This window comes from Dermacentor variabilis, chromosome 7 (assembly GCF_050947875.1).
Source record: "Dermacentor variabilis isolate Ectoservices chromosome 7, ASM5094787v1, whole genome shotgun sequence".
Classification (NCBI taxonomy): Eukaryota; Metazoa; Arthropoda; class Arachnida; order Ixodida; family Ixodidae; genus Dermacentor; species Dermacentor variabilis.
In genome coordinates this window covers 80,639,417-80,880,088 of record NC_134574.1, presented here as the reverse complement: position 1 = coordinate 80,880,088, position 240,672 = coordinate 80,639,417, and the positions used below count along the sequence as shown (strand labels likewise).

General features: G+C 46.6%; 2 protein-coding genes and 1 long non-coding RNA gene across 12 annotated transcripts; 2 read left to right on the top strand and 1 right to left on the bottom strand.

Annotated features, from left to right (window-relative positions):
• Positions 1-495: 495 nt before the first annotated feature.
• Positions 496-52,422, bottom strand: LOC142586869 (uncharacterized). Its single transcript, XR_012829269.1, has 5 exons — positions 52,203-52,422; positions 31,412-31,455; positions 25,653-25,681; positions 13,738-13,896; positions 496-637 (listed from the first exon to the last, which is right to left on the bottom strand). It is a non-coding gene; the product is annotated as an uncharacterized LOC142586869 (long non-coding RNA).
• A 530-nt stretch (positions 52,423-52,952) lies between these two features.
• On the top strand, positions 52,953-115,616 carry LOC142586868 (uncharacterized). 10 transcript variants are annotated; one of them, XR_012829265.1, is made up of 8 exons: positions 52,953-52,967; positions 64,261-64,339; positions 67,526-67,588; positions 97,575-97,628; positions 102,212-102,387; positions 108,390-108,490; positions 112,484-112,564; positions 115,343-115,616. XR_012829265.1 is itself a non-coding variant. In XM_075697743.1 (7 exons), the coding sequence occupies exons 1-5, from the start codon at positions 57,535-57,537 to the stop codon at positions 102,267-102,269; spliced, it is 276 nt and encodes a 91-aa protein (XP_075553858.1). In that variant the 5' UTR covers positions 57,413-57,534; the 3' UTR covers positions 102,270-102,387; positions 108,390-108,490; positions 112,484-112,564. The 10 variants fall into 10 exon arrangements, 4 of the variants coding, with proteins under 4 accessions (XP_075553859.1, XP_075553858.1, XP_075553857.1 ...); XM_075697743.1 differs by lacking the exons at positions 52,953-52,967; positions 115,343-115,616 and adding an exon at positions 57,413-57,556; XM_075697742.1 differs by lacking the exons at positions 52,953-52,967; positions 115,343-115,616 and adding an exon at positions 57,413-57,556 and having other exon boundaries at positions 67,523-67,588.
• An 80,990-nt stretch (positions 115,617-196,606) lies between these two features.
• LOC142586867 (uncharacterized) lies at positions 196,607-218,947 on the top strand. Its single transcript, XM_075697739.1, has 4 exons — positions 196,607-196,779; positions 199,982-200,082; positions 206,293-206,373; positions 218,685-218,947. The coding sequence occupies exons 1-4, from the start codon at positions 196,607-196,609 to the stop codon at positions 218,885-218,887; spliced, it is 558 nt and encodes a 185-aa protein (XP_075553854.1). The 3' UTR covers positions 218,888-218,947.
• Positions 218,948-240,672: the final 21,725 nt, after the last annotated feature.

Below are 240,672 nucleotides of genomic sequence, written 5' to 3'. Positions count from 1 at the left end.
ATCGCCATATAGCTCGATCTGAACTGGGTGCAGCTGCACGGTCACTTTGGATCGTGATTTTCCGATATGTGCTCAGTCGATCGCGATCCGCGCATCGAGTTCAAGCTTCGCGGTTGCGATCGTAGGCTGTCGTCAGCACCGTCATGCCGAGTGAGCTAAACTAACTCGATTCGAATTGTTGGACCGTGTAGCAGTCACAATGCTTGATCGAAATTGAGAAATTTGACCTCTTCGGCCACGATCTTGATTGAAAGTGGCTGTGTGAGACCACGGTCTTTAACGTTCGGTCTCCTTCGTCGTCATCTGTGACGGTGCCAAACGAAAGCTTTTGCGGTGTTGAAGCAGTTGTAAGCGGTCTGTTGTGGCTCACAGCTGAACAGAGAACCAAGACCTACTTGCCGACGTAATCGGCACAACTACGAGTTGGTTTGCCCGGTAATTAAGTGAGACAAACGAGCCGTTACTTATCAGGTCTTTTTATTCGTCAGATTATTCTCGTAAGCTTGCCGCACCTTGTAAACATGCGCAAAAAGCATGGGGTTGTTGTCAGGATGACTTTCGATTGCGATTTTTTATCCATTGACGAAATGATTAGAGCATATCCTGGTTGATTCGGCCGGGACGCATTTGAAGCCATCTGCAGATGAAAAATGAGACTTGTTAACCACGAGATCTGAAATTATATGATGCGATTGTTCGTTTTTCGTCATGTACAATGATCAAAGTTCATTGGACCCTTTTCATAAGTTCTGATTTCACTTGTGAATTTGTTTGTTTGCATACGCGCTTTGCTTTTGCCAGACGATTTCGCAAATGCAAAGTCGCAAGAAAAATCGCACCCTGCTGATGCCAGCAGCCGAAACGAATATCGTCTATGAATTAGCGCTCGCCAGCATAAGATAAGCTTCCTCGGCATAAAATATTGCTCATCACACACACCACTATTATCATGATCATACGAAATGATTACACTAAGGCTACATTAAGCAGCAGTCAAATCATCCCAGTCCTGACAAATATATTTTAAACATTGAGCAGCTGACCCGGCCATGATCACTGGCGTCACCCAAGCTGCGAAGCGCGCACGCGTAGCGCGATTTACAAAACAGACCCTTCTCACAAATGTAATGACAGAAGCTGACTTACTTTACTCACCTGAAAGCGACCATCCATTTATTTCACCGTTCCAGTTCGTAAGGCCTACTAGGAAAGATGTACCAATTTACCATGGCTGGCCTTCGTGGCTGTCAGTCTCTTACGCAGCAGTATCGACGGTTCCACTTGGTTTTTTCGTACCTCCGTAATTTCGACGCTTGCCCTATAAGCGCGTGCCATTGCACTGTCGGAAGACGTATCCGGAAAGAAAGGGGGAGGGCTAATTAACCAAGCACAACGGCCCCAACCGGGGTCGACACGAAGTGCAGTGCGCGTGAAGTATTAGGCGTCGAGCCGCCCGAGCCGCAGTGCCACCTTCCCAGAGCTGTCGTTTCCCTGCGACAGATGGCGCCAAAGTAGCCGGAAACTCAGCTCTAAGGAGCCTATCCTGAGAACAATAACCTTCTCTTACCTAGAATACGATTGAATTATGATAAATTTACACTTTGACTCCGTGGTATAGTACTTTGGAATTAAATACCTGTTAATATCAAGCCAGCTATTGGATTACATTCTTTGTACATAAGACAAATAAAGAATTCATAAAACAGCTATATCTTTAGCTTTAATAAATTTTTGCTTTGCGGTCTTTTCCTTTATTTGTCTTTTTCTTTTGTATCGTTCCATTCTGCTGTTATGAATGTAAATGAAAATATATGCTATTACAAGATAATATTGTATTTCCCATTAGTACAAATTCAACCTCTCCCTTGTAGCGTATTTACGTTGCGTGCGCATCACATGCTAAAACATTTTTTTGTTCATGTGGCCTAATGCAATTTCTTGTTCCTTCTAGGCACTCCGGTTTTCTTAGTTTGCTGTTTATTAATTCTAACTTGTTCTTCTTATCGCCGTTCTCAACACTTCTTTGTTTCTCTTTATATATAAATAATTGTCCTCGCGTTGGCTGCTTGATGCAGTAATATTCTTACGTATGAACTAAAGAGTAGGAGGTCCCCTTACAATATTTACATTAGGACCTCTGGATGCTCCAATAAGTATGACTGCCCGTTTATCTACGTGCGATGAATAAAAATAAAGTTGAATTCGGAAGCAGTTGTCCATATCATCCAATCAATAAACTTCTTTTTCCTCTTGCCATACAAATAACAGTATAAACAAAGACAATAAAACCAGGAAAAGCACAGAGAAAATAACTGGTATTGTGAATAAGATTTAAGTGGGCGAAAAGACGACTTAGCAGAGCTGGGAGAGGAAAGTACATCTTCTGTTTTACACGTGCAGATATTAAATAGTCTTGGCTAACATTCTTCGGGCTACAGGTGGCGGGTAATACTGCCATTACCCCCTTCGGGATTTGTGTATAAGAACAAGTTGAGTCATGTGTGTGTCAGCCAACACCATGCATGGCCAAGGCTGCGTAAATCGAACATCCTTTCAACAGTAAAACAAAATGATGTATTTTTACGTGCCAAAACCACTGTCTGATTATGAGGCAGGCCGTAGTGGAGGACTCCGGAAATTTCAACCACCTGGGGTTCTTTAACGTGCACCTAAATGTAAGTACACGGTTGTTTTCGCATTTCGCCCCCAACTTTTAACAGTAACGTTTATTGGTCAGTTGTCTTCTATGTTTATTTATTTATTTATTTATTTGATACCTGCTTCCCTTTTGCAGGCATTACAGCAGGGGGATACATAACAATAAGCATCCTATTTGAGACCGTTAACAAAGAAATGATTTACACAAACTCGGTAAAATCATCATTAGAGACAATGGATATAATCATGGATGGGAGATCATTCCACTCTCGTATAGATCTAACAAAAAATGAATAGTGCAAGACGTCACCTTTAAACGAAAATTCATTTGCTTTGAGACTGTGGTCCCTTCTTTGGGATATCTATGACGGCGCTTGGATGTACTTATCCTTATCAATTCCAGTTTTGGAATGGTAGACATTATGAAAAAATTTCTACCTGAGGTTTCGTCTACGATCTTTCAAGTCTTCCCGTTTAAGTTTACTTTTGCTTTCTCTCATACTAAGTATACCATCCCAATTACCTAAAGCGAATCGCACTGCCATATTCTGTATTTGTTCAAGCGTATCGGCCAGCTCTTTGGTATACGGATCCCAGGAAACACATGCGTACTCTAACAATGAGCGCACATGAGTGAAATACAGTTGTTCGTTTAGGTTAGATGGATGTTCGCTGAAATTTCGTCTTAGAAAACCTAAAACACGTGCCGCCTTAACTTTTATGCGGTGAACGTGCCTAGTCCACCTCAAATCACTAGTTAAACTCCTATATATTTATATTCCCTGGCCGTGCTTAAAGCAGCGTTATTTACGGTATACTTATTCAACTGGTTTGAACGTTTCCTTGTAAAGGTGACGTGAACACATTTTTTAACATTCAACGACATTTCTGAATGGGCGCAGCAGGATGCTATTACATTCGAATCATGCTGCAAGTATTCGGAATCACGTTCATTCTCCATAAACTACACGAAGATTTTAGGCCAATAGTAATATCATATATATACAACAGAAACAAAACAGGGCCCAGAACTTAGCCCTGAGGACCGCAGATGTCAAGTAACATGCGACATCTGCGGTTTATAAGTGTGCTCCACATTCGCTGCGATGACGTAAGAAGTGTTGGCTAATGTTCTCAGGGCTACTCCTGTGAACATGTTCAAATACCTAAGAAAGTCTATAGCAGGACAGCCCGGTAGCTGAATGCTAAAACACTGCATGTGTGACGCTCATGACGTTGGTTCAATTTCTATCTGCAGCAAGTTGTTTTTCGCCCACATAAATTCTTATCCAAATCACTAATAATTTCCTCTATTCTTTCCTAGCTCATTGCTTATTTTCTTCATATGGTTGTAACAAAATACTGAGTGTCTCGTATTTCCTAAGTTTTCTCGCTGATTTTTTTACGAGAAATATGCAACAAGAACAAGACCTAATTGTCGTGAAAGCTGAGTGAAAGCTGAAAGCTGAAACCCACTGAAGAAAAACGAGACCGGATAATGCGTGATCATTGTACCTCAAGGTATACTTCAAAAACCAGCCACTGGCTTCGAAAACAACATTGCAGTGTTCCCTAGCAGCATCTCCCATTGAACCGCTTCCTAGTGGCAGGCGTTCGTTGAACCAGCGCAATAGATAAAAAACAAGAGCATCTCCCACGTGGACTGACCCGGCAAAGCCAGTGCTGCTGTTGCGCACACGATAAGAGCTCGAAGTCAGAGCAAGCGAAACCTTGCGGACACTTTTGCAAAGTACCTTTGCTGCAGCTGCTACACTTCCACGGGCCGACCTGTCATGCTTACTCGTAGATGCGTTCCTGTGTAGAGTTATGGACAGCCTAGCAACAAGGCGACAGTTAAGGTTGACGTTCAGGCAGACTTTGTTGCGCAGTGAAGCAGCGCATCCAGCCATAAGTAAGGAACTGCTAGAGTGAACCTATACTTCACGGTGAATTTATGCATTACACAGCCAGCACATAGGCGCCGTATTGCATGCCTTCATGGATGTTATTAAAGGGCGGTAAGTAAAACTAGGGAAAACGGGGTAAAAATCCGCCATGGAAAATAGGCATGTAGTATCTATCAGTCGATCAGTCTAGATAATCAGATGTGTTCCCGGCTTGATGGAAATAGTTATGGGCTACTCGGCTCTGCCTCGAAGTGTCACCAACGAACATTGACAAATTCTTCTGAGTCAACCAAAATGACGAAGAAAAATTGTCGGCGCATCTAGGATTTGGATATAAGCGGCAATGGTAATGCGATGAGCATTCCTCCTTACGATAGGTGTGTAATTCGCTTGCATCAATGGGCCGTTGGCCGTGGTACGCTATTTCGGATGCCTGTTTCTTCAGCACAACAGCCCGATTAATCTTTCAGCCTCTACGAAGGTTCTTGGCTGAATTCAAAATGTCTATTAGGGAAAGTTAAGTGCAGGGTCTCCAAAGACATTGTTTAAATGATATTGCGCGACATAAAAACGACACGGACGTGAAAGAAGACGACACACCAAGCGCTTGGTGTGTCGTCTTCTTTCACGTCCGTGTAGTTTTTATGTCGCGCAATATCATTTAAGCAATGGATTACCAACTTGCCCGGAATGCTGCTCTCCAAAGACAATTATTTTGAGAATTCCTTAGATTCCAGGCACTGCGTCCGATTCTCGCTTCATCTGGTCAAATTAAGTGAAATTCATTTTAAGTCACAAAGATGCATTGCCAACTGGAACTCTTTACCTTGAACCATTGTTTCGCTTACGGAATCGTCATTTCACGCAGGATAATTGAATATTTCTCGTAAGAGCGTTTCCATGTGCTTAGTACTGTACAATGTTCATGATACAGTGCCAGGTTAACCTCCCTGCCCTAATTTATCCTTCTCTCTCTCTCCGTCATGTTACAGTGACAAATACCCACTGACCACAGTTCACGTTAAAGGGACTCATACAAGTTCGGCGCATATACACCTGCAGCTTGTCGCCAGTTGCCAAGTTTGCAGCATACAGGTTCATGGAACTGTGGAACACAGATGCACAGTTCCCTTTAACTAGTGAATGAAGTTCTTCCCCCGGTCGGTTTCTCACCATGTTCCCTCAGCACAGCAGCACGAGGCACTAGTTATTTGACCAGGGGCTACGCAGTTACACGGGAAATCCGTGAATGCCAAGAATGCTCACCCCATTAAGAAACACCAGAACTATTCAGGGCAGTCTCTCTATTAGCCAGCAATAATATTAAATAAGTCAGTGTATCACCATATCAGTTTCATATAACGCTGTCAGCTGTGATGAGCACAGCAAGAGTCGAGCTGCAAGTGTCGCGCTAATGAAGTCAGGTTTATTGTTTGCCATTCTTATCACTATGCCGACATGTTTGTTCTTGCTACTTACTTTTTTGCGTGGCTCATGAAATATAACATCATCAGTTGCAGCGCAGAGAACTTCTACTGGTGTCTGGATATTGCTCTTCTCGTGTAGATAAGCATTGCAAACTGGCCGCGCTTCTTGTAAATTTTCTCTTTTATTCATACCCGGAACTTCGATATACCGTAACTATACGCTCCAAAATGTTACCTGTCTAAATAATTACTATTGTCTGTGTCTCAGCGTAAGTGGCTTTGTTTGTTTGTTCTGAACTTTCTTTATTATTATTATTTTTTGGCGAGAAGCGATTACGTTTGCTACGAGGCTGTGGAAGGTAGCTTAACGATGTTGAGAAGCGATTACGTTTTCTACGAGGCTGTGGAAGGCAGTTTAACGACTGTTTCCGTGCGGTGGCGGTGGCCGATGGTCTGGGTGTTATCGAATGTCAACCAGAGAAAAGCCAGCGACAAAGCTAGTGTCTGATACCTGAACCAGCCGTATGGACAGGGCATCATTTTGAACGCAGAACTGGACGCCGGCGTCGGTGATGGACCATGTAACGTCAGCCGAGGACGCAACGCTATTGGCCCACAAAAACGCGCTGCTGGACGCCAGCGTTCCTAGAGCCGGCGCTATTGTAAACATGCATTGGATGTAGCCTGCACATAATAAAAAAAATATATTTTTCTCTTGCGGATACTCTGTTGCACATCGCAGCAAGAACGCATTTTACGGTCGAGATCTTTGAATACAACCAACACCTGGCAAAGTTAATTGCCGGATTTTCAAGAGCTAAATGCACCCGCCGTGGTTGCTTAGTGGGTATGGTGTCGGGCTGCTAAGTACGACGTCGCCGTATTGAATCCCGGCCATGGCAGCCGTATTTAGATGGGCGCGAAATGCGAAAACACCCGTGTACTTATATTTAGGTACGCGTTAAAAAACCCCAGGTGGTCCAAATTTCCTAAGTCCCCCATTATGGCGTGTTTCACAATCAGAGAGTGGTTTTGGCATGTAAAACATCATATTCTTTTTTAAAATCTAAAATGCGCAATCGTTTTTAGCTGCGCGCCCCATGTTGCCGATATCGCAGGCTCGTCGAAAAGGGGATACGAATCTTGAAGGCCATACTCTGCCGTTCAGTAAATGACGGAGGCGACCACTATAAGTCATAGCCGCCATATTTAGAACGTCTCTTAAGGCAAGAGACCTGCACTCTAAGAAAAGCTTCGGGGGTTATCTTATCCCCAAGCAATTATCATCATCGGTCTCGCGTGCCTTTTCTTTCTTTAATGGTGAGCACTCCGTACTTTCAGGTAACGAACGCCATGAGCGTTATCAGCTTCGTATAACTTTACTGACAGAAAAATTGCGAGCGCAAAGTTTGAAAGAAAGGAAACGCAAGCCAGGAAGATGGCCAATATTGTTTACACTCTTAAAAAGATTTATACCCTTTGGGTCGTATCTTGTCCCACAACGATATTCATTATCGGTCTTGCCCACATTCCCTTTCGTTTATGTGGCGAGCCCGGTACTTCCAAGTCACAAACGGCTTGCGTGTTATGATCGTGACACAGAATTCTCGACATGAAAGTAGCGACCGCAGCGTTCTTAAGAAAGCAGACACAACCAACGCAGATAACGATTGCTGTTGTGGGACAAATATATACCCGAAATGGTGCAACTGGTTTGAAAGTGTAGGAAGAGCATGCACCCTTTGGGGCTTATTTTTACTCCTAGCAATTGTCGTAATTTGTCTTGTCTAACTTTCATTTAACGTTACGCGTAGGGTGCCTCTAAGCCCAGAAGGCATGCGCTTTATCAGTGGGACCATGTCATTCTTAATAGATAAATTCACTATAGAACGTTCATACGTTTTCAGGCGTATCTTGTCCACAAAGAATATTCGTCATTTGTCTGCCAAGAGCAATGAGCCTTTTGTCTTTTTATTTAATTATTTAGCGTTGATTAGCTTTAAACCGCAGCGGAACTGCAAGTGCCGCTAACATGGAACGACATACCCTGTAGTAAAGCTTGTACGTCCTGTGTACCTAAAATCAACGTACACAAAGCTCTAAGAGGCAGCACGTATTTGGGAGCCTTAGTCTAAAGCTCTCTAAAATAAAATTTTACCCTGGTAAAGGTATCCATAGCTTCCTGATATACCGATACATTTTTCCCGATGGAAAGGAAGGCCAACAAATATATTCGGTTCTTTAAAGACGAGCGGCTTACTTCATTCGCAGTTCTGGCTTCCTTCTGTATTGGCTGAATGTGTAAGCAGCATAATTATGGAAATGTTAGCGAGAGACATAGAAGAGGGAAGGTAGGAAGGTTTACAAAGGACGTGCCTGGTTAGCTACCTTGCACTTTGGGAGGAGTAGAGAGAAGAAAAGATAAGGAGAGGAAAGAAAAATAATATTCAGTCATTCAGAGTGTCGCAGAGTAATCTCCCTAGCCACAAGCGTTCATACTATCCAGTGTCCTTCTAGAAGCGCAGAAGGGCTTTTGCGGCCGTTTGCATGCAAGAATGCATATGCCATGGCTCAAGGATGTTTTCTTCTGAGAGCGCTCCATTATCTAGCAGGCTGAGTTTTACTTGTAAAGTACGTCGTTCAGTGTCAAATGATAGGCAGTGACACAGAAGCTTATCTAAAGTTTCATCGCACCCACACAAATTGCACGCCGCACTTTTGGCCATTTTTATTAGGAATGAATATAAATTTGTAAATGCGACGCCCAACCACACTCGAAACAGTATAATTGTTTTGCGACGGGAGAGCCCAGGTGGCAGGCGAAGTTGCAAGTTAGGGTCGAGAGAGAGAGCAAACGTGAGTTGGTGAAACCCGGTGAATTCCTTTGAAGAATTGTGAGGTAGCCAGCAAGTGATTAAAGTTGTCGTGCAGCATCAGTTCTTGAAAGTGGTATAGAAACCCGCTGACTGTTTTTGGTGAGCCGAACGCGCAGCTTCATTTAAGCTGGCGTTGCCGACAGTTCCGCAATGGCTTGGCAACCGCTGAACTACAATGTCGTAGCCTTTCTCGTGTATGTGATGATGAGCGTGCCTTATTTCGTACACTAGCTGCTTGTGTAACCGATGACGCAGGGCAAACTGCAGAGTTTGTAGGGCTGCTCTGAAATCGCAGAAAATGGCCCAACGATTTGGTGGCTGCTGGAGCACGTACTTTAGTGCACCTTGAAGAGCCGAGAGTTGCGCAGCTTTCGACGTACTATCGTAAGAATATTTAAACTGCATAGAGACGGCGTCCGATGGAACAACTACTGCTCCGGTAGAGCTGTTGGAATTCGGTGGAACCGTCCGTGCAAATGTAAATGCGCTCAAAATAAGACACTTTGAGGAGGAGCAGAGACAGCTGCTTCAGGGCTAGCGGTGACAAGTCTGTCTTCTTCGTAATCGCAGGAATTAGTGGCGCACATGAATTTTCCGGAGAAACGACAGTGCCGATGTTGGGCATTGTTGGAATGGTAAATATTCGAAAAAAACAGTACGGCCTTGAGCTCCAACTCACCAGTTCAGCAGCCAACGAGCATTGTTTCCAGAATACGGCGTCCAATCCAATCCCCTAAAAGAGCCATGCAGGGAAAAATTCCTCTCGTTGCATAAAAAAAATATTTAATAAACCGCAGCCGTGGCCTTCTGGTTCAGTCTCCGCTAATGTTTGCGGGAGGGGATGGGTCTAGAACAACGCTGCCGTCGTTTCTCCGCCCGTTATTCAGGCAACAAAAGGCGTCCACCGGCTCGACACTCGGCTTTTCTTATGGTGTTTTTCACTGGTCGATTCGGAGCAGGATTTTTTGCTCCGTGACAATGAATCCGAATTTCACGGGTAGATCTCGAGTATGTTCGCGCTTTCCGCTGGTCGTTTCGGATCAACTCGCTCCGCGCCGAATCTGTCTCACTTGCTCCGCCACCGACGCGCGGACTCTAGCGGAAATAGCTCGCGTCACTTCTGTCTTCAAGCGAAATCAGTACCCGCTCGCTACGCACAACACTGTGTTGCTTCGCAAAATGTTTGCGTTCGGTACTGCTGCAGAATTTGCGTTTAGCGATTACAGATCGGACGACAGCGATTACGAGGTGACGCAGATGCTGCACGAAGCCTTCTATGTACATTGCCCATGCACAATCCTTGGTCGCAACATAGAAATGAAGGACTCTGCGACTGCCGCGGGTGAAATTACGCACGGGGGACGGCGACTTTTGTTGCCGTGGAAACGTACAGAGCGAAAGTCGGGCATGGTTTTCGGAACTGGTTTGTGTCACGTGCATGCAGACTTCCTTTGTGATCCCCCGCGGAGCGTTTTTGCGCTTCGCTGGCCGATTCCGATTTGTGAAACCCGAGCGCTCGCCCGAGGATTTCGGCGGCCGCTCCAGATCGACCAGTGAAAAACGCCGTTAGAGATGTGTTGTCTTGGGGAAAGATTGCGCACCATACAAATAACGTCGAATTCTGTGGGCACAAAAAAACCTTGACAAAGTGTGTATGAGCCGCTGCCAATACAGATGTGCTCCCGAGGTGACATCAAAACTGTCGAAGCATTCGTAAGCTGGCTACATAATTTTTTGCCGCTGCTAGAAGAAATCCGAAACGTCACCACCCTTCATGATGCTTTTTTTTGTTTCTTGCAGCCTCCGCCGTACAACGAGACTCGGGCGCAACGCCTGGCTCCTGGATTATTCGAACGGGAATTGTAAAGTATAATTTCTTTTATAGGAGCACTACATTTAAAAAACATATCCCGCAAGGAACCATTTCCGGGTCACTGTTCACGTTAATGCCCTGAGCATTGAAGCAGTGCCGTGGTGTAACCGCCGAAGCACGTCATGTATGTGGTGTGCGCTGCAGCTAAGGTCACCTCTCGCACTTCCACGTGGACACGCTGCGCCATCTAGCGGTGCCACCAAGACGTTCGAGCGTGGCACGTGTCCGAATATAGGTATATACAAGCAAGAGTGTCTGAACATATATTCAGGTTGGAATCTGCCCAGCGCGGAATGAATATTAAAGGATCTTGTCCAGGAATTGCAACACTGCGCATACACAGCGGCACATATCCAGTTACCACCAAATTGTCATAAAGACAACACGGTTAAGGGCCGGCACCGATACCGGGAAGTGCGGAAAGTATTCTAAGGATGTTAGTTGTAATAAAAAAAATATTGTAAATACCCCAACGGAATGTCATTTAGTCGCATAAAGTAAGCAAGAAAAAAGTTATACTTTCGAAAGGCTTTCTTCTTTCTTTAAGTACAGGCACAATTGCGAGCAAAAGTTTGTAGAGCCACGGGCGTCGCAAAGGACAGTATATTGCAACTAAAGTGAGCAGAGTGAATTCGAGCTGTATTGTACTTGTGTGCATGTTCGATCATTGTGATGCACGTCACAAGACCAGGCGGCATGGATATGCCAGCAAGATATATAATTTTTCGACGCTGCCATGTTTTCAAAACGTTTCTGGGAGAGTCCCAATGGAGCATCCTCAATATACGATTCCAGATACTGGTTTAAATGTGTTCATAGCAGCGGACTGAAGATAGAGACGTGTTTTCACAGCAACATATCAGAGCCAGAACGAATGATACACGCCGCGATGCGCACTCAGGTAAACTTGTAACGAAGTGGTGCTCCTACACATGTTGGTTCAATGTATAAGAGCATTATATTTTATTGAACATAGGATATTGACCAAGAGACAGGCTACAAACCTATATTTAGTCAAACTTATCAAATGCTACATGCAGGAATCTGTACGACTGAGATATAGCTACCTGGTACACATGGCATGGTAACGATAATTTGCTTCATACTTGCCTCATACTTCAAATAATGGAAGAGGTCGGGACACTCACCAAAGTTGTTTAAAATAGTTGTTTACGTTTCGGCTCCCCCACGGGAGCCTTGTTTACAACGAAACACGCGGTAGAGCTGGCGCCCCTTTTTATGTGCGTCTCAGAACATGACTAAGGCATCTGGCTTACATGGGCGGCAGATTGTCTTCGTTGCTAGTTAGAGTGTGCGCCGTGGTTTGGATGATTAGGGATTCAATATAAAGACGCGAAGAATGATTTCGTTCCTTGGCAATAACGGGAGATTTGTTGCAGTTAATCGTGTCTGATGTGGTTGCGCAGTGTTCGGCCAACGCTTTCAATGCAACGTATCGTTTCTGGACGTCATTCATGTTCTGCTTAAGTACTGTTTTGAAGTTGCCGGTTCACCGACGTAGACATACCGACAGTCCGCACAGGGAATGACATACACAGCGCCTGGGAACTTGTCCTATTTCAAAGGGTCTTTTAGATGCACGAGCTAGTGTCTAAGTTTCCGGGAGGGCACGTGCGCAGCCTGCACGTCATATGACCGCAGGACGCGTGCAAGTGTCTCGCTTATGACTGGGACGTACGGAATCGAAGCCCGTTTATTGTTGGGTCCAGGCTGGGTGGGTACTGTGCGAGCCAGCTGGCGCCACTACTGAGTCAATGAACTGCTCAGGGTATCCACAAGCCATTAATTCCGTCCGCACAAGTGCATTGTCCGCCATACTTGGAGGCGAACTGGTTAGGATTCATTTTAGGATGTCTAATACAACACAAAGCAACAAAAACAAAACGGCGAAAAAAATGACACGGCGGTGATTCTGACATGATCTTATGAACAAAACGTCACGCTCATATAAGTAAACGGAACGTTCAAGAAAAACCAGAAACATAAAAAACGGACGTGCGCTTGGCGAGATCAAGGCAAGTAGTGAAACGCAAAACTGTCAAGATTGATGCACGTAGCGAAGTATCACTGACAGTTAGGTTAATCGTGTCCCTGTTTTTGCTGTCTTTCATTGCTGTTCATTTGCACTGTGTTAAACATTCGAAGTAAAGCCTTTCCAGTTACCAGGAATCTGAGATGCATTTAAGGCATCCGGTCCATCGACAGAAGACACTGATGGTCGCCGGAATATTTCTCCATACGACTCACATAGGTACAAGAATGTGACCGATGAGATAAAAGTTTGATAACGCCGACAGAAATGCCATGCTTGTTAACCAAACGAACAAGATGAGGCAATGTGTCGTCTCAAGCGAGAATATTACATAATGCGTGTTCTTGCAGATTGTTGTCTCTAATCATTTTCCATATAATTCACCTGGTTACTTCGTTAAATATTGCGTGGAACGCCGACAAATAGCAGGACCCATATTGCAAACAGATCGCAATTTCCGTGCTATGTTATAGCAGTGATTTGGTCCTAACTAAAAGAGTGCAACAATGCAGCAGGGAACTACCGTAAATGCGTATGTTATTACAAGTGAGTACCCTGTCCACGTTGCTAAAAGAAAGTTGTTGAAATTCAGTCGATTGTCTGAAATATCATTTGTTTGAAAATCCTTCCCATTGACTTAAGCTCGTCTTTAGCGGTGAAGTACCACAGATGGCCGAAAGGGCCAAGTTAAAAATTCCTGGACATGATTCCAACCACGTATCTATTTATTGCGCTTATTCCATGAAGTATAACGTATGAGCTAAAGCAGTTGCCATATTTAGATAACTGTAGCACTAGCGATTTCACACCATGTACTTTTCCGATGACCACAAGCAGCAATAATGTGTTTCTGAAGTTCCGCGCTCACGGTATTACATCTAGCACACTGTCTTAAAAAATTACATGAGCAGGTCGCTCAAACAGAAAATCTGAGGAGACTTACACTTCTTATCAGGTGTGAATCTGAAAGCATTAATGTCCAGTTGATAGCTGCTCAGCGGACCTTCGAGTTATGCACTCCTCACGGGCAGGCGAACGGGTTGAGATGCTTTTCTGTTTCGATTTCGCCTTACTGAGGCGTAGTTAGAACGCAGGCGAAATCCTGCGTGGACAAGGAAAGCGCCGATAACACAGGCTTCTGAGAGCGATAGTGAGGGCGATGTGAAGTCACGGCAATGCCCTCTACCCCCATGCAAATCCTGGCGCGCTGGCGTTCTGTTCCGCCCGCTCTGCTCCGTCGAGGTCCGAGCCAGCAAACGCGACCCGCGCTCTCATGCCGTAGCGTCACAGCCAATAGTGATTCTAGGTGATTTCGCTGCCAGAGACGCCGCCAGCTTTTTCGCTCAATCGGCAATGTGATGCCCTCGCATCAACATTAGTTACAATTGCGAGTGCGCACCCTTCAGGAGACGTGGTAATACTGGCTCACAATATATGCCATTGTTGGGTGGTTTCATAAGAAGCCAACAAATACTGACACCAAGGACAGCATAGGGTAAATTACTTCTGCTATAAGAAGCCAATAAACACTGACACCAAGGACAACATAAGGGAACCTACTTATGCTTATTCAAACACTGACACAAAGGACAACATAGGGGAAATTACTTGTGCTTAATAAATAAGCACAAGTACCTCCTTTGTTGTCTTTGGTGTTAATATTTGTTGGCTTCTGATGATATGTCTAATAAAAAATCGGGCTCCTTGGTTAAGCCCTTTCTTATTGTTGAGTGGTTGTAAGTTGCGAACTTCACTGCACACAACCATCTTGCGCGCTGTAAACTTCAGTGTTCACTGCAGTAAGGCGAAATGCTAACAATTACTTCATGTGCAGCGATCTGTTGTGCCCTCGGCTGAAGATGTTGAGGCATCTGCAGTGGTGACCGTCGAGAATTTGCAAGAGAAAGGTGAGCCAACTTCAAGATCTTCGTAAATTTAGCTTTACTGACTTGATTGTATGTTGAATTAATGCTGTTTTAACTAACAGAAATCGAGCCTGTCGGCTGACCTCAACGTTCACGCTCATTGCATAGCAAAGATCTTGCATTAGGCAGTGCTGATGCCGCGATGCAGCCTACGAGAGTTCATTGCCTGCTTCTAATTTCACGTGCTGCGTCATGCTTGCGATTGAAAGTATGTATACCACCTCGGTCGCTATGGGCGCGATTGTCGCTCGCTAGCATTTCCATGGTCATATCTAGCAAGGACAAGCTAATATCTGCGAAAGTGAGCAGAATAATGGCCGCACATTCAGCTCTATAGTAAACCATGACACATGTAATACGGACGATGTAAGTACAGCTCCTACAAGCTGCACGTTGTCGTTTCGTCCACTTCCGTTTTCTTTTTTTCTTTCTGTTTCTACATTGGAATAATAACAATTAGCAAATAATTTTCCCTGTGTCTTGTTTGAGTTCATTTTCTTTTTGCCTCATACGGTTATAATAGTAAAAACAAATAAAGTCCCTCAGTTTCAATTTTTCTTTCTGCTCATGGCTTCCACATAACGTCTGTTCTGTAATCAGGCTGGGCAGCGTTTTATTTATTTAGCCACTTGCGCATTCACCTTAAAAATGGTATTAATCTGCTTATATATAACTTGTTTCCGTTCACTCACGTGCCAAATGTTGCATCAAGGAGCATACGTCACGATATGCACGAGCTGTGTAACATGCAGGGAAAGAGGAACTACGCGAAATACAATTGTTCAGGTTGGGCCAGTCTAGAAAATCAACTCTTTCAACCGAGCTGGTGAATAGGTTCATCCAAAGTAAGTTTCGAAAATTTTCGAAATTTTTTTCTGGTGCAGTTTTCAGGCAGCGCAGGGTGCAAGCTGTTCTGACCGTACAATTATCTGCTCGGCAGGCTTCTGGACATGTAAGAAGTTTGCATTGTTTAAGGCCACACCGGGATACTTCTGTACTAACCTCGCATTGAGTATGAGAGTAGCAAACGTAGTCAAGAAGAGTACATGCCATGAGAACATGACAGCAGTCATATTGCTAAGTGTCACAGTGCGGATATAAACTGGATGCGGACGTCCGCTACGCACATAAAGATGACGCATATCTGCAGATCATGCTTATCGTTTAACTGCACGTCCCCGGAAAAAAATGGAAACAATTAAGGAAATTTGGACAGGAGCGCTCTTCGCGATGGTCATGATTAAACGTTTCTCAGGATTACCTTCATAGGTGTTCACATTTTTACTTCAAAGGTAAGCGTTTATTTACCACTGAGGAATCGAACTTAGCAAGAATGTGCGCCATGCTTCTAGAACGGCAAATACGTCAGTGCCGCGGTAAACCATGGCATGGTACACCATAAAGAAACAACAGGCGAGAAACGCTGCTACATGAAAGTATAAACAGAGAGCGTTACCGGAAAAAATGGTGAGGAAGTATGTACCTCACAACGATCGAGAGCGATCAGCAAAAGAGAAGCCGCGGCTGGCAATATTTGCATAACTTCGAAAATGTGGCAGCTGCCATGGGAAGCTCACAAATATTCCCTATCTTTTCTTTAGTCCGGTTGCTAGTGCAGTTAAGTCATGTTTTGCCCTTTGTCTCCCAACTGCAACATGGAGACATCTGCGGCATACCTTACGTGCGCATCGGCAGATATTTCAACAATATGGAAAAGCTTGACGAAACGAGCAATATTTAAGGGTCTTGCTTATTCACGCTGTGTTTGAGTATGCGCGGCTAAGAAAATTTTGCCAGGCCACGACTTTCTTTTTTTTTTCGGCTCTCATTGGGGCGTGCTATATAATTTTTATCATTAGTTCCAGTACAGGCATCCAGAAACGTTGTAGAAAGCTCGGAGTATGCGCACGTGTTTTCGTTTCTGGCGGCTGTGAATTGATATGATGCGTGTCGCGTCGGTTTCATGCAATTTTGTCTGTAGTAAAGTTTAAGCATACTGTAAATACGCGAAGTTTTGATTGTCTCTGTCAGTGATATCTTCAAACAAAATGAAAATTCCTTTCCTGGCGAGAAGCTCTTGTAAACTTTTCTTCTTTCTTGGCTGAAATTGATTTCTGCGTCAATTGTGAGTTACTTTCTAACGGCTGCTGCCGCACAAACATGCCTCCTCTTTCTGGCTATCCTTGTCTCCCTGCAGTTCTGAATGCGTGAAGAAACGAGATCGATCTTAGTTTCGTTACTTTCCTTTTTTTATACGGGGCAATTTTATGATAACCTAATACGTATTTCGCATAGGAACGCAGCAGGTGTAAAGGGTGTGTAACGAAAGCTAAACAGAACGAAAGGCCAAAGTATCGGTTTTCATCCCGGTCACACCGGCCTCATTTGAATGGGGGCGAAGTGTAAATGGGTCGTGTATTTAGACTATAGGTGCACTTCAATAAACCCCAGTTAGTTAAACTTAACCCGCAGTCCTTCACTACGACGTGCCTCATAATCAAAGTCGTTTAGGCGCGTAATACTCAAGAGTTAAAATTTTCAAATCGAAGAACTGTTTCTTTCTTCGTTTTGCTGCTCTGTCCAGTCCTGGAATATTGATCTTTGTTGTTCGAGACAGAATTATTCCGCGTTCCAATTTCCGGGGTGTGCTTCATATTAATCAAAACGTGTGCGTCATGAACTTTACTGTTCTCTGCGATCAAGTGAAGCATGGAACGTGCTTTGAGCCGGCGCGTTGATGATTTAAAGGAGCCAGAATGGTGCGGAAAGCTTATAGCAGTGGCTATAACCATCGGCGATGCTTCCTGTTGTCCCTTGCCTTCATTTACAGTCAACTTTGAATTTTCAGCCACCACCGACTACGATAGAAAGTGCAAGGTGACAGCTGTCACGGGACCGTGTACGGACTTACAACTTCAAGACGCGTCAATGCGAACAGTTCATCTACAGGGGCTGTAACGGTACCGAAAACCAGTACCGCACCAAGGAAAAATGCGAAAGGGCCTGCAAACTATCCGAAGGCAATGTTTCTTCGCTTGAACTTCTTCTATTGTACAAGTGTTCTTTTTAATTTCGTGTGATTTGGAGATGCAGATAGCGTCAAAATTAGTGAGATTGTGAGATATTGAAATTTGGAGTGCTCTATGTCTTAATTAAGAAATTCGCAGGCGGTAGTTTGAATCTAGTGGCCCAGGACAGGGGTAATGGAGATCGCAGGGAGAGGCCTTCGTCCTGCAGTGAGCATAAAACAGGCTAATGATGATGATAATGTCTGAACTGGATCAACAACATGGATAAACATTTTTATCACTCATTCATTTGGTTCATGCGCATTGTTGTAACACAAAAACATGGGCACGGAATCGCTGTAGAGATTTAGAATGCACCCAATCGCGGCGCTTTTGTAGTATGAAACAAGGTATCTCAAACGTATCTTAATGCATTGTAAGGCAAGGGTGCTAATTACGTAGGTTGTTTTAATCTACAGTTTTATTATGCAAGAACCATTACTCGATGTGTGCATTCCTCCTCTGAGACCCACGATTAATGTTTTGTATTGCATAGACTTTTGCAGGCATTGCCGGTTCGATGGGCGCTGCCGTAGCGTCAAGAAATCAACACTCCGCTAACCATGCCCTTGCATACCATCATTGTGTTGAGAACTTTTTCTTTGTTACCCAGTGTGTAGTAGTAGGGTGATCGCCCCACCCCAAATTTAAATTGGCCCACCCCTAAATTCCAAGTTGGCCCACACCGAAATTTCAAATTGACCCACTCCCAAAATTCATATTGGCCCACTACGAAACTTAAGCTGGGCTACCCCCAAATTTTAACTTGACCCACCCTCAAATAAAAGTTTGCCGACCCGCAAATTTCATACTCGCCCACCCGCAAATTTCATTTGGCCCAGCACACGCATCTTCTATGGAGGCCTATGTATCCCTATAGGCATGCATGAGTATGATTATATGGGTAATCTATGGGAGAAATTCGTTTTCAAGTGTTCGTTATTGTTTTCAAGCTACGAATCATCTACAATTAGGCAATTTTAATGACTAAATGTCTCAACTTCGCAAGTTTCGTTAACGTACTTACGTTAACGTTACGTTACGCACTTTCGTTAACGTACAAGGCATTTCACTTTTCGCTTGAAAGACTTTGCTGAGGTACTCGCGAACGAAATCTTACGTATTAAAAAGCGAGAGAGGGATGCAATCGGCAAGAGGTTGAAAACGGTGGCAACATGCAACGAGCACGCGTTGCCTTTCATGATTACCAACCTTATAAGCCCTATCTATTCATCGAAGTTATTTATGTTTTTCTGTTAATTAAGTACCGTCGCACATTCTGTAAACTAAATTATTTTTCTGCAAAAGAAACTAGCTCTATGTAAGCGCTTCTCTCATAATAGTCTCTGTCATGGCTTCGCTCATGCTTTTCGCTATAGCGTAGCATGTTATAATGCCGTGACATCATAGCATCCCCACCAAAACCGAGAACAGGCATGATGCACAATGTCTTTTGCGCCAAAGTTATTCGTATGCTACAAGATATGCCGATGTGAGTGGCTACATGCTACTACATACAACTTCGCTCTCAGCGCAAACTCTCATTACATTGCTCTATATACATTTATACTCCATTGTACATTTTTTTGTACATTACACAGCTCTATTGCTTGGCTAGGAGGCTGGACAGAGGTAGAGGCCGACGAAGTGGCCTCCGGTGATTCCTGGTTCCTTACCATAGAGTAATTTGCGTGCCATCCACGACAACCCCGAAGGAGGCCATTTTGGCTATCGAGCAACCTTACGTAAGGCACAAGAACGATTTTGGTGGCCTATAATCGATACGGATGTACTTTCATACGTCGCCAGCTATGAGGTGTGTCCACAATACAGACGGCGTACGGGAGGTTAACATGATTTACTTGTGCCCATTACGTCCCCTGAGGCGATTTTTCACACGCTGGGCACAGATCACATCGGGCTTATTCCAATCTCGGAATTGGTAATCGCTATATTACCTTCGCTATGGAGCACTTGCCCAAGTTCGTAGAGGCCCCTGCCGTGCCTTTGCCTGCCGCCAGCTATGTCATCAGATTCTTGCGGGACCGCTTCGAATACAGACGAGGTCTATAAAAAAAAGTTTAGCTCCGCCCAGTCGACGACCTTCCGCAGTCGCGAGCTCCGCACTTGCCCAAAAGAAGCTGGAGTTATGCATAACTTCGCATCTGCCCACCATCCCCAAGCTGTTGGCCTGGCGGAAAGGTCAAACCAGGATATACACGCTCGACCCACATTGTATTGCAAGAATCACAAACGAGGTGAAGCTGTTTGAAGAGACCATCTCCAAGCGGCTGCGCACGGAATGAACACGGCTTTACAGAGCCCTACGGGAACGTCCCCATACGGATCTCGTACGGCCAACTACTGAAACTTAGTGCTACATTCTGCTTGAACACACCTATAAAGGTTGGACGTTTCGTCGCACGAAGGTAACTTTGTCGCAATATGCGAACGGTGGCGCGCAGAAGGATTGCGCATGTGCAACATGCGCAATAACCACATTACGACCGACGCCACCATCCTGCCCCACAATACAATAAAGGTGACGAGGTTTGGGTACAACGAGCTGCACCGTCCTCTTCAAACAAATTGTGCGCAAAGTACGAAGGACATTTCCTTGATACCAAGCGCCTGGGGCAAACACTTGGGGAGTATGACCCACCACTTTTGACTCACGCGTAGACAACAGAAAGCGAACTAACTTTGTTGTGCATGTGTGGCGCATTATTAACTACATCCATCGACAGACGTAAGAAGACATCATGTGCTTTTTCTATAGGAGCAAACCAACCGCATCGTGGCCGAGTGTAGTGAAGAGTGGAACCTTGGCTCGGAGGCTGTCCAGAGAGAGGTGAAGGACAACGAAGTGGGAAATAGAACAGGTTGCCCAAGAAACGGGTGTTCTATCTCGTCTCTCACAATATATATATATATATTATATATATATATATATTGCGCAGGAAAGACACTGTACTCTGACGAAGGCTGGTCCACCAGCCCAAAACGTTAAGTAGTCTTCCAAAAAGTTCGTCGTCTCTTTCCTGCGTCGGTTAGTCGGGTCCTGCGTGCTGAACTTTCAAGAAAACCCCTATATATATATATATATATATATATATATATATATATATATATATATATTTATATATATATATATATATATATATATATATATATATATATATATATAATTGTGTTTTTGCGCATTGTTGCTACACATACTGTCCAAGGTGCAAGGTCACGAACTGTAAGTGCACTCTACGCAGGGCCCGCACAGCCCGAGTTCGGAAGGGACAGCGACGCCATGGAATCTTCCCAGTTGCGGGGTAAGTACTCATGCCTTGAACAACCAAGAAACGCGTGCCGGTGACATGCCTTGCAAGCTGTATGCCCATCCCTCATATGGCGCCCCGGTGCTACAGTCTGATATAGTGGCCTACGCTTCCGCCCTCGGCTCATTCTTCGTGCCTTCCGTTTTGTCTCTTTCCTCAGACGCTCTTACGCTCCAAATTTTACGTCAACGCTTTGCAAAAAACTTGTGACTTTGTTCTCCCGAGCTCGCATAACTAGTGGATACATTTACGGCTTTTAGTTTATTTTTTTCATGTACCACCACTGTTGGTTCCTTTTGCCCGCTTCTGCCTGTTATGGCCAGTCGCTTAACCATTTTTCAGTGTGGCTCGTGTACGCCATTTAGGTCACTGCTAATTTTCCCGTAATATTTTTATTTCCTTCATCGGTGAATAGAAGTGAGAGGATTCGGCGGCAGCTCAAATTTCCGGCTTTATACCTCCTCGCAATACCTCTCTTTCAGAACTTGACGGCCGCAAGCCGCCGATTGTATAATTCAATAAAAATTAAAGCAACATAGCAAACCTATGACGCTGCGAAGAATCGTACACCCAAGGAGTCAGCAAAGCTTGTCACACTTTTTCACCACGTCGACACATGGTGCCCTCTGGCTTCCGCGAGATCTCGCGGGCTGCGGCACGCACTCATTACGTGATATCTCCTCCTCATTTATGTAGCTGCTAAGCACATTCTACTCGCGAAGGGCGTTAATGCCTTCATCGCAGTAAACAGGAACTGAATTACGTATATTTCCTTTATTGTTGTTGTTTCTTTGTGTTCGTCTGTTTGTTTGTGGGCGTTTTTATTTTGTATGGCTTGTTGTTTCTGGATGTTCGAGTCTATACCACAGTGTTACATAAAGCAAATGAATTCCCGCAGTGTTGTCTTCGTGGTACTGCAGCCTGCCAGTAAAGAGAGGACCTTGCGAGGCAGCCATTGGGCGCGTCTTCTACAATGTCAACAGCGGAACCTGTGAAGACTTCTTGTACGGAGGTTGTGAAGGCAACCGCAACAACTTTCGCACCCGCGAGCAATGCCAGGCAGCCTGCCATCCACGCCGTGTGGCGCTTGCTCGTGCGTGAGACAACGCGCCATCGCACCACGGATAGAGCTATATTAGTGCAAGGCTCCGCGCATGTATCTAAGAGACAATAAGCACAGCAAGTAATGAATTAGCGGACACAAGATTGAATGAGCTCGTATCAGTTGCAAGCTAGATATGCATTCTGTTCTCGCGGTAGATAATTACCGGAGTACGCTACTGCTTCCCAAGCAAACAATTTGCTCCTTTGAGGGTGCTTGAACATTACATACTGGATAAGCTATGGTTAGTGCTTTTTGACAATTTGACAATTACGTCGCTTAAGACATCGCTCGCGAAAATGTTAAATGCGCTGACAAGTCTATGGTGACCTGAAGTGAAAATTTATCTTGAAAGGCGATGGACGAAAAAAGCACGCAATGTCCACAAACTACAGATAAAGCTACGTATATTCCAGGCACGGAATTCTTTGTAAAGTATACCATTGTCGGGGTTATTGGTGCAGACGCGTCTTCCAATTTGTACGTTATACCATAAAGCTTAAGCTTTATGGTGTAATGCACAAATTGGCAGCGATGAGTATACCCATGAGCTGTGAAGGATATAGAAGTTGTTTAGCAAAAGGTGGAATTGTTCAGAAACCATAATCGAAGACAAGACAAGCTTTCACACTTGCTCACAAAATATCTCGTGCGACCGATCAGCCAGCGTGAAAAAACTCTTCCTTTAGCTAGCATATTGATGCGAAAGCGTCAACTGGCTCATTCAGCCAAAAATACGTTTGACACCTCTTTTGTAGGAATGGGTAGAACACTAAAGTGAAACGTGTCTGCTCAGAAGCTGTTGCATGTTTATTGTGCGTGAAGAATTCAGTTGCAAAAGCATCAACGACACCCTACCACTGGACGGGAATCGTCGCCCATTGCCACAAAAGCGAAAGGTGTCGAACGACTCGCGACCGGGACACACTGCAATGCTTGCGCCGGACCACTCCGCAGCTCCGAGATAAACCACAGCCGCTCGTTCACATATCGTACAAGCAAAACCGAACGGTTTCTTAGTAAATCGCTTCGTGAACTTGCTGTCCTCTCAGGCGTAAGCTGCATGATTTGCGGGCCGGCGACCGTGTTGTAGGTTTGCTGTGCGCGCCGCGTCCTGTTGGCAAGCGGCGTCCGGCCGCACAGACTTCGCGCGGCTGACGAAATTGGGCGCGGCCTTGGAAACAAACGCGCGCTCCGAACAACGACCGCCGATCACACCCCTGGTCTGTAGACATTGCTGTCCTCAACCTACAAGCCAATTTTTATTACGTTGCATGCAGCAGGAAACCTGCAATCTGGCATAATAGATCACATGCTCTGTACTGCAGCTTTGGAAGCCCCGGATTTCTTTCTATTCCATTGAGGTGGTTGACAATTTTCCCTTACATGAACCTTCTGTCGACTTGCGGCCTTCTGCACAACTGGTTTGCCATATTGTACGCGCCTGTATTTCAAGTTGTCGAATAATTCGACCTTACTCTGTAATAAGCTAGCCTGCCAATTAGATGGTAGTGCGACCGCCCTACAAAAGCATTGGTTCCATGTTCAAATCCAGGTGCAGAATGTATTTTTCCTCAACTATGAAGCATTGTTTTTAGAGTGCTTCATGAGTTTCCTTTTGTGCTAGATGTTACAGTCGAGTTTATGGCAATTTATCCCTTTCATGAATTACTTCTGAGTACAAGCTCACACACAGTTGCACACCCTTCCAAATCATCGATGCAAATACTCTTTCAATGCCTGTCTCTTCGAAAAGGTATGGGTGGCGTCCACTTCAAATGTTACGAATATGGTAAAATGAACAGACGCAATTGATTGAATGGTGTTGACTAAACACAAGATCTCTGCGTCGTTGTGCCTGGCGGTTCCTCGGTACAAAGGGTGCTTCACCGGCAGACGTACAGCTTTTGGAGTGCTGTTAACCCTTCGTCGTCTTCTCATGGCAAGGGCGCTGTCAACTAAATCACCGTCAACTGAGACTAATGGTCACGTAATTATGTTTGTACATTCAGCTGTTCGACCAGCGAAAGCTGGCAAGCTGACCGCCACGGAGAGCGCACGAACTGGTGAAAGGATCCAACGTCGAGTACTTCTGTAGGAACTACTTCAACTTTAATTTCCAAAATTTTCACGTGATTGCCTCCTGCGTGGGGGCAATCGCGCGTTCGAGGCGGAGCCCGGCGGAAGGCTGCGACTTTATGGACAGGATTTGGTGAACGGTTCGACGACTGTGATCGGTCGAGAAGAAGAACAGTGAATACTCTCGACGACTGAAAGGGGAAAATTAACTGGATAAAAGGCACTACTCTAGTGTTCTGGGAGAGGCTCAGATATCAAAATGCTTTGACATGTAGTGGGTACTGGAGCCAACATTGCGATTCATTTAAATTTTTATATAAACCTTCTTTCCTCATCTCTTGGACACCGCAGCGGATCTCGCTTTCTCCTGACATCTGCAACGACACCAACCACTGAACCTTTGTGGCCGCTCGGACCCATTTACCTCACAACAGCGTATAAAACTGACATCTTCCTGATGATTCAAAATCAGACTTACTCCCATTTAACATCTGTGCATTTTGTAGATTTTCTCATGCAATAAAACTCCGTACTTTCTTTTTGAGACAAGCATTAAAAGTATAGCTCTCTATTTGACCATGCTTGTAGAAGCTGCGCAGGCCCTACATATCCTTATTCAAAGCTACAAAGTTTGTCATTTCTCAATATACATATTGAGTAAATCGCTTGGAGTGTTTTCTCACAACCATTTTGTGGCAATCTATTTTAATAAAATAGCTGCAAAAAGATCTATCCTTGTCTCAAGCTGTGGCATTCCCCCACCAGTTTTTACCTTGAGGTCATGGGTATGTCCTGCCTCCTCAGACCCATGTAATACGGTTGGTTTAAGATGTGTGTCCCTACATCCATAGGCGTCGACTAAGGGGCGGGGGGCGCTCCAGGGCCCGAGCCTCCACTGGAATTTTCAGGTAGGCAGAGCCCCTTCCCTCTGATGCCGAAGTCTACCCAATCCCATAAAGTGTCATTACCAGTGTTCTGATGCCCACATCATTTGAGGATTGTTTTCAGTTGCCTCCACCGTTTCACTAAAAATTCTATTGTTGCTAAAAGCTTACTTCTTCAGTATTGGCGAGAGCGTGCACGGCTTTTAATTCATATTTTCGCTTTATTTCTGCAAATCCTGACAATAGGAGGACAAGCGCGCATTGAGGTACCAGTGGCGGCTACGCCATTCGTAGTTTTACAATAAAACATATTTTTTAAATTCCACTGTGGACACCATGCACAGACAGAATATATGTAAATATAGACACTGGGAAAAGTATATTCTATTTTAAAAGAGGAGGAGCTTGCGAGCTAACAATTATTTGAAATGTTACCTAGAGAATCAATGTGCTGCTATATGTTCGCCTCACCTGAAATTGCTAGGCGGGCTTTCTTGACCCTGAAAGAAAAACACAGACATTAAGAGCACCATCGGCCAAGTATTTTTTCAACAACGGCATGTAAAATTCACGTGAATTATATGAGTCTTTGTATTAATCCTTTTACCAAGAGGCAATGCTAACGGCTCATAAAAAACCTCTTCTAATAATTTGGTACATCTATTAGGGATCCAATCATCGCCACTTGCATGCAGGGGAGGAGGAATAAACTTTTATTGTAGAACCAGCACTTTATGATGGCCGGGCCTAAGCCTCCCACGAAGGGACGTCGAGGGCTTGCCTCGCCGCCGCCTCGCGGGCGTGCTGGGTCGCCCAGGTTTGGTCGTCAAAGGGCGGAGCTCCGCAGAGCCTCATGCAACCTCGACGAGAGAGTCGTGGTGTTAGTCTGGGTGTACTGTGCTGGGCACTCCCATAGCATATGCGGAAGCGTAGCCGGGTGAATTCCACAGCACCGGCAGTTGGGGGTAGTGTAGACGTCCGGAAATATAAGGTGGAGGCGGGCGGGTGAAGGGTACGTGTTTGTTTGTAGTAGGCGCAGGGTGGTAGCCTGCGCCCGGCTGAACTTTGGGTGAGGTGGGCGGAAGATTCGGCGACTGAGGTGAAAGGCCTTAACGAGATCGTTATAAGTTGTCAGACTGTCCCTGGTGTCAAACTCATCTCCAGTGACTCCGGCGCGGCTGGCTAGACCTCGCGCAAAGGAGTGGGTGACCTCATTGAGATTGGGGAGGTGTGGGTGGACAGGGCCCGCATGGGTCGGGATCCATGTTAGGGAGATTATGCTGTCTTTAGAGTGTGGTGCCTGGCAGAGGATGCGAAGAGCTTGGGGAGAAATACGGCCTTTGCTGAAGTTAGTAACGGCTGAGCGAGAGTCACACACTATGGTGTGACAGGTGGGATCTAAAGTGGCCAGGGCGATGGCCACTTCTTCAGCCGTCTCAGAAGTGGGGGTAGTGACGCTGCAGGCGTGGTGTAGGGCTCCATCGCGTGTGGCGACGGCCACAAATCGTGTGCCATGGGAGTATTGGGCTGCATCAACAAATGTGACGCCAGGTACCTGGGCAAGGGCTTTTATGATAGCTCCGGCCCGAGCTTGGCGCCGGGCCCTGTTATATTCAGGGTGCACATTTCTAGGGATAGGGTCTATGTAGATCCAACTACGGATGTCCGTCGGGATCGGTTGTTTGGGGCCCTGTTGCTGATGGTACGTGAAGCCAAGCGTGGACAGAATAAAGCGCCCCGTTTCAGTAAGGGTGAGCCGTTCAAGCTGAGAGCGTTGTTGGGCTTCAATGAGTTCGGAAAGGTTGTTGTGAACTGCCAGTTGGTTGAAGAGTTCAGTGCTGGTGCAATGCGGGAGCCCAAGTGCTTGCTTGTAGACCCCTCGTATGAGGGTGTCGAGCTTGTTTTGCTCAGCCCGGTACCAGTTGAGGTACGCAGCAACGTACGTAATGTGGCATATGACAAAGGATTGGACGAGTCGGAGGAAGCTTTCTTCTTTGAGTCCTCCTCGTCGGTTAGATATACGTTTAAGAAGTCGTAGGGTGTTTTGCGATTGGGCACATATCTTGTTGAGAGCCAAGGCGTTGGAGCCGTTGGTAGAGATGGTGAGACCGAGAACCCGGATACTAGGGACGTGTGGGATAGGACTGCCATCTTGAAGGCGTAGGGTGATGGCGTCACAGGGTCGGTGATCAGATTGGTGTTTGGGAGGGCGACCCCGCTGAATGGGCTTGTATAACAGAAGCTCCGATTTAGTCGGCGAACAGCACAGTCCGGTCCCTTGGAGATAGGCTTCAACCGTGTCAATCGCCGTTTGGAGGGCTGATTCCACTTGACCATCACTGCCTCGGCACGACCAGATGGTGATGTCGTCGGCGTAGATGGTATGCTTGATATTGTCGACTTGCTTTAGGTGCGTGGCAAGGCCAATCATGACTAAGTTAAAGAGCATGGGAGAGATAACTGAACCTTGCGGGGTGCCTTTGCTGCCAAGGGGAAGCTGGTCTGATCGTAAATCCCCGGCCGAGAGGGTAGCCGTGCGAGTGGAGAGAAAGTCACGGATGTAATTGTAGGCTCGCTCTCCCATGTGGAGGTTGGAGACCTGGTCAAGGATAGCTGCATGGGAAATGTTATCAAAGGCTTGAGCAGAGCTCATAAATTTTGTCGCGAGCTCTCGTAACAAAGGACTGAAGGTGGGGGAATGGCAAAAAGACGGAGGGTAGAGAAAGAGGACGACGACGTTCGGCGGGCTACCTTTGGACCGCTTTCAGGACCAACGCCAACCGTGTCCCTTCATCCGCCTTGCATTTTTAAGTAAACGGTTCGCGCGTTACATTTGGAGGAGCTGTGCCGGGTAATACCCCCTACCGACAACGGAGCCGTCGGTACAAGTCCTTCGTAGAAGGCGCCGCCTCGCCGGACTTTTGCCCTCGGCAACCATCATGCCTCGAGATGAAGATGCTCCCAGTACTTCCGGAAGGACCAGCCCTGATGTATCACTGCTGAGAACCACGTGCGTTCTCCGCAAAGACAGGGGAAGATGTCAAGTGGCTCATCTATTATGAACGGATAAGGCAGTACAATCATTGTAACGTTGCCTCCCAACTAGGGAACTCTACTTTCTTTTTGACCGACACGGCGATGCTTTGGTATGACAACCACGCGGACGCACTAACTACCTGGGCCTGTTTCGTTGAAAAGATAAAGAACTGTTTTAGCGATTCGCTAAAAAGAAACAAGTGGAATTAACGTTAGCTAAGCGAGCTCAGGTCGCCGGAGAGACACGCACCACATTCATCCAGGAATTTCTGAAAGTGTGCGAGACCGTAAAAGCTCGAATGCCAGAAGAAGATGAGGTGGAACACCTTCTAAATGGAATCGCGGAAGACGTATAGATCTTCATCATTGGAAAATACAACTTGGAAACCGTATCAGACGTGATACGGCATTGCCGTACCTTCGAAACACTGAAGACTCGTCGAATTACGCCGAAATTTGGAAGGCTAGCGAAAGTGACGACTGGGGCCAGTGTGGACACGAGTTCTACAACAGACTTATCATCCACCATTCGTCAGATTGTTCGTGAGGAGCTCCTTTGACACGAAGAACAAGCACGTTGTGTGGCGCCGCATTACAGCTCCTGCGCTTTCCGAGACGCCGTTTGTGCAACCCCCTCGATTCCTTGGCAGCACTCGATAAACGCTGCGGATTTCCCCAGCTACATAGATGGCCCTCTTATGACCAGAGCGCACCATCTTGTAACGATTCTTTTGACCAAAGCCTTGACTAGCGCCCACGCTACGTTCTTTCTCGACGACCAGTCCCTGCGCATGACTTACAAGGCGAGCATATTCGTTACTCTCCACGCACGGCCGTGGTAGAACATTGTCATCAGCATTCCGAAGTTCACCCTATGCCAGTAAACTATAGCTGTCGCACACCAGGTCACATAGCCAGGTATTGTAAGCAACGCCGACCAACGTGCTACGGGCAATCCATGCCGTCTAGGTGGCACAGTGGTCGCAGCTTGGACACACAGCGGCCAGGGAACCCCACTCTAGGAGGCCACTTCCGAGAAGACAGGCCACGTAATTCCACCCTAGGTAGTTACTTGGGAGAAGGAGGAAGCCGCAACTGTTCGCCTGGTTTCGATCGCACTCTGTCAGGACCACCAGCTTTCCGAGAGGACCGATCACCGTCTCCTTGGCGGCGCATTACGTCATCACCTCCATGGTATCGCTTCATGTCACCCCCGCCGGAATACTAGCCAGCGCGGCCGATGGAGGTGAGGTCGCCGGAATGCCATTGCTGCCGACTGATATGCATCCATCTATTTTTATGCTAAAGGATAGGGTTCGTGTGCTTATTGACGATGTCTCCACTATGGTTTTAGTCGATAGGGGCGCAAATGTTTCTTTTATGAGTATGCTGTTTAAAAGCCTTCTGGCACGCAAGGTTATGTCTTGTTGGGACCAGAGCACTAGTTTTCGTGGAGTGAGCGGTTGGCGTTTGCAATGTGGATGTGTCCTTGAGCGGCCGAATTTTTAACCCTGAGTTTACTGTTCTTTCTCGTTCCACTCACGATGTCATTTTAGAAATAGACTTTTTGCAATTGTGTGGTGCCAATGTTGACTTCCGAACAGGCGAAATCAGTGTGGGCTGGAGTGTTACATCAGGAATCTTGGAAGACTCGCCCAGCCAACAAAGTGTGTTTTGCGTTTCTGAGCATACAGTTGTACCCGCTTTATCGGCGATCCGAGTTTCGGTTGTTTATTGAATTTGGAAGCCGTTTGATGTTGCAATGGATCCTGTACATGTGAACAGGCTAAATAAATGTGTTGGTTCCGAATTACATGGTATCGGTGCGGAATGAATGCACAGGGCTGTGAGTGATAAATTGTTCAACTGAACTGACGGTGCAGCCTCAAGGCCTAAAGCTTGCCACATTTCCAGAAGACTCGCCGATACCCATGGCAGTGCTTACAGTACTTGCGGACACAGGAGAAGCCGGTAACATGCGCTCTCTGGCCTCAAAGAACCTTTGCATGGTCGCTAAATCACTCAGTGACCATAAGCGTGAGGGGTTGGTGGCCCACTTTGCAAAATGCTCCTCAGTATTCAACTTCGCGCAGAAAGACAGCCCGCCATCGATCCCTGCGTCTAGAACTCTTCACCGCATCAACACAGCGTCTACCCAACCGATCCGACAAAACCCCTATTGTGTGTTGCAAGATTATCGCAAGATAATCAGCGATCAATTTGAAAAAAGGCTAGCCAAAGGAGTAATCCAAGAATCAGCTAGCCCTTGGGCAGCACCAGTGATATTTGTGAAAAAGAAAGAAGGTACAGGGCGATTCTGCGTTGATTACCGACGCCTAAACGCCGTTACTAAAAAAGACGTGTACCCGCTTCCCCGAATTGACGACGCGATCGATTGCCTCATGGCGGCCTTTTACTTCTCTTCTGTTGATCTGCAGTTTGAAAATTCAAATGCACAGTGACGATAAGAAATAAAACAGCATTTATAACACCTGACGGATTATTTGAATTTAACGTCATGCCTTTCGGGCTGTGCAACGCTCCCGCAACGTTCGAAGGGTTCATGGACACTATACTGTGCGGCTTTAAATGGGAGGTTTGCATTTGCTACCTGGACGACGTTGTGATCTTCGGGCGAACGTTTAGTGAGCCTAACAAGCCCCAGGAGTGGCTGCTCAACTGCTTGGAGAAAGCCGACTTTGTCCTGAATTCAAAGTGCCATTTTGGTGAATGACAAGCTCTTGAGCTGGGATGTCGGGTTGATAAATGCGGCATACGACCAGATCCAGAAAAGACTTCGGCTGTCGAGGCATTTAAATACCTCACGGTGTCAAGCAGCTACGAAGCTTTTTTGGCTTATGCTCCTATGTTCGCCAATATATTCCTAAATTTGCCGACGTGGCCAATCCTCTTACACGCATTCTCCAGAAATAAGGAACGTCTTTCTGGAGAAAATGTGATATATATATATATATATATATATATATATATATATATATATATATATATATATATATATATATATATATATATATATATACACCCACATGGATGGGGCTCGGAAAGCTGGTTGATCCCTAGCCGCCGCCGCCCAGAAAAATGAAAACCTTCCGTCTATGCCTGCATTTCTCTCTCGCACATGTCTTTTTACAGTAGTGATGGGAGCCTAAAGAAGTATTCATTGATGCACTCACGTCTCCCGCAGCAGACAGTTGCGGCATCTTACTCCTGCATACGCCTGTAATGCGAGAAGATGAGCACAGTGTAGTGCTTGTACCATTCGTGTCTCTGGTACCAAAAAAAGATATTGCTACGCCTATTTTTCATATGAGAACCCATCCACAACTCATAAGCTGCTATAACCACTGTACTGTGGCTAACGTTTGTCGCACTCTTTGTCGCCCTCACCTGTTGTTTCAAACTTCTATAAGACAGCCAACCTTTTTAAAGTTAATATATTTTATTATTATTCGTTATTCGCCTCCTTTTCGATCATGCATTCGGAAACGCACATTTACAGACAACTGCAGCTTTAGGAGATGATTTGCATTCTGAGGCAGAAGTGTTCCATTGGTTTCAAGAAGCATCTACATATGTAAATAATTTATTTTTATTTATTTTTCCTGCGTTTATTTTTTGTTTAGTTTTACAAGCCAGCAAATTAGTATGTATAAGTATGCTATTAAATATAACATTAATGGGGCTGCTTGTCTAAAACTTTCCTGATGACGTCGTGTGGGGAGCCAATCGGATTGCTCACTTGAGTGACATCACTCACCCGTTCTACATAAGATGAGCGAAGACAGCTGACAACAAAGGAAGTGGGGATGCTGTGATCTCTAACAATGCATATGTTCAGAACCCAAGAATAATTTATCCAGTTTACGCAGAGCACTTAAATATGGCTTTTGATAATCAGACGAACCTACCCTACGAACTCGATGCATTTGTACGCAACCTTCAAAATCGTTTCGGCGTCTCTTTAACCCTGCGGGTTGCCTCATACAAACAAGTGTAGATGCATAGAGCTTAATGAAGAAACAATGACATAATGCTTCATCATTGTGTCCTCCTTCCAATAAAATTATTAGGTGCTAATGTCCAGGAATCTATGACACCCTGCTTCTTGAAAGCACACCGCTATCCCTCTCTGGTGAAAGGAGAATGGGAGGTATTTTGGCGAGTAGGCAGTGTGACGCCTGTAATGCACACAACTCAAAAATCTGTTATGAGGGCGTGCGTATTCCGTGACATAAGGCATGCGTGAACGTACTTTTGGGACAATGAGAGGCTTGAGCGCTGAGCAGCTTAAATAAACATTCGTCTAAATAAATTGAAGGTGCACAATGAACAACTCCATACTTCAAGCTTTCAGAACTCTTGCACAAACGGAAAAAGAATCTCGGATGTATGCCGATCTGAGCAGCTTGTACATCAAGGACATCGAAGCTTATAAAAGTGTTTTCAAACTTTGGGTAGTCTTAGGGATCTTGTCTTGCAACTGTTTCCAAGCCACGCAACACTTTTCAAATGCTTCGCTATATCTAGTGCAATTCCTTCACTATACTTGATCCTTTTCATACGCTTCAGTATATTGTCGCGTTGTACAAATACCTGTGTTGTGCATTGAAAAGCATAAAATCCTGAGCCCTTTCTTTACCAATAATTTCTTCAATGCTATCTAGGATTTCACGATTAGACGTTGTGCCTTCTGCCAAATTGATTGTAAAGTGGTGCCTTTTAGGGGGCAATAGCAGCAGAGATCTCGGTGCCATTCTCGCAGGACCCTTGGGAGGGCTGGCACTGACGGGCTTAAGCCCCTAGATTAGCAGTGCGGTACCATGCAGGCCTATGGACGCTGAAAGCAACGCTGACGAGACGTTAGTTGTGCACAGACAGGAACAATGAGCTATTTATTATGCTGCCAAAACTGAAATTGATTTTAGTCACAAGGTCCAAATGCGATATGTGCAATATATTTGTCGATTTGGGACCCTCCTAGGTGACCACCAAACTTGAGCTGGTCAAATAGGACGTGAGAAATGAGCCAACATATATGCTCAGATAAGTCTGTTCAAGTCAGGCATATGCAAGGTAACTTTTATTCTATAACTCCTCCGAATTACGTGTAAAAGCAAATTCAGGGACTCTGATTCAAGCTGCATTGCATGTTCTTTTACTTACATTCAATACCGCGCATGCCGTCACATGCTGTCGGCTTTCACCACGGTCAAACCCCCTTTACAGCCTTGCTGTCAAAACATGAGGCTGCAAGTATGGTTTAGCTGCTAGAGAAAGAAAAAGCACGTGCCCTTTCCTGGCATGTAACAAAGCAATGTAGGCACAAGAAATAAGTCCACTAATTGGCAAGAGCAAATAGTTTGAAGCCAGTGCTTCAGCTTGTCTTTAAGCGTGCTTTCGTTGGTTCTGTTTTATTCAAAGTGGCTCTGCCTGCTGAAATATCTGTTAAGCGTTGTCTGCAGAATCATGCTATAACTGGACTTCAGCTGTCATATTTGCTTAGCTCAAACTGGCAGAACATCTTTTTACATAACGAGGTAATGCTGCAACAGGTAAACAAGGGCTATTTAGTGAATATTCATTGCAGACAAAACGACAGTAAATTATACAAGAATTAACTAAGGCATACATGCAAGAACTGAATCATAAATACATGTTTAACATAAATACAAGTTTAACAAATTGAAAAACAGAACTAGTGATAATAAAAATCGTATTCGCGCGATGGCCACTTCCAGGTACATCAAAGCGAGACAAAACCTTCATACTTATGAAGTAGAAAGTCAACACATGGTGTCGAAAGCTAATAGTAGTATAAACTGATTTCTCTCGGTGGTTTTGGGAAGTGGGTGCGTCCCTCAGTCCAGAGGTCCGCTTCGTTAGCAAACCAAACCTCCCACTGCCTGTTACATGGCACTTGCATCGTAAAGGGCCAATTGGAATGGAAAGGCCATAGTTTTCATATCCAAGTTGCGTGGGCAAGAGTTGGCCGCTCACCGCACCAAGGAAATGTTTCTTCATAGGGTGTAGCTTACTGAGGATTTAAAAGTGTGGATGTTTATTTATTTATTTAGAACAGACTTCAGTCCATAGACTAAGCAGGGGGGCATAATAGAAAGAAAACTAATAAATAAATTGAAACAATATACAAGAACCTATGTGGTGAAAGCATTGTTCAGTAATAGAGCATATTAAGCTATACGTAGGTAAAAGTCATGCAACACAGCAAAGCACTAATCACAGACATTCATTTGAGCGCCATCATAGTTTGAATCATGTGGTCATGAAGAAAAAGATACATAATTTTCAAACTCAGGATTATTCATTTCCAGAAGCGTTTTAGGTGGTGAAGCGTTCTATTGATAAACTGAGGAAAAAAGTAATGCATGAAAAGTTTAGTCTGTATGCGGCGCCAGTCCCTCTTCTGTTGTCCCGTTAGGTCGGGGTGTTGGCAGCTGTATTTTTCTCTTTTCTTTCGTTTTCGATGATGGGCGGGTGGATGGGGGACATCTAGAAAGTACCCACTGTGCTTGGATACTTGTTCCTCGATCATTAGGTCCGCCATCTTGTTTCTCTCGAGTCCGGAGTGCGCTGCGCACCGCAATATCGCGTGTTGCAACTCTTGGGCGGTCCCTAGAATTCTGTTAATTTTGTGTGCAATTGTACCCGTCATGAACGAATGGCATGCTGTCTGGGAGCCCGTCGTGACCGATGCAGATTGTTCTTTTGCCTCTCCGTCTCGAACGGTAAGTGCTATGTATGTTGCCTCCGCGGTTGAGGTCGAAGGGGTCCATGGAGGCGGTTATCGTTGTAGACCGATTGATGGTCACTACTGTGAATTTGTCTGTCGCGACTCTACAGGCGTCCATATAGTATATGTCTGAATTTCTTCCGTATTTGGTTTGTAAAGCCTTTGCCCACACTTTTTATCTTCTTTGGTGGTGTTCCAGGCTTATATTCTTTGGGACTGGTAAAACTAGAATTTTCTTGCTTGTTTGTCCGGGTAGCAAAACTGTCTCTTCCCCGCCATACTGCGCTCTCAGGGAGTATTCCACTTTTTGCAGCAGGGCCCTTCGGTGTTCTGTCGAATTCAGACGTTCTCTCTGTGCCAGGACCACCGCCGTAGAGTGTTCCCGGCATGATTGGTAAATACCAAAAGCCTCCAGCTTCTCGGCGCTGTTCTTTAGAAGCCCTTGGGTGGCCTTATACTCCGCCCTGATGTTGGACTTCACTTTGGTCGTTTTGGCCTCATTTAGTGTTTGAAAGGGGAGGCTATAGATCACCCTGCTTATAACGAATGAGTGCACAAGTATGACTGTATCCGCTTCTTTTAATCCTCTTCGTTGTTTTGCCAATTTGTGGATCATTCGCGCCAAATTTGTTGGAGTTTGTTTTAATATTTCTAGCGTGTGTGACACCCTGCCGTTGTCTTGTATATATATGTCTAGTCTCTAGCTGTCTAGTCTCTAGAGCCAGCTAGAGCTGTCTAGTCTCTAGCTGGCTCTCCATACAATATTAAGCTTGTGTCCGGGTGCTTAGTTCTCGAGTACTTGGCTTTCACTGCGCATTTCATGCCTGCCTTTTCAGAAAAGTGTTACACTTTCTCAATCGCCTTCAGCAGTGTGTCCGGTTGTTTCCCGTATGAGCATCTGGTTGCCCATAGCGTGATGTATTCGTATATGCCGAGCCCCAGGTCTTGGTCCTCTCCGAGAGCTAGTGCCAATTTCTGCATTCCTATATTGAAGACGAGAGGGGATAGGATGGCGCTTCGTGGAGTTCGTTTCTTGGTTAGTGTGATATATGCGGATCTCGTTGACCGCATATTTATCGTTGCCATTCTGTTCGATAAGAAATATCTTCTTGAATTGTGCGTTCATTCTCCACATCCAGTTTTCTCAAGTTCATCGAGAATGGTGAGATAGAAGGCGATATTGAAAGCTCTTTTGATGTGTAGTGCTAGGATTATACTGCTCTGAGCATGGTTTAGCGGAGGCAAGTAATATACATTTTGACAAGTTGAGAACGAAGAGTAGACGGGCTTTATTCCACAGTAAAACATGTTTGCCGAGTGGCAGTGGGGTTGCCCCTGTAGGGCACCAACCTCAGGTTCCAAGAAAGAGTAGGGGCAGTGACCCTCACGTGGAGGCCAGGCGAGGTAACTGAATTTCACAGAAGCGGGGGACAAATCACGGTGACAGACGGTCGCTACGATACTATCCTGGCCTTCGTTTGGTGGGTTTAGTGCCTTTTCTTTTAACAGTTGGAAGACCTGCTGAAATTTGTGGTCGCAAGCCAGACATAGAGTGTGAGAAGACTACCCAATCTTCTCTACCCGCCTTTGTCGCTTAATGGCTATGGTGCCTTGCTGCTAAGCACGAGGTCGCGGGATCGGGTCCCAACCACGGTGGCCGCATTTTGACGGGCGCGACATGTAAAAACACCCGTTTACATGGTTCTCGGTGCACGTTAAAGGACTCCGGGTGGTCCATATTTCCGAAGCTCCCACTACGGCTTCTGTCATAATGAAATCGTGGTTTTGGCATGCGAAATCACTAATTTATTTTTATTTTTCCCCAAACAAATGCCTGTTAAGGAGCGCTTGGACTACTTTCTCCAAAAGTTTTCCTATACACGAAGTGAGTGATATAGTTCGTAGATTTGGGATGTTTTTGGATTTTGCGGGTTTCGGTATGAGAATTATGTTAGCTTCCTTCCATCCCAGTGGCACTGTACCAAGGTTCCATACGTTGTCATTAAAAAAGTCCGTTAGTTGAGCTAATGTGTGGGGATTTAAATTGCGAATCGTAGCGTTCCTGATTCGATCACTACCTGGGGCGGTGTTCTTTTAAGGCAAAGCCTTTCTAGGCTCATGGTAAAGTTTGTGTCAGCAGCTTGACCACCGGAATGTCCGCTGAGGCGTCATCACGCCATATGAAGAGAGTTCAAAGACAGATTAAAGAATTAACAGTGATTGACAGTGACAGTTAGTCAATGATAACGTTATAATAGAGATTGATAGTGGTGAATAATGAGTAGTAGTGACTAATTACGACTACTAATGACTTGTAATGACTCTTAGTGTCTCCGAAATGACCAATATTTCTAACGATGGCTTGTAAGGACCACATTTGATTTGAAATGACTAGAAATGTCTAGTAATGAGCAGTAATGACTGAAATGACTACTAATGACTTGTAAGGACTACTAATGACTACGAAATGACAAATATGTCTAAGGACGGCTTGTAATGACCGCAATTGACTACAAATGACTAAAGATTATTACTAGTGAGCAGTACTGACTAATAACGACTTAAATGACTTGTAATAACTAGTAATGACTATAAAGTGACCAATATGTCTAGCGACAACTTGTAACGACTACAATTGATTAGAAATGACTAAAGATGCCTAGTAATGACCAGTAATGACTAATGACTAATATAACTTGTAATGCCTACTAGTGACCATGAAACGACAAATATGTCTAACGACGAATGGTAATGACTACAATTGATTAGAAATGACTAAAATGCGTAGTAATGACTTGTAATGACTAATGACTGAAATGACTTGTAATGACTACTCATTACTAGGATATGACCAACATGTCTAGCGACGGCTTGTAATGACCGCAATTGATTACAAATGACTAAAGATGCTTTGTAGTGAGCAGTAATGATCAATAATTACTCAAATGACTTCTAATGACTACTAATGAGTACGAAATGACCAATCTGTCTAAAGACAACATGTAACGGTTATAATTGACTAGAAAATAATAAGAATACTTAGTAATGACTAATAATAATTCAAATGACCTGAAATGACTACTAATGACTGTTAAATGACCAATACGTCTAGCGACAGCTTGTAGTGACGACAATTGATTACAAGTGACTAAAGATGCTTAGTAGTGAGCAGTAATGATAGAAAGAAAGAGAAGAGGCAATGAGAAAGAGGCGAATGATACGAGGAAGCAGAGTAGGCTTTCACTGTTCACCTCTTAAGAGAGATCTTAAGAGACCCTGTAATGTTCTTTAATGTGCCGCTGCATAAACCTCGGACAACGTTATGGGGCCTGTATGTCCGCGACATGCCGTCCATAGGGGATGTCTGTTCTCTGTCAAAAGTCTTTCTAAAGGATTCTATGAGTTGCGCGTCCGTTTCCTCGAACTCGTTGCTTATTTGTTGGAGGGTGGCGTTCACTAACAATTTGGTGTTTGTGGGATCCATCATGCTGCTCAAGTTAGCCCATGCTTTTGTTGTTGTTGTTTTTTTTGTTGTTGTTGTTGAGGGTGCCTGCAAAGAGCTGTGGAACTGAAGCAAAGAATCTATTAAACAGCCAAATATCTCGGGAGGAATCCAAGCTAAAGAAAAGTCTGCTGTTGCATAAACGGCAGTCATTGTCCACTAAATGCAGCTGGCGGCTTGCTTGTGTACTTGTCCTCTTTCTTTTAATCTAATGCGTCCAATATTTCCACTGTGTTCTGGTTGTGGTGACTAAACAAAAATAAGCATCTATCAGCTTACATGCATCCATATATCATCCTATGCGCTAGTCATTGCCATTCAAGGATTATAACTGTTTCTTTACCTACGCATTAACACAATGTCCAATTAGCACTACAGGCTACACAGAACTGTCTAGCTTGCTTTCCTGATGAGTTCATGTATACAAACGAGAAAACACCTTGCTGCAGCTTTATCTTGAAGATTATGAAAGGTTGCCCGACAATGTTTTGCAACGTTCACAGGCATCTGGCTTACCAGAAGACACCATTTCTGCCAGCAGCTGTAGGTGAAAGGTAAATAAGAGTGCAAATACAGACATTGCTTTAAATGTCTTCACCTTTGCTACATAGTGCATTATGATGGTTTCCCAAAGAGACGAAGTCAGTGCCATATGTATGCACGTTGCTCAGCTGCAGTGGCTTCATATCGACACAGGTGACGTGCAAAGATATCTTTGTGCTGGAAGATAGATGCATGTAGAGCACCACAGTCCGATAAAACTGCTCTTCCTGTATACATACGTACCATCACTGTTCCCACTCCAAGGATGATACGATGAGCCGGAATGCGATTAACCATCCTATACATAAACTGTCTCAAGTTTTCAAATAGCGTGAGACTCGACATGACTGTGATGTCCTAGCCATTTTCATGTTTGGGTATGCTCTTCACTTAGTGCATGTTATAGTGCAAACATACCACTAATAGGATTGACGATTGTAAAAATTAAGTACAGTGTATTGCTCATTTAAGTACCTTAACTTAGTAGTGAGTACCCTAAGTACCTTAACTTCGCAGACGATAAATTTGTTTTTCGGCTCAAGAGCTTTCCATTTTTACAGTGACCCACAGTGTCAAAGTAATGGTCCAAGAGTATTCTAGGATGTGCAAAAATTGTGCAAAATGCAAAAAATGTGCAAAACGGCACAGTACAACATCGCATCAAAGGAAAGGTCTGCCATCATTTCCTTCTTTCGCTCACACTAGCCTGTGACGTACCAACCCATTGGGCCAACTGTGTGCATCACATAAATTGTTCTGGCAATTGCCAGTACATGGGGCAATAGTAGCAAGAGCGAGCAGGAGCAGGAGTTAGGTGTCTCATAAAAATAGTCAAATTCGGGGTCCTCATCTGCACTGGACCACATGTATTTTCCTGTAGTTCTGAAAGTGCACCGGCTACCTGGAGGTGAAATGTACCATTATACCTGATCGAAGACAAACTGTGATGCACATGCATTCTGCTAGATATTCCGGGTTCAGAAGACTAAAAGACTAGCAGAAAACTTGTAAAACTGCAAAATGGCAACTTTATTTGAGAAATCAAATGTTGTTTCCAGGAAGGAAGCAACTGCAACGACAGAAACTGTAAGCTGGAGTAAACGTTAGACATTAGAAAGTGAGTGCACTGACGTTACAGAAATAATAAACACGATTTTACTGCGCTGATAAAAGTAGTCCGGCTTCATTTGAAAACATCGTTCTCACCTTTTGCCCTCTTATTCGCCACATAAGGGCTGCATATTAAGACGGTTTCAATGTTTAGTGTGATGGTTTTGTCAGTGGCTAACCACAAATCATACACTAGCAGTGACACTACCAGTGTCACTCGTACACTAACAGTAATGTGCATTGTCAGCATTAGATTGTTCTCCACAGCTCCTACTTTGTGAGTCATGAGCCAGCTGTATTTTCATAAGGACGGATCCAGCTCCACAGGGTCAACGCTCAACTGCAGTTTCTTACAGGAGCAGGGACACTTGCATAAATAAAGTTTTCTGTATTTTACACATTGCAAGTAAGCGTGTAGAGTTATTATCAGTCACGGACGCAGGCGTACGTTATCCTTTTGATTGAATAAACAGGTATAAAGGTGGACAGAAAGCTCTTATAAGTGTATGTGTTTTCTATCCGCAGTGACTGAGAAGGCTCGAAAACTGCGTAATGCCGGTTCCATACTGTCAGCTTCACCGCAGTAGACAAGTCTTCCGCGGTCCAGCACACGCACTGTACTGCGGTGAAGCATACCAAGAATTTAACGGGAGCAATGTGACGGGTGTTACTGGCGGTGCTCGCCACCGTTTCTCCTGTCACAATGCAAACACAGAGACGCCTAATAAATGTGCGGGAAGGCCATCAGAGATAATTCGGGCGTGGCTGTGGTGATCTGAGCGCTTGTCTCGCCCGCCTAGCATGCTCCGTATAAAAGATCGTGACGGCCGATTGGGTACCCGTTCCTTCATTATAATATACAAGCCCGCATGCGCTTCGGATTGACTACGAATCTCTACGAAGTAGTCTATCAGTGTTGCTGTACAGCTTTCACAATGGTCTATATACGCATATGAAATATTGCTTGACGACGTTCGTTTTTTCTTTGACATACAGGACCAAATATGCTTCGATTCGTCGAAGCTTTTTCGCAAACATTGGCGCAGCGTAATGCTTTGCCAGTGTTGCTGTACAGCTGCAACAACGATCTACGGCCATTAAAGTGCTTAGCAACGTTCATTTTTCCTATTTTCACATACAAGCAGTTGAGATCGTAAACAGTTTCCGTTCTGCTCAACGGCACTAACGAACAATGCAGCGGCACGATGTAATGCTTTGGCATTAAAGTCATCCGAGAACACACCTCACCTCCAAACGTATCCCCCTGCTGAGTAGAACACGTTGCTGGGCGAGTTGGTTGGGATCTAATGCATTGTAATTCTATCCCCCTGCGGCTATCAGAATTTAATAGGCTACTGTCGCAAGGAAGCGCAACAAACTCACTTCGATCATGGCTCCATCGCCACGCCAGGCACGCATTCTGTGGTTTTCTGCGTTATGAGCTCGGCTAGGGACGAACGGAGCAAACAATGTTCTCCCTCGTGGTACCTAGGCAAAGGAAAATCTCAAGAATCCCACATTCCTCTCTTTCAACCAATGATCCTCATGCATCGGCAGAAAGAGCGGTTAAATCTAATTCTGATGTGCTCGTTTGTTCTGCTGTCTCAACTTCTGTCAGCTCATGCATGCGCAGCGACCACGGAGCACTCGGGGGCGACACTGAGGTAGCAACGGAAGCAGACGACATGGGCGCTGGTTCCCTACAGTCTAAATAGTATGTAACTTCCGGGGAGTGGTAATGGCTTCGTTTTTCTCGTTTCCGTATTAAAGACATCCATTTTTGCGAGCGCTTTGTGAAGCAGCCGCTCGCGATTCGTGTCTAAGTTTCAATTTTTCTTTAATTATGGGGTTTTAGACGCCAAAACCACTTTCTGATTATGAGGCACGCCGTAGTGGAGGACTCCAGAGATTTTGACCACCTGGGGTTCTTCAACGTGCACCTAAATCTAAGTACACGGGTGTTTTTCCCATTTCACCTCCGTCGAAATGCGGCCGCCATGGCCGGGATGCGATCCCGCGACGTCGTGCTCAGCAGCCGAACACAATAGCCAAGGAAAAAGTTGAACGCTGGGAATCAGGTGAGGGACTGTCGTAAAAATGACGTTTCAATTGGTGGCATAACGATTGGAAGTTTGCGTCTGTTTAGTTTCAGGTTACGTGAGAGTCACTGAGAGCCACCCTTTCCAACTGTATGGTCAGTTTTCGAGTCCATCCCACAATTGCACAAGAATAACGACCTTGAGGAAGCCTGTAGTGTCTAGCCGCTTGAAATGTCGGAAAGCTTACTGCAGGATACATCAGCTGAACTAGGTTACCGGTAGCACGGAGTTCAGATGAAGTCTTTGTGATTGACATTTATTCGAACACATAAAAATTCCAAATGTGAAGAAAAAGCTATCTCGCTGTAATATGTGGTATTACCTACTTCTATAAGCAATCCTCCATCTGTGCGCTGTTCTCGGTGTCGACTAAAGAGATTGTAGATAATTCCGCATTTAAAAATATATGAGGATACCTAAGCACTTCTTGCGAGTTGTGAATGCAAAAGGCATTAACGTCCAATAGAACTCCGCGGAGTGGTGCTTCGAGCTATGAACTCGCGGGCCAGCGAGCGCGTTGAGACACTTTGCCCCCCCCCCCCCCAATGCCTCCTGCACTCTTAAAAAGAAGTTTACACCGTTTTGGGCTGACTTTGTTCCACAACAATAACAGTCATCTGTCTTGCTTGCATTTCCTTTCTTGAAAACTCAGCGCTCACCACTGTCATTTCGAAAATGCTGTGTCACGCTGATAAAGCGCAAGCCTTTCGTGACTTGGAAGTACAAGCTCGCAGCGTTAAAGAAAGCAAACGCGAGCAAGACAGATCACAATTACTGTTGTCGGGCACGATACCACCAAAAGATTGTAAACTTTTTTAACAATGTAGGTTGTACAACGCCGGCGCTCTTCGATCCGTGACCTCATGCCACCTTGGCCTATAGACATAGAATATATTAGCTCGGCAAAATCTCTCGGCTACAGAGATGCCTGTACAGCGCAATTTAGAATGCTGAAGAAGAATGCTTTCCTTAAGTTTTAAGGAACGAAATATCACTATTATTAACCAAGTTTTGCCCAAGACGTGCGTGCCCAAACGGTGTGCTGAAAGTCTGACTGCTACGTCCTGTTGCTCGTGGTTGCTTCTTACTTCGGTTAGGATTCGCATCATCTGGGCATGACCTACACCTACGTTTGCTGGCAATGTAGCAATGGTAGGTAGGACGTCGCTATTGTATAGGCGACTATCATTTGCAGGCGCTGCATTTGTTTCAACGTCGCCAGCGAAAACCAATATGACAACATGTACACATTCAGATGTAAGATAAAAAAAACTATTGGGCTTGGGAAGAGCAGCAGGCAAACGTCACTTGACTATTCTACTAGGTAAGGAATGTCATATAGTGACCTGTACAACAAAGCAGAAAGGAGACAGAACGAGTACCCACTAAACGGAAATGATGCCGGCGACGCATTGTATCTGCGGTGGTGATTGATGCGGTTGCCGGTGCCATTGTCCCGGTGAAACCTGTCCGTGTAAACGCGACTACCTGCAGTGGCGAAAAATCGCTCCGAATACGCTCCACTGATATCCAGGAAGATGACGCTACGACAGTGATTGATCCATCGAGTGACACGGGCGGCCTTGTTGATAACAGGAAAATAATCTTCCCAACGCAGCAGGAAGCATTCAGAACCGCTGGCATAGCTACTGCTTCGCCGTGCCCACTTATGAAGTATTAGAGCTGTCATACCGGCATTTCTAGGGCAGCGCGCAGGCTCAGCTTGAGCAATGCTCAAGGCGTCGAAAAAAGCAGCATCTCATAACAGCAGAGCTGCAACCCACCGCACTACGAGCTCGCCTGAAGTTTCGTTTTGCCAGGCCCCAAAATTTACCTTCATGACTTGCTGTACGAAAAGGCGATGCGACTTAACGTAGGCCACCCATAATAAGTAGGCCAAACAGGCGCGTCAATAAAATTTATGCTGAGAGCGACGTTTTCTCGACACCGCAGCCATTAGTAGGCACCCAGGAAGATCGCACAAATTTAGCAGTGCCGGCCATAACAGTCAGTTGGAAGCGTGCACGACTGCACCTGCAGCGAACCCACAGTACACAGAGTCACCGTCGCCCAGCGTAAATGAAAATAATTCAAGAGGTGTGTCACACGCGTAGAGCAATACGAGTTGAAACGAATACATCGCCGTGGAAAAGTGCGACTGAGTACAAGAACGAAGGGGAACCAGTTTGGAAGCGGGAATGTTTTACATCGCTACTGCGGCCAACCCAAGCATCGAAGAATAATAAACTAGCCAAACAAATCGTTTCGCCTACGTGAGGTTGTCTGATCGCTTTCGTGATTTCAAACAATGCGCGAATAGCGGGCCACTGGGAGAGCAAATCATCCACGCAGTTCTCTGTCGTCGAACGAGCGACACTCTCCGGAATTGGAAGCTTGAAGTGACGGTATTCATATGACAGCTGTTTTGATGTACCTAGCACGAGTAATTAACTCTCCCGAGCGCATTTACACAATGGATGACTGCAACATTATTACGAATTAAAATTCGTGGTCTATATATCACTGTAACGCGCGTGCGTGTCAGGAGCACATCTAAAAACACGATAACGGCAGAAATAGTTATAATAGGTATAATAGAAAACTGTGGTCGGCATAGGCACGCGCGTCAAAGGCGTCACCTGGCGCAGCAGGCGGTAGGGCCCTGTGTATCGCGAAAGGAGCTTCTCTGAAAGTCCTACGGGACGAGAGGGCGGCCACAGGAGCACGAGCGCACCAGGCGAAAACTGTACTTCATGGTGGCGGGTGTTGTACTGACGCTGCTGAGGGGTTTGCGAGGCCGTCAGTCGAACACGGGTAAACTGGCGTGCATGGTCGGCGAGGGCGATGGCGTCGCCCGCCTGCTCTCTTGTTGAGATCGCACCAGGAGCAAGTGCCATGTCAAGGGGCAAGGTCGGTTCGCGACCGCACAGTAGATAAAATGAAGAAGATCCGGCGGTGTCGTGTAGGAAAGAATTATACGCTTATGTGACGTAAGGAAGGGCAATGTCCCAGTTGTGGTGGTCCTTGCAAACGTACTTGGACAGCATATCGGTAAGAGTACGGTTTAACCGCTCTGTCAGGCCAATGGTTTGAGGATGGTATGAGGTAGTCAACTTGTGTTGAGTGGAGCCGGAACGCACAATGTCGGCGATAACTTTCGAGAGGATGTTACGACAACGGTCAGTAAGCAGCTGTCGCGGGGCGCCATGACGTAAGATAATGTCGCGCAAGAGAAAGTCCGCGACGTCAGTGGCGCAACTGGTAGGGAGAGCCCGCATGATAGCGTATCGGTGGCGAAATCAGTTGCGAAGGCTACCCATTTGTTCCCAGAGGATGACGTGGGAAAGGGGCCGAGGAGGTCTAATCCAACACGAAAAAACGGTTCCACCGGGACGGTGATCGGCTGCAGATAACCGGCAGGTAGCACCTGAGGTATTTTCCGACGCTGGCAGGGGATCTCAGGCAGCAACATAGCCTCGGACAGAGCGAGCGAGAGCAGGCCAATGGAACTGGCAGCGGACGCGGTCGTATGTGCGGGTTACCCCAAGATGTCCTGCAGTGGCTGCGTGATGCATCTCAAAGAGCACAGTCTGTCGTAGATGTTTTGGCACGACAAGAAGAAGATCAGATCAGTCAGGGAGGAAGTTCCTTCGGTACAGAATGCCGCCCTGGAGGACATATTGGCGAACGGACGCACTTCGCATTCGCACTTCGATGCGTTGAGTTGTAGACCGGCTCGACGAAAAACGTCCAGGATCGCCGAGAGGCGCTCGAGGTGCGTAGCGAACGTTGGGGAGAATACTATAGCGTCGTCCAAGCAGCACAGGCACGTGGACCATTTCAAACCGTGAAGAGGGGAGTCCATCATGCCTTCAAAAGTGGCAGGAACGTTGCATAGATCGAACAGCATCACTTTGAAATGATAAGGACCGTCGGGTGTTACAAAAGCAGCCTTCTCGCTGTCGAGATCGTCCGCTGCAATCTGCCAGTATTCGGAACGAACGTCAATAAAGGAGAATTAGCGAGCGCAGCTGAAGCAGTCAAGGGCCTCATCAATCCGAGGTAGGGGATACACGTCCTTTTTGGTAACCCTGTTAAGGCGCCGATAATCCGCACAAAAGCGCCATGAGACACCCTTCTTTTTACCAGTACAACAGGTGAAGCCCGTTGACTACATGACGGTTGAATAATGTACTTGGCAAACATATTGCGAACTTCTGCGTGAATAAGTTGACGCTCAGCTGGTGACACTCGATACGGGCGGCGGTGAATAGGAGGGGCATCGCCGGTATTGATGCGAAGTTTAACAGCTGTAGTTTGGGACAAAGAACGATTGTTAAAGTCAAAATTATTGTGGTAGGAAAACAGAACGCGGTAGAGCTCAGGAGCGTGGTCGGATGGCATGTCGGGCGCAATCATTTTCTGTAAGTCGGCGATGGTACAAGTTGCCGACTGCGATGGTTGAGGAGGATCGGCTGAATTGTCGTCTACAGCAATAGATGCTACTGAGTGATCCTCGAATGAGCAAAGCTGGGCCAGAGACATCCCGCATAGGCAGAAGCAATTCGTCCTAATAGATAAAACGGTATCAGGTACAGTGATCCCATGTGTAAGTAGGACGTCTTGCATAGGAGCCGTGATGTACTAAGTGACACTAAGTCAACGTAAGTCAATGCCGAAGGTGGCAAGAGAACGAAGTCGATGGAACTGAGGTGACTGGGGTGTGGTTCAGCGGGATCCAGGACAGGCAGGTCAAGGCGGAGAGTCCTGGCGGAACAATCGATGAGAGCAGAAAGAGCGGAGAGGAAGTCTAAGCCAAGGATGATGTCGTGGGGACAGTGGGCGATGACTGTGAATAGCACGATAGTGGAGCGATCGGCGAAGAAGACGCGGGCGGCACACATAGCAATTACGGGGGCTGTTCCGCCATCGGCGACACGGACAAAAGGCGTCGTGGCAGGCGTGATTATTTTCTTCAGGCGATTACGACGGCCAGCGCTCATTGCAGACAAATGCGCCCCATTGTCTATAAGAGAACACACAGAAATATCGTCGACTTGCACGTCAAGAAGATTCAGATGAGTGGGCAACGTCAGTAGAGGATTTGGCGGCGTAGGGAGCAATGCGGCGTCACCTCGAGGCGCTGCATAGTTTAGCTTTCCGGTTGGGAATGGCGTCCGAAGGGAGTCGGCGAAAAGGAGCGACGGGGCTGGAGAGAGCGAGATTGTCGTCGTTGGGGCGAAGGTGAACGAGAATAGAGATGGCTCGGCGCAGGAGAATCAGTGGCGGCATTATCGGAACGTGCGACATAGGGAGAGAAGGTCCACCTGAGAGGCGAGAGTAGGCAGTATAAGTAGACCGGGTGGGCGAACTCCATTGACTGCGGCAGTGCCGAGAAATCTGCCCGATTCGACGGCAGTGAAAATAAATGGGCTTGTCGTCAGCAGTGCGCCATTCAGATGGTTTGCGGAAACGTGGTGGGTAAGAAGATGCGGGACGGGGCGGAATCGAAGAAGCCGGGTGGGTATCAGGGCGATGGGTTGAGCAGATGGTTTGAAGACCCATGTTTTCGAACTCCTCGCGGACAACTGCCTGGATCAGGGAAACCGTGACTGCAGGTGCGTTTGTGGGGGCTGGAGTCGAAGGCAGCCGGATATGCGGCCTCGATCTCACGCCCGACGATCCTGGTAATATCGCTAGTGTTGTTGGGACGAGGAGCGTGGGCACAGGAAGGTGTTGCTGGGGTGTTAGGCAGACGGCCAAACTGCTGGTCGATACGTCGGCTTTTAGCGAGTTCCAGGCGGCGGCACTCTTTTATAACTGCATCCAGAGAGAGAGAGAGAAACAACTTTACTGGTCCATTATGAAAGAAAACGCGTTAAGCGTCTGATGGGGTGGCTCCCTCTTCGCGGGCTCCATATGCTTCCAGGGCCGCCTGGCCCCTGTGGATCAGTCGGAGCTGGTCTTCCAGGGCGGAGCTGGACAGCATGATCTCCCATCGCTCGTAAAGGGTGGGGACAGCAGGGGGGTTAGTTATGGGTATAAGTGGGGGGTGGTCTATGGAAAAATTGCACTCTCCTATGACGTGCCGACGGGTGCCTAGTGCATTGCAGTGAGGACATGTGTTCTTATATCTCTCTGGGTATATTTTGTTTTGGAGGCAGGGGTGGGGAAAGGATCCTGCCTGGATTTGCCTGTATAATGTTTGTTCGGCTCTGGTCAAGGAGTGGTGGGGGTGCGGGAATGTCTTCCTGCCGTCCCTGTAATATTTGACTATATCTCTGTAATTTGTGATGGGTTGCCATCCCCTTGCCTCCTTCTCGCTGGCCCGGGAGTTTAGCGCTCGGGCCTGTTGATGAGCATATTCATTGCTCTCAACGGAGGAGTGAGCCGGGACCCAAACTAATTCGACTGCTTGTTTAGGAGGCGTAGCTTTACCAAGAATTTTTAGTGCCACAAGGGACACCCAGCCAGATCTGTAGTTCCTGTATGCAGCTTGTGAGTCCGTGACGATCTTGGTGACGTTTGGTTGCAGGAGTGCGAGAGCTATCGCTGCTTCTTCTGCTTCCTCCGAAGACCGAGTGTAGAGTGATCCGCAGGTGACCAGCTTTTCTAGCCCGGTGACCACGACTGTTGCCCTCGTGGAGCGTTTCGATAGAGAGGCGTCTGTATATAAAACAGTGTCGTCTTCCTCCAGGGTCCTGGAGATGACTCTTGCCCGGGCGTCGCGTCGTCCGGCATGCCTTGTGGGGTTCATGTTGCGTGGTAGTGGTTTGCATTCCAACTTCTCACTCAACTTTTCGGGTAATTGGTCATGGCGGGTGTAGTGCGATTCTTGCCATCCTAGCTTGCGGAGGACGCTTCTGCCCGCCTTGGTCTGGCTAAGGCGTACCCTTTGATTGGATAGGTGGGCTTCTACGAGCTCGGCTATTGTGTTGTGGACTCCCATTTGAAGTAATTTTGTCGTGGATGAATTTATGGGAATACCCAGGGCCTGCTTCGTGGCTTTCCTGATTATTGCGTCAAGTTGTAAGACGTCCTTCTTGAGGAGCTGCAGGTACGGCGCTGCGTAGACGATTCGTGAGATAACAAAGGCCTCAACGAGGCGCAAGGTGTCCGATTCCTTCAGACCCCTCCGCCTGTTGGCCACTCGTCTGATCATGTTCAAGATTTGGTCTGACGTGAGCTTCATTTTTCTAATCATGGCTGTTGCCTTGCCGTCTGCCTGGATCAGGAGGCCTAGGATACTGAGTTGAGGTACCGGGAGGATCCGGTTCCCTTCCAAATTGATTTCCATGTTTTCTGCTTGTGTCCTTGATGCACGTTTTCTGACAATGGTCAGCTCCGATTTTTGAGGCGAACAGCAAAGGCCACATGTCTTCACATAGCTGTTGATCGTGTCAGCCGTTTTTTGGAGCGTGTTTTCCATCCAGCCATCCGACCCTGCCCTCGCAGTCCAGAGGGTGATGTCGTCGGCATATAATGCGTGGCCCAGACGATCTATTGATTCGAGAAGCTTGGGCAACGGCAGGAGAGGCATGTTAAATATGAGGGGGGAAAGGACCGAACCTTGCGGCGTTCCTGGATCCCCCAGGGAGATCGGTTGGGATGTCTCCTCTCCAATTCTGATCCTTGCCGTTCGGTTACGAAGAAAGTCTCGGATGTAGTTGTAAGTTTTCACTCCACAACCCGTGTTGCGCAGGTTGCGGAGGACACTTTCATGTGTGACGTTATCAAAGGCACCTGTGAGGTCTAGCGCTAGTATCGCTCGCGGCGCCTGCTTCGTTGCTCGCTTCATTACCAGTTCGTTGAGCTGTTCGAGAACATCCTGGGTGCCCAGGTGTTGCCTAAAGCCATACATTGTCTCTGGCATCTGATCGGTGGCATCAAGATGTCGCTGTAACCTCTTAAGTACCACACGTTCCATGACCTTCCCCACGCAGGACGTGAAGGATATCGGTCGCATGTTGTCGATGTGAGGTGTCTTCCCAGGCTTGGGTATGAAGCGGACTTCTGCTTCTTTCCATTCGTGTGGAAGATTGCCACACTCCCAGACCCGGTTCATGTACTCGAGCAGCTGTCTGCGGGCCTTGTGCTCGGGGTTGTTAAGTAACTTGTAGGTAATGGTATCGGGTCCCGGCGCGCTGCCCCTGTTGCTCTCGGAGATTGCCGAGATCAACTCGGTGTAAGTGAATGGCTTGTCTAACGCTTCATTGGTAGGTCCTGCGTAGTCGGGAGGTGCGATATCACCCTTCTCCGTTTTCAGGTACTTGGCCTTCAGGTCATTGATGAGTTTGTCGGCACCCCCAGTATAGTTGTTGAGGGTGCGCGTGAGGCTTCCATTAGTGGCGCTCTTGCTGCCGAGAGGATCGATCAGGTGACGAAGGAGGCACCACGTCTTCCTCGTAGAAATGGTGCCCCGCAGTCCATCACACACGCTCAGCCAGTTCTCTCTGCACGGCTTGGACGCGTATTCAGCTGCTTGCTTGTTGAGATCATGGATGCGTTTGCGAAGTTTCTTGTTGTGTCGTTGTTTCTTCCAGCGTCTGGTGAGGCTGTGTCGTGCTTCCCAAAGGTGGGCGAGCTTAGTGTCCACACAGGGTGTTTGCAGTGTGGTCGCAATTTTCTGGGTGTATTTTTCTACCAGCTCGAGTTGTTCCTTAGCCCATTCCCCATACGATTTGGTGCTGTTCGTGTCCTCGTCTTCATCGGCTGCTTGCCTTTTTCGAAGTTTGTCCCAGTCAGTTATCTTTGTTGTTCCCATTCGGGCCTTGAACGCGGGCCCCCTGATCGTAATATTGAGGATATCGTGGTCTGACCCCAGGTTCGCGCCTGTGTTCTGCCATGACACGTCCAAGGTTCCACTCAGCAGGGTAAGGTCTGGAGTGGTGTCCCGGGTCGTACTTGTGCCCATGCGGGAGGGAGTGTCTGGTTCGTTGAGTAGGGCTAATGTGTGCTGATCCACGAGGTTCGCCAGCACCCTGCCTCTCTTGGAGCAAAATTTGTAACCCCATATTGTTTGAGGCGCATTGAAATCTCCTAATATCAATAGGGGTCGGCTGCCCGCCTCTCTCTTGCTGTCGAGTAATGTGCCCTCTATATCGAGGTTCTTCTTGGAGGGCTGACAGTATGCGTTGAGTATAAAGATGTTGTCTTTGCTTCCTATGCTTCTGATGTGAATTTCCAAGAGAAGGTGTTCACACCCTCTCTGGGTGGTAATGTGCTGCGTTGCAGCTATGTTGCTTCGGACTAGGATGTCTGTGCTTTTCTCACTGGGATCGGTGTACGTGACGTACCCCGCGAGTTTTGGTCGCGAGTTCGTTTCTTGAATTGCAGGGATATCCGGTTTGTGTTCCGCATTATCTATGTATTGCTGTAATTCGCCTATTTTGTCCTTAATTCCTCGGCAGTTCCATTGGGCTAAGATCGTTGTATCTTCCTTCCTATTTTTACGCCTGGCCGCCATCTTGGCTTAGGTTGGTAGTCGTGAGACTACTCGCCATGCACGGTTTCCCATACGGGGCTCCCTTTTTAGCTTTTTGAGGGGTTAGTATGAGCTGGTTGACATTAGCTTCTAGCGCGTCGAACTTGGCCATCTTGGACGTTATCAAGCCGATTTGGCTGGCAAGCTGTGTGACCATCTCAGTGAGGGCTTCAATGGGCTTGGCCCACGCCGGTTCCTCAGATGGACTCGATTCAATTTTCTCTGCCTCCATTGCTGTTACCGGGGGCTCCGGTTGAGCGTCCCTCTTGGCAGTTTTGCGTTTTGTGACAGCCTCGCTGCTTTTCGATTTTTCTAATGCCTCCATGAGCGCAAGAAGCGCGCTGATTTGCTCATTTTGCTTAACTACAAGCGCTTTGAGTTGCATGCATTCCTCACAATCTTTCTTGGGAGTCTGGGGAAGGGGAGGGAAATCTTTGTTGCTAAGAGCGATGGGAGATCTAACTGCCCAGCCCACCTGTTTAGCGGCGTTCCTCGACGGTGTCTGGCTCCGGGTCTTCTACCTTGAGCGTGACTCCCGGCGGCGCCCGCTGCAGCTGCTGCCGGCCACGTCACCCGGCGACGACGCTCTCAAGCCCGGCTTTGAGGCGCAGCTGCTGCTCCGCCCTCGTCCGCCTTCACGGGAAAGAGAGTGATTCCGGTACCCTGACGTAGCTGCTCCCTCCCGACGTGGCGGTTTGGAGGTTTCTGCAGGCGTGTAGTTGGTATCTTTCCCCTCCCACCGGCGTTTCCGTACCACGTACGGGATCTTGAAGCGAGCTCTGCACACCTTGTCTGCGGTCAAATGTCCTCCTCCACAGAGGTCACACTTGGGGGTACACTTGTGCTGTTCATCGGAATTTCGAGCACCACATCCCCGGCAGATCCGGTCTGTTGGATCAGGGCAAACATCCATGCGGTGGCCCAGGCGACCGCACTGATAGCAGATATCTATCTGTTTTCTGTATAACGAGCATTTGGCGAGCAGGCCCCCGTAACGAACGTAGTTCGGCACTTTGAGTCCATTGAAGGCGATCGCCACAGACGTCGTGTTAGCGATGCGGTTGGCCTCTACTGCAGTGGGATTATATTCGTTGACGATGTTCTCGTTGATTTCTTGAACCGTGTCTCCGAGGGGGACGCCTCGTACGACTCCCTTGGTCATGCCATGGGGGGCCGATTCGTAGGCGCTGACCTCGTGCTCATTTCCTTGGACGACAACCTTGGTGACTCCAACATACCGGTTAGCTTTTTCTCTCTTTGAAGTACTGATGACAACGATGTTTTGCTGGTAATTTGGGCATATCACGTACCGGATCCATTCTTCTTTGGTGACTCCCGCCGCAGCGTAAATGGCCCGGCCAACTTCCATATGGCCGACCTTGCTGATATTCAGACCCCCGTGTGGTCTCACCACGATCTTGGTATCGTCTCGGGGCAGTGCAGGCATGCGCGCTCTCTTGATTAACGTATCTTTGGCGTTCTCGGGTCTACGACCGGCACCGGAGGGTTTTGATTGAAGTGCATTGGGTAGATCTAGGTCTCGCTGACGTGGTCGGGACTTGCGTTCACCGGCGATGCGCCAGCCCAGGGTCCTGGTCACTTCTTCGGGGTGAATATCCACCCCCTCTATTTCAACACTCATGGGAGTGGCCATGATGCAGGTAGAGTTCGGAATAATGTGCGTTCCAGCAGCGACCGCCCGTCGGCCGCGGCGGCTAGGCCAAACGGTCGGCGGAGCAAGCCTAGGCTTAGCGACGACTCGCCTTGGGTGGGCACACAATCGTCCTTAAAGTCCCATAAAATGGTCCCCTACCTTAAAGGCAGGTATCCTCGTGGTCCTGATGACTACACGGAACACTTGGTGCAAGAATTTTTGTAGCACAAGGTGATAATCCGGCACAGTCATCGAAAAACTCCGAAGACGATGTGAAGCGCGTCCCACCGGTTATGCGCCTTCTTCTTCCTCCCTAACTGCATCCACCGTCGCCACGTTGTTGAGAACGAGCAAGTTGAAGGCGGTCATCGGCAATGCCTTTGAGGATGTGGGAAACCTTGTCTGACTCCGTCATGTGTGCGTCAACTTTGCGGTACAGAGCCAAGACGTCCTGAATGTACGTGACATAGGGCTCTGTTGACGTCTGCACACGGCTGGAAAGCGCCTTCTGCGCGGCAAGTTGGTGACCGTAGGGGTTAGCCGAACAAGTCTCGGAGCTTTTGTTTGAACGAATCCCAACTGGTGAACTCATCTTCGTGCGTCCGAAACCAAACTCGAGGTGTGCCACCGAGGTAAAAGACTACGTTGGCGAGCATGATAGTAAGGTCCCACCGGTTATTGTGGCTGACGTGTTCGTACAGGTTGATCCATTCCTCGACGTCTTACCCATCTTTGCCCGAGAACACGCCAGGATCACGAGGAGCGAGGAGAGTGATCTAGGTCGTCGAAGTGGCCGTAGGTGTCGGGGGCAGCAGCGTCGAATTGTCATCGCCGGGAGCCATGAAGGAAGGCTCGACGTACCGTCCACTGCGAAGCTCGGTGACGAAGTACAGGGAATGTCCACCTCCACCAGATGTGTTACGTAGGAAGACGCAGACGAAAAGCTTTATACAAGTATATATACAAGAGAATACGCCGCACTTGGCCAAGAGGCAACAGCCCGTGCTAGCCTCCAATCGTCGTCGTCGTCTTCTCACTGCTCGCCTCTCGGTCATCGCAAATACTGTTCCGCTGAAATATATTTAGTTGTTTAGAACACAAGCAATCGTTTTCGTTTCACGATCTTGTCAGTTTGATTTCTCTAAATTAAACTGTATGCAAAGGACCGTTCTTTACGCATGAGCTGGCTGTTAAATATAGATTACAGCTTTTAGAGATTAATCGAGATATTTTCGTGTTCATGTGTAGCTCCGAGTATACCCGGCGCGTTAACAAAAACATTTCCCGTACTATTCGATCCTCTGGAGCACAGTGAAGCGCGATATTGATATAGTTAATTTAGATTCCGTGCTACAATTTTCAGGTTATATCTTCGAAACAATAGAACAGCCTTTTCTGGCCCGACTTCCCTCTCATCTGTTGTGCGCGTTGTGTACTATTTATCAAAGAGAATATCACCACAGCGCTGCAGCGACGCATCCATTGGCTTGTATATCGCTGATACGTACGTGTTCCAGACAAATTTGTTGCATTATGGACAAACGATCTTTTGGCCACATTACTATCGTGTGTTTAACCTTTGTGAAAATTTCGTCTTCTGCTATATATGCCCTTCCAATAATTAGGTCAGTATTTAATTTGCGCTTGCATGCGTTAGTACAGTTTTTCGTATCTTGGGCGAACAGAAGTAATGTTTAGGGTACCGCACCTACTTACGCAAGACGGTATCTAGAGTTATATTTATTGGAACAGTGTGTCTTGCTAATCAATGTGATGTGTTCCGCAATTCTTACCCCTACATCACCATACTCATGTGAGACGTCGCGACAACAAAGTGCCACGCGGAGTACATGATGTTGAGTACCAGGAGATCTGCCACTCATCGACAAGTCGTGGAAATATTTGAGCACCTTCGAGCGGTGATGGGGCATCGCAAATGGTAGGCAAGACGTTGTGATCGGCTGTTCTATGACAAATATGGCTGTTTAAAGAGGCCTATTTGCAAAGAGGCCTAAAGTTGCAAGTGATGCCAGAAGGATTATTAGACTAATGGTTGTATCAGTGCGGTGGAACAAGCGTACTGGTATGCTCGGAATTCTCGAAGACAAGTCGTGCATGAGTTAAAGGGCGAACGCCTAAGGATTCCTGGAGGTGAATCTATTCTTTAATCCATAAACACATTTCTTAGAAATGCCAGAAGTATGGCACAGAACAGCACGTTAGGTACGCGTACTGTGAGCGTTCAACTGACGTGTTCGAAGTGCAACGCCTTGCCACGAATGTGGATGCTCCCTGCATGAAGGTGTTAACATCTTGCAGAAAGTTCATTCCAGCGAATCAGCCCGTGCTGACCTTTTACTCGTGATATTTGTTGTACTTATTGTAGTCGAGCGAAATTGATGGGTTGAATCTCTTTGTCGCATGCAATGAGCGTGCTTTGCAGATCATCAATCAAAATTTTAACGCGGTAGCAGCACGGGCTGGCTTGTTCACTGAAATCTGATGTATAGCGTTTCTCTGGCATGAACTTTCTACAATATGTTAGCGCCTTCGTGCAGAGAGCATCCAGATTCGTTGCAAGGTGTTGCATTTCCAACACGTCAGTTGAACGCTCACAGTACGCGTGCCTAACGCGCTGTTTTGTGCCATACTTCTGGAATTTCTAACAAATGTGTTTATGGATTAAAGAATAAATTCACCTCCAGGAATCCTTAGACTTTCGCCCTTTAACTCATTTCCGACTTGTTTTCGAGAATTCTCAGCATAACAGCAAGCTAGTTTCACCGCATTGACTCAACCATTAGTCTAATAATCCTTCTGGCATCACTTGCAACGTTAGGCCCCTTTGCAAAGAGGCCTCTTTAAAGAGCCATATTTGTCACAGAACACCCGATCGCAACGTCTTTCCTACCATTTGCACGGCCCCATCGCCGCTCTAAGGCACTGAAATATTTCCGTGACTTGTCGATGAGTGGCGGATCTCCTAGTACTCAACATCAGGTACTCTGCGTGGCACTTTGCTGTCCCGGCGTCTCACATAAGTATGGTGACGTTGGGGCAAGGATTTCGGAACACACTGAGTAGTGAGACGCACTGTATAATCAATAGAACTCTAGATACATTAGTGTGCAACTAGGTGCAGTACCATGAGCATTATTTCTGTTCGCAGATCAGAAAGAATTATACTAACATATGCAAGCGCAAAATACAATGCAGTGCACTGAAGATGAAGCATGCAGTCTTCCCTTTGTTGTAGTCACGTACAACAGCTTCGCTGAATACATGGCAAAATTGTGCTCCTACAGCTGACAGAAATAGGTGCGCATCGATGAAGCTTTTTTTTACCTTGCCACACAAACGTTTCTTCTGAGCACCACCTCTGCAACAAAATGCATAGCACCAGTATGGAAAGGGACTATTGTAGTCCCCTGTCTTAAAACATAATAAAGATCCATCCTCTGTGGCAAGTTGCCCTACAGCGCTATCAAACTGCCTCTGTGAGTTATTTCAAAAGAAAATAATTAACCGGCGATTTTATTCCTTCAATCAAAGAAATCCCCATCAGAGTGGTTTTAGAGAATGCGGATCTATAAACGGCCATTTCGTACAAATTGAGACATATATACGTTAAGCTATCGGGGGAGGCGGGGGCGGGGGGGGTTCAGAAAGATCTCTTTCTCTGTGTTTCTCTATATAGAAGTGGAATAGGACACCACCTGGCGCGACGGAAATTTACGTCACCTTTCAGAACTAGGTATGAGTGGCAAGGTTCTTGAGTTGTTTGTGGAACTGTACGTACTACGTTTAGATTGTCAGTTCTCCGTCTAGGTCGTTTATCTAAGCGGCACTTACACAAGCATTTATCTATTTTCACCTTGTGTATCACATGGGGGAGTACTTATTTGTACTCTTTTTATTGTAAAAATGATTCCTTTACGTCGCCGCAGGGGCGTCTGCGTCAGCAGGCGTTTGGTGTGTGTTGCGACACCACGTACCCGAGCACACGAGTGTTAGACCCACCCGCGTGTAGTCGTGCGCGGCTTAGCCGTGTCTGCGGAAGGAGGGATCCTGGGGATTGATGCGACGCCGGCTGTTTACACCTTTCAAGGGAAGCTGAAGAGTCTGTCGAATTCAATAAGACGCTCATATACGGATGCGGGAAGCTTATAAACCATGTAGGTAAAATTTGGGTTTTTTTTTTCAATTAGGAGCGACGTAATCGTCGGTTAAAATTGCGCTGTAGCTCCGCCCTACGTCGAATGCCGCGCGCTGCTGCTGACGCTGACGATGCGAGCGGAGACCGGAAACCGCGGTGTTGTGACGTCCAAATCATTAGTTCCCATTATTTCTTTCTTTTGAGTACTGCAGTGAGTACCTATTGCTAGAATCTATTCATGCACATATGGGCGCGGCCATCTTACGGTCTTTAGCAATGAGTAAGACTACAGGCTGTGACAGATAGTCACCCGATAGGATTCCGAAACATTTCGTAAGCCACATTTATTTTGGAAGCGCACACATAGTTAACATATCGTTTCCTAGGGTTGCCATTGATATACCTGGGCCCCTAATACTAATTTTCCTGATGTAAATCGCTTGGTGCTGATCATGATGAACTTCCCTACGCGCTAGCCAAATACCGTAGCACAATAGAGCATTGACACGGAACGGGTTGCAAAGGCCCTGCGCGGGATGTTAGTGCACGCAGGGGTCCGACTAGAGATCGCGTGTGAACGTAGCAGGACCTTTACGGGGAGCGTCACGCTGGAATTTAGCCGTCGACTTCCGTTCCGACATCTACTAACTGCTGCCTATCACCTAATGGCGACCGGCGTTGCCCAGAAATTTAGTAGTACCCAGAAATAAATTGTACATCGAACGTGACAGGCAAGTATGAAAACAGACTGGTAGCTTACTACATGGCTATATTGTTATCCTCAATTTCCTCAGGCGAGGTTGGCCTTGCGTTGGACCTCTGGTACGGCCATCACGCTCCAGGACCAACATCAATCCTACATCAGTTATGCACATGGGAAAACCTGGATGCTCGCCAGAAAAGTATTGAGGGCTATATATTTATCCGACAGGAAGGATTGTAAGCACGTCAGATAACTTGGCTGCGTGGGGAGTGATTGTATTATGTGCGCTGGGAAGTAAGCGCTTCGAGAGGAAACTTACCGTGTATTCCAGCTGGACCTTTTAGCCATCTAATAATTTTGGAATTTTCCCCGCTACCCTGGATCTGTCAAACACTTGTTCGAAAATAGCTTTCGTTGCCCTTTTCACCTGTTTTGAGTACGTGAGTGGTGGCCCCTTGTGGTTGTTGGTCTTTCACCGCCAATAAAAAAAATGCTGACGCAACGACCGCGTACTCTTTTATTGCGATAGAAGTTATATGGGCACTCCAGACGTACTTTTGTCGTCCCCCTGATGTTCCGCACGAAGTCCTCCGCATGCCGCAGCTGCGAGTGAAAGCGCGCGAGGGGAGCCGACCATCACGGCTTGATGTCGTGCGCGCAAGGGAGGTAAGCGGGAAGGAAACCGCCGCGCGAAATACCCTAGGGGAGAGGAAGGAGGGTGCGGCGTTGAACTCCGGCAGCTACTGCGCGTTGCGAGGCCGCGCGCGCCCTACTTGAAAGCAATCTGCGTGCGACGGAGGCTCATAGCTTTGTGTGTGCTGCGTTCTCGCGGCTCTGCTTGCCTTGAAGCGGTATACAGCACGAAGGTCACTTCGCTCGCTGCTGCTGCCGCGCTTCCTCGCACCAGCGTTTCGACAGCGAGCGTCCGCGCTTATCCAGCGTGGTGTGTTCATGTCTGCCTTTGCGCGTTGACACCATGCTTCTTAATTTAGATAGTAAGCGAACGTTTGCAGGTTTATACGACCATAAAGTTACTATGCTTACTTCACATAGCTACGCATTTGCTGTCGCATTCGAGGGTTCGCCTTTCGGACGAAGCTGCGACTTTCTTTATTGGAGTCTTTCATATAGCTTCGCATGTAAGTGAATAGCCTAGCTAGCCCGCACGGGCATTCTCGAGAGAGTTTTGAGGCGATTGAAGGCTTGGAAGCTTTGATGGAATGCTCGGAAAGAACAGTGCTCCTCTGATCCCGCCTGGATCTCCCGGTGTGGCAGTTTCAGGAAAGGACTCCGACTCCGATACAGATGTACTGCTAAACAGCCTCATCCTCTACGAAATCCGCAATAAAACAACAAACGCTATCGTGCTTTCTATCTTTGACGTTCACGCCATCCGACAACTCTGACACAGGCCGTGTCAGAGTTGACAGGCGTGTCTGACCCTGAACTAGTATTTCTATTCACGCATGTGCTCTAAAGCAACATGCCATCAATGTCCCAATCAGCCGAATAATTGAAACTTATTCGATGCAACATATTTCATTCCACTTGCTGCTCACTCGGATCTGCTGTTTGCTCACCCTGTGTTTTAAGGCATTTAGATATTTTGGCTATATTTAATAGGTTACAACACCATTGATTGTTTTCGTTCCGCGATCGTGTCGCTTTGATTCTTCTGACATCAGGTGATGTATGCAAAGCGCTGTCATTTACATTTGAGCCACCTATAATAATTGATTTCGTGCCTTTCACAATAAGCGAAATATGTACGTCTACACGCGTGATTCGCCTGTACCCGGCGGTCTAAAACAACTATTCCAATACTACTCGCTCTACTGGTGTACTGTGAAGCGCGCCATTGCTATGTTTTGTCTAGGGTCGGCGCTATAGATGTCCCGTAGTTGCTAACCCATGGCTAGATATTCAGACAAAACGAACCGCCATATAAAGCCCCTGCTTCCCTCATTCGGTCGTGAGTTCTGCATGCTATTTCTCAAAAATAATTCCACCGCAGTGCGTCCGTGACGCACTCATTACCGTGTATTTCGCAGGCACGCACTTATTCAAGGCAAATTTGCTTTATCGATAAACCAGCGCTGTGATGGCATCGCTATCGTTTGGTAAGCATGCGTAAAAATTACGGCTTCTGATATATTTGCCCAGTGAATCGTCAAATGCGTTTTTAAATCGCGCGTTTGTCTGTATGCATCCTTCTTTTCGCATCTCATGCACATAGAATTAATGTTTAGCAGACCCCACCAACTTGCCCAAGAATTTATGTGGAGTTGTATTTGCAGTGCAGTGTGTGTCCTTCGGGTATTGATACTATGTGTTTAGCACTTCTTCCCCAGGTCACAATACTGAAGTGTGACGTCATGGCAGCAAAATAAAACGCAATGTCATCAGTGTTCAGAGTCCGCAGACCCACCACCCGTGGAGGAGCCACGGAAATATTTGGGTTCTTCGAGCCGTTTTGGAGGCATGCAAATGATAAGGAAGACGCTGCGATCACATGTTTTGCGACAGTTTGGACTGTTTAATGACGTGTGAAAAGTCAGTAGTTACGGTTGATGCCAGCAGGGTTATTAAACCGATGTTTGAACCACTTCGGGTGCACAAGCTTCCTGCAATCCTTACATAATATCAAAAGAATATCGTAGGTACGTGAAAGGGCGAAAGCCTAAAGATTCTTGGAGGGTAACTTACTCTTTAAGAAAAACCGATTTCTTAGAACTGCCCGGAGTATGCGTTAGGACAGCTCGTTCGCTACACATATTTTGGCTTTCAAATGCCTGTGTAGCGAATGCGAGGCCTTGTCACCAACGTCAACGCTGCCTGCATTTGAGCGATGGAATTTTGCAGAAAGCACATTCCAGAGCATCGCTATACGTTAGACTTTCGCAAGGATGCCTGTGCTGATATTTTAGTGATATTATTTTTTCTAATGGCAGTGGGTTGGGAATAATAGATGGGTTCTCATAGTGCGTGTCACATAAAATGAGTAGGCTTAAATAATGAGTTTCAACTGGATAGAAGACAACTTTAAAAAATGAAAACGAATGCTGTGAAACATCTGCAGGAATGTGGCAAAGAAAAACAAGCAAAAGATATCTCAAAGTGCAGACACAATTTACCGGCGGATGTTTTTTTTTTCATCTCCTGCGATAGTTTGCTGGTATCCTGCCTAACGCAGTTACCACCGACTTCCATTGCACACTCCTTAATGATGCCCACAAGATTGTCGTTCATTGCTTCAACATTAAGGTCCTCTTCCGGAGTTAAAGCCGAATACCTGTTCTGTAGCTTGATCTGGAATCCCTCTATTTTCCCTCTTACCGCTAACTCATTAATCGGCTTCTTATGTACCAGTTTCTTCCGTTCCCTCCTCAGGTGTAGGCTAATTCGAGTTCTTACCATCCTGTGGTCACTGCAGCGCACCTTGCCGAGCACGTCCACATCTTGTATGATGCCAGGGTTAGCGCAGAGTATGAAGTCTATTTCATTTCTAGTCTCGCCGTTCGGGCTCCTCCAGGTCCACTTTCGGCTATCCCGCTTGCGGAAGAAGGTATTCATTATCCTCATATTATTCTGTTCCGCAAACTCTACTAATAACTCTCCCCTGCTATTCCTGGTGCCTATGCCATATTCCCCCACTGCCTTGTCTCCAGCCTGCTTCTTGCCTACCTTGGCATTGAAGTCGCCAATCAGTATAGTGTATTTTGTTTTCACTCGCCGATTCCACGTCTTCATAGAAGCTTTTGACTTCCTGGTCATCATGACTGGATGTAGGGGCGTAGGTAGACCTGTACAACCTTCATTTTGTACCTCTTATTAAGTTTCACAACAAGAGCTGCCACGCTCTCGTTAATGCTATAGAATTCCTGTATGTTACCAGCTACATTCTTATTCATCAGGAATCCGACTTCTAGTTCTCTTCTCTCCGCTAAGCCCCGGTAGCACAGGACGTGCCCGTTTTTTAGCACTGTATAGGCTTCTTTCGGCTTCCTAACTTCCCTGAGCCCTATTATATCCCATTTACTCCCCTCTAATTCCTCCAATAGCACTGCTAGACTCGCCTCACTAGATAACGTTCTAGCGTTAAACGTTGCCAGGTTCATATTGCAATGGCGGCCTGTCCGGAGATCTGAGCAAGAAACGCCAATGTATGAAAGCATCTAACCCTACAGCTAGAATAGAACTGGCAGAACTTTCGAAGTTAATCAACAAGCGTAAGACAGCTGACATAAGGAAGTATAATATGGATAGAATTGAACATGCTCTCAGGAACGGAGGAACCCTAAAAACAGTGAAGAAGAAACTAGGCATTGGCAAGAATCAGATGTATACGTTAAGAGACAAAGCCGGCAATATCATTACTAATATGCATGAGATAGTTCAAGTGCCTGAGGATTTCTATAGAGATTTATACAGTACCAGTGGCACCCACGACGATAATGAAAGCGAAAATAGTCTAGAGGAATTTGAAATCCCAAAGGTAACGCCGGAAGAAGTAAAGAAAGCCTTGGGAGATATACAAAGGCGGAAGATAGCTGGGGAGGATCAGGTAACTACAGATTTGTTGAAGGATGGTGGACAGATTGTTCTAGAGAAACTGGCCACCCTGTATACGCAATGCCTCATGACTTCGAGCGTACCGGAATCTTGAAGAACGCTAACATAATCCTAATCCATATGAAAGGGGACGCCAAAGACTTGAAAAATTATAGACCGATCAGCTTACTGTTCGTTGCCTACAAACTATTTACTAAGGTAATCGCAAATAGAATCAGGAACACCTTAGACTTCTGTCAAGCAAAAGACCAGGCAGGATTCCGTAAAGGCTACTCAAGAATAGATCATATTCACAGTATCAATCAGGTGATAGAGAAATGTGCGGAATATAACCAACCCTTATATATAGCTTTCATTGATTACGAGAAAGCGTTTGATTCTGTCGAAACCTCAGCAGTCATAGGGGCATTACGGAATCAGGGCGTAGACGAGCCGTATGTAAATATACTGAGATATCTATAGGGGCTCCACAGCCACCGTAGTCCTACATAAAGCAAGCAACAAAATCCCAATAAAGAAAGGCGTCAGGTAGGGAGATACGATATCTCCAATGCTATTCACAGCGCGTTTACAGGAGGTATTCAGAGACCTGGATTGGGAAGAATTGGGGATAAAAGTTAATGGAGAATACCTTAGTAACTTGCGATTCGCTGATGATATTGCCTTGCTTAGTAACTCAGGGGACCAATTGCAATGCATGCTCACTGACCTGGAGAGGCAAAGCAGAAGTGTGGGTCTAAAAATTAATCTGCAGAAAACTAAAGTAATGCTTAACAGTCTCGGAAGAGAACAGCAACTTACAATAGGCAGCGAGGCACTGGAAGTCGTAAGGGAATACATCTACTTAGGGCAGGTAGTGACGGCGGATCCGGATCATGAGACGGAAATAATAAGAAGAATAAGAATGGGCTGGGGTGCGTTTGGCAGGCATTCTCAGGTCATGAACAGCAGGTTGCCATTATCCCTCAAGAGAAAAGTATATAATAGCTGTGTCTTACCAGTACTCACCTACGGGGCAAAAACCTGGAGGCTTACGAAAAGGGTTCTACGTAAATTGAGGACGACGCAACGAGCTATGGAAAGAAGAATGATAGGTGTAACGTTAAGGGATAAGAAAAGAGCAGATTGGGTGAGGGAAAAACGCGAGTTAATGACATCTTAGTTGAAATCAAGAAAAAGAAATGGGCATGGGCAGGACATGTAATGAGGAGGGAAGATAACCGATGGTCATTAAGGGTTACGGACTGGATCCCAAGGGAAGGGAACCGCAGCAGAGGCGGCAGAAAGTTAGGTGGGTGTATAAGATAAAGAAGTTTGCAGGGACAACACGGCCATAATTAGCAAATGACCGGGGTAGTTGGAGAAGTGTGGGAGAGGCCTTTCGCCTGCAGTGGGCGTAATCAGGCTGATGATGATGATCCTTCAGAGCAGGCGGCATCTTGTTGCAGGTCTTTCTGCTGGGGACCTCCGTCGCCGGAGCGGTCCCATTGCGTGCGGCTGGCAGGACGACGGATGCCCGTCACGCAAGTGAATCACGCTAATGATTCTGTGTCTTCTACTTCTTGTCGGCGTTCTTCACTGTCGACAGTTGTGTTAGACGGCGACCCTTACGTGTCCTTCATTTATCATGGATGTCTTCCATTCACGCGGCTCCCGTCCTGGCCTTGATTTGCCCACCACCCCGAATTATCCGTGGTAGCATACGTTCAATGAGGGGAATGTGTGCCTTGAGAGCGGGACGTCAGTCATGCTTTGCCGAGAAGAATTAGCTACAGGTTAGGGTTCGACCGGTGCGGTCCAAGTCTGGGGGTGCGGAGACAGAGTGGTCGTCTGAACTCTCGCTCATCGACGCATGCCCCGCTATGTTACTGTTGCTGCGAGCCTGTCCAGGCACTTGGTCGATTTTTGCATCTGACCTACGCGCATTTTAAGGTTTAAGGTCATCATCTTTTTGTCACAGGCTCTCGTGCTCATTCTAGTGATCTTGCCGACCCGGTTCATCGTTTTCCTGCTGAGAGTATAAATGACCGCGCATTTTTCAATTTCACGCTGCCCCTCGCGCACTTTCGCAAGCATCTTACGAACCACGCAATAATACCGTGGACATTTCGAGCACAGCTGAGCTAGGTTCATTGTCATACAGATGCAAATTGTTTTCTCTTCCCCGTTCATGTCCCTTTACTTTAACACCTCTACACACCCCGTAAAACAACATTCTATTTCCCCTGTTGTTTCCTTGGCTTAGTTAACGAGGGGTTTGACAGAGTTGAGAGAAACAAAAATCAGACCCTTCAATATCCCTCTTTATTCTCTTTCATTTACATTACTGTGACAACACGGCAATTTAGTGAGTCTCGTTGAGGAGTGCTATGTTGTCTCCGTAAATACTGCATTCTTCCTTTATTTGTGCAAGAAGTCCTAGCTCTACGCTGTGCAAGATGATCTTGACTACTGCCCTTCTTTCGAAACGGTTCCGGAAGTTTAACAAGAACGTCCAGCCATGTTCTTGGAAGCGGAAGAAGAACTTTGGCGTCCAGAAACGATTTATTAGGGGTGAGGCTAAGCATTCATCTCCCCACCTCCGTATTCTGCCAGTTTAAGGCGCTGTGAATATTCTCAATAGAAAATGATTGATCTAACGAGAATCAACACTGAGGCGTTGGTTCAGCGATGATGCCGGGAAGAAGTCAGTTTTTCTCACTATATTTCACCCAAGCACACACAGATAAACTTATAAACAAACCGAATCAACATAATTCTAGAGCAGGGTAGAGAATGGGAGCCGCCAGAAAGTAAAATAAGAGTTCGGATTCTAAAGCGCAATGGTCAGTCAATACATAAACTACAAGATCCACCAAGGAAAGATATCTACCATAAGGTGCAACTCACTGCATAAAGGATCCGTAGCCATTGTTGCTCGGGGCCTGAGGTGAGCGCACCCGCCTCGACTGTGCCGACGCTCCTGTAACTGACTGAGGAGCAGATAGTGGATTAAGCCATTTGCCGATGACAAACTGCGTAAAGCACCGAACGTCATGAGACGCCTCTACGGAGGATAGTTGCAACGCCCAGCAGAAGCGTTTAGCCAAACGTCTGGGACTACGAGTCACCTGCTTCCACGTCTTGGACGTCGTTCTCCTTTCCTTCAGTACAGGTGCCCGCTGTCTTCTACTCCAAGTCGCTCTTCTCTCCCCCCGCTTGTCAAGACATGACACCATTCGGCGCCCGCTTCGCACTCCTGGCACAATCGGAGCACAATACAGACCAGGAGCACACTACGAGGATGCTGTTCATTGGATTGCTCATGCGCACACGTGACGCAATCGCAAAGGGGCTTATTGCCAGACTATGTCGTTGCTGCCACGCCCTGACAAAGCTTCCACCCCGGCCCAACACAATGCGCTCCAGCCTACTGGTTTGCTTCGCCGCTGCCATAGCGACAAGTGCAACTTCTGCAACCCTATCTTTTTCCCCAACTCTCTCCCTCCCCGTTGGCACTGAGATGTGCTTCGCTCCAGCTTTTCTTTTTAGATAGTATCGATATCACTCTTCCGTCGCGTGTTCTGAGCTGGCGTCTTCTTTCTTTTCTTTGTTTTCCCCACCACTTCACCACTTTTCCTTCACCACAGTAGAGGATAGCTTCGACGAGGTCGTCGGGCAGTTCCCCATTATCTCATTCTCCGTGAGCGACTGTCGGCGCGGGTAAACGGCCTATGAAAACGGCCCGTCCTGCTCCACAAAAAGAGCTCGCAAGGGGGCAGCTCATCGGTGCGCCTTGAAGAAGCCTTGGCAACTAAGCCGGTTCAGCTCTGGCTCAAAGTTTCAGGCTCGTTGGGAGGATCACGTCGAGGGTGTAGGAAACATTCCTGTTGGAATGGTTACCTCTTACCTAAAGAGTAACAGCCTGTGTCTTTCGGCCTCAGACAAAGAAGGTGGGTTCCAATGTCACACGTCACGCGTCCTTCTTTAGGAAATCTGAAGTTGCTGTGGGTGTGCTTTCTAACAATTGGCCAGATGTTAATCTAAAGACCGGCAAGTTTTGAGCAAAATGTTTGTTAAACAAGCTAACAAGCTAAATATTAGCTCACTCGTCACGTCCGTTGAAAAGAAAGAAAGCACAGCCCTGCAAATGTTTTTCTCAGCAAAAACTCACAAGAGCGGAACACCATTCTGCGTGACGGTCTCCGAAAGGGGAATGTGGCAAAAGTCGACTGGCTGTTGGCTCCAGCGTTACGTAAAAATGCTACAAGAGAATGACCCATTCTTAGTTAATATTCATTTCAGATAATTCAACATCTTAAGGAGAACATCAATGTTCCGTATAAGGGCTTCTCTGTTGATGTTAAGGATTTATATTGCTCCATTCCACATCATGCGCTCACTGGCATCGTTGAAGAAGCCATTTCTGAATTTGGAGCAGTGGCGTTCCAGAATGAGTGTGGTGTCAGTATCAACGGTTTTTTGGATGTTCTAACAATTTACCTTAACTCCACTTTCTCTGAATGGAATGGAAAAGTTTATCTGCAGAAAAGCATCTTGTGTATGGGTTCAGGCATTGCCCATATTCTGAGCTATCTGTTTTTGAGGCACTTAGATAGGAAGGTTCAAGCTCTTTTATCTGGCCAACATGTAGTATAATATTTTCATTTTGTCGATGATTACCTCATTCTGCTAGACTGCAATGATACCGGCTTTGATTCATCCCTCCAGCAGACACTCACGCTGTTTAGCGAATGCCTGGAACCGCTCACTCTCACGCATGGACGTCCTGAAAAGGTACGTTTAAGTTTCTTTATTTGAGGTTGTCATTTTCAGGCGAGCATGTCTGTTGGAAATATGGGCCCCGCGCTAAAAAAATCCCGCTGGCTCTTTCATCAGCCTATAGTAAATTGGTCAAACGCGGCATTGTTCAGGCATGCTTGAAAGACGCCTTGCTGAAGTCCTGTTACCACTCAGTACAAGAGAGCTTCAGCCCGTAGATAGTTCGTTTGAAGCCTTTGGTTATCCCAGCTGCCTTATTGTTTTTGTTTCAGAGCCGCTGCGTAAGAAGTTGCACTCTTGTGATACCCCTCCATGCCCACGTTATATTGTTCGCAGGAATCAAGCGGTGTCCCATACTATCACGCTATCTCCCAAAAACTAAATAGGCCAACGGGCGGGAGTTTCGGTCATTTTTTTCCTCACCCTACAAGTTATCTCAGTTATGCGCTAAGACCAGCCCCGTCAGCAGACGATCAAAATCATGCAACGTTGCGCACAGAAAGGGTTTCGTCGAAGAGACAAACGGGAACGTGCCTAAACGTGAGACTACAGGAACATAATAAGAAAGTTAAAAAAAGCGAGAGAGGGTTTCCTTGGGATCTATATCTCCCAATACAAATGTCATTCACCGTTAAAAAAAAAACAGAAATAATAGCAAGCAACACGCAAGAAAACACTAGACTGATCATTGAGGCAGCGGCTATCGCAGAAGGCAACGGCGTAAGTAAACCATCCCTAGCATTGACTGCTAAAGAATTTGCATTTATTGGACCTGTGTGTGGGTGGCCGCCTTAGGCCTTGTCGCGGCCATGGTGCGCTCTTGTTTATTTGTGATGACCATGCTTACTTGCACGATTGTAACCGATTATAATCATGTGCTTGAGAGTATATATACATACCTTTTTTCTAATAAACACCACTTAGAAGTTTGTTCTTTTCCTTGCGCCTTTTTAGTGTCCCATGCCCACCCTTGCGCTAGCCACTTCAGCTGTCCCATCAGCCTTTCGAGACGCTTCCGTTTTTTGAACCGCCACAATGAACCCTTTCCCGCATGGCAGGATGGCCTGTTCCTTTGTCTTATGGGCTGCGTTGAGGCGCCTATCTCGAGTTTCGAATGCGCTGAATAGTTCACTCTTTTGACCCTGCACCGTCTGAAAAAAAATTGCCTTGCCAAACGGTCACCGAATGTGCTGTTCAGAACCCCGAGCGTCGGGTTTCTGCCCTGCTTTGCCGCCATGGCGTTACCCTCTCTGTTTGACGACCCCGGAAGATCGCCCAAATTTGGCGGTACGAGGAAGGTCTTCAGTGCCTCCTTAACCTTGTTATGGGTGCTGAAACAAACCTCCTCCCCGCAAGACACGTCCTCCGGAATGGTCATCATAGGTCTCTACTTTGGGAAATGCCAGAGAGTCACTCAAGTTCGGCGGCACGAGGAAAGCATCCATCCCCGCACTGACCGTAATAGGGTTGCTGGAACATGCTTCTTCCCCGCCAGGAGGGCTCTCCGGTATGGCCGCTGACTCTGTTTCGGCGTACGCCTGAATTGCGCAGTCACCGAAGCTGGATGCCTCAGCGATCTCCTCTCCGACTTGCTGCGTCAGGTCTTTTCTCGACTCGGCCGCCACCGCATTCTTGTCTATTCTAGACTATTCCGGAATATCGTCCATATTCTCTGATACGAGGAAGGTCTCCAGTGCCTCCTTAACCTTCTCATGGCTACTTTAAGAAGCCTCGTATTCGCAAGGGACGCCCTCCGAAGTGACTCCTCTTTTTAGACCCAACGACGGCCTCGCTTTCCTCACGCTCTGATTTAGAGGTTTCGCCACCACACACTTTTTGCGCTATTCCTTCACTGGCGCAACTTCAGTGTCCTCCAGAGGACAAACTTTGCAGTCAACACTCGGGCTTTCCCTCTCGCGTTCAACATGAATACCGAAATAACGAAGTAACCCACGCTTAGCTTTATCCTAATTCCTGAATTCCTCATCGGAAAGGCGAGTTAAGCAAAGGACTCGCCCAATAAAGGTAACCCGCTAAACTAGGAGGCCAAAAGACACAATGTAACTTCATATCCGTGCACACCTGGTCGAAAAAAGACACAAAGCATAGAGTGCCTACACCGTCCCCGAAATCGCTCAGACTAAATCGTTCCCGTTGAGCTGTGAACTGCAGCCTTTCCCTTCGAATTTCTTCCATTTCCCTTTCGTAGTCTTCCTCCTCGCGCTCGCGTTCCCTCTGGCCTTGAATATCCTCCCACGCTTCCACAATATCTTCGTCATCTCTGCCCCTTGCCTCTATTGCACCGATCACCTCCGCCCTCGCTAAATGCTCCCCCTCCCCCCCAATCAATCCTGAATTCCCCACACATAATTTTTGGTCCGTTCTGCGCAGCGTTTCCAGTCCATGGCTACCTTTGCATTGCCGACAAATGTCTCAAGGAATTTATTGTAGGCACAAGATATCTTTCAACAAGGCTTCTAACACCTTTGCTACCAGAAAGAAAACGTTAAGTCTGACAACTCTCAAGGAGAAAAGGTCGTGCACTCACCATACCGAATTCGAAGCACTGCGCAGACTATCTTACCGCTGCCGTCCAATGTTGCGACCGGAGGCCTGAAGATATGTGTTTTCGACTCAGCGAGGAGGAGTAAGGGAAGGTGGTGCTGAGCCCGAAATCCAAGAAGTTTAAGCACACACGTGTATATTACATTACGTAAAATAGTTTTACAAGAACCTCTGCTAAATAAGAAGTTCATGATCAAGTTCTAGCAGGCGATCGCTCCAAGCGAATGTCTCTTTAACACTGCGTTATTATTGTGCAGTCGCCTTCCCCCTATCCGCCGTCAGCAGATCGGTGACATCATGTCCTACCAATCCGGAGGTTGGTAGTCCTTTCCCTTTGAAGAGAGCTACGCACATCACTGTGCACGAAGAGGGGACGGGGGGAACACACTGACCTCTTCTCTGGTGCCAGCGTGGTAGTTTGCGCGCATGACATGTGATGCTAAGGAATGGCCCCTCCTAGAAGAGTCACTCCTGGTTGAACCTGTCTTGACAGATCCTCTAATCGCCAAACTCCTACTGGCGGCCATTAATCATAAGAGTTGAGGATGGCTTTGGCGAGGTCACCGGCTCGTTGCCCATTATCGCGTTCTCCGTAGCCGACTATTGTCGCAGGGCAAACGGCCGATCACAATAGTTGCTGTGACGCAACAGTTGATGACAAACCGGCCGTGCGCGGTCGCCCGGGCCGTATTTTGAAAGGGTTCTGCAAGCGGCTCATACCTCTTGGTGCACTGTGTTCTCGCCGCTTTGCGTCGAAGCGAAAGACCCCACGAAGGTGACTTCGCTCGCTGTTTCTGTGACGCTTGCGCTCACCAGCGCTTTGACAGTGACTGTCCGCGCGCATCAAATATGTTGTGTTCGTATATGCTTTAACGCGTTGCCACCATGCTCGTTAATTCAGTTAGTAAGCTAATTTTTCCGAGTTTATAGGGCCGATAAAACTACTATTCTTACTTCCTATAGCTGTGTACTAATTTGCTATCGCAATCGACACCTCGCTTATTGGGCGAAACTGTTACATTCAAACAATGTAGCACCTTTCCTAGCACCACGGAAGTAAAATCTTCCGTAGTGTTAAGAAAAGTGCTAGATTGTTTGAAGCCAGAATTGATCTCGAACGTGAAGCCTCCTGGAATGACCGTGCGAAGCTTATGACCTGCTTTTCGGTATGACCCTACTCTGTCTAATAAAGTTCAATTCAGTTCAATCTGTGTGCCGGCCACGGTATTCTCTACAGCTGCCAGAACTGCCGCATGTTTCATAGTAGCCAATGAGTTCTTTAACTCCACCACCACTGCAACACTAGCGCTCCTCATCCAGGCACGGCACCTGCTTCCAAATAGCAGAAGTAGAGGAGCAGGCTGTGCTTGGTGCACAAGCCAGGATAGAAGGTTGTGTTGGCCACAGGAAAAAAGGTTCCTGCTCTGTTCCTCGCGATGACTGGTGCGCCGGTAAACACAACGCCCTATTGAAGCTTACCTAGCGTCGATGCCAGCGATATTGTTCAATGTTAGTAATCGTCGTTGTGTTTTTCTTTCCTGTCGGAATGGAATGCACACTCAACTGAGTCCATTGCAGAGGGAGAGAGAGAGAGCGAAACAACAATTACGGGCCGGACGCACCCTCCCTCCGCCTACCAGACGGCCTAAATTCACTGAGTATCAGCGGCTGCCTCGGCTAGCTGGACGGCGAAGATCTGGTCCCGCTGGTCTGAGCCGAGCAGCAGGCGCTGCCACAGCGGCCAGTTTTGAATAGATACTTTGTAGGCCAGTAGTCTTTCAGTTGATCCAGTAGCTTGAGCTTCTCGGATTTGATGAGATTGTGAAGCATTTGCCGCATTACTAAGTCAACTGCCAGGGATATTATGCATGCTATACCAACGGCATGGTGTGGCGCCCATACCAATGGTAATCTCTTTAATGGTAAAGGACGTCTCGCATCCTGTTTCACCGTCCTACATCTTCTCTTCGTAGACGTACGTATCTGGCATAACAATGAGCTGCAGAAAGAACGCTCTGGCAGCTGCTTCCTGAAGCTACTCTGGCGTCAGGTCGGCTGCCACCTTCATATTGAGCACAGTGTTGGTGGCTTGCGCTTGCCTGAGATAGCTTGCTGCATCCACCACGCTTTGCAGAGTCTGTTGCGTTCATTGAATTTTCGCAGTGCACCAGTCATCTGGATTGAGCAAGTTCATCTACTGACGCAACGGCATTTTATGTTTGCGTAGCCTTTCGTAGAGCTCATACAATGCGCGTTCTGAAGACGGTCGCAAGCAGCCCACCGGTTTACAGGATGATAGTAGTCGGAGCAGTCTCATGCTCTTCCAAATACTGTGTGGCACCTTCCGCTGCTCGAAAGAGTCCCCGCGTGTCAGGAACGTGCTCACATCGCTCGACCCCTGTCTTTCGGAAGGCTTCGCCATCGAATGCCTACGCCTGCCATAAGCGCTAGTGCAGTCAGTCGTCCACAGAACAACCCATATTGATGAACTAAAACCAAACAAGGACTGTATGAACATCACGCTATCATGTAGCTTCCTCATCATGGCATTTCATCAACTGGAGGCCAGCACCTTTTTCAAGACGAAGTGTTCTGAGCAGATATCCAACTTTTTGTGCAACAACGATAAAATTGAACACGCTTTCTGTGTAGATATGTAAAACCTCATGTGTCTTTTTCCTAACTATCAACGTTTACCTGCACTGAAGAAATGCAATGAAGACAATGATGGGGTTAACTTTGTCACCAAAGTTGACAATTAAATGAGAGAACAGAGAAGTGAAAGACAGCGAGGTACGCCAGATGAAGTGTCCGGTTGGCTACTTTGTAGTGACACTCTGTAATATGCCCGTGCAGTGTGGCCAGTTGTGCACAGCGTGAGCCATAGTTATAAATTTAAAGTAAACAAGGAACACATAAATGTCCGGCTAGTATACAGCTTGCCATTCGAAGCATATGAACTGGAGGTCAGCGCCCTTTCTTCACGAAGACATCTGGGAAAATATCCACTTGTATAAGAACGACAAAATTGGATACGTTTCTTGCGTATATATGAAAGACCTCGTGGATCTTCCTACCTAATTAGGCATGCGCTCGCCGAGTGCTTGGTCGCTGCCGTGAAGCACATCTTGTGCGGCTCTTCGATTTTTTCCTCACTCTTTCACCATGTTCTCCTCCTCCACTTTCTTACTCATGGTTCTGCTGTACCCTTCTCTCCCGCTTTCCAACTCGCGTTTTCTACGCTATCCAAGTATTTTATCCCCCGCTGCGCTCTTCTTTCGCTCTTTCATCCTTCGCTGTGCTCTTTCGCTTGGTTACGGTGAGGGACGCCGACGCTCAACACTGGAACACGCGCCGAAGAGCTGCGCTCTCAAAGTACTCCGAGAGTTATACTTGGATTGCCTTATATTTAGGGCCCCTCCTTTTCGGGTTTCATTTATTTTAATTGGGGAAAGAAGGGAACAGGCGAGAAATCTAAGGTTTTGTTGCAGCAAACCGGGGACAAAAAGGTTATTTTTGTTGTCTGGCATTCCAATGCTGCGAAAGTTTTGGGTAAGTTTTGGAAACAATTCACACAAGCAATGGTGCCTCTTTGGATACCAACGTTCTATTGAGCTCGCTGGAGCTTATAATAGCTCAGAGGAGCATATAATGACAAACAGATCCACTGGCAAGTCATCTGATGAACACACCTCTGCAGATACTTATTGTCATGCATTATTGCTAAATTTAAAAGAAACCTCATTATCGAAAACAACACATGCGGACAGGTTTCCAGACACCGCGTTGCTTTGTTCTCTGGCCTTTTTAACAAAGTGAGGTAGTACGAAATGTTGCGCACAAGGGCATGCTTCGCCGCCGGCGTGACATTCTTCGTTATCTTACAAGCCCTTGTTGACGTATGCATCATCACATGCATCAATTGGAAAGATTTCTGTATTCTTCCTAGGGGGCGCGCGGGCCCTTTAGTTCTTGTAAGCTGCCATCCTGTTTTGCTGATTGCCAGTTTACATTCTTGCAACAACATTAGTGGAGTCAACACGAGAATAATTAGTTACCGTTCATTGAATGTAACGTAGTTGGGTACACATACTCTCAACTTCATAGCCAATGTTTGCAATGCAGATTAACCTCGGCGCTACATAACACGCTTCCCAGTGCATTACAGCCGTTTACATCTATGCAGTGTGCTGCAAGTGCGATGCCATACGCCAACGTCATGTTCGTGTAAACGTGGCTACTAAAAAAGACACAAGCCTTCGTTCATAGACTCGAGACAGTAAGCCATGAATATGTCATTTTTATACATATACCGGCTATCGCTTGACTGGTAAGCGAAAACGACACGTATGCGACATTCATATAATAATATTTTTGTCAATATCATCTTTCGGTATCGCTCGCTCACCAAAACGGGGCACCGTGCATCAATTTCCTAACAGCTACATTTCTTATTAATGTTTACGAAAGTTTACGAATGTTTACTAGAAGGGTTGAGCCCTAATTTCGTAGATTTAGTGGGCGTGAAGGTTCGGAGTTACCGGCTTTTAACATCAAATGAAGCATTCTACTTGTATTCCTAGAGATGCACTTGTTGTGACCCCCCTTTGATGCATTGCAGATGATCTACTATGTTTACATTATCGGCTTGCGTTGAAAGGGCGTACGTAAAGCGAAGTATCTGTGTAGCATAGGGCTGGTCTCTGTCTACAAAACTCTACAGAGTGGTTCATTATTTGATACTCGTGGCAGATGGCCTCCATATTAGGCAGCGTTCTCTTCCACTGTTAGACCTAGATTTTCCACAGGAGCCGCACCTCTCTCTAGATGGTCTAGATGGTCGTTCGACAGCTTATGTTCTTACTCGACGCCTTACTTTCGGAACAATTCCTCTCGCATTGGCACTCCAACGCAACTGCTTATTTCTAGAGAATCTCTGCTCTGGCTTCAACTTCTTCCGAGTCGTCGACCTTGCATGCTGCACTGTACTTGAATACGTTACTATACCGTGACATCCCGCTTCCGGTAGTGCGCTGTGGCGCAGCTCAGTTGGAGTGGCAGCTTCGTCCAGCTGTCACACAATATATTTTCTTATTTTACTTCTTCCACAAGTTCGCACTCAACAACCAACTTCTTAGTGCGACTTGAGACAGCTCTAGACTGCGCATTTTGAGTGTGGAACTTCGGTATACCCGCGTAGCACAAATGTGCGCTCAGCACAGCAAGTGCAACTTCGTCATTCGCACCTCGGCCTCGAAGCGTCCCAAAGTTATCATGCGCTGCTTCTCCTACAAAACGTTGCAGAATTGCACGCTTGTAGGTTCAGTATTATGTACTTGTAGCCGGTAGGAAGTTTTCAGAACGGGCTTGCAATTTCCTGCAGACCATTACGGCTTGGGGCTCGGATACTGCAGTGTGTATCGCGTTTGATATAGGCCATCGCAAGCGATAATTGGTTCATGACCTTTTGAACTCGTGTGCAAGCGCTAGTTCATCCTCACTGAAGAAGGATCTATAAGACCGGCCACCATAACGCGCTACCAGGGCCACGATTTGGAAGGACATCTCGAAGAAAACAGGCAAGAGAAGCGATTGTCAAAATACACTTCCAGTCGTCCGCCATGCTAAGCATAATGTCCGGTCATTTACTTCGCTTACCTACGCGCACAGGTAAAGATGAATACGTAACACTCGATGACCGCGGGCACTCGCTGTCAGAACGCTGGCGTGAGGAAATCCGACAGCAGCAGTGAGCAAAGTCACCTTCGTGCTGCCTAATGCTTCAGCGCAAACTGAGCGGCGAGAACACAGCGCCCAAGAAGCTGCAAGCCGTCGATGCACCTTGACTCGGTCCTCATCCCAGTTTACTTTCAAGACAGAGCCCATGCGGTCGCGCGCGGCCGCGACATACCCGGTTGCCGCCCGAGAATAATGCCTCTCCCCCCCCCCCCCGTGCCCTGCGCGTGACGGAAGACGGTGCGCTTCCTCCGCGCTTTCCTTCCTTGCACCCTCGCACGCTTTCGCACGCATATACAGCATAAGGGGCGCATGAAGATGTTTCGCCGTTGTACTTTATATGGAACATCACGGCGATGCCAACGGCAGCAGCAGAAATGACCCTCCCCACCTAAAACTGTCTCTTAGAAAGTTAGCACCCTTAGGGGCTTATCTTGTGGCCCAAAAATAATCATCTTCTCTTTCGACCGCATTTCCTTCCTTTAAAGCTGCGAGCCCGGTACTCCCAAGTCAGGAACGGCTCGCATGTTATCAGCGTGACATCGCATTCCTGATGCGTAATTAGCGAGCACTGAGGTTTCAAGAAAGGATACGCAAGCAAGGCAGATGTCGATGATTGTAGTGGGACAGGATAAGCCCCAAAGGGTGAAAACTATTTTAAGAGTGTGGAGGTGTCGATATTATCGTTATTGTAATAAAGAAGGGTGGAAATGAGAAAATAGCGATTACGTAGCCGGCGCTGGTACTTCTAATACGCTTGTCCTCCTGTTGTCGGGATTTGCAGGTATAAAGCCAACGTACGAATTAAAAGCCCTGAACGTCGGCGCCAGCAATGACGCACTAAGCTTTTAGCCACAACAAATTTTTAGTTAAATGGTAGAGGCGACTAAAAAAAACTTTTGGCAACCTTTTTTGCTCACGCGTAGCTCGTTTTAGACATGAGTGAGCTGTATGGTAGGGCTCAAGTGATGAGGAATTGGGGTTGGAAACGATGGAGCAGATCAAGTGAAGGGACGTACAAATAAAACCGCTGTGCTCTTAACTGTGCTTGGTGTTTTCATAGTCACTTTTGACCCCGATTACGAGCGCTACCTTCAACGGATCAGACCCAGACTCCAGGCGGCCACAGCTTCGTTCCTACTATCCCTGCAACCGGTGAGGTACCTGCTATGAGTATTATAAGATATACAGCTACCGTTATGCTACCACAGCTGTGGCTCGTCGATCCCACGTTATGGCTAACACAAGTTGAGAACAATTTCCGCAGTCATCGCGTCACGTCGGAGTTTCGTAAATATGAACTCCTGCTTGAAGCTTTCCCGCTACAGGTCATGGCGGAGATTCGCGGCATCCTCGTCCAGCCACACCAAGAAACGCCATATACCACAATCAGAAATGCTCTTATTCGTCGTCCCGTCCCGCCTGCGCTTCGGCGTGTTCAACAGCTCCTCAACAACGAAAAGCTCGGTGACCAACGTCCAATTAAGTTTCTACGTTACCTGCAACAACTAGTTAGTGAACAACAAGACTCCTTCGACGCAGCCGTATTACGCGAGTTTATTCAAAGTCTTCCAGCGAACGTACGCATGGCTCTCGTCAGAGCTAAGCATAAGCATTTTCATCTGCTCGTGGACATGAGCTGCTGTCCTCTGATAGATAACATCACGGGTCTGTCGGTCAACGATATTCTGTCGAACGCTACCGCTCTCAACCTTACTTTCCTCACACTGCCTACCTCACCGTATGCGGCAATGCTCGATGCGTTTCTGGAGATTACTACAAAGCCTGCGATGGATGAAACCCTAAGCACACTCTAAACCATTGTATTATTGCCACAGGCCCGCCCGTTCACTGCCACCCCCGCCGACTTGGTATTCATAAACTTCCAGTTGCCTGCAATGACTTCGAGCATATGTTGCAACTAAAAATAATTCGTCCACCATCAGCCTCGTGGTCGTCAGCGCTACACATGGTAGCTAAGAGGAACAGTGATTTATTGCCTTGTTATGATTGTCGTGCCCTGAATGCGGTTATTGTTCCCGACGAATACCCTCTACCCAGTATTTAGCATTGCACTGCCTTTTTAACCGACACAATATTGACACGTGTACTTATATTTATCGGGCGACCACGTTTCGCCGCTTAACTAATGCTATCGCGCAGCGCGGGACGCGCCTGATTGTATCCGAAGTTTCTGAAAAGTTATCGATGCTTCTATCCGCTGTCTGCTGTCGCTGAACCTTGTGTTATCTGATTTATTCGCCTGACGCGAATGGTGTAGAATTTTGTGGAAGGCACGCGGGTCTCAACTGTTAGTCTGGAACATTCGACGACTGCTACAACTAAAAGCGGACTAAAAGCGGACGCGCTTGAACCGCTGATCAGATTTTCGACGATCGCCGACCGTGTTCCCCGCTATCGTTGTGCTATAAGTGTAGTCTGTTTTTGTGGGCACAGGTTCGCCCAATAAAAGTTAGTTTTGTCTTTCACAGTATTGCTACTGTGTTTTTCAACGTCACCACCACGTTACATCTGGTGGAGGTGCTTGTGCGTTCATGTACCGAACGCCCCCGCAAAGCCGCGATCCAAGCCCGAAGCCCGAAGGCAAAACTAACATCCCCCAAGAACAGCGTGCTAGCCGCCGACTGCAAGGACTGTCCCCAGGGCACGGACTTCTACCTGAGACGAGCAGGAAGGTTGCCATCAAGTCCACTCCTATGGCAGCCCCAGCGTCCCCCATCGTGCTGCAGCAGCCCAGGGAGCCTCCGACGTTCCGCGCTTCAACATTCCAGGACCCAGAAACCTGGCTCGAGACGTATGAGACGGTCGCTGCATTTAACAGCTGGAACAGCGACGACAAACTGCGACAGGTCTTCTTCGCATTGGAAGACGCTGCCAGGACGTCGTTCGAGAACAGAGAAGCCACCTTAACGACCTGGGACCTTTTCCGAAGCGGCTTCCTGCAGACATTCACAAGCGTCGTACGCCGAGAACGAGCCCAAGCACTACTAGAAACCCGAGTCATCATCATCATCAGCCTGGTTACGCCCACTGCAGGGCAAAGGCCTCTCCCATACTTCTCCAACAACCCCGGTCATGTACTAATTGTGGCCATGCCATGCCTGCAAACTTCTTAACCTCATCCGCCCTCCTAACTTTATGCCGCCCCCTGCTACGCTTCCTGCTCAGTGGCTATGGTGTTGGGCTGCTGAGCACGAGGTCGCGGGATCGAATCCTGGCCACGGCGGACGCATTTCGATGGGGGCGAAATGCGAAAACACCCGTGTGCTTAGATTTAGGTGCACGTTAAAGAACCCCAGGGGGTCAAAATTTCCGGAGTCCTCCACTACGGCGTGCCTCATAATCAGAAAGTGGTTTTGGCACGTAAAACCCCAAATATTATTAATAATTATTATTGCTACGCTTCCCTTCCCTTGGGATCCAGTCCGTAACCCATAATGACCATCGGTTATCTTCCCTCCTCATTACATGTCCTGCCCATGCCCATTTCTTTTTCTTGATTTCAACTAAGATGTCATTAACTCGCGCTTGTTCCCTCACCCAATCTGCTCCTTTCTTATCTCTTAACGTTACACCTATCATTCTTCTTTCCATAGCTCGTTGCGTCGTCCTCAATTTGAGTAGAACCCTTTTCGTAAGTCTCCAGGTTTCTGCCCCGTAGGTGAGTACTGGTAAGACACAGCTATTATATACTTTTCTCTTGAGGGATAATGGCAACCTGCTGTTCATGATCTGAGAATTCCTGCCAAATGCACCCCAGCCCATTCTTATTCTTCTGATTATTTCCGTGTCATGATCCGGATCCGCCGTCACTACCTGCCCTAAGTAGATGTATTCCCTTACGACTTCCAGTGCCTCGCTGCCTATTGTAAATTGCTGTTCTCTTCCGAGACTGTTAAGCATTACTTTAGTTTTTTGCAGATTAATTTTTAGACCCACTCTTCTGCTTTGCCTCTCTAGGACATTGAGCATGTATTCCAATTGGTCCCCTGAGTTACTAAGCAAGGCAATATCATCAGCGAATCGCAAGTTACTAAGGATTTCTCCATTAACTTTTATCCCCAATTCTTCCCAATCCAGGCCTCTGAATACCTCCTGTAAACACGCTGTGAGTAGCATTGGAGATATCGTATCTCCCTGCCTGACGCCTTTCTTTATTGGGATTTTGTTGCTTGCTTTATGGAGGACTACGGTTGCTGTGGAGCCGCTATAAATATATTTCAGTATTTTTACATACGGCTCGTCTACACCCTGATTCTGTAATGCATCTATGACTGCTGAGGTTTCGACAGAATCAAACGCTTTCTCGTAATCAATGAAAGCTATATATAAGGGTTGGTTATATGCCGCACATTTCTCTATCACCTCATTGATAGTGTGAATATGATCTATTGTTGAGTAGCCTTTACGGAATCCTGCCTGGTCCTTTGCTTGACAGAAGTCTAAGGTGTTCCTGATTCTATTTACGATTACCTTAGTAAATAGTTTGTAGGCAACGGACAGTAAGCTGATCGGTCTATAATTTTTCAAGTCTTTGGCGTCCCCTTTCTTATGGATTAGGATTATGTTAGCGTTCTTCCAAGATTCCGGTACGCTCGAGGTCATGAGGCATTGCGTATACAGGGTGGCCAGTTTTCTCTAGAACAATCTGTCCACCATCCTTCAACAAATCTGTTGTTACCTGATCCACCCCAGCTGCCTTCCCCCTTTGCATATGTCTCAAGGCTTTCTTTAATTCTTCCGGCGTTACCTTTGGGATTTCGAATTCCTCTGGACTAATTTCTCTTCCGTTATCGTCGAGGGTGCCACTGGTACTGTATAAATCTCTATAGAAATCCTCAGCCATTTGAACTATCTCATCCATATTAGTAATGATATTGCCGGCTTTGTCTCTTAACGTATACATCTGATTCTTGCCAATTCCTAGTTTCTTCTTCACTGTTTTTAGGCTTCCTCCGTTCCTGAGAGCATGTTCAATTCTATCCATATTATACTTCCTTATGTCCGCTGTCTTACGCTTGTAGATTAACTTCGAAAGTTCTGCCAATTCTATTCTAGCTGTAGGGTTAGATGCTTTCATACATTGGCGTTTCTTGATCAGATCTTTCGTCTCCTGCGATAGTTTGCTGGTATCCTGCCTAACGGAGTTACCACCGACTTCCATTGCACACTCCTTAATGATGCCCAGAGATTGTCGTTCATTGCTTCAACACTAAGGTCCTCATCCAGAGTTAAAGCCGAATACCTGTTCTGTAGCTTGATCTGGAATTCCTCTATTTTCCCTCTTACCGCTAACTCATTAATCTAATGAGACCAATTAATCTAATCTAATTAAACTAATGAGACCACCGCGATTTTTACAGAAGAAATGTGCCGCCTATTCCGCCACGCCGACCCGCAAATGTCCGAGGAAAAGAAAGTCCACCTACTGATGCGTGGTGTAAAGGAGGAACTTTTCGCCGGAATGGTACGGAGCCGCCGGAGATCATCGACGAGATTCTTCGCGAGGCCACCAGCATGGAGAAGACACTGGAAATGCGGAACAGGCAATTCAACCACCGCACGAACTCGACAAACTACGCCAGAGTTGCGTCACTGGCCACCGACGACCTGCGCGAGACTATCCGAGAGGTCGTGCGGGAGGAACTACAGAAGCTGTTGCCTTCATCACAGCCTCAAGTGTCTTTGACTACGTGCGCGAGGAGCTCCAACAACAACTCGGAGTAGGCCCTGAATCGCCGCAGCCTCAGCCGCAAGCGATGACCTACGCCGCCGTCAAGGTCCCCCTCCACGACCGCGCCAGGGCACCGTAACGCCGCAATTCCGTCGACCACCACCGCCGCCGCCAGCACGCCCACCCGTCGCCCAGCGCAGCTACCCAAGGAAGACAGACGTTTGGCGCGCTCCTGACCACCACCCGCTCTGCTACCACTGCGGAGAAACGGGTCACGTCTATCAACGATGCCCATACCGGGAGATGGGACTGCGAGGTTTCGCCGTCAACGCTCGGCGCCCGCAGCAAGGCGAACGCCCTCGCGATATCACCGACTACGTCGCCGCTACTCAGTGGAGCTCTCGACGACCATCGCATTCACCATCACCAGGCCGCTACCTGTCGCCGCAGTGCCGACCATACACTGACTCAGCCCGGGGCCGGTCAGCAAGCCCATCTCCGGAAAACTGAAAGCAGCAACCGATGGAGGTGCGGTTGCTGTTCGTCGAAGTGACGAAGACCCTCAGCCGCCGACGAAGACACCTAAGAAACTACCTCGACGAGATAATGACACGCCGCCGTCCCGACGAAGCCTTGAAGCAAAGAATACGACGACGAAAGACGACCTGATGATGCGACGTTCCAGCTTCAGTTCAACACGACACAGCCGTGATCCGACGCAGAGACCTAACTGCAACGCCAGACAAAGAACCACCGACTCAACTTTTTTCTCGACGGCCACACAGTTACCGTCTTAGTGGACACAGGGGCTGATTACTCCGTCATGAGTGGACACATCGCCGCCCAGTTGAAGAAAGTTAAGACTGCATGGGAAGGCCCTCAAATTCGCACCGCTGGAGGACACCTCATAACGCCGACTGGAATGTGCACGGCAAGAATTACCATTCACGACCGGACTTACCCTGCCACCTTCCTTATCCTCCAACAGTGTTCACGAGACGTCATTCTAGACATGGAGTTTCTAAACGAACACGGCGCAATCATCGACCTGAAGTCGAAGTCCATAACACTGTCGGAAGATCAAGTGATACCGCCGGAGAGCCTTCCTTGTCACCGCGCCTTGAGTGTGCTCGAAGATCAAGTGAGCATCCCGCCTCGCTCCAGCATGGTTATTTCGGTCGGCACCGAAACACCTGCTGACGTAGAAGGCGTCATCAAAGGCGACCAACGTCTACTGCTCGATCGCGAAATTTGCGTCGCAAGAGGAATCGCTCGACTGCACGGAGGAAACACGAAAGTGTTGCTGACAAACTTCAGCCAGGAATTCAAGCACATCAACAAGGGCACGACGATGGCATACATCGAGGAAATTCAGGAAGCCAGCAATGCGTTCGTCCTATCGGATTCTGTCACATCTACCCCGACGACCGTAGTTCCCGAACCAGACTTCGACATAAATCCAAGTCTCCCCATGACTAAGCAACAACAACTCAGAAGTTTACTTCGACGATACAAAGAGTGCTTTTCGACGTCATCAAGGATTCGACAAACAACAGCCGCGAAGCATCGCATAATAACCGAAGAGTGTGCTCGACCACTCCGCCAGAGCCCTTATCGAGTTTCTACGCGAGAACGTGAGGCTATAAGGCACCAAGTCGACGAAATGCTGCGCGACGACATCATCCAGCCGTCAAAAAGCCCGTGGGCATCTCCTGTAGTCTTGGTGAAGAAAAAGGACGGAACCCTACGTTTCTGCGTCGATTATCGTCGTCTGAACAAGATCACCGATGAAAGACGTATACCCCCTCCCACGAATAGACGACGCATTGGATCGGCTCTGCAACGCTAAATACTTCTCGTCGATGGACCTCAAGTCTGGCTATTGGCAAATAGAAGTCGACGAAAGAGATCGCGAAAAGACCGCCTTCATCACCCCAGACGGCCTCTACGAGTTCAAGGTTATGCCATTCGGACTGTGCTGGGCGCCTGCAACGTTCCAGCGCGTGATGGACACGGTTTTAGAAGGACTGAAGTGGCAGACCTGTCCCGTTTACTTGGATGACGTCGTCGTCTACGCCGGAAATCTCGACGATCACCTCAGGCGGCTTGCGACTGTAGTAGAGGTCATCAAGTCATCAGGGCTCACTCTGAATTCGGAAAAGTGCCGCTTCGCTTACGATGAGCTTCTGTTCCTAGGCCACGTAATCAGCAAATCTGGTGTCCATCCAGACCCGCATAAGACAGCTACCATCGCACAGTTCCCGCAACCCATCGACAAGAAGGCAGTGTGGAGATTCCTTGGCATGTGTGCCTACTATAGGCGCTTTGTCAAGGACTTTTCAAGCATCGCTGAGCCGTTGACACGTCTAACTAAATGTGATGTTGAGTTCAAGTGGGAAACGCCGCAGGCAGACGCATTTGGAGAACTCAAACGACGCATGCAGTCGCCGCCGGTACTTGCGCACTTCGACGAGCACGCCGATACAGGAATCCATACTGACTCCAGTAGCCTAGGCCTCGGTGCCGTTCTAGTCCAGAGGAGAAACGGAGTCGAACAGGTGATAGCTTACGCTAGCCCGTCGCTGTCAAAAGGGGAAGGGAACTATTCTACGACCGACAAGGAATGCCTCGCCATCGTTTGGGCTACAGCTAAATTTCGCCCTTATCTTTATGGCAGGCCATTCAAAGTCGTCAGCGACCATCACGCGTTGTGTTGGCTAGCGAATATAAAGGATACTTCAGCACGACTGGCGTGGTGCAGCCTTAGACTACAAGAATACGACATCACTGTAACATACAAGTCCGGACGAAAACACTCCGATGCCGATTGCCTATCACGCGCCCCCATTGACCCGCCACCGCAAGATGACGAGAATGACGACGCCTTCCTTTGAATGATAAGCGCGGAAGACTTCGCTGAACAGCAACGGGCAGACCCGGAGCTGAAAGGCCTAGTCGAATATTTGGAACGGCACACCGACGTTGTGCCCAGGGCATTTAAGGGCGGATTATCCTCCTTCACACTTCAAAACAATCTACTCGTGAAGAACTTCTCGCCAGTCCGAGCCAACTACCTTCTTGTCGTTCCATCGGCGCTGCGTCCAGAGTACTGCGCGCCCTACATGACGATCCGACCTCCGGGATCCTCGGCTTCAACCGGACGCTATCGAGGATACAAAAAGGTATTACTGGCCGCGCCTAACCGCCGATGTCGCCCGTTACGTCAAGACGACGCAAGACACCACCGACGCAACGACGCAAGACACCACCGACAAGGCCAGCTGCATTACTACAGCCGGTTAAGCCTCCTTAGCGACCTTTTCAGCAGATCGGGATGGACTTGCTGGGACCGTTTCCGACATCAACTTGCGGAAAGAAGTGGATCGTCGTGGCGACGGACTATCTCACCCGCTTCGCTGAAACTAAAGCTCTACCGAAAGGCAGCACAGCCGAAGTGGGGAAATTTTTCGTCGAGAACATCCTGCTGCGACATGGTGCTCCAGAAGTCTTCATCACCGACAGAGGAACGGCTTTTTCTGCAGAGCTCACCCAAGCCATTCTGCAATACAGTCAGACAAGGCACAGGAGGACAACAGCCTACCACCCACAGACAAATGGTCTTACGGAGCGCCTGGACAAGACCCTCGCCGACATGCTAGCAATGTACGTTGACGTCAAACACAAGACCTGGGATGCCGTCCTGCCGTAAGTAACATTCGCTTACAACACGGCGGTGCAAGAAGCAACACATATCACGCCGTTTAAGCTTGTTTACGGCAGGAACCCGACGACGACGCTCGACGCCATGCTACCGCACGTGACTGACGATGAGAGCCTTGACGTCGCTACCTATCTACAGCGCTCCGAAGAAGCCTGACAGCTCGACCGCCTGCGGATCAAGAACCAGCAGCGTACGGACAGCCGACACTACAACCTGCGACGACACTTCGTCGAGTACTAGCTCGGCGACCGTGTTTGGGTGTGGACCCCTATACGCCGACGAGGACTGAGTGAGGAACTATTGCGACGCTATTTCGGACCCTACAAGGTCATCCGACGTATTGGCGCACTGGACTATGAGGTCGTGCCAGACGGCACTTCGCATTTACAGCGGCGCCGCGCACGACCTGAAGTGGTCCAGGTGGGGCGTCTTAAACACTTTTACGGACGCTGACCAACTTTTCTTATTTTGTTTTCTTTGCTATGAGTGCTTCTTTATTACTTTCGTTTGTTTGCAGCATCGTGTCGATGCTTTTTAAGAGGGGGGTATTGACACGTGTACTTGTATTTATCGGGCGATCACGTTTCGCCGCTTAACTAATGCTATCGCGCAGCGCGGGACGCGCCTGAATGTATCCGAAGTTTCTGGAAAAGTATCGATGCTTCTATCCGCTGTCTGTTGTCGCTGAACCTTGTGTTATCTGATTTATTCGCCTGACGCGAACGGTGTAGAATTTTGTGGAAGGCAAGCGGGTCCCAACAATTAGTCTGGAACATTCGACGACTGCTGTGTAAAAGCCGACGCGCTTGACCCGCTGATCAGATTTTCGACGATCGCCGACCGCGTTCGCCGCTATCGTTGTGCTATAAGTGTAGCCTGTTTTTGTGGGCACAGGTTCGCCCAATAAAAGTTAGTTTTGTCTTTCACAGTATTGCTACTCTGTTTTTCAACGTCACCACCACGTGACAATATATTCGAAAATAAATCTTGTGAAAGCTTATCACCAGATCCCCGTTGAGCCTGCCGACATTCCAGAAACTGCTGTAACTGCCCCAGTTGACCTTTTTGTGTATTTACGCATGCCTTTCAGTTCTGTATAACGCAGCTCAAACCTTTCAGCGTTCTATAGACGAAGTGACCCGAGGCTTGCCGTTTTGTTTCGCCTACATAGACGATCTCCTCGTCGCCAGCAGTGATGCTGAAACCCACAAAGCGCATCTACGTCAATCTTTCACTCGACTTCGTGATTACGATCTCGTTATTATTAGTGCTGACAAGTGTCAGTTTAGGGTTCCGGCGATTAATTTTTTTGGAGATCACATCACCAATCATGGCGCCACTCCGCTGCCTCACAAGGTTCAGACCATCATCAGCCACCCGCCATCAAAGTACGGAGGTAGCCCTCGTGACGTTTTCTCGGACTCATCAATTTTTATAGCTGTTTCATCCCTGCTTGCTCTAAGTTGGAGCACCCGCTTGATGCACTACTTACCATTTCGAAAGCTCAGTCTGCCGCACTTCCTTGGAACCCGGTCACTGATCAAGCTTTCGCCGCCGTTAAGATGGAACTTGCACAGCCCACCATCCTGTATCACTCTTCAAAGACAGCTCCCACTAGCCTTAATGGTGGACGCTTCTTTGGAAGCCGTGGGATTCGCTCCTCATCAGTGTAATAATGGTGCACGCGCGCCCATCTCCTTCTTTTTCCGCAAGTTACGCAACACTGATTGCCGATTTAGTACTTTCGGACGAGGGCTCCTCGCGGACTACCTCGCAGTGAAGCATTTCAGGTAATTCCTTGAAGGGCGAGAATTTATAATTCTTACCGACTACAAACCACCTATTTCGGCTTTGCGTTCCTCCAGTGCCACCCATACTCGTAGAGAGCTCCGGCATTTTGCTGCTATTGGCTAATTCACGAGAGACATACGCTAGGTCAAAGGCAGACTTAACAGGGCAGGGGACGCTCTTAGTCGTATTACCATCAACGCCACGACAAGTTCTGTCCATCTTTCCTTGTTTTCACTGACGGTGGCTCAGGCATATGGCGATGAACTTCCGTGACTCTGATCTTCTGCATCCCTCCATTTGGAGCACGTGAACTTTTCCGACCACGACGTCGCACTCTGACGCGACGTTTCACCTAACAGTACCCTCATTTATGCTCTTGCTCCTTCTCGTGCTGTTTCTGATGCACTGCACTCAATCTGCCATCCAGGCGTACGTGCCACACAATACCTTGTCACCGAAAGTTACGTTTGGCCCTGCATACGCCCCGATATACGAGACTAGGTCTGCACTTGTACAGCATATTAAAGTATCAAGGTACAACGACACGCCAAGCCTCCATTGGACAAATTTCATGTCCCCGATGCACGTTTCGACACCATTCATATGGACATTGTTGGACCTTTCCCACCATGCCGTTTGTAAACGAATTCGCTTGCGTGTATCGATAGGTACACACAATGACCTGAAGCAGCTCCAATGCTTCAGATAACGACGAAGACAGTCGCGCAAATTCTTCTGTCTACCTGGATTAGCCGTTTTGGTGTGCCGTTAGCGGTGACCACTGATCGAGGCAGACAGATTGAGTCGGCACTTTTCATATTTGTAACATCCCTCCTTGGTTGTGCGCGCATTCGCAGAAATGCTTACTATCCTGCATCGAAAGGCATCGTCGAGAGGCTACTTCCACACTTCAAAACTGCAGTGGCCGCTCAGCCTCACGCAGAGGATTGGTTATTGCACTTTTCAATCGAGCTGTTTGGCCTTCGGTGAACACTCCGACCACAACTCGCCTGCTATGTAGCTGAAGGGATTTACGGCTACACCCTCCGTTTGCCCGGTAACCCTGTGAACCCCACATCTACGCCGAATGTTTCTTATCCATCTTCTTTCGTCCAGCGTCTGCGCATTTTCATGCACAACTTGCGTTCCATCGCCAACCTCTGCTCCCACGAATAAGCACCTTTTCCTACCCTCATACCTGCAAACATCCTCACACGTCTTTTTTTTTTTTTTCATGTTGACACGCCTCGCCGTTTTCTTCAGCCCCGCTACGACGGTCATTTCCCCTTCAAGGAACGTTCTCAACATATTTCACAATATTGTGCAATGGTTGTGAAGACACAGTTGCTACCGCAAGGATCAAACCGGCTCCCATTATCAATGTTTTTTTTTTTTCAAAGGATGTAGCGCCAACAGAGACAGCACACCAATGAAGAAACAACAATGACAAGACAAGGCGCTACTTGCAACTGTTTGCAGTTGCAAGTAGCGCCTTCACGTCTTCAACGTCCGCATTAACATGTTCAGTGCTGCCTCTTTTTCGGCCCTCTCTCTCCATGGCTATATATTCAGCCGCTTTTGACCACAAAAACAGTTGTAAATACCGCCTTGTCTTGCCATTGTTGTTTCTTCATTGGTGTGCTCTCTCTATTGGCGCTTCATCTTTTGAACCAACTAGCCGCTAAACGTGTTCCACTACCGTTATCAATACCTCCCTCTCACCGCCTCTTCAAGTGACCACGGCCACTTGTCCACAGGAAGGTGGGGGGAGCACCTGTGGTAAACTTTTCCTCTTTTTATGGAGCGTCGCTGGTTTTCGACATGAGCGAGTAGTGGGGTACGGCTTAAGAGATGAGGAAGAAGAGTTTGAAACGATGAAGTAGATGAAGGGAAGGGGCGTACAAATCAAACCGCTCTGCTCTTAACTGTGCTTCCTGGTTCCGAAACCATAAGTGGTGTGGGTGACAGAAGTCGCATAATGACACTTCAGGGGTTAGGGGGGGGGGGAGAGGGGAGTAGGCTTCGGCATCGCCGGAGGGGGCAGGCTCTGCCTCCGCCCCCTGAGAAATTGGAGGGCACGGGCCCCGAAGTCGGGGCCTATGGCGTGCGTGACACGAGCAGGTTGCGATCACGAGGTCGAGTCAATGATAGAATGACGGCGAAAGTGTTCGCATGGCGACTATGACGAGGGCTTGATGACGTCAGCAGGAGGTAAGTGACGGTGGTGACCGTGTCGTTATGACCACTGTGAAAATGGTTTGATGAGGACGGCGCCATTGTTGGCAGATTATTGCAAAATATATCGTATTAACAATTTTTTTTTCAAAAATGGTCAAAGTTGCACCTCGTAGGCAAGGGGTTAAGTTAATATGCTGGATTGTGCCATAATCCTCTCTACCTAAAACCATGCCTTGATAACAAACTGCGTTTATTCCAGGGTGAATAAATTTCGTAGGTTTCCAAGGTATGGACGTTTTACCTTATGAGGAACGATTCCCCCAAAATAAACCGATGATAGTAATTTAGCACGAGGCTCTTTTAAGGGGAAGTTTCGATTTTTGTTAAGCAGATGCTCTCTCTTACACTATGAATTTTAGCGCTGTGAAGTTACTGGAGTCATGATGTTGTGCAGATCAAAGCCCCAGTAAATGAATTTATATTTTCTTTGGTACATAAATTTAGAAGCGATGTTAAAGCCCCTTCGCTCATAGGAAGCGAAACTACAAGTCAACAACTTTCCGAGCAGTCAAGATTGATGCGAAATCAGGATAAATTGCGCCATCGATCAAATGCAAGCTGAAGTATTGGATCTGAATTAAAATACGCAAGAAAAATTCTTGGCGATCACAGACGCTTCTCCAGGATATAAATCCTACAGCAGAAGGAGAGCTTCTCATATTACTGTAGTTTCGAAGCTGTGTTTAACGATTGACGGAGGAAAATGCCTTTTCAATTGCCGGCTCTTCTTGTACTCGTCATAGGTAGTTTTGGCTGCGGGAGCGAGAACCTAACCGAAGATGTGTTTATGCAGGTTTGTTCCTTTTTCGATTGGGTTCAATATAATGCACCGAAAATGCACTAATCCGTGGGTTTTCTTGAATGACACATTTGTTTAAACAGATTTGTTTCTGTGCGTGGGTGCTTGTGTGAGTACGAGTGTATTTCGTTGTTCCGAAAACGTCGCTAGCACATGCGCTCCTATTGAGTATATTTGAGGGAAAACGTGTGGTATTGAGCCAGCTTCAAAATATCATCTTGTGTGTCAGCATTCGCCTGCCAAATTGGTTGCTGCGGTAGGTTACGGCTAGAGGAGCTCGTGCATTGTGCGCTCGATTTCAACACGCATCTTCTACACTTTAGTTTAGGCAAGTGTTGACGTGCTTGAGCAACGCAAGCATGCAAGTGAACCTCGAAAAGTGCCTGTTCGCCGTGCGGTAGCTTATGATTCTAGGTCACGTCGTTTCCCAAGACGGAATTCCTCCCGACCTGTCAGAACTTCACGCTGTGGCAGAATTTCCAAAACGTAAGACACTCAAAGAACTCCGAGCCTTCATCGGCCTCTGTTCTTACTTCAGACGCTCTCTTCGTAATTTTGCCTCGATTATATCGCCTCTGAGACGACTCCCACGTGGTGTCCACGACCTGTGCTCATAGTCTCCATCATGCGACACCACGTTCGTGACCTCACGTCGTATCCTCAGGTCTCCGCCGGGACCACTTCGATAAAACCGCACCACCGCCGCTAAAGTGCATGGCGATACCAGCGGTATTGGTCTTGGCGCTGTCCGTCCGCAACGCAAACCTGGCTACTCTGAGTACGGCGTTGCTTACACCTGTCGTGCACAGACCAAAGTGGAACGTTCAGACCACAGACCAAAGTGGACCAAACTACGTTCCTTTGTTTTTTTTTTCTTTGACAGTGACGCAAGGAAACGTTTGACGGCTGTGTGAATAAGGCGTAACAGAATAGCTAAAGTTCTTCGCAGAGATGAAATGGACACGTAGCAGCTCTCCCGAAGCATGCTGCGGACATCAGTAACGGTGTTTGATGATGGCGGCACGAACTATCGTCTACCTTCTCCGATAAAACGCTGCGATCGCTTAGCGCTATAGTGTTGCGCTGCTAAGCACTACGTCGTGGGTTTGAATCCCGGCCGCCACACTATGGCGGCGAAATGCAAAAACTCCCATGCCCCGTGCACTAAGGGCACGCTAAAGATCTCCAGGTAGTCAAAAATAATCTGGATTCCCCCACTACGGCGTGCTTCGTCGGCACGTAAAGCCCCATAATATATTTATTAACCAACGAATGCACGTCAGTCAACGCCGAATAATCGCACATTTTACCTCGATTGCACAAGGTTAGGGACCCCGCGTGTACTTTGATGGTTCTTGGAGGCCTTGCACCTGAACGCTGGCGTTCCATAGCATACTACGAAAACACTAATGCACTGCACCAGAGAGATGGATTCAAAACTTGAACGAGTAACGATACAAGTGGAACCTCACGCTATTTGGGAGGGCACTCATCTTACTCGATCTACCAACGAAAGCAGCCAAATGCAAATGCCTGCACACACCAAAAAGTTTCCGCGTCCACTTGTGGCTGCACGACCTAACGGAACCTTCAAGGCGCAACACCTCCCTCATCCGCGTCGTTTTTATGCGGGTGCAGTTAAGGTAGACAGGTTATTACACTAGCTTAAAGTGGGTGCCCCGCCATACTCGAAACCACGGCAACGAGCAGGCACACGAGCTGCCGTGCGAGGCACAACTCATTCTAGGGACGAACAACTAATCCATTCGTCCGCGCATACTCAGCAGCAAGGCCCAGCAAAGGAACGGTGGCACCGCCAGAAACACCGCCAACACCACCTCTTGGCTACCATTCCTTTTTCAGACGGCCCTCTTACAAGAGGACTATCTGGAAGGGCACAAGCACTTATAGACAATTCAAGAGCAGGGTACGTAATACTAAACGACATCATCCCTTAAGGCAGTGAACGAAAGCGGACTGAATCCGACAACCTGCTATTACTTCCGCAAATGAAATGTTATGTGTGCGCAAGGGAGCTAACTCCAAATGTACATCAAATTGTGTGCGAATATGAAGGCCTCAAGGTATTGCAGAACTTGTATCAACCTAAGGAGGTGACACCGTTTAAGGATTGTCTGTGATCGTGCGCTAATGTGAGAGAGCTTCGTGCGCGAAGCTTTGCGCGTGGGAAGGATTTGTCCTGTATCTAAGCACCCAGAATTAATCACATATATGTATATATATGTGATTATATATATAAATATATATATATATATATATATATATAGCAAACGCTCAGGAAAAGTAGCGCCTACGTATGCACTCTGTGCTGTTTTAAATCGTCATGCTGCTAGTTGAAAAAAAAGACGAAATAGAAATTTCTGTAGATTCGCTGTTTGCGTATAAAATCACAGCACTGGTTAAGGCCCTTACACTTTCACCACAACGCGCTGCTGGCGGCATGACATTTATTCCATTGTTCATTGTTTGTAAGAGCATATAAAGAATCAACTTGCCTTCATTATAGGTGTTGAAAAATGGAACGCTTTATTTTGTGCTCAGCAGCGCCAAACTGGTTCCTTATGTTGGCAATTAAGTTTATCCATTGAAATGTTTGTTCCACCACATCAGTTGCATGCCGCAGATCATCAAAAGCGTACTGCTACACAACAAAACAACTTTAAATGCCTCACTGAGTCTGCAGAATCTGGACTGCACGCGACGTTTCTCTGCAGAAATGTCGGATGCGAGAACATTCAATATTTCCTTTCTAGGATACTCGCAAAGCACCTGCCCAGCAACATCAAAATACGCCTGGTGTAAAATTTTACACTGAAAAACAAGGAATGGGGTTATCCCACCACATGAGGGCACACTGACCCGAAGACAAATACCCAGTCCTGCGCATCCCGACGCGTCTTCTCTCCCACATTACAAAGATTATACAAACTTGCCACACAGGTATGAACAACTAGTCTTTAAAACTGTGTGTTACACGTTTGAAATATCATTTTATGAGTGACTTCGGTTTCGATGCTTTCTCTTGTCGTGCACAATAGTGCACACGGCGCCTGAGGGACATAAACTACTGGAGCGAAAGAAATTTGGGCCATTGTAAGGGCATTAGTTGGAGAAGTATGACAGAGGCCTTTGCCCTGCAGTGGGCGTAACCAGGATGATGATGATGATGATGACGAAGGCCATTGCTAAATTCTAAGATTAAATTATCCCTTAACTCATCGCCGAACACGTCATGAATGTATTTCATGCTTCTGCAGAAAATTCGGAAAGTGGGGCGTTGTCGCAGATCAAAGCCTCAAATATCCAAAATTAGACTCAATAAATCAGACCACCACAGTTTAATATGGCGAAGACAAGTCTTACATATAATAAACGAGATTTCTTGCCTTTCTATTAAAATATCATTTTGCATGGAGTCACCTCCGATGACATGATCTGTTGAGTGATTAGTTTTGTTTCCAGCGAAGTTTCTTAAGGATCCTTCAGGTCGCTTGCATTTCGTTGCATCTCAAGGTTCCTTTTATTTGCACAAGTCTTAAAGACGTAGTGGTTGAGGACAAAAGGCTAGAGTTGTATCGTAGTATAACCGCAAGTGGGCATAACTCACGAAACAACAAAAATCTGTTAGCGACCCTAATCTTTGATTTAGGTGTCTCTTATTGGCACTCGCATCTTGACGTTGGTGCTCCTTAGGTTAGGCGAGCGAACGTCTTTTACCTGGCACCATATGCGGGCAAGAAACGAGGGAGGGTGAGGAGGAAGCGCTGGGACCGCCACCTGGCGGGGCGTAGCCCCCTAGTGGGCGGGGAACGAAGCGCACCTTCCCCAGCCTCTCCGGTGCTGACGTCAGAGGATGTAACGAGTGCGCGCGCGCAGCTGTTGGGAGCAAGCGAGCGAGCGAGCAGGTGAGCATCGGGAGAGGAGAAGCGAGAGAGGAAGGGATGACGTCACATCCGCTCTGCTAGGCAGATGTTCAGCCTATTCCAGGCAAGTGCTTTCCATTAATTAACGGGTTAAATATCACGAACATCACGAATTTCGACCCCGGTCATCTCAGGAGGTGAACCGGAAGTGCTGCGCAGGAAACCAGTGTCACTCGATGCTCGTGCTACTAAAAAAAGAAGTTATAAATGAAATATTTAATAAGATGATGAGATAGGCTGAAACAACGACTACTTCAACAATGCGCACCCGCGAATGATGGAGATCTCAGAATTGCGGGCTACACAGCAAATAGTGCAAAAGTCACTTGTCGCCGAAACCTTGGCGTTAAGATGGATTTGTGTGCTTCGAGCTCACAAGGCTGAGCGTCTGCGAATTAAACACTTATGATGACGACAAGTCGACAAAGGTAGCAGGTGGAATGTGTGACACTTTCGCACACGCTGTATGTTCACATGAACGTACGGCATCGCAAAATGCAGAGAACAGCCGGATCGCCTCTCGAACGATGTCTGTTGCTATGCGCTGAACAATTTGTCTATAGTGTTATGATCGATATTTAAAGCGCTAGGGAACACAAAACATAATAGCAGTTTCACCAATGAGGCAAAGCATTGACATCGATAGTGTGGTAGGAAGGACGACAAATCCACCACATTTGCGTGAGTCTGCGGCAATCGAAACTGTAACATTAGATTGCTTAAACGTAGGCTTGCGAATGCCATGATCAGTGAATTGGCAGGAATCGAGCCACCGCGACGGCAGGCATGCGCGCTGCATAATGGGAGCTGTAATGTGCGAGTGCACCAGTGACCCATTGTTGGGCGTATTTGTTTGCGCACCTAATGGAACGCTTCTTAGGCGGCACAGCGATACCAATAACGAGGCCAGTGCGCTTGACTACCGCGATTTTTAGGATCTTGGTGACATGTAATTTTTATTGCGGTTAGCATTCTTAGCGAAATTCCTCCACTTTGACAAGTTGCTGCTGTCTGCTACCTAGCCCCTAAAACGTCACTGTCGCTCTGCCATCGCTTTTGGGCACATAAAGAGAAAGCGCTTTGCGCATTGTGCGCTTATTCCCTTTCTTTGAAGCTTATTGAAAGTGTACTTGTTGATCTCTCTCCTGTGACCGTTTTTCACCGGCTAACAAATGTTAAACGTTATCGTTCGGCCAAGGATGCACTTGCATATATCAGAAAATGCTTGATTGTTGTAGTCGATCTTATCTCTAGGGTGTGTTTCGCAGAACCTTGTGTAATCATAGGGAGTGTGCGACTTCAGTAGTGGAGTACATTCAAGAACTTACGCGAGTACTATTTATAACGCTGGAAGGTTCGATGAGTACATTGCCAGGAGGGGGGGGGGGACTTTACTATGGCTGGCTTACGTCCGTATAGGTGACAGCAATGTGTGCGCCGATCCCGAAGATTGTACTATGCTGGGCTGACCAGCGGCTGAGGGGAAGCAGGCTTGAAGAATTCCGCCAGCTTCCATAAATGAGTTTAATATCTTGGGTACAGATACAAGCACATGAATCGGCATTGTAGGAGATACACTACATAAATACTTCAAAGTGCGCTTACAGTAGAGAGTTCGCATTCATGCACTTTATTTGTGTTAAATCCTGTTTGAAGAATAACGAGAGGGGGTAAGAGTGTGGCGACAGCGCCTGTGCACGTGGCCTGTGCTTCTGTGGTTATAACGTTACGCGTGTCGGAGGGGACGGTGCGGCTACAGCAGCGGTAGCGGAAGATGTGTGGGAGGTACGGTGACCGTGGCGGCGCTTGTGTCTGCGTAGTGTGGTACCGTATTCAAAAATGTATGATATCATGAAGTACACAGTCCATGTATGCAGCCTAAACATCTTCGCTGGTAATCCGTCCCCATATGAAGGTTGTAGCCACGCGAATGTTGTTCGATGATTGGCGACTGTGCTCGCCACTGTCGTTGTGCGTTGAGTGTCGCTTGCTTTTAAGGGCACAAGTTCGCCCATCACATAGTAAGTTTCTGATACCTAATTTGTGTTACTGCGTTCTTCACCGTCCCTATGGAGGCATAATAGTTCATTTTTAGTCTGACTACCATATTCTAAAAAAGAGCTATGGCGCTATAACGTAAAGCTATTTCAAACTTTTCTATTTCAATTCTGCAATCAGCCCTCCACGATTGGTAAAAAAATTTTGGAGCTACCACCCATACGCCTGTCTGTCACGCGACTTCGTGAAATCACATGAATAGACCGAACGAAAAAAAATAATAATTTGCGATTCGACGCCTTTCTTGTCATTAGCGAAAAAAGCGGTGTTTGACCAATTGCTATTGGTCAAACTTTTTCGGGCTGCACAAACTTTGCGTTTCTCTCATGCAACATCGCAAGACCGCGAAAACTCACAGCCTCAAAGTCACGTGTACACGTTAAAGACGCATAAATATGCCGAAAAAAATTGAAACTTTTTCTAAATAGCCGGGCACTGCCCCGTTCCGAAAAGATGACGACTGCTCGCCGTTCGCTGTGGCAGTGGCTACTCGGAGCTGCCGCCGAGTGTGGATTGATTTGCGTATAATAAAAGATTTTGCGTGGCCGTATAACGTTATCGAGATTTTTCAGCACGTATACGACATTGCCATGTCAACTCTGCTTTGCTGAGCGTCCATTTTAGCGGCATTTTTAACCTTCCGTTGCACGCCTCCGTGATTTTCGACCAGTCACAGAAAGCTAAGTAAGGGGAAGTGGACCAATCGCAGACGACGGCACCGCCCTCCTCATCAGATTATCTGCATTCACTGTGCTGTCTCAGCCCCATCGACACTCTCTCAGCTTGAGCGTACTCCTGGCCTCTTCTCAGCCAGTTAGATACGAGAAACTACTCAATATAGGCAATGCCATTCGCTTTGAAAGCAAACGAAAGTGACATCCAATAGACGAGATGGGCAGTTGATTGGGCTTTTGCAACAACGCTGCTGGTTACCAGCCGATGTTAGCTACGGTGCTTACGTAAATTTGATATGAGGAGATTGGAATCAAAAGAGATTGGAATAGTTTTACGTTATAGGGCCCTTACTCATGAATGGACCGTCATTGATTGGCACTGTTTTAAGGTTCATTCGCCTTTGTAGTCTTTATCGTGTTGCGCACACGTCGCACGTGTCGTTCTCAAGCAAAAACACAGAAAGATATGTAACTAAGTTGATCATCTTTAGGATTTTTAGTGATTAGTATTCACTTTCTAAATGGATAGCTCTTTCAACGCCGAGTGGATTGTTTCATTATATACTCGAACGTTCTAGAAACACAGGTTTTCCTACTATTGAAATCTAGTATTCCTTAATAAACAGATCCTAGGTAGGCCTGCCATTCATGTTAGTTCTATTCTATTACCGTTGACCTGCTCTAATACTGGCAGTGCACAGACTGCTGATTCGCGCTTAAACTTCCATCGCAAAGCGAAGTCCATGCAAGAAAATATTGAATTGCCTACCGCATTTACAGCGGACACCCCTGTCCTGATATTATCTGTACTATCAAGGGGAAGGACACGATCCGGTGAGCCTTTGCAATATATTCACCTGTTTAAAGAAACATTATATGCATCCCTGGTAACGTTATCACACTTTAGGGTGAAATTGCAGCTCAGAACCCGTATAGCTTCTTGCTCTATATTTGCATGCAGTAGTCACCATGGATGTCTAGTCACTGACTCTGAGTATAGTGACAAGGATTCGGCTGCAGATAATAAGTGATGAGAAATCCAGGGGGCTTAGAGCCATTCGATTTCCTTCCGCTGTTTCGTGCGTTACTGCCGGCAGTTCCAATTGCACAAACTGGCTCCCCCGGTAATATCTTATCGGTGGCAACCAATCACTGTTAAGCAAGCAGTGATTGTAGCGAAAAAGGAAAACTTGCCGACGGTTATGATACTCCCTAGTGCTAAATTTGAGCGCAGTTCTATACACGTTTTTATTTCGCGATATATTGGCTAACGCAAGCAATCTGTTTCGTGTGGAACGTTTCAAACGGAGTGAAGTGAGGCGCGACTGCTTCGCTAATCGGGAGATCACGAGAGACAGCGTGCGGGTGACGCGGGGGCGCGTTCGACTGCAGCTGCCGCAGATAGACCTCCACTCATGTAGCGATTCGTTTGCATGAAGAGGACGCGTGCTACTCTGGAGCCATCTCGTAGCCATCATCGTCGCAAAGCTCGTCTTGCGCGACACTACACTTCTCAAGCGTTCGCCATGCCATCCTTCTCTGCTTTCTTCCTCGCGCTCTCTTCGCTATCGCCGTCTACCATATCCCGCTGCGCTCTGCGTTCGCTTTCATCCTTCGCTGCGCTCATTAGACAGTTTTAGTACTGCGTACATAGCGTACGCAACGGCGTTGCGTACGTAAGATCGCTGCGTTCTGCAAACTGCGCATGGGCAGAACGCAACACAAACGGTACGAGATGCGTACGCGGCCGCTGCGTACGCACGCATCCGATTCTTGCGTGCGTACGTAGGGAGTCTTGCGTGCTGCTCTCGTGGTTCTCGTTCGTTCGGGAGAGCGCGAGACAAGAGTTTCGAAAAATGGCGGTGTCGAAGGCGACCAGCGGAAGACTGTTCTTTTCCGTGGCGTACGATTTGGCTTTGCTGTGTGAAGTAAACGCGCAGAACCCTTTCCAGGATCCTGCAAAGTGGGAATGTATAACCAAAAATATGAATTTCGCTTTTAGGAAAGTCTTCAGCTTGCGCTGTTTCCGCGAAAGGCTCGACCTACTCTTCGCGCAGTTTGTCGCAAATGACCGTGCCAGCCCCAGAAAGCAAGTACTCGGTTCTTATTTTTCTCGATATGATCCGTGCATTTCACGCGCATTAAAAGTAGAGTATCTTAAAGGGCCTAAATATAGTTCGACGAAGCGGGAACGCGCCCACACGTTACATCATGTTAGCGAGATCAACAGCGTCTAGTTTGGCCGACGGTTCGACGTATCGGCAGGTACGGCCACTGCGTTCCGACGCGCCCGGCGTCTAACACTCGCCCTCTTACGTACGTAGGCATTTCGCAGTACTAAAAGCTCCCAAGCGAGACGCGCTCCTACGTTCCGCAAAGCCCTTGCGTGCTGCGTACGTATCGCCATGACGCAGTACTAAAACTGTCTAGTCATTCGGTTACGAGGGACAACAACGACGCTCGCCGTGCAACGAGCTCCTAAACGCTGCGCTCTATAAATTACAAACCTAACTAATCCCCATAGCAAAATAAAGTTCCATTTGTGTCATTTCGCCAGGTTTTTCCAAGTGGTCCACGGAACGCCACGTTGATAATGAAACCACCTGTATAACGAAACATATTGCCGATATCTTGCTTATATGCTTAGATATAGTGGGGTTTGACTACAAAAACAGGGCGCTAATTTACGTTATGGCGTGAGTGGTTTCCGCGACATTTGTCGTTTCGAAGGCAAACAGCGCTCATGTTTAAGGAGTTGTTTATACAAAAATCTTGCACCGGACCCATATATACGAGAAAGATTTAAATTGTCATTGCGATGTTATATTCTGGGAAACGTAGTGAGTCATCAGACCTAAGATTGTTGACGGTCCTTGTGAACGCTTTGAATAGAGGGAGAAAGGCCCATAAATTAAAGATTTGCCCACGTCTCTTGGCTAATGATGTTTCCGCTTGCCTAAAGGTAAAAGGAAAATTTCGCTCGGCGCAGACTTCAATTTTTCTCTTCACATATTTGAAAAACGTCAAAATGCTTTTATGACACAACCGTCAGTGTTATTCGAACGCAATTTCTTGCATTTGACGTCGTTTATTTTTCTCATTTTCAAAAACGAATAGTTTGGGACTTAGAAGCGCTTTACAAAAATTGCCCGAAATTCGCAACGCCACGTCAGGGAGCCTAGACGCATGCTTTCATGGTTTCTGATGCTGTAGCTCCGTGCTTGTAGCCTGTCTCTTAACAGTCAAGTCTTCAAACCTATAGACGGAAAATCAGCGAAAGAATTGAGCGGTGCACAAAAGAACGAGTGAAAAGAAGCGCAACGGCTTATCACGCGAAAGCTTGATACGTGCGGCGGCGAATGAAAGAAACGAGCGCACGGAATCCGGAACCTATAACATAAAGCTGTACCAAATTTTTTATTGCAATTCTGCAATCAACCTTCCGCGATAGGTAAAAAACGTTTGTGGGCTACCCCCACTTCGCCTTTCAGTCACACGACGTCACGCAAACAGCCATAGCTCCCCACCTGATATGACGTGCACACTCTGATTATGCATCATTGGACTGAACAACGGAAAATAGGTATTTCCGATTTGACACCTTTTCGCCATTATCACTCGGCTATTGCTCATAAGCTTTCGGGCTGCACCCACTTCACCTGGCTGTCACCCGACGTCACAAAACCGCGAAAACTCACCCCGTCAAAGGGACGTGTACGCGTTAAAGATGCACTAATATGCCAAACTAAACTGAGTATTTTTATCAATAGCCGCAGGCTGTCTCGTTCCGAAAGGAATAAAAGATGGCTGTCGGCGATCGCTAAGGCACTGACTGCTCGCACCTGTCAGAGAGCATGGATTTATTTGTGTACAATAAAACCTCCTGCGTGGCAGTGTAATGTTGTCGAGCCCTTTCGGCACGTTTACGACCTCGCTCAGCCAATTTTTCTTTGCTGAGGATTCTTTTTATGGGCATTGTTAACCTTCCGTTGCATGTCGCCGCGATTTTCGACCAGGCACCATAAGATAAGTAAGGGAAAGCGGACCAATTGCAGACGCCGGCACCACCCTCTTCATCCGGTTATCAATATTCAGTGCGCTGGCTCGGCCCCATCGAATCCCTCTTCGCTTGACCGCGCTCCTCGTCTCTTATCAACCAATTAGATATGACAGGCTACTCAGTGTAGACAATGTTATTCGTTTTTAATGCAAACAAATGTGACCGCCTAAAAACGAGGAGAGCGTTTGAATGGCCTGTTTAGACAACCCTGCGGGCACCGCCCGATGCTTGCGCCGGCGGTTACACAAATTTGACGTCAGGAGATTGGAAAAAAAAATTGAAATAGTTTTACGTTATACGACCCCAAGTCCCGACATTACGCTTGTTGGTAATGTTTGTCCTCTGGTTTCACAGGACACGCACGTGCGACCTAACTGCGCTATTCTAAGTCGCTCACTCGAAGTGAGAATCTAACGCGACAAGGGCAACCATAAACTGTGGTGATTAGTTGCGCTCCTGGCGAGTATTATCAAATTCGAGAAAGATCACTACTACAGGATCGTAAATTTTTCACATGGGGCACAACTTCTTGTGAAAGAAACAAATGTGATGCGTTGCATTGGACGGTAAGGTACTCCTAAAGGCTTGACGTGAAACACTCACAGCGACTGATAAATTTTCCAGGGTTACCCGCCCTGGTAGCCCAGTGGCTATGGCGTCGCGCTGCCGAGTTCCAGGTCGCAGGTTCAATACCGGCCTTCGTAGCCAAAGTTCTATCGGGCCGGAACGCATCAACTCTAGTGCATCGCGTATTGGGTGCGCATAAAAAAAACTGAGGTTTTTAAAGTTCATGCGGGGCCCTTCGCCATGATACACTTCATAATCAACTGGCAGTTTTAGCACTGTAAACATATCAAACGTTATATATTTAAACAGGAAATTTTCAGGGAAAATTGGTCAAGTTCGAAGCGTGCGTTGCCGCAAAGAGAGGGTCCGCTTAAGTTTCAGTTTCAAAGTAGCACGTGTCCTGGGAAAATGGTCCGGACGAACACCAAAAGGTGCAAACGCGCGGAGGCTTAGTTTTGTTGATTCGTGGCAGTACAGCGAAATTCGCTATTCGTTATTCACTGTGCCATAGAGGGGCAGTTGTTGGACATTAAAGCCTTGCGTTACCGCACGGCGACGATGGTCCCGATTCAGAACTTACAAGCGCCTCAGAAATGCTCCGCTTTTGAGATGGCGGAGGTGGCTAGTGTGTGCGCATCACTGTGAATTTTGAAAATCTGCTATTCAGTGGAGTTTGAACGAGTGAAGGTAAATATTTATTGCACACATTCTTTGAGCAGCCTCAATTAATCAGGCTACAGCTTAATCTCCTGCTTAATTGAAATATACATCATGACATCATATTTTCCAGGCAATGGTACGACAGCAGCCATACTGGATGCTCCAACGCAGCTACAATGACAGCGTAAATGACGGCAAATCGAAAGTGTGCATACAAACTACACAAGCAACTAGCAATGAAGCATCTGCAGGAACTACTGCTACTACATACACATTTTTACGGAAGTACAAATTGAAAGGTTGTGAGTGAGTATCTTGACAACATTTCGAAAGCTAAAAACTAAGTAGTCTTCCTTCTAAATGCAGTTAACTTAAGTATAAAAAATTATGTGTGCGCGATTAAATTAGCGTGAGCTGTCAATCAAGTTGTTTCTTTCCGGCACAATATCGCGGCGTCCCACAAAGAACAAACGCTGATTTTCAAAAGGCGATTCCTCCTACTTTTCTGGCTGTCAGTGAGAAGAGCATAAGAAATTATGAGCAGTTGAGCTATGTAAGATGGCCTAGTGACCGCACTGCTGCTACAGTGTCATTAACTCAATTTGTAGTGTACAGTGCGCATTTCTAAAACAAATAATCCACATGACTGTTATGTTACTGAGGAACATTATTCTTATTAGGTATGTGATTGTGGGTGCAGTTCTAACAACATATCTTATTCAATGCATTCTTCCCACCATCTAGATATTAGTCTTGTATATTAAAGGGGGTTAGTACGTACCTAAAATTAATGTAAATACAGTAGCAATACTTAGCTAACTTATGATAACATGCATTTACTGAACATTGAGTATTGAGAACATCGAGGTTTTTTTTTCCTCCACGTACGCATCGGCAAAGCCCAAACAGTATTCAAGACGAATTCAGGGGCCTTAAGATTTAAAACTATTCCAATATGTTTTTCTGCCTATGTCCAGAAGTCAAACTTACGCCACCGTCGACGTAAGCATCGGGTGGAGATCTGCAGCGTTGTTTGAACCAGCGAATGAAAAGCTGACCTCCTTTGTAGGAAATCACCTTTGTTTGATTTCAAAGCGAATAGTACTGACCAGTTTTACAGGTTCTTCTTATCTAATCGGCTGACAACAGGTGGAGACCAAGCAGAAAAGGAGAGAGTTTCGGTGAAGCCGAGTGTTCAGTTGTGACCGTGCATAGCAGGATAAGGAAGGTGGTGCCGGCGTCTGTGAATGGCCCGCTTCCACTTGCCTTGCTTGCTGTAGCTGGTTGAAAAGTGCGGCGACGTGCAATGGAAAGTTAACGATGTCGACGAAATGGGTCGTCAGCCAAGAAGGATTGGCATAGTGATGTCGTATTCGTGCCAAAACAGTTCCACAACGCTATGGGGCCCTATAACGTAAAACTAATACAGTGTTTTTATTCCAATCTCCTGACGCCCAATTTGCGCAACCGCCGACGCAAGCATCGGGCGGTAACCCGCAACGTTGCCTCAATAGCCCAATGAAATGCCATCTTAGTTTATAGGCGGTCACTTTTATTTGCTTCCAAAACGAATAACATTTCCTACATCGAGCAGTTTTTTTATTTGTAATTGGCTTCCAGGAGGCGAGAAGCACGTTCAAGTGGAGAGGGTTTCGATGGGGCCAAGCCAGCGCACTGAATGTAAATGAAGAGGGTAATGCCGGCGTCTGCGATTGGTCCGCATTGCCTTACCTAGCTTGCGGTGGCTGGTCGAAAATCGAGGCGGCGTGCAACGGAAGGTTAAGAATGCCGCTAAAACGTAACCTCAGCAAAGAAAGATTGGCTGAGCGAGGTCGTAAACGTGCCAAGAGTGCTCAAAAACCTTACGCAGCCACGCAAGAAGTTTTATTAGACGCAAATGAACCAGCCCATGCTCTCCGGGAGGTGCGAGTAGCCAGTGCCTGAGCAATTGGCAGCAGCAGTCTTTTATTCCTTCCGGAATGTGGCAGCCTGCGGCTATTGAGAAGAAAATTCAGTTTTGTTCGGCAAATTAATGCATCTTTAATGCCTACACGTCCTTTTGACGCGGTGAGTTTTTGCGGTTTGGTGACGTCGCGTGACAGGCTGGTGAAGTGGGTGTAGCAAGAAATCTTTTGACCAATAGCTGAGGGCTAATGAGAAATAACTATTTTTCTTAGTATGCAATGAATTATTGCTCAATTCCTCCAGCACTATGCTCAGCCACAGGAGAATGTGGACGTGAGGACTTTCCCTGTGCAGGAATTCCACGCCAATACGACCAGCGGCTGCAAGCCGACACTGGTTGTACTGCCATTTCTTTTGCCTTTGCCGCTCCTCGTATTCACACTGCTCCTCAGGAGTCTTCTAACTAGGCGCTGCCTACCCATAGCGGTGCTGCAATAACAGTAAAATCAGTTGCTAGGCTTCTTATTTTAAATATAAAATGTTAGTCACGTCGATCTTCACATCGCCATTTCCCGTCGTCGCGCCACCTTGCGCAACAGTAGTGATTGCCGGGAAACGTGTACGCGCTACGTGTTCGGAATTGTTAGCAGGAGGTACTTATCAATAATTACATGGTTTAAATGCTTGTTGTTTGCTTGTTTTTTAGTTGAAACGAATGCGGTGCTGTATGTTCTACGCGTGATGCCAAAGGATGTATGCACTTTTCGCTTCAATCGCTGAAGGTAACTTTTTTTTTTTCGTGAGGGCAACGCCACGAAAAATCCCGGCCAACTATAAGCTAACCGCTTCGCTGCAAAACAGTTTGGAATAGCGTTATGGCACAGCCTACTTATGTGTCCTACTAGGACACATAAATACCCCAAAAAAGTCGATGGGAAAACGGCTACGTGGTAGCTCAATTGGTAGACCACCGCACGCGAAATGGGAAGGTTGTGGGATCGTTCCTCACCTGCGGCAAGTTGTATTTTCATCCACTTTCATTTCCACTATTTATCGTTTCTTTATTTTATTTATTAAGCAGAAGTAATTTCCCCTATATTGTCCTCGGTGTCAGTGTTTGTTGGCTTCTTATATAGAGATGTTGATTGCACACCGCAGATTTCCGATTACCAGACTGATGATGGCGTGGATGTCATTCATTGTAGAAAATCCCTTCCTGAAACGATCCTGTTCTCATGGTTAATTGAAGTCAAGTGTTGCCCTGCTTCCTTTGGGAATGATCTTGGTGAATATTTTATACATCACTGAAAGCACCTGTTTAACGCCTCCCTTCTTATGCATTACTATAACGCTGGCATTCTCCCATTTATCTGTTTCACTTCAAGTCGTGAGGCATTGCGCACTAAGGGCCACAAGCTTTTCAAGCATATCTCCTGAATCTTTGATTAAACCGACTGTTCTTCCATCATCTCCTGCCATTTTTCCCTGGGTCATGTCCTGCAAAGCCCTTCTAACTTCATCGCTGATTATAGAAGGAAGCCTTTGTATCCTGCTCATCACTAATTCGAATGAAGGTAGCGTGGCTGCTCTGGGAACTCTACTGCAAGCGAGGACGGCAGAAAAATTGGCGGGATGATGAAATTAGGAAATTTGCAGGCGCAAGTTGGAATCAGCTGGAGAAAGACAGACCTAATTGGAGATTGCTGGCAGGTGCCTGAAGATTGATGATGATGAGGATGATTAAACTCAAAATTTTAATTTTTCCTAATTTTTGTACGCTAAGATAAAGTGTACTCGTTGACACTGCGTGGGCATAGGGATAGTGAACGGCGCCTGTGTAATATTAGTTTAGAACGTGAAGACAGCAGAAACATTCAGTTCCTTAAAACGCTTTCTTTTCGACCATAGCAAATGGTTGAACTACCAAAAGTGGGCGAGTGAATGCAAAAGCACGATTGGGGGGGGGGGGGGGGGGAGGGGGGAACAAACGGCGCAAGGACTGCTTTCCTAGGGCGTGCTGCCATTCCGAAATCACGGAAGAATAGAGTAACATTCTAACTTCTTTTATGAGTTTCTCTTGCATCCCTATATTTTCGCACGGTAGTAAAGAAATTTTCCTTGACCACTTTTACCTTTTCTTCTCCTTTTCTTATCTGCAGCCACTTGAAGAGCCGCACAAGAAATGCGCACCTTGTTCATGCTTACCGCTCTAGTTTCTTTTTTGTGGTGTATGAATTCCTGATCACCTTTAAGGAGAAAGGGGATGTGAGGTGGAGCGTTTAAAGGGAGCTTCGCTGCAGACGCGAAAGCGCTCCCGTCCTTGCGTTTCGCTGAAAGGGCCCGCCCGGGAGTTCTACATGCCGATTGCTGCCAGGCAGATATAGTTTCTACCCCGTTCCAACTCGGCGTGCACAATTGAGGAACCTTCCAGACAATGGCGCCAGAGAAAGGCCGCCCCAGCCGGACGTGCTAAATGTTCCTAGAATAATCATACTAGGCATATGATCGAGTTCTTGTCGCATCTCGGCCGCCCTCCCAGGTTTCAAGGTGGGAGCGCCTCCGAGCACTCTGAAATAGAACGTGGTGCTCTGAACGAACCAGGCGAATGTGTTCCGAGCGCCCTATTTCGGCCAGCCGAATGTAGACCGCTCCGCGAGAGCTCTGTCGAGCGCCTGAAAGTGACCTGTCAAATGTACCGTTGGTGTCACACGTCAGCGTTCATTGTGCCTGATATGTAAGTCGCTGCTGGTTACGTCAGTTGCCACAACGCGTGACTCGACGATGGTTACCTTAATGGGTCCCCTACACTCCAGATTGGCCAGCGCCTGTTGCCGCTTTGCCTGCGTACTTTTCGGAGAATGGTATTGCGCGGGTGTACCGGAAAGGATTTACGCGAAACCCTTATTCGTTGTCTAATGTTGCGTAAATGGCATGCACGAGTGGCAGCATTTTAGGAAGTGAGCACGTTAAACACAGTTGCTTCACATCTTGTTAAATTTAACCTATGAAATCGAAACCAACATAAATTTCGGCAAGGTTTTCCTTGTCCTACACAACTTTTAGAATTCACACACGATTTAGTACTAGCAATACATAGAAGATAGTAATTGATTGGATTTCTATAGATTTTCGAAACCCGTTTGACGTTGGGGCTCATTATCTACTCACTAGTAAACTACGTGCCTACAAATTGAACAGAAAGTTAATTGCATTGATATCCGCATATGTTTCTTACAGACAACATTCTGTGTTTCTCAACGACATAACTTCTGATTTTGATGTGGTGAACTCTGGAGTGCCCAAGGTTCAGTTCTGGGACCTCTCATATTTTGTTATACGTCAATGTTATTACTAGATGTATTATGTCGACTGTCAGGATTTTCGCAGACTACGGTGTGCTTTGTAGGGTTAGTGATAATGATAGTCGTTTTTCTTCCCTTAAGAGTGATTTAGATAAAATTTCATCTTAGTGTGCGAAAGGGTAAATTCCACTTAACGTTTAAATGTGTTGAAAAGTCACGTTTCAAGGAAACATTCATAAAAGTCATGTGAGTGCGACTAGTATTACTGCACGCAAAGTTAGGGAATGCAAGTGCTTTGGTGTTTTATTTACCTCAGGCTTAAGATGCAACATGCATGCAGAGGAAATAAGAATAAAGGTGACGCGTAAGTCGGGCTTCCTTCTTCGAAACTTTGGCCAGTTACGTAGTAAACGAAAAAAAAAACGGCTGTATTTTGCTCACGTAAGTACGGTACTTGAGTACACGTGTGTTTGTTGGGACGCTTATGCTGATTCACCTGAAAAAGTCCAGAATATGGCAGTCCGATTGGTATAGGGAAATTACAACAAAGACTTCATATCACTGAAAGCAAGCGCTAACTTCAATGGCAGGATTTTGAAGTGCAGAAGAAAGAGCCTTAAACTATTTTTTTTTATTGTATACAATATTCTAAACGAGGCATTGACAGAGAAAAGTGCATTAGACCACCGTCGTATATGTGTCGAAGAAGGGGCCATAATTTGAAACCTTATGAACTTCCTTTAGAAGTGATGCCTTGCGATATTAATTTTTCTTCTGGAACCGCACGGGAGTGGAATGCTCTTCCGCCAACTACTGAAGGTACGGAGACCAATTATGAATTTTACCGCCCTTTGTGTGTTTAAATTGAAAAACTATTTATGTAGCTATTTACATACCCCCCTGCTGTAATTCCTGCAAGGGCGATGCAGGTGCCAAATAAATAAATAAAATGATCCTTTCATCTCATGTGAGACGCTCGTGTTCTAGCAAATAACAATGACGCATCAAGTTTTTTTTTTCTCAATCACCTAATGCGCAAATGCCTTGTCTTTACTGTAATTTGTTTCCCTGATCATTGACGGTCCTTCGCCACTCCCCCAGTTGGTTCTTTACCACGCACGACGCAAAATATTCAGTTAAGTTTTCCCAAGATGCAGAAGCAGGTGCATACCTGTCTATGACCATGGATCCCATTACTGCAGGTGAGACAACATTCGGTGTACTTACATGTCACTCGGTTTATTTACACTCGCATGCTGCTTTCTACGGCCCTTTTATTCGTGAGAAGTGACTTACACGAAAAGGAACTTTTATTTTACAGTGACTGACAAGTGCTTTTCAAAGCAAAACATTTTGCATCTTGGTTGTTTGGTTGCATTGATTGGCATTTCCTACCACCCACGCCACCCGAAAATGTCTGTGGAACTCCCCTCATCAGCTTCGCTTTAAAATTGGAGGACGCTTAAGCTTCGCATTTAATAGCGAAGCGCGACAGCATTCAAAGATCCCTGCCATGCTTCTCACGCTTCCCGACAGATGCAGCTTATGTAAGCGTAATTTTTACCGGGAAACGCTGGTGCCGAACGCAATGCACGAAGGCGCGCCTTCAGGTAGAAGCTATGTACAAGGCGCGCAAGATAACGTTGTCAGCACTATATGCAGTGCGTCGAAGTGCTTCCTTAGTGTTAGGAGCACGTGCGTCAGCGACACCTTGTACTGGAATGTCCATTTGAATAGGAACGCATCTGCCACGTTAGAAACACCTCTATCGCAAAAAAATGTTACGGGACAGCTCATCTCACGATAACTGCTGACGGCAATTTATGTAGCAATCGCGCAAGGTAGCGACGCACTATATTTCTGAAGTCACGTTTACTTAACATCTGTGGTGGCTTTTCTGACAATTTCGTTTCTTCCGCTACACGCGAGGTACTCCGGTATCGTGGCACGTTCTGATGGCACTCGCTTGCAGAGGTCGCCCGTGAGCTTGGTGGCATGGCGACCACTGAACAACGCCGGGGCGGTGACGACGACGGAGTAACGAATGAGGAATGACGTCAGTGAGACGGCAAAGAGGGCGTAACGACGATGGCATGACCTTAATTAGATGACAATTCTTAAATGATGACGACGGTAGAACGACGGCCGCATGTTGACGACGATATGAGCACAATGGGATGATGGTCTGACAACGCATCAAGATAGCCATTGTCTGACGACGGCGATAACACTACCGTAATATGAGTGCATGAATAACCGGTTTAAAAACACAATAAACCAACACAACGAGCTGTTGAAACGTAAAATTATATATGTATATTACGAAAATACATCATTAGAAGATGCCTCAATTTCAAGTGGTCGCTCTTAGAGACTATGATGCTCACCAAGGTCGTAGCAAAGGGGAATAGCTTATGAGAGAGCGGATGAGATAAGTTCTATAGTCGTGTCACAGACACGAAACAAACTAATTATACAATCTTCGTCACTTGCAATGAGGAACATCAGGATTCCAATGTGTGATGGCTTTGTGTTGCTCACATATTTATGATACAATGACATCGGAACACTGTCCTGACGATTACGGCATGGTGGCAGTGAGAGGCTTGTCATACCTTTTGATATACCTGACTTATAGTCATAGTAATGCGAAAGAAATCACGCAAACGTTATGCAACAAGGCTGGCACAGCTACAATTTTCCAGGATTCTGAAGACACAAAGCGACGAAAGACTTGATATTAGACTCGCTTGACGTTCAGTTGCATTGACTAACGACGAAGGCTCCGTATAGATTTTGTACAGCTTCAAGAGACGTGAGGAGATATTGCCGATGATGAGGCTGGCAAACGTGCCATGCTTATTCGAGCTGAGAACGGAGAAAAATTTGGTAATCAAGATTGAAGATAACAAAAAAATGTGCCGCGAAAATTTCGCTTTATGTACCTGAGAGTACGGGATGCCTCAACTTCAATAATAAGCTATAATATTAATTTATAACAACCGATTTCCCAAAACTAAACCTTCAGCTGAAAATAAGCCCTCGTATTGTGTACTCTCGCCGCAAAGGCATCCAAAAGCAGCGTGTACATGGCGGGAGCGTATCGTATTGATTTCTTGTATCGCCTGCACTCATGCACCACCGTTTACAAGAATTCGCATTTCTTGCCCAGCGAACTTACGCCACCTAGTGCCATATTTTAAAGTTAGCAGTCTTACTTCCGATAAGCCTGCTCTGCTGCCGCGTTGTGAAATGCTCCTAAAGTATACGTAGGGAGACGGTTACATTCCTCAAGTTCTTCTTTTGGCGGCATGGACAAATTTACGCGACGCACTGCATTGAATCAGAAAAATGAAATTTTCCGTCGTGTCAGCTGCAGTAGTACTGTCCAGTGGTAGCCGAGCCCGACCGTCTCGGCTTCTATTACCTCAAAGTGCGCATGGCTACGGTAATGTTGCAAATCAAGTAACTCACCCTTTGTTAATGCCTTTTTGTCATTTATTAATCACAAAGACGACGCTGTTTCAAGCGCTTCATGTTCTCAGGAGTGAGAAGAAATTGCGTGAGACCTGCTTCTTAAGCTGCCATTTTTGTGTTGATGTCCCGCAGTGCGGCAACCGCCGCCGCCAATTGGTTGGCCCGTTGTCATCCCGCAGCGAATGCTTTCCCATAATTCCTGATACGTTGTGCTTCTGTTTGCCTGCGCCGCTGAAATGCGCATTCTCCATCCCAAGCTAGCCCTGATCGGCGCGTTAGATGCGATACGCCTCCCTAGTGAATTATTTCGTTTACCTCAAAAGCGACACGCTTGAAAGTTGATGCAATATGCTTCTGTCGTATACATGTACACGCCGCTAAGCTTTTGCTTGTTGAAAGAAAATCGGCAGCGAAACTACCAACAGTGAAAATATGCACAGGGAAACGCGGTGTCTATGAACACTAGTTTTATTATATCATCGCAATGTACGTGTGAAGGGAACGAAGAGAAAAGAAATGCCAGCAAGAAAAGTGCACGATAACAGCCATAAGATTTCACCAGTGCCTAAAAATGGCCTCGACGATAATGAAGTGATAGCGTCCTATCGCTTAGTGGCGACTATAAATTTTTCTTCCTACAATCTAATCATTAAGCTGAAGCTGTTCTTCTTTAATAGCGTACCACAAATTGCAGAATTCTGTTGACAGGGCAACGAAAAAAAAAAACACATTCTAGTAACACTATTGTAATACCTCGCTGGGCAGTAAGCAGTTGTCTTCGTCCGTGTGCTCCTTTTGTACTGTTCAGAGACTATTGTGGGTGATCAATTATTTCAATGAAACACCCTTCTTAGTTACTGGCTTTTTTGCGAACAAAATACGCATGTGTACCATTTCTATGCAATTAGTAACACATAATATTGTTGAATAAAGGTAACATTTCGTTTAACCTTGCAACACTTAGGTGATGTTTACTTGTTCGCAGAAAACTGCTAGCGCTTGATGAATGGCTGCCAACTTACTTTACAGCGCGGTGACCAATTAAAATATATTGTAGAGGTCAAATGAAATTTGATGCTTGCACGTAGCTTCTTTCCCCTTTCGCATCCTCTATTCGCATTTTTATTCATGTTTCCTATCTAATTCATGATACATATTAACGCAATTTAAGGACACACAAATGTGTAGAAATGTATGTGAGGATTCTTCAGATTCGCCTTCGCATCCGGTGTTCTTTCTAATATAGGGGTCATTAATATACGTCTAACTAAGAAATCCCTAGAATGTATATTGCGCTATAAAATGCGTGGGAGGTTGCTAAGTCGGCAAAAAATTGAAAACACGCATTGTACATTAAGTAATCAGCCTATAATTTAATTTTTAACTTACCACTTTTTCACGATTCTGTCGGCGTCAAAAATTCGGCACCTGGTCTTCTGTTAAAATTCTGCGGGAACCTCTAACTGATCATGAATTTTTGTACTGTCTTCATATATCGAGTAAATGGCTATATCAGCATTTTAATCAAAGTTCACAACTGCGGCGCAGTTCAAATGTTTTAGTAGGGTGTCATTTCATACACAAAGATAACTTTCTACGTGCGTGTCTGATACGTAAACAAAAAAAACAAGAAAGACCTTGAATCTATGCGTTAATATGTGAGAGGAATGTTATAGAAGTATGTTACAGAAGTTTCCTGTAACTTTTTTTTTACAAAGGCATGGGAGATTCAGCAAACTACAAATTCCAGTATTGGAACACAACGGAGAACTGTTTTGTTCTGACTTTGAAAGTAAATGGTAAGCGCAATAGGACGTTTATAAGCTGCCTCTATAAATTCCTTATCTTGCATTCTTCAGGCAAGCGCCCAGTGTTGCGTTACTTACCGACTGTTGCTTCTATTGATTTACGCGACCAGATATCGAGATTTCTTTATCACTTGTGCTAGGAACGGCGTCATTTCGCGCCAAATCAACCAGCGCTTTTTCAACCATCACAGATATAGTTGAAAAAAATTTGCACAAGTTTGCTGTAGAAAAGTCATTCTACTCATTTATATTTGCACAGATTCGACGCGTCTTCGCGTGTCAGTATATTGCCTAAGATCGAGTCGACGGGAAACGCGGTCGGGCGTGCAACGTTTTCTTTTTCTTCTCCCTGTAACGAGGGCGAAGTTGCGCATAAAAAGCCTATCTGGCCATGACGACGTGATAAGTTAAACGAGACAATGGAGGCGTCGTAGAAGTAAAAAACTGACGCACAGGGTGTACTAAGTTTTGAGCCCTCGATAAAGTACAATCGTTAACTGTGCATATTCGGGTAATGGCGCGATGAAAAGTGGGGCGATCCCGACGTCAGTGTAATCCGCAGTTGCGTAGATCACGTGAGCCACGTAGTGGGTACTTCATCGTCTTGCTGATTTGTCGGGCAGGCACGTACTCTCTATGCTTTGCAACGCGTTCCAGAAGATGATCAGTTCTCTTGCACTAAACTAACCGCTTCACAAGTACTTTGTCTCATATAGATTCCTGAATGTGCGCTGGATCTGCATAATATGTCCATCTGTTTTATTTTGTAGCTGCACTAACTCAGCTTCAACTGCACCACGCAATCATCGTTTGCGATTAGCCGCATTGCGCGACTTCGTTGAAAAGTATGAAGAAATTACAGCCAATGAGTTCATATATGTTCGAAATTGCTCGTTTAGTTTGCAGCGCCCAATAACCTTAATAATTGTATTTAGCAAATTCGTTCGCCTCTATTTTAAGTTTCCTCTGCACGTTGACCTGCTGTAAATAATGCAATGAAATCTCAAACGTAGACGCTACGGTATGTGGAAAAATTATTGCTCTATCATTTTCATCCCGGCCCCTACAGAACACTTGTGGCGATGCAGGTGATATTCAAATAAATAAATAAATAAATAGCGATCAGTAAAGGTTTCGTTTCGCTCGTTCGTGCCACGCTGGGCGATCGGATTTGAGGCATGACCTGATGACAAAGCAGCAGTAGTTGACATTCAAAGAATGGGAGCCTGCAGGTACATAAAAAAGGAGTCCCAATTTGAACGGCCCTGAGACTAGTACATAAACCAGTACACGTCCGTCTCACGGGTCGTGCGATGAGGGCGAATGCTGCTATAAAACATCAGTAGCGCTGCCGTTTGAATTGAAACAGCCAGGGGACCTGAATACTTGAGACGGTTGTGTTGTGCCCGAGAGTAAGGTAATGGAAAATGTATTCTTGTCCAGAAGCTTGAAGCCGTTCTGCTCAGATTTTGCATGGGCTGCTATCACCAAAGATCTTGCTGTTCCAAAGCAGCAGGTCAAACCGAACCGGAACTGAACCGTACACCTGAGCTGTACTGTTATTTTCAACTGCACCGAAACCGAATAGACATGTTTCCTGCCATCTTAGAACCGAACCTGAAAAGAAATTTTATGAAGAAGCCACCTCCGAACCATGAACGTTACAAGTTCAGTCGAGGATCATCATTTCTGAAATTAAATACAGCAAAAGATACCTTATACGTCATATCGGCGCAAGGCGCGGCGTACTCAGAAACAGTCACGCCGCTCGCCCCAGAAATGTCATTGTAGCAATCAGAATTTGAGGCACACTCCTGACAAATTTTTGCGGTCGGCATCGGGGATGCCATCTGATTTCCGTTATTTCTTCAAGGTAATGCGCGCAAGAAGCAAATGGTTTCCAGTAGTTCTATACCCAAGACCCAAGCAAACATGACTTTGCAAATGTACCTTTCGGTTTCGGGAAACCTGGGTTTCCTTTTTCTAATATATAGCCGAATAAACACATTCAGAAATTATGGAACTGGTTCAGACAGCTATGATTCTCGTTTCGGAGCAGAAGTAAAAATAAACGCAGAAGCATGATCCTGAATGAACCCGAAAAAAAATTTGATTCCACATCCCGTCCCCAAGTCCTATCTTGTAAAATCTGACGAACCTAGAGCGTAGCGCGTAGTTCAGTTCGGCCTCTTTATTGCCTTCTGGACTACTTACGTTTTTTGTACTTCATTTACGTATGTGCTAATCGCTCGCCTTTAGGCTAGAATGTGATCATCTTGTATGCTCTTTACAACTGCGCTGCAGAACTGTTATGTGTCAGTTTCGTCATCACTTCGTGCTTGCCTACTTCACCGTCAGTTGTTGACATACCTTCGCGTGTCAGCTGGCACGTCGTAATCACAAACATAATTTTTTTTATTTCTCTAACTACGCGGCTTCTTCTACCCTTCTTGACAGGTAGGCATTATCAGGATACGCTATTGTAGGCTTCTAGAGGGATTTTAACGCTCGTTTGCAAGCTATCGAGGCCTCACTTCATTTTTTAACGCACATAGTTGTGGAATGAAAGGCTTGCATACTGTGACTCATGGGCTTAACCTGCGCTCTCTCTCTCTCCCTCTCTGTCCTTATACTAATCCGTCTTTCCGCTGTTTACCTCGCATTCTTCCCCCCGAGCAGAGTAGCGTGCTTCAAGATGTCTCTATTCTTCTTGTCAATAAATTTCCTATCTATCCAGCATCCACCAATATTTGTTCTTTTCTTTTTCAGAAAATGAAAAGCGGTGTGAACTGAATGCGTGGGACAGCGTGGCCACAGAAGATGCAAATGTGCCGGCTTGCAAAGCCGCTTACGAGCAACAGTGCCCCTCCCCTGCGCAAACACATGAAGTTTTACTGCGAATTGTCGTGTTACGGCGAAAAATTTTACCTCAATGTGTATTACAAATGAAGATGTGTCGAATTGCTAATCAAAACTATCAGCAAGCCTAATGCATGTACAATCGCTTAAGAAAAGTAATAAACAACTAGCTTTTTTACCAGCATGTCGTGAAGTTACGGTCTAGTTCCCCCGACGCCAGCGGAAGTATTTCATCGTCAGGCGCTGGGGATACAGCTGCAATCGTTCTGGTGGATCCCCCACCGGAACCATCCGACGCACCACGGTTCCTCAGCGCCATGGCCTTTTAAAGCAAAAGCACTGACTTAAGGGTACAAATGAGGACGAAGGTAGCAAAAGAATAAAGTACATTGCTTTTATTTTTCGTATTTTATGCATTGGCGGGCTATCTAAACAACAATCAGTAAGTTTCTTTCATTGGAATGACGTTTCCTGCCGTTTCCTGCCGTTTCCTACCTATTTCGTTCTGGTTCAGTTCTGCTTGGAGTAAAAATAGCATCTTTTCTTCCCCAATTTTTAGGTTAAGGCTCAATTCCGGTACGATACCCTCATACGGCGCTGCGCAGAATCTGGGGGTAGGTGCTGGCGACGGGACCAGTCCTATCCGCCATGCGCAGCGCCTATAGAGGCGCCACAGAAAGCCGCGTAGCGGCGGCCGTTGGAATCGCAGGCGGGCCTCCCGCCGGAGACGCCTGCTTCCACTGCAGGCATGACGAAGTGCGTGCGTGTGATTTGCCGCTTGTGCGCGTCCCAGATAGTTACTTATGTGGTGTCAGTGTGTGCAAGGAACTCTCACTGCACAATAGTGGACGCTTGTCCGACTTCATGCTTGTCTGGAACGAAATTGTCTCTTTACGCTCCAAGTGTTTGCAGCAGATGAGCACCAACAAACTTGCCTACGAAGTGGAGCTCATCGCCAATATTCCGCTTTCATGACCACGCCTCAGCAGCTAAAGGCTTCATTTGTTGGTCCCTGAATCAACGTTTCATATGCACACACTTGTTCCGCTTGCATGCGGTGTATTTTTATATCAGGTTGAGCAAGCGCCTTCGCGCCTGCGAATGCATGGTTCGTACAGGCGCGGCCACGTCCGGAGCCAGCGACGGTAAAACCTGCAAACCAGCACGATGAGCGTCAGCAAAATAGCACATATAGGACTCCGGCAATAACTAAACGGTTGATTGTTTTTATGCTTTCGTCTTACCACTGTCTGCACAACACGGATTTCACATGTTCCATCGTTAAACAAGCATAGCGTTTCGATGATTTCATGGGAGCACGCAAGTGAGATATCATAAGGCGCCATAGCTGAAAATTTCCCTGCCTTCTCAGTCAAAAGCATAATGCTGTAATGGGTGAACTGAAGAGTTCCGAGGGTAACGTCTCTTCGTAATCGAGGAGGCAGGTGACCAAGAGCAGGAACAGCTGGTTGCCTGAACGACTCACACTCGTGCCAAGCACTGGTGATCCGGCTGGCCCACTGGTTGTACAGCACGCATGGAAGAGACGATCTGGCTGGCCTTGTTCTCGTGCTCTTCTTCTTCATTACAATTACCCCCGGTGCAAAACCGGAGCCATCGTGGCGACTTACGACGTGGAGACGAGCGGGTCACAGAATTGTTTCAGGCGGCGCACGTGAACAACATCCCGTCCATGGCGGCGCTTGTCGGATGTCGATGTAAGCGGCTCTATGACATAGTTGACTGCAGAGCTGCGTTCGACGATGCGATATGGTCCATCATACTGCGAGAGAAGTTTTGTCGAAAGTCCAGGCGTGGTAGAAGGCACGGACAACAAGACAAGGGTGCCGGGAGCGAAGTTCGGATTCGTAGCGTCGCCATCACGATTGGCTTTTTGTCGTTGTTGGTCAGCGGAGGTGAACTTTGGGGCTAATTGACGGCATTCCTTGGCGTATCGGGCGACGGCTGAAACGGGAGCACATTCTGACGCGTCTGGTGTATAAGGCAAAACTGTATCGATGGTATGGGAAGGATCGCGACCATAGAGCAAAGTATGGAGCAAATCCTGTGGTACTTTGTGTAGCCGTATTATATGCGTACGCGACAAATGGGAGGATGATGTTCCAGTTTGTATGCTCCGATGAAACGTACATGACGAGCATATCACCAATGGTGCGATTGAAACGCTCTGCAAGCCCGTTAATTTGAGGATGGTACGCCGTTGTGGTCCGGTGAACTATGCGGCATTGAGCAAGCATAGCTTCAACCACTTGCGACAGAAACACACGGCCTCTATCATTCAGCAGCTCGCGAGGTGGGCCATGACGAAGAATGAAACGATGGAGCAGAAAGGATGCAACGTGACTGGTGGTCGCTGCAGGTAGAGCAGCGGTTTCGGCATAGCGTGCAAGGAGATCAACTGCGACAATAATCCATCGTTTTTCAGCGGGTGTTAGTGGTAGCGCTCCGTACAGGTCAATTCCCACATGGTCGAAGGCACGAGCAGGGCACGGAAGCGGCTGTAATAAACCGTGGGCGGGATGAGGCGGAGATTTGCGGCATTCGCATTGCGGGCACGAGCGGACAAACTTTTGGACAAAAGTAAACATTCCTCGCCAGTAGTAACGTTGCCGCAGACGCTCATACGTCTTCAAAACGCCTGCGTGTGTACATTGTGGGTCAGTATGGAAAGACGCGCACATGTCGGAACGCAAAGCCCTAGCGATAACCAGGAGCCACTTGCGACCGTCGGGCTGGTAGTTGCGTCGATACAAGAGGTTATCCCGAACAGCAAAATGGGCAGCCTGGCGACGCAGGCAGCGGCAGATGGGATATGCAGGCGAGCCAGAAAGGAGATCCAAAAGGGAGGCCACCCAAGGATCCTTGCGCTGTTCTGATGCGAAGGAGTCGATGTCGACCGAGGATACCGCCTTAATGGTGGAGAGGGAGGCCGTGTCGGCTGGCAGCGGAGAGCGGGACAGAGCGTCTGCGTCAGTGTGCTTGCCATGTATGTCGTATTCTTGAATGCGCAGAGCCCAGCGGGCAAGGCATCCAGACGGGTCTTTTAAAGAGGATGACCAACAAAGGGCGTGATGGTCAGTAATCACATTGAAAGGCCTGCCGTATAAATAGAGGCGAAACTTCCCGAGTGCCCAAGCGATGGCCAGGCATTCTTTTTGTGACAATGTAATTGCGTTCCGCTTTGGTCAGCGCACGACTGCGTAAGCAATGATTTACTCGGAGTAGCCAGACTTTCGCTGCGCAAGGACAGCGCCAATACCACTGGCATCGGTATGCACTTCAGCTGTCCAGAGCGTCGTCAATGGGCGGTAGAGGGTAGACGTCTTTGCGCGTTATCTTATTAAGACGGTGATAATCAACGCAGAACCGAATGGAACCATCTTTTTTTGTGACGAGAACCACCGGTGATGCCCACGGGCTATAGGAAGGTCGAATGACGCCGCGCTGAAGCATGTCGTCCACGTGCTCACTGATCACCTGATGCTCCATGGCGGATACGCGGTACGAGCGCTAACGCAATGGCGCGTTGGAGCCAGTGTTGATGTAGTTATATGGGATCCTTACCAGCAATATCAGATTAACCAATTTGAACGCATTCAGAGACTTGAAGTACGGTTTATATTTTCAGCGTATCGCAAAACACAGTCCGTAACCACCTCGCTCGCTAGGGCAAATTTATCGACATTGGCAACACGCAGAAAAATCGCACGACTTAAGTTTTTGGGCCAGCTCTCTACTAGGAAATTTAACTTAGATCAGTCACGGTATTTCTTACTTCCTGGCAGAGTCCCTCCCCATGTGAATCACCCTTATGTTTTTATGCCTTAGAATGCCAGAATTTATCTTTTTAAATATTCTTCCCTTGTTAAGACAATTGTAGACTAGAATGACCTTGATGTAGAGATTTTTGATGACAGAATGACTCTACAATCATTTGAACGGAAGCTGGAAATGTACGTCTCGTGATGTATTTATTTTGTTTTATTGCTTGATGCGTTGACAAAATGTGTCAATCCTCTCACCCTGTACCAGCCCGAAAAGGGCTAACAGTATTCGAAATAAATAAATAAATAAATAAATAAATAAATAAATAAATAAATAAATAAATAAATAAATATATTAAGAAATAAGTAATTCACAGAATGAAGTACGAGACACCATTTTTGCTTGGATTTTTTGGGCGGCCACAGGTTCCTAAATGTGCTTTTCCTTTATAACAAAAGCTGCATGACCGACAGTGTTTACAAGAGGCCAAATTTTATGTTAGCCATAATACTCAAGTTACTGTTATGTGGGAAATGCAACTTCGTGTGTTTGTGCTAATATAACCAAAAGCCGCAGAACAAGCTTTGAGCCGGCCTTATGTGGTACAGTACACGAGCGTTGGTTGGTCAAGCATTGAACATTCCGGCACCTAATTGTTAGCTGAAAACTGGATATGTGCTGCCGGCATTATCGGTCATGCATTCCAGAACTGACAGTAAGAGTAGGCCAGCACTGAATGAGGTTCTAGCTTCAACAATTACTACTGTCCAAACAATTTCTGCACCAGTTTATAAAATATTCTTGCAAGTGTAGCCCAGCACTGAGGCGCATGACTACTGACGTTTCCGACTGCAGTAATACCATGCTGGTATGGTCTTTCTAATGTTGCCAGTGTCCTCCTTTTAAACTATTTTACCCTGCGGTATTTATGCACGATCACATGGATACAAAAACATCATGTATGAAGGTTTATTTTGAACATTTTATGTATTACTAGAATTTTTAGGCAACACTATCAGCTGTTTCTAAGTGTTATTTAGCCCGTGTCCTTGAAGTAAATTACCTTTTCCAGACAATGACGAAGTTCCAGCCATACTGGATTATGTGGCGCAATTACAGTGACGGTGTAGGCGACAAACAAAAGATGTGCGCTCAAACAAAACAGGTCGAAGGCATGGAAACTGCGGAAGCGACAGAAAACAAGGACACTGCACGATCTACCGGCACAGAAACTCAGCACACGTTTTTCCAGAGCTACACATTACAAGGCTGCGAGTGAGTAGCTTGACAAACATTTAGAAACAGGAAACTTGTGCTTGTTTGCAGAGTGTAAATACTATTTTCTGCGCAGAACATTGCGTTCATTTGATGACCGAGGCAGCCCTATTGTTTATCGCAAATCTGGGTTGCTTTTTCACCTAATGCTTATTGGTAGGAATCGCTCCTTTCTGTATATTGGTAACTTATTTATTTTCTAAATATACCCTGTGGTCTTAAGCGCATCGTAAAGAGGAGAGGTACCGACCTGTTGGAATATAACTAAAGATTGGTTCAACAAAAATGCCTTTTTATGCGATGTTTGCTAAGCATTTCTGCAAAATTTCTTGTCTAAATCTGGTAGTGGTAAGCGCACTGAAATGAATGCACTCTTCGTATATTTGTTGCAAAAACGACTGAAAGAAAGGGTTTAATTAGCATGGTATAATTCCAACTTATGACGACGACCTAGCCAAGCTGACAAATAATGTGTAGTCAAAACTTCCTGACAAAAAAGAAATGACATATTCTAATAACACATAGGCTCGTGACAGTAAGACTGTGTGCTAAGTAAGGCAAGTCACTGCTAGATTTGATAATGTTTATGTTGACTCTACTTTCTGGTAAGACAGAGAGGCGAGAACAGTTGATCTGAATTATTTTGAATAGACATGTTAAGGTACCGTGGCTCGAGGGCCAAGTCGATAAACCTCATTGGAGTTTCGAGCAGGGAAGTACAATATAAATAATGTGCTCATAAAATGTACATTTCAGATGTTTTGTAGCATTGAATACACATAGGTATCCCTAGCTGTCTAGGTGAGATCGTTTGCAATGTAAATTCTTGTAGGCATTTCACAAACCACATTTCTCAAGAGTTATTATTATTAAAATAAGTTTGATATTCACAACTCTATTTGAATTCAGCGCTTAGTTTTACAGTTCTTAGTGCTTAATATCATCCATTCTTTCGCATCAAATAAATGACAGAAAGGCCAGACTGAGGTTACAGCTATATTTACTCGAGAGATTGTCTAATTTCCCAAAATACCACGAAATTGCCAACCAACGCGTTCACATGTGATCAAACAAGGCGGTAAACGTTTATTATAGGTTAAACAACGTAGCGCCTCAACATAGAACCTTGAGTCACACCAAAGGGGGCGGGACATGTTGGCAGTTCACATTTGTCGCAAAAATAGATTAAGAGGTGTTCAACAGAAAGCATTCTAGTTAAGTGAAACTTTTGTTCCATTTAGTTTAGAGAAGTCAATTTGTAAAATTATAATTTATGATACACGGTAGAATAGGCTTTATGAGATGCCATGGTGAATGACCATGTTATGCTAATCTGTGGACAATACTAGATTTGTTTCTTCCAATTATCTCTGGCGGAAGCAGTTTTATGAGTTTGTGGAAACAAAAATTAAAACTTAACCAAAAAACTTGTGTTGGGTCAAAAGACATCCCGTCCCTGACTTCGTAGAAACGAGCCAGAGTACGATGACCGACGCACAGCAAATTTCAGCGACAAATTATGCAGTTTTCATGCGCAGCGGAAATTTTATGTAAAGCTTTCTACAGCGAGTAAGACAATTTGGCGCACTATAAGGCACGCTGCTGCAGATTTCAGCGCGCACCACTTATCTCAGCCATAATGGCACACCATGCTGAGAAACAGCAAATCTATTCAGCATCAAAACGTGTTGATTCACATGACACAATCTCGTTGATCTTGTAGAAACATGCCACAGCAACATGGTACGATGATGGTTGCACAGCGAATTACGGCGACGAGCGCGTCCCATAACTTATATCCTAATTGTCAGCGAGACAATGGGCGTCCTCCATTTTTATAAGTAAATTGTTGCCATTGAGACGCGCCTAATGCGCCAAACGTCCCAAGAGCTGGCGTGCACAAGATAAATCAGAACGAGTGCTTGATTACGCCTCTTTAGGCATGCGTCCGTCGCCTAATGGTTAGAGGGTCGAGCTTGTGCACCGAGTGAACCGGTGCACAAGCTTCCTGCACTCCGCAAGGTACCATCCCTTCTCCACCAACCAGCTTGCCCGACATGATTCGGCAAGCGATCACGTCCGCATGCCGTCTACCCTGCTTCAACGGACTCTGCATTCATCTGTTACCAACATATGCCGATGCTATGGCGCTCTCTCCAGCCATTGCCGCCCCTCTGCCTACACCAGGAGACCACCCCCCAGCGGCTTCGTTGTCGCCACCAGTGCGTGTACAGTGTCACTACTCCGTTCCGCGTCATACCAGACTGACTTGCTACTACTCTTGCCATCAAGGGCACATCTCCCGAGTTTGTCGAATGCATCATCAGGATCAGCAACGTGGCTACGCTCCCGAGGAACGTACAAGCGTCCATCCAGCAATGGGCTATCAACGCACATCCTACCGCCTCTTCTTATCACCGGTCACCATCTCCTTACTACCTTACTGATATGCCTGTGATTTCTCGTGAATCTCGCCGCAGGTCGCATTTCAAGGTCGTCGTTCGGTGTCGCCTCTCCGACCTACTTCGCATGTCCCGAACGCCCTCCGTGGAAACTCCCCCGGTGCCGTTTTAGGAGAAGATACTTCATCCACTGGACTGCCTACAATTCCTCCGAAGCGCCTGTCGAACTTATCAGTGTTTGTAGAAGGTGTACACGTAGAAGCTCTCGTTGATACAGGCGCGGCCATTTCGATTATTCACGCTGACTTTTGTTCCCGCCTCCAAAAAGTGACCACGCCTTGATCTGGCCCTTCTCTTGGTGCAGCGACCAACGCTATTATTCGTCCAATCACGCAGTGTACTTTTCTTGTGACCATAGACGGAATTCGTCACCACATTGCTTTTGCTGTATTTCGAGAGTGTACTCCCGAACTCCTCTTGGGGTGGGACTTCTTCTGCGTCTGCTTCTATCTCTTGTCGTCAGCGCCTCATACAACTGGATGGCACCGGCGATTCTTTTCATAACCGCGAAGAACGCATTCGCCTTGTCACCACCTCCGATTACGTTCTTCGGCCATCTAGAGGTTATAAGTGTGACCTTAAGGATGGCAACGTACTCATTCTACCCTGCGGCCATATCCTGCCTCGAGGTATTCTGATTACCCGTGACGTTATTCAGTTCTCTGAGGGGTCTGCATTGCTTGCCGCCTTAAACCAAGCTCCTGAACCTCAACTGTTGCCTCGTGGATCAGCTGTCACTTGCACTGTTGACACTCATCCCGCTGTAATTGTCGCCCTTTCGATAGTGCCACCCGCGTCAAGATCACCGCCAAGTAATGCTTCTTCCACATATTTGTCGGCAATGTTGAGCACTGACCTAGTGCCTGCCTAGGGACAAGATCTCCTAGGCCTATTGAACAAACACCATTCCTTGATCGACGTCAATTTGCCCTTCCTCAGCATGACTACCGCCGCTACTCACCGCATATAGACTGATGGCCTCCGCATTGTCCAGCGGCGCCCATATCGCGTGTCTCTTGCAGAACACAAAATCACCGAGGAAAACGTATCAGACATGCTTAAACAAAATATCATGCGTCCTTCCTCGAGTTCTTCGAGTTCCTCGAGTCCTTCCTCCCCAATTGTCCCAGTGCTGAAGAAAGACGGCTCAGTGCGTAGGGTTAAAGACCACCCCTGCCTCAGCCCCTTGTTGATACCAACTTTCTACTCGCTCTTCATCCCTTTCCATTCAACGTAAACGGTCTTTTTTAGGTAAATCTCTCTCAAAAGCTGCATACAATCGTCGTCCAAGCCTCTCCTTACAGAATATCCCACAAAACGTTGAGGTCTACGTTGTCATACCTTCCTGTAATGTCTGAAAAGGCCACATATAATGGTCTCCTTTCTATCGGGATAAATCAATACACTGAGTAAGGACAAGTAATTTATCACGGAAACACCTACCTTTTCTGAAGCCATTCTGAAGTTCTCTTGGAATGCCATTATTTCTCTGCCCACGCTCGCAGCTTTAGTTTAGTGACGTGCGTTGCTAAAATGTACATTACCGATTTAATGGTCAATGGCCTATATGAGCGAACTCTATCTTTCCCCCCTTTCCGCAGAACTACTACGTCAAACTCTTGCCTTTGCTTCGTGTTGTCGACAAATTCGACTTCGCCCTGCCATCTGCTAGCCAGCTGGTTAGCTGAGATGGTAGAGCGGCTTCCCCGGAAAGGCGGTGGTCCCGGGTTCGAGTCCCGGACCAGGACGAATTTTTCTTCAACTATGAGGCTTTTCTTTCGAGGAACCCGTATGGGCAATTGCTACGAACGGGTGGATGTCTGATTTTTCCTTTATCCAACGTTCCCGCGATACGGAATGAAAACGACAATCGCGAGTCCATGCAACCATTCCACTCTGTAAAGATGGAATGGCAGCGAAAGCACTTCGCTTTTCATTTGAGAGCTTTGGATGTCGTAAGCTTTCACTGCCATTCCATCTCCACAGAGTCGAACCGTTGTAATTTTTTTCTACTGCTTTCAGCAGAGCTTCCGTACTTCTTGGTCCTAGTACGTCCATCAGCCTGTCGGGAACCTCGTCTAGCCCTGTGAATGCGCGCTTCGCAATTTTCTCTGAAATTTTCGCTGAAATTTGTCAGCACCAGCTCCTTTTCCATCTGGTTTACTTTCATGCTCTTTTTTTGCTCAAGTACAACCCCTTCATTGCCTTGGAAACGTGTGGCTGTTATTTTTTTCGGATGTAATTTAATGCCGCGTCCCCTTCCAGTTTGTTTCCACCTTCGTCTAGGATATGGTGTTGTATTGTTCCAGACTTCATGCCTAATAAGTTTACGTGCTTCCAAAATACTCTACGTGCGGCTTTCTTTTTCTGACGTATTTCTAACAAGCAACGTTCACTTTCACCTTTTATGTTTGTTTGAACCAGTATTTGAACCATATATTTTTTTCCTCCTGGTATAGCTCCCCATTGTCTTGCTAATTCATACTGCGACAACTGCGCTTTTTTTGCCTGCCTGTGCTCTCAGGATGCTTTCTGTCGTTCGGCGGTCGCTTGTCGTATCTCCCTGTTGCACCAGCTGTGAAGAGGTGAGTGCCTCCTTCCAACTGGCGCCCGTTAATGCGCTGCCCACGCTTCGTCGCGGCTGGTTCAGAGACACCTAAGAATGGCGTTTGCTTCTGCAAAATGCACTGTTGTTGCGTGCCCCAGTGCACAAACGACTCACGAAATGACTGAACGATGTTTCTATTTCTGAAAGAACCAGAAAAACGACTCCTGTGGCGGCTAAAGGTCTAGTGCAACAACTGTCAACCCACGGACCATGCGTGTGTGCAGCGTAGGTTATGCCATTTCTGCATTCATAGCGCTAGTGGTTCATTTGCGCGCTATTTCCCGTAGCGTTTCTTCATCTTGTATTCTTGATATCTGGCATATATACATATGGGTTTAACTCATTTATTTCTGGATAAGGCAAAATTCTTTCTTCTTTATCGCTTGCTGTACACGGACTGCGAGTGCGTAAAGATGTACGTTACGTAATGCCCTCTTTGCTACCTACGCCTTGTACAATTTCTTGGGGGCAGTAGAAAGGGCATGGACATGATGAAGTTGAACGTAAGATGAGCTCTAAGGTTGCCTTTCATGTGCTAACATACGGAGCCCATTGAGGTGCTTTCCCGGCGTTGTTATTCTTGTGCCGCTGTCAAATTCGGAGGGGACAGGAAATTGCCTAGGAAGCGAATAGGGCGCGTGGCTCAGATCGCAAGCGACCGACACGAGAGTGGCCCAGATATTTATCCGCTGAGGAATGACCGGCAGCTAGGGAATTGTACACAGTAAAAACATACTCCTGTTTAGTGTGGCTCATCGTCATCACTGATTTCGCACGCCACAAGATCGGTGACAACGGACGACGGACATGGCTGACGACAACCGCAACGCTTCCAATCATCCGTGCGGAAACACCGTCACGGATGGCGGCGATTGAACGACGCTTGCAACACAGCGCAACGTGGCTGCTCTTTCGCTGAGGGTACCTCAGTACTGGCCAACGGACCCCCAACTCTGGATTGCTCAGCAGCCATTTCGCTATCGCGCGAGTCACGTCGCAGACTGAAAAATTCAACCATCTCGTATGCTCGCTGCCGCCCGAGATAGCCACCGAGCTTCACGACTTGATCCTTCAACCTCCAGCGACAGACCTTTTCGACTTCCTCACGAGCGAACTCGTCAAACGCACAAATGTCGGAACAGCGACGGCTACAGCAGCTTCTCCAAAATGAAGAGCTCCGGGATTGCAAACCTTCGCACCTCCTGCGTTGTTTTCAACTACTCCTTGGAGACAAGGCAGCAACCTTCGTTCAAGGTTTCCTTGGAGAATTCTTCCTACAACGTTTCCCCACCTCCGTGGTCTTGGTTCTGGCGACAGCTAGCAGTTCGCCCGTGTCCAACCTTTCCCTGTACACGACATCGTACTAAAACAATCACAAACGCATTCGTCGCGGGCTGGCTTTTGCGATACGGCCACAAGCAAAAAGTGAAGAGAAGAAAAGTAAGCGGTTGTTTGCGACCTGCCTCATGCCGCAAGTCTACCAATAAGCTATCCGAAATCACTTTTCGCGCTTAAGAACACCATACAATGCAGGTAACGTAGCCTCAAACAAAAAACCTACCACCTTCACTGCAGCTTCCGCGACCTCGCAAACGAGCATCGAACATTGGTAGAATGTCACTTACACACAGCCTCCTTTCAACTGCAGACTGATTATTTGAAAATCAAGATAACTGCCTGCCGCAGTTTCGGCCCGGATTGTTGACACAACAGTGCTTCTAGAGGCAACAAGGCTTTTACTTCTGGTAGGTTGTTTGCTTCCGGCAAAGCAGATAGGATTGCCTTAAGAGCTGCGAAAAGCATTGGCAAAATCAGTTGTGTCACCGATGCTGTGGTATGTTCGCTATTAGCTGGTGTTACTTCTGGAGTAGATGCGTAAGGTCGCTGAGAGAAATGTGTGCGAGTACAGGAGCTGACTGTTTTAAACGATGGGTCGCCAACATTCCTTCGTGGATATAATTACTCAAGCTGCATAGATGTTACCCTGTGTTCACATGATCTAGTGAATGGTGTGGGATGGACAACAGATATGGAAACGCGCGGAAGTGATCATTTTCCCATCCTTGTTAACCACCCTAGCATGCACTATAATATCAGGCGTTACAGCAGACTAACCAATTGGCAAGCTTTTCGGTACCGCCTAATGGATCAAATTAATCAACATGCAACAGTGGAAAAATTTACAGAATTTTTGCAGGATAATATGAACATATGCACAAAGAAGGTCCCAATACCAAAAGATTATGCTGCAGTTGACGGAGAATATGAACACCTAAGAGCCATCCGACGCCGATCCGAAAGAGCTTACCGACGGAGCGGAAGTTTAGAAGCATACAGAAACGCTCAGAAAATACACAATGTAATGCGCAGACGAATGGGAAGCTTAGGCAAACGGCGCTGGCGCGATTTCTGCGGCACGCTGTCTCCTCACACGGCTGTCCCACGAATTTTTCTAGTAATTCGTTCTTTAAGCGGACCTGTAACACAAAGCTTCCCATTTCGTGCTCTCGCTGTAGCCCGGGACACGTGTGAAATAACAGTTGCAGATGAATTTTGTGAACTTATTTCCAGATCTGCTTTTTCATCACAATGCACAGAATTTGAAATTTCAGTAGAGTTGGCTAAGCGAAAAATTACTGCTTGCTACTGGGCCCAACATCCTCAATTAGATCATACTTTCACATTAAGCGAGCTTCAATGTGCAATTGCATCATGTCGCCAAAAGTCCGCTGCTGGGCCGGACGCCATTACGTACAATATGCTAAGAAACCTCGGACCGACAGGTACAAATGCTCTCTTAGACATCTATAATAACTTATGGATAGAGGAGACTGTACCTGACTCTTGGAAAGTCGCTCGAATCATACCAATGTTAAAACCTGGTAAGACGCCCTTGTGCCTTGAATCCTTCCGCGCCGTTAGTTTGACAAGTTGTTTATGCAAAGTAATGGAGAAAATGATTGACGCGCGACTTCAGTGGTGGTGTAATGAAACGAAGGTGTTGTCCAACTACTTAGTAGGTTTTAGAAAACATAGATGCACAATGGACGCAATATTAGATATAGTAACCTGTGTGGAGCACGAGCGTGCACGTGGAAACATGACTATAGCAGTATTCCTAGACATCAAGAGGGCATATGAGACCGTTAGTCACGTTCATGTTCTGCTAAGCATGTTGGAACTTGGTCTGCCTGGCAGGTCCTTGCGATGGATTTCTGAATTTTTATCAGGTCGCAAAATATTTGTTCAGACGGGTGAAGGAAAGAGTGCTGAACATATTGTCAAACAGGGAGTACCACAGAGAAGCGTACTCAGCCCCTTCCTTTTTAACTGCGTCATGGCTCATTTAACGCGAAGACTGCCATCACAGTTAAAGTTTTCACTGTATGCAGATGATGTGTGTATTTGGACATCTGGGTCTAATGCTCAACTACTCCAGATGGCATTGCAAGACGGCATAAATATCATCAACCAATTTTTGAGAGAAAGAGGAATGGTACTATCACACGCAAAGACTGCTGTATTGCCCTTCACTCGGAGGCAGTTAAAAAATTTCACTCTTAATCTGGAAGGACACCCTCTAATGATTGTCACACAGCATCGATTTCTTGGCATAATACTGGATAGGCAGCTATCCTGGGCACCCCACTTAAAAAAACTCGAAAACGAGGTCAATGCTATAGTGACTGTACTTCGCAGACTTGCAGGCACATCATGGGGCGGATCAGTATCGTCCATGCTGACAGTTTACAATGCATTAATACGACAAAAAATTGCATATTCCGTGCCCAACTTACACGGACTTTCCCACACGTCAGAAGAGAGACTTCAAAGACTTTTAGCTAGAGGACTACGCCTATGTCTAGGAGTTCCACGAGGACTTCGAGTTCTCTTGTAATAGCTGAGGCTCGCCAATCACCATTTCCAGTTATGCGAACTACAGAAACATGCCGGCATTATTTCCGTCTTCAAACCCAGCATAAAAACCACCCATTGCCTCTAGAAATAATGAAACGAGATAGAAGTTATGTTCATATAGAAATTCAAAAAAATCTTCACATATTGCCAAGAAATGAATTTTGGAACTCAGACACCGAATATCCTCCATGGCTGCTTACAGTTCCAAAAATCGAATTGTCAGTAGAAGGGATATTCAGCAAAAGAGACATGTTCATTCAAGCTGCTCAACAACTAGCACTATACCAGATATATATGCGGTATTTAGGATACACACACGTCTATACAGATGGCTCCAGTACAGCAACCTCTTCAACTTCATCATTCATTAAACCGCACCTCAACAAACAAGAATCATTTAAGTTATCTCGTGCGACATCGTCCACAATGGCTGAACTGTTCGCAATCCTATGTGCGGTAAAATTTATATTGTCAGTAACAGAAGCGCAAAAATGGGTAATTTTCAGCGATTCACAGGCGGCTCTAACATCACTCTGCAGCACAAAGGGGAAAACATTCAGCGACAGTATAATATATGAAACACTCAAAAACCTCACAAAGGCAAGCGAAGCGAAACATGCAATAGCATTCCAGTGGATACCAGGGCATTGCAACATTCCTGGCAACACAGCCGCCGATGAAGCAGCACAACAAGCGCACCTGAAAGATGATACGGCTCCGCTCCCAATATCAAAGAATGAATTACGCTGCATTGTAAGGACAACGTCTTTCAATATGTCTAGAAACACTTGGTTTGACCAGAATTCTAAGAGCTCTAACTTATATCATATTGATCCACTTATTGAATTCAAATTTTCATTGTCATTAGATATAACTATGGAAACGCTTATTCATCGATTAAGGCTAGGCACTGCCTACACAAAGCATTTCTTACACAGAATTGGCCGAGCGGAAACCCCCGAATGTGATTGTGGATTTGTAGATGAAGATATATATCACCTCCTTCTAGATTGCCCACATCACGGCACACCAAGATGCCGACTTAAATCAGCGCTAAGTAAATTAGACCGCAGACCTTTCAGTTTAAGGAAACTTTTGGGCCCTTGGCCAACAACGGCCTTGCAGAAGAACGCTTTAAAAGCACTAAAGACTTTTTTTGAAGACAGCGGCATCGTGGGACGTTATTAGTACTTTCATTGTTCTGTTCATTTCAATGTCACTCTATATATCCATCTGTTTGGGAATTATGTTATGTTGACTGCTCTGTTGTGACTGTATGTGCTAATATATTTACACGATGTATATACCACCCGCTGACTAGAAAATGTGTTATCAGGCGACAGTATCGTTTGTACTTTTGAGACTTTCGACTACATAAGTGTGGAGACATTTGCCATGTATATTGTATGTACCCGCTGACCCGCTCACTAGAAAATTTGTTATTAGGCGACAGTATCGTTTGTACTTTTGAGACTTTCGACTACATAGGTGTGGAGACATTTGCCATAGTCTTCTTGTGGAAACGTTGCTTTATAAGTCCTGGTGCTTGTGTGAAAAGATTATTTGATATGTAACCGTGAACCCTGAATGATGTGTGAAGGAACCACCCAAGAGATAAGGAGTAGCCGGTGCCTTAAGTTGCGCGCCAACATCTCCTTATATCATATCAATAAAAAAAAGATAACTGCCTTCTGCTAAGCGTTGCAGCGTTCAGCCCGTAAATGGGCTAGCTGGTAAATGATTCGAAAACAAAATTTGAAAGTAGGGTGTGCGATGACAGTTTTTCTTTTGTCTCGTGGAGGCACGCTGCTTGTTAATGATGTTCTTCTTTCAGCCAAGAGCTAAACGGTCTTTACGCTTTTCTTAAAGGCACGAAACACGCACAGACACAACGAAATGCGACGGGACTCGTGTCTGTGTGTGTTTCGCGCCTTTAACCAAGGTGAATAGTTACCAACTAGACCAACAAGACGCTCTCTTAAGGCCCTTACGCGGCTGGCGTGCAAGGTAGTTTTCTGCTGCCAGCAAGCCCAGTCAGAAATTCCGCTTTAAAAATAAAGATTAGAGGATATCAATCTGAAACCTTCACACTGCCGATGTGACAATTTTGTGTTATCATCATATCATCAAAGCGGCACACGTTTTATCACAACGAACTCTATATGCAGCTGCGCGACGCCCATTGGCTGCCTACGGAGTGGGCATCATAATGGCGGACGCCATAGCAGAATACACGGTTGTCTCAACCGTGCAGGACGGCGGAGGGGGGTGCGCGCATCGAGGCACCCTAATCGTTTGTATCCTCGCCCGCTAAGACATGGCTAAGACACGTTTATACGGCACGCTACCACTCAAATCTAGCAAGCGCTGGCGTTGCTTAGTACTTAGAATAGCTGGCTCCCGCGCAGTAGGCCTGGGTGCGATCCTGGCGCGAACCGGGTATCTTTTTTCTTATTCCCAGTGATAACTGCGATGGACACTGGCGACGGAAGTGGCAGACAACATCGCCCACCAATACTTTATGGGTATGAGCCTGTGACAGCTTGGTCTGTAAAACATCCTTATTTGCTATAGATTGTGCAGTTGAACTGTCACTGTTCATCTGAGGTTGCACATTAAAACGATCAATTTCAATTACGATTAATTATATTTGCCGCCCTTCAACAGTTCGTATACAATGATACACCACTATTATCGCCAAGTCGGTATGATATGAAGTTCATGGCTACCAAATACGATAACAACCTCACATCTGAATTAAGAATGCTTGATAATATTTCTACCGTCGGAATACGTCAGACAGCCGCAGTATTTCACGTACACATTCCCCGTGCAACCTGCGCGGTGCATTCTGTTTATCACCCGACAATTGTGCTGCAACTTTAGGTGGTGCCAACGAAGCACTCCAGCTCGTCTGGCTATCTCAACATTTATGTGCATTTCTTGCATACATTTGAAGTAATTGCATGGAGCAGTTTATTGGAAGAACGCCACATTGACGGAAATACTTCTATTTATGTCGCATATTTCTGTACTTTGAGAGCGTGTTTTACAGTTAAAGCGTCTTGAACAGTTCCTAGCCAAAATTTTTATTGCACTTGGCAATGTGAGTCGTAGACAGCGTTCATTTTATAAGTGGCCAAATAGATTTTTTGGCGAATTGCAATCGCCTGCATGCAAAAGAGCGCCAAACTACAAGTGAAATGCGACGTGCACTTCTTGCGGCCAATTTACTCCTTTCCTTTGTGGTTTAAATTCGATTAGCATTCTTTGGAAACTACCCTCCTTGGGTTTGTGCTATCCTCTCTTTCACTCGACAACTTGGACCACTGTGTATGTGCGCATTCGTGTTCAATTCCCCAGAATGGGTGTTCACCACGCTCTTTTGGACAAGTCCTTTAACATTTATCCGGCGCTGCGCGGCATAGAACACCTCGTCAAATGGGTTCCTCAAGCACAGCAGCCGGGCCCCACAAATGAACGCGGGTAGAGAGGGTACAATTCTCAGCGTTCGAGCGCACTGGTGCGTCTCCCATATTGGAGGCCACGTGCCGACATCGGGGCAGATCCGCTCGATGGTGTAGCGCGTCGACAGGGTAGGACCCATTGATACGACTGGGTCCGTAACAGGCATAGGTCGCGGTACACGGTAGACAGAGAAGTTTTGAAGGAATAGAAAAAAGATTAAAGTGGTGTATACAAAATGCTAGAATAGAAAGCACGTACAGAATGCCTAACTTAAGCAGGCTAGGTAACTATTTGTCATCGCACTGTTTTGAATGAGATGCAAATAAATGATCAATATCATCATCATCACCGAAGTGCGAGATGCCTAGCTGCTTAACACGCCTGGCGCATGACGCATTTCCGCGATGGAAATTCGTTGAGTCGCTACATTGCTTCAATGCTAATCGCCAAACGTGGACATTAATCGTGGGCTGAGTTCTACTGGGAGTTTGTTGCCTGTAAAAAAGAAACAGGTTTGTCGTAAACTAAACCTGTGTGGAACATTTCTTGTTTTGTTGTTTAATAACTGCATCCCGATGAGAATTGAGGCAGATTACATTAGAGCCTGCTATGGCAATACACAATTTAGAAATACGCATACCCGTGTCACAAACCCACAAACATACTAAGTCTACAAAAATTTCTCCAGAAACTTCCTAGTAGGACTTCATAGGCTAAGCGTAAACATTATTTACAGTAGCTCATCCTTACTCAAGCAACGTATGATTGAGTGAGTGGCCGAGTTACGCGTGCCGCGGCCACGGAGCAAGAAATATTTAGGAGTGGAAACTCCGCTGTTTGCGGCGACCAGTAAAGGTCACAAGCCCGCGGATATATTTTCATGCTGGCGGCACCTGGCGGCATGGGAAGAAATTACCGCCGTTTCGGTTGCCAGGGCAACCGGTTGAGCGTGTTGCTCCCGTTAGGCTGCGCGCGCCTGACTTCTACCACTGAGTGGCCGGAGCTGCCGGAGGCGCCGAGCCGCCTGCCGGGCGCTGCTTTTTTTTTTCCGCTGCAGCTTCTACGACGCGCCGCATGGTGCCGCCACTGCATACGGTAGCGTCGGCGCATGCGAGAATTGTGACTATCTGGTCGCCCGCGCTCGCTCGCGCTGACGGGAGTTTCACCTCCTATATGTCTTACTCCGTGGCCGCGGCTCACTGCATCAATGATGATGGAATATGTTGTAAATATTACAATAACCTGTTACGAATTACCCAAGTGGTGAAGCTAATTACTTGGAATTAATCGTATTGGGCGACATTGTTGTTCTCGTAAATATTCTGAATTAGAGTTGAGAATGTCATCAAATAAATATTGTTTTCTTCATTACGCTTAATGTTCCTGATGGGGCTTAAGTAATGTAATCTTAAATAATATTCATTAGACCTAAGTCATCCTAATTACACTTATAGAACCTGGTTAGCCTTAAAAAATGTATTGATGATGGATCAAAATTGGGCATACATCAATATTAAGTCGCTGATTATTCCGATTAGGCTTTGTTGTTTATTTGCTTAATAGGGCCTAATAGTAGGGCTTAATAATTCATTATTGCGACAAATTCAGTCTCCTGCTTTATTTCTGGACTCTGTGGTACCATCGATGGTATGGTATACTCCTTGTGGCAAAATGAGTGGCTTTCTTTCGTTCTACAGTGACTGTACATTGTATACTCGTCTTGCAGCTGTAGTGGCCTGCTTTCTTTCTGTGCTCATTGTATGGTATGGCCGATTGTATAGTACACTTGTCACGGCAGCTGTAGTGATCAGATTTCTCTCATCGACTTTATGCCTAAGTAACGCAATATGCTGCAGCAACGTTGTCTGAATGTGCCCAAATGTTGTTGCATACCGTCGTCTGTTTCCGTTCCGTTTTTCGATCAACAGCACCTTTGGGCCGTAACGTCAAGGCAACGTTAAGCAACTCATTCATGACATTAGTACAAGATCAATGCAACGTTCCGACTACGTAATCTGGGTGTCCCCTTGTGCTTTCAGGCAACGTATGTTAGTGACTTTCAAGCAACATCCAAATGACCTTGAAGAATACATCAAGGCACAACAGCATGTAAGTGAGGAGGGTGCAAGAAAATATGCCATACCGATTTCTTACCTAATAATAATTCCCATTCACATGCATATACAATACAAACAGTAACCTAAAAAGAACTACACCAGACAAACAACTGAGCAATCAAGGCTGTAAAAGTTTGCAGTGTGCCCGGTCTGGCCGGCCTACACACAATCATGGTTTGCCATGAATTCCTCTAAAAAAAGCAAGTATTTTTCTAATAACTCAACTCACACTACACTGACAGTCATCAGCAGAAGCAGACATTTTCTGCATCTGTAAAATTTCTCTTATCTACTGATCACAATAGGCTTCCTGATATCACTAGAGAATTGCCAAAGTCAGGGCAAGAGTTACAATTTTCTAGAGTGGATAGCAATGTGTGCACTCAACCAAAGACACTATATCAGTATATTCAATATGTCTATAGCATACTGCAAGGGCAACTTGCTACTCATTGCAGAAACTGTGGTTATCTTCCTTAGTTTGGTGGATTCGTGTAGATACAACCTAACAGATCTATTGAAAAGAAAAATACTAGAGGCTCAAATATGTGCTATCGGTGAAGATCAATGGATCAATGGTTGGGCTATGTCAAAATGAGTGCTTTTGAAAGTGGCGCACCTTAAAGGGTGATTATGCACCGGCTTGCAAGACCGATAGCCCAGAAAACGCTTGATTTATAGGTGCTTGGCAGTTTATGCATTCTAGTATATCTCATGTTGCTGTTTGTGTTACATTTGCATGAAAAAATGAACAAAAATTGGTAAAGAACAGCACTATCTTTCAGATATTTCTTCGTATCTTGCGGTAGTCTGTACAGGCAGCTTATATGTCTTACACAATATGGTACCAACTCGACCTAATCTATAATCTTTAATATGTTTCACTTGCTGGTTTGCCTGATTGTCATCTGGCTATTGTTGATAGCACAGCATATAGACGCTGACTGTGTGTACAAGTGCACAATGCAAAAATTGCCGAGTTGCTCATAACCCTTTTCCATTATGGCTATAACAGCAGGATAGCAGCATACATGCCCATGCACAGAGGTTGTCGAGTACTGGTTGAAAAAAAAAATAATTTTCTCACAGCCGGTTAAATCTCAAGATCGTACCCAATATGTCAGCATCTAAAACCTATTTTAAGCTTAGGCTGCAGAAGATTCAGCTTTTATCCTTCTGCCTTACTGCTCCGAAAACCAATGTGTGGGTAACTGCAGGTGCTGCCAAGCACAATAGCCAACTTTAGCTGCTGAGAACAAATTCTGGTATGCAGGAATACTTTGTGCAGGCGGAACATGTGGTGAATGAATATTCGCCCATGAATATACATTGATGCACCCTAAATAACAGTAGATATGTCCTAGACAAATGGGCTTTTAATGTAAAACTGTACATGTTTTTACCGTCAGCGTACATTATCTTAGCAAACAAATAATGAAACTTACATAATAACAATGACATTTCTTCGAAAAAGTTTGATAGCACTGATAACACCTGCAGCAAATATATCTTCCATTAAACATTAAGATGTTGTTTTGGATATTATTACACTCTACTAACAGCTAGAACTATAGCCTATGTGTCCTTTCTTACGCTCAGACTACAAAATGTTTTACCTTTTTTTCAAGTAATCGCAATGCTGACAGAGCACAGTCCATGGCTCTGAATAACAACACACCTATATTCCTGTTTCACAGAGTAGTACAAAAAAAAACACAGCACAATATTAGTAAGGTTGGATACTGTGCCCTCCCATGTGCTCGGTCGATCTTTTTGCTTAAGCTTGAAGACATGGTAGCAAGTCTGATGTAGGCAATGTAGGATATGAGGCAGATTGGCAACAGAAATTAATCCAAGCACTTACAACCTTGATTTTCTCAGAAGGTAGCCAGCAGCATGAGTGACGCCCACATGGCTCTCTCGGTAGCTTCATTTGTACCCAGAGACCTCAATGATTTCGAATATTGCGGTAACCTCCAGAGATATGACGAATTATATAAAACTGTGAAGTGTCATGAAAGAAACTGAAGTAAGCCTAATTTTCTATGATATAGGTTATAAAAATGCTTACAAGCAACATAAGCTTTTCAGAACTGTGAAGTACAAAAACTAGTAACCTTATGCGGGAGAATGTTGCAAAAAACATCAAAAGCACACTTCAGTAAAACCTAATAATTGTGCCCATAAGTATGAGAGAACAGCAAGAAAAACATAATAAATAAAACCTACAACTTCTACTTTTATTGAACTAAGCAGTAGAGACCTAAGTACCAGGGTATTCCTCTAACATAAACATTTCCTACTACATCATGGCTGCTTGTTACATCACGTTTGAACTCTAGCAAAAGAACAAATAACAAAAGTTCACATATAAATGCGGGTTTCCACCATGAAACACAGAGTCATGAAGTGGATGCTATACAGCTACACCAAAACGACATTTGATTTGTGATGAAGGAAAGTTCCAATGAGTAAGTGATAAACTTTTACACACATCGAGAGTACTGGCTCGAAAGCCTATATAGCGGAATAGGATAAATAGAGCATAGAGAGACAAATCCCGAACAATGATTCATCCCTGCATTGTGTGCAAAGACTCGGAAGAACTGTAGCACCGCGCAGGCTTGCCCTTCGTTACTGGGTATTGCCCGAGCTTTAAAGTCCTAACGTGTGGCTTCACATATTTCTACCGATGTCTTTGTAGCCGGGGAGCTCCCACAACATATGTGCCTTTCATTGGTCGAGTGCCTGTATGGCACATCGTGCAAGCGACCGGTGTTGTAGAGGGAGCAGCATCCTATTACGGCAAGTCCTCAGCTTAGTTGACTTCCATGTTTTTCTGTGGTTCCTTATTATTGCAGTACAATGTGTTACAGCATAGACACTTATAAAAATGCAACTTGGCTAGCACATCCTCGCCGGGCCATAGCGGTGTGCACCTTATGAACTAGCATTTGGGTGCTGCCACGGAGCAAGAAACATTTAGGAATGGAAACTCCGCTGTTTGCGGCGACCAGAAAAAGTCACAAGCCCGCGGAGCCCTTATCGTGCTGGCGGCGCCTGGCGGCCTGGAAAGAAATTACCGCCGTTGAGAGCGCGCCGGAGTGGCCGGAGCCGCCTGCCCGGGCGCTGCAATTTTTTTTTCGCCGCATGGCGCTGCCACTGTATACGGCACCATCGGCGCATACAATTTTGATCTTATCTGGTCGCCCGCGCTCGCTCGCGCTGACGGGAGTTTCCCCTCCTAAATCTTTTACTCCATGGTTGCTGCATAGTAAATTTGGTAGCAGTGGATGGCCATTCTTTGGACTGCGTCACCAGAGCATTTCTCCTTTTTTGTTTAGCCATGCTGACTCAATTGGCCCCAGTTCTGGGTCGTTCCGTGTCGATAGTATAAGCAGATGCAGATGGCTCTGTTGCCGCTGCCATCAGCATGTTCCGGTACCTGGTCCATCCACTCTCAACTTCTGGTTCCTGTGGAGCCTGATGCTTAAATGTTTCATGTCCATGTGTATGGTTCCTACCCTCGGGCTGACTGCAAGCTGCTATGGGCTTACTGTCGAAGTTCACAAAGTGCTTTTTATGAGTCACCTAAAGCTAGCACCTGCAAACACAATATTCTTTCTTTTGTAGTTGAAATGAAGTACTCAAGGGCTGATTGAGCAAGCAACACTCCTTTTTATCGTCTTCACCGGTGCCATTGAACAAAAATGTTGCTTTGTTATCTTGTGTTCTACAAAATGCTTCTAACTAATCACATTAACCCTTTTATGACTGCCTATAGAAATTGCCGAAAACGTTTATTTTCTATCTAATGTGCAATAGACATTAAAAATAAGCATGAACAATAAATGAAAAGTAAAATATTCTGTGTGTGCTTTTTCAGCAAGATAAGGGAAACACCTTCAAGCGAAAAACTAAGTGGGCTTCACCCCAGGCCAGCTATGGCTTCATTTCAAGTTTGTACAGATAGTTGAGGGTAGCCACACAATACATCACCGATGGTTTCATTCACATTGCACAGTTTACTGTCTGGAGACTCGGTGCAACGCATGACGTGCACGTAGCCGGGCGTAAACGCCACCCCCAGTCTAGTTCTGTGCGGAAGACTGGCACAGCTGCGTTGAATTTTTGGTGGTAGCCTAAGGTTCATGGTGGGGTCCAATCTTTGGACTCGTCTGTAGCAAACATCCTGATTGTCCCAGTGATATTCTGTCACACTTGAGAGAAGGCAGTTGGAGACTCCTTTTGAAAAAGGAATGGCAAGCAGTGGCTCTGTTTCCTCGAGTACGTTGTGCCCTCAGTAGGTGGAAGAGTGAAAAAAAGTTGAGCAATGACCTGATGCCCCTCGACAACCTACCACTGTCGGAAGACGTTATTCTAGGCCCTTGGCCAGGCGTTAAATTGAGTTTTAAGTTCATCCAGGCCTTACTCGACTACTTAAAAAGTACGGACCCGGGTTGTAGGCTTTGAGTATACCAAATATTCTACATCCTCCTCTTCTCGTCATCGTCCCCCGCAATGGGCCACTTTCTTCCCCCTTTTTTTTCCTCTTCCCCTTCTCACAGCGCCGAGTAGCTGGCTAGAGGAATGTACCTCAGGCCAACCTTTCTGCATTTCATATTATTAAACGTTTCTATCTCTCTCGATAGAGGCAGCTCTCCTCATATGTGATCCATATGTGTCATTTCATTTGCTTTACAACGCATATGCAGACCTGCCAACATGCGAACCCTTAGATTCGTAGAAACCCTGTACACACAAAAAAGTGGGAAGGTGAAGTGGGGAATATCATGCATATAAAAAACCGTTTACCTCAAGCATACGCGATTTGTGGGATACCATACGCACCTTATAACTAACATTTACCATCAAATGCAGCGCGCGAGCAGCAAAGTTGGAACAGCGGTGGCTTACAAGCTATACGCATGACACTTTTAGCTCACAGTGAAGCTTATTCAGCGCATTTTTCTGGCTAATTTCGATTGATTTAGGAATTTCTGTTAATAAACTTTTTCAATGCAAGTATTCCTCTAGCATACGGCATCTTTCACTGCGAGAATGTGACCCAGGTACCATGCAATTTCTTTTCTGTGTTTGCTTTTTGCGCAGTCGTGCTCTGGCTATCTTTATAAGCCTTTTCAAACTTTTCTGAGAAAATAGTACGTAAACCTTGATGCAAAATTTGAAAATCGTAGAACGACCACTAATTCCAAAGTTTCATGAAACATTCTGGAGGGTTGGCGGCGCGCATGTGGGACACCACTGAAGCCCGATATCTTGCATTGGTCTGTCTCCTGTGACGGCGATTTCAAAAGAGAGTTTTATCTGAAACAGACTCTGAAAATCGTTTGGCCATGTAAATTTTAGCACACGTATAACAGCCCGTATACTCAAGGGCTTTCTTGAAGCTATAGTGTCATTGTTATCTTTTGTTGCATCATGTATTAACGAAACCCCATTGCTATAGCCCACATCACTACCTTGTCAATGTCATTATTTTAGCACCTATATATTTTACGCCAATAAAAGCGACATGTGTTAGGCCCTTTTACAGCCATGTCACATCTGCCATGAGGTATTCATTGTCCACGCCATTCACAATACATCGTTACCGTTACCGCTTGTCATGGCGCTTTTTGGCCATTCCTGGCGCTTGCACCATAAAACACCACACATCCGAATCAATCATTTACGTCCATCCATTCAACGAACTATCTTTTATGCTACTAAGCCGATTACGTGGAGTTAATATTTCAATCCTATTACCAGAAAGTTCAGAAGAGATATCTTGAGGTTGACCTAAACAGTCTCTCATTTGGCAAAAAAAAACTCTCCTCAAAAACTTCTGTCTTTATTTTTTATGTTTGTTGCCAACAAAGTCCTGATGTTAGATCCCGATGTTGAGCTAATTACAGAGCACTTAGCTGCCAGCATCCAATACAAATTGTAGGTATCACTCTAGAGAAACAAGTAAGATTCATTCCATACCAAAAATAACTTAAGGAAGAATGTTACAAACAATGAACATTTTTTTTTAATTTCACCAAACACAGTATGGAGGAGTGATAGAAAGCGCTTCGTGATCGTGTAAAAAAGCCTCATACATACGTGCTTGGAATATTGGGCCAGAAAATGGTCATACTTATGATGATAATCAGTCAATTATGTTGTCCGCTGTGGGAAGAAAGCCTCTGCCAGCGACCTCCGGTTACCCCTGCTGATTCTAAATTGTACCAGGAAGTTTCCTGATTTAATCGCACCACGTATATTTCTGCAGTCCTCGACTGCACTTTCCTTTCCTTGGTACCCATTCTCTAACTGTAACCGACGACCTTTCACCTGCCCTGTGCGTTACACTGCTCCACCTAGCTCCAACTTTCCCTCCTAATTAACCAGAATATTGTCTACCCCCAATTCATTTCTAAGGCACGCCAATGTTTTCCTGTACTTTAGCGTTACGCCGAAGCTTTATTTGTTCCGTAGGCTTATGCTTAAGGAGCGAAGGAGAAAGACAGCTGACCCGAATTGACGCCGAAAAAGAACCGCGAGCGTTGGCTTCATCTGCCACGACCAGGCGCATTCTTGATTTTATTCCCATGCGGGTGCGTGCTGTCCGGGATCTAGGCGCCCCCTCAAGGGAAGACACCATTGTTTCATCACTCGTTGGCCGGTGTTTAAGTTCATCTCAAGCTTCTGTCTAAACCTCAAAGTTTCTGGCCCATTTTTGGTACGTGTAGAATACAACAGTGACCAATAGGTACTTAGTGCATTAGCGTGCTACTGTAACCGTCTTGAACACTAGAATGAGTTGTCACTCTAGCTGCAGAGGTCATACTCCAGTTGATCTATTCTTTAATGCATGCAAACAAGGACATCCGATCTAGTCGACCGTATATTATACAACCCATGATACCCTGTTTCTCAATCGTAGAACCCTTATCTCTGCAAGTGATAAATCTCACCGAAGAAATGCGTTTTCGTTTTCTGAGCATCGCCTAAGGTTGTCAGTGAAGCCGTTACAGCCGCTGGAGCTCATATATGAAGACACGTCTTCTTTCTTTGTAGAGGTCATAAAGCAAGTCCTAGGAAGGGACGCTCATTCGTATGCAATTCTTAGACTTAAAGTACTCCTTCCCACAGCTTACACAAGCACATCCAAGTCACTGCTGGCGTGTCTTATGCAACCATCACTCCACCCATCTCGCTATTCGACGTTCTTTACCGGTAATGAAGCATGTTTATGGCTGAAGTTTATACACTATTGTCGGCTACGAAACACATCAGGCAAGTTGAAACAAAGTGCGCGCCTGCGTCCACCTCAGCATGACCGCCATTGCCGCCGCAACGCTGCTTACATGGTGGTAGGGAGGTAATCTCCCTATTGTTCCTGAGCTCGCCGGACCGGTTGGTCACGTGAGTCGCAAGAGCGGGAAGAGGGACGGGCTAGCCACCGCGAGCGGGCAGAGTAGTTTGGAATACGGAGTAGCGTGGTCGTGCACCGGGAGACAGATGAAGAGTTGGTCAGCAGGCTGAAGCTCCCAGGGCGGAGTCTTCGCCGGTCGATCGACAGTTGGTGCAAGTCCGTCAAGATCTTCGGCAGCAAGGTACGCACAGCTCGACGCTTCTTCAGATCGGTATCTCGGCGAGCACGCCATAGGTAAGCCTCGTGTTTCGGCCTGCTCTGAGAACTTTCCGCCGGACTCCTTTTTTTAATTGCGTGCGAATACATTACCTCCAACCTTTGAAAACTGTCGTCCGCGACAGGACTTGCTGACCGCGATTATCCGTGACCACGAGGTTTAGCGGGAGTAGCATAGGCGTACCACCGAGGCGGAAGAAGGCCATGAGATGGCCGATGGGCTTGTAGATGAATTGGAGTGCATTGCGCCCGTTGGGAGGCAAATGGGCCTTGAAGGCCCAGCTCTCCGGAAGTTTTTTGCACGAGATACGTTCCGAGGAAGAGGCGGATCGCTGCGAGCGCAGGAAAGTGCGAGAGTTGCGACTACGCGAGGGCGACGAGGGCTATTGGGCATGCTCTTCCCGGCGCGTTCTCGAGTTGGAAAGGGAGGTTGCGCTGTTTTGCGCGAAGGAGGACTGTGTGGAGAGCATTCGCAACTCAGAGGGGCCGGGCTCCGCTGCCGCCGCTGAGAAACCTCATCCCTCCGCAATGAGCCTTGCTCATGTTTGTGACCGGCCCGAATGCTCCCTCGTACCTCAGCCCTTGCGTGCCGGGGCCTTCTAAGCGAACGAGAGGCCGTGCTTCGAGAATCAGGCGGTTTGGTACGTAAGGATGGTCAGAGGCTGGCCACGAAAAACGTCAGCCGCCGCGCAGGCAAATTGTGCGATCGCAGGCCGAGAGAGGCGGCGAAGTGTGTGGCGCAGCGGAGGCTGGCGAGTTACTGCACATTGCGGAGGTACGAGGTACGGACCGCTGGCAGATTGCAGAGGGTGAGGAAGACGCCGTCAATAAAAACGATAAAGAGGTCGCAATGGCAGAGGCGTCGACAGAGCTTGGCAGTCACGGGGCATAGCTCGTCACCGTCAAGGAGGGCGCGATCGAAATATTCGGCTCATCTGCGCGAGGTGCCACTGAGCCGCGCCCTTCGTAGCACCCGGTTGATCATGCGCTGCGCATGGGTCAGGACCGGGCAGGGGTCAGTGTAAGCCAGTCACGGAGCCAAAAGAAGGCCGCAACTTTTGGCTCCGTTACGTGTGACGAAAGAAGGGGGGTCTGCGTGTGACTGAAGACGGCGTGCTTTCTCCCCGCTTTCCTCCCTATCGTACGAGAGATGGAGCAGTGATCGGCGACTCACCGTGACACGCTTTCACTCGCACATACACCATACTGCGCGCGGCGACGATTTTCTCGCCCTTGTACTGTATGCGCAACGTCACGGCGACGTCGACGGCAGAAACATGTAATTGATATCGCAATAACCTTTCCTTGAGTTGTTTTTCTAGTATTTCGCCGAATATTGAATTAATGACAATCGGTCTAAAACGTCCCGGTTTTTACTGAATCTGTTGTATTAATGTCATTTTTTGCTCTTTTGATCTTTCTGAAATATATATCCATTTTAAGGAGTTGTTCAACACATTTTTAACGAGTTTGTTATGTCTGTTATAGATTAATTAGGTTAGGGAATGTAAAATATCCGTTAGGGGGAAATAATGTTTCTGTTAGAATCTCCCTATATAATTAAACTGGTGTGAATGCTACTAATGTTTCTTGTATTACTAGAAAAAACAGTTTTTCTCAGGGATTGCAAGGACGCGCAGGAAAAAACAAAACCAACTGGAAAACGCGCATCTTTAGGCTGCATTGAAGTTTGAATTAAAAAAGGCGAGAGATAACTTTTTTTCGAATACTCTGACGAACTTCATGCATAGTCAGTCGCACAAATTCTGGCGCTATCTGTCAACACCTCAAAACGCAATAGTGCAATTTGAAATCGCAGCATCTCTTACCCATGATGCACACACTATTGCTAGCGCTTTTAATGCCCATTTCCAATCTGTGTTCACACGCTCTCCCCGTCCAAGTGATGTTTCGTTTGCATATAATTATTGCATCTTAGCCAGGCATGCTGAACCTGCTCTTGAACACTGACACACACAAAAAAACGGCCGCCCCGATAATATATATAATACGTTTCTAAAACGATTTGCTGCCCAACTAGCTCCGTTCTTACACAGAATTTTTAAGGGGCTTCGCTTCAAGCAGCTGCATTACCTTCAGACTGGCTCGTCGCAAAAGTAATCCCGATTAACAAAGCTGGCAATTGGTTGCACATAGACACATACCGACCGATTTCTTTAACAAGCTGTTGTAGCAAGTTAATGGAGCTCATTATCAACAAATCCATTATTAGTTACTTAGAAAACAATAACCTGATGTACACTAAACAGCATGGCTTCAGGGAGCGCCTTTCTACAGTGACACAGCTATTGGAAATTTCGCATGAGTTTGCCGAGATAATTAATTCCGGACTTCAAGGAGACGCCATATTGGTCGATTTCTCTAAAGCCTTCGATCGCGTGCCTCACTGTGAACTGATGGAAAAACTTAAACTTATTGGCATGGCATCTAACACTGTTGCGTGGATAGCATCTTACCTCGCACTCAGATCACAATATGTATATGACTCAATATGTATATGACTCAGTAATGAGTCAAAGAGCGTTGAAGTCTTTTCTGGTGCGCCACAGGGGTCCGTGCTGGGGTCATTGCTCTTTCTTGTGTATGTCAACGACATCCCATCATGTGCTGAGCCTAACCTAACCGTACGTCTTTTTGCAGATGACTGTGTTGTCTACACAACTGTTCGGTCTGTAGATGATCAAATTAAACTAAACAACTCACAAAACAGCTTTGCGAATTGGTGTGATAGGTGGGGAATGAAGTTCAACATCAGTAAATCAGCATGCATCACTTTTACACACAAAAAGGTACGTTACATGTTCATTTACAACATAAGAGGCACAGCTATAATAAGATCAGATACTGTAAAACATTTGGGTGTGACATTCTCGAGCTCGCTCAAATGGGACACTCACATTGACATCAAATGCGCAAGGGCATTTAGGCAGCTCAATTTCTTACGTCGGAAATTGGCAACTGCACCATCCCATGACAAATTAACTGCGTACAAAACCCTCGTTCAGACCAATACATTAGTATGCTAGTATTTTATGGTCCCCGCAGCAGTCTTACCTTATTGATAAACTTGATAGAATACAGCGCATGACAATCCGTTTCATTGATTCCTGATACTCGCCGTACGACCGCGTCAATTCTTTACCTGAACAAGCAAATATCCCGACTCTAACATCAGGACGGCGTATTGCTGCCATGAAGTTCATTTTCCTTTTTTATCACGGGCACATAAATATAGATAAAACAAAGTACATTAGGCCACCCTTCCAGCATTCGGAAAGAACAAATCACCGTAAGTGCATCAGACAGTTTTCTGCGCGTTGCAACATATTTAAATATTCATTCTTTCCATCTGCAATTGAAGCCTGGAACCGTCTGCCGGAACCAATTGCACATGCTGACTCCATCGTAGAATTTGCAACCATTTTACGTGCACTTTTTTATGACAAGGTCTGTTTCCGATTATTTACTACTTCGCTACAACGTTGCGTCGCTCAACTATGTTTGGGCCGTTTCCCACCACATCTGAATCGTTCGTAGCTCTTACCCCTTGCCTGTATTATCTGTCTTGTACTGGTTGCTTCGCTCTGTCGTTTTGTTTGCATGTTATATCTTTGAATTGTAATAATTGGCGTATTTTATTGCTTTCTTCTGTTTTCACCAAGAACGTATTGTTCTTTTGATTGTTACCCACTCTTGTATGCGCCTGTAAAAAGGCTTACACTATTGCTAAATAAATAAATAAATAAATAAATAATAATTCTCCTTTGATGCTCATATGTTATGTTTCATTGGAAACCAAAATTATTTTCCCTCTTAGGTTCTATGGTTCTTGAATTAACTATATTGTTCTTTATCTTGTTCGTACGTATTTCTGAATTGTTTTGCTTTAATGCCTTTGCTAACTTTCAAACAGACAAAGAGTTTATTCAGACAACGTATGGTACAGTTGCCTAGGGCGCAGACCAAAAGCTCAAAGACCAATTAACTCATTCCTATAACTTTTTCAGAATGCTTGACCTTATTCCATTTCGTTTGCGCCATGTTATTTATTGCTATGAATGCCTTTTTGGACTAATATTACTACACACAAAGCAGGAGTTCAAATAGAAAATGAACACTGAAACTTACCAATGAAAATTGGGAAATGAAAGGGGGACTGGAGATGGACATTACAGTCGCATCTGACGTTGTATTTGTGTGTGCCGCTTTATTTACATAGCGCATTGATGATCAGCATTCAATTAGCTCTTTCCACTGCACCATTTACCTTGCAGGTTGGGTCATTGTGACGTTTGTCTGTGTGTTCTTTGTAGTAGTGATCTTTCCCACGTACATGTAGGCTGTTGTGATGAGCACTGCCTTTCGGAGTGCCCAAACTGCACATTTTGTTCACCTAGTGAGCAATACATTGAGACATGCTGGGCATTTCTTCCATTACCGCAACTTTGTGCTTTCACGTCTTGCATGACCCCTGTGACATTGTTCTGTTTGGAAATTCATGATCCGAATTTGCTCAATCGACACCAGCTCCTTTAAATTCTGCCGGTTTTACATTAGACATGCTTACAATCAAACTTGTTGCGTGTGCGCCCTTGAAGTTTAGTCTCCAGCTCTAGGTGGCCTCTTCTTGAATTTGACGTTACTGCCTAGGCTCCTTCTATAGGTTTTGTGTTTACGCCACGAAAACCATGACTCTCTGGCTGAACGTTTGCCTCGAGCTTCTGTTTGATATCTGCATAGCTACCCTTACCGTCTTTCTCTGGTCTCATGAGAAAAGCCACTTGCGGTGCCATTTTTTCCTCATGTTCTTTCTCATTGGTCTCCTTGACGTTCGACATAATTCCTCTCACCACGTCTGCATACCTTTCCTTGTCTTGGTAGTTTGTTTTAATCTCCACATCCTTCCTTTCCAAGAAGTCATTATTTCAGCTTGCTTCAAAGCTATCATCATCAGTTTCTGATTTTTTTTTCAAGATATTTCAGTCAAGCTAATGAATCTGGGTAAATTCGTGGTGCTTTCAACATAGCTTTGGAAATGCCGTGTTTGCTTGCAACAGTTCCTAGCTTTCCCTCTCACTGCCCGCAACCGTGATGTGCTGTTCGCGGTTATCAGACTCCCGTGCCCCTGGATTGGAGTTCTAGTTTGCTTGCCATTTTGTTGCTCGTCTTTCCTTTCCAAAAGGTCTTTGCATTCGCCCTTTTGGGTTTTATTTTTATTTTCGCCTGACGTTTCTGCTTCATATAGTCAGCAATCGACTGAGACGACACATGACGGTCAACAAAACATATTCCTCCTGGTCTATTGCTACTCTAGCATTTGCTGAGAAAATCTAACTTTAATTTACTTATTCTATATTTTTTGATAAATAATGCAAAGTTACTATGAGTTTGAGAATTATTGTTTTGGTTTGCCCTTGTATATCTAGCTTGCCACGTATACATTTGTCCTCTTTCCTCGGATTTCACGCTCTTAGTCTATACGTCTCGTCCAATAGTTTTTTTTATGAAATACAGATAGCTTTACGTATTTTTGTATTCAAATGCAAGTGAGCGAAAATGGCCATTCTAGTACCTTGAACTTGTGCTGAATGAAGTCTAGGTTCATTTCGTCAAAATAACGATCAATACAACCGAAAACTAATTATAAAGTATTCTTGGAACGTTTTTCTAATAGTGTGAATCATTAGTTTTCATTATTTCTTTCTTTTGAGTACTGAAGTGAGGACCTATTGCTGGAATCTATTCATGCACATATGGGCGCAGCCATCTTACGGTCTTTGGCAATGAGGCTGTGACAGATAGTCACCCGATAGGATTCCGAAACATTTCGTAAGCTAGATTTATTTGGGAAGCGCACGCATAGTTTACATAGCGTTCGCATGGGTTGCCATTGATATACCTGGGCCTCTAATACCAATTTCCCGAATGTAAATCGCTTGGTGCTGATCATGATGAACTTCCCTACGCGCTAGCCAAATACCGACTAGAGATCGCGAGTGAACGTAGCAGGACCTTCACGGGGAGTGTCACGCAGGAATTTAGCCGTCAACTTTCGTTCCGACATCTACCAACTGCTGCGTATCACCTAATGGCGACCGGCGTTGCCCAGAAATTTAGTAGTACCCTGAAATAAATGGTACGTCGAACATGACAAGCAAGTATGAAAAAGAGACTCGTAGCTCACTACGCGGCTATTTTGTTATCCTCAATTTACTCAGGCGAGTTTGGGCTTGCGTTGGACCTCTAGTACGGCCATTACGCTCCAGGACCAACATCAATTCTACATCAGTTATCCACAGGGGAAAACCTGGACGCTCGCCAGAAAAGTATTGAGGGCTGTATATTTATCCGACAAGAATGGTTGCAAGCACGTCAGATAACTTGCCTCCGTGGGGAGTGATTGCGCTATGTGGGCTGGGAAGTAAACGCTTCGAGAGGAAATTTACCGTGTATTCCAGCTGGACCTTTTAGGCATCTATTAACTTTGGAATTTTCCCCACTACCCTGGACCTGTGAAACACTTGTTCGAAAATAGCTTTCGTTGCCTCTTTCACCTGTTTTGAGTACGTGAGTGGTGGTCCCTTTGTGGTTGTTGGTCTTTCACCGCCACTAAAAAATATTACCGACGATTACGTTACTTCCTAATGCGAAATTTGAGCGCAGCAAATAAGCTGTTTCACCTTTTCGATAGATTGAGGCAAAGAAATCGAGCAACACATGTATGCGCTATCACAGAATTTTTTTTTATATTTCCCGTACTCCTGGATCATCTCGACGGCGGCGACGGTAAGCTTCTGCTTCGGCGGCACGCACCTCTGGATTCTGACGGCGACGGCGCTGGGCCTCTGCTCTGGCAGCTCGTTTAGCAGCAGCAGCAGCAGCAGCAGACGGAGGACTTCCATCGGTCGTCTCGCTCATGGCTCAGAAAGAACTGGCAGATAATTTCGCAGTGGCGAACGGCAGCGGCAATTTCGGCTCGGGCGGTGCACATATACAGATCCGCCGCGACCGATCTGGCTCTCCGATTGCCACCGCACAGGGCGAACGGCAGCGGCAATTTCGGCTCGGGCGGTGCACATATACAGATCCGCCGCCACCGATCTGGCTCTCTGATTGCCACCGCACAGGGGTTGCATTGGAGGAGGAGCGAAGAAAGGAATTAAGTTCGAGCCGGCGCTTTGACAACCGGAGACTCGCAGGAAGAGGGGGGAGGGGGGCGGCGTGTACACCCAGCGGCAAACGATGGGGGCAGAAGCGCGCGCAGCAAGCGGACAACACGACAAAGGGAGGAGGGAAGAGATAGCAGCGACTGACTGATGCCGCTGACGCCGATACAGGGGGGGGGGGGACCCTTTGCTCCTCTTTCTGCATGGCGGCGACGGTGTTCTATGCAGTCACGTTATCTTGACTCTCTAGCGGCGTCAGCGGCATCCAGCGGTATCACTCGGTCGCTGCTAGCGCTGGGGGGATGAAAGGGGGGCGGAGCTGGTTACGAGGCCGACGACGACGCGAAACCCAGGAACGGACGCCAAAGAGCTGCGCTCTAAAATGCTGACGCAAAGACCGTGTACTGTTTTATTGCGATAGAAGTCGTATGGGCATTCCAGGCGTATTTTTGCCGTTCCCGTGATGTTCCGCACGAAGTCGGCCGCATGCCGCAGCTGCGAGTGAAAGCGCGCGAGGGGAGCCGACGATCACAGCTTGATGTCGCGCGAGCAAGGGAGTTAAGCGGGAAGGAAACCGCCGCGCGAAATACCCTGGGGGAGAGGAGGGAGGGCGCGGCGTTGAACTCCGGCAGCTACTGCGCGTTGCGAGGCCGCGCGCGCCCTACTTGAAAGCAATCTGCGTGCGACGGAGGCTCATAGCTTTGTGTGTGCTGCGTTCTCGCGGCTCAGCTTGCCTTGAAGCGGTATACAGCACGAAGGTCACTTCGCCCGCTGCTGCTGCCGCGCTTCCTCGCACCAGCGTTTTGACTGCGAGCGTCCGCGCTCATCCAGTGTGGTGTGTTCATGTCTGCCTTTGCGCGCTGACACCATGCTTGTTAATTTAGATAGTAAGCGACGTTTGCAGGTTGATACGACCATAAAGTTACTATGCTTACTTCACATAGCTACACATTTGCTGGCGCATCCGATGGTTCGCCTTTCGGACGAAACTGCGATTTTCTTTATTGGAGCCTGTCATATACCTTCGCATGTAAGCGAATAGCCTAGCTTGTCCGCGCATGAAGTCTCGTGAAAGTTTTCGACGATTGAAGTTTGGAAGCTTTGGTGGAATGCTCAGAAAGAACAGTGCTCCTCTGATCCTGCCTGGCTCTCCCGGTGTGGCGGTTGCAGGAGAGGACTCCGACTCCGATAGAGATGTACTGCTCAACAGCCTCGTCCTCTACGAAATTCCGCAATAAAACAACAGACGCTGTCGTGCTTTCTATCTTTGACGTTCACGCCATCCGACAACTCTGACACAGGCCGCGTGTCTGACCCTGAACTAGTATTTCTATTCACGCATGTGCTATAAAGCAAAATGTCATCAATGACCCAATCATTGAAGCCCATTTGATGCAACATATTTTATTCCACTTGCTGCTCACTCGGATCTGCTGTTTGCTCACCCTGTGTTTTAAGGCATTTAGATATTTTGGCTATATTTAATACGTTACAACACCGTTGATCGTTTTCTTTCCCTGACTATGTCGCTTTGATCCTTCTGACATCAGGTGATGTATGCAAAGCGCAGTTATTTACATTTGAGCTTTCTATAAAAATTGATTTCAGGTCTTTTACATTAGGCGAAATATGTACGTCTTCATGCGTGATTCGCCTGTACCCGGCGGACTACAGCTATTCCAATAATACTCGCTCCACTGGTGGACTGTGAAGCGCGCCATTGCTAACTTTTGTCTAGGGCCGGCGCTGTAGATGTCCCGTAGTCGCTAATCCATAGCTAGATTTTCAGACAGAATGAACCGCCATATAAAGCCCCTGCTTCCCTCATTCGGTCATGTGTTCTGCATGCTATTTCTCAAAAATAATTCCACCGCAGCGCGTCCGTGACGCACTCATTGCCGTGTATTTCGCAGGCACGCACTTATTCAAGGAAAATTTGCTTTATCGATAAACCAGCGCTGTGACGGCATCGCTATCGTGTGGTAAGCGGACGCGCTTCGCATGGGCTGCTGCTTTTATCGCGAGTTATTGCAGTTAACCTTAACCAAACTTCACGATTTTGTGTCATTGAACTCGACAAGGCAATCGGCATCGAAAATCGCCAGAATTACCGCGGTGAGTGGATTTGTTTTCCTTGAGACACCGAGCAACGAGCACCTCGACATATTCGAACACCGTTCTCCGAACGCCGCACGCGCCCCAGGAGCGGGCCCGCGTGGCCTCGCGAGCACCGAGAATGGCAGGGGAAACGAACGGCAGTGCTCACGAAATGGACATAGAGAACAATAGCCAAGACTCCACAGCGGTCCAGAGCAACATGGAATTCGACGAGAACAGCGGCAAGACGCTGAGTCAAGCTGGCCCATGGTTCCAAGCAATCAAGGCAAGAAAAAACAAGAAGGCGCTGAACGAGGACCGCATACAAGAGGGAGGAAAGCAAGAAAACCCCCAGAACCAGCAAGGAGGACTGAACGCGAGGAGCAACCCGAGAGTGGAAGCAAGCATGCAAGCCAACAGCAACCACCAACGGCAGCAAGATCAGGGAAGCCGAACCAACGGCAAGCCACCGCCGCGACGCGTGACGCCGCCGCTGCCAGAGAATGATTACAAGGTGGTATACCGACCAAGAACCGGCATGAAACTGTCCAGCTGGCCGGACGAGAAGATCGCCGAAGGACTTGCAAGGGCAAGTGGTTCTCCTTTCAAAGAATTTTGCGCGAACGTAACCATCCAAACGCAGTGGAAGCAGAACCTGATAATTGCCAGCACCGCAGACGAAGACTACGCACTGAAGCTCGGTTCCATCAGCAGCATCGAACTTGGGGCGGCCACATACGAGATGACGCCGTACATCAAACCGCTCCCAGGAACAGTACGTGGAGTCGTGCACGGTATCACTGCGTGTACGACGGAGAAACGACTTGCGGAACTACTGGCAGCCAACAACTGTGGCATCCTGCATGCGAGGATGCTCGGCAAATCCACCTCAGCAGTTATCACCTTCGAAGGTCCGCACATCCCTTTCTATGTGAAGGTGGCCGGCTCGTACACACGTTGTCGCCCATACCGCAGATCGGTACAGTATTGCAAGGCCTGCGGAGAAATCGGCCACCGGCAGGACGTATGCCCCAACCCAGACAAACATATCTGCAACCGGTGCGGGGTGCAGAACCCACAAGCAGATCATGATTGCCAGTTGCAGTGCAAACTATGTGGACTACCTCACGAGACGGCAAGCAAGGAGTGCGAGAAAAGGCTCAAGCCAAGACCCCCACCCCTGTACGTGAGGGAGAGAAGTCAATCAAGAGGCCGACAACCACCTATAACAAGGGAGACAAGTTCAAGCTCCTCGCAATATGGAACAAGTAAGACACAGCAACAACAGCAGAAGATCACCTGGGCGGAAGTGATAGCCAGTTCCAAGTCGACAACCGACTCATTTCCCTCACAGCCGACACAAGAGCGAAATTCGAGATACGAGGAAACCATCTCCTCTCTTAGAAGGCAAAACGCCGACCTGATCAAGCGGAATGAAGTGCTCATGAAACGTCTAGAAGAGCAAGAAGGTCGCCAGGAGGAACGCGACAGAAGAGCTCAGGCCAGGGAACACGCCCTGGAGAGGAAGCTCCAACATCTCATTGACGAATTGCAAAAACAGCAGAAACTGACCACAACACCAACGCCGCCGAGGGAACATACTCCCCCGATGGAGGACCTCGATTCGGGAATAGAGTACAAGATGAACAAGGCCCGAACCGAAGACAAGGCCGAACTGAGAAATGAGTTCCGAGCCGAACTGGCTCAGGCCGTCGACACCATAAGCAAATCTGTGGCAGCCACCGTCCAAGCAGCCGTACAAACGCTCCGCCAGGAGATCACCCAGATGGGCAACGAACTCAACCAACGCATCTCCATTCTAGAAAGGGAAAAAGAGCAGGCAAGGAAAAAGCCAAAATACCCCATCAGAGAATCCCAGATGAACGAGACTCTGGGAAGCCAAGATGGCGAATAAGATAGCAAAGAAGAAAGAAGCGACCGAAACCCTCAAAATTTGGCAGTGGAATTGCAGAGGAATAAATCGGAAACGGCAAAATTTACTTCACCTATGCACCCTACACCAACCTGACGTCATCGCGTTACAGGAAACAGAAACAAATAATATTACGATGCGCGGCTACAAAACGTACATTGCCCAAGGAAGGACCCGGACCGCCGTCCTCATCAAGAAGCACTACACGACGCAGCAGCACCAAATCAACCACAGAATCGAACACACTCTGATTGAGCTGGTTCCTCCCAAGAAAACCCTGCAGAGCCTCTACATCCTGAATGTATACAGTCCTCCGCGCGACACACTAAAGGACTTGGACAAGTTCCTGAGAGAAGTGAAGAAAGTCACCAACGGTCAAAAACTTCTCGTGGTGGGTGACTTTAACGCTCCACATGTGGCTTGGGGCTACCGATCAACCAACAAGAAGGGTATGGACGTGCACAACGCGGCACAACACCACCAGTTGACGTTGTGGACCGATCCTCTAATACCAACTAGAATCGGCAACAGTGTCTCCAGAGACACCAGCCCAGACCTGACCTTCTCCACTGGCTTAAGGCAAGTCGAGTGGTCGCGACTGGACGAGACTCTGGGCAGCGACCATCATATCATCCAGACTGAAATCATGCACCACAAAACCCCTGTGAGATTAGGTCAGGCCAAAATTACGGACTGGCCTGCTTTCCGGAAAGACGAACACCCCAGAAGCCTAGAGGACATCGAGGAGTGGACCAAGAACGTGATGGACTTGGTTACCAAGTACACAAAGACCATCCAACTCACTGCGGACAATCCCGAAGTCGACCCACACCTACTTCACCTCTGGGAGGCCAGGCGAGGACTTTTGAAGAGATGGAAGAAGCAGAAGAGAAACCGCAAACTCAAGATCCGCATTGCCGCAGTCTCGCGGCAGGCGGAGGAGTATGCTGAAAAACTCGGACGTCAGAATTGGAATCAAATGTGCGACCAGTTACAGGGAACCCTCAGCAACCGAAAGACCTGGGCCATTCTAAAGACCCTTCTCGCGAAGACGGAATCAAAACCTGTCACGGGGCAACACATACAAAGACTTATACACAACTTCCAGGGAACTGAAGAAGAAGCGCTCGAAGCCATCACCGAGAAATACATCGGAGACGAGCAACAACGGAAGACGCAGCCGGTCATTCACCCGGAGTACGAGGGGGAACCCAATCCGGATTTAGACCAACCTTTCACCAAGTCGGAGATCGTGGCAGCCTTAAGAAATCTCACAAGAAACACGACGCCCGGCAGGGATAAAATTAACAACAAGACCCTCCGTAACCTGGACGACGGGGCAACGGAGAGTTTACTAAAGTTTATCAATGAAAGCTGGGAGAACGGCAGTATACCGGCTTCCTGGAAGCACGCGGACGTAACGATGATCCCGAAACCCGGCCAGCCCGTCAACCTACAGAACCTGCGTCCGATCTCTCTCACGTCGTGCGCGGGAAAACTCTTCGAGCACATGGTCCACAATCGTCTCTCGCCCTATCTGGAAGAAGGTGGGCACCTGCCGAACACTATGTTCGGTTTCCGGCCTAACCTCTCCACCCAGGACATTCTACTTCAGCTGAAAGAAGAAGTCATCGACGGCCTCAGCACATTCCACAAGAGTGCCATCCTGGCACTCGACGTGAAGGGAGCCTTCGACAACGTCTCACACGAAGCAGTGCTAAACAGCCTACAACATACCAACTGCGGACGGCGGACATACAACTACGTCCGGGACTTCCTGACGGGTAGAACGGTGACCATAGGCCTGGGGAATCTCAGGACCGAGAAGTTCCAAATACCGCAGAAAGGAACCCCCCAGGGGTCGGTGATCTCCCCGTTGCTGTTCAATATAGCGATGAGGGGATTGCCGAGCCTCTTGGAGAACATCAGGGGTATCCGTCACGCAATGTATGCAGACGACCTGACCATGTGGACGTGCACGGGATCGGCGGGCGAACAACAAGACGCCCTGCAGGAAGCCATCGACAGGACCGAGCATTATCTGCACCGCTGCGGTCTTTCATGCGCGCCGGAAAAGTCGGAGCTCCTGATCCTCAAAAAGAGGACAAGAGGGCGGCCTCCGCAGGAGACACCTGACCCAACGTTGACACTAAATGGAGTCAACATACCCAAGGTGGACACACTCTGTATTCTGGGCCTCACTCTCCAGAAGGACGGTGCCGGTCTCACCGCCATTAAAAAACTGCAAGCGACAGTTACCCAAGTCGCGCACTTGGTGCGAAGAGTGACAAACAAAAAGCACGGCCTGAAAGAGCAGGACACAATCAGATTAATACAAGCCCTGGTAATCAGCAGAGTCACTTACGGCACCCCGTACCTGGGTCTCAAGAACAGCGAGAGAGACAAATTGAACACCCTAATACGAAAGACCTACAAGCTGGCACTGGGGCTTCCACCGACGACGTCGACGGAGAAGCTACTCAGCCTAGGCATCCACAATACTTGGGAGGAACTAGTAGAGGCCCACAAGACGAGCCAGATAGAGCGACTCAAGCTCACCAGCACGGGTAGGGACACGCTAATAAGACTGGGCTACCCAGTCGAATATGAGTCCAGAAAACAGCGGGTTCCTCTACCCCTGAGGGAGAAGATCACGGTGGCCAGCATCCCGAGAAACATGCACCCTGAATACCACAGAGAAAGGAGGCGAGCGAGAGTGAAAGCTCTGCGTAAGGCCTACGAAGGACCAAAACAAGGAGAAGTCCGATACACCGACGCAGCGAAGTACAAGAACAGAGCGGCCCACGCTATCAGCGTGATCAACGGCCAAGGACAAGAGGTAGCAGCGGCCTCGGTAAGCACTCCAGACATCGACTGCGCGGAAGAAACGGCGATAGCCCTGGCGGCCACTACGGGCCAGCGAGAGGAAGATCTAATTACGATCATCACCGACTCACAAACAGCATGTAGAAATTATCAAAAGGGCCGCATTTCCAAACAAGCCCTGAGCATCCTCGAAAAGCGAGACAATTTTCCAGAGGTGTACATTGTCTGGGCCCCGGGACACGAGTCCCTGGCGGGTAATGTAGCGGCTAATGCCGCTGCCCGAGATCACATTCTCCGGGCTATCCCACCAGGTTCACGAGCACCGGTAGACCAACAAGATAGCGTCCCGAAAAGATACGCCGATATCCTGAGCCACTACAGACTGGGTAGAAGGATCTATCCACCCCCGCATCCCCAGCTGACAAGAGAAGAGGCGGTGATCTTCCGAAAACTACAGACCGGCACATTCCCGCACGGCACCTTGCTACACGCAATGTACCCTACGACCTATACTCACAAATGCGCCTTCTGCTCTACGCTTAATACCCTCTACCACATGGTATGGGAATGTCAACAAAATCCATCGACACCGCCCATCACCGGACCAACCGTCGAGCAGTGGGAGGCCCAACTGATAAGCTCGAGCCCTGAAGACCAGCATCGCCTGGTGAGCAGGGCCAAGCTATCAGCTCAAGCCCACAGCATCCTGGACTAGGGACGCCGCCCACCTCGGACGATTTTACCGTCGGCTCATTTCAACTAATAAAGTTTATTCCTCCTCCTCCTCTGATATGTCTGCCCAATGAATCGTCAAGTGTGTTTTTACATCACGCGGTTGTCTGTATGTATCCTTTTTTTCGCATCTCATGCACACAGAATTAATGTTGAGCAGACTCCACCAACTTGCCCAAGCATTTATGTGGAGTTGTATTTGCAGTACAGTGTGTGTCCTTCGGGTATTGATACGATGTGTTCAGCACTTCTTCCCCAGGTTACAATACTGATGTGTGATGTCATGACGGCAAAATAAAACGCACTGTCATCGGTGTTCAGAGTCCGCAGACCCACCACCCGTTGAGAAGCCGCGGAAACATTTGGGTACTTCGAACCATTTTGGCGGCATGCTAAATGGTAAGGAAGACGCTGCGATCACATGTTCTGCGACAGTTTGGGCTATTCAATAACGCGTAAAAAGTCACTAGTTACGATTGATGAGAGCAAGGTTCTTAAACCTACGTTTGAACCAGTGCGGGGGCACAAGCTTCCTTCGATCCTCACGTAATCTCAAAAAAAAAAATGTCGTATGTAAGTGTAAGGGCGAATACCTAAAGATTCTGGGAGGTTCATTTACTCTTTAAGGCAAGCCAATTTCTTAGAACTGCCCGGGGTATGCGTTGGAACAGCTCATTCGCTACACATATTTTTGCTTTCAAATGCCGTGTTGCGAATGCGAGGCCTTGTCACCAACGTCAACGCTGCTTGCATTTAAGCACTGAAATTTCGCAGAAAGTTCATTCCAGAGCATCGCTATACGTCAGACTTTCGCAAAGATGCCTGTGCTGATATTTTAGTGATTTTTCCTTATGGCAGTTGGGTTGAGAATAATAGATCGGTTCTCTTAGCGCGTGTCACATAAAATGAGTAGGCTTAAACAATGAAAGTTTCAACTGGATAGAAGACAACTTTAAAACATCAAAACGAATGCTGCGAAACATTGGGAGGAATGTGGCAAAGAAAAACAAGCAAAAGCTATATCAAAATTCACGCACAATTTACCGGCGCATGTTTCTTTTTCCTTCAAAAATTCATGAGCAATCACGATCATCGTCGTTTTTTTAGTGGCTCAAGGGCCAGATAAGGGCGAAGAGCGTCAGTCAAATGATAATTAATTTTAGATATAGAAAGTGATTGCTAATGCTAAATTTAACGGGGGTGTAGAAGGGTTTAAAATCTGTCGTTATAAGTGAGTAAATCGTATACGTGTAAACATTCACACAATGACTCGTCATCAATGATAGGGACATGAAGGATATACAGAACTTGACCACGAGATTACGTGCATATATGAAGCACGGGTTCTAAATTGCCAGTAACGCCATTGCCAAACTAAAAGGTCCTTGAGCGCACGAGCTTTGAGACACGAGTAATACTAGGCGCAAGTTCCAAAACAGAATCATTTGATATAAGGCTGTGCTGCGGATTTACTAGGCTGATAATGTGCAGTATGCGTATGTAATTTAAAAACCTGAAGCATATTTCTTCTCAAATAATGGCTCTGTTTTATGTACCAATGCCAAGGTGCAAAGGGATATGCTGCCAACATGAGTGGGGGAAGTGCGTTTTTCTCTCAGTTTCTGCATCTAGACATTACACAAGGAGGTAACGGACTGTATGCATTTCTCTGCATCCCTTGCAGATTGGAGGTTCATCACCAGTCAACACGTAATTTTGCGTGCTGTAGCTGTGTCCTATGCTAAGTCGACTTAACAGGACATCGCTTTGTTGGGATTTGGTTCTTAATCAGCAAGTGCCTAACTGTGGATTGAATAAATGGAGCTCTTTAGTCGTTTCGACAGCTCACAAGCGTTTCCAATAGCTCCTTAATTTTTTTTCACGAAGGAACGGCTTGAAAGCTATAGAGGAGGAAGTTATAGAAGAGTTGCAAGATTTTCGTGCGTAGAATCTCGCCATTTCGTGGGCAAGCATAATACCCTCAATGGCGCTGGTCCCAGTTGCGCGTAATAACATACATATTGTTCAGATGCACAAACAGTGCATAAGAGACTACAAAGTTTTGAGGACGCCTTCTAAGCCTATAGGTACAATTACATTTCGTAGTTTTATTGGCCAGATGTTTTTAACAGCCGACATTTTTACATAAGCTTCCGCCATAAACGCACTTGATTACCGGTACAGAATGTCAGATTACCAGATGGATGTAATGAAGGTTGCATAAGAGCCAGCGGTGTCTTTTATGGATCAGTGTATATCATCAGCGAAGCGCTGTGCAAGAGAAGAGGCGGGCAAGGACAAGAACAAACAAGTGCGCCTGCTAACCGCGCAGCTCCATACCTATGCCTCACCGCCGTTTTCTCCAGGAGCCAGCTGCCCTCAACAAAGATCTTCAGTCCGCTTTCAAGACACGTGGCAAAGTAGCGTAGCTGCGCGGTGGTTCTCCCCCTTGCTGCAGATCCCTCCTTGGAGCGGAACCACCAGCCCAGTGCTGGCCGATTATTTTATCGATTGAGTTAGCCGCAGGTTTCCTGGACTACCTCCGGAAGGCAACGCAGCCATTCGCGCCACCCTAACCGCCATCGAAAACGTAATGACCGAACTGGTACACATTTCAGAACCCACGGGTTCCAAAGTGGTTGCATGGCGACATGTTTGGAGATGTCGAAAACTGCATGGAGGACTTTGAGTGGGTGGGCCAGTACAACGAAAGGAACAACGCGACTAAACTTAGAAATGTGTACTTGTGCCTAGACGAAGGCGCGCGTACATGGGGCGTACGCAACAGTATTCCAATATGTTTTTATTCCAATCTCCAGACGTAAAATTTGCGTAACCGCCAAGGCAAGCATCGGGCGGTCACCTGCAGGGTTGTCTGAACAGACCAACGAAACGCTCTCCTCGTTCGTAGGTCACTTTTGTGTGCTTGAAAAACGAATAACATTACCTAAACTGAGCGGCTTGTCTTATCTAACTGGCGGACAAGAGGCAACGAGCACACTCAAGTTGGAGGGATTCGATGGGGCCGAGCCACTGCGCTGAAAATCGATATCCCGATCAAAAGGGTAGTGCTGGCGTCTGTGATTGGCCCGCTTTCCCTAACTTAGCTTGTGGCGGCTGTTCGAAAATCACGGCGGCATGCAACGGAAGCTCAAGAACAAATCCTCAGCAAAGAAGAGTTGGAAGAACGAGGTCGTAAACATGCCGAAAGTGCGCGAAAACGTTACAGGGACGCTCAAAAAAGTTTTATTATGCGCAAATAAGCACATGCTCTCCGGCAGGTGCGAGTTGCCAGTGCCTGAGCGATCGGCGGCAGCTATCTTTTATTCCTTTCAGAACGGAGCAGCCCGTTGCTATTCAGAAGAAAATTAAGTTTTGTTGCGCATATTAATTCATCTTTGACGCGTACACGCCACTTTGACACGGTGAGCTTTTGCGGTTTTGTGACGTCGCGTAACAGACAGGTGAAGTGGGTGCAGGCCGAAAACTTTTGACCAATAGCCAAGGGCTAATGCCGCAAAGGGGTCGAACCAGAAATAACTATTTTTCTTTTGTTTGGTCAAATTGTGCATAATCAGTGTGTACGCGCCATATCAGATGCAGAGCTATCACGGTTTTCGTGACGTCGCGTGGCAGACAGGTGAAGCGGGGGTGGTCCAAAAATGTTTTTGACCAATCGCCGTAGGCTGATTGCAGAATTGGAATAGAAAAGTTTGGAATAGTTTTACTTTAGAGCACCCATGTTTTCAAAACGACGAGGAGCAACTGACGTTGCGACGTCAGTTCTGCCGTTAGCTACTAGACACTAGTGCACTAGTACTAGTGCTGATCGCCGCGAAAAAGCAGACTGACTGATTCAGGCCCGCGTCCAGATTCCCACCGCGCGTGTCACCGCATTGGCCGAAGATATGACGCGCCTCTCCAGACGAGGAGGCCCTGGAATGACCGAAGACAAGAAGTGGCGTCAGCTGATGCAGCTTTTCTCAGATATAGTTCGCAACCGTCCGAAGACATTTCCCAATTTTTGTCTGAAGCTCTAAGAACGTAGAAAATTCTTCAGCTTCATTCGAACATCTACTAGCGGCAAGGGAACGCGTCATCCACTACAGACGTTTTCGCGGCCAGTGAAAGCAACAAGGACATCACAGCCTCAATCGAGACGGATCGCTAAGTCTGTCTCGCAACCTGTGCTGGTACCATGATTGCTGCGGGGTCCGCACTTACCAATACTGTCAGCCTTGTACCTTTGGGGGGGAAACGCGCGGGCGGTGCACTGAAAGCGGCCAGTGTCATAGGCCCAACATCGAGCCTCCTGCTCCACGTTACCGACAGCATCAAAAGGATTTCGATATTTCGTCGGCACATGTGCTGAAGTACGCGTAATCAAACCAACTTTCGAGGCGCGCCTGCGCCCCCGCATCACGCCACCTGTCAAGCTACAGGGCCCCACGGTTTATCTGTACCGTCTCCAGCCTCGACACCGAGAACACGCAACCGCACGCTACACCACGGCGGCTACATGCCAGCGAAAGCGAGGCAGCTCGAGCAGCGATCTCACTCCGTTTCCTACGTTCCCCGTCCTCTCCTTCGGGCGACTTGCCGTCAAGCCCCTCTGATGACAGCTCTGACAAATTGTACATTGGCGGGTACGAACAATTCTCGCGTGACATGAATAAGGCAGTGCTGAAGAAGGGAACCCGCGTGTTCATGAGCGTGGCGATGACTGCACGTTGTAGCCGCTGACGAGCCTGAGGGCGGCCAGGCAGAAGACGCGGCGGTGACGTAACGAAGGCGCCCGTGTTGTGTTTGTGTGTTCTCTTCCGCTGTCCCCGTCTTTTTATGCGGTCAATATGATATGCAGTAAACACCAACTAGGCCAAACTGAAGTTCTTCTGACGTAACGAGCAGCAAAGACGTTTCATTACGTCGTTACGGAGCGGTCAGCTCGAAAAGCTTCCTCACGGACAGCGACTAACAGCCAAGCTTGCTCAACAGCTCAAGGCTGAAGTCGGTAGGATGGGTCGTCTTTATTATATATAGTTATAGAGTAATCAGTCAATCAATCAATCAATCAATCAATTTTATTTACCAGAAACAAAAGGAACTGGAGGGACACCTGGGCAAAAAGTTGTCGCAGCAGCTTGACGGAGCCCCAGGGTCCCTTACATGGCAGTAGCATTCACATGATATATACACTGAAGGCTTTATACACAACAAACATTACACATCGCACGTATGCATAAAAAATGACATTTTACACTTAAATGCAATATACTAAAGTATCACTATAAAGAAAGAAAGTAGTCACGCAAACCATTTTTATTTAGCGTAGCTGTAGGCTATAATTGTTTCGAAACCATGGTACCTTCCACACCTCGGGGTTTCGTGTAGTATGTTTCGTGTGAGTGCAGAGTTCTAGGTGAGCTAGAGATCTAAAATAATTCTTAACATATTGGGAGGAGGAGTAAATCGTTTCTAGTAATCTATGTTCGTATAATTTATCTACGTGGTTTAGTGCGTATGTCAGAAATATATTATCTGCTGGTGAAAGCCGATTAACGTTCTCTATATACCGAACCATTTTCTTTTGAAGTATTGCCAGCTTTTGCAAGTTAGATTTAGATGTTGTAGCCCAGACAAGGTAAGAGCAATTTATGTACGATAAGAAGAGACCATAGTATATTTGAAGTTTTGGTCTCGTAGGTTGAAACGTGCGGCAACGTGCCATAGCACCGGTAACGCACAGAGTTTGCCGCAGACATGTTTGATATGGGCATCCCAACGTAAATTAGAAGAACTAAAAATATACTCCAAGAATTTTGAATTGTTCAACCAGTTCAATGCAATGGATCTGAAAATAAATAGCATGATTAATGTTAACTGGTTTATTTTTTGCGCGAAATATAAGAACTTTCGTTTTCTTTGAATTTACTTTAAGCTTATTTGTCTGTGTCCAATCGGACACACTTGCCATAATTTTATTACATTTTTGCACAAATTCATTCGCTTCAGGACCTGAGACACACAATGTGCAATCATCCGCGTACATAATGAGTTGAACGTCAGTGTTTATGCTTACGATATCATTTATAAAAACATTAAACAAAAGTGGCCCAAGAATACTTCCTTGAGGCACACCACATACAATACTTAAGAGGGACGAGTTACGTTCATTAATAGAAACGTACTGGCGTCGATGTTTCAGATATGATTTCAATATTTCTAGCCGTTTCCCACGAATTCCATACAAACAAAGGTTCCGAATAAGGATCTCGTGATTGAGGCTGTCAAAAGCTTTACTAACGTCTATAAAAATGCCGACTGTGTAGTAGTTACTTTCAAAGCTCTGCAAAATGTAATCCTTCAGCGTGAGAAGAGCCATTTCTGTGGACCTGTTTTTCCGAAATCCATATTGTGAATCAGTAGGCACACCCTTTTTTTTAAAATTCCGTCATTCGAGAAAAAATAAGCTTTTCCATTCCTTTTGAAAAAATTGGGAGCACCGATATCGTTCGATAGTTAGACGCAGTATTTCCACCACCACCTTTATAAATAACCGAAATTTCGCGTGTTTCATTGCATCTGGAAAAACTGCAGTCTCCAAAATTAAGTTGTAAATGTGCACAAGCGGAAGTACAATAAATTGCTAAACATGTTTTATAACTTTAATCTGCAAATTATTTACATCAAAAGCTTTACTGTTTTTCAGCCCCATGTACACACTGTATACTTCATATTCATCAGTAGACATAAGGAATGCGTCTTAATTCACCCTGAATCTCTACGTTGATATTACGAGAGTATTGCTCAGTTTGCACGAGTCGGTTTTCTAAGCTTTGAACAGTGCTTTCTAAAAAGGAACACTTAGCGTACAGAGCCGCGTGTTCGCTCTCGAGTTTAGCATTCTTTGCAGTACATCCCATCAGTTTTGTTTTCAGTCCATCAATTGTGTGAAATGCAAAATCCAGACTTTTTGCCATGTTATTCTGCTCATTTATGAGCTCGCGGTTTTCTGTTCGTAGATCTCTTTCTAAACATTCACGAAACAGTTTCAGGCCACGCCGCATCTCGTCTCTTACTTTAGCAAAATCGGACTTTAGTTCATCCTTCGTCTTGGCCAGTTCTTTCGACATAGTTTGGCAGTCGTACTTAGGACTAACAGTCGAGAAAAAGCTAATCATGCTAATAATAAAATAAAAAGCTAATGATGAAATATGCCGCAGGTTGAGACCTGGCACAGCGTGGAGCACGCGTAGGGCACGTAGCACGCGAGTGATCAGGTTTCACCGGGTTCCAAATAATCGTATTAAGTCGCAGTTGAGCTGACTGAACCACTAGCTCACTGAACCACTGAACCAATATCTTTTTCAAAGCATAAAAACTCTTTTTATGTTAAAACTGATTCCGTTTTATTGCCATCTTTAAAATATTGCTCAACGTGACCGTTAAGCGAAGGCTAGGCTGCCTTGAAAATGGCAACCTAACAACACTGCGCAGTCGCAACGAAACGCGCGGCGACGCGCGGCAACGAGTGCATCGTTTGGGTGCGCACCCTATTCCGTCGGGCGCGACGCGACGCCGAATGAGCGTGGCGTGCCCGGACGCGTTCCAACGCGGGCGCATGATTGGCGCTTCAAGGTACTAGCACTCGGCGTCGTCTCAACCAGCATGCCATTTCTCCCAAATATGGCTAAGGCAAGCGTGGTTCGATCGCCCTCTGCTCGGGTCCATGCTACCACAACGACGACATGACTGCTAATGCAAAGGCCCGTGCGGGGAATTCATACTCAGTTCATTTATTTCGTTTTAGTATAAGACTTAAACATCTTTAAAAGCGTAGCATTTATGGCGTGTCGGGGGAGAAATTCCATGTGACGACGGAAAAGCGCTTTCACAACACAGGGAAAGAATGCTCAGTTTAAGGCCATCGTGCGTGCGGTTCATAGCTGCCTTCCAGAGTACAGTGACAAACGACCCATTGTCTGCGTTGACAACGGGCGCGCCTGCGCAAAACATTGTACAAGCGTGTCAACTTTCGCTATCCCCGCCCCCCCTGCCATACATAGAAAGTAGGCGTTAAACCTCGGCCATAGGCGTACAGCAAGGCGTACAGCAAAAAGGCGTACAGCAAACAATATGGGATACCATCCTTAACACCAGACTAGTGAGGATGGAAAGTGTCTAAGGAGGATCATAAACGGCAGGATGGGCCACTCGTACACTAACTACGCGTACACGTACAGTCATTCACCCTCCGCTGCCTTTGACGGTATTATTGTGTTAGTTATGCTACACCGGGCATCACGCAAGCAAATTAAGCGCAGCCTCCTTAAACGGATCATCTCGAAGATTTGCATAGCTTTATATTGTCACGTAGAAGTCACGGTGAATAATGCAGCGGAAATCTGTGAATGACAACGCTAACTTTTCTTGGGCAAACTTCTGCCCACAAAAGCAAAGTAACACTCAAAGCACAGCGATAGCAGTGAACACGGTCGGCAATCGTCGAAAATCTGATCGGCCGGTGAAGCGCATCGGCTTTTATACATGAGCCATCGTAGGCTCCAGAGTAATTGCCGGTGCCCGCGTGTGCTCCAGAAAGTTCTACACAATTCACGTCACACCAGAATTCAGGGGTGCGATCGGAGATATTTTGTTCGATACGCGTTCTGTTCAGTTGCTGCAACGTCACAAAGTTGCAGTATGCAAAATTTGTGACAGCGGGGCGGAGAGAGCAACCAATCAGGAAGCGGTGACCTCCCCGGAAGTTTACCTCCGTCGTTTGTCGTCTGCTTGCAAACAGTATACTACAAAGCCAAATGTTTCTCGTCTTCCAATTGAATAAAATCTTTATCTAAAAAGAAGTATTTTTTCTTCTCAAGCCCAAACACGTTTTCAAATAGTAGTACGTGTGACTACTGCAATTTATAACTATTAGGTTCTTTGCGTCGTCCCTAGGTGGTGTCGCGCACAGCGAGAAGGAAAAAGAAAAAAAAACGACAGGAAGAGTGGCGCACTTCTCAAGAGGCAGCGACAACATCCCAGTGGCTCGCTGGCACCGATGATCTTGTCGATTTCTCTTTACAACCAACGAATTATTTGTTTCGAGAAACAAAAACGACGCCGGAATTCACTTTCTGCCATTTCTTCAAACGCGTTCCTCCTTCCTCTAGAAAAGCCAGCGCAACAACCTAAGTTTCCAATGGAAGCGCCATTTCCTAGAATTAAACTATGGATTGGATTCAAACTTGCCATTCCGCAGCCGAAAAGGCCGCCTGTTGGATCCAATCCAATCCACCAGACGCGCCATGCGAAGCCGTATGATCGCTCCAAACTTCTCAACTCCCATCGCGTTCGGAGGAAATGCTCGGTGGGCGGATGATTGACAGGAGCGTGTCGTCATTTTGACGTCACCAAAAACGGGGTGGCGCCCCGCGGCTGGCGACGTCGGCGCGGAGTAGGCCAATCGCGCGCGCCGGTAACCGAATGAACGCGCCGAACAACCATCTCCGATCGCACCCCAGATTACACAAGCTTCAGTGACAACGCACATCAGAAAGAACCATCGATAACATTCGAAAAACTTCGGATACTTGCGAGCGCGTCCCGCGCTGAGCGATAACATTTGTTAGACGCTGAAAAGCAGTCACCCGAAAAAGATAAACAAGTGCACGTGTCAAAATGGCTGTCGGCATGGTGTAGAATGTGTACGATCGGCAATGCATATATTGTAAGCATTTATGCGGACTTCATCTTCATCTGTACAAAGTCATCATCAATCATCGGCTCGTGTTCGTTTTTGCATCGACGCCATTTTTCCTTTTTGGAATAAAGCGTCGTCTCGACGGTGACATTATAAGTGGTGGAGGCGCTTTCAAATCCCTTCGACCTCAATCCACATCAAGATCTCTCCTGGAGCTACGTTCGAGACGCCGCTTACGCCAAGAGGCCGCCATGACGCAAGACCAGACCGCAGCGTCCGCCATCAAGGTTCAGGTGCCAGCCACCCCCACCCCCAGCCTTGCCAACAACCGGTATCGCAATCCTGAAATCTTCTCTTGCTTGACTGGTGAGGACGTTGAAGACTGGCTCGACAAGTACGATCGTGTCAGCGAATACAACAACAGGAACGAGACATCGAGGTTAAACAACGTACCATTTTAAGTCCCTCAAGTAGCCAAGACATGGTTCCTGAATCAAGAGAGGGACTTCCGTGATTGGTCGTCTTTCACGGAGCAGCTTCGGCGGATTTTTGGCACACCCACGGTTCATTCGGAAGTTGCGAAAAAGAGGCTGTCTGAGTTAGTCCAGCACTATGGCGAGTCGTATACCTAGTACATTGAGGACATCCTCGCGCTTTGCCGCCGTGTCGACAGTACCATGCCAGAAACTGACCGCGTGCGACACCTTCTTAAGGGTATAGGATGTACTGCCTCCAACGCACTGGCCGCTCAAAACCCTTCGACGGTGTCGGACGTCTTCTCCGTCTGTCAGCGTCTCGACGCCCTGCAATCAATCCGCTTGCAACCGGACTTTTCCGATAACCCCCTGGCAAACAATAGTGAGCTCTGGTCTATCACACGAACCATAATTCGCGAGGAATTGCAAGCGTATGGCTCACCCCCTTGCAGCAGCGCTCACGTCCAACCTGCTTCTACTGACCTGCGCGCCATTATTAAGGAGGAATTGGCCTCGCTGCAGAACGCCCACCATCCCTACGCTTCTCCTTGCCCACAACCGACTTCTTACGCCCAGGTTGCTGCAATTCCAGCCGCGCCGTCTCCAACCACACCACCTGCGCCTGTTAACGATCACCTGGCACCTTTAGTCGCCCGAGCTCCGAACCCGCCTTACTACTCTGCCTGGCGTTCGTCGAGGCCTGTCTGCTATTACTGCGGCTTTCGAGGACATATATCCCGGTTTTGCCGACGCCGCCAACAAGACGAACGTCGTGGTTACGCTGCCTTTGAACGCGATGAGCCACCTCCTCGCGTCTACGGCACTTATGACGATAATCCTCCCGTTCGCCGATCTCCATTTCCGGCCGGCTTCTCCAACACCGCACTCAACACACGTGCCTCGAGACGCCGCTCCCCATCGCCGCTCCGACGTTCTGTTTCGCCACTTCGACCTGTCTCCCGACTCCATGTCCAGCGACCGGAAAACTAACCAGTGCAGTTTTTGGAGGGAAAACTGCATCGCCGCGAAGTGCTCCAAGTCCTCTTGAGCGTCCTTCGAACATGTTATTGGTGTCTGTGGAGGGTGTGCCTTTGTTAGCTCTGATTGACACGGGAGCTACTATATCTGTTATGCGTGCGGACCTGTGCTCTCGTCTGCGGAAAGTGAAGACTCCTTATATTGGATCATCCCTGATTGGGGCTAATGGAGCAATCATTCGACCATCAGCCCAATGTACAGCACTCGTCCTCATTGATGGTATCCGTCATCACATTAAGTTCGCGATTTTATTCCCGTGCGCTCATAAACTAATTTTAGGTTGGGACTTTCTCTCGTCAGCGTCCGCTTTAATTTCTTGCCGTAAACGTGTAGTCCATGTGACCGAGACTGTTCATTGCAGCGGGAGTGCCGATGAGCCACGAGTTCGTTTTCTCACTGCTGCCGATTCTGTACTACCTCCCGGCCACGAGCAAATCATAAGTCTCTCTTCTACGGACGTCACCAATGGCGACGTGTTCATCACTCCTTACGGCCGCGGTCTTGCCCGTGGGATTGTCTTCGCTTCCTGCCTGGTGCGGTTCAAGAAAGCTCTGCATTAATCAACGCGTTAAACACAACCACTGAGACAATCCTCCTACCTCAAGGCTCCGCAGTGACCTGTTATGTGGATACCCAACCAGTCTCCCTGCTTCCGCTTGCCGCCTCGCAAGCTCTTCCTCGACAGGGCAAATCTGCTTCATCTGCCCTTGCTTCAGTGATAAGTCCTGACCTTACTGCTGCTCACAGCGAAGCGTTGCTAAAATTGCTCACGAAGCATCATGCCTCCTTTTATATGGATACTACGTCACTCGGACAGACTTCCGTAGCCTTCCATCGTATCGACACCGATGGCCAGACTATTGTACGCCGTCGTCCCTACCGAGTCTTTTTGGCCGAACGCAAAATCATCGAGGAGAACGTCGCCGATATGCTGAAAAGAAACATCATACGTCCCTCCGCCAGTTCTTGGTCATCACCCGTCGTTTTAGTGCAGAAGAAGGATGGATCCGTACGATTTTGTGCTGACTATCGCGCGCTAAACAAGATCACCCGTAATGATGTATATCCGATGCCCCGTATCGATGACGCCCTCAATTCGTTACAAGGCGCGCAATACGTTCCAGCCTTGATCTGCGCTCCGTATATAGGCAAATTCCAATGCACGAAGCGGACAAAGAAAAGACAGCCTTTTCTACTCCGGATGGTCTTTACGAGTTTAACGTAATGCCTTCCGGTCTATGCAATGCTCCCGCCACATTTGAAAGAATGATCGACGCTGTTCTTCGCGGCTCCAATCAAAATCATGCAACATTGCGCACAGAAAGGGTTTCGTCGAATGGTCAGGAGGAGTAGTGTGTAGCATACCTCTTTCCTGCGGGCAGCGTTACGGGGGACAAACGGGGAGGTGCCTAAACGTGCGAATACAGTAACATAATCAGAAATTTCAGAAATGGAGACAGGGCTTCCTTGGGATGCATTGCTCCCAATGCAAATCTCATCCGCCGTTTAAAAAAAACATAAATAATAGCAAGCAACGCGCAGGAAATCGGTAGACTCATTATTAAGGCAGCGGCTTTCGCAGAAGGCAACTGTGTTAGCAAACCATCCCTAGCATAGACTGCTAAAGAATTTGCATTCCTGGGGTCTGTATGTGGGAGGCCGCCTTAGGCCTTGGCGCGACGGTGGTGCGCTCTTGTTTATTTGTGAGGACCATGTTGACTTGCACGATTGTAACTTATTATGATCAAGTGTGCGAGAGTATGTATACATACCCCACAGGGGTGTGTGCATTAACAGGCGTTTGTTGCTTTGCGACACCAGGTAGCCGAGCACATGAAGGTTGGACCCTCCTGCGTGTTGCCGTGTGCGGCTTGGCGGTGTCCGGGGAAACGGGGATCCTAAGGGTTGAGCCGATACCGGGTGCTCAGACCTTTAAGGGCCCCCGGTTGAGGCAACACAGCTCTTTGGCCTCTGCTTCATGTAGACGGCACCGCCGGACTGACCCACCCGGGGGATATCGGCAGTCGCCTTTTCCTGTCCCCCATCTCCACCTACTATCTTTCTTCTGCACCTTTCCTTCTTTCCACTCCTCTCCTTATCTTGTTTTTCCACTTTAATTTCGTGGCGTCCAGGGTTAACCTTGCGTGGCTAACCAGCCTCAGTTACATCATGTACGGTTATAGTGGTGGCGTACAGCTGGCGTGCGCAAGTCTTGAGATACAAGCCTTGTGGCGTCCCAACGTTGGGCTCGGTGCTGGACGGGTGGCGCTGCTTCCGGAGACAACTGCGTTTTATGGCTACTCCTCCCACTTCCCTAACTGATCGTCATTTAGAAAGGGGGCGCAACGAAGAAACCGCTCGATTCTTCTTCAAGACCTATGACAACTTTGCGAAGTACCATGTGAACCACTATTCCCCAATGAAGGCAATGTAACAGCCAGAAAACAATCTCCCATCAAAGTTTTGAAGTGCCTAGGAGACACATTAGGTACAGGATACAAAGCTGCAAGGATGGCTGGCGGCGACATCCTGCTGGAACTGAAAGACAAAGAGCAACTGAAACAGCTTTCATACCTCAAATACATCGGTGACATAACAGTAACTGTCACGGCGCATCGTTCGATGAACAGTGTTCGTGGGGTTATTTCTGATGAAGACTTCCTTGACCTTAGTGATGAAGAATTCCTTGAAGGTTTTGCAGAACAAAACGGGACCAACGTTCAAAGAATCATGATCTGTCGAAATGACACTGAAATTCCCACAAAACATGTAATCTTAACATTCGGCTCCAGCACAGTATCAGCCTCAGTCGAAGCAGTCTACGTGAAAATCCGTGTGAGGCCTTATATCCCCAATCCTAGACGTTTCAAGTGCCTGACGTTCAGGCACAGCTCTGAGACATGCAGAGCAAACTTAACCTGCACTAAATAGAGTTCTTACGATCATCCATCTCATAATTGTAATGCTGAATCACACTGCACGAAGTGTGAGGTGGATCATCCACCCTTCTCACGGTCGTGCCCAATCTGGAACAAAGAGAAATTATTGTTCTTCATCACAGTTGCTTGATCTGACCGTTGGTCATACTTTTCTGTCTACCTGGATTAGCCGTTTTGGTCTGCCATCAACGGTGACCACTGACCGAAGCAGACAGTTTGAGGCGGCACTTTTCATGTCTGTAACATCCCTTCCGGGTTGTGCGCGCATGCGCACAACTGCTTACCATCTTGCATCCAACGGCATTGTCGAGAGGCTACGTTGTCAGTTCAAAGCTGGACTCGCCGCTCAGCCTGAAGCAGAGCATTGGGTATTGCACTTTTCAGTCGAGCTGCTCGGCCTTCGGTCAACACTCCGACCACAACTGGCCTGCTCTGTAGCCGAGGTGGTTTACGGCTGCACCCTCCGTTTGCCAGGTGACCTCGTCAACCCCGCATCTACGCCGGATGTTTCGGATCCATCTTCTTTTGTTCAGCGTCTGCGCATTTTCATGCACAACTTGCGTCCATCGCCAACCGCTGCTCACACGAATAAGCACGACATTTTCCTGCCCTCAAATCTGCAAACATCACATCCTCACACTTTTTGACCGTGCTAACACACCTCGTCGCTCATTTCAGCCCTACTACGATGATCCTTGCCCCTTCGTGAAATGTTCTGAACATATTTTACAGGTCTATGCACTGTTCGTGAAGACACAGTTGCTAATGCAAGGATCAAACCGGCTCCCATTATCAATACCTCCGTCTAACCACCTCTTAAAATGACCACGGCCACATGTGCGCAGGGGGGGGGGGGGGAGGGGCATCTGTGAAAAACGTTTCTTCTCTTTCTGGCACATCGCTGGTTTTAGACATAAGCGAGTAGCGGGGTGTGACTTAAGAGATCAGGAAGGCGAGTTAGAAACGATGGAGCAGATCAACTGTTGGGAAATTAAACTGATGTGCTCTTAACTATGCTTGGTGGCTCCACGACCTAAAATGGTGCGGGTGACAGAACTCCCGTAATGACACTTTGGGGGTAGGGGGGTAGGCTTCGGCATCGCCAGAGGAGGCAGGCTCTTCCTCCCCCTCCTAAAAACTTTGGAGGGGGCTCGGGCCCCGGAGTCAGGGCCTATAGTGTGCGTGACACGGGCAGGTTTGTGATCACGAGGGCTAGACAGTGATGGAATGACGGCAAGACAGTTCGCATCGCGACGATGACAAGGGCTTGATGACGGTAGCATGAGGGTCTCGTGATGACCATTGTGACAGTGGTTTGGCTAGGAGGCCGCCATTGTTGGCAGATTATTGCAGAATACAGCGTTTTAATGAAATTCTCTCAAAAATTGCAATAGCGTCTACGGCACTTATGACGATAATCCTCCCGTTCGCCGATCTCCATTTCCGGCCGGCTTCTCCAACACCGCACTCAACACACGTGCCTCGAGACGCCGCTCCCCATCGCCGCTCCGACGTTCTGTTTCGCCACTTCGACCTGTCTCCCGACTCCATGTCCAGCGACCGGAAAACTAACCAGTGCAGTTTTTGGAGGGAAAACTGCATCGCCGCGAAGTGCTCCAAGTCCTCTTGAGCGTCCTTCGAACATGTTATTGGTGTCTGTGGAGGGTGTGCCTTTGTTAGCTCTGATTGACACGGGAGCTACTATATCTGTTATGCGTGCGGACCTGTGCTCTCGTCTGCGGAAAGTGAAGACTCCTTATATTGGATCATCCCTGATTGGGGCTAATGGAGCAATCATTCGACCATCAGCCCAATGTACAGCACTCGTCCTCATTGATGGTATCCGTCATCACATTAAGTTCGCGATTTTATTCCCGTGCGCTCATAAACTAATTTTAGGTTGGGACTTTCTCTCGTCAGCGTCCGCTTTAATTTCTTGCCGTAAACGTGTAGTCCATGTGACCGAGACTGTTCATTGCAGCGGGAGTGCCGATGAGCCACGAGTTCGTTTTCTCACTGCTGCCGATTCTGTACTACCTCCCGGCCACGAGCAAATCATAAGTCTCTCTTCTACGGACGTCACCAATGGCGACGTGTTCATCACTCCTTACGGCCGCGGTCTTGCCCGTGGGATTGTCTTCGCTTCCTGCCTGGTGCGGTTCAAGAAAGCTCTGCATTAATCAACGCGTTAAACACAACCACTGAGACAATCCTCCTACCTCAAGGCTCCGCAGTGACCTGTTATGTGGATACCCAACCAGTCTCCCTGCTTCCGCTTGCCGCCTCGCAAGCTCTTCCTCGACAGGGCAAATCTGCTTCATCTGCCCTTGCTTCAGTGATAAGTCCTGACCTTACTGCTGCTCACAGCGAAGCGTTGCTAAAATTGCTCACGAAGCATCATGCCTCCTTTTATATGGATACTACGTCACTCGGACAGACTTCCGTAGCCTTCCATCGTATCGACACCGATGGCCAGACTATTGTACGCCGTCGTCCCTACCGAGTCTTTTTGGCCGAACGCAAAATCATCGAGGAGAACGTCGCCGATATGCTGAAAAGAAACATCATACGTCCCTCCGCCAGTTCTTGGTCATCACCCGTCGTTTTAGTGCAGAAGAAGGATGGATCCGTACGATTTTGTGCTGACTATCGCGCGCTAAACAAGATCACCCGTAATGATGTATATCCGATGCCCCGTATCGATGACGCCCTCAATTCGTTACAAGGCGCGCAATACGTTCCAGCCTTGATCTTCGCTCCGTATATAGGCAAATTCCAATGCACGAAGCGGACAAAGAAAAGACAGCCTTTTCTACTCCGGATGGTCTTTACGAGTTTAACGTAATGCCTTCCGGTCTATGCAATGCTCCCGCCACATTTGAAAGAATGATCGACGCTGTTCTTCGCGGCTCCAATCAAAATCATGCAACATTGCGCACAGAAAGGGTTTCGTCGAATGGTCAGGAGGAGTAGTGTGTAGCATACCTCTTTCCTGCGGGCAGCGTTACGGGGGACAAACGGGGAGGTGCCTAAACGTGCGAATACAGTAACATAATCAGAAATTTCAGAAATGGAGACAGGGCTTCCTTGGGATGCATTGCTCCCAATGCAAATCTCATCCGCCGTTTAAAAAAAACATAAATAATAGCAAGCAACGCGCAGGAAATCGGTAGACTCATTATTAAGGCAGCGGCTTTCGCAGAAGGCAACTGTGTTAGCAAACCATCCCTAGCATAGACTGCTAAAGAATTTGCATTCCTGGGGTCTGTATGTGGGAGGCCGCCTTAGGCCTTGGCGCGACGGTGGTGCGCTCTTGTTTATTTGTGAGGACCATGTTGACTTGCACGATTGTAACTTATTATGATCAAGTGTGCGAGAGTATGTATACATACCCCACAGGGGTGTGTGCATTAACAGGCGTTTGTTGCTTTGCGACACCAGGTAGCCGAGCACATGAAGGTTGGACCCTCCTGCGTGTTGCCGTGTGCGGCTTGGCGGTGTCCGGGGAAACGGGGATCCTAAGGGTTGAGCCGATACCGGGTGCTCAGACCTTTAAGGGCCCCCGGTTGAGGCAACACAGCTCTTTGGCCTCTGCTTCATGTAGACGGCACCGCCGGACTGACCCACCCGGGGGATATCGGCAGTCGCCTTTTCCTGTCCCCCATCTCCACCTACTATCTTTCTTCTGCACCTTTCCTTCTTTCCACTCCTCTCCTTATCTTGTTTTTCCACTTTAATTTCGTGGCGTCCAGGGTTAACCTTGCGTGGCTAACCAGCCTCAGTTACATCATGTACGGTTATAGTGGTGGCGTACAGCTGGCGTGCGCAAGTCTTGAGATACAAGCCTTGTGGCGTCCCAACGTTGGGCTCGGTGCTGGACGGGTGGCGCTGCTTCCGGAGACAACTGCGTTTTATGGCTACTCCTCCCACTTCCCTAACTGATCGTCATTTAGAAAGGGGGCGCAACGAAGAAACCGCTCGATTCTTCTTCAAGACCTATGACAACTTTGCGAAGTACCATGTGAACCACTATTCCCCAATGAAGGCAATGTAACAGCCAGAAAACAATCTCCCATCAAAGTTTTGAAGTGCCTAGGAGACACATTAGGTACAGGATACAAAGCTGCAAGGATGGCTGGCGGCGACATCCTGCTGGAACTGAAAGACAAAGAGCAACTGAAACAGCTTTCATACCTCAAATACATCGGTGACATAACAGTAACTGTCACGGCGCATCGTTCGATGAACAGTGTTCGTGGGGTTATTTCTGATGAAGACTTCCTTGACCTTAGTGATGAAGAATTCCTTGAAGGTTTTGCAGAACAAAACGGGACCAACGTTCAAAGAATCATGATCTGTCGAAATGACACTGAAATTCCCACAAAACATGTAATCTTAACATTCGGCTCCAGCACAGTATCAGCCTCAGTCGAAGCAGTCTACGTGAAAATCCGTGTGAGGCCTTATATCCCCAATCCTAGACGTTTCAAGTGCCTGACGTTCAGGCACAGCTCTGAGACATGCAGAGCAAACTTAACCTGCACTAAATAGAGTTCTTACGATCATCCATCTCATAATTGTAATGCTGAATCACACTGCACGAAGTGTGAGGTGGATCATCCACCCTTCTCACGGTCGTGCCCAATCTGGAACAAAGAGAAATTATTGTTCTTCATCACAGTTGCTTGATCTGACCGTTGGTCATACTTTTCTGTCTACCTGGATTAGCCGTTTTGGTCTGCCATCAACGGTGACCACTGACCGAAGCAGACAGTTTGAGGCGGCACTTTTCATGTCTGTAACATCCCTTCCGGGTTGTGCGCGCATGCGCACAACTGCTTACCATCTTGCATCCAACGGCATTGTCGAGAGGCTACGTTGTCAGTTCAAAGCTGGACTCGCCGCTCAGCCTGAAGCAGAGCATTGGGTATTGCACTTTTCAGTCGAGCTGCTCGGCCTTCGGTCAACACTCCGACCACAACTGGCCTGCTCTGTAGCCGAGGTGGTTTACGGCTGCACCCTCCGTTTGCCAGGTGACCTCGTCAACCCCGCATCTACGCCGGATGTTTCGGATCCATCTTCTTTTGTTCAGCGTCTGCGCATTTTCATGCACAACTTGCGTCCATCGCCAACCGCTGCTCACACGAATAAGCACGACATTTTCCTGCCCTCAAATCTGCAAACATCACATCCTCACACTTTTTGACCGTGCTAACACACCTCGTCGCTCATTTCAGCCCTACTACGATGATCCTTGCCCCTTCGTGAAATGTTCTGAACATATTTTACAGGTCTATGCACTGTTCGTGAAGACACAGTTGCTAATGCAAGGATCAAACCGGCTCCCATTATCAATACCTCCGTCTAACCACCTCTTAAAATGACCACGGCCACATGTGCGCAGGGGGGGGGGGGGGAGGGGCATCTGTGAAAAACGTTTCTTCTCTTTCTGGCACATCGCTGGTTTTAGACATAAGCGAGTAGCGGGGTGTGACTTAAGAGATCAGGAAGGCGAGTTAGAAACGATGGAGCAGATCAACTGTTGGGAAATTAAACTGATGTGCTCTTAACTATGCTTGGTGGCTCCACGACCTAAAATGGTGCGGGTGACAGAACTCCCGTAATGACACTTTGGGGGTAGGGGGGTAGGCTTCGGCATCGCCAGAGGAGGCAGGCTCTTCCTCCCCCTCCTAAAAACTTTGGAGGGGGCTCGGGCCCCGGAGTCAGGGCCTATAGTGTGCGTGACACGGGCAGGTTTGTGATCACGAGGGCTAGACAGTGATGGAATGACGGCAAGACAGTTCGCATCGCGACGATGACAAGGGCTTGATGACGGTAGCATGAGGGTCTCGTGATGACCATTGTGACAGTGGTTTGGCTAGGAGGCCGCCATTGTTGGCAGATTATTGCAGAATACAGCGTTTTAATGAAATTCTCTCAAAAATTGCAATAGCGTCTACGGCACTTATGACGATAATCCTCCCGTTCGCCGATCTCCATTTCCGGCCGGCTTCTCCAACACCGCACTCAACACACGTGCCTCGAGACGCCGCTCCCCATCGCCGCTCCGACGTTCTGTTTCGCCACTTCGACCTGTCTCCCGACTCCATGTCCAGCGACCGGAAAACTAACCAGTGCAGTTTTTGGAGGGAAAACTGCATCGCCGCGAAGTGCTCCAAGTCCTCTTGAGCGTCCTTCGAACATGTTATTGGTGTCTGTGGAGGGTGTGCCTTTGTTAGCTCTGATTGACACGGGAGCTACTATATCTGTTATGCGTGCGGACCTGTGCTCTCGTCTGCGGAAAGTGAAGACTCCTTATATTGGATCATCCCTGATTGGGGCTAATGGAGCAATCATTCGACCATCAGCCCAATGTACAGCACTCGTCCTCATTGATGGTATCCGTCATCACATTAAGTTCGCGATTTTATTCCCGTGCGCTCATAAACTAATTTTAGGTTGGGACTTTCTCTCGTCAGCGTCCGCTTTAATTTCTTGCCGTAAACGTGTAGTCCATGTGACCGAGACTGTTCATTGCAGCGGGAGTGCCGATGAGCCACGAGTTCGTTTTCTCACTGCTGCCGATTCTGTACTACCTCCCGGCCACGAGCAAATCATAAGTCTCTCTTCTACGGACGTCACCAATGGCGACGTGTTCATCACTCCTTACGGCCGCGGTCTTGCCCGTGGGATTGTCTTCGCTTCCTGCCTGGTGCGGTTCAAGAAAGCTCTGCATTAATCAACGCGTTAAACACAACCACTGAGACAATCCTCCTACCTCAAGGCTCCGCAGTGACCTGTTATGTGGATACCCAACCAGTCTCCCTGCTTCCGCTTGCCGCCTCGCAAGCTCTTCCTCGACAGGGCAAATCTGCTTCATCTGCCCTTGCTTCAGTGATAAGTCCTGACCTTACTGCTGCTCACAGCGAAGCGTTGCTAAAATTGCTCACGAAGCATCATGCCTCCTTTTATATGGATACTACGTCACTCGGACAGACTTCCGTAGCCTTCCATCGTATCGACACCGATGGCCAGACTATTGTACGCCGTCGTCCCTACCGAGTCTTTTTGGCCGAACGCAAAATCATCGAGGAGAACGTCGCCGATATGCTGAAAAGAAACATCATACGTCCCTCCGCCAGTTCTTGGTCATCACCCGTCGTTTTAGTGCAGAAGAAGGATGGATCCGTACGATTTTGTGCTGACTATCGCGCGCTAAACAAGATCACCCGTAATGATGTATATCCGATGCCCCGTATCGATGACGCCCTCAATTCGTTACAAGGCGCGCAATACGTTCCAGCCTTGATCTTCGCTCCGTATATAGGCAAATTCCAATGCACGAAGCGGACAAAGAAAAGACAGCCTTTTCTACTCCGGATGGTCTTTACGAGTTTAACGTAATGCCTTCCGGTCTATGCAATGCTCCCGCCACATTTGAAAGAATGATCGACGCTGTTCTTCGCGGCTCCAATCAAAATCATGCAACATTGCGCACAGAAAGGGTTTCGTCGAATGGTCAGGAGGAGTAGTGTGTAGCATACCTCTTTCCTGCGGGCAGCGTTACGGGGGACAAACGGGGACGTGCCTAAACGTGCGAATACAGTAACATAATCAGAAATTTCAGAAATGGAGACAGGGCTTCCTTGGGATGCATTGCTCCCAATGCAAATCTCATCCGCCGTTTAAAAAAAACATAAATAATAGCAAGCAACGCGCAGGAAATCGGTAGACTCATTATTAAGGCAGCGGCTTTCGCAGAAGGCAACTGTGTTAGCAAACCATCCCTAGCATAGACTGCTAAAGAATTTGCATTCCTGGGGTCTGTATGTGGGAGGCCGCCTTAGGCCTTGGCGCGACGGTGGTGCGCTCTTGTTTATTTGTGAGGACCATGTTGACTTGCACGATTGTAACTTATTATGATCAAGTGTGCGAGAGTATGTATACATACCCCACAGGGGTGTGTGCATTAACAGGCGTTTGTTGCTTTGCGACACCAGGTAGCCGAGCACATGAAGGTTGGACCCTCCTGCGTGTTGCCGTGCGCGGCCTGGCGGTGTCCGGGGAAACGGGGATCCTAAGGGTTGAGCCGATACCGGGTGCTCAGACCTTTAAGGGCCCCCGGTTGAGGCAACACAGCTCTTTGGCCTCTGCTTCATCTAGACGGCACCGCCGGACTGACCCACCCGGGGGAAATCGGCAGTCGCCTTTTCCTGTCCCCCATCTCCACCTACTATCTTTCTTCTGCACCTTTCCTTCTTTCCACTCCTCTCCTTATCTTGTTTTTCCACTTTAATTTCGTGGCGTCCAGGGTTAACCTTGCGTGGCTAACCAGCCTCAGTTACATCATGTACGGTTATAGTGGTAGCGTACAGCTGGCGTGCGCAAGTCTTGAGATACAAGCCTTGTGGCGTCCCAACGTTGGGCTCGGTGCTGGACGGGTGGCGCTGCTGCCGAAGACAACTGCGTTTTATGGCTACTCCTCCCACTTCCCTAACTGATCGTCATTTAGAAAGGGGGCGCAACGAAGAAACCGCTCGATTCTTCTTCAAGACCTATGACAACTTTGCGAAGTACCATGTGAACCACCATTCCCCAATGAAGGCAATGTAACAGCCAGAAAACAATCTCCCATCAAAGTTTTGAAGTGCCTAGGAGACACATTAGGTACAGGATACAAAGCTGCAAGGATGGCTGGCGGCGACATCCTTCTGGAACTGAAAGACAAAGAGCAACTGAAACAGCTTTCATACCTCAAATACATCGGTGACATAACAGTAACTGTCACGGCGCATCGTTCGATGAACAGTGTTCGTGGGGTTATTTCTGATGAAGACTTCCTTGACCTTAGTGATGAAGAATTCCTTGAAGGTTTTGCAGAACAAAACGGGACCAACGTTCAAAGAATCATGATCTGTCGAAATGACACTGAAATTCCCACAAAACATGTAATCTTAACATTCGGCTCCAGCACAGTATCAGCCTCAGTCGAAGTAGGCTACGTGAAAATCCGTGTGAGGCCTTATATCCCCAATGCTAGACGTTTCAAGTGCCTGACGTTCAGGCACAGCTCTGAGACATGCAGAGCAAACTTAACCTACACTAAATAGAGTTCTTAGGATCATCCATCTCATAATTGTAATGCTGAATCACACTGCACGAAGTGTGAGGTGGATCATCCACCCTTCTCACGGTCGTGCCCAATCTGGAACAAAGAGAAATTATTGTTCTTCATCACAGTTGCTTGATCTGACCGTTGGTCATACTTTTCTGTCTACCTGGATTAGCAGTTTTGGTCTGCCATCAACGGTGACCACTGATCGAAGCAGACAGTTTGAGGCGGCACTTTTCATGTCTGTAACATCCCTTCCGGGTTGTGCGCGCATGCGCACAACTGCTTACCATCTTGCATCCAACGGCATTGTCGAGAGGCTACGTTGTCAGTTCAAAGCTGGACTCGCCGCTCAGCCTGAAGCAGAGCATTGGGTATTGCACTTTTCAGTCGAGCTGCTCGGCCTTCGGTCAACACTCCGACCACAACTGGCCTGCTCTGTAGCCGAGGTGGTTTACGGCTGCACCCTCCGTTTGCCAGGTGACCTCGTCAACCCCGCACCTACGCCGGATGTTTCGGATCCATCTTCTTTTGTTCAGCGTCTGCGCATTTTCATGCACAACTTGCGTCCATCGCCAACCGCTGCTCACACGAATAAGCACGACATTTTCCTGCCCTCAAATCTGCAAACATCACATCCTCACACTTTTTGACCGTGCTAACACACCTCGTCGCTCTTTTCAGTCCTACTACGATGATCCTTGCCCCTTCGTGAAATGTTCTGAACATATTTTACAGTTGTATGCACTGTTCGTGAAGACACAGTTGCTAATGCAAGGATCAAACCGGCTCCCATTATCAATACCTCCGTCTAACCACCTCTTAAAATGACCACGGCCACATGTGCGCAGGGGGGGGGGGGAGGGGCATCTGTGAAAAACGTTTCTTCTCTTTCTGGCACATCGCTGGTTTTAGACAAAAGCGAGTAGCGGGGTGTGACTTAAGAGATCAGGAAGGGGAGTTAGAAACGATGGAGCAGATCAACTGTTGGGAAATTAAACTGATGTGCTCTTAACTATGCTTGGTGGCTCCACGACCTAAAATGGTGCGGGTGACAGAACTCCCGTAATGACACTTTGGGGGTAGGGGGGTAGGCTTCGGCATCGCCAGAGGAGGCAGGCTCTTCCTCCCCCTCCTAAAAACTTTGGAGGGGGCTCGGGCCCCGGAGTCAGGGCCTATAGTGTGCGTGACACGGGCAGGTTTGTGATCACGAGGGCTAGACAATGATGGAATGACGGCAGGACAGTTCGCATCGCGACGATGACAAGGGCGTGATGACGGTAGCATGAGGGTCTCGTGATGACCATTGTGACAGTGGTTTGGCTAGGAGGCCGCCATTGTTCGCAGATTATTGCAGAATATAGCGTTTTAATGAAATTCTCTCAAAAATTGCAATAGCTGCACCTAGCTTCTAAAGGATAAGGTTAATATAGTTGAATATGCTATAATCCTCTCTACTTGAAACCACACCTTAAGAAACTGCGTTGTATTCCAGCGTGAACACATTTCCTGGGTTTCTAGGTATGGACGTTCCACTTTAAAAGGAACGGTTTGCCAAAAATAAAACGAAGGTATTACCTTAGCACGATGCTCTTTTATGGGGAAGTTTCAATTGCCTTTAACCTAATGCTCTCACATTATGATTGAGAGTTTTATCCCTGTGAAGTTACTGGAATCATGAGGTCGTTCAGCTCAAAGGCTCAGTAGATGGATTTGTATTTTGTTTGGTACATCAACAAACAAGCGATGTTAACGCCTCTTCGTTCAGAGGAACCGAAACTGCGAGGCAATAACTCGTACTAAAGGTCCTTTCCGAGCAGTCAAGCTTGATGCGAAATAATGATAAACTGCACCATTGTTCAAATGGAATGTAACGCATTCCGTTTGATTTAAAATACGCCAGAAGAAACCTTAATGATCGCCGACGCTATTCGCGGGTATATATCCAACAGCAGAAGGCGAGCTTCTCAGGTTACTGTAGTTTCGAAGCAGTGTTTAAAGATTCACGGAGGAAAATGCCTTTTCATATGCCCACGCTTCTTCTACTTGCCCTAGGGAGTTTAGGCTGCGGGATCGAGGGGCTAACAGAACAGGAGTTTATGCAGGTTTGTTCGCTTTTCGATTGGGTTCAATCTAATGTACCTGAAATATACTAATGCACGGGTTTTCTTGAATGACATAGTTGTTTAAGCAAATTTGTGTATGTGCGTGTGTGCTTGTGTGACTGCGAGTATATTTCCTTGTTCCGTAAAACCTCGCTAGCACTTGTGCTCCTATTGAGTGCATTTCACCGAAAGCATGTGTTATTGCGTCAACTTCAAAATATCATCTTGTGGGTCAGCTTTCGCCTGACGAAATGGCCGCTGCGTTAAGCTACGGCTAAAGGAGCTCGTGCATTGTGCGCTCGATTTCAACACGCATCTTCTATACTTTAGGCAAGTCTTGACGTTCTTGAGCAACGCAAGCCTGCAACTGAACCTCGAAAAATGCCTGATCGCCACAGGGTAGCCTATGATTCTAGGTCACGTCGTTCCCGACCTCTCAGAACGTCACATTGTGGCAGAATTTGCAAAACCTAAGACACTCAAAGAACTCCGAGCCTCCATCGGCCTCTGTTCTTATTTCAGACGCTCTGTTCGTAATTTTGTCTCTATTATATCGCCTCTGACACGACTCCCAAGTAGTGCCCACGACCTGTGCTCATAGTCTCCAGCATGCGACACCGCGTTCGTGACCTCACGCCGTCTCCTGACGTCTCCGTCTGGACCGCTCCGATACAACCGCACCGCCACCACTAAAGTGCATGCCGATACCAGCGGTATTGGGCTTGGCGCTGTCCTTCCGCAACGCAAACCTGGCTACTTTGAGTACGTCGTTGCTTACGCCAGTCGTGCACAGAGCAAAGTGGAGCGCATCAATAGCGTTACAGAAAAATGCCAAATTACGTTTCTTTTTTTTTGACAGTGACACAGGGAAACGTTTGATGGCTGTGTGAATGAGGCTTAAGAGAATAGCTAAAGTGCTTCGCAGAGATGAAATGGACACGTAGCAACTCTCCCGAAGCATGCGGCGGACATCAGTAACGGTGTTGATGATGGCGGCACGAACTATCGTCGACCTTCTGTGATAAAACGCTGTGATCGCTCAGCGCTATAGCGTTGCGCTGCTAAGCACTAGATCGAGGGATTGAAACCCGGCCGCCACATTATTGTGGCGGCGAAATGCAAGAACGCCCGGGTCCCGTGCACTAAGGGCACGCTAAAGATCCCCAGGTAGTCAAAAATAATCTGGAGTCCCCCACTACTGCGTGCTTCGTAATCACATCGTGGTTTCGGCACGTAATACCCCATAATATATTTATTAACCAACGAATGCACGTCAATCAACGCCGAATAATCGCACATTTTGCCTCGAATGCACAAGATTAGGCACCCCGCGTGTACCTTGATGGTTCTTGGAGACCTTGCACCTCAACGTTGGCGTTCATAGCATACTACGAAAACACTAATGCACTGCACCAGAGAGATGGATTCAAAACTTGAACGAGCAACGATAGAACTGGAACCTCACGCTATTTTGGAGGGCACTCATCCTACTCGATCTACCAACGAAAGCAGCCAAATGCAAATGCCTGCACAGACCAAAAATGTCCGCCCCTACTTGTCGCTGCGGGAGCTAACGGAACCTCCAAAGCGCAACACCTGCCGCAACCGCGTCAAGTTTTTATGCGGGTACAGTTAAAGGGAGACAGGTTATTAGACTACATTGAAGTGGGTGCCACGCCATGCTCGAAACCACGGCAGCGAGCAGGCTCACGAGCAGCCGTGCGAGGCACGACAGTCTAGGGACTACCAACTAATCGTTTCGTCCACGCCTACTCAGCAGCAAGGCCCAGCAAAGGAACGGCGGCACCGCCAGAAACACCGCCAGCACCACCTCCTGGCTACGATTCCTTTTTCAGACGGCGCTCTTACAAGAGGACTATGTGGAGAAGCACAAGTACTGATAAACTATTCAAGAGCAGGTTACGTAATACTAAACGACATCATCCCTTATGGGAGTGAATGAAAGCGTAATGAATCCTACCGCCTGCTCTTACTTCCGCAAATGAAATGTTATGCATGCTCGAGGAAGCTAACTCCAAATGAACATCAAATTGTGTGCGAATATGAAGGCCTCAAGGCATTGCAGAGAGAGAGAGAGAGCAAATGATAAAGGGATGGTAGGGAGCCTAGCCAGGACTGAGCCCGGTTGGCTACCCTGCGCTGGGGAAAGGGAAAAGGGGACGGAAAGAATAAAAGAAGAACACAAAGCGTACTGGGTATATGGTTCGGTCACTCAGTCCGGATGACAGACGCTGACTCAATCCAGTAGCTTTCAAATATCGCAGCAGAGCTTTTGTGTCCATTTGTAGCTGCGAAATGCGAGGCCATGGTCCCAAGAACTTCTTCAAGGTGAACGGGGTTCTATCTAGCTGATTGAGAGCTGTGCAGAGGTCATGCCTTTCGTTTCTTGAAAAGATGGGCAGTAGCACAGTAGATCTTCTATAGTTTCCTCGACACCGCAGACATTACATTCGGCGCTATCAGTCATTCCATTCAAAAACGTATATGCATTGGTGAATGCGACGCCCAAGCGTAAGCGGCACAGCATTGTTTCCTCATTTCGTAGAAGCCCTGGTAACAGCCGCAGTTGCATAGAGGGGTTGAGAGAATGGAATCGTTCTTGGGTGAATTCAGGTGTGTGCCACTTCTCTAATGTCATACGGTGTGCCACCTTGCTTAGGTGTTGGGCTGCGTCGGTCCGCGATAAAGGTACAGACACAAGGGTAGCTCCTTCGTGTGCTTTCCTAACAGCTTTGTCAGCGAGGTCGTTGCCGGAGATTGCGCAAGGCAGCCGCTGAAACACGACGTCGTATCCTTTCGCTATCATACCATGGTGCATTTCTCGTATCTCCGACACGAGTTCTTCACACGACCCGCGACGAAGAGATGATAGAAGGCATTGTAAGGCCGCCTTCGAATCGCAGAATATTGCCCACCGATTAGTGGGTTGGTTGTTAATGTAATCAACGGCACCTCGGAGGGCAACAACCGCCGATCCGATCGATGTTGTCATGTGAGAAATCTTGTATCGGATGCTAATTGATTGTGATGGTATAACCACTGCGCCGGTGGAGCTGGTCTGAGTGGAAGAGCCATCCGTCAATATGTGGCGTCGGTCAAAGTAGAAAGTGTTCAAACAATCCAGAGCTGCTTGTTCCAGGGCCTAGGTAGGCAGGTCGGTCTTCTTTCTTATTCCTGGAACCGTAAGACGCACTTTAGGTTGTTCTAAACACCACAAAGCAGAGGTTGAACGTACTGAGGGTGTGAAGCCCGATGGTAGACGGGCACGATGGATGCTGACCTCGTTGGAGAAGGACCCCTGTGATCGTCGTTCTGGCAGGCATGCAGGAGAGCTTGACTGCATGCGTGAAACATGACGAACATGGGCCCTAAGCGTGTCGGTGCTAATGTAAGTCATGATCGGATGGTCTAGAGCCATTGTAATGGTTCCTGCTGTTGAGGCGCTCTGTGGAAGTCCTAGGCAAACACGTAGTGCCTGTGCTTGCACGCTCTGAAGTTCTCGAAGATTTGACTTGCATGTTTTAGCAAGCACGGGAGAACTATAACGTAGCAATCCGATAAAAAAGTGCTCGATATAACTGTAGCATGGAGCCCACTGACGATTCCCATGTTTTCCCGGCGATAAACTTGAAGACATGAACAATAGATGTGAGCTTCTTCTTCAAGTGGGCAACATGAGAGCTCCAAGAGAGGTCCCGATGCACAATGACACCCAAAAACCGATAATTTCTCTTGTAGGAGATAGGCTGGCCATTAATGCATACTGGATAACGAGACATTGGTTTCCGTGTAAAAGCGACTAACGCACATTTTTCTGTTGACATGGTAAGGCCTTGTGTGTGAAGATAGTGAGATGCCTGTGTTGCTGGTTTCTGTAGCCTTGCGCGAACCAGCAGACCAGTGACCACTGATGACCAGATGCAGATGTCGTCGGCGTAGATTGAGACACTCACGGTTTCCGGTAGGTATTCGGCCAGCCCAAGAAGCGGGAGGTTGAAAGGAATAGGGCTTAGAACACCACCTTGGGGAACTTCTCGGCATATGTAGTGGTAGGTAGTCGGACCATCTTCCGTACGTACGAACAAGGACCTTTGTGTCAAGTAGTTTCTGATCCATCGATATACTCGCCCTCCTAGTTCAATTGTCAAAAGTGCGTCTAGAATGGGTTGATGGGAAACGTTGTCGTAAGCACCTTTCACGTCCAGAAAGAGCGCTACTGATAATCGTTTCCAAGATTTTTGCTGTTTTACAGATGACACTAGATCGATGACACTGTCAATCGATGAACGGCCTCGTCGAAATCCCGCCATAGAATCAAGTAAATTTTGTGTTGTTCTAGGTACCATTCGAGGCGCATGAGGATCATGCGTTCTATGAGTTTCCCGATGCAGCTGTCAAGTGCTATAGGCCGACACGATGCCAGTTCGTGCGGCGACTTTCCTGCTTTTAGTAGCGCTACCAGGCGGCTGCGTTTCCACTCCTGTGGGACGACACCATCTTGCCATGAACTATTAAAAAGGCGGAGGGGTTCTCCGTGCTTCTCGGCCTAGGTTGCGGAAAGTAGAACTTGTAGCAACCTAAGGAGGTGACATCGTTTAAGGATTGTCTGCGATCGTACGCTAAGGTGAGAGAGCTTGGAGCGCGAAGCTTTGCGCGTGGCAAGGATTTGTCCTTGCCACGCGCAAAATACACACACACACACACACACACACACACACACACACACACACACACACACACACACACACACACATATATATATATATATATATATATATATATATATATATATATATATATATATATATATATATATATATATATATATATATATATATATATAATCCAGCAAACGCTCAGGAAAAGCAGCGCTTACGTATGTGCTCTGTGCTGTTTTAAATCGTCATCCTGCTAGTTGAAAAAAGATGAAATAGACATTTCTGTACTTTCGCTATTTACGTATGAAATCACAGCACTGCTTAAGGCCCTTATGCTTTCACCACAACACGCTGCTGGCGGCATGATATTTATTCCATTGTTCATTGCTTGAAAGAGCATATAAGGAATCAACTTACCTTCATTAGAGGTGTTGATAAATGTAACGCTTTATCTTCTGCTTAGCAGCGCCAAGCTGGTTCCTTATGTTGGCAACTAAGTTTATCCATTGAAATATTTGTTCCACCACATTAGTTGCATGCCGCAGATCATGAGAAGCGTACTGCTACACAACAAAACAACTTTAAATGCCTCACCGAGTCTGCAGAATCTGGACTGTACGCGACAATTCTCTGCAGAAATCTCGAATGTGAGAACATTCAATATTTCATTTCTAGCATATTCGCAAAGCACCTGCCCAGCAACATCAAAATACGCCTGGTGTAAAATTTTACACGGAGAAACAAGGAATGGGTTTATCCCACCACATGAGGGCACACTTACACCAAGAGCAAATACCCAAGGCTGTGCATCCCAACGCGTCTTCTCTCCCACATTACAAATATTATTCAAACTGTGAGTTACACGTTTGAAATATCATTTTATGAGTGATTTCGCTTCCGATGCATTGTCTTGTCGTGCACTATAGTGCACACGGCGACTGAATGAGATAAACTAGTGGGGCGAAAGAAATTTGGACCATTGTAACGACATTAGTTGGAGAAGTATGGCAGAGGCCTTTGCCCTGCAGTGGGGGTAACCAGGCTGGTGATGATGATGAAAGCCATTGCTAAATTGCAATATTCCATTATCCCTTAACTCACCGCCGAAAACGTCATGAATGTAATTCATTCTTCTGTAGAATATTCAGAAAGACGGGGGTTGTCGCAGGTCAAAGCCTCAAATATCCAAAATGAGAGTTAATAAATCGGCCCATCACAGTTTAATAAGGCGAAGACAAGTCTTAGATATAATAAACGCGATTTCTAGCCTTTCTATTAAAATATCGTTTTCCAAGGAGTCAGCTCCAACGACATAATCTGTTGAGTGATTAGTTTTGTCTCCAGCGAAGGTTCAGAAGGATCCTTCAGGTCACTTGCTTTTCGCGACATCTCAAGGTTCCTTTTATTCTGCACAAATAATAAAGACGTAGACGTTGAGGACAAAAGGTTCGAGTTGCATCCTAGTATAGCCGCAAGAGAGCACAACTCACGAAACAACAAAAATTTGTTGGCGACCCTAATCTTTGACTTAGGAGTCTCTTAGCGGCACCTGCACCTCGCCGTTGGTGTTCCTTAGGTTAGGCGAGCGAACGCCTTTTACCCGGCACCATATGCGGGCAAGAAACGAGGGAGGGCGAGGAGGCAGCGCTGGGCACGCCACCTGGCAGGGCGTAGCCTCCTAGTGCGTGGGGCACGACGCGAACTTTCCCCAGCCTCTCCGGTGCTGACGTCAGAGGATGTAACGAGCACGCGCACGCAGCTGTTGTTAGCAAGCGAGCGAGCGAGCAGGTGGGCACCGGGAGAGGAGAAGCGAGGAAGGAGGGAATGACGTCATATCCCCTCTGCTAGGCAGATGTTCAGCCTATGCCAGGCAACTGTTTTCCATTAATTAACGGGTTAAATATCACGAATATTAGGAATTTCGACCCCGGTCTTTTCAGGAGGTGAACCGGAAGTGCTGCGCAAGAAACCAGAGTGCCACTCGATGCTTGTGCTACTAAAAAAGTTATAAATGAATATTTGCATAAGATAAAGCGATAAGCTGAAACAACGACTGTTACAACAATGCTCACCCACGAATGAGGGACATCTCAGAATCGAGGGCTAAACAGCAGCTCCAAGCTACAGCAAATAGTGCAAAAGTCACTTGTCACTGAAACCGTGGCGTTAAGATGAATTTGTGTGCTTCGAGCTCACAAGGCTGACTACAAATGGACACAGGTGGCATCTGCAATGTGTCACACTTTGGCTCACGCTGTGTGTTGACATGAACGCATGGTGTCGCAAAATGCAGAGAACAGCCGGATCGCCTCCCGAACGATGTCTGTTGCTATGAGCTGAGCAATTTATCAATAGTGTGATAATCGATAGATAAAGCGCCAGGGAACGTAAAACATAATCGCAGTTTCACCAGTGAGGCAGAGCATTGACATCCATAGTGTGGAAGAAAGGACGGCAGATCCAGCACATTTGCGAGAGCCTGCGGCAATTGAAACTATCACATTAGATTGCTTGTAATGTCGGCTTACGAATGCCATGATCAGCGAATTGGTAGGAATCGAGCCACAGCGACGGCAGGCATGCGCGGTGCATGAAGGGAGCTGTAATGTGGAAGTGCACCAGTGACCTATTGTTGGGTGTATTTGTTTGCACACCAAATGGAACGCTTCTCAGGCGGCACAACAATACCGATAACGAGGCCAGTGCGCTGGATGACCGTAATTCTTAGGACCTTGGTGACTTGTAATTTTTAATCCGGTTAGAATTCTTATCCAAATTCACCCACTTTGACGAGTTGCTGCTGTCTGCTACCTAGCCCTAAAAACGTCGCTGTCGCTCTACCATCGCTACGGGGCGCATAAAGAGAAAGCGCTTTGTGCATTGTGCGCTTCTTCTCTTTCTTTCAAGCTTATTGAAAGTATACTTGTTTATCTCTCTCCTGTGACCGTTTTTCATCGGCTAACAAATGTTGAACGTTATCGTTCGGCGCAGGATGCACTTGCATATATCAGAAAATGCTTGATTTTTGTAGTCGATCATATCTCTAGGGTGTGTTGTCGCCGAACCTTGTGTAATCATAGGGAATGTGCGACTTCATTAGTGGAGTACATTCACGAACTTACGCGAGTACCATTGATAACGCTCGAAGGTTCAATGAGTGCGTTACCACGAGGAGGGGGGGGGGGAGGGGCTTTACCATGGCTGGCTTACGTCCATATAGGCGACAGGAATGTGTGCGGCGATCCCGGAGATTGTACGATACTGGTCTGACCAGCGGCGGTGGTGAATCAGGCTTCAAGCATTCCGCCAGCTTCCATAACTAAGTTTAATATCTTGGGTACATATACAAGCACATAAATCGGCGTTGTAGTAGAAACACTATATAAGTACTACAAAGTGCGTTTACAGTGGCATGTTGGTATTTATGCACTTTATTTGTTGTAAATCCTGTTTGAAGAATAACGAGAGGGGGTGAGAGTGTGGCGACAGCCCCTGTGCACATGGCCTGTGCTTCTGTGGTTATAACGTTACGCGTGTCGGAGGTGACGGCGCGGCTACAGCAGCGGTAGCGGTAGATGTATGGGAGGTGCGGTGACCGTGGCGGCGCTTGTGTCTGCGTAGTGTGGTACCGTATTCAAAAATGTATGATATCATGAAGTACATAGTCCATGTATGCAGCCTAAACATCTTCGCTGGTAATCCGTCCCCATATGAAGGTTGTAGCCACGCGAATGTTGTTCGATAATTGGCGACTGTGCTCACCACTACCGTGCGTTGAGTGTCACTTCCTTTTAAGGGCACAAGTTCGCCCATCAAGTAGAAAGATTTTCGATACCTAATTTTTGTTGCTGTGTTCTTCACCGTCACTATGGTGGCATAATAGTTCATTTTTAGTCTGACTACCATATTCTAAAAAAGAGCTAGGGCGCTATAACGTAAAGCTATTTCAAACTTTTCTATTTCAATTCTGCTATCAGCCCTCCACGATTGGTAAAAAAATTTTGGAGCTACCACCCATACGCCTGTCCGTCACGCGACTTCGTGAAATCACATGCATAGACAGAACGAAAAAAAATAATAATTTGTGATTCGACGCCTTTCTTGTCATTAGCGAAAAAGGCGTTGTTTGACGAATCGCTATTGGTCAAACTTTTTCGGGCTGCATCCACGTTGCGTTTCTCTCACGCGACGTCACAAGACCTCGAAAACTCACAGCGTTAAAGTGACGTGTACGCGTTAAAGACGCATAAATATGCAGAAAAAAATTGAAACTTTTTCTGAATAGCCGGGCACTGCCCCGTTCCGAAAAGAAGATGACTGCTCGCCGTTTGCTGTGGCAGTGGCTACTCGGAGTTGACGCGGAGTGTGGATTGATTTGCGTATAATAAAAAAGTTTGCGTGGCCGTATAACGTTATCAAGATTTTTCAGCACGTATACGACATTGCAATGTCAACTCTACTTTGCTGAGCATCCATTTTAGCGACATTTTTAACCTTCCGTTGCACGCCTCCCTGACGTTCGACCAGTCACCACAAGCTAAGTAAGGGGAAGTGGACCAATCGCAGACGACGGTACCGCCCTCCTCATCTGATTATCTGCATTCACTGTGCTGGCTCAGCCACGTCGACACTCTCTCCACTTGAGCGTACTCCTCGCCTCTTCTCAGCCAGTTAGATACGAGAAACTGCTCAATGTAGGCAATGCCATTCGCTTTGAAAGCAAACGAAAGTGACATCCAATAGACGAGAAGGCCAGTTAATTGGGTTTTTGCAACAACGCTGCTGGTTACCAGCCTATGTTAGCTACGGTGCTTACGTAAATTTGACGTGAGGAGATTGGAATAAAAAGAGATTGGAATAGTTTTACGTTATAGGGCCCTTACTCATGAAAGGACCGCCATTGATTGGCACTGTTTTAAGTTTTAATCGCTTTTGTAGTCTTTATCTTGCTGCGTACACGTAAGGATGTCGTTCTCAAGCAAAAACACAGACAGATTAGTACCTAAGTTGATCATATTTAGGATTTTTAGTGATTAGAATTCACTTTCTACAATGGATAGCTCTTTGAACGCCGAGTGGATTGTTTCATTATATACTTGAATGTTGTAGAAACACAGATTTTGCTACTATTGAAATCAAGTATTCCTTAATAAATAGATCCTAGGTAGGCCTGCCATTCATCTCAGTTCTATTCTATTACCGTTGACCTCCTCTAATACTGGCAGTGCACAGACTGCTGATTCGCGCTTAAACTTCCATCGCAAAGCGAAGTCCATGCAAGAAAATATTGAATTGCCTACCGCATTTACAACGGAAACCCCTGTCCTGAAATTATCTGTGCTATCAAGGGGAAGAACACAACCCGGTGAGCCTTTGCAATATATTCACCTGTTTAAAGAAACATTATATGCATCCCTGGTAACGTTATCACACTTTAGGGTGAAATTGCAGCTAAGAACCCGTATAGCCTCTTGCTCTATATTTGCATGCAGTAGTCACCATGGATGTCTAGTCACTGACTCTGAGTATAGTGACAAGGATTCGGCGGCAGATAATAAGTGACGAGAAATCCAGAGGGCTTAGAGCCACTGGATTTCCTTCCGCTGTTTTGTGCGTTGCTGCCAGAAGTTCCAACTGCGCAAACTGGCTCCCCCGGCAATATCGTATCGGTGGTAACCAATCACTGTTAAGCAAGCAGTGATGGTAGCGAAAAAGGAAAGCTCACCGACGGTTGTGATACTCCGTAATGCAAAATTTGAGCGCAGCTCTATACACGTTTTATTTCGCGATATATTGGCTGGCGCAAGCAATCTGTTTCGTGTGGAACGTTTCAAACGGAGTGAAGTGTGGTGCGACTGCTTCGCTAATAGGGAGATCTCGAGAGACAGCGCGTGGGTGATTCGTGGGCGCGTTTGAATGCTGCCGCCGCAGAAAGATCTCCACTCATGTAGCGATTCGTGTACATGAAGACGACGCGTGCTACTCTGGAGCCATCTCGTAGCCATCATCGTTGCAAAGCTCGTCTTGCGCGGCACTACACTTCTCAAGCGTTCGCCATGCCATCCTCCTCCGCTTCCCTCCTCGCGCTCTCTTCGCTATCGCCGTCTACCATCTCCCGCTGCGCTCCGCGTTCGCTTTCATCCTTCGCTGCGCTCATTCAGTCGGTTACGAGGTACAACGCCGACTCTCGCCGCAGGAAAGGGTCCCTAAAAGTTGCGCTCTATAAATTAGAAACCTAACGCAGTGCCATAGCAACATAATCCCCATAGCAATATAAATTTTCATTTGCGTCAGTACGTCAGGTTTTTTTAAGTGGTGCACGGAACGCCACCTTGATAACGAAACCACCTGTATACAGAAATATATTGCAGATATCTCGCTTATATGCTTAGTTATATTGGGGTTTGACTACAAGAACAGGGCGCTAATTTACGCTATGGCGTGAGTGGTTTCCGCGACATTTGTTGTTTCGAAGGCAAACAGCGCTGATGTTTAAGTTGTTTATACAAAAATCGTGCACCTGAGTCATATATACGAAAAAGATTAAATTTGTCATTGCGATGTTATATTCTTGGATACGTAGTGAGTCATCAGACCTAAGATTGTTGACGCTCCATGTGAACGCTTTAAATATAGGGAGAAAGACCCATAAATTAAAGGTTTGCACTCGTCTCTTGGCTAATGATGTTTCCGCTTGCCTAAAGGTAAAAAGAAAATTTCGCTCGGTGTTAACTCCAATTTTTTTCTTCACATACTTGAAAAACGTCAAAATGCTTTTATGACACAGCCGTCAGTGCATTTGAATGCAATTTTCTACATTTGAGGTCGTTCAATTCTCTCATTTTCCAAAACCAATAGTTTAAGACTTAGATGCGCTTTACGAAAATTGCCAGAAATTCGCAACGCCACGCCAGGGAGCTTAAACGCATGCTTCCAGGGTTTCTGATGCTGTAGCTCTGTCTCTTAACAGTCAAGTCTTCAACTTACAGACACAAAATCAGCGCAAGACTTCAGCGGTGCACAAAGCAAGAGCGAGTGAAAACAAGCGCAACGGAATATCACGCGAAAGCTTGATACATGCTGCGGCGAATGGAAGAAATGAGCGCATGGAACTAAGAATATAAAACTTTGGAATAGCGTTACATTATAGGTTCTATTTCTGCAATCAACCCTCCGTGATTGGTCAAAAACTTTTGCAGGCCATCCCCACTTCGCCTGTCAATCCCGCGACGTCACGCAAACCGCGATAGCTCCACATCTGATATGGCGTGCACATTCTGATTATGCATGATTAAACTGAACAAAAGACAAAATAGTTATTTCTGATTCGACGCCTTTTCGCCATTAGCCCTCGGCTATTGGTCAAAAGTTTTCGGGCTGTAGCCATTTCACTAGCCTGTCACGCGGTGTGACAACAGCCGCAGGCTATCTCTTTCCGAAAGGAATAAAAGATGGCTCTTGCCGATCGCTAAAGCCCTGGCTATTCGCAGCTGTCAGAGAGCATGGGTTTATTTGTGTACAATAAAACCTCTTGCGTGGCCGTGTAACGTTGTCGGGCAGTGTCGGCACGTTTAGTACCTCGCGCAGCCAATTTTATTTGCTGAGGATTCTTTTTATGGGCATTGTTAACCTTCCGTTGCATGTGGCCGCGATTTTCGACCAGCCACCGCAAGCTAAGTAAGGGAAAACGGACCAATCGTGGACGCCTGCACCCCCCTCTTCATCCGGTTATCGATTTTCAGTACGCTGGCTTGGCCCCATCAAATCCCTCTCCACTTGAGCATGCTCCTCGCCTCTTGTCAATCAATTATATAAGACAAGCCACTCACTGTAGGCAATGTTATTCTTTTAAAACAAACAAAAGTGACCACCTTTAAAGGAGGAGAGCGTTTGATTGGTCTGTATAGACAACCCTGCGGGTCACCGCCCGTTGCTTGCGTCGGCGGTTACACAAATTTGACGTCAGGCGATTATAATAAAAAATATTGGAATAGCTTTACGTTATAGAACCCCAAGTCTCGACATTACATTTGGTGGTCATGTTTGTCCTCTGATTTCACAGGACACGCACGTGCGACCTAACTGCGCTATTCTAAGTCGCTCACTCGAAGTGAGAATCTAACGCAACAAGAGAAACCATGCACGGGGGTGATTAGTTGCGCTCCTGGCGAGTATTAGCAGATTCGAGAAAGATCACTGGTACAGGATCTTAAATTTTTAACATGTGGCACAACTTCTTGCGGAAGCAACAAATGTGATGCGTTGTACTGGATAGTAAAGTAATCCTAAAGGCTAGACGTGAAAGACTCGCAGCGACTGATAAATTTTCCAGGGTTACCCGCCCTGGTAGCCCAGTGGCTATGGCGTCGCGCTGCCGAGCTCCAGGTCGCAGGTTCCATACCGACCATGGTGACCAAATTTCTATCGGGGCGGAATGCAACATCTCTCGTGTATGGCGTATTGGGTGCGCATTAAAAAACCTGAGGTGTTGAAAGTTTATGCGGAGCCCTTTGCTATGATGCGCCTCATAATACAATGGCAGTTTTAGCACTTTAAACACATAATAATTGATATATTTAAACAGGAAATTTTCAGAGCAATTTGGTCAGGTTCGAAGCGCGCGTTGCCGCAAAAAGAGGTGTGCTTAGGTTTCAGTTTCAAAGCAGCACGTGTCCTGGAAAGGTCTTCCGGACGAACACCAAAAGGTGCAGAAGCGCGGCGGCTTAGCCTTGTTGATTCGTGGCAGTACAGCGAAATTCGCTATTCATTATTGACTGGGCGATAGAGGGGTAGTTTTTGTTAGATATTAAAGCAATGCATTGCCGCCCGGCGACGATGGTTCCGCTTAAGAACTCACAACCGCCTCACAAATGCTCCCCTTTTGAGATGGCCGACGCGGCTAGTGTGTCCGCATCACTGTGAATTTTGAAAATCTGGTATTCAGTGTAGTGTTAAGGAGTGAAGGTAAAATATTTATTGCACACATTCTTTGAGCAACCTCAATTAAAAACGCTACAGGTTAATCTCCTGCTTAATTGAAATGTACTTCTTGACATAACACTTTCCAGGCAATGGGACAACAGCAGCCATACTGGATGCTCCAACGCAGCTACAATGACAACGTAAATGACGGCAAATCGAAGGTGTGCATACAAACTACGCAAGCAACTAGCAATGAAGCATCTACAGGAACTACTGCTACTACATACACATTTTTACGGAAGTACAAATTGAAAGGTTGTGAGTGAGTATCTTGACATTTCGAAAGCTAAAAACTAAGTAGTCTTCCTTCTAAATGCAGTTCTCTTAAGTATAAATAAATTTATGTGTGCACGATTAAATTAGCGTGAGCTGTCGATCAAATTGTTTCTTTCCGACTTATTATCGCGGCGTCTCACAAAGAACAAACGCTGATTTTCAAAAGGCGATTCCTCATAGTTTTCTGGCTGTCATTGAGCAGAACATAAGAAATTATGAGCAGTTGAGCTATGTAAGATGGCCTAGTGACCACACTGCTGCTACAGTGTCATTCACTCAATTTCTAGTGTACAGTGTGCATTTCTAAAACAAATAATTCACATGACTGTTATGTTACTGCGGAACATTATCCTTATTAAGTATGTGATTGTGGGTGCAGTTCTAACAACATATTTTATTCAATGCATTCTTCCCACCATCCAGATATTAGTCTTTTATATTAAAGCGGTGGTAGTACGTACATAATCGTAATGTAAATACAGTAGCAATACTTAGCTAACCCTTGATAATATGCATTTACTGATTCAGAACATTTAGAAAATCGAGAAGGTTGTTTTTTTTTCACCACATACGCATCGGCAAAGCGCAAACAGTATTCAAGGCGAATTCTGGGGCCTTAAGATTTAAAACTATTCCAATATGTTTTTATTACTATCTCCAGACGTCAAATTCACGCCACCGTCACCGTAAGCATCGGGTGGTGACCTGCAGCGTTGTTTGAACCACCGAATGAAAAGCTGTCCTCATTTGCAGCAAATCGCCTGCTTGATTTCAAAGCAAATAGAACTTACCAGTTTTACAGGTTCTTCTTATCTAATCGGCTGTCAACAGGTGGAGACCAAGCAGAAATGGAGATAGTTTCGGTGGAGCCGATTGTTCAGTTGTGACCATGCATAGCAGGATAAGGAAGGTGGTGCCGGCGTCTGTGAATGGCCCTCTTCCGCTTGCCTTGCTAGCGGTAGCTGGTTGAAAATTGCGGCGGCGTGCAATGGAAAGTAACGATGTCGATTAAATGGATCGTCAGCCAAGAAGAATTGGCATAGGGATGTCGTAATCGTGCCAAAACGGTTCCACAACGCTATGCTGGAGCCCTATAACGTAAAACTATTACAGAGTTTTTATTCCAATCTCCTGACGTCCAATTTGCGTAACTGGGAGTTCTACATATAGTTTCTACCACGCTCCAGCTCGGTGTGCACAATCGGGGGAACCCTCGCGACAATGGCGCCAGGGAAAGGCCGCTCCTGCCGGACGTGCTAAATGTTCCTAGAATAATCTTACTAGGCACATGATCGAGTTCTTGTCGCATCTCGGCCGCCCTCCCAGGTTTCAAGGTGGGAGCGTCTCTGAGCACTCTGAAATAGAACGTGGTGCTCTGAACGAACCAGGCAAATGTGTGCCGAGCGCTCGATTTCGGCCAGCCGAATGTAGAGCGCCCCGCGAGAGCTCTCTCGAGCACCTGAAAGTGACCTGTCATATGTACCGTTAGTGTCACACATTAACAGTCATTGTGCCTGATACGTCAGTCGGTGCTGGTTACGTCAGTTGCCACGACACGTGACTCGACGATGGTTACCTTGATAGGCCCCCTGCACTACAATTTAGCCAGCGCCTGTTACCGCTTTGCCTGTTTACTTTTCCGAGAATGGTATTGCGCGGGTGTACCGGAAAGGATTTGCGTGAAACGTTGATTCGTCGTCTAAAGTTGCGTAAATGGCATGCGCGAGTGGCAGAAGTTTAGGCAATGAGCACGTTATACATATTTGCGTCACATCTAGTTAAACTTAACCTATGAAATCAATACCAACATAGGTTTCGGCAAAGTTTTCCTTGTCCTATACAACTTGTAGATTCACACACGATTTAGTTGCAGCAATAGATAGAAGGCAAGTAATTGATTGCATATTTCTAGATCATTAAAAAGCGTTTGACGTCGTGGCTCATTATCTATTGATTAGTAGATTACACGCCTACAAATTTAAGAAAAAGGTAATGGCAAGGTTATCTGCATTATCTTTAATATAGACAAACTTTATGATTCTCGACGGCATTTCCTCTGATCTTGACATGGTGACCCCTGCAGTGCCCTAAGGCTCATTTGTGGGACCTCTCATATCTTATTATACATTAATGCCATTACTAGAGGTATTACGTCGACTTTCAGGATGTTCGCAGACTACGGTGCGCGTTGTAGGGTCAGTGATGATGATCGTTATTTTTCTTCCCTTAAGAGTGACTTATATAAAGCTTCATCTTGGTGTGCGAAGTGGGAAATGTTACTTAACGTTTTAATGTGTTGAAAAGTCACGTTTACAAGGAAACATTCATAAAAGTCATATGAGTGCAACTAGTGTTACTATATGCAAGGTTAGGGAATGCAAATGCTTTGGTGTTTTATTTACGTCCGGCTTAAGATGCAACATGCATGCAGAGGAGATAAGAATAAAGGTGGCCCGTAAGTTGGGCTTCCTTCGTCGAAATTTTGGCCAATTACCTAGTAAACAAAAGGAACGGCTGCATTTTGCTCACGTACCTACGGTACTTGAGTACACATGTGTTTGTTGCGACCCTTATACTGATTTACTTGAAGAAATGTCCAGAATATGGCAGTCCGATTGGTATTGGGAAATTACAACAAAGAACTCATTATCACTGAAAGCAAGCGCTAACTTCAATGGCAGGATTTTGAAGTACAGAAGATACAGCATTAAACTACTTTTTGATTGTATACAATATTCTAAAGGAGGCATTGACATAGAAAAGTGCATTAGGCCACCGTCGTATATGTGACGAAGAAGGGGCCATATTTTGAAACCTTATGAACCTTTAGAAGTGATGCCTTGCGATATTAATTTTTCTTGTGGAACCACAAGGGATTGGAATGCTCTTCCGTCAACTACTGAAGGTATGGAGACCAATTATGAATTTTACCGCCCTTTGTGCGTTTGAATTGAAAAACAAATTATGTAGTTATTTACGTACCCCCCTGCTGCAATCCCTGAAAGGGCGATGCAGGTGCCAAATGAATAAATAAAATTACCCTTTCATCTCTTGTGTGGTGCTCGGGCTCTAGCAAATAACAATGACGCAGCAAGTTTTTTTTTTCTCAAATACCTAATGTGCAATATGCCTTGTCTTTACTGTAATTCGTTTGCCTGATCATTGATGGTCCTTCGCCTCTCCCCCAGTTGGTTCTTTACCACGCACGACGCAAGATATTCAGTCACGTTTTCCGAGGATGCAGAAGCAGGTGCAGGCCTGTCTATGACCATGGAACCCACTACTGCAGGTGAGACAACATGCGTTATACTTACATGTCACTCGGTTTACTCACACTCGTATGCTTCTTTCTATGGCGCTTTTATTCGTGAAAAGTCACTTACACAAAAAGCAACTTTTATTTTACAGTGATTTGACAAGCTTGTTTCAAATAAAAAAAATTTGCACCTTGGTTGCGTATTGATTGGCACTTCCTACCACCCACGCCACACGAAAATGTCTGTGGAACTCCCCATATCAGCTTCGCTTTAAAATTGGAGGACGCTTAAGCTTCGCCTTTAATAGGGAAACGCGACAGCATTCAAAGATCCCTGCCGTGCTCCTCACGTTTCCCGGCAGCTGCAACTTATGTAAGCGTAATGTTTACCGGGAAACGCAGGCGGCGAACGCAATGCACGAAGGCTCGCCTTCTGGTAGAAGCTATACACAAGGCGCGCAAGGTAACGTTGTCAGCACAATATGCAGTGCATCGAAGATCTTCTTTAGTAGCAGTAGCATGTGCATCAGCGACACCTTGAACTGGAATGTCCATTTGAATAGGAACGCATATGCCATCTAAGAAACACGTCTATCGCAAAAAAATGATACGGCAGAGCTCACCTCACGATGACTGCCGACGACAATGCATGTAGCAATCGCGCAACGTAGGAACACACTATATTTCTGAAGTCACGTTTACCTAACATCTGTGGTGGTCATTCTGAGAATTCCGTTGCTTCCGCTACACGCTACGTACCTCGGTATCGCGCCACGTTCTGATGGCACACGCTTGCATAGGTCGCCCGTGAGCTTGGTGGCATGATGACCACTGAATGACGCCGGCGTGGTGACGACGACGGAATGACGAATAAGTAATTACGTCAGTGAGACGACAAAGACGGCGTAACGACGACGGCATGACCTTAATTAGATGACAATTCTTAAATGATGACCACGGTAGAACGACGACAGCGTGTCGACGACGATATGAGCACAATGGGATGATAACGACCCTCCGACGACGATGGTATGACAACGCATCAAGATAGCCACTGTCTGACGACGGCGATAACACTGCCGTAATTTGAGCGCATGAATAACCGATTTAAAAACACAATAAAACAACACAAAGAGCTGTTCAAACGTAAGATGATATATATATATATATATATATATATATATATATATACATGTATATATATATATATATATATGTATATATATATATATATATATATATATATATATAGAGAGAGAGAGAGAGAGAGAGAGAGAGACAATACATCATTAGCAGATGTCTGGTCGTAGCAAAGGGGAATAGCTTGTGAGAGAGCGGATGAGATCAGTGCTATGGCCGTGTCACAGACACAAACATAATTATGCAATATTAGGATATGGATAACTTTAATAAAGTGCCGGCAAACGACGGTTTAACGCGTCGTGACGCTGGCCAAGCGTCGACCCGGGGTTATACCCTACTCTGCACTAGCCCAGTTGGGCCCGTTTGTAGTGGGTCATGAGGCTTGTGCTTTTCGAGCGCACCCCGGGCCTGCTGGACGGCCCATAGTTGTGAGTCCTTGTGTGCAGACTGCAGTGCACCTTGAAGTTAGGGCGGGTAAGTTCTGGGGGTAGCTGCCGTCGGGAACCTGGCACAGTCCCACATGATGTGCCATTGCTCCGCCGGACCCGATGCACAAACACCGCATAGCCCACTCGGATAGAGCTCTGGGTGAAGCACGTGCAGCAATGCGGGGGTGAGGAGTGACGCGGTCTGTATTTGTCTTAGGATTACAGCCTCCTCCCGACTGAGTGCCGGGTGGGGAGGCGGCATTGTCCATCGAGCTAAGCGGTAACACTTGGTTACTTCGGCATAACTAGTCAATCTGTCCTTGGTTTCGAACCACCACACGGGACGGTCACGCTCGGGGGCGCGGAAAGTAAGCGCTCGCGCCGCCGAATGGGCCGTCTCGTTGTGGTTCGTTGAGGATGCACGCTCGCCGACGTGCGCCGGGAACCACTTGACACGGACGATGCTGCTGCTGTCTTGATGTTAGAGCTTGCCGATGATGGCGGCCGCCGGCGCGCATATTCACCCCTTGGCAAAGTTGCGCACGGCATTCCTCGAGTCGCTGAGCATGGGGCGACACTCGGCCTCAGTGATCGCCACAGCGATGGCAACCTCCTCAGCGTCTGTGGCGTTCGTGCACCGCACGCTCGCTGCCGTTGTCTTGGTGCCGGTAGCCGCCGCAACGACCACTGCCACGAAGCCTTCCCACTTGTATTCCGCGGCGTCCACGTACCGGGCGTGCGGGTCTTGGGCGTGTTGCTCGGTGAGGGCCCTGGCCCGCGCCTGCCGCCGTTCTTGGTTGTATTCTGGGTGCATGTTCTTCGCGATGGGGTCCACGTAAATGTGGGCCCGCGCTTCATCTGTGATCTCGCACGGTTGCCGGCTGGGAGCTTGGGGGTTGTAAGCCAGGTACGTCAGTTTACTGCGACCCGCCTTGGTGGTATAGAGGCGCTCGAATTGCGCGGTGAGCTGCGCCTCGGCTATTTCTTCTAGGGTGTTATCGACGCCGAGCTGCAAGAGCCGCGCCGTACTCGTAGTCTCCATTAAACCCAGCGCCGTCTTGTAAGCCCGTCTGATCAGCGTGTTGATCTTGGTCCTGTCAGTGACGTGCCAGTTAAGGTAGGCCACAACGTAGGCGATGTGACTCATCACGAACGACTGGACAAGGCGCACGAGATTGTCTTCACGCATGCCCGCCCGTCGTGTAGAGACTCGATGTATGAGCCGGATGGCGTCCATTGACTTGGTGGTAAGCTTGTTGATGGTTTCGTCGTTGCGGCCGCTCTTGTTGAGCAGCAGGCCCAGGACCCTGATCTTGGGAACTTCGGGGATGCGTTGCCCCGATACAGTCACAATTTTGATGTGATCACACTCCCGAAGAGGAGCGCGCTTCCGTCCCGGTCGAAGCGGTGTGATGACGAACAGCTCGGATTTGGCGGGCGAGCCCATTAGGCCTGTGCCATCAAGGTGCTTCTCGATGGCGGTAACCGCCGCTTGCAGCTGTTGCTCGATGCTGGCGTCGGAGCCGCCGGCCGCCCACAGGGTAATGTCGTCGGCGTAGATCGTATGCCGGACGCCGGTCCCCGCTTCTGCCCTCGCTACCCCGATCATGACGAGGTTAAAGAGCAGAGGCGATATGACCGAACCCTGTGGAGTACCCGTACCGCCGAACTTGTGTTCGGGTAGCTTGAGGTCTCCGGCGTGCAGTTCTACCAAGCGGTTGGTCAAGAAGTCTTGAATATAATTGTAGCTCGTTACCCCCTTGTTGAGTCTTGATACTTGTCCTAATATGGCTGAGTGTTTGACTTTGTCGAATGCACTTTGTAAATCGAGACCCAGAATTACTTTGCTGTCTTCTGTCTTGTTGTCGATGATTTCTTGTTTGAGTTGTAACGTGGCATCTTGTGTGCTGAGTCTGCGCCGGAAGCCGATCATCGTGTCAGGATAGAGGCCTTGCAATGAGGAACATCAAGATGCCAGTGTGTGATGGCTCTGTATTGCTTACATATTTATGATGCAATGACATCGGAACGATTCCTGACGATTACGGCATGGCGGCAGTGAGAGGCTTGTCATACTTTTTGATATAACTGACTTATAGTGATAGTAATGCGAAATAAATCACGCAAACGTTATGCAACAAGCCTGGCACAGCGACAATTTTCCAGGATTCTGAAGCCACGAAGCGATGATATTAGACTCACTTGACGTTCAGTTGCATTGACTAGCGACGAAGGCTCTGTATGGATATTGTACAGCTTCAAGAGACGTGATGAGATATTGCCGATGATGTGGCTGGCAAATGTGCCATGCATATTCGAGTTGAGATAGGAGAAAATTTGGTAGTTATGTTAGCGGATAACAAAAAGATGGGTGGCGGAAATTTCGCTTTAAGTACCTAATAGTACGGGATGCCTGAATTTCAATACTAAGCTATAATAATAATTTATAACAACCGATTTCCCAAAACTAAACCTTCAGCTGAAAATAAGCCCTCGTATTGTGTACTCTCGCCGCAAAGGCACCCAAAGGCCGCGTGTACATGGCAGGAGCGTATCGTATTGATTTCTTGTATCGCCTGCACTCATGCACCACCGTTTACAAGAATTCACATTTCTTGCCCAGCAAACTAGCACCGCCTAGTGCCATATTTTAAGCTTAGCGCTTTCAGTTGCGATAAGCCTGTTTTGCTGTCGCGTTGTGAAATGCACCTAAAAAGCCCGTAGGGTGACGATTACGTTCCTCAAGTTCTTCTTTTGGCCGTGTGGACAAATTTACGCGACGCACTGCGTTCAATCAGAATAATAAAATTTCACATCGTGTCAGCTGCAGTAGTACTGTTCGGTGGTAGCCGAGCGTGACCGTCTCGGTTTCTATAACGTCAAAGTGTGCTTGGCAACAGTAATACCGCGAATCAACTCGCCGATGTTAGTGTCTTTTTGTCATTTATTAATCACAAAGACGACACTGTTTCAAGCGCTTCGTGTGCTCACGAGTGAGAAGAAATCACGCGGGACCTGCTTCCTAAGCCGCCATATTTTATGTTGGTGTCCCGCAGTGCGGCAGCAGCCGCCGCCGGTTGGTTGGTCGTTTGTCATCCCGCAGCGAATGCTTTTCCACAATTCCTGATACGTTGTGCTTCTGTTTGCCTGCGCCGCTGAAATGCGCGTTTCCCATCTGAAGCTACCCCTGTTTGGCGCGTTAGATGCGACACGTCTTCCTAGTGAAATATTTCGTTTGCCTCAAATGCAATACGCTTGAAAGTTGATACGATACGCTTCTGTCGTATACATGTACACGCCGATAAACTTTTGCTTGCTGAAAAAAAATCAGCCGCCAAACTACCAACAGGGAAAATGTGGACAGGAAAAAGCGGTGTCTATGCAACACAAGTTTTATTATACCATCGCAATGTACGTGTGAAGGGAACGAAGAGAAAAGGAATGCCAGCAAGAAAAGTGCACGATAACAGCCATAAGGTGTCACCAGTGCCTAAACATGGCCTCGACGATAACGAAGTGATAGTGTTCTATCGCTTAGTGGCGAATATAGGTTTTTCTTCCTACAGTCTAATCATTAAGTTGAAGCAGTTCTTTTCTAATAGCCTACTATATATTGCAGAATTCTGCTGACAGGGCAACGAAAAAAAAAACACCTTCAAGTGTCACTAATGTAATACCTCGCTGGGCAGTAAGCAGTTTTCTTCGTCCTTGTGCTCCTTTTGTACTGGTTGGAGACTCTTGTGGGTCATCAATTATTTAAATGAAACACCCTTCTTAGTTTGTGGCTTTTTTGCGAACAAGATATGCATGTGTGCCATTTCTATACAATTAGTAACACATAATATTGTTGAATACAGGGAACATTTCTGTTAACTGTGCAACACTTAGGAACCACATCTGCGGTGATGTTTACTTGTTCGCAGAAAACTGCTAGCCCTTGATGAATGGCTGCCAACTTACTTTACGGGGCGGTGACCAATTGATATTTATTGTAGAGGTCAAATGAAATTTGATGTTTGCAAGTAGCTTCATTCCCCTTTCGCATCCTCTATTCGCATTTTTATTCATGTTTCCCGTCTAGTTCATGATGCATACTAACGCAATTTAAGGTCGCACAAATGTGAAGAAATGTATGTGAGAACTGTTCAGATTTGCCTTTTTCTCCTCCGGTGTTCGGACTAATAAAGGCGTTATTAATATACGTCTTAATTAAGAAATCGCTAGAATGAAGAGTGCGCTATAATATACGTGGGAGGTTGCTAAGTGGGCAAAAAATTGCACAGACGCGTTGTGCGTTGTGTAATCAGCATATAATTTAATTTTTAACTTACCACTTTCCTTACAATAGTGTCGACATGGAAGATTCGGCACCTGGTCTTTTTGTTAAAATTCTCTAGAACACTATCTCTAACTGATCATGAATTCTTGTATTGCCTTCATATATTGAGTAAATGGCTATATCAGCCTTTGAATTCATGTTATAAGTTGCAGCGTAATTGAAATGTTTTAGTAGGGTGTCAGTTTACAATCAAAAATGACTTTTATGTGCACTTCTGCTATGTAAAAAAAACAGAAAAAGAAAGAAGAAAGGCCTTGAATCTATGCCTTAATACGTGAGAAGTATGTCATCAAAATATCTTAAAGAAATTTTTGTCACTTTTTCTTTACGAAGGCACGGGGAATTCTGCAACCTACAAATTCCAGTATTGGAACGCAACTGAGAAGTGTTTTGTTCTGACTTCAACAGTAAGCGGTAAGCGAAAAAAGGAAGCTTATAAATTGCCTTTCTAAATTCCTCTTCTTGCATTCCTCAGACAAGCGCCTAGTATTACCAGTTGCTTACCGACTGTTGCTTCTACTGATTTACGAGACTAGATAACGAGATTTGTTTATCATATATGTTAGAAACTGGCTCATTCCACGCCAAATCAACCAGCACTTTTTCGACCGTCACGGATATAGTCGAAGAAGTTTCCGCATGTTTATTATAGTAGAAAAGTCATTCTCCTCATTTATATTACTTCGCAAATATTTTCTAGCATTCTGGCGAAAATGTATTGTTCTTGTACAGCTGAGCTCGAAGGCACCAATCAACACTTTCTTCAAAGGCACGTTATGCGATCCACACGTTCAAACGGCGTGTATGTCAAGACAATGAAATGGTGAAACTACCAAAATAACCAGGCTTTGAAACATGTGAGCACTTCGAATACTTTTGACACCGGCGAAAAAGAGCAAAATTACATTCTTTTCTCACAGCGCTGTAAAATCTAGAAGGCACAATGCACATTCAGAATGGTAGCCAGGTTAACATAGTATAGCCGATAAAGAGAGGCGCAGTTTCACCCAAAAGGCGAAGCATCGATTGTCATAGCAAATTAGCAGACAGCCGTACGAATAAGGATAATGCTTTTACTGGCCGCATCAACTGTAAACATTCCCTTGCTAACTAAATTATTACGCATTCAGCGTGCACAGCAAACATGAACACATAACATTCGATGACTGCGGATACTCCCTGTCAAAACGCTGGCGTGATGAAACGCGGCAGCAGCAGCGAGTGAAGTGAAATTCGTGCTGTCTATAGGCTGTTTCACATGGCGCGATTGGGACGAAAAAAATCGTTCTGCCGTGCACGTCGCAAAGCGATTTTCGCTGAAAGCTTTCACATGCGTTTGCGGCAGCGCGATTTCCGTCGCAGCGATGCTCAAGGTTGCCCCCTGCTCGCCAAGTATCCATGCCTGCATCGCTAAATAAAAACAACATGGAAAGTAGTCAAATATTCGAATTTTCCTATTATTATTCGATAATCGAATAGGTACACCATTTCTTAACGGTTAAAAGTGTTGAGACTTTACGACAGCTTGCAGATACGGTGAGTGAGGCGCTGCACAACACCGCAAGTATGAGCGTGCGGATTGTGCGGCGTCGGTGGGGTGGCTCCGTTCAGTACACTCTAGTTTCTTTGTTACTATGAAAGCCACAACTTTTTTTTTCTGGATGATCGAGTATTTACTTTTGCAGAAAAACAAGTTACTACTGAGTGTGCATGTATAAGCAGCTGGGGCATTTGTAGCGATGAAGAGGTTGACAACGGTGGCGCAACCTCGCAACATTGGGTGCCTCGCGTGCGACTGAAGACGGCGCGCTTCTTCCCCGCTTCTATCCCTTTCTTGCCGAAAGCATCCTGTTGCCTGTCCAAAAAGTTGCTTTGTCAGTCGGCCTAATAGTGTTCGGGATTCATCATTAGATAGCTCAACGTATCTGCTTTGAATGTGAGAAGTTCCACAAATTTATTGTTCAATAAATGCCAAAAATTATCTTTTCAAATATTCATACGTGGATTGCGCAAATAGCATAAATAAGTGAAACCTTGACGTCTAGCAAGGAGACACTGTTGATAAAATTACCCCGAGGACTTATTCAACAACATGTGGCTGGCTTCTTTTTTATTCATGCGAATATGCGACGTCAAGCGCCACAGCCTCGACTCACAGTTTTCTATTTTCTTTCCATTAATGCGAAAAGTAGATGTCAACCACGTCTGAGCTCATCAGCCGAAACAGTGCACATATGAATATTATATCTGAGCATGTTCAGGCTGTCGAACAGTGCTAAAGCCTAATACCAGACGACTTTACTGACGCTCGTATAGGCTTTCAATCGTAATTAGGTAGGTGTTTTCTACTTGCATCGTCTTACGACATTTTTTGGATTCCACGTAGCAGGGCACATAAGGTCCTACACCCTGTGTGTCGCAATGCATCCTGATATGTCGAACTGTACGGCGCGGCGACGTCTTTTCAGATGTTGCGCCCGAACGACATGAGTGCGGTTTCGGGATTTACTGGCTGCTTATTTGCGAATATTTCTTTTTATAAACTGCATGAAGCGCACCTTGTAACTTTGCACGACTCTATCGTGAACATATCGTGATATTTCACGGCTGTATGGTTCCCTTGGCCCACACCAAGCACAAGACACATTGGGTTATGGCTTGCGTCTGTCGGTATTGAAACGTAGGCTACGAACACCCCTCCTCTGTCATCTGCGTTGCAGACGAAGCAAGTTTCGACTTCTGCATCGCAGGCCGGCAAATCGGATGCCCGCCGGAAGAAAGCCGGTGCTGACACAAAAATTGAAAAAAATAATTTTTCAAGTTTCAGAAATAACATCCTTTTCTAATTCTCATATGCATAGCAGATATATAGAGCTATCTAATGATATCACACATATTTTTAAGCCAACCAAAACGCTACTTTTCGTACCTTGAGTACGAAGCCTCTCGCCAAAAAAAATGAACTTTGCATTTATTTTCAAGCTGATCGACTGAACCTACAAAACTTCAAGTATTTGTAGGCTTTACTATATCAACCTGGCTACCATTGCATATTGAATTTGTGCCTTCGGCATTTTCCTGCATTCCGCAAAAAAAATCACACTGTAGAGTGACTTAGTTTTTCCGGTGCCAAAGCACTCGAAGAGTTGAAATATATGAAAAATTGGCTACTTTCATGGTCAGATAACTTCAACGTCTTGCCACAAACACCATTTCAGCGATTAGATCATATGCGTGCCTCTGAAAAAAAAAAGGTTAGTTGATGAGTCCTGACTAAGGTGATCAGAAAAAATAAATTGTCATCAAAATGCAACAAAATATTTTGCAATAAATTAAGCGTGTAGAATGCCTTTGGACTCCAAGAAACGTGTAAATTTTTGAGCTATAGCTATGATGTTCGAAAAAACGCTGTTTGATCTGGTGTGGACTCATCCAACGTGCAGTTTGGCTGATTATTTGCCTGCCTGTAGACTCTTTAACCTATTATTTAAATATAAGCCAATTCTGTAATGATATTTCTACAGCAACAAAATTGGCACAGAGCTTTGGTGGCCATTGTGATGCGCGCGCACTGTACGGTGCTCAGAACAGCTCGGGAAGTAATCAAGAAAACTTTATTTGCTTCAAGGTTTTTTTGTTTGTATTGACCGAAGAGGGCAGTTTTACAAATGAATATAGGCCCATATTCCTTTACCGCTGGCAAGAATTTATTCTTGAAAAAGAACAAAAAAGATATCAGGATTAGGTCATTCCACCGCATGTGAACTCACTCACTGCGAAAGCACAGATTAGTTCACAAAGGTCCCCGCCATCATCTGTAATGTAACTTATTTGCGATGCATACAACGTCGTCGTTTACTTCTTTACAGTATTGCTTTTTGTGGCCTCAGAAATACATGGGTCACCATCAGCAGCAGGAGCTGTCTATTTTTCTGTTCACTGCATGACGAAAGCCACTCCCTGCGATCTCCAATTGCCGCTCTCTTGCGCTAGCTGAGTCCAACTTGCGCCTGCAAATTTTCTCATTTCATCACCCCACATAGTTTTCTGCCGTCCTCGACTGCGCTTACCTTCTCTTGACACCCGTTCTGTAACTTTCTGACACCCATTCCACCAGTCATCCATTGTACGCATTACTTGGCCTGCCCAGCTCCATCTTTTCCTCTTAATGTCAATTAGAATATCAGCCATCTCCGTTTGCTCTCTCATTCACACCGCTCTCCTCTTGTCTTATAAGGTTACGCCTAAGATTTCTCGTTCTATCGCTCTTCGCGCTGTCCTTAATTTGTTCTCGAGCTTCTTTGTCAATCTGCAAGTTTCGGCCCATATGTTAACACCGGTAGAATGCGATGATTGCACACTTTTCAACGACAGTGGTAAGCTCCTTGTCAGGATTTTGCAATGTCTGCCCTATACACAGACGGCCCCGATTCCACAGACCCAAGGTTTTGCGAAGGCACCGTAACCCGGATATATTGACACATGACAGTAACCGTCAAGAACATACAAACAAAAGTGTGAATGACGATACTAACTTTTATTGGGCAAAGTTGTGCCCACAAAAGGAGGTTACACTAAAAACACAGTGATGGCGGCCAACAAAGTCAGCGATCCTCGGAAACTGATCTGCGGGTTAAGGGCGTAGGCTTTTATACACGAGTCATCGCATATTGTAGAGCAATCGCTGGTGCCTGCGTATCTTCTAGAAAGTACTACACAATTGGCGCCACACATAAAATTAGATTACACGAGGTTCGGCGACAGCAGACAACGGATAAAAGCATCGATAACATTCCAATAAGTTCCAGTCACGCAGGCGCGTCTTGCGGCCACTGCTAATTTCATGTTGTTAGTGGGTGAAATGCAGTCCCCGCGAAAATGATGAATAAGTGCACGTGTCGGTGTTTTACATCGATACATTTGATGGAAAACGCCGTCGGGTGTAACCATTCTTCGCGATTGGCCGCATGGCACGACTTCATCGAAAAAATTAATAAATTGCAGCCGATGAGTCCACATATGTTCAAAATTGCTCTTTTATGTTTGCAGTGCCCAGCAACCTTAATAATTGTATTTAGCAAAATGTATTTAGCCTCTACTTTAAGTTTCCTGTACAATTTGACAGCTGATATATAATGTAACGAGATAACAAACGTAGATGCTACGGTATATGTAAAAACATATTGTTCTATGATGCTGTCCCGGCCCTTGCGGAACACCTGTGGCGATGCAGGTAATATTCAAATAAACAAATAATGAGTTGTAGGGTTAGGTTTCGCTCGTTCGTGTCACACTGGGAGAACAGAGAGAGAAACGATGCATAGAAAGGCAGGGAGGTTAACCAGAAGTAATTCCGTTTGACTACCCTGCGCGGGGGAAGGAGTAGGGGTTTGAAAAGGGAAAAAAATGGAAAGAAGAGATAGAGAGAGAGACGAGCACAAGCAAACCGCGTACGCTATAGAGCGGTACGCGGTGGCATCCTTAAAGTGTATCTTGAAGGCCCGTAGACAACAACAACCTTAGTAACACGAGTAAGGCATTCAGCGCGGATGTTGTGTCGGAGCGCTGACCTAAAGCTTTTAGTTCTAATAGCGGACGATAGTCCAACTGGTCCAGCCCTCTGCACATCACTTGTCTCTGGGCAATACATCGCGGGCAATCACATAATGTGTGCGAGACTCTCATCGCTGCTGCGTGTATCGCACGTGGGGCTGTTGGCCAATACAATAAAGAAGGCATATCAGTTCGTAAATGCAACGACTCGCCAAAGACGGTGCAGCATGGTCTGTTCACGTCGTAGCAACCCAGGCAGTAGATGTGTCCGTATATCCGGAGACAATGAGCGCAAAAGGTGCGAGGTGAAAACGTTCATGTCTCACAAGGGCGAAGTACATTCACAGGACATCAATTGCAGCCTAGCCGCAGCGTCTGTTCGTGAAAGCGTAATCAAGAGAAGTTGAACACTTTCATGGGCAGGTCAGGTGGCTTCGTCAGCGTGGTCGTTCCCGTTGATGCTGCAATGTCCTGGAAACCATCGAAAGATTATTTCGTGTCCCTTGTCACGGCTGCCATGATATATCTATTGAATTTGTGAGGCCAGTTGCTCATTGGGAGGGGGCGGGGGGGAGTCCGTGGCGCATTGGGCTTTGTATGTACTGAAGCGCTGCCTCGCAGCCACTAAAGACTGTCTAGTGTTGCGGTGGTTCCTGATTAATGAAATCAAGTGCAGCACGGAGTGCCTCAAGTTCTGCACCTGTTGATCTCATACGTGAAGTTTTTAATTTGATTCCTTCAGACTTTGCCGAGATGACGACTGCAGCAGGAGACCTGTTGAGTTTTACCGAACCATCTGTGCAGACATGTTGCCGGAATCTGCGCACTTTGTGAATGTGTTCCAAAGTTGGTTGCTTTCAAAGCTTGCAACGGTGCTCCAGTTCTCTTCTTCTCATGCCCGGAATTGTCAATTGCACTTGCGACTGGTGCAGACACCGCAATGGGTCTGACAATCGTGCATCAGGCGTGAATTATGAAGGCTAGTAGGACTGATGTCTCACGACACTTTTGGCAAAAATTGAATGTGGCTTTCTTTGCTTGCAAGCAAGCAAGATGCTGGGAGGGAAACCGAATCAGGTGTCAGATGTGTGGCTCTCAGGACATCTGCAGCAATGTAGACTGTCAAATGAGCGTCTCTCTCAACGGCCACTGTCGCAATCGATAACGTAGTGTGGTTATGTTGTTAAGTTTTGAATGCTTGGGCTTTCACAATCTGAAGTCTGTGGATATTGGTAGCACAAGTATTCATTATTATAATTAACCTGTACCGCATTAAGCCCAGAAATAGTGTTTCTATTGTTGCCACATTGTTGGTACTGTCGTGCCCCAGGACTTCCCGCCGACAAAGGTGACAAGGTCCACAATGGCGGCCAAACACTTTGTCATGCACGAGACAAGTCTCTGTCTATGATGATGCCAAGAAATTGGGGCGTTCTTCTGTATGGTACAGTTTGGTCATTAATCCACAATGCATATAGGGCCATCGCTTTACGAGTAAAAGCAACGAGTGCCATTTCTTAGCTGAGAGCTCCAGGTATTGCCTTCTTAGCTATGTTGACAGGGCCATTGAAGCCTTCTGAAGTCGTGCGCGGACTTGTAAATTTGTCACTCCTGAAGTCCATATAAAGATGTCGTCTGCATATACGGAGAGCTGTACGGTTTGAGTTAACGAATCGGCGAGTCCAAAGAGCACCAAGTTAACAGGGTAGGCCTGAGCACTGCGCCTTGGGGTACGCCATGACTGGTATAGCTAAACGGCGCTGGTCCGTCTTCAGTCAAAATAAAGAAAGGTGTTCCATTCAAACGGCTGCGTATCCAGCGAAAGTCGTGTCCACCAATCCTTACAGCTTCTAAGGCGTATAGGATTGAATGATGATCTACATTGTCATAAGCACCTTGAACATCAAGGAAAAGGCCGCACTGATTCGTTTCAGATGCTTCTGGCGCTTTACGTACGTTACAGGGTCAATAACGCTATCTATTGACGAGCGACTGCGTCGAAAGCCAGCCGTTACCTCTGGATAGGCGTTGTAAAATTCCAAGTACCATTCTAACCATGTAAACATAATTTTCTCCATTACCTTGCCGGCACAGATGGCTAGTGCTATTGCACGGTAAAATGACAATTCTGATGGAGATTTGTCAGGCTTGAGGGGCCAAGTGGTCAAGTCAGGATGCGTTGAATAGGACAAGAAGTACATCTCTGGCCTCTTGACCAAGATTTGTGAGTGAAGAGCATGTGATGTCGGGTCCTGGTGACGGAGTTCGCCTGCACCCAGTGAATGTAGCCTCCAGTTTTTCGATGTAGAAAGGAGCGTCCATACCAGGATCTGCGGATCCAGAGGGGACCATAGAAATTGGTGTGCAAAGCTGGAACGTCGCATCCATGATCCTTGCGCAGAATAGATTTGAGGAATGACCTTATAACAAAGCAGCAGTAGTTGTCATCCAAACATTGCGAGCCTTCAGTTACATAAAAACGGAGTCCCAAATCGAACGGTCCTTAGACTTTAACGTAAATCAGTGCACGCGAGTGTCACGGGCCATACGATGAGGGTGAATACTGGTGATAACATCGGTTGCGCTGGCCTTCGAAATGCCACAGCCGGTGTATCTGAAGACTTCGGACGGCTATGCATGGCCCGAGAAGATAGTAGTGGAAAGTCTATTCTGGTTCAGAAGTTTGAAGCCGTTCTACTAAGATTTTGCATGGGATGCTATAACCAAAGTCCTTGCTCTTCCAAAGCAGCGGGTCAAATGTAACCAGAACTGAACCGTACGTATACCGGAGCTGTACTGTTATTTTGAGCTGTACACGAACGAAATAGACATCTTGGCCCGCCATCTTGGAACCGAATCTGAAAAGTAATTTTATCAAGAAACGACCTCCCAACCACTGACGTTACAAGTTCAGTCCAGGATCCTATTTAATAAACTGCTATACTATGGGATTCCCGCGGTGGCCCTAAACCTGATTCAGAATTACTTCACTGCCAGACTGCAATGCATATGTTATAATGTGTTTTGCTCGCAAAATAAAGAACTAGCACTTGCTGTCCCTCAAGGGTCAATTTTAGGTCCATCGTTCTTTATTCTATACGCAAACAATATTGTAAACATACCGCTTACAGCAAATCTAGCCTTGTATGCTGATGAAACAAGTTTGTTTTTCACATGTAACAGCCTACGTGTGCTCGAAATTCCAGCCAATAATTGGTTACATCAACTTTTAGTTTGGTTAGCAGTGAGCCAGCTACAGTTAAATGTCAATAAAACCAGATATGTGGTTTGTAAGCCTAGAAATAGGACTGATAATGGCGGTATTTGTCTCAAGTTCAATGGTTGTGTAATCGAGCAAACTTCACCTTATAAGTTTTTAGGTGCACTTGTTCAGGAAACTTAAGTTTTACACCGGATGTAACGATGATTCATTCTAATATTTGTAGATCAGTAGGCATATTGTTTAGACTTATGTACTTTGTTCCTATTTGGTTCAAACGCCACCTGTATGATTCATTATTTCAGTCCCGTCTTAGTTATTGCCTGTTGGTATGGGGGACTACATGCCAATGAAATTTGGATCGGCTGATAGGTCTCTAAACACAAGCAGTTCGCTGTATTGAAAACCTAAAACCTAACGATCACACGGCATTTGTTTCTGAAACATGGCCTTTTAAAAATTATTCAACTACATGAATTTATTCTCGCGATACACATACGTGGTGAACTCGAGAAATATACGCTCATTTTTTATCAGAAATATCAAGTAACACCAAATTTGATTTGAAGCACGAGCGTTTCAGAGTTCCATTTAGCAGAACCAACTACGGTACAAAACAACTAACACACTTAGTCACATCCTTCATAAATGCACATCCTAACACGATCACTATTGCTCAAAACTTCAGATCATCGAACTACTTTTAATATGCTATTAAAATATATTTGACTTCCCTTTCGAATTAAGACTGTGCCAATTAGTTTCTTGTGTCCTTTATCTAGAATTATTTTATGTTAAGTCAGTTCCATATTGCGCTTGTATGTGTTTATCAATGTTTTTTCTTACACATGTTATACTCCGTTGGACCTAAACTGTTCCTAATTAGAAGATTGTTTAATGAGAAGGGCATTTATCGCGCGTATGTTTATAATGTATGCTATGCATGTCTAATCCATGCTATCAATATGTATGTACGATACATATTATGCTATGCTGCACGCGTGACCAGGCCTCTGCCAAGCAGACAACGTTCAGCCTTTAGCCTTGCCATCCAAGACCATCAGTGTGTCTAAACAATGCTAAATAAATAAATAAATGAATAAATAAATAAATAAATAAATAGTTTAATAAGTAAATAAATAAATCATAATTGCTTAAATTAAAAAGAAACAGCAGAAGGTACCTTATACGTCCACTCGGCGCTATGAGCGGTGCACCCAGAAACAGTCGCGTGGCTCGCCCCAGAAATCTTATTATTGCAGTCAGAATATGATGGACATTTCCAGCAAAGTTTCTTCATCGACATCGTGCATGGCACCTGGTTTTCGTTATTTCTTTAAGGTAATCCGAGCACGAAGACAAATAGTTTACACTAGTTCGACCCGAAACCCAAACAAACATGACTTTGCAAATGTACCTTCCGGTTTCGGGAAACATGAGTTTTCTTTTACTAATCCATAGCCGAATAAACACATTCAGAAATCCCGAAAATGGTTCAGATAGCTATAATTGTCGTTTCGGAGCAGAATCACAAATAAACCCAAAAGCGAGACCCCGAACCCGACCCGCTAGAAAATTCGTTCGACATTCCGTCCCAAAGTCTTATCTCGTAAAATCTGGCGAGCCTAGAGCATAGCGCGGAGTTTGGTTCGGCCTCTTCACTCTCTTCCGGACTACTGACGTCTTTTGTAGTTTGTTTACATATGAGCTACTTGCTCGCGTTTAGGCTATAATGTGATCTTCTACTTGTATGCTTCTAACAACTGCGCCGCAAAACTGTGAAGTGCTAGCATTGTCATCACCTCGTGCTTGGCTACTTTACCATGAGTTACTTACATGCCTTCGTGTGTCAGTACACACGTCGTAATCACAACTACATATTTATTTTTATTTCTCTCACAACGTGTAAGGTCGACACAACTTCGCTGCTGCTTGTACCCTTTTTGACAAGCAGCCATTATCAGAATGTGCTATTGTGGGTTTCTGGTAGGATTTTAACTCGTTTTCAAGCTATCGAGACCTCACTTCATTTTTAACTCTTTCGTTGCCACGCCTATTCAAATCAATCAGCGGTGATTGATACTTTAGATCGCTAATTTTGACATGTTGCATCTGTTTCTTATCCACTTAAGGCCATCCAATAGTTAGTACAGGTACCGAACTTTCAGAATCAGTTAAGATTTTCACGCTCTGGCGTCATTGTGATTTTTGACGAATCTTTTCGCGAACCAATGTGCGTATGTTGTAGCGAAAGGAGGCGTGGCTGTCACCTTCAGCCGCGCTCTAGAAAAAAGCCTGCCGCTCACGATTACGCTGCACTAGCATCAAAATTTTGAAATCAAACGACTCAAAGCAAGTCAACAATTCAATTATATTGCCGGCTTTGCTATCCGACACTGCTGAGCGGTGATAATTAATCGAAAATGACGCCAGCTATTCACTAGTGAGCTTTGGTTTGGAGTCCGAGTCGTTTTATCCCGCCAAAGTGTATTTATGGGAGTCCACCGCATCGCCAACATGTGGCAATGGCATTTTTAGCCAGTTTCAAATAGTGTCGGTTTCGCTTCTCTCGTAGAATCCAGGCAAGGGGCGATGCCGGTGTCACTGCACAGGTATGGAAAGTCGCTCCCATGGCGTTGTACCACGTGGCTGCGTCACAAGAATAGCGTCGTGCTCAAAACTATGCTGCACCCGCACTTCAATTTAGTAATGAGGACTCGAGTTATAATTCCGAAGATCACAGCAAAGCAGATTAGAGCTCTGACGACGATGATGTTTTGAGTCAGCATGGGGCGTCCGCAGCTATTCACCAGCGAGTTTCCTTTATGGCCTTGAGCGGTCTCCTTCCTTGTGGGCGCTTATCTGCCGATCTTTTTGCACGACCTGATAGCTCTACTAATTACCTTCGGGGTGCATGCTTCGCTTGGTTATGATGTGCTGCCATCGACAGCGAAGAAACTGCCGTTCTCGCCAAGAAGGCCGCCGGTAGCACATCTCGGCCCAGCACTACGTATCAGCGCAAGGCAGTTTACAATGGCGTAGGATTTATTTCTACTCTTCTTCTCTGCAGAGGTGATAAAGATAATCTGCAAACATGCAAGCAGATATTCTTGGATGCATGATCTTGTAGTTGCCTAGCTACGCTGAGAGCAATGGGTCCTGGAAGTGGTGCATGACTCGGGACGAACTGGTGAAGTACGTTGGACTTCTCATTGGACCATATTAAGAAAATGCCGAAAAGGCGGAAATGCAAATATAGTTACGAGGGCCGCAAAGTTGAACAAAAACCAGACGTATTGCGTGAAAAGTGAGGAGTGCATCTGTGCTTCACAATATCTAGGAACTGCTTGACCGCATGGCATGAGCGATGAACTGGTCTTACTTTGTCTTTTGTATCCAAAGAACAGCAGTGTACTGAGCAATTATTCTTTTTCGGACACTATCTCTGGGTTGCTTATCTTTGAAATGTATATTCTAAATTTCCTTTGATGTTAATGCTTTTGTAGATATCATGTTTTTTATTGTTTTTTTGTCAACTGCATGGCAGCAAGAATGGCGCTGTCTAGAATTCTTATGTTTCCCTTAATCATTTCTTGTTTCACAACGTATGTCTTTGGAAATAGCATTTCATTGTGCACAAATGCTGTGCTACAATGTGTGCTGAAATATTATTTGTAATGGTAAATAATTTTTTTTCCGAGACTTGTAAAAAACGATCATTTCCTCGGGGTAACTAAAAAGTTAAGGCTTATATTTGTGGGCTGAAAGCCTTGCATACCGTCAGTCATCGACTTAACCTGCTCTCTCTGTCCTAATATTAATCCGTCTTGTATGCTGTTTACCTGGTATTCTTCCACCGGGCAAAAGTACCATGCTATAAAACGTCTGTTTTTCTTACAAATAAATTTCCTATCTATCCAACATTCAGCTGGCGTTTTTTATTCGCTTTCAGAAAATGAGAAGCGGTGTGAACTGAATGCGTGGGACAGCGTGGCCAACGAAAAAGCAAATGTGCCTGCTTGCCAGGCAGCTTACAAGCTACAGTGCCCGACACCTGAAGAACCGCATGAAGTTTTTACTAAGTATTGCCGTGTTACGGCGCAGAATTTTGACATAAGCTCTATCGCAGGTGAAGATTTATCGGCTTGTTCATAAAAAATTATCAGAGAGCCTAATGCAGGTTCAATCGTTTAATAAAAGCAATAAAGAACGAGCTTTTTTACTTCTACGTGGTGAAGTTACAGTCTAGTTCCCTGTACGCCGGCGGGTCTTTCATCGTCAGGCGCAGGGGATACAGCTGCAATTGTTCTGCTATCCGCCATGGTTGCTCAGTGGCTATGGTGTTGGGCTGCTGAGCTCGAGGTCGCGGGATCGAATCCCGGCCACGGCGGCCGCATTTCGATGGGGGCGAAATGCGAAAACCCCGATGTGCTTAGATTTAGTTGCACGTTAAACAACCCCAGGTGGTCGAAATTTCGGGAGTCCTCCACTACGGCTTGCCTCATAATCACAAACTGGCTTTGGCATGTAAAAGCCCATAAAAAGATGTTATGCTAGATGGAACCATCCGACGTACCGCGGCTGCTCAACGTCATGGCATTTTAAAGTGAAGGCATTTTCTTATGAAGGCGTACAAATGAGAATGAAGGTAGCAAGCTAATAAAGTACCTTCCTTCTATTTTCCGTGCTACAAATGCATTTTCTTATCTAAACAACAATAAATAAGTTGCTTGCATAGGAAGGACATTTCATGGTTATTGCCATGAATTACAAGAATCCTCTTTTAAGTTGCAAGAATCCTCATACAGCACAAACGAAAGCCTGAAACAGGTTTAACAGATTAAAATTCCGACATTCTCATCCTCTACCATTAGTAAATCGCCAAGGAGCTGCCCTCGTAGCGCAAGCTCATTTTGCAGGTGCGCGTTTCGAACATATTTCCAGTTCATCCCGCAGAGCGAGTGCCCATGAATAAAAAAAAAACCGCGATATGAACCAAGCAATCGCCCCTTTGCCACAGCTCAATTTCAGGTTTCACTGAACTGCTTCAACAAGTGACAGAATAGTTTATGACAAGATTAAACACTTGAACTCTGAATATCAGAAAACATTCCGGTCACTTTTCACCACCATATGACCTACGAGTTACATTCCATCAACTTGGAAACAAGGAATCGTAATTCCAGTACTCAAACAGAGAAAGGAGCGCTCTTTAACTAAGCAGCTACAAACAAACCTAAAGCTTCACAACTTGTCGCTTCAAAGTCTTTAAAAAGATGGTAAACCGGCTTCTGATCCATTATCTTTAATAGAACAAAATATTAGACTCCCTAGAGCGTGGATTGAGGGAAGGTAGATGTACAATATCACTCACAGTGCGCTTCCCTACTTCAGCGAAATACAACAATTTGGCCTCACATAGTTAATCGATGAGAACGGTTTAAAAACTCCATGCCTTTCTCAAATCAGAAAATCTTAGTGCAGGCGAGTATTCAGTAATTATATTTGAAGCACACCATTAGGCTACACACTTGAAACTATAGGGTTGTGTCACCCATAGAGTGTGACCTATTTCACGAAAGCGCCAAATATCTGTGGATTTTAGCTATTTAAGGCAAGCGGAGAAACTTCTTAAACGACTCTAAATGGCCCGAAAGCGAGAGTTTAGTAGTTTTTGTTGAAGTCCTAATTGACACAGAAGCTCCAAAATTTACCTGCATGTTTCAACCTGCTATTCTCAGCGTGATCTCTAAATATAATATATATGAATTCGCTGATTACTCCAGAAAACCGCTAAAACTGCCATATAACATTTTCGAGTGCCTTTGTAACTTCAATAACAGCTTCTATGTAAAACATTGGTTGATCCCTCTGTTCATAGGAATTCGTCATAACACTAGGAGAAGGCGTGTGTTTTAAAGATTTGTGGAAGCTTTCTTGCAGTTTCACAAATACAAGTCCATAAAAGTACTCAACCGTTACATAATTACTATTTTGTAAGAAGGGAGAAGTCATAAAAGTGATAGAAAGCACGCGAGCTATGCGCTCCTCCGCACTGTAAACAGAACCCCGGAGGCTACCAGGCGTCGTTCACATATGCGACGCGAGATGGGTGAGCTCGTGCTTGGCGGAACTGCAGCGTTAAAGCTCCGGGGCAGACACACGTTCGGCGAACGCTCTCATGGTGCGGCCTCTGGGCTGGAAACCAGCACGTGGTGAAGGACGGGGCGGCCGGTATAGGCGGACCGTTTTCCTCCGCCTCCCGTTTCCACCCGCTTCAGGCGATCTCACCCCTTCTATCTTCCGTAGGCCACCCCTCTCTCCTACCTTCGCAACTCCCTATCATTATCGCAACGTCCCTGTTTCAGATGTCACCGCTCTTGCACAACTAGAGTGTTTCACCAAACGCCAATGTGGTGCCATCTCACGCGGAAGCCAGAAAACTTGCGTGACGATGATCGCGCGGCGTACGTAGAGCGTACCAAATTTTCCGTGGATCCCGATAGAAGGCGCTTTTCTGTCAAAAAGACACTGTGCATTATAAAGAGACGACAAAGAGAGGAGGTGAGCCGTTGTAGAGAGCAGTTTGCAAAACTGCATTCACTGCGTTGCCGGGACATATGTTGCGCGTGTTGAATGCATTGCTAAATAGGTGAGTCGGTGGTCTTATGCATCCGCCTTCTCAGATTTGACCTAGCACCGCCGTGCCGTTTGTGAACGTCTTCCTGTTAGTGGTGTTTTATATTGAGCTTCATACTTTCTATTTCTTTCAATAGAAGAGCTCCGTGGGACTCTTCTGCCAAACGTTCTCGCGATAAAATGAAGCTATTTCTACACTGGACATGAAGCGCCAGTTTAATTTGAAATAGAACTGTGAAACTAGCTTTCTCTCAAACGGATTATATCACTCGAACGGAACTTCAAAAGACCTTCATCGAAACAGGACTGACAACACAGGATTTTAGACATTGTAAATATGACCTCTTGACGAGATTTTTTCTGATAGAGCAAAGTTTACTATACACGTGACATCTTTTCTTTTTTCAAACAGGTGACACAGAGTGTGAACTACAAGCGTGGAACAGCGCAGCCAATCCAGGAGCCGAGTTCCCGAGTTGCGAAATAGCTTATAAAAAAGCACTGCCCACAACAGATGACAAAATATGGGGTTTTTACTGCTGACTGCCGTATAACTGCGCAAACGTGGACGCCAGAGTCATTTGCAAACAAAGACATTAGTCATTGTAGTGAACAAAAAATTATACATTTCCTATTGTACGCACAACTTGACGTATTATTTTTGCAGACAAAGAGGCAACTTAGCATGGAAGCTTGGGCTTGGTGAATGATTAGAAAAATGGAGACAGAGCAAAAAAAGACAGGGACACGAGAGTGCAATAGCACAACTTTGATTTTCCCTTTATTCATTACTTCCCTTCACCTTGCGGGTTTCCGCAGAACTACTACGTCAAACTCTTACCTTTGCTTCGTGTTGTCGACAAATTCGACTTCGCCCTGCCATCTGCTAGCCGCCTGGTTAGCTCAGATGGTGCAGCGGCTGCCCCGGAAAGGCGGTGGTCCCGGGTTCGAGTCCCGGACCAGGACGAATTTTTCTACAACTATGAGGCTTTTCTTTCGAGGAAACCGCATGGGTTTCCTTTGTAGCAATTGCTACGAACGGGTGGATGTCTGATTTTCCCTTTATTCATTACTTCTCACCACCTTGCGGGTTTCCGCAGAACTATTACGTCAAAGCCACACAACGCACACAATGGCACGTAACATCTAGCATATGTAACATCCAGCCGAAGCAGACAACCGCATTTCCATACGTAAGTCCAGTAATCACTACAGCTTTCCACATATGTCAGAGCACGTCGTACCTATCGTATCCCAATAGCGCTCTGTGTATCATTATGGCCGCATTTCTCTTCCCCTTGACTGTTATTGTTATTTCCTGTAATTCCATGTACGTATTCCCTTCGTTTATCCATATAGCAAGGTATGTATATTCTTTCACGCGAGGTATTTCTTGGCCTGTATTGACACTTTCTGTTCACTGTTTTCATTGAATATCATAACACCTGATTTTTAAGACTAAATTTCAGAGCTAAATTCTCGTCTTCCCGTCCTGAGATATTAGCCACACGTTGTACATCCCTTTGCTTGTTAGCTAGCAACACAATGTCGTCCGCATAAAACAAACCTGGCAGCTGCTGCTCTACTATCGTACCCGCCTGTTTCTATGAGAGAGTAAACCCGATATTACTTCCTTCCAGTGCCCTCTCCATCCTCACCATATGCATTGTAAATAGCAGTTGGGATAAAGGGCACCCCTGCCTCAGTCCCTTGTTGATATCAACTTTCTCCTCGCTCCTTATCCCTTCCCGTTCAACGCAGACTGTATTTTCTAGGTAAATCTCTCTCAAAAGGTGTATACAAACGTCGAATATCCACAAAATGAATATCCTACAAAATGTTGAAGAATATCCCACAAAATGTTGCAGTCTACGTTGCCATACGCTCCTGTAATGTCTAAAAAGGCCGCATATAATGGTCTGCTTTCTACTTTTGATATTTCCGTACACTCAGCAAAGACAAATAAGTTATCATACAAACACCTACCTTTCCTGAAGCCATTTTCAAGTTCTCTTGAAATTCCATTATTCTCTGCCCCGCTCGCAGCTTTAATTTATTTGCCTGCATTGCTAACCTGTATATTACCGATGTAATGGTCATTGGTCGATATGAGTGAATTCTATCTTTCTGCTCCTTGCCTTTATAAATTAAGTTCATTCTACTTTGTCGCCAACTGTGTGGTACATTCGTCTATCTTAAAAACTTTTTACAGCGAAAGCTCTATATGACTAACATTCCGTAGATTTTTTCAGCGTCCGGCACAGAAACGGACTTCCGGATTTCTAACAAACTCATACGGGTGCGTTGCAGGGGCGCAGATGTCGAAATGTGGAGCAGATTAGAACGCTCGCCGTGAAAAATAACGTGAAGTCAAGGTTATCACAGTATATAAGCAGGAGAGGTATCTGCGCTAAAACAGCTACGTTATCGATTGGGCGAGCACGTATATTTCGTACACCCGAAGAGCAACATGCGTACGAGGAGCGCCGAAGGGAACAGCAACGAGAATGTAAACGGTACCGGCGCAAAACGACCAGCGACCAAGAACGGTCCCGCGATGCAGAACAAAAACGACAATCGCAAGCCCGGGTAACCATTCCGCTCGGTGAGGATGGAACGGCAGCGAAAGCACTTTGCTTTTCGTTTGAGAGCTTTGAATGTCGTAAGCTTTTGCTGCCATTCTATCTTCCCACAGTGGAATGGTTGTAATTTTTTCTAGTGCTTTCGACAGAGCTTCCTTACTTCTTGGTCCTAGTTCATCGACCAGCCTATTGGGAACCTCGTCTAGCTTTGTGACTGCGCGCTTCGGAATTTTCTCTTCGGCTTTCTTCCAGTTGAAATTTGTCAGCACCAGCTCATTTTCCATCTGGTTCTCTTTCATGCTCTTTTTTTTTTGCTCAAGTACAACCCCTTCATTGCCTTGGAGACGTTCGGCTGTTACTTTTTTTTCGGATGTAATTTAAAGGCGTGTCCCCTTCCAGTTTGTTTCCATCTCCGTCTAGGATATGTTGTTGTATTGTTCCAGACTTCCTGCCTCATCAGTTAACGCAGTTGCAAAATATTCTAGGTGCGGCTTTCATTTCCTGACTTATTTTTGTGAACGAACGTTCACTTTAACATTTTATCTTTGCTTGAACCAATATTTGAACCATATACTTTTTTCTCCTGGTATATTTCCCCATTGTCTGGCTACTTCATACTGCGACACCTGCGCTTTTTTTTTTGCCTGCCTGTGCTCTCAGGATGCTTTCTGCCGTTCGGCAATCGCTTCTCGTATCTCCCTGTTGCACCAGCTGTGAAGGTCTACCCGCCGTGGTTGCTTAGTGGCTATGGTGTTGGGCTGGTTAGCACGAGGTCACGGGATCGAATCCCGGTGACGGCGGCCGCATTTCGATGGGGGCGAAATGCGAATACACCCGTGTACTTAGATGTAGGTGTACGTTAAAGAACCCTTGGTGGTCCAAATTTCCGCAGTCCCCCACTACGGCGTGCCTCATAATCATAAAGTGGTTTTGGCACATAAAACCCCATATTTTTTTAGCTGTTATGGGGTGAGTGCCTACTTCCAAATGGCACCCGTCATTGCGCTGCCCATGCTTCGTCGCGCCTGGTTCAGAGACAGAGACACAAGCACGGCGTTTTCTTGAGCAAAATGCCCTGTTGTTGAGTGCCCCAGTGCACAAACCACTCATGAAATGACTGGAAGATGTTCCTATTTCCGAAACAAACGAAAAAAACGACTGCTGGGGCTGGTAAAATTCTAGTGCTAGAAGTGGCAACCCACGGACCATGCGTGTGTGCAGCGTAGGTTATTCCATTTCTCCATTCGCAGAGTTAGTCGTTCATTTGCGCTCTACTTCCCGTAGTGGTTCTCCATCTTGTATTCTCGATATCGGTCATACATACATGCGGGTCTAGCTCGTTTATTTCTGGATAAGACAAAATTCTTTGTTCTTGATCGCTAGTTGCACACGCGCTGCGAGTGCGTAAAGGTGTACGGCTGCATAGTGCCCTCTTTGCTCCCGGCGCCTTGTACAATTTGTTTTTGAGCGCAGTAGAAAGGGCATGGGCATGGTGATGTAGAACGTAAGATGAGCTGTAAGCTTGCTTTTCGTGTGATAACATACGGAGCCCATTGAGGTGCTTTTCCGGCGTTGTTATTCTTGTGCCACTGTCCAATTTGGAGGGGACAGGACATGGCATAGGAAGCGAATTGGGTGCGCGGCTCACGAGTGGCCTGCGCGAGAGGGGCCGAGATAATAATCCGCCGAGGAATGACCGTCAGCTAGGGAATTCTTCTCAGTAGAAATATACTCCTTTTTATTGTGGCTCATCGTCATCACTGATTTCACACGCCACAAGATTGGCGACCATGGACAGCGGGCATGGCTGACGACAACGGCAACGCTTCCAATGATCCGCGCGGAACCACCGTCACGGATGACGGCGATCGAACAACCCTTGCACCACGGCACAACGTGGCTGCTCTTTCACTGAGGTCACCTCAGTGCTGGCCAGCTGGCCCCCAACTCTGGATTGCTCAACGGCCAGTTTGCCATCGCGCTAGTCACGTCGCAGACTTAAAAATTCAACGATCTCGTATCCTCGCTGCCGCCCGAGATTGCCACCGAGCTTCGCGACCTGATCGTTTAACCCCCGGCGACAGACATTTTCGACATCCTCACCAGCGAACTCGTCAAACGCACATCAATGTCGTAACAGCGACGGCTACAGCAGTTTTTCCAAACTGAGGAGCCCCGGGATCGCAAGCCTTCGCCCCTGCTGCGTTGTTTCCAACAGCCCTTTTGAGGCAAGGCCACCACCTTTGATCAAGATTTCTTTTGAGAATTTTTCCTGCAACGTTTGCCACCTCCGTGGTCATGGTTCTGGCGACAGCTAGCAGTTCGCCTGTGTCTCAGCTTTCCCTGTACACGACATCGTACTGAAACAATCGCAAGCGCGTTCGTCGCGGGCTGGCTTTTGCGATATGGCCACAAGCAAAAATTGAAGAGAAGAAAAGTAATCAGTTGCTTGTGACCTGCCTCATGCCGGAAGTCTACCAATAAGCTATCCCAAATCACTTTTCGAACTTAAAATACACCATGAAATGCAGGTAACGTTGTCTCAAGCAGAAACCTACCACATTAACTGCAGCTTCCGCGACCTCGCAAACGAGCATCCAACATTGGTAGAATGTCACTTTCACACAGCCTCCTTTCAACTGCAGAGTGATTATTTGGCAATCTGGACTTAATTTTCAGGATAACTGCCTTCTATTCAGCGTTGCAGCATTCAGCCCATAGATGGGCTAGCTGGTAAATGATTCGAAACCAAAATTTCAAAGTAGGCTGTGCGATCGCAACTTTTCTTTTGTCTCGTGGAGGCACGCTCTACCGTCTAATTTCTACCGTCGGACTACGTCAGACAGCCGCAGTATTTCACGTACACATTCCCCGTACAACCTGCGCTGTGTATTCTGTTAATCACCCGACAATTGTGCTTCAACATTAGGTGGTGCCAACGAAGCACTCCAGCTCGTTTGGCTATCTCAACAATTTATGCGCATTTCTTGCATACATTTGAAGTAATTGCATGGAGCAGTATATTGAAGAACACCACGCTGACGGAATATACTTCTATTCATGTCGCACATTTCTGTACTTTGTGATCGCGTTTTGCAGTTAAAGCGTCTTGACCAGATCCTAGCCAAAATTTTTATTGCAATTGGCGATGTGAGTCGTAGACAACGTTCATTTTAAAAGTGGCCAAACAGATTTGTTGGCGAATTGCAATCACTTGACATGCAAAAGAGCGCTAAAATACAAGTGGAATACGACGTGCACATCTTGAGGACAATTTACTGCTTTCCGTTGTGTTTTAAATGCAATTAGCATTGTTTGGAAACTACCCTCTTTGGGTTTGCGCTATCCTCTCTCTCACTCCACAACTTGTGCCACTGGGCATGTGCGCATTCTTGTTCGATTCCCCAGCATTTGGCGGGTGCCACACTCTTTTTGGACAAGTTCTTTAACGCTTATCGGGCGTGCGCGGCGTAGAACACCTCGTCAAATGGGTTCCTCAAGCACAGCAGCCGGACACATTAGCGCGCTGCGCCACAAATGCACGCGAGTAGAGACGGTGTAATTCTCAGCGTTCACGCGCACTGGCGCGTCTCCCATATTGGACGCCACGTGCCGATATTGGGGCAGCGCCGCTGTATGGCGTAGCGCGTCGACGTGGTACGACCGATTGATACGACTGGGTTCGTAACATCGTAACAGGCATAGGTCGCGGTACACGGTAGACAGAGAGAAGTCTTGAGGAAGAGAAATAAAGGTTAAGCTGGTGCATACAAAATGCTAGAATAAAAAGCACGTACAAGATACCTAACTTAAGCAGGCTAGGTAACTATTTGTCGTCGCACCGTTTCAAAGGAGACGCAAATAAATAATTGTAACATCCTCGTCACCGAAGTGCAAGAGAGGAGGCCAGCTACTGAACACGCCTGATACATGACGCATTTCCGCGATGGAAATTCGTTGTGTCGCTACATTGCTTCAATGCTAATCGCCAAACGTGGACATTAATCGTGGGCTGAGTTCTGCTGGGAGTTTGTTGCCTGTAAAAAAAACAGGTTTGTCGTAAGTTAAACCTGTGTGGAACATTTCTTGTTTTGTTGTTTAATAACTGCATCCCGATGAGAATTGAGGCAGATTACATTAGAGATTGCTATCGCAATACACAATTTAGAAATACGCGTACCCGTGTCACAAACCCACAAACATACTAAGTCTACAAATATTACTCCAGAAACTTCCTAGTAGGACTTCTTAGGCTAAGCGTAAACATTATTTTCAGTAGCTCATCTTTACTCATGCAACGTATGATTGAGTGAGTGGCCGAGTTACGCGTGCCGAGGCTCACTGTATCAATGATGATGGAATATGCTGTAAATATTACAATAGCCTGTTACAATTACCTATGTGGTGAAGCTAATTATTTGGAATTAATCGTATTGGGCGACATTGTTGTTCTCGTAAATATTCTGAATTAGAGTTGAGAATGTAACATCAAATAAATATATTTTTTCTTCATTACGCTTAATGTTCCTGATGGGGCTTAAGTAGTGTAATCGTAAACAGTATTCATTAGACCTAAGTCAACCTAATTACACTTATAGAACCTGGTTAGCCTTAATAAATGTAATGAGGATCAATCAAAATTGGGCATAAATTAATCTTAAGGCCCTGATTATTCCGTATTAGGCTTTATTGTATATTTACTTAATAGGGCCTAATAATAGGGCTTAATAATTCATTTTTGCGGCAAATTCAGTCTCCTGCTTTATTTCGGCACTGTGTGGCACCGTCGATGGTATGGTATACTTCTTGTGGCAAAATAAGTAGCTTTCTTTCTACCTACACTGACTGTACATTGTATACTTGTCTTGGCAGCTGTAGTGGCCTGCTTTCTTTCTAGACCGATTGTATGGTATGGCCGATTGTATAGTACACTTGTCAAGGCAGCTGTAGTGATCAGCTTTTTCTCATCGACTTTGTGCCCAAGTAACACAAAATGCTGCGGCAACGTTGTCTGAATGTGCCCAAATGTCGGTGCATAACGTCGTCTAAACGCTGCTAATGTTCCGTTTTTTGATCAACAACAATTTTGCGCCGTAACGTCAAGGCAACGTTAAGCAGCTCATTCATGACATTAGTACAATATCAATGCAAGGTTCCGATGACGTAATCTGGGTGTGGCCTAATGTCCCTTGTGCTTTCAGGCAACGTGTTTGTGACTTTCAAGCAACATCCAAATGACCTTGAAGAATACAGCCATACATAACAGCATGTAAGTGAAGAGGGTGCAAAAAATATGCTATACCGATTTCTTACCTAATAACATTTCCCATTCACATGCATATACAATACAAACAGTAACATAAAAAGAACTAGACCAGACAAACAAATGAGCAATCAAGGCTGTAAAAGTTTGCAGTGTGATCGGTCTGGCCGGCCTACACATAATCATGGTTTGCCGTGAATTCCTCTAAAAAAGCAAGTATTTGTCTAATAACTCAACTCAGACTACACTGACAGTCATTACCAGGAGCAGACATTTTCTGCATATGTAAAATTTCACTCATCAACTGATCAATCGGCATTTGTACCCAGAGACCTCGATGATTTCGAAGTCAATATTGCGGCAAATATCCGAAGTCATGAATATCCTAATTGACATATCTGATACTCCGTTACATAAGGTGACATAACTGACATATCCGTTAGGAATATCCATTGCGGCAAATATATCGAAGCATATTGCGGCATAGTTTATTGCGGCAATATTGTGGCAAATATCCTGATTTTCCCAGTGATATTCTGCCACACTCGAGAGAAGGCAGTTGGAGTCGCCTTTCGAAAAAGGAATGGCAAGCAGTGGCTCTGGTTCCTCGAGTACGTTGTGCCCTCAGTACGTGGAAGAGTGAAAAATGTTGAGCAATGACCTGACGTGCCTCGACAACCCACCGCTGTCGGAAGACGTTATTATAGGCCCTTGGCCAGGCGTTAAATTGAGTTTTAAGTTCATCCAGGCCTTACTAGACTACTTAAAAAGTATGTACCCGGGCTGTAGGCTTTGAGTAGACCAAATATTTTACATCCTCTTCTTCTCGTCATCGTCCCCCGCAATGCGCCACTTTCTTCCCCCTTTCTTTCCCTCTTCCCCTTCTCTCAGCGCCCAGTAGCTGGCTAGAGGAATGTACCTCAGGCCAACCTTTCTGCATTTCAAATTATTAAACGTTTCTATCTCTCTCTCCATAGAGGCAGCTCTCCTCATATGTGATCCATATGTGTAATTTCATTTGCTTTACAACGCATATGCAGACCTGCCAACATGCGAGCCCTTAGATTCGTAAAAATCCTGCACACACAAGAAAGTGGAAAGGTGAAGTAGGGAATATCATGCATATAAAAGAAAACCGTTTACCTCAAGCATACGCGATTTGTGGGACACATAAGCACCTTATAACTAACATTTACCATCAAATGCAGCGCGCGAGCAGCAAAGTTTGAACAGCGGTGGCTGACAAGCTATACGCATGACACTTTTAGCTCACAGTGAAGCTTATTCAGCGCATTTTTCTAACTAATTTCGATTGATTTAGGAATTTCTGTTAATAAACTTTTTCAATGCGAGTATTCCTCTAGCATACGGCATCTTTCACTACGAGAATGCGACCCAGGCACCATGCAATTTCTTTTCTGTGTGCATTTTGCGCAGTCGTGCTCTGGCTATCTTTATAAGCCTTTTCAAACTTTTTCTGAGAAAACAGTACGTAAACCTTGATGCAAAATTTGAAAATCGTAGAACGACCACTAATTACAAAGTTTCATAAAAAATTCTGGGGGGTTGGCGGGCGCGCATGTGGGACACCACTGAAGCCCGATATCTTGCATCGGTCTGTCTCCTGTGACTGCGATTTCAAAAGAAAGTGAGTCACGTGCCAAACTTCTTCCGTGTCGTGTGTTCCTGCGCTAAACCAACTAATGACACTGACCACCTGTCATCCAGTGTTGGCCGGAAACATTTAGCCATCAGCTTTGTACAGAATACCGAAACTCAGCAAGAAAAAGTTGTATGTTTCCTGTAGGCTACAAACGCCAATGAAAGGTTAAGGGTTCTACAAGATATATAATGTTTTCATATTTATCTTGTCGTGGAGTTACTCAACATGTGGCCTCTCAATTACAGCCATAACATTCTTTACTTCGGCGACCGTCACTTAGGTCAGACCACCGCGAAGCGCTGCATAAACACCGGCGATGAGAGTCCCCTCCGTCGTCACTCGTTTAGCGTCTGGAGAAGATGCTAGCGAAAGACGTTATAGAGCTATCTTCCGTATTAGGGAGAAAAACGGACAACACAAGGCCCTTCTATGTCAACTACCATCAGAAGGAAACAACAAAAAAAGACGCAAACAGTCGTCGATTCTCAGGTTCATTCGACCTTTTAATTTTGAATGGACTGAAATGTACCACTACAGTACCAGTGGCACCTACGACGATAATGGAAGAGAGAATAGTTTAGAGGAATTTGAAATCCCACAAGTAACGCCAGAAGTAAAGGAAGCCTTGGGAGCTATGCAAAGGGGGAAGGAAGCTGGGGAGGATCAGGTAACAGCAGATTTGTTGAAGGATGGTGGGCAGATTGTTCTATAAAAACTGGCCACCCTGTATACGCAGTGCGTCATGACTTCGAGCGTACCGGAATTTTGGAAGAACGCTAACATAATCCTAATCCATAAGAAAGGGGCCGCCAAAGACTTGAAAAATTATATACCGATCAGCTTACTGTCCATTGCCTACAAAGTATTTACTAAGGTGATTGCAAATAGAATCAGGAACACCTTGGACTTCCGTCAACCATAGGACCAGGCAGGATTCCGTAAAGACTGCTCAACAATAGACCATATTCACACTATCAATCAGGTGATAGAGAAATGTGCGGAATATAACCAACCCTTATATATAGCTTTCATTCATTACGAGAAAGCGTTTGATTCAGTCGAAAGGACATCAGTCATGGAGGCATTACGGAATCAGGGTGTAGACGAGCCGTATGTAAAAATGCTGAAAGATATCTATAGCGGTTCCACAGCCACCGTAGCCCTCCATAAAGAAAGCAACAAAACCCCAATAAAGAAAGGCGTCAGGCAGGGGGATACGATCTCTCCAATGCTATTGATAGCGCTTTTACAGGAGGTATTCAGACACCTGGATTGGGAAGCATTCGGGATAAGAGTTAATGGGGAATGCCTTAGTAACTTGCCATTCATTGATGATATTGCCTTGCTTAGTAGTTGAGGGGACTATTTGCAATGGATGCTCACTGACCTGGTCACGCGAAGCAGAAGGGTGGGTCTAAAAACGTATCTGCAGAAAACTAAAGTAATCTTTAACACTCTCGGAAGAGAACAGCAGTTCACGATAGGTAGCGAGGCACCCGAAGTGGTAAGGGAATGCCTCTATTAGCGGCAGGTAGTGACTGCGGATCCGGATCATGAAATTGCAATAATCAGAAGAATAAGAATGGGCAGGGGTGCGTTTGGCAGGCATTCTCAGATCATGAACAGCAGGTTGTCATTATCCCTCAAAAGAAAAGTGTGTAACAGCTGTGTCTTACCAGTAGTCACCTACCGGGCAGAAACCTAGAGGCTTATGAAAAGCGTTCTACTTAAATTGAGGACGTCGCAACGAGCTATGGAAAGAAGAATGATAGGTTTAACGTTAAGGGGTAAGAAAAGAGCAGATTGGGTGAGGGAACAAACGCGAGTTAATGATATCTTCATTGAAATCAAGCAAGAGAAATGGGGGGCATGGGCAGGACACGTAATGAGGAGGGAAGATAACCGATGCTCATTGAGGGTTACGGACTGGACTCCAAGGGAATGGAAGCGTAACAGGGGGCGGCAGAAAGTTAGGTGGGCGGATGAGATTAAGAAGTTTGCAGGGACAACATGGCCACAATTATTACATGACCGGGGTAGTTGGAGAAGTATAGGAGAGGCCTTTGCCCTGCAGTGGGCGTAACCAGGCTGATGATGATGATGATTACGATGACGACGACGACGATGATGATGATGATGGTGAAATGTCCCGACTAGAAGGCGCATATTGCTATGAAAAATAAACATGCTTATTCGAATACAAAAGCGTGTCATTTTCATTTATTCAGTCCCGACAGTGACCCTAATGCACGCAGCGTCTACTATGGCTTGAAAAGCAAAGAAATTCACAAGACAGCGCTACTGCTTTCTTAGGTCCTGCTTCCTATGAGCAGGATGCAGAAAAGCACTACAGACAACCTTGTCTGATACAATATATCCAACTTTGTTTATTCTGCAGCCGTTTGGAAATTCGATTTTGCAAATAATTCGACCCAATCTTGGGGCCCCGATGTCGGCTGTGCAGCCTACGGCGCATCTACGCCTTCCGTTGCCTTCACGGTGCTACGTATTTATCCCCCTATACTCAAGATGCTGGTCGATCTCGGAGGCCACACTTAGCACACGTGCAAAGCCGAAATACTTTTCTTGGCCTTTTTGAAGTTACGAGCTTCTGTATCTTTCATTTATATCTAAAATAGCAATTATAGTAAATCTGAGCATACTCATCTAATATACATAACTATTGCTAGGCTTGACTGCTTCCGATGTAGCCGCATGACGACATTGCGGACGAGAGCAGGCGATTTCTCACTGTGACACAAGTTTCTAAAATTCCCGCTGAAGGTAGGGGAATCAGAATAATATCTGGCCCATGTATCCAGAGAATCCTCTTCTACAGATTAGCAACGTTTTCTTACTATGCTGAAGAAGTGTTTAGGGGTCCCTCAAGAGCACCAACATTTTCGAAAAATCAGCCAAATTAGCCATTTTTTCAGTGGCGAACTACTGCTGATTGACTTAGGATTTCATTCTATCGGTGCGAAAGCGCCAAATGGCCCAATGAGCGAAAACCACGGCGTTTGTCGTCTGTTGCAGAGAAACAACACCTGAAGTCCCATTGGCTGCGACGCCACGTTATGAGCGCGCCTGGACGGAGCAGAGCGGGCGAAAGGGTACACCTGCTACTGGGCTGGCGCGCCAGGTATCGCGTGAAGGGAGAAGTCACCGCGATGGCATATCATCCTCGCTCTTGGAAGCCTATGTTATCCGCGCATTCCTTGTCCGTGCAAGCTGTCATCTGCCTTCTAACTGCACCTCGGTAAGGCCAAACCAAAACGCGCTCGCTTGCCCGTGAGCAGTTGATAACTTGAAGGACCGCTCACTGGCCTTCAATACGACATTAATTCTTTCGCATTCATGACTCATAGAAACTGCTTAGCTGTCCTCCGATTTTAACGCGAGAGCGTTAAGGGACCTTTGTCGCAGAAAATGTGGTGTCGGAGTCGGTGGAGTTGTCAGTGAGTGAAAATTTCTATATATATTTAGGTGGTATATATCACGCCTTGCTATATGACATGCGGTATCTGCCGGTTATATTGCCACACCACCGTATTACTAAAGTTGCTGGTACTTGCCTTACATTCTTGACAAAATTACTCCTCGGAATTTTTAGAATGGCAGCCTACAAACAAATGCCATGAAAAAACAAACAGTGACAGCACATGCCTTTTATTTTAAATCTTCTCAGACTTAAATCCGCGCACAAAATCTTCTGCGACATCGATGTCTTGCCGCCCTTGGAAAAGCGCCACCGCCTTGAATGGAAAACGCTGTTCCGCAAGGCAACGCAGACCTTGCGCCGTTTTCCAAAAGTGAGACAGTGGTTTGCAGGGGTCTAGTGTCTGTCAAAAAGTTGTCCAATGTTCCGACGCTAATCTATCCATACGAAGCTGAATCTTCTTTTGCACCCTCCTGGCTGCCCTAAGGTCATGGATTAATTTTGTACGCCGATATCAACGTTCCGCACGGCGACGAAGTGCTCTAAGTCACTCTAATTCCATGTCGAAGTCGTTTCGCGTGGAAGAGATCGTCTTCCTGCGAGTGGTGTTTTACATCGTATGTTTAATTGTTTGCTTTAACCCAGAAGGTAGGCCCTCGCGGCAGACATCTTCCATATCAGATTTGAAGTTGGCCCATTGAATAGTCCGAATGGTATTCCGTGGACCAGCTCTAGACGACAACCCTTTGATGTTTACATAGATGGGAATGTGATCACTCCCATGTGTCTCAATATCTGGAAATCACTTCACATATCTGGCGAGAGAGTAGGAGACGAAAGCAAGGTCGAGGCAGCTGAAGTATATCACGCTCCAAAGAAAGCTGGGCCTACCATCGTTACGGAGAGCAAGGATCGCAGACCAGGCGACTCGTCCAGATCCTCCAGACCGAGGTGACGTCCCTCATTGCAGTGATTGCCGCATGGACCTTCCTTTTACAGTGGAGGAGCTCGAGGCGGCACTAGCTTTCTGCAGGCGCTCTTCATCTCCGAGTCCAGATGGTATATCATACCGAACCTTGTGCTATCTCGGAGAATCCGCACGGAGAGAATTGTTGAATCTTTACAACTCCTCATGGCAGGAGGGAAATGTTCCTGACGAATGGAAAGTAAGCCGCCTGGTGCCAGTCTTGAAGCAGGGCAAATCCCCACTAGAGCTCACCTCTTACCGCCCAATAGCGCTGGCCAGCTATGTAGGAAAGATAATGGAACGGATGATCCTTGGTCGCCTGGTATGGTACCTTTAACACTTGAAGAGTTATCCAAATTCCATGGCTCGTTTCCGACGTGACCGCTCTTCCATCGACAATGTAGTTCACCTCGTTTCATATGTGCAGCCCGAAAGGTCCCGTAAGCGTTTATCTGCAGCTTTATTTTTAGATGTGAAAGCCGCATACGACAACGTATTACGTGAGGCCATTCTCGACGCTCTTACGACGGTTGGCCAAGGTGGTCGAGTCTTTTTGTGGATTGCAAGTTACCTATCTCAAAGATCATTCCTTGTGTTAACTGATGATAGCCCAACTACGCGACGCTATACCAGCAGGGGTGTTCCTCAGGGCGGTGCTCTCAGCCCGACGCTATTCAACCTCGCTCTTATTGGACTTGTTGAATACTTGCCAACTAGCATCAAGATTTCAATATACGCAGACGTCATCTGTGTCTGGACATCGGCAGTTACACGTCCTCAGTTACGTGCGTGGCTTCAAGGAGCGGCAACTTTAACGGCGAGCTACTTGTGTAAACAAGGTCTGAGTATATCACCAGAAAAATGCGCACTAATGGCATTTACTCGCAAACCAATGACGCCTTATGTCATCTCAATCAATGGGCGGTCCATTTCCTCTGTCAGAACCCACAGATTTCTTGGCGTAATTATTGACCGAGACCGCTGTTGGAGCCCGCACGTGACCTACATGAAATGGCGCCTGACAGCAACCTCCCAGTCGTTTAAATACTTGACAGGAAAGACGTGGGGGTGTCAGTAGACGCAATGCTGAAACTCTACAGAGCTCTCTTTCTCAGTTTCTTTAATATACAGTCTACCTGTACGGAACAACACCTGCAAGACAAAGATTCGTGTTCTACAGGCAGCACAAGGTCAAGCACTGAGAGATTGCCTTGGTTTGCCCAGATGCACGTCAACAGAGGCAACTATTGCGATTACTCGGAACCATCCAATGCAAACTCACATTACGGTGGAAGCCCTGAAAATGCACGTCAGACCTTTTGCACGTGCACCCTTTCACCACCTTTCAACCTACCTTCAGACAGGCAACAAGCATCATTCTCTAAAACTATCGTCAAGTACAACGTCAAACTTCCCTCGCGCTTCACCGCTGCATCTAAACCATCGATACCCCTCTGGTGTCTTACATCCCCACAGTACATTTCAGTGTACCAGGAATCAGGAAAAAGTCTGAGCTGTCGTCGCCTGTGCTGAAACAGCTGTCTCTGCTTCTTCTGCACGAGAGGTATGCGGACAGTGTACATATTTATGCTGATGGTTACACAAACAACCAGTGTTCGTCCGGCGCTGTGGTTGTCCCAGCAAGAGCTATTACCTTCAGCTTTAGGACTGACCACCCAATGAGAACGACATCTGCGGAACTAGCTGCTCTTCGTGCTGCACTTTGTTTTGTCAATCTGGAACCACTTCGACAATGGTCAATCTTCAGTGACTCAAAGGCAGCCCTTCAATCTGTGCTATCAGCTCTGCGTCGCGGGCCATACGAACCGCTCGTGTTCGATATTAGATGCCTACTCCACAAATCCCATGGGAAAGGACACCACGTGACGTTTCAGTGGCTGCCAAGTCACTGCGGCGTTATAGGAAACGAAGATGCCGATAATGCCTCTCGGGCAGCTCTTGAAGACACACAGGAAGAGGCCATACCACTTTCACGGTCTGACGCAGTCCGTAGGCTTCGAGTGCTTGCACAGCAGATCACGCTCTCTGCATGGTGCCCACCAAGCAGCCAGACCAACCGGAGCAATCACAAATACCCCCTGCCCTCTTTGATGCATCTCTGTATGCCAACTGGACTCCACCGAAGAAACGCGACTCTGCTTTATCGCTTATGGCTAGGGATGGCATTCACGAAATCTTCGCATTGGAATGGCCTACAACGCTCTCTGCAATGCCTGTCTTTGCGAGGAGACGCTAGAACACATTCTGTGCGACCGTCCTGAATATAATGTTCAGAGACAGCCCCTGGTGTCCCTTCTAGCATAGCACACCTTGGCAATAGACCATTGTCAGTTGAAACGATTTTCACATGTCGCCGACAGAAGACATCGCAGCTGAAGGCACCGAAGGGACTACTTCGGTTATTGAAAGAGACGGGCTTGGACAAGCAGCTGTGACAATGATGTCACGTACCACGCAAGAGTGACGGACTGTAACTGACGATGTGTGTGTTGTGCTATGTGCTCTCTCTCTCTCCTCCCCATGTTTCATTCCCATCCCGCTCCCATGTGTAGGGTAGCAAACCGGTTGAGCTAAACTGGTTAACCTCCCTGCCTTTCCTCCTCCACTTTTTTCTTCCTTCCTTCCTTCCTTCCTTCCTTACTCAGACTTAAATGGTAGAAGTGCGAAACGATAACACAAACCTGAAAATTATGTAATTTTTTGCCACGGCTGTGGAGTAACTCCGGGATCGGCTCACACAAGAGCCTACGTTTCTACCAGAAAGCTCGCATTTGTACATAGCGTTCGATGCCGGCGTTTCCCGGTAAGCATTACGGTTACATAAGCCGCAGTTGCCGGGAAGCGTTAGAAGCAGTGAGGGATCTTTCAATGTTATCACGTTCCATTCTTGAAGGCAAATCTTAAACAGAAGCTGAAAGCGTTTCCAGAAAAAATGAGTGAAGAGCAGTACGTCGTGGTTTTCAACCCTCTGAATTCGAATATCGCATCGAAATTGAGCGAAAGAAAGCGCAAACATATTTTATTTCGACGAAAAGTGCAGCAGCAGACACGCCCAGCTCGCGCGCCTCGTTTTCGCCTGTGATTGGTCGGGCGCCTCGTCACGTCAACAATGGTGTTCGTGCGGACCGACTGCTGCCGCTACACATGAAGCACGGTTCAAGGTAGTTTGGTGGTGTTTTGCTGAGACGGTCATGGAAAATTTCGAGAGCTTGCGTTTCACTGAGGAGTTCGGCGGTAAGTCCAAACCCCACGAGAGCGATTTTGCGCGCGACGGTGACGGGCGACGGCTTCGAGCGACAAAACGGGCCGCCGCTTGAACAGATCGATCCGTGTTGTCGCTCGATCGCTCGTTTCTAGAAATATAGAACTCGTCGCTCGTCGCCCGGAAATGGTATGAGCGACTAGCCAATAGTGCGAAGCCGAAACTGGATGTACATAACTCAAATACTACTGTTTGTCACACGGAACAAGTAAACTATTGAATTTGACACGTGCAAAAATAAGAACCTAGTGCAAGACCTTCAGAAATATTTTGTGCTCCTTCTTCAGTAAAATACATCAACTTGAATTGATAAAGCATGCGTCACGCTAGTTTAGGCGCGTATATTGCTGCCCTCATACAGGGAAGTCGTCGCTCAAAGCCGTAGCTCGCGTGGAGTTCGGCTTGCAGGCGACGAGTGAACGCGACAGACATCGCCTCGCTTGTCGCGCTGTCGCTGTCGCGTGCAAGATAACTTGTGAGGGGTTTATACTTTACTCCCTACATGTACACGCCGAGTGCGAAGAGCCGGCCTCTCCAAGAAGCAAAAAATGCTGGTGCAAGCACATGTTTTCCACACGAACGAAGGCGAAGTGTTAGCATCTCCTTGTGTTGGAAATGTTCTTTGGCGAGTATGTTTTTTGCTAAGCTGCATTCAGCGTTCCAGTGAGTACGTTTCCGGGCAAACAACTGTAGTGTTATGTTCCTGCATGGCTCCTCGTAGAACGTAAGCGGTGATGCAATCTTCAGCATTTGTGCGCTGCCCCAAAGCTGTCGGCAATCTACACAGACGGTTTAAACGCAGGAAAAATTTACCGGCTGTTGTAGCACGTGCAGTATAGAACCTTCATCAGCGCGCCATCCGCACGCTACTCGTAATCGGGGAATTCCGTCAGCTACGTGAGATGGTTGGTTTCTCTATGTGTGCGAGAGAAGGGGGAGCGCAGCGTCCTGGCGTGAGCACGCTTTCCAACACATGCAAACTTTACGCTTGCGCTGCGTTATGGTAGCTGCATGCAGGCTGTTTCACAACACACGTGCGAATAGAAAATTCACGGCGCTTGGCGATGAAACCTGCGTCATGGGTGGGAGATAAGCATGCACCTTCCGTTCAGCGTGCTATCTTTTTTTTAGGAGAAAGCAAAGCACGCATTATCGATAAACTCAGGTAGTAATCGTCACGGAAGTGGTTAGAGCACAACACTGTTGTTCTTGAGCGCTTGAAGTTGTTTCGCTTCACAGCAGCCTCCCACTTAGCTGAAAGCTTCTTGTCTTGCAGGAACTAATGGAACATCGAAACATCATCGCGGCCGCTGGTGTTTGTGCAAGCGTAGGCTGCACAGAACGCCGGCATGATCGGCCTACAAGTTGAATTGATGCTGCGCACGTCAACTACCACTCCTATATACACACAAACAAAGGAATGTAGGGTCGAGAGAAGCAGATTAGAACGGGACGGACGCAGAAATAAGCCCGGTCAGGCACGGTCGCGGAGACTGCGAAGGAGCGGAACACCAGAGTTGACGTCACTAAGGCGCGGTTTCCGGTCTCCGCTCGCAACGTCAGCGTCAGCAGCAGCGCGCGGCGCTCGACGGGGGGCGGGGCTACAGCGCAATTTTAACCGACGATTGCGTCGCTCCGAAGTGAAAAATCCCCCCCAAAATTTTACCTTCATGGTTTATAAAGTTCCCGCATCCGTATATGAGCGTCTTATTGAATTCGACAGACTCTTCAGCTTCCCTTTAAGTGTCCTCCTAGATATTTCTTTTTCTTTAGTGCTTTCACACCATTACGTTTTTCGTTTGTTCACTTTTCTTTTCCTACATTCCTCGGTCACTGCAGTTAATTTGTGATTTTCAGGATAGCCGTTGCTTCGGTGGTCTACTGTCCAATGCTCTACTTTACCCTAACAACGTCACAGTGTCGGTTTGACTCTATCTTTCAGAAGTGATTGGTGCAATTGAAGCGATTCAAGGATATGACACACGAAGTGCTATATATGCCTGCTTCTATGTGTTTTATTCTCTTCGTTATCTCATCTTCATTTTCGTTGTGAGCTTGATCTGTTTATTAAAGTTGGCCCTGCAACATGCTAGGTATATTTTAC

What these genes read in the sequence shown, in the direction of transcription:
- LOC142586867 (XM_075697739.1), top strand. Translation starts at nt 196,607, where the DNA reads ATGGGACAACAGCAGCCATACTGGATGCTCCAACGCAGCTACAATGAC. An exon ending in TACAAATTGAAAGGTTGTGA is followed by an intron (nt 196,780 to 199,981) that starts GTGAGTATCTTG and finishes CCTCTCCCCCAG; the next exon opens with TTGGTTCTTTACCACGCACG. An exon ending in TCTGACTTCAACAGTAAGCG is followed by an intron (nt 206,374 to 218,684) that starts GTAAGCGAAAAA and finishes ATTCGCTTTCAG; the next exon opens with AAAATGAGAAGCGGTGTGAA.
- LOC142586868 (XM_075697740.1), top strand. Translation starts at nt 90,023, where the DNA reads ATGCCTTTTCAATTGCCGGCTCTTCTTGTACTCGTCATAGGTAGTTTT. An exon ending in CCGAAGATGTGTTTATGCAG is followed by an intron (nt 90,113 to 102,211) that starts GTTTGTTCCTTT and finishes CATATTTTCCAG; the next exon opens with GCAATGGTACGACAGCAGCC. An exon ending in TACAAATTGAAAGGTTGTGA is followed by an intron (nt 102,388 to 108,389) that starts GTGAGTATCTTG and finishes CCACTCCCCCAG; the next exon opens with TTGGTTCTTTACCACGCACG.